The following is a 225,700-nucleotide window of genomic DNA, read 5'->3' on the forward strand; positions in this document are numbered from 1 at the left end:
TACACAATGGTGTTCATATACTATGTGAGAAAATGTAACATTAGCAAGGAAAGACTATTTCCATGGGGGGCTGCTTACCTCTTCACCTGCATTTAAAGTAGTGACGTAAATTTGTGTTCTATATGATGCTGCTAATTATTAGTATGTAAATGTACATTTTGTTTGTATAATATTGCAGCTAACACGAGTTTAAATTAGTAAAACGTGCGTTCTGTTAATGTGCTCAAATAAATAATGTCTCTCATACGACGATTGGGTTTCATTTTGAAAGTTTTTAACGGAAATGCTAACATGAACGTGCTTGCTAGCTTGACTCTGGTTCGCTAACTTCTGTGTGGTCAACCAACCGAAGCATGAGGTCCGCTGACTGTCCGTTTTTTCCCCGATAACGTCAAAACGGCGAAAAGAAGGTGTCGTTAAGGGTGTGATGATATATGATTTCCGACTTGATTTTATTTCTTCTGTCTGAAACGGAAACAGCAGCCTTTGCGGAACAGCGAACTCTTCTCTGTATCCCTCACCTCGTCCGCCAGCGTCCTGCGAGGGCTGCTAGCTACGATGTGATTGTGAATAACCGCCGTCAAGGGAAGTTATAATTGACATTATCATAGCTGAATGGCTCCAGCACCGGCCTGTCTGCCTTCATTTAACGCCTGCATGCTCCTTTTCCGATAGCCATTTGAGCTCCGCGTCGGGAGGGACCGCTACATTTTCTTGGCGGAAATAACCGAGAGAGACCGCATCCACAGCGCTGTAGTTCGCATCTGAGGAAAGATGTCTTTCTTCAATTTTCGGAAGATATTCAAGTTGGGGCCCGACAAGAAGAAGAAGCAGTACGAGCATGTACACAGAGACGTGAATCCGGAGGAAATTTGGGAGATTATTGGGGAGCTGGGAGATGGAGCGTTTGGGAAAGTGTACAAGGTAAGTTAATGTTACATCCGCCTTCTGTGTTTTCTCCCCATTTCTTAAGAAGACGCTCGCTTCCATTGTGTTGCATGTTGTTGCATGCTGGTCACAAGATAAAAGCCTAATATGACAGCAGTGATGCCACAGTCTTTTCTCAGGCCACAGTCTCCAACCTACCTAGGCCACTAACCCTCTGTAATTTACATTTCAAATGAATGCTACTGTTCAGTTCTGCGCTTTAACTGTTACCTCCCTTGTTCATCTCCCTCTTGAGTAAATGTGATCAGGGAGCTGACAGCTTAAACTCTCTAAGTCTCTCATTCCCCGTTTGGGAGATTTAAGGCAGGCTGTATTTAAATGGCCAGGTTTTAAAATATGACTTTGCCATGTCATTGAGTTGCACTTGGCTGTGGATTGAAAACAAAAAACAGTTGAAGGTGTGGTTCACTGCCACAGAATAAACAGGGCCTCACATATCCCAAACTGGATTGTCTCAGGTTGCTTTGACAGATCATAGCGCACACAGATAACAGTAAAGAGCAGGTGTCCTTAAAACTAAAATCACTTCCAGCCATGTAGAACCAGCCAGTGGTGAAAATGGATTTTGTTTATGACATACACTGTGACAGGTGCGCAGGTGTGGGTGTAAATTCAGTGCAGTGGCTTGTCACTTCTGGTTTATCGTGTGTTTGTTTCATCGACACTCACAGATGGACACAGTACCTGTAGCGCCAGAACACTGGAATACAACTTTATGAATTGGCTTCAAAACACATGCTGCCTGTGTGGACCTGTTCGGTTATTGATGTGAAAGAGTGACACAGAGAGGTTGTTTCTTTATGTAGGCTGTACTTTGCAATGCACTGTAGTCATGATTTTTTTTTTTTTGTCCATCACTGCAATCTCTGCTGGCTTACTCACTGTTCCACGTTATCTTTGTATGTTTTGGGTGGAGAACAACATCTGAAAAGGCCAGTGTCAAGTGGAGGTCAAACAGCTATTTGTATGACTCTGTTTTGAGCAGAATTTTAATACAACCTCTTTTAGACATCTTTTAAGAAAATGAGCTAGGAGTTTACCTTAATATTTTAGAAGTTAAATGGAAATTAGTAGGCATAAAGTTGCATGAGAAAGCTCAGTGTCTTTAGGCCTTTAGACTCCTTTTTGCAGTAATCGCTGTGAAACCGCTTTCTTTCTGTGCACGCTACTTATGTTGTTGCTTCCTGGAGCTCTCGTGATCAAATAATGCAGCTAATAGGCCATAAATTTTCATTTGCCGTTATTTGTTTCCGAGTTTTGTTCGCTGAATGGCCAGTGGGGATGAAAGCCAGCGGCCTTTCATGCCCTCTTTGACTAAAGCTCTAGAGCAGGCAGATATAGGCAAATGTACGCCTGACTGCCACATATAGAGGAGTGGAGAAAGTTCCCTCCATTAGGTCACAGTACTGTCAACACACACTGCACATTTCATTAGCTATTTCACAGGCGTTTGAAGGCTGCTTCCTTGGGCGGGGTGCCTAGGGTTGCCAGTAAAGTGTGAATCAGCTGTTTAAGAGAGTTAGAAATGAAGAGAGAAGAGCTTCACATGCATCAGGTTGTCTTTTCACTTTTAATAAGTGAACAGGTGTGTCAGACGTTTTTTGGAGTTAACACAAGACTGCTTACACAATGAGTCATTTGACAGTTGTACTACTGTATTTATGCAATAATGTGAGAGACAACGGTTCTCCACAAATGGAGCAGTGTCAGAGTCATCGTTATTACTATTCATTGGCATTTAGACAGGTTACTTAACCTGTATTATGACACAAACACATTCAATCCGTAGTTTATTGTTAATAGAGTTCAGCAAACTAAAATGTCCAATTCATGTGATGGAAGACCATAGGTTCCTCTTAACTCGGTGACAGATAAATCATTGCTGTAATCTCCTTTGTGAAGCTTGTACTGAATCTGCATGTGTGTTAGTGATGTCTGTGTCAGACAGGCGTGAGCTAGTACAAAGGGAAAGAGGCTGGGAGTGTGTCAGGTCAGAACTGTGTAAATATAGGGTCTGACACACTCTGCAGCGGTTGGTCTTAACACTCCCTCCCTTCTCTTTTTCCCTAACTCCCCGAGATTGTGTCTGTATCCATAAACATTAAGCCTAGGGCTCGCCTTAAAATAACTGCTCAGCTACTTGTTTCACAAGTACTGTGGTCGTTTTTACTGGTCTCTTCAGTGCAGGCTAATCGTGATTTAAGCTTGTGGAGTGTTGGTTACCACCAATATCAGACAGCATTGAAGTCCTAGATGTATTTTGTGTAATCTCTCACTTCATATTTCACCCTACATTATGTGTAAAAAGTAAAAGGAAAGGAAGGAAGTGAGCAAGCTTCACAAGACGGCTTTTGCTAGAGTAGGTCACAGGATGATGGGGTGGGTTGTAAATGTTTTGACTTCAAATGGTTGCTGGGGAATTTTTTTTCAGAAATTTCCCCCATTCAATATATAGCAACATGTTATCAGCCTCTATGAAGTGTATTTATAGAGACACAGTCCTCTTGGAGAGCCCTGCACAGCACAAGCCATAAAGACCTTTAGTGTTTATTTCTCAGAGTCCTAAAAGGCTTTTGTCTTAAATGAAACTGTTAATCGTGATGGATGCTTCTCTGCGGTACCTACTCTGACAAATGGTTGTTCTGTAACACGGCCAGCAATATCAGAAATGTATTGACCCAACGCACTCAGCTGACACAATGCCCATGCTCTTGGTCCTTTCTTGTTTTATACATTTTATGTTGTGAGGATATACTCCATAATTTACCATTGTGTCAATGTCGCTTTCAGGCACAGAACAAGCAGAATGGGACCCTCGCTGCTGCTAAGGTTATTGACACAAAGACAGAGGATGAATTGGAGGATTACATGGTCGAGATCGACATTCTGGCGTCTTGTAACCACCATCACATTGTCAAACTGCTGGATGCTTTCTATTTTGAAGGCAAACTTTGGGTAAGTAAGCAAGTGCCTGACTGAGAGTTCTCTTTTTTCCTTTATGTATTCATTGTGATTTGAATCCGAGGAGACGTAGAGGCAGCAGACCAGTCACGCATGGAGATACACAAATTCGTCACAAGCCACTATTTGTTCCTGCCTTTCTCTAAGGACTCTTACATCATTCAATTAAAGGATAATAGCAGTGGGTTTTTTTTTAAAGCATTTAACACTGATCATGTGATCCAGTCAGAGGCTTGTACAACACTAGGACTTCATGTTCTACTAAAGAAACTACTACATATCACACACTGTCTTATTTATGGTGATGAATTTTGTTAGAAGTAAAGTATTATGTTTCTGCAGCATATTTGTTTTTGTTTTGTTATATAGACCACATTTGACTTTCTTCTTACCTACCTACAAACTGCTTTCCTTACACCGACAGACGGTAAAATTCTCTAAACCCAGTCTCCTGTCTGCTTCCTTATCAGCCTACTTTAGCATGAGCAGAAAGTGCAGTTTTAATACGTGGTCACTAGATCTCATTCTGTGTGCAGTAAGAGGCCCCAGAGCAATTAGGTCCTGGCAGGTGGTGTCATGTGGCTCTCCCTTGTGGACTGGCCACAACTATAGGAAGATAATGGAGTGGTTTTGGTGGCTGGAGAAAGTGCCTGTGAATAATTCAGAGCCGCATGCAGGTTTTCCCTCTGGCCCCCATCTTTAAGCAGCATGATAAATGTGTAACTGCTGCCTCTTTGCATGTGTTTGGTGTTGAGTTAATGCATAATAGGTTCCTTTTCCCTACAAAGGAAAATGTGTTGCTGGCAAAGAGGGGATTCACATGAATGCAATATGTTAAAATTAACCCAAGTTAATGACCAGTAAATTTTGAATTGTGCACACCTTTCGACATTAGAAGAATTTTAATTATATGCAAGATTCTCACGGCGTGATAAATCGTTACGCCGAACAGGAATAGCCACTTTGTGTCTTCTCTTTGTTTGAGTGTCTGAGTAGAGGGTGGTGTTCGATTGTAGCTTTGATTGATTTTTGTGTATCATCAGACACCATGAGCTGCCAAGCAACGTGCCGGCAGAGCCAATACAGATGAAGTGTTGGTCGGATACATTACTTCAGCTCTTACAACTGAGGTCTGGAGCTGTCTGGGTTTACATCTCAATAACCGTATTAGAGTATGGTGTTAGGTTCATGTAGCTCACTGTGGCTTCATTTAGTAAACTCATATGGTCTTTAGTAGTGGCTGAATCCATACTACTGTTAGAGTCACTTGGGTTAAATATGTCAGAAGATCTGCGTTGTGTTGAATGATATACTCAAGACGAACAAATTAACTTTTAAGTCGAAATCACAATTTTGAACAATGCAGTTTGCAAATTCTGCATTTCAGTTATGCAGCGGGATTCAAACTGTTGTGTTAATGATTTTACAATTTCACACTGCCCTCACTGGAAAAAATGTCCCTCTCAAAACAAGGGAAAAGAACTTATTTCAAGGAACTTTTACCTTGAAATAAATGAAAAAATCTGCCAATAGAACAAGTGAAAAATGACTTGGTAAGATTTCTTGAAATAAGATATGATATTTAGAATACTGCGATCTTAAAATTAGCTGGGAAAACTTATTTTAAGCTACATTTTACCAGGGTTGTCAAGCTTAAGTCTCTTAACCCTCCTGTTGTCCTCATTTACGGCACCAAAAAATATTGTTTCCTTTTCTGAAAAAAATCCAAAAATTCAGCAAAATATTCCCCAAATTTAAAAAAAAAATTGCAAAATTTTCAGGAAGAAAATTCCTTAAAATTTTTACTTTAAAAAAAATGGCAAGAAATACAAATTTAAATTTTTTTTAAAAAATGTCAAAATTGTAAATATTTTCAAAAAATGAATAAAACTCTTCCAAAAAAAAATCTGTAAGTATCTAAAGTGATTTCATATATATTAGTAAAACTACTAATACTTTCTTTAAGAACATTCAGAAAAAAATCAACCAAAATCCAGCGAAATTCGCTGGATTTTGGTTGATTTTTTTCTGAATGTTCTTAAAGAAACATTTTTTTAAAAATATTTCTTTCTTCCCACCAAAAAAATGTTCACAAATTTCCCAAAAATGTTGAAAATGTGGACATCAGAAGTTTCACTGTGAAAATATCTTTTTTTCCCCACATTTTTAGGTTAACTCGAGGGTTAAAACAAGATAATTTCAAGATTATTTGACTTAACAAGATATTTAAGATGCATTGTCTTCAAACAAGTCCCTCTACCTTGCTGAAATGTCATTTGTTAAGTGAATTTATCTTAAATCAAGCGGGATGAGACATTTTGACTAAAAATAAGACAAATAGGCTTGGTAAGATTTTGAGTTTTTGCAGTGCTCCTTGCCTTATGGTCATGTTTTAGATATGACTTGACATGGTGTTTCTCCGTCACATTTTAAAGTGGTACACAGCGAATATTGAACTGAAGCTTGACTCCAGAATATTATGTCAGAAATCAAATCATAATCACAGTATCTTTCACAAAAAGGTGATTTTTTTTTTTTTTTGCAAATTGTCATCTACACTTATAGCTTTAACCCTCTGAACCTGTAATCTTCCAGTAGTTTTAAAAGGCATTTAATCTCATAAAAAAAATCAACCAAATGTAACCATTTATCATAGTTTTTCAACCAAACGTGTGTGATGTGGTTCTATCAGGAAAATTGCCCAAATCTAGACTTACAATAGTGACATTTTCATCCAATCACTTCAATCTACATGTGTCATTTAAGGATTCCCATGATAAAAAAAGGGACTTTTCAGCTTACCTACAGGCTGTAAGACAATAAGAAACATGTTAGAGAGGTTTAGAGAAAAATAAATCATAGATGATCAACTAACTAAATACTGCATGTCTAAAAAAAAAGGTATTAAGTTGAGCAGGTTGTCAGCAAGTTGGTGAAAAATGCATTCAGCACGGTGAATCTTTCTGTCTAGTGTCGATGTGCAGAGTAGTGTGAAGAACATCTAGTTTGTAAAGGTTGTAGAAATCTAAGTAGTGAAATATCTTTAGAGCCACCTTTCTTCCAGCATTAGTGAGGCGTGTTGGCACTTCATAAGATTTTCCATTTTTGTAGGTTAAATAATTCAAGAAATTCGTCTTTTTTATTCCCTTTTGAGTTCTCTTTACTAGTAGTCATGGTTGTGATGCTTCCACATAGGATCGGGACTTAATACTGCAATGAAAATTAGCCCACAGTAAGTAAAAATGTGACAGGAACTAAAAAGCCCAGTAATTACTTCAGTTTCTTAAGGAGTATGTTTTGCAGGCTTTTGCATATCTGTTAGGAGACCACTGGCATACTTCCTCAGACTATATCACCTCCCATGTTCCTTTAATACAAATACAATGGTTTAGAGATGGTATGAGAAGATAAACTGAATAATCCTCACCCCAGGAAAGGCATTTGACTGTGCTGGCTTTATCTTTTAAGTGTACTGTAGCCCTTTCCAAAATGGGGAAATGGTTTTTCATCAGAATGTGTGATGAAACATCCTGGATGTGAGTCATACGTGGACACATAGTGAACACATGACTTTAAACAGTACAAATTTGTTATAATGGCTTTAACACTGGCAGCCATCACAGCCCGCTCTCTATAGTGGGAGAGGATCTCAGTCACCATCGAGTTTGCAACTCGAGCAGCTGCTGATGTTTCATTCTGACAAGGAAACATAAAGAATGTCCTGAAATGGGAAACAGAGGATGTGTCTGTAGAGGTTGCTAGGGATGGCTGCTTAGTAACTGATTGATCGGTTTCTCGGAATGTCTCAACGTAATCAATAACTTTGAATGGGGGCGCTTATGTCTTTCCAATAAAGGCCATGTTGTTCACCTACCTTTGAATGGCAGGAGTTCTTTGTTAAGCCTTATCATGTGGCGTGAGGTTGTTAAATTGGGGCTTCTTTGCATTATATTACTGTACTACTTATTGCTCCACTTTTCTTCTACCATTGTAGATTCTGATCGAGTTCTGCGCGGGTGGTGCAGTCGATGCCATCATGCTGGGTAAGTCCCTCATTCACTGAAGGAAACAGAGTAACACTATGAAGTCCCGGGGCTTTTTCTTTGCTCCATCCTCGAGTGCCAACTCTTTTTATTCCATCCAGAACCCTCCACTGTGGGATTTTTTTTCCCCTCTCCTCAGTTGGAGAGGCCATTCCAAGTGTATAATTATTGTAGCTCAGGTTTCAAGGAGCGGTTAGTCCACTTCTATTGCATGAAGTTTCTGTGTCTTGTTTTGAAGCCTGAAAAAAACGCCTCACGACTCTTTTACGTGTAAATTAACATGACAAAGAAGATGCCAGTTAATTCTCTCCACTGTTAGTTGTTGATGCATTCAGCATTCTGTGGTCTGACTCACCTAGATGAGTCCAGGCATACATGCTGTAGGGGTGGAGTTTTATTCTCCAGTTGCTATTGGATACCATCAAAGCATCACATTTGATGTTAAAATGTCCAAGTGACCCAGTTTGTCTGGAGTTGTCCATCACGGCAACATATCTAGGAAAAAGAGGAACACAGGAATTCTGAGTGTGTGTGTGTTTATCCACAGAACTGGAGAGACCCCTGACAGAGCCCCAGATCCGTGTGGTGTGTAAGCAGACCTTGGAAGCCTTGATTTACCTCCATGAGAACAAAGTCATCCACAGAGACTTGAAAGCCGGAAACATTCTCCTCTCTTTGGAAGGAGATGTAAAACTAGGTAAAAATCACTCGTCTTTTGTGTCTACATTTGCATTAATTACTAATGTTCCAGCTAAGCACATGATAGAATACCACTAAGAGCAGTAGTTGAGTCTGTTGAGTTCTGTCCTAGGTGCATGTCCTTGACTAGCACCAGTAGGCTTTAAAAGGTACTAAGGAAAGTCAGTTGTGTATCCATTTGTGATTTGACTTTGGGGAAACTGGTGACAATTGCGTCAGCGCTGTGTTTACTTATGATAAAGCTGTAATGAGTCAGACTTGTGGCATCCATTTCAGAAAGATACAAAACAAAGGGATGTGCTTTCTGTACTGTATTTTTTTATATACACCATTTAAGTACCGGAGTTGGTGATACACTGAAATGGTTACATAATACTCCAGAAGTAAAAGTATTAATGTTGCTGCTGCAGCATCCGTAGCTGCTGGCTCCCTGATGATTCATGTTCTGTAGGCAGAGGGTCATGACGGAGCCGAGCAAACAATAATTATCAAGCCAGTCACCAGGCACTTAATGATAGATCGCTTTTTCCCTCCAACTCCAAGTGATGCTAGAACAAGACGGTAGGCTGAAAAAGCAGGTAACAGAACTGAGGGAAGGATGATCTACCTTTAGAGCATTGTGGAAGGGAAACTGAGGCTTTTCTGCTCACTTCTGGAGTTCATATTTGAAAGATTAAATCCGGTTCTGCTATAATTATGTTGCTCTTGCAGAGCTTTGCTGTGTGTAAGTTTATCTCTTCTATTGTAGTGTATTTACTGTTTCACACAGTGCTATTATACAGTCTGGCTTGATTCAGTGATGAAAAGAATCATAATTCATTTCTACTTTCAGCTGACTTTGGGGTGTCTGCTAAAAATACGAAGACGTTACAGAGGAGAGATTCTTTCATCGGCACTCCATATTGGTGAGTCATCACGCCTGGTTACAAGAGGGCATTCACCCATTTCCATCTGATAATTGTCTTAGCGTGTCCCACAGCAAGGGGTGATAATTCTTCTTTGTCGTGTCACAAAAATCAGCATTGATTGTGGGATGAAGGAAAAAACCGCATTCAGCAATTCAAAGGTTAAATGTTGGCTGACCCTAGCTTCAAATACTGAATAGGCTTTCTATCGGTCAACTTTCAGAATAAAATGCACACACATTCTACTTTGTTAGCTTTTTCCCCTGAAAATGAAAGTGAGATGACCTTTCAGGATCAAAAAATTATTCTGAATCCACACGTTTACTTGCAGTTCAAAATGTGCTTAATGCATTTACATACCCACTGACTGACTGAATTTTGCAGGATGGCCCCAGAGGTGGTAATGTGCGAAACTTCCAAAGACCGTCCGTACGACTACAAGGCCGACATCTGGTCCCTCGGGGTAACCCTCATTGAGCTGGCACAGATTGAACCACCCAACCACGAGATGAATCCCATGAGAGTGCTGCTGAAAATAGCGAAGTCCGAGCCACCCACACTCATGCATCCCTCTCGCTGGTAAGATGGTGCGCTGGTGATAACTAGAGAGGTGGCACTGGAATGTTTCCAGAACAGAGATAAGGATATGTTTAGTGTTCAGTGCGTGAAAGCATCATGAATTATTACTGCGTACCTGAATGGCGACAGAAGTAAGAATGGCATTAGTTTGACTCAACAAAGCAGGACTCAGGGACACTTACTCTGCTCTATGGCCAACAAACAACTTCTTTTTTTGATTTGTTCTTGAAAGGTCACCAGAATTCAACGACTTTCTGCGGAAAGCGCTTGATAAGAATGTGGACAATAGGTGGGGCGCGCCACAGCTCCTACAGGTGAGCTGCCGTACTCAATTCACGCTCCACTGTTATCACAGAGTACACACACATGTGCAGACTACAATACAACCCACTGAATGCATACATATCTGTCAAAACATTTGTCTTATTTTGAAGGTCATTTTCAGTTTTGTCTTTTGTTCATTTATTCGTTACAGACAGACAGGTTTTGAGAGATCAAGATTTCTGTTTAATGTAGATGTCTCGTGTCCCTTTCCATCTGTTTAGCATCCTTTTGTTACCAGTGTTACTGATAGCAAACCTCTCCGAGAGCTCATAGCTGAGGCCAAAGCTGAAGTCACAGAAGAGATTGAGGATAGCAAAGAGGAGGAGGAGGAAGAAGAGGCTGATACACCTGTGGTATGTATTCTACCATGTGTGTATACAATAAGCATAATGATATACAGCCAAGTGTTTTTGAAATTATGTGTTGATATTGTGATTTTCATATTTTCCTGTTGGTTCAGGCTGTTCCTGGGCATAAGCGAGCGCCATCAGATGCCAGCGTGGCCAGCTCAGAGGATGACAAAGTCCCACCGACTCCCTCCACCCTCGAATCTGTTACAGAAAAGACGGAGGCTGAGCCTGCTGAGGACCGGACCAGTGATAAGCTCTCTGATGAAGGACTTGGAACAAGTGAAGTAGACAAGACTGAGGAGGAGAAACTCAATGAGGTGTCTGATGTCAGTAATGAAGACCTGCCCTCTGGACTAATTGAGCCTGGGAAGGACTTGACTTCACAAGATTCTACAGAACCTAAGCCAGAAGATAATCAAGCTGAAGAGATTCCTGCTGAGCCTGTGGTATCACAACCAGAAGAACCCGTAGACACAGCAGATACTCAAGAACTAGTCACAGATGGTAAAGAAGCAGAGGAGAAACAGCAGGAGACAGAAGAAAAGAAAATAATAGATGAACCCCCCCAGGTAGTAGAAGAGGAACAGCGACCAGAGGCGGTCAAACAAGAGGAAGATAAAGAAGCAAGTACAGAAGAAACCACAGAATCACAAAAGCAGCCTGAAGATACACCAGAGAACACAGAATCCATATCAGGAGAAGTGGCACAAGCAGAAGAACAAGGCAAAGAACCAGATGAGGAAGTGCCTCAACAAAAAGTAGCAGAGGACAGAATAGAAGACATGGCTAATGGCACAGACGTAAACATAGACACAGAGAATATAGATGTAGTAGATGCAAACATAAATGGAGACATAAACACAAAGTCAAGTGTGGAGGACTCCTCCACTGAGGTTCTAGTAGAAGATAAGGCCATAGAAAGTCAGTCAGAGGAGAAACCCAAAGATGAGGCCTCTGAGGAACCACAGCAGCCTGAACAAGAGAATCAGATCAGAGAGGAGGATAAACTGGAAGAACAAGCACCAACTGAATCCACAAATGGAGTCAGTCATGAAGCCAAAGACAGCTCAGATGATTCCGACCAGGTGGTCCCATCTAAAGACGTCGATGTGAAGGAAGATGAGGAGAAAACAACCCATGCAGATGAGAGCACTTCACAAGATGCCGTCTCTGTTCCAGAGAGTGAAACTGATTCAGAAACCAAAATGGAGCAAGGAAGCCCTGCTGTGATTAAGCCATATGGGGAGAAGGATTCAGACTCTGGCAGCAGCTCTGCCGCTGACAGCAGCAGCCTCGACCTCAATCTGTCCATCTCCAGCTTCCTGTCCAAAAGCAAAGAAGGAGGCTCTGTGTCTATGCAGGTAATACAAAGTCTTATACCTTAAATTATTATATTATCCACACCATTTTGATCAATTGAGCCTCCAAAAACCCCTGCTTTTTGGTAGGAGTCAAAACGTCAGAAGAAGACTCTGAAGAAGACAAGAAAGTTTATGGTGGATGGTGTGGAGGTCAGTGTGACGACATCAAAGATAGTGACAGACAACGACACCAAGAATGAGGAGATGAGGTTCCTAAGGTACGTCTGTATCCAATCTGCTCGACATACTGTTGATCTACATGTGGGGCATGACCTATTTAACATGTCTGCCTTAAATAGTTCTCGTTTATTTCACAACTCCCAGTGCTTTTTGCTAGAGCCAGATGGGTTATCTCCTATGATGAATGCTGCATTATATTACTGTCATCTCCCACGTTGCCTTTTAAAGACATGAGACGCGCTGCTGTGACTGTTTGTACAAGTGTCGTCTGACTCTTTGTTGTTGGGTTCGTAACCTTGTGTCGGTCATGGACAAGGTGAACATGTATTTGTGAAGATAACAGCCAGTGATTCAAAGGCATTCACACCAGAATAGGAATAGTAAGAGAGAACACTAATTTTGTCAATATTTTGTTCCACATCAGGAAAAAAACCTGCTTGCAACCATAAAATCCCCTTTAAGAAATAGAATGTATATATTTGTGTATATATATATATGCTTGTGGATAAACTGTTACCTTTGAGATGAATAAATACTACTGGTGTGGTTTCTTCAGGCGGCAGGAGTTAAGAGAGCTGCGCCTTCTTCAGAAAGAGGAGCAAAGGGCCCAGCAGCAGCTGAGCAACAAGCTGCAGCAGCAGCGAGAGCAGATCTACCGGCGCTTTGAACAGGAAACTACTGTGAGTCAGTTTGTTTGCGCGGCAGTAGTGTGATATGTTTATGTTTTTTTTCTCTTTTTTTGGTCAACTCCTAGGAAACGAGCTGCTTCATCTAAATCTAGACGCCAGTTTGTCTGCGTCTCATCATTTCTACTGTGAAATGCAATTCTCTTTAACCAGTTAATGGTATCAGAGACTGTATACTGAGCCTGAAAAAACATGCGTGTACTGTTTATCCTATTGATCTTAGGGTACTAAGTCGCACACTGTATAAACGCTTGCAGCTCTCCTGTCAGGCTGATGCCAGTGTGTATTGATTCTGCAGGCTAAGAAGCGTCAATATGACCAAGAAGTGGAGAACCTTGAGAAGAAGCAGAAACAGACCATTGAGCGACTGGAACAGGATCACACCAGCCGGCTCAGAGACGAGGCCAAACGTATCAAAGCGGACCAAGACAAGGAGCTCTCCAAGTTCCAGAACATGCTGAAGAACCGGAAGAAAGAGGTAAGGTCCCGCATGACTGTTTTCTAAATGTTGGTGGCTTCAGCGGGCCGATTAGCTCTGAACTTTAGGAACTGAGGGTCATAAGTATCTGCATGTGATGTGTGTGAGCTGTGTAATGGTGCGTGTGCCTAACAGATTCGCTGGTGGCTTACTTGGCTGTGTCATACTAATCCTATGGGAACGGTGTGCCCTGCTGTTCTGCCCAGTACGTTATGTGTGCAAATGATAGCAACAGACAGGCTGCACTGTCTTTCTCCTAGATGCTTCTCGCTCTATGCTGTTGTATCCATTATTCATCTGCCTCAAGGCTTCTGGTTGCCTCCGAAAGAAATGCTTTGCTACTAGAGTCTATTTGTTATTTTTAGAGAACTGTTTAAAAAAAAAAAGTCTAATACAGCTAAGGATAATATCTTATGATGATGGTGTCTTAGGCTTGTTATACGTTCATGCTTGTCCTTCTTCTAGACTCTTCTAGACTCTTTGTGTGCTCTTTAGCAGCCTTTAAATGCTTTGCTGGGTGCTTTTGATGTGCTTTCAGTTTGTACGTTTTTGTTTATGCGGCTTATTTATGGCAGTTGTGCTGATTGTCACCTATTGTGCATTATTATGCCTTGGTGGTTGTGCTGCGCCCAATTTGGTTTCTGGGTCACTTGTCTACTGACTGTTTGCAGTGTACTTAAAAATATGATCATAACGCAGGTTGGCTTGCGGTTGCTTCAGGCCTCTGCTATGTACTTTGTCGTTGTTTAGATAAAAATACAAGCATTTGACTCCTGTTAAAAATGTGTGTTACTTTATTTTGTTGTTGCAATGTTGTTTTCTTTGTTTGAAATGCACTGGAACTGTGTCTTTAACTAACCATGTCTTTTGTATGAGTGTGTGAGGTGGCTTTGGTCATGGGATGGCCAACTTTAAGAGATTTTTCTAAGTGGTGTTGGGTTCATTTGGGTGAAATAATAAAGCCTTGCATCAGAGTAACTGATATGGAATAGTCTTCAAAAGAGCTGTAAGAATTAGTAGATAAACTGAAATGAATCAACAACCATTTTGAAAATTGGCTTTGCAACATTTTAAGCAAAAATGTGCGATTGGACACTAAATATTTGTGGGGTAGTTAGCTTGGGCATTAGGAAATTGTTGCAGTAATGGAGAGAATAATCATCAGATAAATCAATACGAAAAATCTAAACTATTTGCACTCTTGAGTCCTTGGTGAGTTGTTCGATTTGAAGAATTCTACATTTGATCTGCTGATGCCAGTGTTGATCTAATATGTATTTATTTAGAAAGTGACGTTTAGGCAGTCCTCAAATGAGGACTGTTAAATATTTAGAAGTCATAGCCACCAAACTATTCCAACTCAGTTACTCTGCTCTTTTAATTTCAAGAGACAAAATACTCATATTGATGGCTGTGGGACTTAACTGAATGCAAAGTAATGTAGGTGGAGCTGTTTTTCAGACTAACATCTCCTGCCTTGCACCAGTCAAATCTCTCTTTTGACGTGAATCTAACGCGAGCCGTTCAAATCTTGACAGTTCTGTTGTGCTCAGAAAAAAAGCAAAAAACAGCTAAGATTCGCTCAAGGGAACATGAAACGCGGGCCGTGGGAATTAAGCATGCTGACTCGAAATCAGTTGGTGGTTGGGTGCAGTATCTCTCCTGTCAAAGTGGGCCGTGCATGTCTCCTACTGTTGTTGGCCGGCTTTGTTAGGTTTTCAGAATATACAGCATCGACCGGTTTCTGCGTACACACACTGTAGGCCAAGCAGGAGGTTGGACAGTCACCCAAACACATGCGAAAAGAGCTCATGAAACGCTTAAAGGAGGACCTATCACTCCTCAAGACTGCAGAGGTAAAGCGTCACCTTCTGTCTCTTAATCTGTGAAAGACTGAGAGATGACTTTTTCTGTCTTTATCTCATTTTTCTTCTCTATTCCTGTAACCTGATTCTTTCCTGTAAGAAATACATATAAGGACAGACACAAACCATGGCTGTGTCTGTAGTCAATCCCTCTTTGCTACCTTTGGATTATATACATTTCTCTAAGATTGTATCACACCTCTATTAAGCCGTTATGAGCATAGAAGCAAACCGATGAAAATAATTCCTCTATAGCCACATTAGAGTTACAAAAAAATTAAATACAATCAACTCTTGTATTTAAATCATTGCACAGTCACTCTTTTCATGTTATTGCAGAATATAAAAGGCTTCTAAACTGTGTCAACCATACACTGCTGTCTGCTCTATAGTCCTGTGTTTATATGTCATACACTTATACAACCTAAATCCAGTACAAATGTTCAACTGTAAAGGCTGCAGTTATGTTATAGTTTTAGCCACTGGTTTATGTGTTACTGTCAATATAAAATTCAGAGCAGAAGCAAATAGTGTGATATTTGTTTACTTTCTCCACAAAAATCAATTGGACACAGTTCAAGTGGTATTTTAAGAAACGGTGACACAAATTCAGTTTCCCAGCTTTTTTCAAATGTGAATATTTGCTCTTTATCTCAGTCCTCTGGGATATTAAAGTAAATATCTTTGGGTTTTAAATCACTGATCGCCCAGAATAAAATAGCTGAATAACAAGCTATTGTTAGTTGCATTGTATAGATTTTATCCCTACGAAATGCCCGCAGTGGAACAACACATTATCTGTAGCAGGTGAGCTGCTGCTTACAAAACATCCCACAGTGCAATTCCTCATCCCTGCACCTGACATTATTTATGCAAAACAGTTATATCATCGTACACTTGTCAGCGGTGATCAGGCTGTTTATGATGGAGATGATGACTCATAAGTGTCCACTCTCAATTTACCAGCTCCCTCAGAGCACCCTCCAGCATTCATCGTGCAGGGAACAGTGAATCAATGAACGAGGGAGCGATTGCAGACACAGCATTTGTTTCCACATCTGTACTGAAAGCGCTTTCCTGTGCATCTTTTATGAATTAGACGTGAGTCATGTGCACAGAGGCCCTGTTTTCCTTGAATGGTAACTCTTAGATTATTAACAGCCCCGTGAGCCGGCAGCATGGACAGTAACAAAACTGCTTTCTTCTTTTTGTTTGTTTTTGCGAGCTGGATTCAACTGAAATGCTTGAATTAAGAGCCGCTTTCGAGCATGACAAGGCGAGAATTAATTGACTTCTTCCTAACATTTGTCCAGAATTGTGCCGCGCGCCTTGAACTCACCGGCATTCCCAAAGTGGAAAACCCATCTCTTACGTAACTTAGGAGGAATCGAGTGCGTGCGGGTGTTGATGTGTGAGTGTGAGATCCTTCAGCCTGCTGTGTGCTGTCTGTCCCTGATCAGGGCGAGTGCGCTGTGTGCTCTCCTCCGCAGGCAGTGGCCCAGGTTATGATACAGTCTTTTCAGTTGTCCTCATGTGCACTCTTCAACGCTCAGATGCAGGATGTAAGTGTCCCCCTTCCTCCCGCCCCGTTACTCTCCTTCCCGTCTCCGGCCCATACTTAGATGTGTGTGAAGTTAAGTGACAGGATTGTGATGGTGCAGTTTCACATTTTACAGCACATGTAAGCATGGGCGGCGTTGGGTTTCTTTTGTTTTTTTCGTGTTGCCATCACTGTGTTTGTGCAGTGGTTCTTTCTTCCTCTCCTGCTCCGCATTTTCCCTCCACCGATCCACAAATGTTCCCCATCTAGTCTGTGTATTTTTATATGGTATTTCTATTGCTTTACACTGTTTGCATAAGACTAGATTGAGTGTAGAATGTGCAGTGGTGGTGCAGCTGTTGATCCCCTTCTGTCTGGATCCATGTTTGTCTCTGTCAGCCAAGGTCCAAATATAGACAGACTGCCTCACAGGACAGATGAAAGTCTCCCATATTGTGCACAAATTGATTATTGTACTACATTTTAACCGTGCTAATTTGAAATTCAGATGTATAATGATAACGATACGTCGGCTTTCTGCTGATAACGTGGCTTCTGTGTAATTATGTGATCACTTATGCCTAATCATAGTAAAGTAATAGCAGTGAGACCAAAAATTTGCCATGAGCAAGGTATTAGAGATCTGCTATAAAAAGTAGATAATTACAACGTTCTAAATGAAATATAAAGAGAGAAGAAAAATAAAATGAGCGGATAATTCTGGCTTCTTAATGAGTCATGCATAATGTAGGCTGGGTTTTGGATGATGTGACTGTTAATGTAGATGTTGTCTTACATAAAACTGTGAATCTGAATCTTTACTGAATTGTTAACTTTTCTCGCTTTCTCTCTTCACTTCCATCGTGGATCTTTGCCATCCATAATCTCTGAGTGTCTCCTTTCCTGAGTCTAGTTGATGCTGTGACATCTTGTGTTGTACTGAATTTGAAGTGGATGACTAGATCACATAATGGCAATTCAGGCAGTTTTGGTACTTAAGATGCATTTGTACTGTGACATTTTCTCGTGCTTTCTTTGTCTCCTCTTTGCTCTCTATGATTTCCGTGGCTTCCTCTGGCTGTTGCTCACTGCTCTTTGTCTGTCTGACTCCTCAGGAGCAGGAGTTCCTACAGAAGCAGCAGCAAGAGCTGGATGGAGCTCTGAAGAAAATCATCCAGCAGCATAAAGTGGAGATCGCGACTATTGAGAGAGATTGCCTCAACCACAAGCAGCAGCTAATGAGAGGTAGGACATGGAGAAAGAACTCTTCGACGGATGAAATCAAAGTCTGACACATTTTTTTTGGTATAAAAATCATCTGATTCTAGAGACATGCTGTTCATTACTGTTTTTTTTTTTTTTTTGTCAGAGTTGTTATAATTTCAGTTAGTTTAAACACAAGACACTTGTGCTCCAAACAAAAAGCATGTGCACTCAATGAAGGACCTAGGATCCCTGACCCATCACTATACACACCAGTGAGCAGTGATTCCTAACACATCTCTGGGGGTCATCAGGTGGAAACCTCCGTTCAACGGTGTTTTGTCTATTTAGTCCCACAACACCTCCAGGAGGCTAGGTGGTGAACTCTGGCGTCCCAGATTCACCCCCCCCAGTGTCAGTCCACACTGCTCCTACACAATCCAAACAGCACCGCCACATTCAACTGACCCAGGCCCGTTTAGGAGACGCTCCAGGTAGTGACTAGTGTCGATGCTACCAGTTAGCTAGCACAAGATGCTGAATACCTAAAGCCAACTGCTAAAAAGTGACAAGAAACTACAACTATAAGGTCTCCGAACCCCTTTAAATGCTAATGCTAGCTGCAAGACTACTACCATGTCCAAAGCAAACTTACCACTGACAAAGAAGCTATACAAGCCAACTCATCAAATTTGCTAGCGCTACATGCTAATGCTAACTGCTAAAATACTTCACTACTTCAGCTAAGCTCACCACAGGCCGAAACTGTACAAGCATACTTCATCTAAGATGCAAGTACCAATTGCTAACTGCTATGTGCTAATGCTATCTAACAAGCAACAAAGAGACAAAGACACAGCCACTGCCTTGAGATGGCTGCATGGTCCCAGAAAGTCTCTAACAGGCCATGCACCCACTTTATCTACACTTCCTCTTCCTGGATCTCTGCCCATTGGGGGAAAGGAAATAAAGGCGGGGAAAGCAGAGTGAAGAAGAGGGCTTGTCCTCTGCCTCCCCTTACTCTCTCACCGCCTGTATTTCACCCCCAAACTATTATTATTTCCTCCTATTTATCTCCTAATCCATATCCACTGACTAGATCTAGCCGCCTCATCTGCCATGTCCCTCACCGTCTTCCTCAGAGTCTGCCCCTGCACTCCCAGCTCCCTCAAAAGTGAAACAACTGACCCTGCAACAAAACCCCTACACCCCACTTCAACTGGGTGAACTCTGGTTTTCCATCCCCTCTGCTCAGCTTCTGTCTTAAGTCTGCATATGAAAGCACTGACTGAAGCATACTGCATTAGTTTGTTCGTGCACTGGTAAGACAAAAAAAACAAGGTGGGACTTTTGATTCTGATTTCCTGACAGCACAGCTGAAGTTACCATATCTTTTATCAATCCATCCGTATGCTAAAACAACTCAGTATCCTACACAAGTTTCAAGTCTCAAAGTTTCTTTTCATAACGGCCAGATATAAAACTACCAACAACCTGAAAGGTACGTAAAAAAACTTGCTTTTGATTTACTGTCAACATGTGAAGGAAGTGTATGTCAGTGATGCCCTCTTTGCTGGCCAAGTGTGTAAATTCTGACTCTGACATGCAGACAACTGAGAATACAGACGTTCTGTTTGACTAGACATGTTACAGCCTGTCCAAGTCGCTGCCAATGCTGCCTTTCTGTTTGATTTCATCCCTCTACTTGTCACCAGCTAACATGCATGTGCATGTTTGCCAACTCATACGTACGTGGCCTCGTCTGGTGCATTAGTGTCTGTGTTCTTTGTGTTTTTTAGCTCGGGAGGCAGCCATGTGGGAGTTGGAGGAGCGCCACCTGCAGGAGAAGCACCAACAGCTGAAGCAGCAGCTGAAAGACCAGTACTTCATGCAGAGACACCAGCTGCTGAAGAGGCATGAGAAAGTACGACCTGACAGAGACCTCTACCAAGAGACATGTTTGGTCCAATTTAAATAACCCTGCTGATCACAAAACTGTGGGCTTGTGTGTCTTTTGCAGGAGATGGAGCAGATGCAGCGCTACAACCAGCGTTTGATAGAGGAGATGAAGAACAAACAGACTCAAGAGAGGGTCCGTCTGCCCAAGATCCAGCGCAGCGATGCCAAAACTCGCATGGCCATGTTCAAAAAGAGTCTCCGCATCACCGCAACGGCATCTGTCACCCCGGAGCAGGAGAGAGAAAAGATTAAACAGGTACGCACACTGTGGCTGACGTCGTTTTACAATTTGTTCTTGTCACTTTAAGGAGAAGTGACTGAACATGCGTCGTCTTTTTATAGCAGCTCTGTGTCACACCGGAGTACAGTCACACCTAGGATCTGCCCCTTACAAACACAGTACACATAATTATTCCAGCCTGTCAGGATCTCAGTCCAGCAGCTTTCCACTCCCTGTTTTACAAGCTTCACTGGCTCTATCATATTTAAAATGTTGCTTCAGTTTAGTTTTGTTCACATAAGATGAGTGAACACTCGTGGAGGAAATCTTTAACATCTTTAAAAGCACCAAGAATGAGTTACAGATATCTGAAAAGCAGATATTGAAAGATATTGTGGGGGTTTTTTGTGGTTGTAATCAGTGTGCTGTTTGAAATGGACCGCTCCCTGGTCAGGTTTCTCAGTTGCATAATCATTAGCACTCAGTGTGGGAAAAGCTGCCCTCCTTCCAAAATCCAGCCCTTGTGTGAAAACAGCAAATCACTTCCTGTCGCTGTGTTTGGGGTATTAAGGATTGGCTGTGACAGCTGTCTGTTGTGCTTTGTTTGTGCGGTCCAGTTTGCTGCGCAGGAAGAAAAACGACAGAAAAACGAGAGGCTCCATCAGCACCAGAAACACGAGAACCAGATGAGAGATCTGCAGCTGCAGTGCGACTCGAACATCAGGGAGCTGCAGCAGCTGCAGGTGGGCTAAAACACACACACACACACACTGTCTCTTTATGCGTTTACGTCTTTAAAACAACGTTTTTTGGAGCCTCAAAGCACTCATGAAATATGTATTCACATTAATAGATTAACTAAGAGAAGTCAAACAAGTTATTTAAGTAATGACACACTTTATTTTGGTCTTTTTGAAATGTCTGCTATTGTAAATGCTAGATCTAATATGCAATTACTGCACACAGAGTTTTCTTTTTTTATCTTTAGCATAGCTGTAAATGCTTTCTGTGTGGCTCATTGTTGAGCGTTAAAGTGGTTAAACAGCAGCTAAAGTTAGCCTGATACCACTGCAGCACTTTGATTTTAAAGACGTCCATCAGAGAAGACACAACTGTTCAGAGTAAAACCAAACCTTCGCTGTGATTATTTCAAACCAGATTTAGCTGCTAATGCTAACACTGACACATACGGGTGCTGTATTCGATGTTCTTAACGTTTGATGGAGGAGCTCAGGCTGGGAAATTTTACACACCGATTTCACAGAGAAATAGACGTCGCTCAATTTGTCAGAGTCAAACAAGAAGAGAACATTAATAAGGCTGTATTAGTAAATGACAGGCCTTTTGAAGCATTAATGATATTGAGTAGGCGACCGTGTGTTATAGTCTGACTAAATTGATGTAAATATGCAGCTTGCTGAATGAAAAGCTACAAAAAGCCGAGGCTTCAGGAATTTCCAGTGCAGTTAAAGTAAGTAGAGTACAGGACTGATAAATCCTGACTGCGTTATGTTGACCCACATTTTGTTTCAGAATGAGAAATGCCACCTTCTGATTGAACACGAAACCCAAAAGCTGAAGGAGCTCGATGAGGAGCACAGCCAAGAGATCAAGGAATGGAGAGAGAAGCTCAGACCCAGGAAGAAGGTATATTTAACGTCCACGCTCTTTGATTTAAATGATTTATGCCTCTTACTAGTTCTCTTTACAGCCTTACAGTGTTCACTATTAAGCTCCTGCTCAGACTGCATTAACAGATTCTCAGATTTCTTATGATGTAATATTTAAAGCGACTCAGTTGTTTGTGTCTGCTGCCCCCTGCAGGCGTTGGAGGAGGAGTTCACACGGAAGCTGCAGGAGCAGGAGGTCTTCTTCAAGATGAGCGGGGAATCCGAATGCCTTAACCCCACCACCCAGAGCCGAGTGTCCAAGTTCTACCCCATCCCAAACCTGCACAACTCCGGTTTATAGCCTCGCGAGTGTCTGTGGTGTGAAACAGACTCCCGGGAAACTCGGCTGCGCTCACGGACTTTTTTTGCCGGTGGACCGACATCATTTCTCTGACCGTTAGCGATTTAAAATGTCCTCACTGCTTTGAGTCCACCATTAGTGAGCATGACGTGCCTACACACCGTTCCCTCACTTAATCAAGCTTTCTCAGCTCGCTGGGAAATCTCGAACAGATAATATGCACTTTTTTGAGCATGTTCAGATTTTAATAGTCTGCGGTTGGTAGCGAAGGTCAGTCATGCTTATCAAGTTCTTGTAAGCACAGCCTGCTACAGTATGAATGATCTCCAGTGCCTCATATGTTACTTTTTCTCTGCATTTAGGCCCTTCCTTGTGTTTTCTACAGCTTGCAGTCAATGCAGTTTCCCCCTGAATGTTTTTGCACTTAACTGGTTCTCATTTCCGCTCACGATCGCGACATGTCGAGAGATTTGTTTCAATCATTTCACACAAGCTGGACTTCCGTTTTGGCTGCATGTAAAATAGATCTGGATGAAGGGAGATTTACCGATTAGTCAAAAAGAAAACAGTCTGTAGTTGTAAGACGTTGTAATGGCCGTGTCGTCTTCTGTGTCCGATGTCGTCATGGGAGTCCAAAACAGCGTCGTAAGGCTGTGAGCTCAAACGAAAAAGAATGTACTGTGTTGCAAATGTGTACCTACATATGAAGTTTAATCAAACGCTGTGCTTACTGCGAGCATTTTTTACCGTCTTGAGAGATGAATGAACAAAAATCTATCTATTTATTTAGCGCATAATATCATTTCAGTGCTGTAAAACACACATCTCCCAGTTCAGTTAAAGACACGTTAACCTGTCGCTTCCTATGTAAAGAATATCACTTTACTTTCTGGGAGTTCATTTGAGTGATATTCTCAGAAACAGATGATTTGCTGTAAACTATGAAACTTAAGGAATGTAAAGCTGTTGATTTGCACTGTTTTGCCACTTGAGCTAAAGAAAAAATATGCAGTAGTATACTTTGCCCTTTTCATCTTACCCAAGCCTTTTTTTAACCTCCAAACTGAGTTGTTTAAGCATTTTTTCTTGCTTTTTTACTTAAATTACTTATAATTTTACATTTTTTTCCAATACGCCCGTAGTATTTTACAACCACTTCTGCAGTCAAAGCCTGCATTCCTGATATTTTGCTGCTGTTGTCGCTCTGTACAGCGAGCTTTTGCTCTTGTCGAGACCAGTGCTGTAACTGTCTGAATCTCGGTCTGAGGAGACGCCCTCCGCTGTATTTTACGAGCAAAGTATCGACGGTTCACAACACGAGATTTATTTGTTTCGCCAGGGCATATCATCAACGCATGTTCTAATTTCTGTATGCTGACATCGACTCGTGTTTTGTCACGAATGCTGGATTTTATTGGCGTTGTCGGAGGCTGTGTCATGTGAATTACACCATTCGACCCATAGATTTCAAATATTTTTTTATTTTAAGTTACAGCATTTGACGTGTCATTCTACCACAATGTATATTCTTAGTATATGCATTTTTGATGTCAGATCAAATGTATTTAATGTGTCTTTATAAATGGACATTTTTTTTCTTGTAAATAAAATATTGACTGTTCATTTGGCACCTCGAGTGACATCAATTTAGTCACACAAATATCAACACTCACAAATCCAAAAATAGATTTATTTTTGTGTCTTTCAGACATATCGATCAAATGTCAATAAGTTCAATCATGTCAAACATAATCCGGGAACATTTTTATAATTTAATCTTTCTAACACTTAAAGGTATAAAGAAAATATATCAAATTCAGTGCGCTTTCACACAAAAATATACAATCCAGTCAGCTATTTCTTAGAGATCATCTGAGTCGCTGTCTTTCAACCGTGCAAACAACTTGATTTGTGTCTTTTCTTGCCAACAAATCTTCCAGGTAAATCATCGATTACTTACCCTCATCCAAAAATGACCCTCACTCTGACTGAGACTGTCAGGTTCACGTAGTGATGCATTGGTTTAAGAAGAGCATGTCTGCTAATTTGTATGGGGTGAATGGATAATGGATGCATGTTGCACTTATGTAGTCCTCAAAACAATATATTCCTCAAATGACAAAAGTTACAAAAACACCAGACACTCAGTGGAAAAAAATGCAATTAAAATATCAGCGACTGCTAGTTGATGCTTAAAAATATATATTCTCTTAAACAAAGCAGCCCCTGGAAAAAAGTCGGAATGCAAGCTTCTAATCAAGCAATAGTAAACATTATACACCCACATGTGAAAAAGATGAAGTCCGTGTCCCAAAAACACTGACCAGCAGCTAAATCTTTACCTCTACTGAAGCCGTGTTAAAGACACTTGATGCATTTTTATGGCTGCTTTTATTTTCTTAAACTGACTTTTCTACAGATGGCATCAATAAAGAGTTGTTTTTGACTACTTTTATGCAGTTGAACACCTAACGACAAAGACAAGTAAAACTGAAAAGAAATGTGACATGTTACAGTAGTATGTTAGCCCTTTAGCCCCCTCTGGCTTGACGGCGTTGCCTCTGACGACGGCTGACCTCTTTATTTTCTACAGCAGATGAAAAGAGTAGTGTAGCAATTAGATACGATACGGGTGGTCATTTTTTAATGTAGTTTGATGTAGTGTTTTGACTTAAATTACCTGCATCTCTCTTCTGCACTCTGTGTGGAATTTGGACAGTGTATGACCCTGGCATTCCGGGCAAACCTGGGCGTCCAGGATCACCTGGAATCACACAAAACTCTCAGCTTGTTGCTCCGCTAAAATGTGACTCTGGGGAATGTGACATGTCTCTTCAATGCTGTTACCTTTTTCTCCTCTGGGTCCTGGGTATCCTCGGTCTCCTCTTGGTCCTTGGACTCCAGGAGGACCGCGGATGGCGCCATGGACTGTTCGAGAGCAAAAAGCACAGATTTAATCGAGGTGACGCAACATTTTCCAGCTACGCTCACACAAGTCAGTGTAGTTTTCCATTACTGATACAGTCTGTGGGGAAATCATAGCTCTGTATCCTCACTTCTGAAGAAGTCCATGAGGTCAGCTGTGACATTGCCGTAGGCCGCCATGACACGGCTGTAGCCAGGTGGACCGGGAGGGCCGGGAGGACCAGGGGGACCTTGAATGGCTCTGACATTCGCCTTCAAAGGACCTTCAACCAGATAGTCCTGGAGCAGGCCTTGATCTACAGAAGGGGGTTTTAGAAGACAGGCATGTGTTCATAAAAAAGTGATTTTCACATACTTAGACCCTTTACTTCCTTCCAAATTCCATCAAAGACACTTATTGCATTCAAAATTCCCCCAAATGTCTCTAATCCACAGAGCCCAGGGTTGTTTATTTTATTCTGTTCCTATTACTGATTGTACTGATGGGGTTGAAGGGGTTAAACCTGCACTTTCAATCTCAGACACCACCCCTCTGCATATGAATGGAGAGAGGAGAGAGTCAGTGCTCCAGGAATATAAAGTCGGTGCTGATGGGACATTCTGAGCCCGAATAATGTCAAAAATGTACTGACAGTGTAGCATGGAAAAGGTTGAACATTAATGGATCCTGTCACTCCTACATTGCTACGATTAACGATTATTTAACTTTTTTAACATAAACTATGACATAAATGCTTTATTTTACTTCTAGTTAGGGGATAATCAATGTTATGTTGTTTTGTGGATGTAACCAAAAACTATAATGTTACAACGGAGTGCTGAGACACATGATTTGCTGAGACTCAAAGTACATAATAATGGCTCTACACACTGAAGAAAACCTAAAAACATGATGATTATCTGCAGTTCAAAGTAGCGTCTTTTACTCTAAGATTCCTGATTTTCTTGATTTACATCCTTATCTGCAACACCTGAGAAAACGAAATCCTCAGAGAGCCTGAGCCACACTGAATGGTCTAAAATTTAATGTCTGTGTGATAAGATTTGACTCAAATTTACCTCTAGCAGTATTTTTACATCATGTCTCTCTATTAATTACATCAGGCAATAGCTCACAGCTGCCACCAGTACACTGAATGTCATCTCTGATATGTTACCTTCTCACATAGCTAACTCACTGAACGAATAGCATTAGCTGCCAATGCATTGTGGGAATTGTAGTTCTAAAACATAAAGCAAATCTACCAAATAAAGTGAGACAAAAATGTGATCCTTTGCTAACAGTGATGAAATCTCTATGTCTGGCAGCTGTAATCCACTCACTCTTGATGTAGTCTGTGACTTTCATGGCAACATTGGAGTAGTCCAGAGTCTCTGTGAGCTTGCTGACATCAACCTGTCTTCGGTCAGCACCATAGCGAGGATCGGTCTGAGAGTAGCCCTGGCTTGATCCATAGCCCTGGTTTGGTCCGTAGCCCTGTCCTTGTCCATAGCCCTGGCTTTGTGCATAGCCCTGGACGTAGCCCGGCTCTCCACGATCTCCCCTCTCGCCTCTTGGACCTGGAGGCCTGGAGGTCCTGGAGGTCCGATGATGGTACGACGAATGTTGTCACCTGAAAAATCCAGTTCCTCTTGATATCCGCACTCATGCTCACTTCAGTACTACACAAATATTTACAGATTCTACACATTCATCACTGATAATCCTGATCACACATCTTCATCTGTCTGTGTGGGGATAGAAGCTTACTGGTCAGATAGTTCTGAACTTCAGCACGGATGCTCTCTCGAGGGAAGTTTCCACTATATGAAACTGATCCAGAGTAACCACCTGGTGGACCCTGTGGTCCCTGTGGACCTTGAGGACCAGGAGGGCCAGGAAGACCTCTGAAGCCAGAACCTGAAAGAGAGTGCAGAGCAAGATGAAGAACCTTTGTGTAATGCCATTTATGTAAGTAGATGGCAAACTAAAAAATAAGGAGCGCACAAATTAACAACTGTCAGCTGGAATTTCTAAATTTGGTCCTTTAAGGCGTAGAGAATTAAATGAGAAGTGAGACTTGAAGACATTTGTGTGGGGTTTGATGCACAGATGCACTAAATAGTACATATAACAATGCTGAGCAGACCCAGTTAATGTAAAGAGGAGAAGACCTATGTGACTGTTGAGGCACAGATGGCAGGAGCTTCAGTCACAAAGACTGTTCAACTCGCTAGTGTTTCAATAGGAACAGTGACCAAAGTGACATCTACATTTAAATCTATGGGAAAGACATCAGTAATTAGGCTTGGAAATTGTGGTTGACTGCACACATTTGGTGATTGGAATATAATAACATTTGATTTAAGAGTTTATATGAAATATTTTGCCTTACAAAATTGTTTCGGTGTCCTTACATGAACTGTAACAATATCTTGCAATGTATATTTTGTAAAAAATTTTGTATTATCAATAATTTTTTATGCTTAAACATAATTTTGGCACATTGGTCACAGTTGGGACCAATGAATACCAACGAAGTTGGTGCAAACAGAATTGTGCAGTAAATAACTTCTGAATTCAGAGTAACAGTCAGCCAACATCAGTTTTTACATGACTGTGACACTGTCTGCCAAACTCACCCTGCAGGTAACGTTGAATGTCCTCCATACTGTAGCCAGGACTTCCTCCCCCAAACACAGTGGAAGTGGAGACTCCTGGTGGCCCCTGAGGGCCAGGAGGGCCAGGTCGGCCTGTAGCACCCGGAGGACCAGGAGGACCTTGTTGTACGTTAGAATTGATCACGCACGGAAGTCTGGACCTAAGTAGATGAATATATGAGGAAGATGATGAGAGAGGAAGCAGATACAAATCCAAATCATGGAGCCAATCTTTACTCTCCAAATGAATCATAGTTAGTGTTTGTTCATGAGAAAAAATACTAAAACAATCTTACTTCTCATCAATGCAGAATAGTCAATCGTAGCAGTACTGTAGCCAGAGCCTCCTGAACCAGGAGGCCCAGGAAGTCCACGAGGACCTTGAGGCCCAGGTGGACCTCTAGCAATCCCTCTGTCTGAAAATATAAATAAACTTATAAACTGAAGTCCAGATATCACTTGCAGGGCATCTGTTTTCTGTTGCGACAGTTTTCTCACCATTCATGATATTGAAGACATATTGGGCTACTTCTTCTACTCTGTAAGTGCCTGAAAGTCCTCCTGATGACCCTGACGCCCCTGACGCCCCTGACACCCCTGGTGGTCCTGGTGGTCCTTGTGGTCCTTGTGGCCCAGGTGGTCCAGTCATGTATCTCCTCACATCGTCTCCTGGTCAGATCACAGTAGAGACACACTGTTCAAACCAGTGCAACATCTTAAAACATGACTTTTGTATCTTCACAGTCAAACAGGATGATGATGAGGAGCTTAAAGACGTAGTAGGCTCTTGTGACTGAGGAGTTCAGTGTGGTGAAAGTCTGTATCTGAGACTATATGGCTCAGCAATAATATATACTGTACTCACTCTGAAGCATGGTGATGAGAGCATTAACTGTGAGGGATCCAGAACTAGGTCCAGGAGGACCAGGTGGTCCTGGAGGACCCTGACCACCAAAGCTGAAACCAGAATCTGAACCTAAAATCAAGCAAAAAGTTAAATGTGGCCCCAATCCCTAAATTATGTCCCACATGTACATGTTAATCACAATGATTCAGCAATATAAATCCTTACGTCTCAGGTATGCAATGATACGGGTAGAGATGTCTTCCATAGAGCCGGAGAAGGTTCCAGGGATTCCTGGAGGTCCAGGTGGGCCTGGAGGTCCAGGGATGCCACTCTGAGTCGCTCTACCTGCGTGGAGCAAAAGATTAGGTTAATAATCTGTTCTGTCCCCCAACAGTGACCGATTTACAGTGATATCACTTCTGAGACATCTTACCTATATACTCAGTAATGTACTGCCGAATGTCACTGGAGGAAGAGAAGGAGCCTGGCTGGCCAGGAGGACCAGGAGGACCTGGAGGACCAGGAGGACCAGAGACTGATCCGCCTGAAGAAAAATGTAATAGTTATGAGCCTGTAGAGCAACAACACACTCAAACTTGAAAAGTCATTGTCAACTATTGGTGCCTTTACATGAAGGTGACATTAGACTTTGTGTATAATTGTAAAGAGTATTTATGAGAGCAGTTGTTATTTTCTCTACCTCTTGAAAGAGCCTGGAATCCCAGGAGCTCCAGTGTCCCCTTAGATATGATAAACAACCAAAGCATTATCATCATGTGACACACAGACAGATACAGTGCTGATGTACAGTACAGACTATAAAACATCAACATTGTTCACAGGTTTGAGTGTGTTTACCCTTGTGTCCAGGTGGTCCTTGAAGTCCAGGAGGTCCTGGTGGACCTGGTGGTCCAGGGATCCCGCGTCCTCCACCATAAGACGACACTGTAAGAATGAAATCATGAATCCCTCAGCATCACTTGAAACTATATATTGTATATATTATATTGTGTTGATTTGTGTTTGGATGAGTGATGGTCTGACTGTCTCAGAGGCTCCTGGTCTTCCTGGACTTCCTGGCACACCTGGCTGGCCTGGTTCACCTAAGACACAAATGACAGTTATTGATACTGGAAAGACTCTCAGTGAAGTCTAGTGATACATAAGAGTCACAAACACAAATGCTTGGTGAAAAGTGAGTGATTTCAAAAAGACACACACAAATAAAGAAGGACAAATACCTTGGTATCCCCTTGGTCCTGGAGAACCTAAAATAAAAATGGAGAACGTCAGGATCAAGTTTTAAAACAGTCAAAAATAAATAAATCAGGTCACTTTACAAAATCTAATCACCTGTTGATCCTTTAGGCCCAGCAGGGCCAGGCGGTCCTGGTGGTCCAGGATAATACGATCCTGGAACAAAAGCACAGTTGAAATCAACGGTGTCACCATGCTACTGCTAATTACAAGTCAAACTTAAAGAAAGACAAAATACAAGTTTCCATTTGGGATCATACCAGAGTCGGATGAAAAGCCTGGGTCACCTTTGTCTCCCTTAGGTCCTGGTCTTCCATATCCTAAACATCAAGAAAGATGATAAAAAGTCTGATATGAAAGATGGATGAGCTTCACATAGTAGTGTGTGATCCATGTGCAGATACTTGCTGGCTGGCCTGGGGGCCCGGGTGGACCTGGTGGGCCGGGTGGGCCAGGAAGTGCTGCGCCTCCACTGGCACCAAACTGCCCTAAAGCAGAAACAAAACAATATCATTTTAATTAAAGAAGTCTTGTCAATCAAGGATAAAAGTCTGGAAAACAACAATAAATTTCACTGTATATCAAACTGACCCTGTGTAAGACGTTACTGTGGCCACAACAGACTTAAATACAGCTTAATACCAACAGTGAAGTGACAAAACTGGCTTTGGAGCATCAGCCACCACTAAACACCTGAGTGTTTTGAGCTTGTGATATTCATTTTTCTCAAAAAAATAACATTGTCTTCTAAATACTGCATGTCTTTAAGAAAGTCATCAAAGAAAACACTCACTCTCTGCTCTGCTGGAGCTCACTCTCTCAGTGCTTCTCACTGTTACTCCTGGTTCTCCTACGTCTCCCTTAAATCCTCGGTCACCTTTCGGACCTGCAGAGACAAACAAAGCACAGCACATATGAGACTCTGGAGGCCACATTCTAAATCTCAAAGGAACAATTTGGGAGTAATGAAAGCACAATGACCTACCAGGTTGGCCAGGAAGACCAGCAGGACCGATGGGACCTGAGAAAGTAAATCAATAAATAAGCACTTGGAGGTTGTAGAATCATTCAGGGTTGAGATACACGATATGAAAAAGGCTAAAGGTCATGCAGTTTTTTTTGTGAGTGCTGTCACGGCAATCCTGACTTTAAAGAAAATGTTTCTTTAAGGATAACATTTTTAACCACAAGATTTATTTCAAGTATTATGTTAATTACATGTATTCTTTTAAAGAGAATTTACTATATTATCTATACATTATTTTTGATGCTTTATTATGTTACATGCAGAATTATGTAAAATGACAATAACCATCTGTAATTAAATATTTAGCTCTGTACAAATATTTGTACATGCTATCAAAACAACATTTTCCTCAGAATTTCAAGAAAAATCGTATAACTGTTCTATATGTGTGTACTATGATCTAAAACTCGGTAATTTCAATCACAAATAAGGCAAAATTGTTGGATTACATGATTTTACATCCAACCTAATGCATTTTTTTTTAAAATACTGAACAAAGATACACTGCTCTCTCGCTGGTATCTTGCGCCCCACTGGTCTTGCAGTGGCAGTGCTACACAAAGTCAAGGTGGTGTGTTCATGTTTTTATTTATTAAGATAAAACTTTTTTAAAAAGCTTTATGTTGCAGCCCACCAGCTGGATTGTAGCACAGAGAAATGCCATTACTAGTTTTGCAATTCCCCTTGAAGGGTTCTGCAGAATTATTTGTGAGAAATTTGTTAAAATCGAAAATTTTCATATTGATAAATTAAATGAAAATGTGCTAGAATCAATGCTGGTGTGTATTTTATTTGGCTTAATTAATGACTATCTTACCACCAGTTAGGTCTGCAGGTTTATTGACAGTGTTTGAATTAATTTAGAAAAAAGTTGCTAAGTAACATGATTTCTTTGAAAAACATTGTATAAAGATATCTATAAATGTATTGCTTTTAACCTTTATTTGAAATAGGACATTCTACTTTAATCTTTATTTTTTAATTATATTTTTGGCAGTTGTTGCTGTTAATTGTTTGAAAATATTTATTTGTTTGTTTAAATTTACTGGCTTTTCTTTTCTTTCTCTTTTTTAGATATTTCAAACCGCGAACCTGATAATCCTGGAGGTCCTGCAGCGCCGGGAGGACCAGCGGGCCCAGGTGGTCCTGGATGCCAACAGAAGTGGAGCCAGCTGGAAAATAAAAGCGATGGTAAGATCTCTAACTGTCATCTCATCGACTTTATGTTAAAATACCAGTTTTGTTCATTCTCTTACCTGCATTGATGATTCTTCCTGCCTCACCAGCGTCACCTTAAATGAACAGACACACCTCAGATAAGAGCTTCACATAAAAAGACAAACAGCGCATTTTAAAAGAGTTTTTCAGCAGCTGTACCTTTGGCGCCAGGTCGTCCTGGATTCCCTGCGATTCCTAAAAACATTTGAGCACACTGTTAGTGTTGAGAACATTACAAGTAAAATACTGTTATGCCACAGAATTAATATTACGCTACAATATTCAAAAGTTTGAGATCACCCAGACAATTTCATGTTTTCTATGAAACCTCACACTTTTATTCATGTGCTAACATAACTGTACAATAGTTTTCTAGTCATCAATTAGCCTTTCAACACCATTAGCTAACACAATGTAGCATTAGAACACAGGAGTGATGGTTGCTGGAAATGTTCCTCTGTACCCCTATGGAGATAATCCATTAAAATCAGCTGTTTCCAGCTAGAATAGTCATTTACCACATTAACAATGTCTTGACTGGATTTCTGAATAATTCACTGGTATCCTCATTTAAAATATGCTTTTCTTTCAAAAATAAAGACATTTGTAACAGTCATGTATGTACATATATATATATATATATATGCTTCATACCTGGTGGTCCTTGAAGTCCAGGTGTTCCTACAAACAGGGAAATGTTATTAATATACCTTCTCATATTACCTGCTTTTTCTGATATTTATATGGCTGAAGATTATATTTAATAACTTTACCTGGAAGTCCAGCATCTCCAGGAGGCCCAGAAGGTCCTCTGAGTCCAGGTGGTCCAGCAGGTCCCTGGTCACCTGAGGGCCAGAATAGAAATAAAAGTTAGAATAGTGTAAAGATTTTTTTCAAGTGTGTTGAAGGAAGGTGAACTGTCACTTATCTTTGAATTGTGTTATTGCAATAAAATAACATATAAATACATGTATTAGTGCTGCTCATATAATGAGATGTTTTTACCTCTTGATCCTTTAATACCATCTTGTCCAGAAGGTCCTGATGTAAAAAGCAGAAACATATATCATACCAAACAAGAATGAGTTGCCACAGCTAGGACAGGCTCACTGCTCCACTGAAATTAGTTCTCAATAGTTTTATAATAGTTCAAGCTCATGATTTCTGAACAGAATGAGCTATAAAGTCTGTTTAAATAACTGTAGAGACCTAGGAAAATAAGTATATACAATTTTTTCAGTGATTTTTTAAATAGTTGTACATTTAAAACATTTTATATGATCACCTTCATTTAACACAGTCCGCTAATAAAACCACAGTAAGTGTGTTGAAGAGTCAATGACTTGGTAATTATGTGATTTCTAATGAGAATCTGGAAGTCCTGTTACTCACCCATTGATCCTTTAGATCCTTTCTCTCCAGATGGTCCAGGCAGACCCGGGAAACCAGGATCACCTAAGAAATGGAACAACCGGATTAAGAAACTCGTACAGACTACAAACTGGAATGTCCAAAGTTTGATTAACAAACATGTGCTGACCTTTAATTCCTGTGAGACCTCTGTCGCCAGGTTCACCTAAAACAAACAATGAATCAAACTATTGTTAGAAACATTCACTGACCTGACAAATTCTGAAAAAAAAAAACCTGACAGAGACACAACAAACCTTTCATTCCCTGGAACCCAGCAAGTCCTCTGTCACCTGCAGAGTGACAACAGTGACTGTCAGTGACATTGTAGAGCATAAATTTTAGAAAATATCCTTTTTCCTGTATTTAGATAACAAATAACGTCAGTGTTGCCCACCTTTAGGCCCAGGTGATCCTGCCTCGCCACGGAAGCCCTGAGATCCTGGTTGACCTGCAACAAAACAGTTCATGTAAAACACCAAGAAGAAAGCCAAGACTGCCAATATTATATTCATCTGAAGCTGCAACTTGGAGATAATGTTGAATTGAGCAGGCAAAGTTACTAATAATTTAAAATATTAAAGGAATGAGAGAACCTTACCTGGTAGACCTGGAAGCCCAGGAGCTCCAGATAAGCCTACAGTAAAGATGAATAGTTATTAGAAGGAAAACCACAGTTTAACAAAACCATAATGACAGCTTTTAGACACCTCATCAATCACATAAAGTTACATACATAAATAAAACTGACACAGGACAATAGCGTGACGTGAAACAAATGGTTTAACAAATGTGTTATCTGAAAAGTCCCAAAAGGAAGAAAGTCCCAATATTCACGAATGAAATGGCACTTTATGGATACCCGTTCTCTCTGTAAACTTCAGAATTTACAGCAATTACATTAATTTACTACTCAATAATTATGTAAGAACTCAGAAATTAATACTAATATAAATGAATAAATTTTGAATAAAATTGCAATTAAAGATAAATAAATAAATAATGTGCATATTAATGTGTGTTTTCAAAACACTGAAGCCCAATAATTATTTACATTTTTTTGCATTCAGAGACATATATAAGTATTTATTAATACATTTATATACTGTATAGGCAAATGTGAGTGTACAGATATGATTATCTCAGTTAAACGGCACTTTGTGGGTGTTAGTTATAAGAATGGATGACAGAAAAACACATGTATACAAAGCATTTGTACTGGATTTATTTAGTTGTTTGTGTGCTTGTACTGAAATAATTTAACACAAAAAAATTAAAAAAGTCTATAAAATGATGTTTTCGGGGCAGTAGAAGCAGCAGAAATGTGGAGGTGAATGAGGCAGTGTTCGCAGAGTGACTCTATGCTGCCACCTGCTGCTCGCTGTAGCTCATATACCTATCATGAGCCGATAAACTCATTTATTTACTTAATTATGAAAAACAAAAGAGAGAGACACTGAGCTCACCTTTTGGTCCAGGAGGACCAGCAGGTCCAGCAGAACCAGGAACCCCAGGATCTCCGTTAGAACCTACAAACCAAAGAAACAGTATGAAGATCCTGCAGTCACTTAGTGTTCCTGAATGAGTTATTAGAATGATGAAAACTTTGCTGGGAATCCGAATCGTACCTCTGTCACCTTTAAGTCCAAATCCTGGAGGTCCAGTTTCTCCTCTGGGTCCAGCTGGGCCCTCACGACCCCTGAGACCCGGTGGTCCCTCCGCTCCATGATCACCTGGGTGGACATTTAACACACACACACTCAGACACTGTAAATGAGCTGAACCGTTGCATCATGTAGTGTGAAGTGAAATGCTTTCTCTACCTGCACTTCCTTTCTGTCCTTTTGGACCTTCAGGACCTGCATGACCCATCGCACCTGGAGCACCTGAGGTCAAAGGTCACAGTTAGTAAAATGACATAATGACACTACACAATACTCAGAAGAAATGCATGAACTGGTGATGAGAAAAGAATATTTCTTACCTGGAGTTCCAGGGAAGCCGTGATCTCCTACAAGTGAAACACATAAATACATTTATGATGAGAAAACGAAGCAGAACTATGAGTGAAAAAAACTTCCAGCAAAAAGTGTGGCTGTTTCCTCACCTTTAGGTCCAGTGTCACCTGAAAATGATTTTGAAAAAGATAAATAAATTAAACACAGATCAGTCTAATTCACTCAAAAAGATGCAAGTTTAATGAAATAAATATTTCACCTTTAGGTCCGGGTAGTCCTCTCTCTCCCTGCACTGAGGATGCTAGGAAAGCTGAGAAAAGCAGAAGATGACAGTTCAGTGGGTGTGAACTGTGTGTGTGTGTGTGTGTGTGTGTGTGTGTGTGTGTGTGTGTGTGTGTGTGTGTGTGTGTGTGTGTGTGTGTGTGTGTGTGTGTGTTTGTGTGTGATTGTGTGCAGTACCTCTGAAGGTCTGTGACTGCATTTCAGATCTTAACATGTGTTGGACGGCCAGCTGAAGGGAACCAGCGTCGATGTGTCCTCCACTCACACCAGCCCCGAGGCCAGTGCTGGTACTAAAGCTGGTTCCTGAACCACCAGTGCCGGCACCGCCATGGAAGCTGGTACCTGCACTGGTGCCGGCACCGCCACTGGAGCCGCTGCCCGCTGCTCCAGCCCTGGCACCAGCAGTACCACCGGCAGTACCACCAGCAACACCAGCACCAGCAGTACCACCTCCACCTCCAACGCCGATGTCTACACCGTTAGTACCGGCAGTTCCACCACCAGCACCAGCAGCAACCCCGACCCGTGTTCTGGAGCCTGAGCCTCCTCCACCACCAGCTCCCAGGTACAGCGTGTTGTCAGAGACGCCGCCTCCTCCGCCTTCCATGACGTAGGTGTTGACGTCGTTGGAGGAGCCTGACAGCCGACTGGTGCGAGCAGAGGTGACCGAGGACTCGGCCTCCAACGTCGCCACTCGATTCTTCAGCTTTCTCACATCCTCAGCTGAGAAAAGGGTAAAATATTAGATTTACACACATTAACGCACTGTAATTTGACAGTGTTTTCCACAGGTTAAGAATTTATCTTGTTTCACTACATTTCTCATCATGTTATTCCAATTGTCAGTGACTATTTGTGTTATTTGTCTGTCATGTTAAGCAAAGTACCATTATGTTGCACTCATGCACATTAGTCACAAACTAAACTCTGATTATAGAAGTCACCTTCTCTCTCTAAATGCCTGCACATAAACACACAACTTGGACTGAAATTCCAATAATGCTTTAGAAAGATGCAAAATATTTAAGGCCATAAACACAACCTTTTAGTTAAGAGGAGGTGTACTAGTGTAAATAAAATGTGTAGGCAGGTAATAGGGAACTTTACACAATATAAATAATAAAAAGTAAACACTTCAGTTAAAAAATGATTAATAATAAAGAACAAACAAACATCATAGTGATTAGAAACTAAACAAAGAAAAAGATGTCTGATTCCAGAAACATGCATCATCAGTCAAAAGTTTGGACACACCTTCCTTTTTAATGGCTTTTCTTTATTTTCATGACTGTGTACACTGTTGACTCTCACCAAAGGCATCAAAACTATAAAAGAATGTATCTACTATGTCGAAAGTAGTCAAAATAAAGGACAAGAAAAGCACTCAGAGCCCAGTACTCTGTCAAGGCTGCTCAGTCTTTGTATCATTTCAGCGGGTGAAATCTTTAATAAAAAATGAACTTGCACTGAGCACAGGCGTGTGTTATGCATGTGTACATATCAAAATAGAAAATAAAGAAAACATAGAAAAATATTACAACTAAATTGCAATGACATAATTAAACTGTGTTAGTGTGTAAGTTGCAGGTTTTTTTGTATATATGCTAGAGCTGAAATAAAAAAAATAGCATTAATTAGAATCTGTTCTGTTAACCAATTAATTGCTTGAGTTCATTTTAAAGTAAATATACAGATTTAACCATTAATCTCAAAATAATCAGCAGATAAACCCATATTAAACTTAATATTTGCAGCAGCCACAGTTTTTAAAAAAATACTTTTGACTTGTTGATATTTGTATAAAATCCAGTCTCTATATATCTACTGTTTTCATTATCAAAACAGCATTATTTAACTAGCATCAAAACATTCAGACCTGAAGATGTGCAGAACAACCGCAGTCTGATCTGTTATTTGAGCAGTTTAAATTCTTTGCTAAATGGCACCTCAGTGATGGACCGGACTGTAACTAAGGAGGGCCGAGTGCTGCTCTGTCATGAATTCCTCATTCCTGGGATTTAAACAAGCGACCTTCCAGTCACTGCTGCTTTTATTTGCTCTTCAGTTAAATAGCTGCTAACCTTTTACCATGACCTGCTGCCAAAACCAGACAAAGAGTCAAAGTCTTTTGTCAGACACAATACTGAGAAAATAAATCAGTGTGTGGGCTCCCCTTTGTCAAACTTGATACTTTATCTACAGTCAGTTTTTTGCTTATATTTGGCAAATTGGTGCCATTAAACATGCTACTAAACAGTTCCACATTGCAATTCATCTGTAGACATACAGAAAGCTGTCACTTGTTTACTCTGATACTGAAGAAAACTAAAAAAAAATGTGAGGATTATTAAGCAAAGTCTGCAGTTACGAGCTCTCTTTGTGTCATCTTGACATTTCTGGAGGTTTTTGATAATGGAAATAATGTTAATGGTGTCATTTTAAAGTGCAAATCAAACTGAATCTTCATCTTAATAAGGAATTGTCGTCTTTTTTACTCTTATAGTGTGAACACTTTAAGACCTGCGAGCTCACACACTTAGTATTACTCAATTCATGCTTAACTTATAAAGTGTCCCTAGAAAAAAATAAGAAAAATTCTATGCTTACTGAACATCCTTATAACCTGTAACGCATAATAGACCATCTACTTCCTAAAAATGATGCAAATTCTGACTTGAAAACAGCATAAATATGCACTGTAGAGGATCTTGAGTACCAGAAAACTTCACTATAAGTGTGTATTAGTCATTAATTGTTCAACAAGCTGTGATCTGTGCTCTCCCAGAGATTGCAAATGTTCTTGTTGTTGTTATCATGTTTTTATCAGTACAAATCCACACCAACAGCTCTCCTGCTGCAGGAAAAACCATCGGAATCTCTTATGTCATCAAGCAACCATTTCCAAAGCTGCTCTGCTGACAATGAATGCCAGACTTTATAGAGTGGGACAGCACCCAGAGATCACATTTCCAGGGGGAGGAGTGCATTTACTGTCTTGCGGCGCTGTGAAATAATGATCTTTACCCCTTAAAAGCTGAAGCACGCATTTTATTGGTTCAAAAACAGTCACTCCCAGACATTGCAGAGCAGAGCCTCCCAAAGTTTTATCTTTAGGGAGGTATTTATTTTCCCGTGTGAGTGTAAATCTCGTAATGTTGCACAAGTGAACCTTACCCAGAGCGATGAGGCCGAACAGGAGTCCCAGCAGGAGCAGGGAGAGCAGGAGGAGACCCAGAAGCCACTTCCACCAGGAGCAGCACGAGTCGGAGCAGCAGCAAAACCCTCCACCTCCGAAGAGGCCGCTGTCCCTGTGAATCTCTGGAGACAGAACCGAGAGTTAAACAATCACTTTCAAACACCGAAAAGTGCATAATGTCAACATCATCTATTACTTTCCTTATCAGTGAATATAACATCAAAAATAGAGAAAAAAATGCCTTCAAATGTCATTTAACCCTCATGTTGTCCTCATTTACGGGCACCCAAAAATATTGTTGCCTTGTCTGAAAAAAAATCCAAAAATTCAGCCAAAAAAATTCCCCAAATTTCTGAAAATTTGAAAAACCTTCAGTAAAAAAATTCCAATAATCCCTTAAAAGTTTCCCTTAAAAGATTTATTTTGAGAAAAAAAAATCACCCAAATTTGGCAAGAAAATTCTTGTAAATATTTTCAAAAAATGAATAAAACTCTTCCAAAAATCCTAAAAATATCTAAAGTGATTACATCCAGTGAAATTTGCTGAATTTTGGTTGATTATATTTGGTGAATGTTCTTAAGAAACATTTTTAACATTTCTTTTTTCCACCAAAAAATGTTCAAAGATTTCCCAAAAATGTTGAAAATGTGGACATCAGACGTTTCACTGTGAAAATATCTATTTCTTTTCCAAATTTTAAACTTTAAACCGGGTCAATTTTGACCTGCAGGACAACACGAGGGTTAAAGCAATAGAATGAGATTATGTGAGCAGTTTTCACTATTTTTGCAACAGCAGTGACAAAAACAACTAAATATGATTGTCAAAATAGTCGATTGACTAACTCAAATATCAGTGAAATTACCTGCATAGGTGGCTTTATCTTTCATTACAACTCCAGGTGATCCATCTGTGAAATAAACCAATTAAATATCAATAATGTATTGTTATAATAGGAGTCATTTTGTGTGATGCTTTTAACGTCTGCTCACAATAAGAGTTGCCTGTCTCTGACTTCAGGGGGACCATTTCAGTGTAGCTAGAAATAAGCTTCTCCTTCTTTATTGAATCTCCCGACAGAGAACCTGGAAAAGAGGAAAATAAGTTCACATTTTCAGTTTTTTTTTCTATTGTCTTCATGGAGCAGATGTGTCAAACTACTACAGACAATGTAGATGATGCAATGCAGCTACACACAAGGCAAAAAAAAAGATTTATAGATGCAGAATATAAAAGTGAAAAGGTACCACTAATAGTAGAACAGTGATAATGGTGTTACTATACTCCCTGATTAAATTATGATCGATGACAGGTAAGAATTAGAAACACTTTTCTTCCAAATGATCAGTGCTTTGGTTATTTAAATACAGCACTAACATACTGTAAAAACCTGCTTTACAAACTTGTCAAGAGAAGCCAAAACTGAGTCCAAAGAAAGCTGAGAAACCTTCCTAACACGAGGGAAGCCTCAGTTTTCCTCCAGAAGGGGGCAGCCAGTCTGTGACTCACCTCCTCCCACATGGACGCTGCTGCTGCTGGTGAACTGCTTCCCGCTGTCTTTTGCCAAAATGAGCATTTCTGTGTCCCTCTTTGCTGGAACGTTCTCTTTCTCAGACACCATGAACTTGTAGCCTTGCTTATAGGAATCATCCGTTTGGGATCTAGCGGCTGAAAACAAGAGAGAAACTCAGGCATCGTGTGATAACTTCTTTATTAAAACATGGGAGAAAACAATCTAAATAGGAAAAAAAATATTTTGGGAAAAAAAACACAAAGTTAACAACAAAAGCAAAAATAATACCTTTTACCAGGTATAAAAATAGGCCCTGTGTAGGTTAAAAGCAGGGGGTTCCCTTTGACAGTTTTGACAGTTTTACTGTTGCAGACTCACTTGTAGAGACTCCAGTGCTGATGATGGTGCCACCATTTGACACATTCTTCTGAACACCATATCCTGCAACACCCACATAAACACTCATGTAAGATTTTTAATGCAACACATTTAACGCTTGAAATTGACTTCCCGTCGTACCTCCAAGGTTGGCGTTAACGTTGGCTCCGCTGGTGGTGAGCACGCTGCCAGATGTGGGCGCCAGATTGTTCTGAAAGCCGTAAACTGGAAGCAAAGATGCAGATATTTGATTAACGGCATTCAACCTGGGCATACCTGTGTCTCTAATTTACTGTGGCACCTTCACTAGAGAGGCCTGCTGGTACTATTATGACTAAAATGGATGAAAAATTAAAAGCACTTTATTTTTGTTGCATTAAATTTGTCAGAGTTGCAGCTGAGAATTTGAGAAAAGGTTCAGTAATATCACCTATCAGTCTACAATTAACTGCTCTAATGATACATTTTTAGTCTCTGATTTGAATTTTTGATTGAGCAGAAATGCCACCGTTTTTGAATTTCACTCTGAAATGATGGCTACAAGGAAACGTGATGTCTCTTTTTCATAGAGCACAAGGTTGATCATTTTGGCCTTACAGTTTTGACTGTTACTGATTAAGTTTAAGAACCTTTTTCAGAGGTAAATTTAAAAAAAATAGACTATGGATAAGGCATTAAATGACATAAAATCATAAAACTGCACATGTATGACAAGGAAAAAAGAAAAAAATGAACATCAAAGTGTCAAACACATGAGAGATGGATAAAAAAGACAGAGAAGTGAAAAAGAAATCAAAAGATAATCATTTTAAGGAGTAACAGTAACACATACGTGATTTGTTCCGCGAGTACCTGGACGTGCGTTCCACAACAAATTCTTCAGAGCTATTTTTTTTTTTCAGTTTACACTCTCCCTCTCTCCCTCCCTCCTTCTAGGAGTCCGGCAAATGCTAGCGAAATCTAGGCATTATTTCATCAGTTTTCATGATAGACAAAATAAACCAATAACGATATTGACCGATATAACATTTTTATGCCAATATCGGTGGGTCGATATTATCGGACATCCCCATTTAAAACTACTGCATTTGAAAGGTGTGACTCTTGTTGTTATGATCTGTAAATCTCAAAAGGAAGATATTACACACCTTATCATGGCGGCATTGTTTGTTTATTCCTATGTTAATTTATTTTAGTGTTACTATATACAGAATGTAAAACAGCACAAGTAAAAATATTTGCAGAATGTACAGGCCTTTGGACACTATTGCACTACATATTATTTTAAGTATGACTGTACTATGAGTGGTAGAGTTGTTATTTTGTTCTTATTGTGCTGTATTGTTTCATCATATGTCATGCTGCATGTTTTGATGTTGCAGCTGTTTTGCAACACAAGACAAATTTCCTTTTTTCTCATCATTCGTGGACATTTGGTCTCACCTGACAGCGATGAGGGTGAGGTGGGGCTGAGCAGCGAGGTGCCTCCCGCCATGTTGTTTGTGCCGACCTGGTAGCTGTAGCTGCTGGTGTTGCCAGCGGCGACCGTGGTGGAGGTGGCGGGCAGCGTGGAGGTGGACCACGAGAAAGTGGGAAGAATGGCGTCCAGCGTGTCATACTGACCTGATCTCATGCCAGTATCATATTGTCCTGACTTTAGACCAGTGTCATACTGGCCTGATTTCAGACTGCCGTCGTACTGGCTCGATTTGACACCAGTATCATACTGGCCTGACGTCACTGTGACATCATATTGGCTTGTTTTGACTCCAGTGTCAAGTTGGCCAGTTGCCAGGCTGTTATCATACAGGCCTGATATATCGATGGTGTTGAAGCCTGATCTCGCACCAGAACCAAACGAAGATGAAATTGCTAAAAAGAAAAGACACAAAAATAAATATTATATTATATGTTATCATAGCTCAGCATCTGTTTTTCTGAACTGTGATGGAATATATAACATCTTATTTCATTAGACTCTTGAAAAGATTTGCTGTGACATTATTTCCAAACAAAGATTGATATTAATGTTATTTTACAGTTCCTCTAAATGTTTTGTCATGTTATAGATATTATATGTCCCTCCACATCGGACGCCAGCATTTTTCCACTGCAGATTCCAGATATATTGTGAACAGCATAATCAGAAACATCAGTTATCAGAAAAAGTACCGTTAAAAGAAATCCAGATGCTTTGGATCTGTGGATGAGAGGTATCTGAGACCGCCTGAAGTTATTTAAAAAGGAGACGGTGTGTCTGTGCATGTACACTATGTGGATATGTGCGACTGTAGTAACAGTATCTACCTGACTGAGAGGCCACTGAGACAGTCTTGGTCTCCACGCTGGCTTTTTTGGGGACCGGCAGCGTGATGGAGGCGCTGGAGGATCTCGTGGGGCTGACGCTGCTGGAGCGTCCCTTCAGCAGCTTCTTCACGTCGTCCAGCTCTGTCCCTGCAAATCCACAGTCGCACAAGCAACGCTCAACAAATGCAACATCTCCGAGAAATTCACTGCAAAGTGTGAGTTTAGTCTGAAAGTCTGTTGGATTTTATGCGAGGTACGGAATATGAGTGAAAGTAATTTCCAGCTACGAAGTGGTACAGAAACAGAGACCATTATTAAAGATGGTTTAAAGAGTTTTCAGCAGGACGGCAAACTGCGGCCTTATTTTTTGTCTTTTTGTGAGTACTTCACAAACAAAATATCACTGTTATAAAACTTACACTATCTAAAGACTGTATTTTACCGGGATCATGTTCACTGAATGCACAATTATAAATACAATGTATTTTTTAAATAGAAGTTTTTCAGCCATCCAGCCTCTTTGTGCTGGTGAAACTAAACCTCAAGTTAAGTCAATAATAGAAACAGTTTAACAGTGACAATAATTCATTGAAAGTATTTACATTTTTTATGCTTAAGTACATGCGAGTGATGATAATAGAAATTTTGAATTCAGGAATCTGTCTGTGAATATATGCAGTTTTGTGTGTGTGTGTGTTGTTGTTGTTTTTTTTTTTACATAAGTGAAAGTACCACTGCAAAACTATAAATAATAATAATAATATGAATCACACTGAAATACAAAAGTATTAGCACCATAATTCCTAGTGGCCCCTGTGTGAGTCACATATCTAATTTAAATGCTTAAAATCATGTTGTTAGAGGAGGATCTAAGCTTGAAACTTAATATACTACTCTACCTAACATCCTTAAAAGCTGCAACGATGAATAGATTAACCAATTAGTTGTCAAATATTAAATGTATTTGCAAGTATTTTGATAACTGATTGATCAGTATTGAGTATTTTTTTTTAGAGAAACAGGGTAAAAATTCTCTTATTTCAGTTTCTTAAATGTGAACATTTTCATTAGTCCAACATTGCATTTGAGAATGCCATCTTGGGCTTTGGTAAAGTGTTGCAATCGATTTTTAGCCATTTTCTGACCTTTTACTGACCAAAAAAACCCCAGCTAATTAATTGAGAAAATAAACAACAGATGGATCAGCAAAGGGAATAATCATTAGTTTCAGCTGTAACATCCTGCTGCGTAGAAGTTTATCTGTCAAATAAATGCAGTATGGTTGAAAAAAAACTGTACTATTCCCTATGATGTGTTCTGAATTTACAGTAAAATGTAACATAAAATGTGAAGTACAAGTACTGGAGTAAAGGCGCTGCTTCTGATTTGTTGTTGTGCTGTTTCATACTTTAGTAAAAGCACTTCTTCTTCCACCTCTTTGAAATAAAACACAGCAATCTGAAGGGGTGGCACAGCATGAATAACTGTTCAAAAATGTGGATTAAATGACAGAAAGCATGAATTTGAACCAGCAGAGGGAGGTGATGAGTGTCTGTGCAGCTTCAAACTAGGAGGTGCAGCAAGCAGTGACTCATGTGTGCCACTGCTTCCACCACAAGCTTGGCTCTAAACTTCTCCTCCATGTGGTCTCAACGCAAACAATCGCATGTTCGCCGTCGTTTCAACCTCCTCGCCCCTTCTCCTTCTGCTGATATATATCCTCTGCTCGGGGGAGGTAACGGCACATGTGTTACTGATTGGATTTTCATGGACACAAACTTGCATGTGAGAGGCGGAATGTGAGTTTGTGATGTGCTGAAAGTCTGAGCCAGATGGTTTGACAGCAGCATAATTCAAAAAACACACACAGAGGGAAAAAAAATATCCCAATCCAAGTGGTTCTTTGAGTGAACAAAAAAAAAGGATGGCTTGGTGCTTTGTGAGGAATTGCATAACAGAATGGACCAGCGTGTCTCAAGTGTCTTACATCTGCAGGCAGTGGGGGAGGCACTTTGCAATCTTGCTCGAATCTCGCTCTCTGGAAAAAAACAAGACACACAATGGACAAAGGAATCCTGATTTAATAAAAAAGTAAAGCCAGGGCAATATAAAGTCAGATGGTGCAGAAATAATGAAGGGAGGAGGGGAAGAAACTATTACTGAATACCTCTGCTTTCGCTCCTCCCTCTGGTGCTGCCGGAGCCTGAGAGGAAACAGAAAAAAGGGGTGAAAAAAACCCCCAAAAACACAGGGTGAAATAAGGTAAAGAAGGGCAGAATCTGTGCAGTGAGGAAGTATTAAATGCTATATTTTACAGCTGTCACTCTCACTTACAATAGTTTCCATAATCTTTGCGTGAAAACTCTGGAGAGGAGTTAGCACTGGAACTCCCTAGAAGAAAAAACACAACAGTTGAAGTATAAACAGCGCCCCAGAGTTGTGCCAGCTTCCTTCACTTCTTCTACTTCTTCTGTTTCATGCCAGCCGTGCGGCTCTTGTTCTACAGACAGGAACTCACCGTCATAACCTCCCGAGCGACTGGTTATGGTCTTCCTCTCTCGGAAAGCTGGCGACAGGCCTCCTGATGAGCCAGCAGTCTGGGCCCTCCTGGCACCACCCGCCGAGCTGGACCGGACCTTTGTCACAGAGCTCACGAGATAACTGCCCCCTCCACCTCCACCTCCTCCTCCTCCTCCACCTCCTACCCTGCTTCCACTTCCGAAGCTTTCTCCATCTATGTAGCTCCCCACTTCATCGCCTCCTCCTGAGGAGTCTCCTCCGAGGTAGATGCCAGAGGAGCTGTAGCTACCACCGTTTACACCTATAGAAAAACATGGAAAAACATGATGCATACCAGTTATTATTCATTTCCTGCAACTGTATCAACTCTGCAAGCTTTGTCAGAGTCAGATGGACGTTTCTGCTTCGACTTCACTTAATTTCAAGAGGAAGTGTTGCATGTTTCACTGCAAAAACATGTTGAAAGCTAGGGTTATCCCAGTTTGTCATACAAAACGTCTGAAAGCATGATATAATGCATGTAAATATAAATATTTGACTGAAAAACAGGGTGCAAAGTATTAACAATTTGTGGAAATGATGCAATTTATAAGTTATTGACTAATATTCTTTACAAATGTTCTGAAAAAAAATTGTAGTCCAAGTCGAAGGTAAAAATTTGTTTTATAGTTGTTTGCTCGTTTAAAGTTTAGTTTGAACAGTTTAAACTTATTAGTGCCCAATCTGCTGTGTTGTTTTTATGAAAAAAGGTTGATTTTTTTGTGTGAAAACTTTGCTCTTCAACCATTATATGACTAATTTTATGCTCACAGGCAGTTAATAAGAAAACTGCAGGAAAACTGTGTTCACAAATTGCCGAGTTCAATTACTCTGAAACTGCAGCAAATTCTCACATTTGACGAATTAGAAACAGAGAGAATTTGGCATTTTTTATATGAAAACTCACATAACTGATTGAATAATCAACTATCAGTAACAAAGCACCACATTTTACATGAGCTGCATAAATTTTGTGTACAAGACTCTTAATTTGTAAAGTACCTGTAGTTGTATCTGCCAAATAACGGCAGAGGAATAACAAAAATGAAACAAAAATCCCAATGAAATGGAAAGAAATTAAAAGATAGCACATATTTCACCCGTGGCTCCTGTAAAATAAAGTAAACTTGCTCCAACTGAAGCAGCTACAACAGTAAAATGCTACATAAGTCTCAGGGTACGTGAGAACATTCATATTTTCTACACTGGAGAGTTTTTAGTTTTGGTACATTTCTAAATTCAGAACTTCTGTCTAAAACTGAACATTTCTACAAAGTGGTGCCTCTGCTTTTATGTAAGCAATAAAACACAGTAGTTTCTCCACTGTTGCCTAGAAGTTCTTCAAAACTTCACCAAAGAACAAACCCCAAAACTTTTTCTCTCTACTTGCAGTTAAAAATACAACACTGGGCATTTCATAACTTTGTCCGAAGACAAAGCCACAACTTCCCAGTTCTGGCCCATGGATGGAAAGTTGTTCTCACATGAAGAGAAGTAAGTTCCACTGCTGTTCTGGGTTAAGACATTCTTCTCCAAGCCCAGCCCTCCAGCACTGCTGGACATATTCCTGTGATTTGATCCGCTGGTTCCCTCTAGCAACGAGAAGACACACAGCAAAACACGGAGACGCTCTTACTCATCGGGGTACTTCCTTAAGAGCTATAATTACTGTATTACACTTTTAGTTTACAGACAATAATCAGAAGGCAAACATGACTGGAGGACAGAAAAGACTCACTTGGTGGGAGAGAAGTCAGTCTGGTTGTGGTGGTTACGGTTTCTGTCACAACTGGTGAAGAGAAAAATGGTTATCCCTGTGAACACTGAGTTTCTGTTCATCCGTGCATCAAACTGCAGTATTCAAACTTTGACATGTTAATCTCAGCTGACACACTGGAGTGATCTTTACATGTCTTGATCTGAATTTATGTCTCAGAGATGGCACAACATGGGTGCTGAAGTCGACATGCCAGTACAAATATCATACATATCTTACATACAATAACTAAGGATTTGTTGTAGAGTTTGGTTGTGGAACAGTTATAAGAAATATGATTGTGTTGCCAGGTTGGTGTTTATCCTCAACCAGCAAGACAGTCCTTAAAAAAAACAGTGCTCAACTGGAACGCATATTAACAAGATTTCTGACAATTGTTGGAATCACACTTCAGTGAGTACTCTTTTCAAACATTAAAGAAAAACTGCAGCACTTTGTATTGATCTTCTAACATTATTAACTGCATACTTGACTTTGATAATGACTTGACTATTGATACCAACTAGAGAGACTTTTCACACAACTGTGGTTCTTCTTGGTGCCTTAAAATTGATTTTTCAAGCTTTAAATGATTTATTAACTATTTAAAAGCCATTAGATGAACTTTTAAAGCCTTGAAAAAAAATACAATTATCAAGAAACTGGCGCCAAAACGTCTGAACACTAAATTAAGTGAATCTGTCAAGTCGGCTCAGTTTGTTGAGTTCAAATCTTGTCAGAAATCTCGTAAATTATGAGCTGCAGGAGATGTTCCAAAACTGAATACATAGAACAAAATATTAGACAAGTATTTATGACATGTCAGTCTTTTCTGGGGGCGTCACGGTTTTGATTTTTACCGACAAACGCTTCTCAGCGCGAGACACACTTATTGGAAGTTCCCAGAAACTTCATCTTGAGGCTTTCATCTGCAGATATGAGTCCCGAGGGTTGTTTAATAAAGCGTACAGCTAAATAATCTCCATGAATGATCCAGAAAAGTTTCAGTAAGTGGATCTTTGTGCTAAGATTTTTATTTTCATCATAAGACTTTTTCTAATGACCTTAATGGACCTTCAGTCTCAACTTGGGTTTTCCTCTTTCACATGTTCTCACTTAATAAACCCAAAAACTTTCTCCACAAGTCAGCATCTGTTCCTTTTGTTTTATACCAGATGGAGGCAAGAAGTGAAAGTTTTTACAGGATTAAAAAAAAAACGTTCAATTAAAGTTTGTGTAATTTATGGGTACAGATAATTGGTTCTAATAACACCCCTCTTCAACCAGGAGGCATTTTGTTCTCTCGCTGCCGCCTGTTGAGTTTTACTGGCCTCAATTGTAGATCATTTAGATTCCACTTAGATTTCTTGCTGCCTCCTCACTCCTGTTCTCCTTCCTTTTAGGGTTTTCTGCATGTTTCAGGGTCATGGCTAAAGACCGATTGTTCTGTTATCGTTCCTCAGCTCTGAAGAAGCCTCTAACAAAACCTAAGCGACGTCACTTGCATGAGAAGCATCTTAAAATGTACAAATTTGGCTTTTTTTATGCTCCTCCAAACCACATTGTCTTGTCCGTCTCTTCTGTTAGGCATATTTGAACTACTGGCTTGAAAAATGCAACATAAATACATTTTAGTTCATTTGGAAGTGACATATAAAACAAAAGGACAGAGTGGCTGATTATATGTTTCTCTCGGTTGGTGTCAAACCTGTAATCAGCCTTCATTTGACCTCTCCATCCTTTGTCGTGTTAAAACTCTTTTGGGCCAGCATGAGCTGTGCTTTGACATTTAGCTGTGACTAAATGGAGGAAAACCCAGAGGATGACTTGCACCCTTAGAAATGGAAACTGACACCACTAAAGGCATGCCATGATGTTAGTGACAATAAGCCCCCAGAGAAGAGAGACACCACCATCACCAGGATGAAGGATTGAAGGAAAACTTTGCGCCTTTTGGAGATTTTGAATGCACATTTAACGCCACAACAATCTGTCATTAAGCTCTAAAATGAGAAATCTGATTTTTTGCATCTCTTTGCCACATTGAGGTCTGTGGAAATGAGAAGTTTCTGCTTTTAGCAACATAAATGAAAGTAAATTCAGCGGTTTTGGTTGCAGATTTCTCTCCAGTACACTCAAACTGTGCTTTTCCGGTGTGTTTAAGTTGAACCGACCCTTTACTTCATATTTGTCTTTCATTTGCAGTTTCAAAACTTGAGGATAAATGCAAAACTCTCACCCCTTTCTCCCGAGATGTCCATCTGCCTTGTTAACTCGTCCATCCCATCTTATCTGGTGATAAAACATCGACCACGGTCATGCATGTTCTGTGCCAGCTGTGGTTAAATTGAGTTTTAGCAAACATTTGATGGGAAAAGGCCAAAAAAGTTACGCCCGGAATGACTCGGGCTAAAGGAGAGGCTGCTTGTTTACTGCACTAATTGGAAGTTTTGTCCCACCGAAGACGAAAACATTTCATCACATAAATCTCATGATCGTAATTGGAAAACCACAGTCTCATACTTTAATAGACACAGTTTTAAACAACCTGCTTCGACAAAGACACAAACTCCACAGGAAAAAAAAAACACAAAAACTTTCAGCTGTTACCTTAGAAGCAACTCACTAACATTTAACTCTCATGAGAGATTCCACAAGAAAAGCTATGAAGCATCATCTATAGATTTCAGCAGACTTTGTATTTATTTTTGTGCCTTTTAAAACAGAACTAACAAAGGAAACAAAAGGAGGCTGGTGGATCAGTGCACAGCTCTGAAAGACCATCCTCCTCACCACACCCTGCCAGCCACGGACCTTTAACTGCATGTGCTTCACCTCCTGCACAACTTTAACATTTTAAAACACCAAAAGATATCTCCACAAAGAGCCCCCTTCTTTTCCAAAATCACACCATCTGCCCTGCAAAGTCTGACAAGCCCTCAGATATTCTCCAGCTATGAGAAAAGCAAACAGTGCAAACCAGTAATCCCCAATGAATTCACTGCTCCTGCCCATCTCATTAAAACTTTTATGAAGTTACCTGATATGAACAACAAATATAAAAGGGTACTGACACATAAAGCTTGACAAAGTAGGGCCAGTTCCTATGGTATATTTAGATGGATGTAAATAGCACGGCAAAAGTGGATGTAAAACTATCCTGAGATCACAGTAACAGATAAATGATCCTTAAAAAAGAAAAAAAAAGCCCCCACTGGATTGTGCAAACAAGCCAAGAAGTACTTGTAGAAGATTTATAGGAATATAGAGGACTTAAAGCCATCCAAGCCTATAAAATCAAAAAATAGCAACTCTGACAGGCCATCACCAAACTCCCAGAGTGCAGTTTGTTAGTGCAGAGATGCAGCAGCCAGGTGAGAAGAAACATCCAACATAAACAACTTTTCTTTTTCTTCTCCCTAAAGTCTCCAGGTTATTCCAGTGTACGTTTCTCAGATCCTACCTTCAGCCAGCTCGAGCAAATCAAGAAGTTCCTCTCTGGATGATCCGCGGGACGAACAATAAGTTTGTGTGAGGCTGACGCGCCTTGCAGGGATGTTCTTAAACTCCTCGGTCCTTTTGTGCCTTTTCGCTCTACTTTCCCAGGCAAGTCAAAACAGAGATTTGGGCACCGGTCCCAGCCGCGCCCATCAGCGCTGCAGTTTGGCAGGCAGGTGTAGCAGACGGCACGGAAAGCTGGATTTTAAAAAAGAAAACAGCGCCTCAGGGAACCAATTAAGCCGTCAGTCTCAGCCCCGCAGACACAGATAGTCAAGAGTAGAAAAGAAAAGTGATGAGCCCCTCCTGCTTCTTCTTCTGCTGCTGCTCGCTGCTTTGGTCACCACTTTTCAGAACTTTTGGGGGGAGGAGGTGGAAAAGGAGTGATTTGGGAGGTGGGATTTCTTCCTTTCTTTTTTTCTTCTGTGGACAGGAACGCAGCTATTTCAGGGTCCGCTGATCTATTGCGCGCAGCGAATCCATCCTGCCGCAGCTGGATCGCATCTGGCGCACATATTGGAAGAAGGAACACACACAGTATTTAATCCATAAGCTATGGTTTCAGCCACTGTGTTATTGCATAATCAAACTGCAGTTTTTATTTCTCACTATGCTCCTCAACCTTTGCACAGATTATCATCATGTTCCTGCAGGATCAGTTTCTGCTTTTTCCTGTTTATTATCCAGATCTGATAGCTTTCATGTGACAGTCCTCAGATGATCCCATATGCACACCCCCCTAAATGAGTAGCTGTATTTTAAAACCGTATGATCATAATAATAAAACAGAAGTCCCCACTATGCATCCATTCATTTACATTTATGCAATTTCGAGCCAAATTAGATGCTTTTATTCCTCCACTGGCAGCCACAAGCACCAGTAGGCTCCCTCACCCACCACACCCTGTGCAGACATCCACCCACCCAGCATGAGTCACGGCACAGTATGACTCTAATCTGCTCAAATGATGGAAAACAAATGGCCCCAAGGACAGTGAAAACAGGAGGAGGAGCTGCTCCGCTCACATCTATGTGCGAGTTTGAATAAATCTTAACGGAAAGCAACAGATTCCGGGAGGGTGGGGAGGAAAAAAAGTACAAGAAAAGAAGGAACTGACTTCCGTGTGAAGATTTCTTTTGGATGAAACACACTCGAGTTTGCATTGAGGCTTCTCCTGATAAGGCTTCATTATTTCTCCAGAATGAGGGCTTCAAACGGCTCTAGAGAAGCACATTAAATTGTCAAACACTTGTTAATCATTCAGGGTTTAATCAAGATAATGTGTCATGAACACTAATGATTCTTTGTGAATCTTCACAGCAGAATGTTGTAGAGAAACCACAAGTTTACCTCGGGTAAAACAGACAGCCTGGTGCTACAATACCAGCCCTGATTGAGTAAATATTGTTTGGAAGTGTGGGTTGTGAGGGAATATGTTGCTGAAATGGCCCGCGGGCATGATTTCTCTCCAACTAGTTTATTGTTAACCCTAAAACATAATTTATAGTGAACAGACACGTTGGACATAAGGCTCAAGTTTATCATTTCAAGTACATCACTCTGTATAAGGAGTTAAACTCTCTGCTATGATAAATAAATTCCAGGAGCACATTTCTTTCCTGAGAGAAAGTGCAGACACATTTTGAAGAGAGCGTGTAATTATTTATTTTTAAACCTCTGTTGATCTGATTTGGTTTGCACTTGGAATAGTTTCGAGGTGAAACAGCAAAGTTTGAAGTAAGCAGTCATTATTTGGAGCACTGACGCTTTGTCAAAGTAAATAAAAAAAGTTCTGTTACTGCTTTTCTTTGTCTCCTATTATAGTAAATTGAACATTTTTGGGGCTTCTGAGTCCTAATCAGACAAAATGTGTGAATTGTTACCACCATAGGGCCATAGGAAACCTTAAAGGTGACATTTTATAGATAGAACTGTCGATTCCAAATATATTTTTATACTAGATAGATAGATAGATAGATAGATAGATAGATAGATAGATAGATAGATAGATAGATAGATAGATAGATAGATAGATAGATAGATAGATAGATAGATAGATAGATAGATAGATAGATAGTTTCTTGTTTCTTTCAATGCCTAAAGGTATATTACCTGAAGAATACAATGAACACGACAAAAAATGCAGCTGATTATATATTACTTTATGTCTTGTTTGACATGCTTAAGCGTAATTGTATTCCCAGGGTACATAAGAGGCCACTTCATGTCATAAGCAGCACTGCACATGTAAAGGCCTGGAGTGGTTTATTGCTTACATTCAAGCCGTAGCACAACTCAGAAGTTGTGAAGCCACAAAGGCAGTCGTCTTGGCACTGCTGGAAACTGGCATGAGTGAGAGACAGGTAGCAAAAACACTGAAAATCTACAAGACAGCCATTCATTATGCCAAGAAAAAAACAAGCCCAACATGGTACGACTAAACTCCTAGCTGGTCGCAGCAGGAAACGTTGTTCTACTCACCAGATAACCGTCACTCATCTGTTCCTGTGTCAGTAATCGTCGTCAGACCTCCAGGGACATTTAAAATGAGTGGGCACTGTGGAGAAATGTGACTTGTTCGGCAAGGACAGTTGGAAACTGACCTCTTGAAGCTGGTTTGAAGTCACACAGGGCAGGAAGAAGCCCTTCATCAACGAAAGGCAGAGGAAAGACCGGCAAGTCAGTTCAAGCATGGATGGAGAACAAGAACATTTTAACCTTGCCTAGACCTGCTTAATCACTAAATCTAAATCCAATTGAAAACCTGTGGGAAAATCATGAAACGCAAAATGGAGACCCACAAGCCCAAAAGCAAAGCAAATTTGTTTGAATTTGTGCAATAGGATTTGGGCTGCTGTGACAGCAAAACAGTGTCAGAAGCTGGTGGAGAGCATGCCTGCCGTCATCAGAAACAATGGTTATGAATCAGTACTAACTCCTGTGTGGATCATGTGACTAAATCTTATCTTAAGCTGGTCAGCTTTTGAGTTGCATTGGATATTTAAAAAAACAAAACAAGATCTCTCAGTGGGGATCTTCATTAATTCTGATAATAACTAGTGGTTTGAAAAAATGTCATGTAAAAAGCTGGCTGCTCCTTTCCCACAGGAAAACTGTACAAAAGAGGTAGAACATCTACTTACAAACAATCCAGTTGCAAAATGGTCAATTAATTGGGAAAATAATGAGATGATTCACTGTAAGTTACATGAAAAGAATCATCAGTTGCAGGCAGTTAATGCAACATCAACGCAAAGAGGTTCAGCACATAAAGAAGCACATATCTGACAAAACGAAAAGACTATCATTACTGAAGGGAATGCAGGTTTTGATGGAAGTGGTCAGCACTTCCCTCTTTGACCATGAAACAGGTCAGATCTCTCATTCAGAGGGGAACAAAGCTGTACAACAACCGCAATCATCCAACTGGCCCAAAAATCATTAGGCTGAAGGTCAAACTGCTATTTCGAAAACGCTTTATTTTTAAATCCTAAGTTACAGGCCTTTTACAGCACAGAAATGATGCCATCTTACGGTAAAAAAGCACAGGTGTAATTATTACAGTTACTGATGCTGAGCTCCATTTAGCTGCACATACTGAGTCACTGTCACACTGCATACGTTCATTATATTAATAGCCACCATATGTTTCTTATTATGACAAGTCAGAATGTCTCCTGTGAAGAATGTCTCCCATATCTAACACCAAGGGGCCTAAAAAAGCTCAACTTCGCCATGTGCCAGTTGGCTTTCAGTGTCTTTATTTGCATTCTCTATTATTGTGCACCAGAACCTGCATTTTGAGTAAATTTTGATGCTGTGTCTTACAGATGAAGCCAAATTCTAGTTTACAGATTTTCATTTGTAGATGAGACACACTGGCACCATTTTAAAGGGAAAGCACCAACATCGCAACAGTAGATTAGATAGAGTATCATGTGGAAATTAAAATAACCTGCTAATCCAAAATACAAACCACCTTCTCAGCCAACAAAATCAAATGGCACCACTGCAGTCTGTGCATGCGATAATCACGTCTCCTTCAGGTGTAAAAGGAGGGGAAAAGCTGAATCTTCCTCCCAACATACTGCTTAATTACCACAGAATACTGCAGTAGATATAAAATAGATGATAGTCTCTTACCGTTGACCTATATATATGCACTGACAGGATTTAATTGCCAGCACAAACATGGCACGAGATCGTATTTTTGAGTGCTTGGCATATATACCCATGTTTCATGAAAGACTTGGCACCATCACTCACTGTCTCACACAGTCTCTAGATTCTGTAAACCCATACTAATGCTATACCTAATGTCTTATTCCTGAGCAGGCATCGTATTTTCTATCAGCTATTCAAAAGATGAAAAAAAGAGCACAGAAGAAGAACAGTCTCCTGACGCACACATAGTAATTATCTTTATCTCTCAGCCCTGCAAGATTCATCCATATAAAATGTTAAAAATCCCCAGGTCCCTGGGGTGTGTAACATCATGCTGCCAAGTGCCGATGTTCAAGTTCAAGCAGGATCCCGTTTTAATTCACACCTTTCACCCCACAGCTAAAGGACAGAGATTTTTTTTTTAAAGAAAAAAGAAAAGACATCAGCACAAGTTTGAAAACAACCTCAAATAACCGACAGCTGGATCAGGCAGGAGGGGTTATAAATAAGTCCCTTAAATGTGGTGAATCAACTGATGAGAAGAGCTGAATCACTGTATGACTCGACCCTAGTAACGGGGGTAACAAGAAACAGTAGAACTGACCACAAGCCCACAAATTCACCTCTGCTTTCTGCCACCGTTACGCACAGAAGTATCTCCATTTCTTGAACAGTCCTATCAAATAGTGTCTTATCTTAACAAAAACCCTACTTCACTCTAGCATGCTTATTGCTATTCTTTGATTTGATTTAGTTGTGTTGTATTGAACAGTGATTTGTTGGCTATGTGTAGTTTTTAAAGCTCAGAAACTGTCTTCTAATTTCATCACAGGCACCACAAAAATCATTTGGTACATATAACTTTACAAAAACTAAAAATGAGGGGCAAAAAAAAACCCTAAAAGAAACGGTGTGCGTTTGCGTAATAACATGAAAACATCTGCTTGTAAAGTTATTCTTTTAGGCCACTGACAACTACATTTCCCAATATTCTCTTCGGTAAATACGTCATCACATTCTGCCCAATCACTGAGGTCGAAGATTTTGTGCCGCAAAAATACGGAAAAACAAAAATCTCACATCGCTTGAACTTTTATATTTTAGTCAGCTTTGTGTGAAAACAGCAAGGGTTGACTGCGACAGCGTTTAAGAAAACTCGTTGAAGTTTCTATGATAGTCTGGGGTTTACAGGGGCGATTTTCGTGTTTGTTGAGACAGAGATAGGTGATTAGCTAATAATACCTGTTTGGCTAACTTCACATAGAGAGCCAAACTAAGTTTAACTGCGTTAGTTTACATGAGTCACTGCAAATTTCACCGATGGAGATCACTCCTAAATCTGCCAAATTAAAGCCTTCTTCACTCTGTTATTCAGCAGAGTCAAGCCCCTGTGAATATAAAGAGGAAAAGGTAAGTTAGTGCTAATTGCTTGCATGTAGTCTCTTACATAAATCTGCTAAAGCATGTTGACTAACTTTTAATACTCTAACGTTAATTATCATCACCTGTCCGTACGCTTCCCTTGATGATTCATTTTTCTCTGCTGTCCCACAGCAGCATCTAAAGCTGAGTGATTCCCTGAAGGAGAGGCTGAAGAGATCAAGGCGCTCCTTCACTTCGCCCCTCTCTGTGGCTAAACGCCTTTGTGTGGATGAGGAGGAGGAGGATGGACGACAAGTTTCAGCACATTCCGGGGAGACCGTTAATAATCCCTCAATCATTATGCACGGTGTTGATGTAAATAGAAATGAGGCAAAATCAGGGAGTGAAAGGTTTTCTGGACCAGTTCCTGAACCAACACATCGCCCCACTGAGGACTTTGCACAACAACTTAGAAAAGAGGTCAAAGACAAAATGGAGACTCTTCGCAGGCTCAAGATGGTGAAAATGTACAGAAGCAAGGTATTAGTTGTCTTTAAATTAAAAATAATGGGATTTATGTTTGGTTAAATAAAGTAAAAGTGGTATTTTTTGTAACACATTTCCCCTCTTTCTCCCCAGAATGATTTAACGCAGCTCCAAACCTTGATTGACAAGTGGCGGAGCTGTGCTCAAGCTGCCCTCTATGAGCTCCAGTCAGATGTCCCCATAGATGGACGAAAGGCCGACCTGTCTGAGCTTATTGACCTCTTCGGTCTGGATGATGGCATTCTGCACTTTGATCGCACAGAGGAGGACTTCTCTACCTGATAATAGACTTCGAAACACATCATTTGTACCATCAGTTTATGAAAATACTACAGAGGAAGAGCCACATTTCAAATATCCTCAGTTATCAGTTTTACTTGTTGCTGCTACAGTTTGCATTCACAGCTTAAGTTACACATGTCATGTTCAGTTTTACTTGCTAAGAAAAATGTAAATAAATTAGTTATCTGTTGAACTGAAGTCTTTGCTCAGTGGTGTTTCAGCTGATCCAGTGAAGGAAAGTTCTTCTTTGTCAGACGCTCAACTTCTGCCCACAGGAAATCCAGGTCTTCTGCCTGCGCTCGGGCGAGGTCCTCCAAGTTGCTCTTCTTAACAATTTCACGGTAGCGCTCTTCTGCTTCAGCTGCCTTGTTGTCCTCTAAAGCTGAACACCAAACAGGCCGTATGATTAGACAGAAGAGGAGGAAAGCTCCCCCGTGCAGTGTGTTTAATTATAACTGAAATGACTGTTTTTATCACCTGTCGCTCCACAGATGTGTCTTAACTCGGCCACAGTCACCTGCATGTCAGGAAGCTGCTGTTCGTAAACTAAGTTCTTCTCAGCTTTCATCGATGCCTGCCTGTTAATCCGTTCGGTCTTTTTTATGCGTTGCTGCACGTTTTGTAGATGAGTCTGAAATTGAGAATAATATATTAGTTGAACGACACAGAGCTGATTGACAAGATCACATTATGTTTTTTTTGTTACCTTTTCCATTAAAGCTATACTTTTCTCCAAACTGGAAACTTGCTCTGACATGCGACTGTCTTGAGCCATCTTGCTGAGATACTGGAAAGAAAAGGGAATAACTGGCTTGTATGAGGCGAGAACTGAAAGATTAGCAACATAAAGTGCATTCTATCTGCTCTTGATCTTTTGATGAGTGATCTCGTAACAGTTTTGGAAAAAAAAAACCTTTATCAGAAAATGTTCAGGATCACTCGGGGTGAATTTGTTTATCTTCTAAGTTATTCTCTCAGTGACTCGAACAATGACAGGAAGCTGAGAGCTGCACCACAGCAGCACTACCTGACCCTTTTTACTGTAGGAAACTGGCACTGAGGCCTGGAAACAAATGTGCCATGATAACCAAAATAACTGTGATTTTTTAAAATATTACTAACTCATGAAATCTCTTGTGTTTTCTGATGCGTGTTAAGGGGATACTGGATTCTTATTGACAGTAAAACATCGTCCCGTCAGCTTCTGTGCTCTGTATTTAATTAAATTGATTATTTACGCCTTAGATCAACACTTGAAGCACAAATAAAGCACACAAGATTTTGTCTTTCTTGTATGTTGAAAAAACAGAACAACAGAATAAAGGCAAAGAATTATCTTTCAACTGGACTCCAGCTATTGGGTAAGGGTTTTAAAAGGTAAAAAAGAACAAAACAGGGTGCGGAGCTTGTGTGAATAGGGCGTGTGTCTTCAATAAAAGATCTACCGTCTGTACTGGAGGATGGTAACAATTTTCTGTTTGCAAAACATCTGACGCTGCCAAAACCAAAATACCTGCCTTGATATCAGCAACTGAAGTTTGGCCAGAAACACATAACGGCCTAATCTTTAACCCCAAACACAGATTTTTTGCGTATTTCAAGCAGATGCTGAACTTTATGGAAACTTCTGACATATAATTAGCATATCAGAGTCATCTAGGGTGAGGTGTGTTTACTATGCTGGAACTTTGTTATTAAAGAGGGATTTGGAATAGAAAGAAAGATAAGCAGTCTTAAAATGTGCTAGAATCCACATTACAGCCATGTCCTGTTGCTCCCCCGACAGTCGTAACATCTTGATGCCTCTCGCCTTCTCGTTGAGATCGTTTATCTGCTTCCTCATCACCTTGTGCTGCCACTCCAGCTGGATCAGGTCCTTACGGACATTTTTGTACCTCACCATGGAGGCGATCTTCTGCTCTGCAAGTGTCTGATTAAGCAAATAAACATAATTTGACACACATATTAACCACTAGAAAGAAAATCATTTGCTAGTGCTGCATTTACATTGCGATTTAAGTTTATCTAGTGTACTTTTGTGCATGGATCTATCATAACAATGTAAGTCATTGTTTTTAAGAATCTGTCTCGTAATGAGGGTCAGTCTAACCCTGATTTCTTTTCTGAGGTCGTCTACAACACTCCTAGGGTAAAGAATGAAGCCAGTGCATCCAGCAGTCAGGTCTGTGGTGGATACCTCCAGCTGGCCCTGTTTTAGTATGAGCTGGACCATAGTGTCCATCAGGTTTTGGTTCTTCTCTTTATGCAGACTAAAGCAGAAAAGACGGCAAAACCACAAAAGGATCATTCTTCCACAGAGAAACAGAGTGACTACTGAGACAAGCTGTCATTTTACAACTTTAGTGCCATTTTATCATGTTTTGTTTATTACAATTTCAATTACCTTTCGAGTGCTTCAGAGAGATTTTTAGTTTCCTGTTGGGCCGCCTTATCCTCATCTCTCCTCCTCTGTAGGAACGCCTGCATCTCAGCAAGAGTCAGAGCTCTCATTTTAACCTGCAACAGATGCGTCCAAAAGTGAGAGGAGAGATACAAAAACAGAACAAAATGCATAAAATAATTGCCCAATCTGCTTACGAGTTGGGTAGGACTAAAAATCCCTGTCACTGTGTAAAAAAATGTATCAGGCTTTGCTACAAGTGTTACATTAGTTCCATATCTGTATATATTTTAGTGAACGAGCGATGTTTCTCTGCGTTTCCAATGTTTCACTCTCGGTGTCCTTGTATTACCTTTTGCTCGCTCTCTACTTTTGCTCGGCGGACATGACAGAACCTCTCCCAAATCGATGGTTTCAAGCCCTCTGGTATATTTTCAGGAGCATCCAGCTCCTCCATGGCCTTAAGCATTTTGCCGAACCCATCAGGCGCCAGAGAACCACACAGACGAGGCTCTTTAGACGGTTTGGAGGTGTTGTCGGTCTGAGTCCTAATCTTTTGCACCCTGAGGCATAAAAAGACTGTCTCCAGAAAGTGCTAAATACTTTACAATTAGTGCATATCAAATCATGTAATTTTTATACATACGAAGCTATGAGTCAGCTGTTTGACAAACCTGGGTCTACGTTTAAACAGCTTATAGAGAGAATCAGCCACTTGGTCTGGGACATCAGGGAACTCCTTTTTGAAGTCTTTGTCTAGAAGCTTAGGAGACATTGATGTTATTATATTTTGTCCACTGTCACTTACAGTCATGATGATTCCACCTTTGTATCAGCTCACTTACTTTGTCCTGTGCTACAAGCCTGTCATAAGCCTCATGAAATGACTCTACTTGGTGTTCATGCCTCTTTAACTCCTCTCCAGTTACATCCTGTCACAGAAAAATGTCCAAGAGAAGAAAGAAGCATATACGGGAAATGATCTTGAAGTCAAACAAATGAACGTGCCCCACAAGTTGGTGCTTGCAAAACACGCCTGAGCGATGGGAAGGTTTTGAACCTGAATTTAGATGGACACTGCTGCCATTTTATCACAAATAACAGATTTTAAAGCTGGCAGCCATAAATTCCAATAGCATTACTGTGCACGAGTTCTCTGACCTTGTATGCCAACATTTTTTCAAGTTTGAGCTTGAGCTCCTGCTCTCGATTTGTCATCTCCTCTTCTATGAGAACTGAATCAACGAGACAGGTAATCTTGAGCTCTTCCTGTAAAATACAGCAAAAATAATATTAAGGCGGACTTTGTAAGATGCTTAAGAAGGCCTTTTACATGTATACATGTGTGTGACTGTGTGCTGCCTCACCTGGTATATAGCTACCGTATAGTTTATTTTCTTCTCCAACAACTTTTTTAAAGTTTCATCAAACTCTTCAGCCGCGTCCTTAGTGGCGTCTTGCAGTTTTTTCATTTCAATTTTCAGTGCCTGCAATTACAGAGTTCAAATGATCCCTGATCAGAACTTCATCATATTTCTACTCAACCCAAGATAGAACTGTGAATGCATCCTCTGCAATACCTTTTTGTATTTTTCCTTTTCCTCATTGAGGTCTTTCATTTTCTTTTCATACTCTCTGAAGACTTTTTTCTCCTCCTCACTCCAGTCAGTGTCAGCTTTGGTTAAAACAAACTCAGGCGGAGGTATTTCCTGTGGAGTAAATTCAATAGAAACTATGTGCCCCTTTGTGCTGATTTGTCTAATTCAACTGGCACTGCCCAGAAAAGAATTCAAGTTGAAAAAAAATTTAAACAAGGCATCATTAGATTAATGGGAGTCAATCAAGAGGTTCTTTTTTGCTACAGTGACATTCTGAGTTTTGTAAACTGACTGCAGCAGTTAAGAAAGGTTTTTCTTTCACTGTTTTCACAACTGATTTGCTCTCATTACAGTCAGGTCCATAAGTGTTACACAGTTTCTGTAATTTTGCCCCTGTACAGCACCACAATGGATTTGAAATGAAGCAATCAAAATGTTTTTTAACTGCAGATTTCCAGTTTTGATTCAAGAGATTTAACAAAAACACTGCATTAACATTTTAGGATTTACAGCTTTTTAAATATATATATAGGCTCTCTATTTGCACAGGCTCAAACATACCGGTAATTGGAAAAGTAACATAGCTATAAAATATTCAACACAAATCCTTTTTGTTGAACTACTGTCTGAAGATTGGAGCCCACAGAGATCACCAAATACCTCCCCTGAGATGCTTCACCAGGCCTTTTCTGCAGCTGCCTTTAGTTGCCGCTTGTTTGTGTCGTTATGTGTCCAGTTTTGTCTTCAGTAACTGAAAAGCAGCTCATTCGGGTTGCGGGGGGACTTGTCCATTTAAGAACATTCCATTTCTTTGCCCTTAAAAACTTTTGGGTTGTCTTTGTGGTGTGTTGTGGGTCATTAGCCAGCTGTACTGAGAGTTCTGACTGAATCTGAACAGAGAGTGTTGCTGTACACACTTTACAATTCATCCTGTAACATCTGCTAGCAGTGACATCCACAGCAAACACTGGTGACCCAGTTCCACTAACAACCATACGTATACTATTGTCACTGAACCCACTGAAATGAAATCTGAAAGTCTACGCTTCAATTGCATTTCCAGTGTGTTGTGGTGATGTAAAGAGGCAAAACTGAGAACATTGTGCTGCTGTATCTGCAGGCCTGATTAATTGATAAAACTAGTAAGTAGATTTGATTTCAGAGAAAAACAATCTAAAAAAAAAGTTATAAAATTTTCTTCATTTCACCATTTTCAAGATGTCCTTCTTTTTCACTTCAAGCACTCCTTCCATCATGTCATCCAGAGCTCTTTCTCTACAATCATCATCCTACAACAGAAAGACAAAAAATCACCAATTAGGCATAACTGAGCTACTTTTTTATGTTGTACTTGCTATATATTCTGTGTGCCATTAAAGCATAAATGTATTTCCTAGATTTCTGGACTGGTAAATGTTCTCTTACTATTGTCAGTATTAACCATGGAGGAAGTAATTGGATATGGAAGTTTTTGAAGAATTTCTTCACACGGACAAAGAGGGCTTAAAAAACAAAAACATTATAACAGCAGCATACTTGTGCAGCCAAACGATTTTGCTCTTCCAGCTTCCTCCTCTCTTCCTCCTTTTTCTGTTCTGGGGTGAGGTACTTTTCTGCTTTAATCTAGAGTGGGACAAAGTTGATATCTCATATGACAATGACCACAAACTATTTCACATTTCGGCAAGAAAAACAAACAAGCCGCAGAGCAGTGCGGCATGTACGCTTTGTTTGTTGAACTGTCTGTGAACTTCGTCAACTGATTAGATGTTTCTTGAGGACAGTAACCTCAGAGTCGTCCACGGTGAGCAGCCTCTCTGGCCACTCGCTGTCGGTCAGGCTCGGCTCCCACAGCTCCATGTTTATGTCCAGCTCCAGCATCATTTCCCTGATCAGTCTGTTCCTGTCTTTCACACGTTTGAGCTCCTGCACCTTCTGCCTGTGCAGCACCTCAAAGTCAGCGTTGAAGGCCGTCTTGATGCGATAAATCACATCCTGAAGTCACAGACGAAGAAAATGAAAATTTATGATCATGAATTCAAGGTTGGAGGCCATCTTTATTGACGTACTAGGTAAAATTTGTTCTGCAGCAAGAGTTCACATGAATGTCTGAGTCAGTTCTTATACCCACTTATTTGAAGCACTGTACAATATAAGGGTGTCATTAATTAGTTTTTGCTGACATCTGACAGTTTTTGGAACAGGCTCCCACCTGTAGCAAAGTTATCTGGTTGATCCGCTGTTCTGTGGTTTGCAGGCTGAATTGATCGTAGATGTAAGGGTTTGAAAATCCCAACTGAGAGGAGAAGCTTCCTGTCAGAGCAGCGTTCTCTGCCTCGTGGCCTTCCCTGCCCTGCTCTTCCTCTTGTGCGCTTTTCTTCAGGGTGCTGAGCTGCAGCTGTAAGGTGGAGAAACAAGCGGGCTGAGATAAACACTGAGCATCGAATCTGTGGCCGTAAGATTATAAACTCTACCCAAAGAATATTGCAGTGGAGGAAACTATCGTAACAACTTAGTTTTAGCCACACAGCCATAAATCTCCAACAGATTCTTCACTGGTGGACTGGAACGTGTTCAAGCATTTCTAAAAGCTTCAGCAGTCAAAGGTCAGACGAAGGACTGTGATTCAAAGCATCAAATTATTTTCCAGCAATAAACTTGCTTTGACTTGAACGGTTTTGCCATAAAATGTATTTTCAGGGAGTGTAAAGCGGAAGAGGCTGCGTTGTCACAGCTTTTAGAAAATGTTGCGTCGCTGCATTTCTGTGTCACATTCAAAACAGTAAACATATGGTTTAATTGATTCTAATTCATCACATGTGCTTTTCTTTGCAGTGTCAATCAGAATTTAAAACCACAGTCTGTGGAGCAGGTTTGCTTACGGTGCAGGCAGCCTTTTCAAGCTTCCTGATGTTCTCCACCCGGCGAAGGTTCTCCAACTCTTTCTCTGTGTACTCTTTCAGGGGAAAGTTCTGCACCTCAATTTCGGAGTGAAAGGCCTGCAAGAGACATAGATGACTTAGACAGAAAAAGCATGCTGTGTTCACTAAGAACCATAACACTCATTAGCTTGACACTTCAGTGCTTGTCTTACCTTAATGGCTCTGCCTTTGACCTTCACAGAATCCCAGCATTCTCTCTTTAGGACGTCACGGAGGTAACATTTTTCTATAATGTCCCATTCAATGTCCGACCTCACCTTTAAAGTGAGGATGTTAAGAGTCACCTCAAAGCAGAATTAAAAGTTCATTGCATTTATGTTTGGGTGTGCAAACTACCTTTGTGACCTCCTGCTCCACCATGGCCTCAAGTCTCCTCTGCTCCTCAACATCCAGGTTGAAGTGTTGCTCTGGGAGGTTCTCATTTTCACGTACCATCTCCTGGATCTGACCACACAGAAAATGCAGTTTAGGAATTATATCGTTGTGCATTTTTGTGTTTTATTCTATAAAACAGTGATACACATGCAATTTGTTTGTTGAACTAATGTCCATTGATGTATTTTTTTTTTTTAATAATTGACAAACAGTATTCTCTATGTGCAAGAAATAAAAAAAACTAGAATGTCAAATGTTCTTGATGCAGACTTGACTTAAAATTACGGGATATTAGCACTGGTTTACAACATTGTTCATATATGCATTGAATAATTAATGTGCATAATTTCTATTTTTATATATTTATTACTTTAAATCACAGCTCCTGAGTGCTTCAGTTTGAGTAAAAACATTTTTTTTATTTCAGATTACTTCACTGTGTGTGTATGTTTAAGCGCAGGTACAGGAAGTCTTATTGAACTGAAAAACACACACAGATACAGAGTTTTTGTTTTGTGCACAGTGGGATGTTGTCAGGTTTAAAGTTTTGCTCTGATAATTTTGCCCTGCTCAAGAATTCTGTAGGATTGCAAAAAAAAAAAAAAAATTGCAAATGAATAAAACCCACTTACAGCATCACGTAACTCTTTGATGGCGTCTCTCAGGTTTTTCTTCGTCTCAGAATATTTCTCATTGTCTTCTTTTATAATCTGTTCACAATATACAGAATGACAAACTGTCGATTCACAGGAAAAATGAAAATACTTTTCTAACAATTATTTTAACAAACTCACATTTCATTTCAGCGTAGCATAAAAGCAGACTGGAAAGTGCCTCTTTCCCACATGTAGTTGCAGAACAGGTGTAAAACCAACAATTCAAACACCTGCCACACCTGAAATATCAACTTATTGTTATCAGGAAGCGCTGTCAGGTGACGATGTAACGGACAGGATCTTACAGATGCTTATCTGCTTTATAGTACCATAGTACCACTTAGTAATTGGTTGACTTTCTCACTCTGTAAGTGGCGATAAATCAAACTGTTGCACAGACCGGCTGTGTGCCAAAAACAACACAGCTGTTTTCGGAACAAGATATCACACACAGGTGCAAAAGGGCACTTTCGTAATCCCCTCATCTGCAAGCTCTACAGTTAACGTTATCCACATCTCATGCCACCCTCACAAATATCACAGTGTGTTAGTCACTGACTGCCTCTCGCCTGCGTTCCAGCCAGGTGGGATGTGAAGGGGGAGCACACGGCAGGCTGCTATAACTCTCATCTTGTTCGGTCACATCCACAGACGTTCCTCCACTGACCTTCAAAGTGTTGACAGCACGTATGGAAAATAACACAGATGCATTGCTAAACTGTTAGTTTAGTTAACTGTTTATGTATGAGGCAAACTGAGTAAACCAATATAAGATTTATACCACTTTGCTCTAATTAAGAATGCAACATGTTGGTTGAAAACGGCTCGGAAGCAAACTAATTCACATGTATCTCCTCACACTTTACTTACAATAACAATTTAATCTGCTGGATTATTTTTAAGTCTTTAATACAATGTTCTTGCTCAAGCAGTTTTAGAGAGGCATTGCTTCAGTTTTTGGAGGCTGTAATTTGTAATTTGAGGTTCTCGAACTACTTTTTTCCACAGCACTAATAGCAGTGAGGAGTGACTAAATCTGAGAAAGTCAGTGTAACTACAGCACCAAGAACACTACAGCGTTAATGCAATTTATTACATGGAAAATGAGCTGCAGCATTTTCTGCAGTTGTAATGCACTGTTAAATCTTTCAAAAACACCCACATAGTTTGTACATTGTCTTGTAGTATTGATTTACAGTTAAACAGAATAAAATGGAATATTTCATACCTCACGTTCCTCTGGTTTTTCAGCGCTGGCAGGAGTTTCTTGGCCCCACACAGGAAAGCCAATGAGGACGGGGTTTTCTGCATTGAATATGTTCTTCAACAAATGTGCCATAGATTGACTGTATTGAGTAGCTTCATTCACCTTGCCAGTATCCACATCTTTAATTCTGCATGGAGTGATGGAAAAAAAAATACACAATAAAATATGTGAAGGTATTTATTAGTTGCTTTCCTGTGAAAACACTGAAACCCAACAGAACCCGTTTCTCTATAATTACTGACATCTTTCCCTCATCTGCAGCACTCAGCCTCAAACTCATTTTATATGGGAATGTGCCACAAACATTTAGTTAGATTTTAAAACACATGTTACTCAAACAGAAGTAAATAGTGTATTTGCTAGGAAATATTTTTAGCTGATGCGTATCAGCGGTGGCAGAACTGTGCACACGGGGCCGACTAAAGTAAACTACAGGGCTCACGTTGATCAAAACAAAAGAACACGTGCCAGTGTGACTAAATGATTAATCCATTTATTAGTTTTTGGGCAACAATGGATCTTTGTTACTCTGAGGAATAACTTACATCCTGCTTTGTCGGCACAGACAATATTTAGTCTTTTCTCTCGATGCGTTACGAAGAAGAAAAGTACAAAATATCACTAAACATGTCTTAAACTCTCACATTGTGATCTTTGTAAGCAGGCAGTAGATCAGTCACAAAGTAAACCAACAAACGCATGAAAAAACTACACTAAAACAATTCCTGGAATAGTAAAACAGCAGTAAAGCGTGCAGGAGCAGGCAGAGGAGGTAGATGTGGAATGTACGTGGGATGTTGCTCAGTGGAAAGATTGTGCTGTGAGTTTTATTAAATCTTTGTCTTCCTGTGAGTTATGGTCATGATTCCCTCGGACCTTTCTCTCACAGGACATTCATGTATGTGTTTATGACTGTCTCTCACTGCCAGTGGCAACAGAGGAAATGCATTGTTTTATATGAACGACATGAAACTGCAAAGTGCAACAGTGAGCAACAGTTCCCTCTACTGTTCACAGCTGTGCATTGTGTAGGCACGGCAAGCTGCTTTACCTGAGACTCATACAGAAAAGAGAGCCATCTTTGAAGCCGGTGGTGAGGAGTGTGAGGCCGTCTGCGGAGAAAGACACACTCTGGACTCCACCAAGACGGAACGAATGACATTGAAGCTCGATGTACCGATCCTGAAGGTGTAATATTAGTCCACAGAAAATTAAAACAAAAATCAAAATGTTCACAAGAAAAAAATTATGAAATGAGTTCCTACCATGCAAGCAGTTTCTCTAATCCGTAGTAAACCATCTTGGCCTACAGAAGCCAACCATAAGCGATGAGGAGACAAAACGAGAGAGGCAGGGCCCAGCAGATGACCTCTCACTTCCTGGTTTGGTTTCAGCTCGACCACCTGTTGGCTGGAGAAATGGTCTGTGACCTGAGGAGATTAATCAGGGAGCAGGGTAGTGCTTTACTATACATTAAAACAAAGATTAAGAACACATACCTTCCCTTTCTATTTATATTTGGAAAAACTCACTGTGATGCTTTACTTTTTTTTTTTTTTTTACAAAAACAAATAATTCTGAGCACATTAGATGGCAGCAAACCTCAGGAAGCTGAAATCGCTGGAGTGTTTTATTCTTGTGGCAGTAAGCGAAGACTTCACTGACTCCCAGAACACAGGATGTAAGTGGATGATGCACTTTGTATCTGAATACTTCGAGGAAGCGAGTGGACAGACACCCATGTTGATCTACACAATCTGGACCTGCAGGACAGCAGAGGCATTGTAACATGTGAAGGGAAGCAGATAAATATATGACTGTAATTCCACATATCTACATACAAGCACTGCTACTGAGGGTTTCTTCAGAAGCTGGCCTTTGCGCTTCTGTTTGCACCACAGAAGTGCTGTGTCACAGAAAATAGTCAATAAAATATCTCTATAAACATTGTTAAAGAATGCAGTCTATCAACCACATTTTTTATCTTCAATTGTAGTGAATCATCATCAGCTGCTACTGGTGACTTTAACTAGCTATCAGATTATCACATAGATGATACACCAGAGTCATATGTTTAAGTTATATAACTTTTGGGTGGTGCAACTGGTGACTCTGACCACACCCTTGGCTTAGAATTTGCACTTTCCTCTAGATATTTCTCTGTGTCATGGTCCGTGCCTTTCAACACAGTTTCCCAGGCTGCTGTATAAACAAAGGGCATTAAGCACTCAGCTCCTCTTTTTAACAATGTTAACGACAAGTCTAAACATTTGGACACAAAAATGTCCTGGTAAGTGCTTGTGGTTGTCTTTATCGAGACAAAATTGAAGTCTACTGTTGAAGCATCTCCTCAGATAAACTATATTTGTGGGCTTAAAACAATGAAAACAGAAGGAGTAGTAGAATCCCAGTAGACAGTAGATAGAGACTCTATTGTTTTCTGGAAGTAAAGTAAAATACAGGGCACCAAGTGACACGCAAATCTTGAATTTGGCTTAATTCCGCCAATCACCCTTCAAAATCCTCCTCGCCTACAGGAGATGATTCATCATCTGCTCGTTGTGAAATAAATTCTTACCTTTCTCCTGCTGTTGTAAAGTATGCGGGTGGACCTCCCTAGTCTCTGCTTGAATTTGTTGAATTGCTCAGTCAACACCTCATGATTTTTATGATTAATGTGTCAGACATAAGAGCCTCATATTGCCTATAGCCCCACCAGAGCATTCAGATTATCTATTACTCATCGCTCACTCTTTTCCTGATGGATGACAGGTAATTTTACGATAACTTGCGTTCTGATTTGACCTCTTTTACCTTGGAGGACCCTGTACCTGGTCCAGGTCACGTCTGTTACACAAACATAATTGGTGCCAATTTTTCAAATGTTTTTCATTCATTGAAGAAGGTGCTTGGTACTGCTATGATAATACTGATGCAAGATTTATTGTGTCTAATTTCTGTTGCATCAAATTTGGTGTTGCAGCTGAAATCTTTTTAGAGCTGGTTCAAAAACACCAATGATACTGACTCATGAGTAAAAGACTGTTATTTACTCTCTAATTTGGAGTTTTGATTGGATTGTTTTTGAGACTTAATGCATTCGAACTTCTCCCAAGTGTCTCTCATCACAGAGCCCAAGTTTGCTCATGCTTTGTGAGGGTAAAAGTTTAAAAAACAACCTTAGGTGTAAAGGGCTGAAAACAACTTCTGAGCAATTTCTAAAATGCTTCTAAAAATCTATAGATTAAGTCTGAAATTCATCGACTCCATCGGTGCTGTACCTGCAAGGTTCCCTGTAGGCAGACAGAGCACTGTGAGCAGACTGCCTTCCTGATTTCTGTCCTCTTGTCCAGCACACAGTGTAAGAACTTTGACCTTCTGACAGTCCCTGATGTACTGAGTGGAAAGTGACAAAATACGTCCAGGAATAACTGGAAAAGAAAATCACACAATAATAGGACAATATATTGCTATAAATCTATGCATCAGTTCTTAGTCACAGTGAGCTTTGCAGTGATTTAGTGTACACGGTAGAGCGGTACATGTTTTCATCTTTGGAAAGAAAGAGGATTTACCTGTGTATCCTATGACTGAAAACAATGTCGAAGGCTTTGCATCAATGACATAAATATGTGAATCTGAGGCAGTGGTGAGAAGGTAGTGACCCTCTTGATCAAAGCTATAAAAGCACAAACACTTTCATTTACTTTTCTGATCAAAAATAAAAGAGCAGTTGCATTTTTTAGGTGTTACAGGTAGAAATATTTCATGCTTTTACTTTAGAAATGTATGATAAGATCCTTGGACACTAGTTAAGTGTTAAACTGAAACTCCATGGTTTCACAGCGATGGAGGATGCTTACACTAGTTGATCCACAGCAGTGTGGTAGAGCTGAACCTGGTGCACCAGGCGAGGCTGCTGCTCATCATTCAGGTCAATGAAGAGAACGTTTCCTGAGGCTGTTCCAACAGCTGCGTAATGTGCAATAGGACAGCAGGCTAGACTTGTCACCTAAACAGACACAGATTCATTTTTTCTGCACATGTTTAAAACAAAATTCTTTCCCAATATTTTTAAATACGTAATTGTCTGGTTAATTTAAAGTAATTTCTAAACAATAATCATAGAGCAATTGTATTGAAGTGGCACAAAACACATGTTCCAAATCTTCATATGTCGCCAATCTGACCTCAGCTTGAAGAAACAGCGAACTGATGCAGATACCATCTGAGGACCACAGCTGCAGTTCTCCAGACTCCCTCAATGACTGTAACAGGAAAAAACACAAATATCACAGATACTGATTTGAATTGTATACCATTACATCATTGCAAGACACTGAAATTCTTGAGTAACACAAATGCCTTACCACACAGATATTCCTGTTAGTGTGCAACAAAGTTGCTGACACAAAGTTGCCACTGAGAACATCCAGGACCTTCACAATCTCGTCTGACTGGGCTGAGTTCAGCTTATAAATCTGCCCCTGAAAACAAGAGGCCAGATTTAGTTTTCAGTGTGTCTTTTCTCTCAAGTAATCAGGGTTTACTTATGGAAAAAAAACTTCTGACACCCTCCCCAAAGATGTTTTAGGGAGTGCCAGAGAAGGGTATCAAAAGAATATATATTTTTAACAACTTTTGTTCAGTGGGGTTTCATTTGGTCAAGCATAATAGACATTTTAGCACAGAAAATGGTCAGAAATGACAGGAAAATGCATTTTGGTTATTTAAGGTCATGCAGACTCATTGCCTTGACTTTACTGCTGTGCATAGTCATGCCCCAAAGGCAGATTCTAAGCCATGTTATTACTACATGGAAAACCAAGTGTTTGCTATGGTATATTTAAGTACTCACTGATTTAGAAGATAAAAGTAATGTCTCCTGACCAGGGAAGTACATCACAGTGGTGACAGGTCTTTCCAGTTGCCATGTTCGTGTAATGTTGATCTGAGCTCCTTTGATCTGCAGACAGTGCACTCTACTTTCCTGTAATAAATAGCCATTTTAAAGTGCATTTAAGTGAGATTAATGGAGGATCCGTTATGCCTGAAGAGGTCATACAGATGTTAAAAGGTGCATGAGTTTGTACCTTCCCTGCAGCGATCAGATTGTTCTTATTAAAGGTTAGGCTTTGAAAGCTGCTCTCCTGGAGTTCAGGGATGGCATTAGCAGCTGAACAAAAATAAAACACAAAGAGCACGTCAAATGTTGTTTCCCATGCCAAATAAAATTAGGCAACAGAAATATTTCCAGTGACTTTTCAAATATCTACCACATCCCAGTGTTCATGTTTGTTTACTTGTGGGGTTGAAGAGAACTGAGACAGAAAGGCTTTCTGGTTCAACAAGGAGCAGAAAGCCCTCCACACAGCCCACATAAAGCTCTGATGTGGCTGTCCAGCAGATGGCAGAAGGAGTCAGTCTGGCTCTGGTACAAAGTTTAGTCTGTACAAACACATGGGGAATTGGGTAACAGTTTACATTTTTTTCACTGACTGACAGCTTTCCCAACAAACAGATAGCTTCACAAACATATAACGTTTTCAAAGTTTATTTTGTGAGTGGAAAGGTGTCCGTAACAATTCTTTGTCTCCCTTGAGATGTACGAGGCATCTCTGCAGCAAAATTAGGAATTTTGTTGCTCACCATATGAAGGGTGGGTGACAGTCTCTCACCAATGGAGCCATCTTTTGCTGGAAGCTCTATCACACTGCATCACAACAAATACGACACACACGGAAATAATATGACTGCTACACTTGCTGCTTATGAAGTTAATCTTTTCAAAAAATTCACATGCAATGCACAGAAAATATCGTGTACATATATTACTGTAGATTTTAGGTAAATGCTTGTGCAGCCAGCTGTGCTTTACCTTGGTTTCAGGACATGAAAGCTGGCACTCTTCTCTATATTCCAGACAGTGAGGGAGGTAGCACCTAAAGCACAAAGCTGGTGCCAGTTCAAGGGGTTGAAAACCAAAGAAATGACATCTTTTCCAGGTTGTGGTTGTGTACAAAGTGATTCAGCATTTTCCCAGTTCCTGCATTGCACAGTCATGATTACAGCGACAAAACAGCTCCACCAGAATAAACAAAACACAAGATAGTGGCACACAGAATAGATATACTACTGCTTTCAGTGCCTTACCAGACTGTAATGGTGTGGTCAGGAAGAGCAGAGCAACAGGCCAAATAAGGACCACCATCACATAATGCCAGAGATGTGTAGTCCAGTTGGGCTGTTCCTACAAAAAGAACCAATTGAGTGGGATTTATGTGAGAAGATAAATGTACAATAGAAGAGATGCATCCAAACTAACAAAGAGCAATGCATGATTCAGCAAATAATAGCTAAATGTATGGTAGTTGTAGATTTATCTAGTCTGATCTGATCTGGGAGACAATATCACCTTACCTTTTAGCTCATTCTTCAGCTGAAGCTCGGGGAAATTGTACACAAATATAGAGGGGGATAGTTTTTGCTCAGAGAAAGCAAACATCCGACTCTTGCTGATTGCTGTCAATGCACCAACGCCTCTGCAAGGAGTCTGAAACACACTTTGAGTTTTTGTCTCCATGTTCACGAAACAGATATGACTCCCACATATGTAACATACTGTTTTATTGTCCACAAAGTCGATACTCTTGTTTGTAAAGCCTTGTATCCACCTGGAGGTAGTAAAACATTTGCTAATATTAGCTAACATCAGCATGTACGGTCTTGTGTATGTGAATTGTACCAAAATAAGAAAGAAATACAAGATAGGGGCTGTAGCGGTACATACCTGACTTCTAAACTTCCAATGTCGTCCATTTTATAATGAGCATGTAACTAAATTAGCGACAAAATAAAATTTAACTGTTTCTCAAACACACAACAAACAAACTAATCAGCGAGTCCTTGCGTATCCATAGTAACCTCAAGATACCATTCTTAGATGTCATTGGCTGGAACTTGGTTGGACACGCCCACCCCGGAATAAGCGTACAAATTAAATAAGCCGTACTTCAGTGTGAGCTGCTCCTTCTCTTCCCGTTAATGTTGCACGTTTCTGCCAGGGCTTTTTTTTGTCGCTTCATTGCACACTTTAGCTGTAGAGATGGTTTCTGAGAAGTCTTTGGCCAAAGGTAAGACGTAAAATAATTACGACCAACTGAAAAGGTGTCTTTTATGCTGTCTTTTCTTGTGCTAACAGGGGGAATTACCCACGTTTTAACTTCTAAAATCTGTCAAGTTTATATTGTTTTGAACTTACTGCTTTGCATAACATTTAAATCTGGTTGAACTCGTTATGAAGCTGATATGTTGCATGCTCTTCCCGTCTCTCACTCATTTCTTCTGTCTTTACTTGCTGCGAAATCTCAGAATCAAACAGGAAGCAAATAGTATAAACAAAATTTGCAAAGTCATCCTGACTGCACACTGGACCTCCTCCCACCTAATGCAGCGTAAAGGTAGATAACGGGAGTATCCAGTCCTAGTTATAAACTTTTTTGCCATGACTATTAATTGTACTGTTGAATATGGTAGGTTTTGGCAGTGTTGAACTTAAAGCGTAATTTATTTGATTTGTCTAGGTTATAATATTAGCAGAAGGGTTTGATACATATTTTGCCAAGTCACCATGACTCAGCACTATAATCTCCCAGTTTTATTTTAAGGACTTTTTATAGCTCAATAATCACCAAATTACTGCAGCTATCAACTGGCTCCTGCTGGTCATACTAGAACCCTGGGTTTGATATAAAAGAAACAGTTATAATTTTAAGAAATTTATATTAGTAAAAACAAATCCAATAACTTACATTAACACTCTTATGCACTGTAAACAAATTAAACTCTGTAGAACCGTCAACTGGAGACTTTAGAATGCAGCTGTATTGACTTTACGCTGTGCCACAGATGATAAGAGAAAATCAAGAACGGGCTCCAGCCAGGTTCATGAACGTCTACAACTGAACCATTTGAAAGACGGCTGTAGATGGATGCGTTTAACAGCACGATCTTGTCCCCAAAATGTTCACTGACTTCACCAAGGCCTTTATGAAGAGATGAACAACATTGAACAAGCCAGCAGTGACAACCTCATTAACTCTGTGCTGCAGATGTGTGGCTCATTTCTGATTTATGATCCTTTATCACTTGCAATATAGCGTGCAATTAAATGGAAATGGGTCCTTTCTGTTGTAGAGATGCTGAGGGCTGCAGCAACAAATACTATTCTTTTACGGTAAAAACATTCGATAGAGTTTAATAAAAATATTAGATGCTGCTTTTAAATTTCAGTTCACTATAACTCCTTTCTATAAAGTGGAGTAGTTTAATCTGCAACTGTGTTTTATAGATATAAAATTATCTGTGTTTAGTGTGAAGAAGATTAATCTGCAGAAACGTTAACTCTGTAGATAAATGAAGAGCATAAAACTCAAAATGCAAGTTCACTGTTGCAGTTTACACTCATCCCTGTTTAGATACATATAATGTGGATCACTCCACAACTCACTCCTTCTGATTCTCATACATGTCTTCAAATACATAAAAACACTTGTGAGTTTTGACAGTAATCACAAAATCTTAAACAAGTACAGTAAGTTGTGGAAATATTGTGTTTATGGTAGCAACTACAAATCATCGTTGTTTCAAAGTTGCCCTTCCTTATAAAAAAAAATGCATTTTTTTTCTTCTTCTTTCAGGAAGTGCTGCACCAGGTCCGGTGCCCCAAGACAAAATCAGAATTTACAGCATGAGATTCTGCCCTTTTGCCCAGAGAGCTAGATTAGTGCTTGCAGCCAAAGGAATCAAGTAAGGATGTTATTTAATAACCACTGCATTATTGTTACATAAAGAAAATATTCCTGTAATCTTTGGTCAAAATATTCAGCAAAACCTGCTTTTATGTTTCAGCCATGAGACCGTTAACATAAACCTGAAAGAGAAACCTGACTGGTTCCTCGCGAAGAACCCCCTCGGCCTCGTCCCAGTACTGGAGACGTCTGCTGGAGAGATCATCTATGAGTCTCCCATCACCTGTGACTACCTGGATGAAGTTTATGCTGGGAAGAAGCTGCTTCCTTCCTCTCCTTATGGCAAAGCTCAACAGAAGATGATGCTGGAGCACTATTCCAAGGCAGGTTGCATGAAATCTTGGGTTCTGTGTGTTTGTCCCTTAATGCCATCATCAAATAACCACATTAATATTTTCTGCAGGTGGTACCATTATTCTACAGGATCCCAGCGGGGAGACGGAACGGCGATGATGTCTCAGGCCTGGAAACTGAACTGAAAGAGAAGTTTGGCAAACTCAATGAGGTACGTCACAAAGCTTAGTCCTCTGATTTCTTCATATATTCTGACATGTGATAGAATGTAAAGACAAAACTGTCCTGAGTGAAAGACAATGTGTGAATCATCCATGTGTCAGTGAGCGTTAGACAATACTGATGAATGAAATGTTAATTTTCAGTATCTGGTTAAAAAGAAGTCAAAGTTCTATGGTGGGGATTCCATCACAATGATCGACTACATGATGTGGCCGTGGTTTGAGAGGCTGGAGGCCCTTCGGCTGGAACAGTAAGTAATCTTTAAATACATTTAAAAATAAATGTTTTATTTATGGAGCCATTTAGAGACACTCAAGAGAAGGAAACTGTACAAATATATGACAAAAGTCAGGCTTATGCACAATACAGGGCAGAGAAAGTGTCACATTTAGAGTTGAATACAGACTGTTGGCCACATTACATATTTTGTTGGTTTTTGAAGCATAAGATAGTGGAATTTGTTCAATTCATCCATCCACAGCACTTGTCTCCAGAATTACTATGGCTTCTAACTTCAGACATTAAAAGTTTTCTTGTGCCTCCTCTATGCAAACCCTGTCGGTGCTTCATCACTGCCAGCAGACATACAGTTGTATCGAACATTCTTGATTTTCCAGATTTTGACTCCCACAGCTTCCATTCACCATCACTTCTTAATGGCATTTCCAACAGCAGAAATTACATTCTGGAAGTGCTTTGATATGTGCACTGATGAATGTATATTACATGGTTTAGGTGTGCATGCTGTGGTTCGACTAACATATGCCTTATACATTTTGCTGCGTGCTTGACTCAGGGTTTAAACCGTCAGTGGTCTTACAAACTCTTGGCAGCCTCACGTTTTTGATGGTGTCTGATGTGGTAATCCAGTGTCGCATGGGAATATTGAACTGAAGCTCAACTTTAAAAACAATATTGCAAATCAAAATGTAATCGCGATTCAATATTTTCCCCAAATCATCAGCCTCAGCTAACAATTGTTGACCCAACTGAGAAGTCAGAAGTGTCGATAACAAGCCAAACAACCAAAAGAAACTTTAAGACTTTTCGAGTAGAGAAGCGCCCAAAATCTGGCCAACCACATAAAAGGAGTAAAAGGAGCAGCTTAAAACCAATTTTGCATGGCCATGTTGATTTTAGGCCTGAAAACGGCAAAAATGTCAACTATGTTACAAAAAGTCCCGCAATTATATATTGACCCATTTCCTCCTACTTCAACAAGGAACAAAATATAATTGGGCCAAACTTTTGCATAAGACTGTATGTTCATGCCCTGTGATTTCATCTGCCGTAAATAATTTCTCTTCCTTTGTGTCAGCTGCATGGACGGCACTCCTGAGCTGAAGAAGTGGACAGAGCGCATGCGGGAGGACCCAGCTGTCAAAGCCTGCATGTTTGGAACGGACGCCTACAAGGTCTTCTTGGAGTCCAACGCTGCCGGGAAACCCGACTATGACTATGGCCTTTAGAAAATTCTGGCCAAAGCCCAAACCGTCCATTTATGATCATAGCTTAAGTTTTCTTCTTTTTTTTTTTTTCCAACTCAAAGATGTAATAACAGTTCCAAAGAGCCAAAATGTGTTTTCAATGCACATTTACAAGGTATTTTGCTATCAGAGGAAAAGATGGAGTCTCTGTAATGGAAATGACATACAATAATTGCTTAACTCAGGGTGTTTTCAATAATCCAAAGCATCACTGAAAATAAAATCTGTCCATGCCATGACTCTGGCCTGAATATGAATTATCTGTTTGTCATACAAATGCATTAAAAACATCATGTTTTCCCCCAGGTTAACACAAGTTGGCCTAAAGATCTGACATCAATACAGTAGAAGTATCACAGAAAAAAAATGAAGAAATAAGCTGCAAAAAGGAACAAAAAAAAAAAAAAGAAGAGAACATTAGAACTCTTAATAGCTGCCATCAGACTTGTAGCAGTATGACTGAAAAACAAAACACTGCTGTACTGTTTGGTAAATGCTGTTACTGTTTGGACCTGCACAGCATGAGAGGTATTTCTGTTAGAAAGCATTTCTAAAACTATTTTTCATGTAGATTACTTGTTGCTACTTCTTATAGGGGCAGAGGGACATCATTGACCAATCAAACACTATTTTTGGTACTGGATGTTACATAAAACTGAATTCACTGCTGAACAACAGCTGCGTAATGTGCAATAGGACAGCAGGCTAGACTTGTCACCTAAACAGACAGATTAATTGCTTTTCACATGTTTAAAACTAAATTTTGTCTCAATATTCTTTTAAAAAGTAATTCTTTGGTTAATATAAAGTCATTTATAGACAATAATCATAGAACACTTGTACTAAAATGGCACATTGCACATGTTCCAATTGTTCATATGTTGTAAATCTGACCTCAGCTTGAAGAAACAGCAAACTGACACAGATACCATCTGAGGACCACAGCTGCAGTTCTCCAGACTCCCTCAATGACTGCAACAGATAGAAATACAGACATCACAGATACAGATTTTCCTTGACCCAGCCGAATCCATGAAGGACTAGGAGCAGACCAAGTAGCCGGAGGAGTCAGGTAACCAAAAGCAAGCACAGGTCAGCATCAAATGAGGACTGACGACGGTTCTTATAGGATGCCAGGACCTGATTAGCTGGCCTCCACCTGCACATGATCTGCTGATGACAGATGACACACACCTGGACTCTTCATCAGCACAGCACACACCTGCAAAGAGAGAGAGAGCAAGGCCGAGGGAGGAGAGAGCCCTGCCACAGCTCATAGCCTAAGCTGTGGCTGTAACAAAACATGTGACTTTTCATGTTTTAACACCTTATTTTGCGAAGAATTTAACACATTCTTGCCATCTGCAGATTGCACTAGAAAAGAGCCGTTATTTGTCACGTTGAGATCAAACGGAATAAAATGTTCCCTCTCCAGACTTTACAGTAGAGCCTGGAAGTTGCCTGATCTCAGACCAGCTCTGCGTCCCAGCAGGACCATACATTCATCATGCCTGTTTGCCTGCAATGGGAAAACAAAATATGTAAATATAAGCAAACGGAGTACTAGATCCCCCTGGTCGATAAAGTGCTTTGAATTTCATTATGCAACAAGCTGTCCGGCCGTTATAAACGAGGCCCGTGAAAAAGAAGTGATCGCTGGATGTGATAAAGATGAAATGTAATAGTTTACGCCACCATGAATCTGATTGTAACGTCCACACTATTAGAAAGGCGGATAAGAACAACAAACAAACTGATCAGCGAGTCCTTGAGTCCTTGCGTATTCACAGTAAGCCCGAGATACCATTCTTAGATGTCATTGGCTAGAACTCAGTTGGACACGCCCACCCCGGAAGCAGCATACAAATTAAATAGTACAGCCGTACTTCAATGTTCTCTGTCCGTTCTCTTACTGTCAGAGTTGCACATTTCTACCAAGGCTTTTTTGTCACTTCATTGCACACCTCAACTGCAAAGATGGTTACTGAAAAGTGTTTGGCCAAAGGTAAGACGTAAAATAATTACGACTAACTGAAAAAGTGACTTTTAGGCTGTGTATTTTTTTGTGTGCTATCAGGGTAAATACCCGCGTTTTCACCTCTAAACATCTGTCAGGTTTATTTTGTTTTGAACTTCCTGCTTTGCATAACATTTAAATGTGGTTGAACTCCTTGTAATGCTGATATGTTGCATGCTCTTCCCGTCTCTCACTCATTTCTTCTGTCTTTACTTGCTACGAAATCTCAGAATCAAACAGGAAGCAAATGTTATTGACGCTATTTTTGCAAAGTCACCCTGACAGCACACTGAACCTCCTCCTACTTAATCTATTTCAAACGTAGGGAGTACACAGTCCGAGTTATAAACTTCTTTTTTTGCCATGACTATTAACTGCACTGTTGAATATGGTAGATTTTGGCAGTTTTTAACTTAAAACGTAATTCATTTGATTTGTCTAGACTATAATATTAGCAGAAGGGTTTGATACATATTTTGGAATTTAATTTCCCTTCGGGGATTAATAAAGTCATTGTATTGTGTTGTTTGATTTAACTAGATTATTAATTCAAGGTAAAAACAGAAACAAAAAACAAACAATTTAAAAAGAAAACAAACAAAAAAGACCATATGAGTAAAAATATTTCATTTAAACTGAAATATTTTCATGAGTAGCAGTATAATATTTTTAGGGTTATTATTTGGATATTATCATGGAAACAGCATAGGAACTATACTGAACTGAATTATAAATGCAATATGAAACACTTTGAGACAAAAAAGAAGAAGTTTAAAATGTCACTTCTGTTGGTAGCCAAATGTGCACAAACAGGTGACAAATTCTCAGCCATTGAGTTAATCCACACTGTAGTCAGGTGAAAAGGACAGACACACCTTTGACCAGCGACTATAAAAGGCCACTTTAGAATGAAGTTGTATTGACTTTTGCACTGGGCCACAAATGATAAGAGAAAATCAAGAACGGGCTCCAGCCAGGTGCATGAATGTCTACAACTTCGCCATTTGAAAGACAGCTGTAGATAGATGTGTTTAACAGCACGATGTTGTCCCCAAAATGTCCACTGACTTCACCAAGGCCTTTATGAAGAGATGAACTACATTGAACAAGCCAGCAGTGACAACCTCATTAACTCTGTGGTGCAGATGTGTGGCTCATTTCTGATTTATGATCCTTTATCACTTGCAATATAGCATGCAATTAAATGGAAATGGGTCCTTTCTGTTATAGATGCTGTGTGCTGTAACAAAAATTACCAATTTTTATTCTAAAAATACTGGAAAGAGTTTAATAAAATATTAGATGCTGCTTTCACATTTTGTTCTCTATAATTTAACTCCTTTCTATAAAGTGGAGTAGTTTAATCTGTAACTGTGTTTTTATATATGTAAAATTATCTGTGTTCCGTGTGAAGAAGATTAATCTGCAAAAAGGTTAACATCTGTAGAAAAATGTAGAGCATAAAACTCAAAATACAAGGTCACTGTTGCAGTCTTCACTCATTTTTCTTCTTCCAGGAAGTGCTGCACCAGGTCCGGTGCCCCAAGACAAAATCAGAATTTACAGCATGAGATTCTGCCCTTTTGCCCAGAGGACTAGATTAGTGCTTGTGGCCAAAGGAATCAAGTAAGAATGTTATCATTTAATAAACATTGCGTCACAATATCATGAACATAATGTTCCTGTAATCTAAAATTTAGCAAAACCTGGTTTTGTGTTTCAGCCATGAGACCGTCAACATAAACCTGAAAGAGAAACCTGACTGGTTCCTGGCGAAGAACCCCCTCGGTCTCGTCCCAGTACTGGAGACGTCTGCTGGAGAGATCACCTATGAGTCTCCCATCACCTGTGACTACCTGGATGAAGTTTATGCTGGGAAGAAGCTGCTTCCTTCCTCTCCTTATGGCAAAGCTCAACAGAAGATGATGCTGGAGCACTTTTCCAAGGCAGGTTGCATGAAATCTTGGGTTTTGTTCTGTGTTTTTGTCCCTTAATGCCAGCATCAAATAACCATGTTAATATTTTCTGCAGGTGACACCATACTTCTACAGGATCCCAATGGGGAGAAGGAACGGCGATGATGTCTCAGGCCTGGAAACTGAACTGAAAGAGAAGTTTGGCAAACTCAATGAGGTACGTCACAAAGCTTAGTCCTCTGATTTCTTCATGTATTCAGACGTGATAGAATGTAAAGACAAAACTGTCCTGAGCAGTGAGTGTGACAGTACTTTGCCTATATTTTGTAATAAAAGATGAAAGGTAATTGTGAATTATGCATGTGTCAGTGTGCGTTAGACAATACTGATGAATGAAATGTTAATTTTCAGGATCTGGTTAAAAAGAAGTCAAAGTTCTTTGGTGGGGATTCCATCACTATGATCGACTACATGATGTGGCCGTGGTTTGAGAGGCTGGAGGCCCTTCGACTGGAACAGTAAGTAATCTTTAATTACACTTAAAAATCAATATGTTTTATTTATGGAGCCATTTAGAGACTCTCAAGAGAAGGAAACCGTACAAATATATTACAAAAGTCAGGCTTGTACACAATACAGGGCAGAGAAAGTGTCACATTTAGAGTTGAATACAGACTGTTGGCCAAATTACATATTTTGTTGATTTTTGCAGAAAAGCATAAAAAGTAAATTTAACCACCATGTTGCTTAACAGCACATTTTAAGCACATATGCTTAAAAGTAGTAAAAGCAACTATTCAAGACCAATTTTTGCAGCAGTTGTATTTGGATCAATATATAATTGAGGGACTTTTTAAGTCCATGGGATATATCTTGCGTACATTTTTATTAAAAGTAAAAAAAAAAAAAAAATGTTCATTATGATCATATCTTTCCAAATTCCATAATTATTTATTCTGGCAAACAATCACTTGTTTATAAAAAATGACTGGATATCATTAAAATGTCAACTAAATAACCGTTCAGATTTAATAACAACCACATTCTAATTAGCTAAACAATAATAAAATGAGATTCTTCAAACATTGTGTTGCTTGTGTTCTTTTTATCAAGTTGAAATAATTGTGACGGATATCTCCTTTTTGGCAATATATCAAATTTTATGCCATGTGGTGTTTGGTTATAGGTGGCCATTTTGATTTTTTGGCCTGAAAACAGCAAAAATGTCAACTATGTTACAAAAAGTCCTGCAATTATTTATTGACCCATTTACTCCTGTTTCAGCAAACAATAAAATGTAATTTGGCCAAACGTTTGCATAAGACTGTATGTTCATGTCCTGTGATTTCATCTTCCGTAAATAATTTCTCTTCCTTTGTGTCAGCTGCATGGCCGGCACTCCTGAGCTGAAGAAGTGGACAGAGCGCATGTGGGAGGACCCAGCTGTCAAAGCCTGCATGTTTAGTACAGATGTCTACAGGGTCTTCATGGAGTCCTACGCCGCCGGGAAACCCGACTATGACTATGGCCTGTAGAAAGTTCTGACCAAAGCCGAAACCGTCCATTTATGATCATATCTTTATTTTTTTTTTCAACTTTGATGTAATAACAGTTCCAAAGAGTAAAAATGTTTCCTCATTGTACATTTTTGAGGTGTTGTGTTATCAGAGGAAAAAATGGAATCTCTATAATGGCAATGACACACAATAATCGCTTGTTGTCATGGTGACACTGTGCTGGCTGCTATATCTCGCAATGGGAAATCCTTAAATATGTAGATCCAGATTTAAGCTGCATCACTGCCAAAATCTAATCAGGTGGTCCTTTTGTCATTGTTGACCTTCCCTGAAAATTTCATCCAAATCTGTTGGTCTGTTTTTTTGTTTTTTTTTAATAATGTTGCACACAGACAGACATATTTACGGACAAACGTACGCTGATCGTCACATAACTCCGCTGCGTTCCTTGGCGGAGTAATGACATACAATAATCACTTAACTCAGGGTGTTTTCAATAATCCAAAATGTCGCTGAAAATAAAATCTGTCCATGCAATGACTCTGACCTGAATCTGAATTATCTGTTTGTCGTACAAATGCATAAAAAACATCATGTTTCCCCCCAGGTTAACACAAGGTGGTCTAAAGATCTGACATCAAGACATGAGAAATATCACGGGGAAAAAAAATGAAGAAATAAGCTGCAAAACGTAATTAAAATAAAAGGAGAGAACATGAGAACTCTTAATAGCTGCCATGAGACTTGCAGCAGTATGACTGAAAAACAAAACACTGCTGTACTGTTTGGTAAATGTTGGACCTGCACAGCATGAGAGGTATTTCTGTTAGAATTTCTAAAGCTATTATTGTTCATGTAGATTACTTGTTGGCAGAGGGACATCATTGACCAATCAGTTGCTATTTTGGTACTAGATGTTAAATAAAACTGAATTCACTGCTGAACAACACTGCATCAGAAAGCATCTGTAGCAAAAAAAAAAAAAAAAAGAACAGCATGTCTATATGAGATATCAGCCACAACTTATAGAAGTGCATCTTCCATTAGTAACATTACTTCTGGTGACACTGACTGATATTTAAAGACATACTCTTAACACTGAGTATGGCCTGAGCTCATAAGCTTTCATCTACACTGTGGTACAAACCTCCATTTGATAAGCAAGGTGTGTTCTCCTGCTTTGAGTCCAACTGTAAAAGCTCTTTCTCCAGCTTGGCCTGCTCCATCTCCAGCCTCTCTTCGTGTTCCCACATGCAAGCTATCAGGTCCCTGTCCTGTTTGGGGAGCGTGGAGTTTTCTTGAGGGAAGAGCGAGGGGTGGTTCAATATGGCAGCAGCCACCACCATGCACACTTGTGCAATGGCCCCTTGCATGTTCAGCTACTTTCTAACATGCACATTCAAACACTGAAGAAGTTGAGGCAGCTGCAGTTCAGATCCTGAAATAAAAGTCAGAAAGAATATTATTAAACATATTAGTAGACATGAGAAAAAAATGCACTGGTGCACTGAATAAAATGTATGGAAATTATTACATACACATATAATAAACAAAGTTCTTTTTATATAGAGTGCTCCAGGGTTGTTACTACAAAAAGAACCAACTGAGAGGGATTTATGTGAGAAAATAAATGTACAGTAGAAGGGATGCATCCAAACTACAAAGAGCAATGCATGAATGCAGCAAATTAATGAAGGACCCGTTATGTCTGAAGAGGTCATACAGGTGTTAAAAGGTGCATGAGTTTGTACCTTCCCTACAGCGATCAGATTGTTCTTATTAAAGGTTAGGCTTGGAAAGCTGCTCTCTTGGAGTTCAGAGGTGGCATCAGCAGCTGAACAAAAATAAAACACAAAGAGCATGTCAAATGTTGTTTCCCATGCCAAATAAAATTAGGCAACAGAAAAATTTCCAGTGACTTTTTAAATATCTCCCACGCCTCACACTGCATCACAACAAATATTCTTTATTTTGGTTTCAGGACATGAAAGCTGGCACTCTTCTCTATATTCCAGACAGTGAGGGATGTAGCACCTAAAGCACAAAGCTGGTGCCAGTTCAAGGCGTTGAAAACCAAAGAAATGACATCTTTTCCAGGTTGTGGTTGTGTACAAAGTGATTCAGCATTTTCCCAGTTCCTGCATTGCACAGTCATGATTACAGCGACAAAACAGCTCCACCCGAATAAACAAAACACAAGATAGTGGCACACAGAATAGATATACTACTGCTTTCAGTGGCTTACCAGACTGTAATGGTGTGGTCAGGAAGAGCAGAGCAACAGGCCAAATAAGGACCACCATCACATAATGCCAGAGATGTGTAGTCCAGTTGGGCTGTTCCTACAAAAAGAACCAATTGAGTGGGATTTATGTGAGAAGATAAATGTACAATAGAAGAGATGCATCCAAACTAACAAAGAGCAATGCATGATTCAGCAAATAATAGCTAAATGTATGGTAGTTGCATAGATTTATGTAGTTATCTGATCTGGGAGACAATATCACCTTAAGTTTAGCTCATTCTTCAGCTGAAGCTCGGGGAAATTGTACACAAATACAGAGGGGGATAGTTTTTGCTCAGAGAAAGCAAAAATCCGACTCTTGCTGTTTGCTGTCAATGCACCAATGCCTCTGCAAGAACTCTGAAACACACTTTGCGTTTTTGTCTCCATGTTCAGGAAACAGATATGACTCCCACATATGTAACATACTGTTTTATTGTCCACAAAGTCGATACTCTTGTTTGTAAAGCCTTGTATCCACCTGGAGGTAGTAAAAAATGCTAATATTAGCTGATATTAGCATCTACGGGCTTGTGTATGTGAATTGTACCGAAATAAGAAAAAAAAACTAAATAGCGGCACATACCTGACTTCTAAACTTCCAATGTCGTCCATTTTAATAATGAGTATGTAACTAAATTCGCAACAAAATAAAATTGAACTGTTTCCCAAACGTAGTGTCTGTTAGCGAGTCCTTGCGTATCCATAGTAACCCCAAGATACCATTCTTAGATGTCATTGGCTGGAACTTGGTTTGACACGCCCACTCCGAAGAAGCGTACAAATTAAATAACTCAGCCGTACTTCAGTGTGAGCTGTTCCTGCTCTTCCAGTCAGCTTTATACATTTCTGCCAGGGCTTTTTTTGTCGCTTCACTGCACACCTCAACTGTAAAGATGGCTTCTGGGAAGTGTTTGACCAAAGGTAAGACGTAAAGTAATTACGACTGAAAAAAAAGTCTTTTAGGCTGTGTATTTTGTGCTACCAGGGTAAATTAGCCCAAACAAAAACTGTTAAGTTTTTGGCTAAAATCGGGCAAAAAATTTTTGTTTTGAACTTACTGCTTTGCATAACATTTAAATGTGGTTGAACTCCTGCTGAGATGTTGCATGCTTTTTGCCGTCTCTCACTCATTTACTCATGTAAGTACTTGTTGCGAAATCTCAGAATCAAACAGGATGCAAAAGGTGTCAACGAAATTTTGCAAAGTCATGATGACTGCACACTGGACCTCCTCCCACTTAATGTAGCTTAAAGGTAGATAACGGGAGTATCCAGTCCTTGTTATCAATTTCTTTTTTTGTCATGAATATTAACTGTACTGTTGAATATGGTAGATTTTGGCAGTTTTGAACTTAAAACGTAATTTATTTGATTTCTCTAGACTATAAAATTAGCAGAAGGCTTTGATACATATTTTGTCAAGTCACCATGACTCAGCACTATAACCTCCCAGTTTTATTTTAAGGAATTTTTATTGTAAAAAAATTAAATAACTTTACTCTTATGCACTGTAGGGCCACCAAATTTCCTGCAGCCATCAACTGACTCCTGCTGGTCATGCTGCAACTCTTGGCTTGATATAAAAATATGTATTTTTTTTAATTTAAGGAATTTTTAGTTGTAACACAACTCAATAACTCACTTTCGTGTTGGCGGATCCAAGCTTTAATAATTCAGATTCACCTCCATAGAACCTTTTAAGAACGATTTAGCTTGTTACAGCTGGGGTATTAGTAGATTTCCTATCAGTAGTAAGAACTCTGTCTGCTCCAGTGTGGGTAATTTAATTAATTTATCAAACAAACAGCCAAAGTTGATCTCATTTTCCTTCATCAGATGTGATAATTTTCTGTAATTCTCAGGTTTAGCTTTTAGTTTTAAACCGATAATCCAACCTGGAAGTCAATTTGAGGGTCACTTTGGATCCTGAAAACTTCAAATTTATGTTGGTAGTCAAATGTGCACAAACAGGTGACAAAATCTCAGCCATTGTGTTTAGCCACACAGTAGTCTGGTGAAAAGCACTATGATCACATAGTGTGACCAGCGATTATAATAGGCCACTTTAAAATGCAGCTGTATTGACTTTACACTGTGCCACAGGTAATAAGAAAAAATCAAGAACGGGCTGCAGCCAGGTGCATGAACGTCTACAACTTAACTATCAGAAAGACAGCTGTGGATAGATGTGTTTATTAGCATGATCTTGTCCCCAAAATGTCCACCGACTTCACCAAGGCCTTCATGAAGAGATGAACAACATTGAACAAGCCAGGATGGACAACTTCATTAACTCTGTGTTGTGTCTTCACTCATCCCTGTTTAGATACATATATTTTAATGTGGATGGCTCCACAAACTCACTCCTTCTGATTCTTATAAATATCATCAAGTACAATAAATTACATGGTTGTGAGTTTTCACAGAGATCACAAAATGTCAAATAAAAAAGTACAGTAAGTTGTGGAAATGTTGCATTTATGGTAGCAAATACAAATCATCATCGTGTAAATAAAAACTGCATTTTTTTCTTCTTCTTCCAGGAAGTCCAGCACCAGGTCCGGTGCCCAAAGACAAAATCAGAATTTACAGCATGAGATTCTGCCCTTTTGCCCAGAGAGCTAGATTAGTGCTTGCAGCCAAAGGAATCAAGTAAGGATGTTATTATTTAATAAACATTGCGTAACTGTTACATAGACAGAATATTCCTGTAATATTTGGTCAAAAAATGTTGCTTTTGTGTTTCAGCCATGAGACCGTTAACATAAACCTGAAAGATAAACCCGAGTGGTACCTGGCAAAGAATCCGTTCGGTCTCGTCCCAACACTGGAGACGTCTGCTGGAGAGATCATCTACGAATCTCCCATCACTTGTGACTACCTGGATGAAGTTTATGCTGGGAAGAAGCTGCTTCCTTCCTCTGCTTATGGCAAAGCTCAACAGAAGATGATGCTGGAGCACTTTTCCAAGGCAGGTTGCATGAAATCTTGGTTTTGTTCTGTGCGTTTGTCCATGAATGTCAGTAGCTTTTCATACCTAGCGGCATGGTGACATTTTATTCCTTTTAGATGATATATTTTAGTGCTGTTTTATTTTATTGTTTTATTGTGTATTTTATGGGCTTCACAGTGGTGTGGTGATTAGCACTCCTCGCCTTGCAGCTAGAAGATCCCCAGTTCACGTCTCAGCCTTCCTGGGGTCTTTCTGCGTGAAGTTTGCATGTTCTCCCTGTGCATGCGTGGGTTTCCTCTGGGTACTCCGGTTTCCTCCACTCTCCAAAAACATGCTGAGGTTAATTGGTGATTCTAAATGTGTCCATAGGTCTAAGTGCGAGTGTGATTGTTTGTCCAGTTTTAAGTTACTGCAGTGTTTTTAAGTTATTTTCTTGTTTTTTTACTGTGAGGCACTTTGGTCACCCTTTGGGCTATTGTAAAGGGCTATAGAAATAAACTTTGACTGATTGATTGATCATCAAATAACCACATTATTACCACTGTTTTCTGCAGGCGACACTATACTTCTACAAGATCCCAATGGGGAAAATTAAAGGCGATGATGTCTCAGGTCTGGAAACTGAACTGAAAGAGAAGTTTGGCAAATTTAATGAGGTATGTCACAAAGCTTAGTCCTCTGGTTTCTTCATATATTCTGACGTGATAGAATGTTAAGCCAAAACTGTCACAAGCAGTGAGTTTGAGAGCACTTTGCCTATGCATTGTCATTGACAGTGAAAGACAATGTGTGAATCATCCATGTGTCAGTGAGCATTATACAATACTAATGAATGAAATGATAATTTTCAGTATCTGGTGAAAAAGAAGTCAAAGTTTTTCGGTGGGGATTCCATCACAATGATCGACTACATGATGTGGCCGTTTTTTGAGAGGCTGGAGGGCTTTGGGCTGGAACAGTAAGTAACAATCTTGAAATACATTTAAAAATAAATATGTTTTATTTATGGAGGCACTTAAGATCAACTGACAGAAGGAAACTATACAAATATATTGCAAAAGTCAGGCTTGTGCACAATACAGGGCAGAGAATGTGGCCAATTTACAGTTGAATACAGATCGTTGACCAAATTACATATTTTGTTGTTTTTTTGAAGCAGAAAAAGTAAATTCAACAACCATATTGCTTAACAGCAGACAAAGTTCTCTTCTAACATGCTGTTGGTGATTGTGTTAAATTCGTCCATCCACAGCACTTGTCTGTTGTCTAACTTGAGGCATTCAAAGATTTTCTTCTGCCTCCTCTATACAAACTCTGTTTATGCTTCATCACTGCACCACTTCTGTGACCGCTAAACCTTTCCTGAAGGTCATGTGAGGGTTTTGTTTTTGTCCAGCAAACGTGCAGTTTGATCTAACATTCTAGCTCTTCCAGCTCTTGTCTCGACTCCCACAACTCCCATTAACCGTCTTGGAAATGACATGCTAGAAGTGCTTTGATATGTGCACTGATGAGTCATGGTTTAGGTGTGGACGCTGTGGTTCAACTAACATTAGTCACACCTCATACATTTTGCAGCATGCTTGACTTAAACCGGTTAAACTGTTTTGTCAGTGGTTTTACAAACTTATGACATCCTCTGTTTAGCAATCACACTTTTAATGGTGTCTGATGTGGTAATCCACTATTGCATGGGAATACGGAACTGAAGCTCAACTTGAAAAAAATCTAAACGTAATCGCAATTCGATATTTTTCCCAAATCATCAGCCTCAGTTCTCAGCTGACAATTGTTGACCTGACTGAGAAGTCATAATTGTCGATAACAAGCCTAACAAGTAAATAGAAATTTAAGACTTTACAAGTAGAGAAGCGCCCAAAATCTGGCACATACACTTAAAAGTAGTAAAAGTAACGGCTTAAAAACAATTTTGCAGCAGTTACTGCTTCCTACTTCAACAAACAACAAAATATTTAATTTGACTAAACTTTTGCATAAGACTGTATGTTTCGTCTTCTGTGAATAATTTCTCTCCTTTTGTGTCCTCAGCTGCATGGCCGGCACTCCTGAGCTGAAGAAGTGGACAGAGCGCATGTGGGAGGACCCAGCTGTCAAAGCCTGCATGTATGGTACAGACTTCTACAAGGTCTACATAGAGTCCTACACCGCTGGGAAAGTCGACTATGACTATGGCCTGTAGAAAGTTCTGACCAAAGCCCCAACCGTCCATTTATAATCATATCTTAAGTTTTCTTTTTTTCTCCCAACTCTGATGTAATAACAGTTCCAAAGAGCAAAAATTTGTCTTCGATGCACATTTATGAGGTATTTTGTTATCATGGGAATGACATGCAGTAACTAGAAAAGGACTCGGAGAGCGCAGCACTCCGCCAAGGCTGTTCATTCCTGCTTGTTGTCATAGTTACGGGGACACTGTGCCGGCCGCTATATCTCGCAATGGGAAATCCTTAACAAATCCGTGGATTTAGATTATAAGCTGCATCACTGCCAAAATCTAATCAGGTGGTCCTTGTGTCATTTCTGACCTTCCCTGAAAATTTCATCCAAATCTGTTGGTCCGTTTTTTAATAATGTTGCACACAGACAGACATATTCACGGACAAACGTACGCTGATCGTCACATAACTCCGCTGCGTTCCTTGGCGGAGTAATGACATACAATAATCGCTTAACTCAGGGTGTTTTCAATAATCCAAAGTGTCACTGAAAATAAAATCTGTCCATGCTATGACTCTGTCTTGAATATGAATTCTGTTTGTCTTACAAATGCATAAAAAACATCATGTTTCCCCCCAGGTTAACACAAGGTGGTCCAAAGATCTGACATCAAGACAGTAAAAAGTATCACAAAAAAAAAGATGAAATAAGCTGCAAAAAGTAATAAAAAAAGAGAACATGAGAACTCTTAATAGCTGCCATGAGACTTGCAGCAGTATGACAGAAAAACAAAACACTGCTGTACTGTTTGGTAAATGCTGTTCCTGTTTGGACCTGCACAGCATGAGAGGTATTTCTGTTAGAAAGCATTTCTAAAACTATTATTGTTCATGTAGATTACTTGTTGGCAGAGGGACATCACTGACCAATCAGTTGCTATTTTGGTACTAGATGTTGCATAAAACTGAATTCACTGCTGAACAACACACTGGTTCTCTGGAGTAAAGAAAGCATCTGTAGCAAATAAAAAAACACAGCATGTCTATATTAGATATCAGCCACAACTTAAAGAGGTGCATCTTCTATTAGTAACATTACTTCTGGTAACACTGACTGATATTTAAAGACTTACTCTTAACACTGAGTATGGCCTGAGCTCATAAGCTTTCATCTAGACTGTGATGCAAACCTCCATTTGATAAGTGAGGTGTGTACTCCTGTAAAAGCACAGCTGCATTTCTTTGCATCTCCTGAAAATGCCTGACTGTTGCTGCGTAAAGTTCCCTCTGCAACACCAGAGATCTGAACAGATTTATAGGCTCCGCTTTGCGAATCATCTCAGGAACCCGGACTTCTTTGGGCACTTTACTGTTCCCAATCAGGACGTGGTTTAGTCTCTTCTCCTGCAGGCTCCTCTGCAAGAAGCCGATGACATCCTGAAGCCGGTGCTCCAAGCTCTCAGCGCCCCACGCAGAGGGCTTTTTACTCAGCAACAAGTGCAACAGAGTAGTTTTTAGGTGGTAGTTTGTGAGGGCACATTTCCCTGTGAGCCCTGACTGTTTTCTGTGTAGGAAAGTAACAATCTGGAGGCAGTGAAGATGGCAGGAATTCTGTGGTAGGCGTTTAGCAAAATGTTTCAGCAAATTCCTTTCATAGACGGCAAAAGAAAGAGGCCAGTAAGGGTCGGGGTAGCTGTCACAATCCGATGGGAAGTGTGAGACAAAATAAGCATCTGTATTTTCCAGCTGAACCACCGGGATGATGTTCATTACGATGACTTTCCCAGAACGGAACCGGATCTTCAGAGCTCCAGCGGCATCCAGGCTGCGAAAGGTGACCTCAAAGTCGTACTTATGGGAGATGCGTCCCCAAGCTTTGGTGACAGAGATCTGAAACCACCTCATGACTTGATCTTTGGCTAAGAAGTGTGTGTTTTTAGAGCAGAGCAGTTCATCGGGACTGTGGCTAACTCTGGCTGTGTCATTCCTGCTGTGCAGCAGACAGAGCATGTCCTCCCCCAGGTTGGCAGAGCCACAGAGGCAGCCCTCCTCGCTCTCCCCAAACCTGGTCACCTTTATCTTGCCGCAGCCCTGCATGTCTGGAGGTATGTTACTGGACGGGCTGCACCACAGATGGTACTGGAAGGAGTGCGGGTCTGGAGGTGAGAAAGGCACTATCAGATCGCACATCAGAGGCTTGCACACCTTCCAAGACTCAAACATGCTTCCAATCCCGACAAAGTCCCCCACTTCCATGTCCACCTCCCGGTCACAAATGCTCCTGAGCGACTCGAGCAGGTCGTCTGCAAAACCCTCCACAAACTCCCTCACCCTCCAGTTCTCATGGGCTGCAGCGTAGGTGCATTTGCCACAGAAGTTGCTCAGGATGTCCTTGTCTAGTACCATCATCCTGGAAGTGATGGATCCAGTCTCTGAGAACACGTCTTCATCCTCAACTGGCCGGATTTCTGCTTCGGTAAAATCCACCTTGCACATCTCGATAGTGAGGAATATCACAAAAGACAAGGCGCTCCAGAAGTACCAGCTGTAACCTTCCTCCAAGCTGGTCTCCTTCTGCTTTGATTCCATCTGTGAAAGCTCTTTCTCCAGCTTGGCCTGCTCCATCTCCAGCCTCTCTTCATGTTCCCGCATGCGAGCTATCAGGTCCTCGTCGTGCTCAGGAAGCGTGGAGTTTTCTTGAGGGAAGAGCGAGGGGTGGTTCAATATGGCAGCAGCCACCACCATGCACACTCGTGCAATGGCCCCTTGCATGTTCAGCTACTTTCTAACATGCACATTCAAACACTGTGCAGAAGTTGAGGCAGCTCCTGCAGATCCTGAAACAAAAGTAGAAACAGTATTATTAAATATATAAGTAGACATGAGACAAAAATGTACTGGTGCACTGAATAAAATGCATGGAAATCATTACATATACATATAATGAATCCAGTTCTTTTTATATAAAGCGCTCCACCCATCAGGGGGAAGCACAGATTGTACCTCTAAATATAGAGGCGGTGCTCAGAGTGACGCACAAGTCCAGTATCAGACTGTGCAACACGAGAGGAAGGAAGATGGAGCCCTTTACAAGAACGTCGCCCTTCTTTCTCTGATAACCTTATTTAGTTGCCACACATTGTGCCTGCAAACATTTACATCCTGTTACAATTCTATCATAAAACAAAAAGAACAACACAAGCTTCTTTTTTTTTAAAGAAAATGTCCAAGTTTGCACAGTATAAAATGCAGCTTCTGCTTAAGCAAAACAGTCAGTTATTACTCGACTTATTAACTTCTGTCATGGATGTCATCAGATAACCAAGAAGTAATGCAACATACTGCACAGAAGAGGAAATTACATAAGTGTTTTGCATGTTGAAGTAGAATTTAACCCTGTGTGGTGTACATGTTCTAATGTCCCAGTTGCTTGCTTGCAACTTACAGCACTGTTAGAGGTATTTATGTAGTCAGACATTAAAAGCAAGAATAACAAGACGAAAACAGCCGACATCCCACAGGAGTATTCCGGTGACGAATAACTGAGTTACTAAAACTGCCATCACTGCAACGGTTAAAATTAAGTCTTACAATGTGCCTCTATGTGCCTAAAATGGGACTTCCCTAACCTTTAAGTAAAGCACAAAAAAGGAAGTACATCTGCATCACAATCTCCTTTTAACATCATGAGATGATGAAGTGTTCTCCGTCAGACGTCAGATTCAAAATGACAGCAGTGAAGGCGGAGTACATGAGGCCACAGTGCCAGGGAAACTTCCCATGACTTGTTCACTGGGAAGTCTTCCAACACTTACATGGATCCATCCATCCAAACAAACACCGAGCCAGACAAGGGACCCGAGACGGACCTCATTTAAAAATCATTTCATTTTAAATTATTCATAGCAGAACACAACAATAACACAAACAAAGGCTTTAATCCTCTTTAGCTACTCACTTTTCCCTTGAAAGTTTACAATTCAGGGCTCAAAACGGTATAAATATAGCAGGACAGACTGCCAGACTGGAGGAAGCACTCACACCCTTTACTTAAGCCACAAAAACAGCACCACGATGTGAAAATATTGCAGTACAACTCAATGTACTGCACTCCATAAGAAAGGTTATAATATTGCACATTTTCTGGCAGTAAGAAGTAAGATTTCTGCGATGCCAAAGAATTTGTGACAAAACATTTACAGCTTCTGTCAAATACTACAAACATAATCTGTGGCAGAACCAGGTGGAGTGTAAGAATGTGGCTTCCACTAAACCACATCTAAAGCAAAGGAGTGTTGTATTTATGTAGTTTAAAGGGAGTGGGCTTACATTTTTAAAACTTTGATCACACAGAAACAGTGGTGGACAAACTAAAACTATAAAAACACGAACATATCCTTACCCTTTTATCAAAATAACTGCTTTGGAATTGCATTCCATGGATATTATACTGATTGATCAGCAAGGTAAGAACATTTTGTGGCTGACTGTGCTAAATCTGACTTTAACTTATGCAGTAATGCTTATTTTACTTTATTATAATGCCTGGAATTTAAACTGGACTAAGCAAACTGGACTGCAACTTGAGAAAACACATTTAAACTGATGAAACGCAAGCAAAAAATGATAAAAACCTACACTAATTTAACAACAGTGTGGAGGGAAAATACTTTATAAGATAATGCTAACCTATATTTTGGACAAAAGTGACATATTTTGTTCTGCAAAGTAAAAACCTACACTATATCAAAAATGTGGAGGGAAAATAGCTTGAATACAGAAAATACAAGCAAATACACGAACATATCTGCAAATTAATACTTTCATGAGTTACAATGGCAACAGCAAGCACTTTTAAGCATCATTTGGAATCATGTTCAGTGTTTTTTGTGGTATTTGCATCTGTATTAGCATTGCATTTTCTGCATTTTTTCCTCAAAATGTTGCGCTTGTGCTTAAAAATGGGTTTAGACATTGTGTCAATTTGCCTTTTTTGTCCATTTGCATTTGTCAAACAGTAAAAAGATTAAATAAAGTGGAGTAAAGAGCGCAATACTTAATAGAGTAGCATGAAATAGGTGTAAAATCCTATTAAAGTATTAAAGTACGTAAATTCATGTAAAATAAATACATTTCCACCACTGTTGTCTGCTTCACCCTGCATCCAATGATCTCAGGGTGTTTGAAAATGAAAAGTAAACGTTTATATTACACACATGACGGGGTTCGGACCTGCTCTGTTGCCTGAGCAACAAAAATGATGGAAATGTGGCGGCACACAAACATTATTCCAGACACATGAGTCACTGGAACAGACGCAGCTCTGTGAGGAGGAAGATGCTGGAAGATACTTCTCTGAACATCGAACTCGATGTTCAGAGAAGCATGTTTAGAGATCAGACTGAAAAAGTGGACGAACTTACCCGATCTGCGCCGTTTCTGGGTGAATTCATGATGATAAAGTTTCATCCGGTGAGAGGAGCCTCATGCGATGACGGTTCCACTCGGTTCTGTACATTTCCTGACTGGGAGCTCCACCCAGAACACTGAACCGCCCAGCTCCCCCTCAACTGAGAGTTTAACTGTGAGCTGCTGCAGAGTTTCACGATGAATCATGACTGTGTGCGAAACAGCACCGTTGTTAGGCTCCAAAAACAGAAATCTTTACATCTTAAACTGATCATTGCACCATTTTCCACGTTAACGGTTGTCATGTATGGAGTAGTGAGAGTGCCAAATTGCAAAAATGAATCGATAAAAGAATAATAAAATAAAAAGTGAAGATATAAAGAAGAATAAATAAAATAATAAATAAATGATGTCATAAAAAGAAATAATAAAAAAATCTACAAAAGATAAGGCTAATAAAAGCAGAAATATAAAGACAAATAAACACATTTTTAAAACTAAGAAGAAATGTGCTAATAAATAAAACATAAAAATAAATAATGTGGCAATAAAAATCAATATTACTCAAAAAATTAATCCATAAAAGAAAAGGCTAATAAAAGTAGAAATATAAAGGCAAATAGGTGAAATAATTTTAAATTAAAGCTGCAAGCAGCGTTGGACGGGTCCTCTGTGGGCTTGGAAACATTTGATCAGCATCTCCTTCCAGGCTACCCTAAATTAACAGCACTGGCTAATATTGTGCACGTTTGGGATGACCTATCTTTGTGAGAAAGTTTTCTCAATAATGAACATAAATAATACGGGGCGGCATGGCTCAGCGGGTAGAGTGGCCGTCTTGTAACTGGAAGGTTGCCGGTTCGATCCTTTGCCTGTCGTGCTCATGTCGAGGTGTCCCTGAGCAAGACACTGAACCCCTAATTGCCCCTGGTGGGTCATGGTTAGCGCCTTGCATGGCAGCTTCTGCCATCAGTGTGCGAATGGGTAAATGTGATATATCATGTAAAGTGCTTTGGATAAAAGCGCTATATAAATACAACCACTTATCATTTAATAAAACAAAGCTCACGCATAAGCACTTAGCTGACACGCTGAAGTTGGCTGCTGCTCAGGACATAATGCCTGATACTGATGCACTTGTGCAGGCTGAAAGATGTCAAGTTTCAGGAGCAAATACAAAGCAAGAATAAATCCTGTAAAATGCTACTTTAAACATTGTTGCCCTGGGGGAAAAAAACAGTTGCTAAATGAAAACTTGCTGTAGTAAATACTGTGACATTCAGTGTTGGTCATCAGATTCACTACAAAAGTGTTTGGTTGAGTGGAATATTATTTCTAATGGATGCATCCATGTTATGTATGTAGTTTTTTATGTATATTTTACATATACATTTTATACATAAACATGGAAGGTGACAACTTTACTTTCTTAACTGTCTGTATAAAATAGCTGCTACTTAAGATTTAAAGGTGTGCAGAGTTAATTTAGGTGTTCACAATTGCTTTCCAGATGTGGAAAACAGACTTCAAAAAATTTCTATATCTTGATGAGTTAGATTTTTTTTTTTTTTTAAATTCCAGGACTATGTTTTTAAGTTCCACATACCTGTGACTAAATATGTTGTGCCATTGTACAATCACTGTGATCAGTTGTAATGCACACAAATAAATGTTAAACTGAGTCATAGTGTTGTTGAAATAGCACTTACTTTAATCTTTGGTTGTTTCTAATATAATTTTTAAAAGGACAGTTCATTACATATAAAGATTTTTCTAATATACTTGTTCTCTTTTGCACTAAAACGTCAGAAAAACTTACTTATTGTTACTTCTTGGCAATTATGCTATAAGTTTACTGGTCCGGCCGCTGTGAGATCAAATTAGGTCGTATGTGGCCCCTGGACCAAAATGAGTTTGACATCCCTGTACTACAGTATCTGAGAAGATAAACATTTTAAATCCACAAGGTGGCGCTTTATTCTTGAATATCAGCACAATCAAAGGCTCACATACAGCATGCTCAGACTGAACACCACACAGTCACAACTTTGGCCTTCAGAAACAAAAACAGAAAGCGTTTTATACAAAGATACATAAAACATTTAGTTTCATTCAGTGAACTGGAGATTTTAGTTTGGATTGTTAAGACTTGTAAAGCATGAAAGCTGAATTGTAAGGCTGTCACATGACTGAGTAAATCCTTTGTGTTGTTTGATTGAATACCAAAAAAAAAAGAAAAAAAAAAAGGCAGGAAATGCCTCTTGCGCAACGGTGAACACTCCATCACATCATCCTTTTTCGAAGTCTGTCAGTACAGTTACAGTTTCTCACACTGCAAGGATGACAAGCTCAGAGAGCACACAGAGGCTGCTTCTGCAGAGTCTCTGGGACTGGTTTAGAGATCAGCAGACTGTCCTCAGATCTCCATTTTTCCCAGTTTTGTTCTCCCTGACGGTTTACCTGAGCTGCTGTTTCCCTTATGCCTGCCTGGATTTGCTGTGCTCCAGACTGACCCTGTTTCACCGGTTCAAGATCCAGCCTCAGAAGAAAGTGACGTGGGTAATGGCTTGGAGGTGCCTGCGTAAAATCTTCCACAACCACGTGTGTTTCCTTCTGCCTCTGTCTGTCATGCACTGGTACTGGAAGCCTGTGGTTTCTCCTCAGCTGGCACCAGACGTGCTGTCTGTTGTCAGGGATGTCCTGGCCTGCCTCCTCCTCTTCGACATGCAGTACTTTCTGTGGCATCTGCTGCACCACAAGGTCTCCTGGCTCTACCATTCCTTCCACAAGGAGCACCACCTCAACACTGCTACCTTCTCCCTGACCACGGAGTACACAGGAGTCTGGGAGATGCTGAGCCTCAGCTTCTTCTCTATGCTGAACCCTGCGCTGCTGGACTGCCATCCACTTACGGAGATGTTCTTCTTCATCACTAATATTTACCTGTCCGTGGAGGCTCACTCAGGCTATGAATTTCCCTGGTCTCCTCATAAACTGGTGCCGTTCGGCCTCTATGGAGGAGCTCAGCACCATGACCTCCATCACCTCAAATTTAAGGTGAACTACGCTCCATATTTCACACACTGGGACAGACTCTTTGGAACACTGAGGGAAGAATAAACTCAGAATGAGGCATAAAACAATGAGACTTTAAAGGGCTGAAGCACATTTGTTCCTGCTATTAACCTGCAAGAAGAGCACTAATAATGAAGACTGATTTTTGTACAACTTGCTGACATTCTGTTGTGCTTCAAGCTCAGATATGTTTTTTTTAAATATCTGTGTTCAGTCTGTAATGTAGCCGTTTCAGTGCGCACACTATGAAGGCATTGCTGCTTAACCCTCCTGTTGTCCTCATTTACGGGCACCGAAAAATATTGTTTCTTTGTTGGAAAAAATCCAAAAATTCAGCAAAAAAAATTCCCCAAATTTCTGAAAATTTGCAAAACCGTCAGGAAAAAAAATCCAACAATTCCTTGAAGGTTTCCCTTAAAAGTTTTACTTAAAAAAGAAAAAAAATCCCCCAAATTTGGCAAGAAAATTCTTGTAAATATTTCCAAACAATGAGTAAAAACCTTTAAAAAAAATCCTAAAAATATCTGAAGTGTTTACATATTTATCAGTAAAACTTCCACCAGATTTCACTGGATTTTGGTTGATTTTTTTTGTGTGAATGTTCTTAAGACACATTTTTAACATTTCTTTTTTTCCACCAAAACATTTTGAAAATGTGGACATCAGAAGTTTCACTGTGAAAATGTTTTTTCCCCCCACATTTTCAAACTTTAAAACGGGTCAATTTTGACCCGCGGGACAACATGACGGTGAACAGAATCAAAGATTTGAGAAGGAAAAATGTAAATCTCAGCTCCCAAACAAACCATTGGATGTACATCCACCCGATGACGAGCAGGAAATCTCAAATGAGACAGAAGTTGTCTATTTACTCGTGTTTTGGTCATTAATTTTATTCAATCTGCACCAAACTGACTGTAAGGACTGACACAAGAGAAGTGGACAATACTGGCATTTTTGCCTTTTTCTTTTTTAGCGAACAGAAACAGGAAACTGCGGCTGAGAGAGAAAGGGATGGCATGCAGCAGATATCCCCGACGCAGAAAGTGAACTTCAAGCGCTGTGGTTAAATGAAGCTGCTGGTTAACCCCAGTCATTGTAATATTATTTCTTATTCAATTAAAGCTGAATTACTTTGGAAATTGTGATGTTTTGTTGTAATTATTCTTCGGTTTACTGGATTTATTAAAGTGATATTCTGCCCTTAAACAATCATCCTCACTCTGAGTGGAAACTGATAAGAAAAGGAGTGTAAATGAGCTCAATAAATAGCCTAAATTGTGTATAAAAGAAAGCTGTTTTTTTTTCTTTAACACAGCAATCAATTGAAAATTAACTAAACTGTGAATGTCCATTCTGCATGTGTGGAGCAGGTATAAGTGCATTTTTGGAGATATTGTCTTCCAGTCAAAAAAACAAATCCCTGTGATGGAGATTATAAAATCTTAAGGCAAAAACATACTTAAATGTGAAGCTAGGTTTAGGTTAAATAAGTACAAGTTTTAATTTCAGTGTCTTATGTGAACAATTTATTGATGAAAACACAAGAGTCAGGTTTGAGTTATTTTTTATATGTGTTTAACTCTTCTGAATTCCAGTGTAAACACTCAGCGTGGAAGCGATGAAGAACGCATTGTCCTGTCAGAACACTCCCTCATATTTTGGAGCTGAAAGGACACCGTGTCAGCACATGCAAAATCTTTTTCTTATGTAAACCCGTACCCTTCCAGGAACCCAAACGTAATAACAGACGCAGAGTTTGCACAAGTCCGGCTAATCTTCCATGTATCACCCACAAATATGATCACAGCTGAAGTGTGATCAAGTTTTTCAGCTTTTCTGCCTTAGTCACTCTCCTCACTCTGTTATTACTCAAGATGGTTCCCCTGTAAAAACAGAGCTATTGTATATTCAACAAGTTTTATCCGTATAAATCTATGTGCAACAGCATAATTATAGAGTATTGTTGAAAGGATGACATGTAAAAGCAAAAGAAGGTCCCAAAAAAAGAATGAATTATCACACAGATTTACTGTATAATTACAGAAAAAACAAAGCAACAACAGCTTCAAGTTCACTTTCCTTCAGTTAGTAGGATCAGCTTTAGAGGAAAATTCTGGTATTCGTTCTAATAAGGAGAGCCATCTTATGTAACAGTTTCCTCTCTTTAGATGTAATTTATTTTGGGATATTTGCCTCTGAGATTCCTGAGATTGTATTTAGTTTGTGCTGCTTAAAATGATCTTTGGGATAATATATAATTGAGGGACTTTTGAAGTCCATGGGATATATTTTGCATACATTTTTATTAAAAGTAAAAAAAAATTAAAAATCGTGTTTTTATGTTCATTCTGATCATGTCTTCACAAATTCCAGAATTATTTATTATGGAAACAAGCACTTATTAAGAAAAAATGACTGGATATCAGTAAAATGTCAACTAAAAAAATGTCTGAAATTAATAGCAACCGCATTCTAATTAGCTAAACAATAATAAAATGAGCTTATTCAAAAATAGTTTTGATTGATTTCTTTTTAAGTTGAGAAAATCATGACAGATACTTCTTTTTGGTAATATATCAATTTTTATATGGAAATTGTATCTGTGTCTGAGAAATCACTTTCAACTGAGTTACTCATTACAATGGAAGTGTGTTAATTCCAGATCACTTGACCTGCTCCACATGATGTCATTTCCTCCTGAAGAAAAGACTGGAAAGACTCCAAGGCTTTCTGAGTTATTTAATATAAAGTAGTGTGTGAGTCAAGTGTGGATTTATCACACATCAACAGGTTTGCTACAATATCTTTATAAAGAACTTTCCATTTCAATTTTACTTAATTGTATATATAATATTTAGAAGAATCTTTCTGTAAAAATGCCATGTGGTGTTTGATTATAGGCGGCCATGTTGATTTCAGGCCTCAAAACAGCAAAAAAACAAAAAGTCAACTATGATACAAAAAGTCCCACAATTCTATATTGACCCATTTAGAGAAACAATAAATATACCTACTGTTTTCAGTGCTACATGTGTATGTCACATGTTACATTTAAATATATTTATTTATGTTGCTCAAATAGCTTCTTTGTAGAGGACACAAAATCCAAACTACAGTTATTCATTAGAGGTGAGTTAGAAAAAGATTTTTCTTTGTTTTGGGTCCTTAAACCTCATTTGTGGCACCTCTGAGGATATAGAGGTGTTTAAATTTCTACTTAGTCTACATCTACATTAAAATACCCACACAGCAGCAACAAGACGTTTCTCTGCACTTGTGTAGAACAACTTCACACATCAGACCAAATGAAAACATTTCATTGCAAGGGGAAGGAAACCTCCCTGAGTTGCCCGGTTATTTCTGTTCTGCCCTTTAGTCTGTCTACTTTCATTTCTCAGGTTTTTACCAAATCTTGTGACTCTATGTGCCGTCATTTACGTTACGCATCGGGTGATGGAGCCTTACGAGAATCCTGTCTGTAATCTGCAGCGACATCCAGTCATGCTTCCTCATGTATCTGGAATTTAAGTTGAAATGATTACATATAGTAAGTGGAAAATACCTGATGTCATAAATTGCATAGTTGGCATGATTAAAGTTCAAACAGCTGACAAAGAAGTGTCAGTTAGCAGAAATACATCAGCAAAGGCATGTCATGTGTCAAATGTGAATAGAGAGAGGAAAATAGAATAGAATAGAATAGAATAGAATAGAATAGAATAGAATAGAATAGAATAGAATAGAAAGCCTTTATTGTCATTGTATAACAAGTATACAATGAAATTGGGAGCACTGCTCCATTTGGTGCTTAGGAAATATTTACAATAAAAATACAATGCAATAAAGAATAATTAAAAATAGAATAAAAATACAGTAAAAATACAATAAAATAAAATCCAAAGAGTGGCAATTGGGGAAAATAAGAGCATTTAGATTGCACATACATGATAAAGTGACTTAAGAGATTCCCTGTGAAATATTGCGCATGTAGTGTGTGTTCCCAGTGATGTTACTGTCATTGTGTTCCTGTTTTCTTGTTGTTCAGAGCACTGATGGCTCTGGGGAAGAAACTGTCCCTGAGTCTATTTGTTCTTGTTTTCTGTGCTCTGTAGCGCCGACCAGAGGGCAGAAGGTTGAAAAGATTGTGACGGGGGTAGGATGGGTCCTTGATGATGTTTGCTCTGTCTCTGCTGTGATAGCGAGAGCTGGCGATATCGTCCAGGGAGGGAAGGGGGCAGCCAGTGATCTTCTGGGCGGCGTTGATCACTCTCTGCAGCGCTCTCCTGTTGGCTGGAGTGCACCCAGCATACCACACTGTGATGCAGTACGCCAGGATGCTCTCAATGGTGGCTTGGTAGAAGGTCAACAGCAGCTTCTCCTCCAGGTGGTTTTTCCTGAGCACTCTCAGGAAGTGGAGTCGCTGCTGGGCCTTCTTCACCATCGCCGTGGTGTTAACAGTCCAGGAGAGGTCATCAGAGATGTGAACACCCAGAGGTTTGAACGAGTGGACCCTTTCAACGCAGACCCCGTTGATGAGGAGTGGGGCCGGGTCCATGCTGCGTTTGCAGAAAAGCAGCCTTTATGAAGACATTATGGGATGCAGCAAAACAAAGTAGTTCAATTGGAACTCTTATTTCTCACAGTTTTCTGCTTTAAATACACAGTGTTTTAAATCTGTTTTATTTTGAAGAGCTTAACAGTTGCTTTCATTGTCTCACATTCAACCACAGATCTTTTAAGTACTGGGAGGATCTTTTCTTTTAAAAATACAAAAGTTCAACATTAGATTATATTTAACTTCAGACTTCCTTTTCTATAAATCATCCAGCAAGATTCTCGTCAGTGTTGATGAATCTGTATGAGTCAGAATATAGAAGTCCAATAAGGCAACTAAAGTAGGATGAATAAAAAGGGTGTTTCCTTTAATCAGATTTTTTTTATCGTATATATTTTTATCATGTATGTATGTATTTATTTATTTGTTTATTTATTTCAGTATTAATGTCATTTTCCAAGTTGAAAATGTCTAATATTCTGTATTACCAGATTCTCAATAGGAGAAGTTTACATTTCATTTCTTTGTGATAGTTAAGAGAATATCCTTGGCTGTTCATTCAAAAATAAATCTTGTTTGAATATGGGGATTGGTCCTGTAACTATAGTGGGGTTCTAACAATTCTGTGACTTTTTATGTCCAATTATTTAACTCATTATTTGGGGAAAAAATGATTAATCTATTGCATAAAGAGTCATGAAATCCAGCCTTCTTCCTGTATTCAAAACTAAAAGTAGGAATGCTAAACTGTTGTTTAGTATATGATTATTTGAGCATTATTCAAAGAAAATGTAACAGTCACAGTCATATTCGGTCATCTTTAAGGTGAAAACTTCTTCACTGATTCAGGACTTCATAGTGTTTTGAAAAAAACAATTATAGCTACAAACATGAAAACTAGCAGGAGCCAAACTAAAACAGCATCTTTTTAATCTTGGGTCAAAGTGATATTTTGATTGTGATATTGCTCTAATTTATTCTTCTATTTACTTTAAATTTCTTAAATGTATAACATACTGACAATGACTAAAGCTGAGAAGGGTGTGTGAGTCATCAGAAACAGGTCGGCATAGACGTATTATGTGTAATAGAAACGGAAGTTAAACTGACTTTACAAAGAAATTAGTGGGTGAATTTGAACTCTAAATGTTGTTTTTCACACAATTCTCTGCCTTCAGTACGTCTTTCTTAAATCGAGGTTTTAATTTATGACTGTTTCTACAACATAACAGTTGAGTTCATGATTTCACTTCTGACCACAAATTTCCTTCAGTTCTGGGATGGACTTTGGTTTTGTTCCCTGAAAGGTCAACAGCAGATTACATTTAACCGCAGATTTTCTTTTTAAAAATCATCCTGCAAGATTCCAGCACGTCATCAGTGTTGACTAATCATTATGAGACAGAACATGGAACTCCAGTTGAGCAACCAAACCAAAATGAACAAAATGGGTGTTTCCTTTAATCATATTTTCATTACATTGACCTTTACTGCGTATTTATTGTGTTCATTTCTTCAGTATAGTGCTGCAATAACGTGTAAACTGACAGGAAAATTGACTAGTTATTTAACATTTCTGTACCAAAAACATAAAAGATGTTGTATTTCCAGGTTCTCAAAAATGCAGGTGTGCTTTTTTTTTTTGGTCTTATGTTATTATAAAGAGAATATCTTTGAGTGTTGTACAGCAAAAAATCTGATTGGCTGCTGCAGGTCATGTGGTTACCCAGAGGCGAGCAGAGGGAAGCAGCTTCCCCTTGATCAGGTTTGTCAGCAGCACATCCACTGAGGTGAACTCTGTAACATCAGTCAGGATCTCATTGTTGTGGAAGTCCAGATGAAGGCGACACTCATCCAGACCGTCAAAGATCAACACAACCTGGAAGTCTTCAAAGCTGCAGATTCCTGCTGCTTTGGTTGCACTGGCTCAACTTTATCTCTTTCAGCACATTCAGCTCTCTGAAAGTCAATGGGAACATGACCTGGATGTCCTTGTTGCTTTAGTCTTCAGCCCAGTCCAGAGTCAACTTCTATGCTAACACTGTTCTCCCGATGCCAGCCACTCCCTTTGTCATAACTGTTCTGATTGGTTGGTCTCTTCCAGGTGAGCCTTTAAGGATGTGATCTGGTCTGATGCTTGCTTCTGAATGCTGCTTCAATCTGTCTGACCTCATGTTCATCATCGACCTCTGCAGTCCCTCTCTCTGTGATGTACAGCTCTGTGTAGATCTCATTCAGGAGGGTTGGCTGTCCTGCTTTAGTGATGCCCTCAAACACTCTCTGGAACTTCTTCTTCAGGTCACATTTAAGTTAACATCGGCAAACTGCAGCAACACATTCTGAATGAAAACACAGCAAACGAGATCAATGAATAAATGACAGTCCACACAGAGACAAACACCAACTACAGCATCGTGAACGTCTTGAGGAGTCTCTGAAAATGGAACCCGTTATCTCTTCATTTAAACCTCATCATGTCTCCCCCTCGCTGTGACGTGGAAGTTCACAACAGACAGAAACAGCAGGTTGGACACCACGGCATACAGGTGACTCTTTCTGTCAGTTCCAGATTACATCTGATCAGCAAATGGACGGACATCTTTAATTAATTCATCCTTCGACTGGTCGCTCTTGAAGGACAGACAAGCTGGGTCCAGGCATGTTTTTAGATGTTACAGGCTTTTACTTTGTCACCATTCCAGCAGCACAGGAAGTGTTTTTCTAAGAAGCAGTTTCTTGATATGACGAAGATGCTGCCGAAAAGTCTTAAACTTCAGGTAAGAATGGAAGGCAAACTGTTGCTGTCTAGCAAAGGATGTGTCTAAACTTATAAGCAGCTGGAATGGGGACAAGCTCTGATGGTGTTTCCTGATGAAAGGAGTGAAGGGCATAAAGGTGAATTTGTGTTCAAAATAAGACTGACGGCTGAACATAAAAAAAAAGCTTTGTGAAACATCAGGAGCTTCACCATTGTCTGGCTGGGTTTGCTGCATTGCGTGACCTAAATATGTAGCAGGCGGCAGGAACTGATGGGACTCAGAAACACCTGCGCAGTTTAATCATTTGTCACTTGTATAATTTTCAACTAATAAATCATAGTCATTTTGTAGTAGGATCACAATCATATGATCGTCAGCAGGTTTCTGCATTCACTTGTTGTCATGGTTACAGTGATGTCGTGCTGGCTGCTTTATCTCCCTATAGGAAATCCTTAACAAATCAGATCCAGACTATAAGCTGCATCACTGCCAAAAGCTAATCATTTGGTCCTTGTGTCATTTCCGACCTTCCCTGAAAATATCATCCAAATATGTTTTTCCGTTTCTGAGTAATGTTGCACACTGACAGAGGGGCAGATGGAATCACAAACGTACAGAGATTATTGCAACAAAAAATTAAAAAATAAATGATGAAAGGGCAATGAACGAGGAGCTATTAAGAGCTGTCAAATGAAGATGTTCCAGGGTGTTTTCCTTTGAAGAACAGATGAACTGAAAAATGTGTATCAGCAGTCGATCTTAATTTTTACCACAACTTACGAGTAAGGAAATAAAACCCATGTGACACTTAGTAATTTCTAAGTTTATTTAGGCTTATTGTGCATTTTACAAGCTGTGGCGGAGTAGTCTTCACTTCCAAATGACAATTTTCTCTGGCAACTGACTGACATTATTAAATCATCACAAGAATGGAGTCATATTTCAGTGCATGCAGAGTTATCTATTCGGACAACTGTATGTACAACACAGACTATAAACTGTGACAGAAAACTCTTCAATCTATGATTTCATCCACTGAAATGCAGATGCTTGTGATTCTTTCACTTCAGTCGTCTTTAACACAGTAATTTGCACATAATAGACACATAAAATCCCATCCTATCATGTAAACATCTCAGCTATTAAAAAACCCCCCATAATTTATACATCACACAGCGCTGTATATAAACTGCACAGGCACATTTGACCGCCTGCCCTGAGCCTGGTTCTATTGGAGGTTTTGTTTTCCCCCTTCCTATCGCGTTCTTTTTTTTGTTTTTTTTGGTTACTTTCTCCTTTTTCGTTCCTTTCCACCGTAGCTCATTTGGAATTACAATGAGCTACGAAATACAAACAGAGCAGAGAAATCCAAAGTTGTCTTTGGATGGTTGGGCTTTCTGTGTTCTGTTTGAAAGGTCTGCAGAACAGATGAACTTTATTGTCTGGCCCAAACGGTGACAGAAATTCTCCTTTGACAAGGCTCCAACAATAAAATGCAACACGTACTAAAACACACTTAAGACACAAGTTCACAAACTCCAGATTTCTAAAGGAAATGTTATAAAGAAATCAATACAAAAAGTATATGCACTGTTCAGTGTCTTATTTCATTTTGTTCAGGGTGATTATTGCCACCCTTACTAGGCTAAGCGCTTTGAGATGGCATATGTTGTGAATCTGCGCTATATAAAATCAACTGAACTGAATTCATGCAGAAGTGTTTTGTCCATCTTGATTGTCTCTAGACAAAATCTCTATGATCTTCTCTGCTTGGTCCTTTTTGCCACTTTTTTCAAGTGTTTGGAGCAAGATCTTTAGGGCATTTCTGCCATGCTCCTCTACAAACTTCGTCAGCAGTTCAAACGTCTGCTCCTGAGCGTCGCGTGGGTGATTGACTTCACAAGCGTCAATCTTAGCGTGTTTCATCCCATTACGCTGTGCCACATGTTTCATATCCTTCCATGTAAGCTCTTCTGCAATGTCAGGCAGGAACGGCTCCAGGTCCTTTACTGAAAAAAACGTGGAGGAAAAAAGTCATTCAGACAGGACTTTATGGTGGTTTGAAACAAGACAAAGGTACTCAGAATTCTGTTGGCTGGTTTAAGGAGGATAACGGTATATTCCTCCTTCCAGAAAAAAAAACAAACAAACAAGAAATAGCAGCAGTAAAATCTTAACTAAAATGGAATTAAGTGTAGAAGAAATTTTCAGGTTGTTGCAAATCAACTAACAGAAAACAGATAAACAGAACTGCATTAATTAATCAATTAGTTGTCAACTATTATATGAATCACCAACTATTTCTTTTTAAAGAAAAACAACAAAATTCTCTGATCCCAGCTCCTTAAATTTAAAAAGTCTCTAGAACAGTAAGCTGAATATGATTTGGCTTGCTGACAAAACAAGACATTTGAAGACGTCATGTCTGGCATTGTGAAGCACTGGTCAACATGTTTTTCTACAATTTTCTGACATCTTATAGACCAAAGAACTGATTAAAAAAACTGGTAATTGCACTAACAACAGCTTGATATAAACCAGGGTGTCTCTGGCAACATGTTGACAAAAAAGCATTTGTTGCTTACTTCTGAATTGGTTGGAACAAAACAAAAACCAAAAAAGAAAGAAATACAGGGTGTTTACTGCAGTGCAAATCTGGACACTAATTTATTGAATTCTGAGAAAGCAAATGCTGATTGGTTAAACTTGGAAAGGCCAAAAAGTCATTTTTTTTCCCTAAATTAAATGGAAACAGAAAGACTAAAAAGGTGGATTATGAGGTCATTTCTGTCGTAAAAAGCTTCATGTCGGAAGAAATAGCAATTCAGGCTAAAATATTGCACCAATTAAAACATGTTTTGATTTTCTTACCTCTAAGCGGTATCTCCTGTGAAGCAGAAGTACAGTGAATGTTAATTTTCAATTTCACAGCAATAAAATGAACTGTTTGCACAAGCTTTACCACATCACTAACAACACTAACACTTAAACAGCCCACGAGCAAGGACAGCGAAGGTTTCAGACAACTAACCTGTCTCTCGTACATAAAGAGGCAGCTATGCCAAGATTAGAGGAGACACAGAAAAGCATTTATGATTCATGTGTGCAAAAGCAATTAGATAAACATCTTAGAGCAGGTCAGGCAATAACTTACATCATCAGGTAGTGCTGCGTCCGGCGGTGTTTTCACTTAAGAGGTAAAATTTCAAAGAAAAAGATACAAAAACATTAATCAAAAGACACAAAATCTCTGTTTAACTCTGAATTCTGACTGAAACTTCCGTGCCCTTCAGCGACAGGAATGAATTAGGATTTTGTGCCCTCTGGTGGTCTGACATAAACAGTCATATAGTAGTAGAAATACTCACTCTCTTTTCTCTTTTTCCAAAATAGAAATCCTCCAATAACGGCTCCCGCAATCGCAAGAACAGCAATGACGGAAACAGTTATGATGGCAACTGAAACACAAAGATAACACCAATTGATATGTTTATTACAGCTTTTTCTCTTGATAAATGTTGTGGCAGTGCACTAACTAAAGCCATCATAATTTAATTTATGTGCTGTAACGTTTAACTGTAACTTACCTCTGCTTTTTCCATGGCATTCTGTGTCGCTAGTCTGTGTACATTCCTTAGAAACACCATAATCACATCTTGAACCGCAACAAAAAAAGAAGCATGAGTGACACACTGGACGAGAAAAAAATTCAGAAGACATTTTTAAGATGGTACACACATTGGTCCAATACCAATCCCCAACCCAAAGCCTTAACACTAAACCGTTACAGACTCAAGCGACATCACAGCTGTGTGTGAGGGCTGGAAATCATATGAAAAGAAATAGTAGGATACATTATAGTCATAGCACATGCTACTTGCAAACAATACATTGCCACTGTAACAAACAAAAAAAGAAAAAAAAGAAAAAGAAGTTGTGTTTCATTAGCTGCTTGGCTGGATCACTCAATATTTTGTGGCATTTTCATGTGATACAGCCATGGAAAAAAATTACTAGATCACCCTTTTTTTCCCTTAAATTTCTTGTTAATTTTAATGCCTGGTACAACTAAATGTACACTTGTTTGGAGAAAATATAATGCTAACAACAAAAATAGCTCATAAGAGTTCAATGTAAGAGCTGATATCTAGCCATTTTCCACAGTTTTCTTGATAATAACGCAAATCATTTAAGGTCTTGCATCAGTAGCTATGGCATTATACTGCCAAAAACAGCTTTGAGGCATTCCATGTTTTCTTCTCTGTCTGTTTTAGTCTCATGATTCACACATGAGTTAGTACTTGATTCATAACCATTGTTTCTGATGACTGTAGCCATGCATCTCGGCATGCTCTCCACCAGCTTCTGACATTGTTCTGCCATCACAGCAGCCCATTCCTGTTGCATAAATTCAAATAAATTGGGCTTGTGGTTCTCCATTTTGCGTTTGATGATTTTCCACAGGTTTTTCAGTTGGATTTAGATCTGGTGCTTGAGCAGGCCAAGGCATGGTTCCAGTGTTCTGGTTCTCCATCCAGGCTTTAATTGACCTTGCCGGGTAGCAAAGGTCATCATCGTTGATGAAGGGCTTCGTTCATGCCCTGTGTGACTTCAGACCAGCTTCTAGAAGTCTGTTTCCAACTGTCCTTGCTGAACCTGTCACATCTCTCCACAGAGCCCACTCATTTTTAAGGTCCTTAAAGGTCTGACCATGATTCTTGGCACATGAGTGACGGTCATCTCCTGGGGTAGAAAGATGTTTCCTGACCAGCTAGCAATTTGGTAGCACCATGTTCGGCTTGTTTTTTTCTTGGTGTAATGAACGGCTGTCTTGGAGATCTTCAGTTTTTTCTCTACCTGTCTCTCACTCGTGCCAGTTTCCAGCAGTGCCAAGATGGCTGCCTTTGTGGCTTCACATAATTCTTTTGTTTTAGGCATTATGTGAGAGCTGACAACTTCTGAGTTGTGCAACATCTTGAATGTCAGCAGGAAACCACTCTAGGTCTTTGTATGTGAAGTGCTGCTTATGACATGAAATGTCCTCTTATATGTCCTGTCAATACAATGAAGCTTAAGCATGTCAAATAGGACATAAAGTATTGTGGAATCAGCTGCATTTTTGTCGTGTTCATTGTATTCTTCAGGTAATATACCTTTAATGGTACCAGGCATTAAAATGAACAAGAAATTACAGAAAACAAGGGCGGTCAAACAATTTTTTCCATGACTGTAAATTGAAACTATTAAAAGTCAGGAAATCCATGAACATCTTTAAATATATCTTTACAACTAAGCATTCAAAAACTTAGTGAGCCACAAATTCCATGAGCCTGTGTGTGGGATTGGGCCATAGATTCACTAAACACTTTAATATGAACAACTGTATGCAATGCAATCCAATACAACAGCTCAGTCCATGAATTCTACTTTCACAAAACTTCCCCAGAAAGGTGATACTTCTTTTTCATTATTGTGGTCAAAGTGGATGGTGGGGGTGCACTGGACTATTATATTTAGAAGCTTTGTAAAATCGGAATTCATGACAGAGCTGTTGAGTCTCTAGTTGAAGGAGCAGAACTTACGTTTTGCAAGGGTAACAGACTTTACACATTCCAAAGCCTCTGTCACAAAAGAATCCACTCTTACATCGACACGTTGTGTCTCTGGCAGCGGTGCAGGGCGAGTTCACCTCTAAATTAGCTGAAAGTGTAGTAAAGTCATACAGCTGTCAATCCAGGAGCTAACAGGACTTCACACTGCTTCAAACTTAATTTATCTTTAAAAAACAAAACTTATTGTCTTACTTGCAATAAATAAAAGTTCGAGTTGGAGACTGAAGCTTTCTTTAATATTTTGGTTGTATTAAATTACCAGGGTTTACTCGATTTTTATGCATTTTCTTTATCAATTAATCTGACCATGATTTTTAGATTAATCTGGGAATAGCTTACATAAGAAAATACTTGACAATTGTCAAAAAAAATGACTGTCATATTTTCAAGTTGATGTAACTTTTTATATATAAAAAAATCACCTTCATGTAATTTATCCAGATACTAAACAAAGAAAAGCTGTGTCATCACATCAAATATGACAAACTTCTGGTAGATACTGTATTACTGTTTTGTGTTTTATGGTATGTAGTGTGTCCTCCTCATTTTGTCATGCCACAATAAGAAAACTCGGTGTAAATAATAAAATTAATGAATATCTAACACTGTTTGGTCCTGGCATTACACTGATTAGCCTTCACTCTGTCATACAGAGGCATCAATAATATTTTAGTACCACCTGTGCTTGTAATACAGGTCAAAATGGCATTTTTTCTGTTTGCTGATGTTGTTTTCAGTTCATCTGACACTAAAAGAAGCAGCAGTGTAACGGCGTGTCTGTACCATGATCGTGTGAGCAGGAGGTGCAGGGCTGACACGTCTCGGCTGAGTTCGGTTCACTGTTGTAGGTACCGGGTTCGCAATTCTCACATTTTCCATCGTCTGGATTTTTAGTACAGTGTTTCTCGATCCGCTTACCTACAATATGAAGCCACATGAGAAAGTCACACACACAAAAGCCACATACAAACAGGTCATTACTGTACCACCTATTCTTGTCCTTACCCGCTACAGAATGTTTTAAACTGCGTCAAATTTATATTGAACAAATGAGTGCTGCTGGTAAAGATTATCATTTCCACTCACTAACCTTTATCTCTGGTTGTATTGGGATCCAACTTCTATGTGTTGGTTGTATCCACAAACTAATATACACTACTTGTCCAAAAAAAATGTGACACTTGGATTTAACTAAGCAAACAGCTAAGTGCCTACCATTGGATAATTACTGCAGTGATGAATACGTTTCAGCTGCAACAACTTATTTAACCCTAGCTGATGCAGTGAGGAGCTTCTTATTTCTTAAACAAGCATGTCGAAAGACATATCCTGTGGTCATGTAAAGGATGTTAATCTGTCTCAGAAGGGTCAAAGTATTGTCCTGCATCAAGCAAAGAAAACAACTAAGGAGATGAAACTCCTAAAATCAGGTTAAGAACTGTCCAACGCATGATTAAAACCTGAAAGATAGTGAACCATCATCTTTGAGGAACAAATGTTGTCGGAACAAACTCTTAGATGATCGTAGGAAACCAACAGTAGAACTCAGAGCTATGTTTAATAGTGAAAGTGAAAGCATTTCCACACGCACAATGTGAAAGGAACTCAAAGGATTGGGATTAATCAGCTGTGTAGCTCTAGGAAAACCACTGACCAGCGAGGCTAATCAGAAAAAAAGGCTCCAGATTGGACTCTGGAGCAATGAAAGAAAGTCATGTGGTCTGAAGAGAGGCAGATGAAGTGATGCACTCATCATGGCTAGTTCCTACCAGCCTGTGGGGGTTACGGTCATGATCTGGGGTTGGTCAGGTTCAGTAACGTTATGTTCCCAAAGAATGAGGTCAGCTGACTACCTGAATATACTGAATGACCAGGTATTTCTATCGATGGAGTTTTTCTTCCCTGATGGCATGGACATGTTCAATAATGATGATGCCAGGATTCATGGGATTCACTTTGTGAATGAGTGGTTCAGGGAGCATGAGACGCCATTTTCACACATGGATTGGCCTCCAGAGTCCAGACCTCAGCCCCCTGAAAATCTTTGGGATGTGCTGGAGAAGACTGAGTAGCGGTCCAACTCTCCCATCATCAATATAAGATCTTGGTAGAAAATAAATGCAAATCTGGACAGAAATAAATGCTGTGACATTGCAGAAGCTTATCGAAATGATGCCACGGTGAATGTGTGTCGTTCTCAGAGTTAAAGGCAGTCCAATGAAATATTAGAGTGTGTGACTTTTTTTGGGATAGGCAATGCATATGTATCATGAGTATATATATACCCTTTTTGCTATTCATAGGAATTTGACTTTGTGCATTTTTAGCAATAAATATCAGCACTAGTACAAATCCATTTGTTTTTCTGCAATACATTCAATGTTTGGCCTGTAGTGTAATCGTTCCAATCGTTTCAACTGAAGGCTACATGAAAAAGCTTATTGTACAGTATATATGAGTTTTAAAGTTATTCTCTAATGTCCTGCATAATCAAATGATAAGAATGGGTGACTAAAAAATGACTGAATGAAGGAGCTTTGTGCCACTGTAAGTATATTAGTCTCAGCCTGACCACCTCTGTAAAAATTGTTTTCATAGAGCTGGAACAGCCACATTAATGTGAAATGCACTTGATTAAAATGAGCCACTACTGTCCTAAAAGTTAAAGAGGGCTGCGAAATTTATCTTTATAAACTTGTCTTAATGTTGCCCTTCCAGACCACATGTCACCTGTGACACTCACCTGCACCACACAGACAGCAGCTGTTGTCGTTATGCAGGTACGTGCCATCTACGCATGCTTGTCTTCTTCTACGGAATATTTCCTTCAGTGAACCCCGGAACGCTGACCCTTCAGGCTGGGGTGAAGCAGAACTAAGAAACCAACCGGAAAACCGAAAGTGAAAGTAAGTTACTCCATATTAGCTTAGTTCGAAAAAATAACTTAAAACTAAACCCAAGCAGTCTCCTAACGTACGTTTTTTATGCTTTGATAACAGCCACCGTCGAAGTTTCAATTCAGGTGTTGAGTTGAATTCTGTAACTAGTCAGTTTGGTTCCCCGGAAACTCCACCGCCTTAAACCCGAAATAATCGTTTTATTTGACTTAACCACTACCCAGTCTTAACCTTTAAGTCACCTTTAACTATAAAAGTAGTGTTAACGTTCATTAAAACAAGGAAGCACTAAACAAGGAATAAGAAATAAACACAGCGCACAAACGTCAACTAGCACACAAACTTTACACCCGTAATATGTTTACTTACAGTGACACATGAAGGAAAAACAAGATGGTAAACAACGCAGGCACCCTCACCAGCATCGTGTTAGCACCTAGAAAACTCCTTCTACGTTGTATTTGCCCTTCTCTGGTTGTATGAAGTACATACAGTAACCGCCTTGACAGTGAAGTCACAGTACGCAAGCGGGGGTTTCCGGTGTCGGTGTGTTTTTCCTCGCTTTCGAAAGCTGTCACCAAATACGAAACTGTCAGTTTCACAGAGTCCAGTTCACACTATAATCTACAGATGAAACTGTTAACAACAAAAAGACTTAAGAGTGCAAGCTTCTACTGTGGATGTCCGCCATGTTTTATTATTCATGCCAACTGCATCATTGCTGTGTTTTTAGGAAAGCCCCACAAACACCAATTCCCTGTAGTGTGAGTCAAAAAGTATCTGACAGAAAATTCCGTCCACAGGAAACTGTCTTCCTCAACATATATATATATATCACATTGCTGGACTGCAGTGACACGTTTTTGATGACAACTAGTAAAGAAAAGAAGCAAATCATTTCATGTGAAGCATTTTCTACACTTTTTTTGCTTTGAAAATTATGCAAATTAATAATCTAGAGTCAAAAGCAGTGGTTTTTGTTTCCAGTTTCATCTTCAATGACCTCTGTGGTGATCACAGCTCTTGTTAGAAGCCCTTTTAGACTTCCTCTTTATTAAAGAATTTAACATTTGCTGTAAAGAATGCGGCAAAATTATGTGAGTTCATTCATAGTTACTAAAAACAATGTGATTTCTGAACTTACTGAGCAAGATCAATACTTTCTTATGTACACTGACAGTCAATAGAAACTTTGAGACCATATTTTTCAACATAATTTTTATTTTGAAGCCTGAAACTGGATTTTCTTCATATGAATCATTTGTTTAGCATATTGGCATACAGAAACAAAAATCTAAAGGTTCAAGAATTATTTCAAAATAAAGAATTTCGCAAAAGAAAACGGCACCTGCCAAACACAAAGTCACAACAGTCAATACCGAGTACGGCCTCCATTTGCTTCGATGCAGGCAGCAATCTGTCGGCGCATGCTTTGGACCAGGCTTCTGATTGTGGGTTGGGAACAGCCCATACGCCTGGCTACATCACTGTAGCTCAAACCGGCCTCCACCATACCCAGTGCCCGGAGACGTTGTTCATGTGATAGACGCGGCATGATGCTGTTCACTGCACTAACAATGGTGGCCTTTTTTGGGCCTTTATATAGGCCTTCAAAACCCTTTCTCAAATTGTGCAGATACTCACTGAGTACTGCTTGGTGTGTATTTGGTTCACTTTTGCAAAGTGACCAACCCATGTGCAATGAATCATGACAAAATGACAACTCATCATTATCTCAACTACCAGGGCACTAGATCATCAGTAAATCCACAATGAATAATTACAACCCCCCTACAAGTAGAATTCTGCGTACATTTCTACCTCAAAGTTTCTATTGACTGTCAGTATATTTTATTCACTGTTTGGTATCCCTCTTTGTTTTATTTGAATATATCATGCTATCTTTGATTTTTTTTTTGAAAGAGCAAAACCAATATATTTTATTAGTTGTTTAATTAAGATGATTATTATGAAGCAGCTGTTCTTCAATCTGCAGATGACTTCATGCTAAACTCAGTTTGTGCCACTAGGTGGTGCTATTGCTCTTTGTCTGCTAGAAATGCACAGGATTTTGATTCCATTGACACAATAAAATGTTTCTTCTTCCAGTGTACTTAAATGATTGCTCAAATAACTCAATTCATATGTATAACAATATATGTTGAGATTCTCAATCTATCACAATGCTACAAGAGGACTGGCCAAAATTAAATAAGACTGGATCAAATGTCATAACTGCAACCTACAGCTGAAAGTGCAAAACAAAACATTTTAAATGCAATTTATTTGAATTAGCTGCACACATGTTTGTTGGGTAGTAAAAGTGAAGTTTAAAATGTGCGTTTTTCCTTGCTGTACTGATATGACCTGCTACTGACTCATACCTATCTTATTTTTGTTCCTGAACAGGAAATCGGGCAAATAAAAGTAAAAATACAACGATGCAAGCGAGCAAGGCTCTACACAGCTGGATAAAGAAACGTGTACTCATCCACGTTAACTCTTTCTTACATTCATGGAGTGCCTTCGGAGCAACACAGTCAGTGAACCTGATGTAAGAAATTCATGCCTCACGTCCACTCCACATCCCACAAAATGCCATATTTGTTTGATCTCTGCCTAGTCTCGTTAACAGCAAATTTATCTTTTAGCAAAAGTGGGGGAGAAAGTGTTTGGCTGGGGAATAAAAACTTAACTTGAAGGAGGACTCCCGTGGGATTTGCTTGTTTTTGCATGTGCATCAAATTTCAGGCCTTTGTAGTCCCACTGAGTCCCAGTGTCGGCTCTGAACCAGGCTTCTGAATGCTCATGTCGCCCACGTACGGAGCAAAAGGAACACATACAGCTGTTGCAGGACAATTAGAAGTTAATTATTTTACTCACAGTAGCTGCTTGGATTTAGCAATGCCTTTAGATCAGCTCACTCTTTTAGTCCAGACTAAAATATCTCAGCATCTACTGGGTACGTGGCCATGAAATTTTGTACAGATAGTCTTGGTCTCCAGAGGATGCAGGGTAATGAAGTTGTTGATTTCTTCTGTGTGTTCTTACATTTGTGATGATAAAGGAAATTAAATTGTAGGGATGTCCGATATTGGCTTTTTTTTTTTTTGCCAATTACCGATATACCAATATTGTCCAGCTCCCAATTTCTGATATCAACCGATACTGATACCAATATATGTGGGCTATTTCACAATTTCACAAATGTTAGGTAACATCACATATATCCTGTAGTGGAATTAACACATTATGTCTAATTTTATTGTGATACCCCACTGGATGCATTCTCAAATGCAGCAAGGCTTTATCATGATGGGCAAAAAAAACCGCTAATGATATTGACTGATATTTTATTTTTATGCCAATATCCCCTTATAAATTGTCACAAAATCTGGCACACACATTCATCCCCTCCTCATAATGAAATCTAGTAACTCTGATGATGTTTCAACAAGAGCCAACATCAAGTCAATTCTCTCTTTTTCTTTTATTTCTTGCTCTTGAACAAATGTCTGCAAAACTAAAGATAACCCCATTACCCTAAGCTGCTATTTTGTGTTTCCTGCTCATCTGAACATTTTCTGGTAAACACGTAGTCATTATACCTGCTAAATACGAGTCATATATTCTCAGAGTGAAAAAAAGTTATTGTGCTACATCATGCAGTGCACATTTTGGGAAGTAAAATCTTCTTTTTCAGTTGCTAAGTTTTAAGATAAGCGAGTGGTTGCGTAATCTTCCCGGCACAGATGCATGCTTTTTGGTGCCTCATCCTCTGTTTTATGTGGGCTCATGCTTAATGTAATAATATCATGAGAATGTTACCAGCAGGCCACAATGAGAGCATTACTCTCTTCCATTCTACTGTACTACAGAAAAACCAAATAGCTGCAAAAGTGCCACCGGAGAACTGCAGCTCGTAGATTTCTGCTCCATGGAATGGCATTATCATCCACGGCCAATGTGTTCCGCCTCCCATCGCCCCCAGGTCATATGCAGAATAAGGCAGAGTAATAGCTCCAGTGAGATGGAGGGAAGGAAAAAAATAAAATAGAATAAGACAATGTTTTTGTTGTTAGGAGGAAGCTGCTGGAAGGGGCCGTGTTGCAAAGTCTCCCCAGGGAAACAGAAGAAGAGGGAGGAGATGATTCCGGGGAGGTAACAGCTCTTCTCTTTTGGTAAAAAAAAAAAAAAACTTGTGCGGTTGTCTGTATGCTGAAGTTCATTAATGCTGTGTGTTTCATAGATTTAGTTAACTATAGTCACGATGCTCTGGGTCTTGTTTTGGAAATTGGGTCACAACAGTGTTAACTCAAAATAACAAGCAAAGCAACAAGTTATTCCAGAAATTGTGCTGCATGTATGTCAGTGCCACGATTTGTACTAACTGAAATGTCTCCCCTTGAGTACACTATGCATTTGTTAATTTCAAATTTCATGCATGTTGTGGAATAGAGCTTCCTGTGTCTTTCTTAATCCCTTGAGGTTGAAACTTCTTATTTAAATTTTGCTGTCTTTTATGGAGCCAGAGCTGTTAGGCCTACAGGTGGTAATCACAATCCATGAATGCGCTGAGGGTGAATTTGAAAGCTATTTCCGGCTTTGCTCTTTTCATCCAGAACAGCTATGCAATTGCAACTTTGACATTTAAACACAACCGCCATAACAGTGTTATGCATTTGTGTCCTGAAGTGATATATTTTTTTAAACATTCAACCTATAAAGACTGACGAGATTCACACTCGGAAACCAGACAGTAATATTTTTATTTGAGAAATCTTGAATGTGAGGAAAGAACTACATGGCGCTAACTGCTTGTGTGCCCACTATAGACGAAACTGGCACTGGTGGGACAAACTGATGCTTCTTTACACACAGAACAGGAAAAGAGTCATGCTGCTCTTCAACTACAGGAAATAACCTCGGTGCTGATGACGCAGGTCTCGGGGGAAAGCTCAGCAAGTTCTGTCGATGTGAAGCATACTGTACACTCTGTATAAGTGCACGAACAAGCAGGGCTGTGCAAGGCGGTGCAACATGTTGCAGCACGGACACACACATTCACACTGCCACATCTCTTTGAGGGTTTGTTTTGTGGCATACATTAGAAGTATGGAATGTGTTTAATACTAAACTGTCAAACACAACTAAAATATGTCCCTGTCTTTCTCTCCCCCGGCACCGGCTTACACACATCCACACAAACTAGATGAAAAGACGTAAATCTGTAAAGCTGCCACCAGATGATAAGTCTGTGCAGAGAGATTTCCCCCAGCAACATGTCCAGCGGTCTGCCTAATTAGAGCCGAGTGTATCTGTGGGCAATGGCTTCTGCGTCTGCACATGGAAAGGGGGGATTTGGCCGAGAGCGTTCATTCACTGGACTGTCTGGTGGCAAGACAATGGTGAGGAGGCAGATTGGATGTCTTGTTTCCAGAGGAAAGACAAGAATAATGCCGGTTGAATATCCCATAGAGGTGGATTTTTGGGGGGACTGTTGGTATTGGAAAAATCCGGTTAGGGACTTAATGGAAAGAGAGGAGTAGCAGGGAGAGGCTGAGCTGAGCCTGTAGGCCAATCTGATGCCAGCCCTGCATGTCCCGTCCTTTACCTGTCCTCTCTGTCCTCAGAGTGGGTCCACTCCACTCATTTATGCTTTGTCTAAACCATTATATGAAAGGGCGTCCTCCCATCCTGTCCTCAAGGACGGCTGCTCTCTCACTGCTGAGTCCGCCCTTGCACAGAATATGTGACTGTTGTGATCCTAGTAGCCCCTGAAACTTGTACGGATTTGTGATCGGCTTCAGAAATTTCCAATCAGGGATACCTGTAGGCAAAGGTTACTTCTGCAGCATATGTAGAAATTCATAAACTGAGTCAACAGCGAGACCTAAACACTGAGAGTGTGTCAAAACATAGCTGGTAAGTGAGCAGAGAAGTTGAGCAGTTCATTCAGCAGTTATCGATTTAAAGGTTTGAATTGCATACATGGAAATTTGAAGTTCAATTGTATGAAAACGATATTGTGACAAGCCAGTACACACTTAAATAATAGTACTGAGCGAAATCCAGTTGAAACTTAAGTCGATGAAGAGTTTTTGGCTTCATTTATAAAGGGTTTGTGGGCACATGGTTGAAGAAAATGAGCAACACTAACTACATAATTTGACTTTCAGTTACTTTGCCAATGGCTGCGCAGTGTCTATATTTTGTTGCTCTAACAACAAAGTGATACATGCATCAGATTTTTGTTCAATAATTCAAAACACACTAGTTAAAATGTCCGATTTTGTTTCTCCTAATGAAAAAAAAGTTTCATAAATTACTGGACTTGCAGCAAAGACAACATGTTTTTCTGACCTTTCACCTAATGTTCCACCACATGTGCAGTTTTTTGGCAGCCTTTTCAGATTTTCTAACAAACATAAGCAACATATACAAACATGACCTCCTGCAGCATCTTCACTTCACTGAAATTAATCCACTTTCTGAGAACATAGAAATACTTAACATGAAACTTTTTAATCGCCCACGCAGAAAATACACATAAATGCACAATGAAACACACACACACACACACACAGAGACTACCCACACTGCATGAACACACAAAGCTGTCACCTCCCACCCACCAGCCTGGAAAATATTAACCTTTTCATCTCATGTCACCTTTTCGTCTAACTTCATGCTCGCATGCCTTTACAGACACACGCCACGGCGCACACATGCACGTTACAAACTGGTTGTAAGTGCACACGGATTCATGCGTACAAACACGGAGACACACAAGCAGCTGCAGATATCTCAGAGGAACTTCAGAGAATTCAGGGAGTGGAGAGTCATTTTGTTTAAGAGGACCAAACTGCAGGAAATGAGAATCATTGACCCTCCCTTGTGACCGAATTTACAATCTGTGCCTGAAATCAGTTGGAGGAAGAAAGAAAACAGAGAAAGTTAGCTGGAGAAGGAAATGTTTGAGCGTCTATAAATAGAAGGCCCATGTTTGAAATGATTCTGAAAGGCATGCAGTCATTTATTATTCAGCTCATATTGCTCCATGTTTATCACATAGAACGAGAAGAAAGGAACTTGACAGGCTTGTTTCGAATCTAGATTTATTTTCCGACAATAGCAGATTTAAAACTGGTGATAGGCGACATTGTGCATTTATGACATTATTTTAGATAAACCCTGATTTACATCTGACAGGTTTTATAACAGTGTGAATTTCTAATACTGGGATGTGAAATGAAGGAAATGAAGCTTTGAACTAGTAGATCAAATACTGTATTAGCCCCACAAAATGGCTGTATCCCTGTAAATCACAAATCAGTTCAGCTCCTCGAATGCAACACCAAACAATCTAATTGTCTTAGATCAGCACCTACAGGCCAGCTGCTTTGTGCACACTTTGACTGTACTCAGACAAAGGGGATTTCAAATTGCCTCTCAAATACGCTGTGAACCTTGATTTAAGATTTTTATCACAACCAACTGCGAATATGGGAGGCTGCTATTTGAGCGTGAGGCATTAACTAAAACAAACAGTATATTGTGAGTGCGAAGAGAAGAAGCCGTTTGCATTGAAGAGATGCATGGGGCCTCATTCATAATTCAGAGGCGTCGCAGCGATATGAGAGAGGAGGACGCATCTGTCTGCATTACGCCAGCGTTGCCTCCTCGTTGCATCACCCTCCCAGGAGGTTCGTTTTCGAGAGTTTAATACGCTCCCTATCAGTTGCGCTCTGGCTGTGGTCTAATTTCAGCCTCAGATAAGAGCCTTTATTTGTCACCCGGCTCCTTTGCCCTGTCACACAGCCTAGAAGTGCCTCCTCAGTCTGAAATCTTTAAAAGGAGTGCTGACTGGATGGGTTGCCGTTTGTCTATACGTTACTCGTGACGGTTAAGTGTGCAGTATCACAAGTGAGAATATTATGAACCCTCAATGCTAAGTCAAAACCCATCCCCCACACACACATATAGCTGTCTCCCCACACAAAGAGAGGCGCATGTGCCTTATTACACACACACACACACACACACACACACACACACACACACACACACACACACACACACACACACACACACACACACACACACACACACACACACACACATACACACTTACACACACACACACAGCTGGCTGCTGGTCTGTCTGACCTAGTTTATTTCTGTAGGCTGCTCTAATGGAAGGAGCGAGCGTGGTGTATTATCTGACTGTATCTGATTTGCATTTCTGCCCTGTCACTGGCAGATGGCACCAGAGGTCGAGAGCAGAACTTTTCGGAGGCCCGCTCACGCACACAACACGTCCTGCACGTACACACAAACACACACACACACAAAACACATGAAGTTTCACACTTGTCATGTAAGAACCTGAGTTGTCAGAAAAGCTGGGGAACTGCAGGTTTGTTAAGCTGAGTTTATGTGTGAGTAAAAAATGCTGGATGTGATAGAGTCATGCACGCTTGCAGACTAACGCAAACGCATGTTGGAACGTAGTACAATGCTCACTTGCATGCATGCATGCAGAGGGGTGGAGCGCCTGGTGTTCTGAACTGTAGCGTTCGGTTTACACCCTGTGCTCTTGCACTATTCATGCTTAATAGGAAGGAAGTGATGAATCACGCTCACTTATTTGTGGTAGTGGTGAGTGCTCAAGTACAGATAGGGCCTCTCTCTCTTTCTGCCACACAGACACAAACTTTCTCTCTCTCGAGAAATCACAGAGGAAGTGAACAGACATGAAACCTCAGCAATTTGTCATTTTCTATTTGATGGAAGTCATGGTTGAAATCATTCAGAGAGAAGGTGATTTGGGGTTTTATTGTGGAGCAGGAGCGGTGTGTTTACATCGTTGCCGTTGCATCAGGTTTGTGTAAGACTTGATCACTTTTATCATGTGTTCCATCAAATCTTGTGTCGCAGAAAAAGTGCACAGAGGCTCTAAGGTGCGTCCTCTTGTCTGGGTTCATCTGACTTGCGCTGGAGTTTACACAGAAACATCCCACTCATCTGGGGAGTGGCAGTGTCATAAGTTGGCGTGCATGTGTCTGCACTGACATTAATTTATATATGTCAGCGGTTTTTTAACATTTTGATGACAGGAGCTGATACGTGCTGCTGTGCACACACTTAAATTGCATTCACACAGACATGCACATGTGAATCTTTATTTGGAGACAGGAAACATCAGGGTGTGCTCTCACTCTCTGTCTCTCTTTACCTCGTTCTCTCTCTCTTTTTCACACACACAGCAACACACACAGACACACACACATACACGTAACCGTTATTTGAGGGTGTGGGGACATTTTCCATGCGGTTTGAGTTGTTAAGCTTTGCAGTTGTAAAAAGAAAAAAAAAATATGCCAGATCTGCGCTACATGAAGACACAAATGGTTTAAATGGAGAGGGGGGGGGTGAAACCAATTAGTTTCAGGCTCATTAAAGTGTTGGGCAAAAACTGGCCAAAAAGGAGAGGGAAAAAAAGAAAAAACACATGCAAAGCCTTGTCACGCCAACTTTTCCATGAGCACTGGTTCACATGACATGAAGAGGCTGACTGAGATATGATTACATTGTTAGAAATTGTATTCTCCGAGTTCAAAACAGAGGCCTAGGTTCAAACAGAATGCTACTTGAGCATTAAAATTCCCCCTCCGTTACTTCTGTGTCTTCTGCTTTCATAATTTTCTTTGACATGGCCATCTCCTCTCTGACTCATCCATCAGGTCTCGAGTGTATTGTGGCGAACCGCTGTCGAATTTACTCCACTTTTATATCCTTTTCCTCTCCTGTATCTCGCTCTTTCCCTCTCTCCATTTCCATTTGCACTGCATCTGTCTCTCTTTAGCAAAGGTTAACTTCTAGTTCACTGTTAATACTACCTAAATAATGCATATTTCCCATGAAACATAAATGAACTGGCTTTTTTTTAAAAGGAAAATATTGTAAATTATACAGACTATGTCAGTCTCATGAGCTGAAATATTTCAATATTTGGACAGACATGCAGGGAAGTTCAGAACAGGGTAGAATTTGAGCTCTCAGTGCAAATAGTGTTGCCTTCCAGGGTTTTTTTAAGTGATAGAGAAGACTAGTCATTAGCTCACAGGGTGCTAATTGTGTGTTCGGTGCTCTCATTTGAAAGAAACTGAGCAAAAATCTATGTGTGCATCACCTCAGGGTACCTCTGCTCTTTTAATAAAGGTAACACAAGTCAGACGACTTTAGCTTCTGTTCAACTTTCAAACTTTTTTGGTAATTCACACGTCCGCTTTATTTTGCTGCAACTTTTCCGCATCACAGCGATGTCATCCTCACTTCAGGTGGCATATGTGACACTCTGAGGGCCACATTGTGTGCTGTCTCTTCACACCGCAATTGTGTCATTTTTACCTCAAAAACCTGTTAGCTACGCAACAGTTTGGGCTTCTCGTGTCTTGCTTAATAGCCTGAAGTAGATGCAAGTGGAACTGACATAAGCCTGTGTGTTTATCTGTTATTGTCTGCCGCTGTGAGCATGTGCTCTGGCTGTCCTCAGTGTGTGTGTGTGTGTGTGTCCCTACATGTGTGTTTTTGGATGCTGTGGGTGGGTACAGCCTGTGTGCATGGCATGAATGTGGATAATGCATGTGCACGCTTGCTGTGTGTTCTCATTTGATAGCCGCTCGCTATCAGTGTTTGTTTGGGGTTAAAAGCCCCTGTCTCTGAGGGTGTTAGCGGGGGTCATCTAAACCGGATCTGCAGCAGAATCGCTTGAGAGGCAGAAGCATAATCTGTAGCTGGCTTTGTGCTCCCAGATTAAAGTGATGATGTTTTAAACCTTTCTCACGGCCACAATATGCCTTTGCTTTCCTCCCCATTACTCAGTGTGAGTGTGACAGCAGATCCACACGGTCGGGTTCAAGAAGAGGACACCTTCCTCGCTATTTATGAAGCGGGGAGCTTTAGCATATTATCTGAGACGACGCACGCATGTTCTATTCATCTATTAATTTGCCATCAGCGTGGTGTAGCTATAGCGTATCTTCTCCACTGTTTGAGGGGAAACAGCTGCTAATCCTAATCCTCCCCCCGTCTCCCCCCCACGGGATTCTGTCAAATCACAGGCCCTTTAAAAAGCCCTGGCTGGCTGGTTTCAGGGCTGGTTGAGTAGCTGGCTGACTGGCAGGCTCTAAATGAGAGGATGGACCACACTTACCCACTCCCGTGACTGACATCCGCTAGGCCTCCGAAAGTATGTCACTTGTTTGCACAAGTATGTACGTACACAACCCAGAAATTTTCAGCCCTTGCTGTTTTTCCAGTGGTATCGTCCGACAGACTTTACTGATAAACATCTGCAGACAAGTAGTTTACAGGTATGTCACGAAGGTTTAAATAAATACATACCATACTGTGACACGGATTAGTAGAAGGAACCTTTTGGTTTACACAAGATGTTTGTTGCTGGAAAAGATGTTCTTATTAACAGCCAGTGATACTCGCATCTAAACGGAAATTGACAAAGCATCAGGAAAATCTTCCTGTAGCCATTATCCGATCTTGTCCACATGTTTTGGGGAATATCTTGACATTTGGGGACAAAATATGCTTATTTGCTTTCTTGCTTGTTAGCTTAGTTTAGCATAAGAAATGGACGCAGTTGGCCAGGCAACAACTGGGAACTTTAGGAGGTCACCTTATCAAGTCATTTTTACAGTTTGTATCATTAATAAACAAAATATAACATGATGTTTACTTTAAGAGGTGTTGATCTTTATGCTAAGCTGTCTGTGACCATATTTAGAAAAGAGAGTGGTATCAGTCTTTGCATTTAGCTCTTAAACTCTTAAAAAGAAAGCAAATAACAGTATTTCTTAAAATGTTGAAATATCCCTTGATCAAAACACTTAACCCCAAACTGCTGCTACTATGTGTGTGTGTAAACTAAACCCAGAGTTTATGGCCAGATTGACAACAGAACTCTTCTTTCTTACAAACATTATCAGGTCTTTAGTTCGTCCTTTTTGCATCATATCAGAGTAAAAAGTTGAAAGCCTTGGTGTAGCAACAACATCACTGCCACACTGTAATGAGAAGATGAGAAGATTTAAAAAAAGACTTGACACATCCCCACTCACAAATAAAACTTCAACTGGTCACATCAGTATACTCAGGGGTTTTGCTGCCACAATCTAACACTAACACTTTAGCTATAGTGGCAGCTAATGTCAACAAACTTAACTTAGACGTGTATTATCCTGTCCTGTCACTGCCTTTAGTTGACTCTTGACATTTTGTTTTGACTCTGGAAGTAGTTCCAGAAAACTACCCTACTTCTAAAAACGTCTCAGTCAAGAGCAAATATACTGTTGTTGGCTGCAAGAGTGAACACAGGAGTCTTCATGCACTACTAGCACCGGAGGAACTGAAGATCCAGTAGATGATTTTTATTATTGATGGCAATGTCTTCATAGAATTGGAAAATCCTTGGATTAGGTAGCATGTTGAGCAGCTATAGGGGCTGCTGTTAGCTTCACCTTTGACTGTATGCCTTCAGATCAGAACTATGAGGAAATAGTCTTGTAGTGAGACATTCAGTGATGGTGCAAACTGTGAGATTGACCTCTTGGACTAACATACCATTTTTTTCTCCTGAACAGTTGAAAACTTTCTGAGGACACGTAACACAGTCATTATTTTGCTTTAAAGCGACACAAAATGGAACCTTTAAACTGACCACCATCTTGTGCTTCCCACTTGTGGCCACATTGAGCTAATGTTACTTAAGTCAAGTTTCTGTCCAAATATAGCAAAATTGTAACCACATTTTTTAGAAAAATGGGAATCTTTTGCCCATGTCTTCCACCCACAACTGTTATGGGAATAGTAGGAGTCATGCATATCTATATAAATAAATACCTGGTGCTTGTACATCAGTTGGATGCTGTTAACTGTTGAAGAAGAAGAGAGCACCAGTCAAACCTCACACAACAAAACCAAAAAAAGCATGCAGAAAATGTGATATACAGAAATATAGCATTTATGTTTGTTTAATTAAGAACATTGTGCCGTAATTCTGATGTCTGTTGGTGTTAAAGTCACAAGCTGAGCTTATGTCATATTTTACATTATATTTGTTTTAAGAACACATCATATATAACCAAGTACTTCTTTTGTGACATTTATAAAAGTGCATTTACAAATGCTGCATAGAAATATATGGATGGATTTGCACTTTCAAGCTCATTTTAAACCAGTGGAAGACAAAAATACTCTTCAACCAGTTTCTTGACATATCATTGATTGAAAGTGGTCAATTGAGAGTTATTGCGTTGGAAACAAATAAAAATGAACCCTTTTAAAACCCCCAGAACTCGAGTGTGTCAGGATTTTGACTACATCCTCCACAAGCTCTAAAGATACAGTACTTGCTTTTTTGATGCATCTCACGAAGTGTAAGACCCTGAAGCAGTTTCTCTTCTCTGGAAGTCTGAAAGTCTGAAGTACCATTTCTAACTTTCACTCTCCAGCACAAACACTAATATCGGTCTTGTCCATCAGTTGTTCTCACACCACTCATTTCAGATAATGACTCTCAGCTGGGAGAGTGGAGCGACGTCGAGGCTGAGAGTATCAGCAGACACACTTGCGTCTTCCTCCCTTGTTCTTGGTATATAAGGATGAGATGGGGATGAGGAGCGCACGGGTAACTATCAGTTATCAGCGTGAGGATTAGAGACTGTCATCAGCAGCCATGTGCCTCATATTACCCTCCTGATGACACTAGATGGAGAGAGGGAAGAGAGCGAGGAGGAGGAGGAGGAGGCGGCTCGAGGGAAGGATTACACCACTCTAAGATTTCAGGGTAAAAGTCAGGTAGAGAACAGAGCCTGTCAAAGTGAAGTCTCATATAGACTCTGGTGTGTGAACGTACATTTCCACAAGTGCACAAATCCCCAGAGATATACATAAAAGTCATTGCAGTAGGAGCAATTTTCACTTCTTGGTTACTAAGCTAAACACAATGCAAGTTCCTGTTGTAGAAATATGGGTATGTGAATGTTTGCTGTGCTGCCTGTATGTATGCGTGTATGTATGTATGTACACTACCAGTCAAAAGCTCTTCTCATTCAATGTTTTATCTTTATTTTTACTACTTTCCACATTGTAGATACATACTGAATACATCAAGGCTATGGAGCAAGATATATAGAATTATGTTGCAAACAATTGTGAAATAACTCTAAATATGTTTATATTTTAGATTCTTCAAAGTAGCCACCCTTTGCTTTGATGACAGCTTTGCAAACTCTTGGCGTTCTCGTAATGAGCTTCATGAGGTAGTCACCTGAAATGGTTTTCACTTCACAGGTGTGCCTTGTCAAGGTTCATATGTGGAATTTCTTGCCTTCTTAATGAGGTTGGGACCATCAGTTGTGTTGTGCAGAAGTCAAGTTGGTACACAGTCATCAACCTTATTTGACAACTGTTAGAATCCGTATCATGGCAAGAACCAATCAGCTAAGTAAAAAGAAATGACAGTTCAGCTTTACTTTAAGAACTGGAGGTCAGTCAGTCTGGAAAATTGCAAAAACTTTGAATGTATCCCCAAGTGCAGTCGCAAAACCTATCAAGCGCTACAACGAAACTGGCTCATATGAGGACCACCCCAGGAAGGAAGACCTAGAGTCACCTCTACTGCTGAGAAGTTCATCTGAGTCACCAGTCTCAGAAACTGCAAGTTAACAACAGCTCAGATTAGAGACCAGAAAAATACCACACAGAGTTCTAATAGCAGACACATCTCTACATCAATTGTTCAGAGGGTGCTGCTCAAATCAGACCTTTGTGGTCAAATGGTTGCTAAGAAACCACTACTAAGGTAAAGCAACAAGCAGAAGAGATTTGTTTGGGTCAAGAAACACAAGGAATGGACATTAGACCAGTGGAAATCTGTGATTTGGTCTGATGAGTCCAAATTTGAGATCTTTGGTTCCATCTTTGGTGTCTCTGTGCAACACAGAAAAGGTGAACGGATGGTCTCTACATGCATGGTTCCCACCATGAAGCATGGAGGAGGAGGAGGTGTGATGGTGTGGGGGTGCTTTGCTGCTGATCGGTTTGTGTTTAGTTGGACCACCATTTATTTTTCAACAGTACAATGACCCCAAACACACTTCCAGGCTGTGGAAGGGCTATTTGACCGAGAAGGAGAGTGATGGAGTGCTGCGTCAGACAACCTGGCCTCCACAGTCACCTGACCTAAACCCAATGGAGATGGTTTGGGAGGAGATGGACCGCAGAGTGAAGGTAAAAGGGCCAAAAAGTGCTCAACATCTGTGGGAACTCCTTCAAGACTGTTGGTAAGGTATTTCAGGTGACTACCATGAAGCTCATCCAGAGAATGCCAAGAGCGTGCAAAACTATAATCAAAGGGTGGCTATTTTGATGAATCTAAAATATATAAACATGTTTTGACTTCACACTTTCTCTGTTTACGTGTGATCATTTATAGTTTTGATGCCTTCATTGAGAATCTACAATGTAAATAGTCATGAAACTAAAGAAAAAACATTAAATGAGAAGGTGTGTTCAAACTTTTGAAGGTAGTGTATGTATGTATGTACTGTATGTATGTAGGCAGAGCCCTATGGTAAAGCTCCTTTCAATGTTTTTTGGCATCTGGCTATGCTATTCTTCAGTACAATGGACTCATATGTGCTCTTCATTGATCCATTGAAAGAATAAGTACTTGTGTGTCTGTGTGTGTAGAGGAAGGGGAGGGCTGGTGGCGACAGCAATACAGTAAGTGTTTCCATGTGCTTTTCTTATTCATGAAGACGCGCATAAACACACACACACACAGACTGACAAAGCATGCTGGCATATCCATGTCAACAAAAACTCTCCCTTCAACACACACACACACACACACACACACACACAAACTGAGCTGGTGTGACTCATTAGGTGACTCAGGTCTTGACAGTAAAATAACATCTGAAAACATTTACCGTATATTCATTAACAGTTGGTCCAACTCATGACGAGAAGCACTTTAATGGACTTCAATCAAATGCACGTCGTTTCCAGCCAATCTGACTCCGTGCTGCACCGTACGTACGCATGTGTTTCCAAATGTCTCCCTCTTCTTCTTCTTCTTCTTCTTCTTCTTCTTCCAATTCTACTTCCTCATTGACCCTAGTTCCTGTGTGCTATCGCCGGGCTATTTCGGTGCTTTCACACAGAAAGAGAAACCACGTAGAGGATTTGCTGAAAGTGGGACCAAGTTCACAGCAGACAGAATAATGAGTCCATGTGAGAGAGCTACTTTTTATGAACGTTTTTCTCACATTTATACTGTTCGATGGTACTTTTTTCATTCTTTGACCCCAAAGTATAACAAAACAAGAACAACACTGATTAAAAGTACAATACATGTTAAATATAATGCGGATGAAGGCAGTAATTGTTTAATATTTGGTCTTGATCTTAATTTTTCTTCTGAATAAACCTTTACGTGTCATCTCATGAGCAGAATACTTCCATAGTGGCATTATTATACCGGCAAAAATGATTGAATCGAGCTTTCCCTCACCGGCCGCCACAGCAGACCACCATGAAGAGGCGAGAGGCAGTTAGCATGTAAAAAGACCATATGTTGGGCCTGAGTGTGGGCACAGAGAAATGATCCGCCTGTGGTTCTGCCTGGGCTCATGCTAGCCTGTTGGAGGCTGAGTATGACTTTGTTCAAATAGTAGTATACACTGTATACGTGTATGTGTGCGTGTGATTGCGGGTGTGATGGTTCACACGTGTCCGTGTGTGCACTTTTTCCGCAGGCTGTCACTCGTGCTGCTGCTGCTGCTGAGTCTTTGGTAACTTACTGTGCAAGAGAGTGTGTGTATGTCTCTGCGTGTGTGTGTGTGTGTGTGTGTGTGTGTGTGTGTGTGTGTGTGTGTGTGTGTGTGTGTGTGTGTTTAAGCTTTTGTTTAATTTCTACTTCCTGTTTTATTCTTGGCCTAATCCAAACGCAACACAGCTGTGCAGTCAGCCAGAGAAAGAGGGCTTGGGGGATGGGTTGCCAGGTCCTGGTGAGTGCAGCCATGCTCTACAACTGCTACCAACAGATGGAAGGGAATGGGGTTACCAGCTTGGGCTTATCTTCTCTTTGTAGGCCAGACTGACCCCCACGCACGCTCCCCACTCCCTCATTCGATCATAATACTATGCTTAAATCTCAGTATTTTGTTGTTAGCTCTTTATTTCTCCTTTTCAAGGGAGTTTGATGCATAGACTACAAAGGGCCACACATGCCCAGAAAAAAAGTCAGAAATTATGGGAGAGTCAAAATTATGACACACTAAGGTGCTGAGTGTGTTGACATGCTCAACGCACTCAACACTCAAAGAGACTTTACAATTCAACGCCATATTTTTGTTAGAACTTAAGGCCAGAGGGTTGTAATACAAGGCGAGTTTAACATAGTCAGGCTTCTTGGTGTAAACTGGCTCAACAAAACCTACAACCAGAAGACAAACAAATATAATTGGTATAATGATGGTAATTATCAACTTTTTTCATCAGGCTCTGTCAACGCTTCCCATAAAACGGGGTATTTGATACGTCTTGTGACTCAAAATGGACCGATCATGTGCCACCTACTTCAGTCAAGAGGAACAGGTTGTTTTTGGTGGAGAGCTATGAGGAATATACAAATATGTCAAAAGTGCTGTGACTGCACATGATGCAAGAGAGGAAATGCTGGTAGAAAACTGGTAATCAGTAAGTTAATGTATGTATTTTACCACTCAGTGCACTTAATGCCTGCTGCTTACTTCTAATGAGACAACTGTGCATTAGAGCTCTGAAACTTTAAACTTCATACATTTAAACATGATGCTCACAAAGTGCATTAGGTCGGACACTGTCTCACGATGAAGTATACAAGGACAGCACTTCAGTTTCTTGCCAAATCACAGTGAAATTGTCATTGTTTGAATATACAGAGCACCATGGAGATCCTAGCTGGTTAAAAGTGAGCCACGTCTCTGGTTTTACGCTAAACATTAACCCGCTAACTCCATTAACCTTGTTAAATACTAAACCCCTCTGGTCACATCTGTTGGAAACATTGCCATGTGGCTTTGCCAAATACTGGGCTGGTTGTCAAATTGATGATGGTAAGCTCACAGCTAAACTAGTGCCAGAACAGTCACAGAGACTGCACAGTTTAAAGTAAACAAAAAAAAGAGTTTAAATACTTTCTAAAAAAAAAACATTATATTTGAAGTCTAAAAGGACACCCCAGACAATGTCGTTGGCAACTCTGTTTTGTTGTTGTAGGTCTGTTGTTACATTTTAAAGAAAGAAATACAGTACAATGACTTTTTAAATTTAAAGAAAGCATTGTATAGTCAGTCACAATCGCTCCTGAAGGGTGTACTATAAACGGAGATTAATGGGTCAGCGAAGTGTGTTGAGCTTAAAGCCAAAGTTTTCACTGTCACGAAAGTTGGCTTTCTTTTATATTGGCTAGATCGCCATGGTAACTGATGCCGCACAGCTAACCTGCCTCAAAGGAGGTTATGTTTAGTTTGGGATTTAAAATTGACTCTGAGAAGCCATTTCACTAATTCTTTTTCCTGATGATACTCTGAGTAATTGCAGATTCTGAGCTCAGGGAATAAATTGATATCTGCAAACTTTTGAGCTGTACATCAGCGTAATCTCACTGACGGAATCCATGCAGTCCACAGCAGGCGAATTGGCCACGGGAACCTCCATGCATTCAGTTGGCAATGCAGAAAATGCATAATTATGTTTTAAGCTTGGTCTTGATGTGCTGCCAAGTTCATTTTATACTGCTGGTACGGCAGCTAATAGGGCACAAATGTGAAAATTGATTGGTGGCATTTATCACAGAATATTCAGTCAGTAACATCAGTTTCATTTTGATTTGATTGAAAGGGATTTCCACGTATCGTTCAGTTATGGGATAGTGTCAGACCTAAAACAAATATCTTGAGTCTCATGTGTTAAAATGTATAACTGTTAACGACTCTCATGTGCAGCAGCACTGAGAGTCACCGAGTAGTAAAATAAACATATCAGCTGACGCAATCAACAATTTCCTACCATCATTTTGCTCATTTGTAGTAACATGACCATGTGTTCAACAGCAAAACAACAACATAAAAAAAATGGTGCAACACAGAAGACAAACAACATTTAATGATTTTGCTAAACTTGTTAGCTTGGTACTAGCTTGGTCACTAACAGGTAACACAGATGGTACAACAACCATAGATCATCTTCCATTTTGGACTCTCTATTTTGTCATTGGCTATGATTGGTTTGATTTTGGTCAAAATTGGACAAAGTTGAAAGTGAAAAACCTGCGCTATGAACTTTACTGACATTAATAACACTGATTCCATTGAAATTAACAAAATTTCGCAGGTGTGACCAGGCCTTTAAATCTTCTCAACAATCCTAAAATAATGATTGACATATTAATCCCAACTCATAGCTGTGTTACTTTTGACCTACTATGGCATAACTGACCTACTTCCGGGCATAATTTTGACTTGTTATTGACATTGACTCTCTGTTACAATATTACTCATCTCAACCTTGGCTCAATATGTCATAACCAAGAATACTGAATGAGACATGGAATATTTGCACTTTCAGTCATGCACCTAAATTTTCAGTTTCTCTTCTTTTTCTTGTGGAAATGGGCTTTATATTAGACTAACATTGGGGTCTAGTGGGGGGGAAGTGGACCGACTAATATGGAAATGCAATGAAAATATTATTTCATATCATCTGGGTTTGGTTCTTTTCATGTCATAGCCTAAAATAGCCTATCATATTTCATCTTTATTCGGCTGGGATGTAGAATTTATGACCCCACATATTGGGAGGAAAATTCAGAATGTACAAAGCAAACATTCCTCCTGCTTCTCCATCTTTGGTCTCATCTTGAGAGGCGGTGATGCAGAGAAAAAGAAATCAGACATCTCTTTTAGAAGAGCTCAAAACATACAAATGAAAGCCATACATTGATTTGGATTAATATTTCAGGTGCCGTGTCAGCTTCTGCGCTGTTTGTGTATGTGATGAGGAGGGCAATCAAAAGCAAAGATGTGGACTCTGGAGCTCTTGCTCTACTGAAGTCGGGCTGCTTCGTTCTCTTCAGGTCTCGGTCTGGCTGTGGAGAGCTTAGGCATCTCTCTCTGGTCTCTCTCAACCCAGCACAGCACATTCATTTATTAATCTACCAGAGTCTCGTCCCTCCTTCTCAGCTCAGCCAATTACAGGCCGGGCCCTGCGACTGCTGCCTGTCTCATTTGACGCTGCACTGGTTGGCTTTTGATGTCTCTATCAACACGAAAGAGCCGGGGAGCTAGTCTTAATAGAGCAGAAGGGCGATTATGTGACTGCCAGCCTCTGGGGGTGAACATTTTTTTTTAAAATATGTATGTTTAATCATACTTTATTTATTATCAGGAGACTGTTGGGCCATGCTTTAGCCAGGGTCTTGCCACTCTCTGCTCTCCTATCACAGCGACATGGTTTGTTAATCCTGTTACTCTTTCATTTGGGAGTCGCACAAGCCTGCGAGCGGAGCAGCCTCGTCCACCCCGAAGGCCTCGCACCCCTCCCTGGTGGGCTGGTAGCCTTTCCTTCCTCTGCTCACTTCATGTGGAGAACGCCTCGATTAACCACGGGGCCCACCACCATGCATGCAGCACTGATGGTTTGGTATGACGTCAGGCTGTCTTTGCCTTGTAAATGTTAATGTGTTTTAATCAGGGGTTCAGAGGTCAGCTTGCTTTGAAATCAACTCAGAAAAATGGAAATGTGCTGTTAACTTGGCACATAAATCCAAACAAACACAAAAGGAAAAGCTTGGTTGCATTAACTTCAATTGCCAGTCAAGTTAGAATGGAAGCAAATTGTTCCTCCAAATGATAACATGCCAGATATCATTGCATTTTCCTCCCTAGACTTTGCTGCTATAATAGATGCTCAGCTCTCCGCTTTGAGTCGGTGTTATTGGTTTGAAGTGGGCTCTTCGCCCTCAGTTGAACTTTTAATAACAATCTTTCCATTAACCTTGGTCCCACCCGCCTATTTGCAGCACGACCGTTTAAAGCAGGAAGTTACTGGTTAACACAGCTCCAACAGCTGCAACGACAAACCTGCTTTAACAGCATTTTCTCACCAAGTCGTAGCGCTCGTAGCACTTTTCCTACCCCCGACTCACTGTACACCCTCCATCTCAGCACATGCTAATATTTAGATTACGGGGTCTGGGTGCTGTCACTTAAAATTATGACTTCAGTTGAGCAGGCAATGGTATCGAGTTAAACGCTGCAACTGGCCCTCGGCGGTCGTGATGACAACTGCATATTATAAAATTCCATTTTCATTATGCATGATTTTCATTAACTGAAAACAGTGAAGGGGAGGCATTATATTAAATCTCTGATGTATTTTCTGAGCATGACTCAAAGCACTGGGGAACCCCACGCAGAAAGACACATCTCAAAGCGGGTTTCTTTAGAAAAGACAACATTGCATACATTTATTAGGGATGGACGCCAATTCCAATACATGGCAAATCACCATTGTCCTTTAAATGTAGTGTCGACATTATTGCAAACACTTGTCTCCCTGCTGTTTTGTGTATTATATTTTATTATCTTAGGATAAAAAAAAACATTAACATTACATGGGATTGCCTTTTCTGCATAATTTAACGTATACACAGTGGGAAGCAGGATGGCTAATGCTTTAGACATCATCACAGCCTCTTCATAACCCCGCCCACCCCAGCCCACTGCCCGCATGCAGTTTGCACTGCACAAAGGCCAAAAGTCACGTGAGACTAGCCTGCAAAGAGCACAAGAAGCATTCACAGTAAGGAATATAGGAAGGAGGATAGGATGGAGGGTGGGGAGAGTAAAGATGAGAGGATAAAAGGGGAGAGGAGAAGAGAGGGAGTGAAACAAAGTGACTGCAGCACTGGCCTTGGTTTAGACAGGAGAAAGGAGCAGCATAGTCCTAGTATATCATTCTAACTTCTTCCCACACTTCAACTCCCGTCTCCTGATTGTGGTACTCTTCCATTGTCTTTGACACAAAAAGTTTGTTTATATATGCATGTATATATGTATATACATATATGTATATATATATAAACACATTTTTATAGCTACAGCACCTTTTCCCATGGGGCAACAGTGTCAATACCTCGCACATGGTACATGGCCGTGCCAAAGAAAAAAAGAAATAAAAACAATATATTGGTCAGGATATTTATCTTTTTTTCCCTAAAATTGGCATTTGACATGATGATATTCTATTGCCGTCTGGGGGAGGGAAGGGACAAAGGTTCTTCTTTTGAGTTTATATTCAAGTTTTCTCCTTTTTTCGTGTATAATTTCTTCTTTTCCTGTTTAAAAAGAGTTCACACTTTTGTGATTTGCGTGTGCTGCTCTTCATCAAAAGGTTCATTTTCCGGATCAGAGTCAGTGGTGTCAGAGTATCGATAATAGGTCTGGCTCATTGTCCGCTACGTCCGGGGTGACGGATGTTGAAGTGCTAGCCCTGCGGGAATTCGAAGGCTCCTCCACGGTTTTCGTAAAATACAACTTCACCTGGAAAGGAAGACAACCATTTTCAGTTGCATGGTAATGAGATAATCAGAAACGAGAATCATCGTTGGTATTTAGATTTACAGCCAACAGCTGCTGTCACTGCTTACCTTGAAGTTTGGGCGAGAAGTAGCGTTAGCTTTGTCTTTGTTGGCCTTGTCCAAGTCATTCTTGCGTGAGCGTCAGATAGGTAGTCCCTGTCGCTTTCCCTGCAGCTGTCCCTGCACTCTGCGCTTTGCGGCTGGCCCTGGCCCGGTCCCCCCTGCTGGCTCTCTGCATTGTTCACTGCCCCATTCTCCATCTTGTCCCCGCCCTCCTCTGGTCCAGGGATGAAGAAAGTGTTCACGCCAGAAGTGAACATTTTGTCCTGGCAGGGCAGAGGAGACAACAAAGGTGGATGAAATAATGAGAATTTTGGCAAAAATGGAGTATCCAAAGAAACTTTTTTTTTTTAATTAAATTCCTTCAACGAGCTCAGACCTAACTGGCTGAAGCTATTCTTTTTTCCTTATTGTTACAAATCCAATGATTAAACCAACCATGCATTAGTCAGTTCTTAGTATTTTCAGCCCCCATCTGTGCTCTCAGCCCGAGCCCGTTTGTTTCTACTGCAGATGTGAATCTTCAAAGCGACTCAGTAACTTCTTATTTAAAAATAATACTGAGCCTTTAGTTGCTGTAGTTTTTAGCAAACTTTACTCAAACAGGAGTAAATAGTGCATTTGTCGGAGTCTTTGAGTATTTATGACGGTAAATGAGGGATCAGCTCACACTACAGGGCCCCTGCTTATGGTACTGAGAGGAGCACATGAACAGAGTGGCTAAGTGATATTTTTAGTAGTTTTTTGTACACAACTGGTCTGCTACACAGAGCAGTAAGAGAATATCAGGCTTAGGTAAAACAAAAAAAATACTACATTTTGGTTTATTCATGGGATTGGGAGTTGGCTCACAATCCCTACTCATTGTTCTTTGACCTAGAAGACATCAAGACATGCAACAAGCTGAAATAAGCTCCTCGTGACCGATTAGAAACGTGAAAGACTCCTGAGCGTACGCACACACAAACACACCACTAACCTTCTTCATCATCTTATTCTGTTTATGGAAGAACTCCACTTTGATGTCTCCGCAAACTGGCAGCGGCTGGGGGAATTCGAAAAACATGTGCTTGTCCTCGCGCCGCGTATGAGCGGGGTCGACGTGTGGATCTTGACTTTCAGCTGGTACACCACAAACTGGGGATCTGCAAAAAGTGTCGACGTCGCACAGCGATGAGGGGCGAGATTGTGGGGGAAAAAAAAAAGAAGGAGAGATTTGTAAAGGGAGGAGAGACAGAAAGCACAGAGGAGGAGAGTGAGTGACAGAGGAGCAGGGAGTGATCAGGAGACAGGATACCAGTGTTATTACATGAGTTTGACAAAAAGGAAAAAAGCACAGCGGCACACCACCACCTCCCCCAATTGAATAAGTACAAAAAAATAAAGTGACAAAACATTATATTAAAATTAAGGAGGAAAAAAGGGAAAGTAACACCCAAAGAGACCCAGAACCAGAGACACAGGACCCTATTCTGATAGACAGTCATGGTTTGGTCTTGGAACAGCGCAACATGTTGCACAGAAAATCATTTCAACCCTTTTCCTGTCAGGGTGGTGGTTTGGAGATGACTACATATGCCTCTAAGCTTTTTCTATCCTGCAAGTCAACACATCTACCTCAGACTACTCCTGCCTGGTGGATCTCTGGGGCCACGTAAAAATCAAATGAGTGAATTCATAATAATAATAATCAGAATAATGGATGAAAGGCTCATTACCCCAATGCCAATTCCCTTTCTTGAAGCCCTGAGGGGTCGGCTCGCTCCTGTTTTAACGGTACTGTCCCCTTAGAGAGAAAGAAGGAGATTATCACAAACAGGGCCCGGCTGGCCTGTCAGGGGCTTGACAAGCACAGCAGAAGACACAAACACAAGAGCTCTACACAAATACGTACAGATATTTGCATCTACGTAGCTTGTCTTTAAAAAAACAACATACAGCACGTGGCTTTAAAGTGACGGTGCGTCTTAAACATTTGACATGGAACCTTGTGTGTGTTGTGTGATGCACAAAGGGGAAGGAACAAAGGGGGAACTTGAAATTACTGAGAAAAAAAAATCAAACGACCACAAAACATCAGAGTTTTCTTGTGTGATGATGAGTTATCTGTCACAGAATTATTGAACTGGCTTTTCCTCCGTGACAGTGATGTGTGTGTGTGTATATGAAGATGTCAAACTCAGAATAGGGCCTCTTTTTTAAGGGCGAGTTAGCAGGAAAGAGAAGGATCAATACAGTCAGGGCTGTTCAGCACAGTCAGGTGTTAGGGTGAAGAAGCCACAGACGTGAAGGAAGAAGAGGTGTTTTCTCTAACCGACAAATTCAGGTACAAGGAGAGGCACAACATTGTGTGACTCAGACACATTAGAGCAGATAAACAGAAATATTTGGCTTTTTTTGTTTTCACTCCTGAGGCATAACAAAGCGTTATTAAGCACTAAAAACTGACTTCTATATACAACAATATAAACAGCTGAAACATGAAAATATGGACAATGAAAATACATTTCAGGGTAAACAGTGACATTATCTGCTTAGAAATACTCGAGGTATCGTGGAAGCTAAGCTAAATCGCCACGGTTTGCTTTGCGTCAGGGGTCAAAAAGTGCAAATGTTTGCATACACACCATTTTACAAGACAGTCATAGCCCTCAAGCTCTGAGCAAACATGCAGTGATACGTAAATACTCATGACTGAGCAACTGAAACTAACGACAGCAACTCGGCTGCTGTGCTACTGTAAAAATAAATTAGCGACAGAGATATTTTAATTGTTCTAGTGACTGTGAGTGACTTCCTGGTCAGGTAGAACTCTTCCTTCTACTGTACTGTCCAATGTGAGCGGTTCACTTCCCTGGTGCGGCTCTCTTTATTGTTTAAAGCCGTGCACATTGTAACGCTGTGCACCAAATATTGAAAGAAACCACACAAAATCTGACTCCTATAAAGTCTCTCTTCTAAGGATGCTAAAGAAATTAAAAAACGATGGCTCAAATACCTCCTTTCTCTACTTCTGAGCTAATAAAATTCTTAGAAGGGCTGTTTTCATTCTCTTCAGCGAGAAACTACATCCTGTGATCTTAATAACATTTGAAATTTCCATTAAGACATCCAGTAGGGATGTGATTCAACAGGCCTTTTATTTCCCTGCGAGGGCAGAGAACATGTCGGCCTTGTTGTACGCTGCAACAAGAGGACTTAATCAATACGAAGCTGCCCTTGTTTGTCAAAGGTCCAAAAATACAGGAGCGAATTCAGCGCTCTTGATTCAGCTTTGAAAACCGTGCACAGGACGACTCAACTCTACCACGGATGACCCGCTCTGTTCTACGGTGCTAAACTGTAGCGTGGTGAGCCCTACAGTGCACCACACATCCAAGGCTCTCATTCCGTTTGAACAGCGGCATGCATGCCTACGCCCTAGTTTGGAGCTGAAGTTGAACATGAGCGTGACTCACTGCAGGTGCCCCCGCTGAACATAGGGAGAGTCTCGAACACCATTTTGTGGAAGAGGAGCGCCACCGGCTTGTACTCTAGCTGGTTCTTCAGTAGGTAGCTGTAGTAGTAGACGTAGCGGCGCTGGCTCGGGATCGTCACTCCCTGCAACACAAGTGACAAACGGTTAGAGATTCGAGGGGGGGGGTGTTTCGTGACATTGGCGACACCTGAGCCCCGACGTGCAGTTCAGCAATTTAACAATCATTTGTTTAAAACAGGACACTGGTATCATTTGCAACCTGCGTGACAGCAGTTCTGATGTAAAACAGGGCCGTGAGAGAACAAATGTTTACAGTTATTTTGCAACTAGAGTCAAAACACAAAACTCTTGTGTTTTACATCATTTCATATCTAATATCTTTTAATTTGGACAAGCAATGAACGCAGCAACATGCAATTAAATGACAAAATGATCCGCGGTCTGGAGCAATTTATCCAAAGCAACAAAAGTCCGTTGTGCCGAGGCATTTCTTATCCCCATCTTACCTTCTTGTCCCTTGTCCTGACTTCACCGTAAAAGTCAAGTGCTTCTTGGGCCTCCCCGAATTTGCCGCGATGGAGTAGATAAGCGCAGATCATGACTCCGGTGCGGCCCTTCCCGGCTTTACAGTGGATGGCCGCCACGTGATTGTCATCCTCGCTGAGCCACTGGTCCAGGTCTTCGCAAAACGGCTTAATTAGCTCCAGCTGAGGAGGGTTGTGGTCTTCGAAGGGGTACTGTGCAACTGATGCGTGACGGGATGCAGACCCACGCATAGTTGTAGTAAGAGAAAGAGGGGGGGAGAGAAAAGTGGAGACGAGACGGGGAGGAAGACACAGCGAACGTTTTGTGAGATTTTATTGACCTTGTGTGTCATCAAGCTTTTAAGGTCAATGCTTTTTTTTTTTTTTTAAGCAAGGGAGCATTTATTGAAGACATAAAGCCGCCTACCTCTGCAGTTAAATTTGGCAGCATCGTAGTGTCTTTCTGCACAGCTGAAATGGGAAGAACAAACTCCAGTTAGAGATCGCGCAGAGGAAGTTTGGAAGTAAACAAAGACCGGTTCGGGCACAAATAGCACTGCGGAACACTTACAGGTTGTAGATTTTGTAATGGTTTTTATGCTTTGAATCCAAAAACCTGTTGGCAGGAGAGAAAATAAGCAGTTAGAAGGTGTAATTATTAGATAATGATAATGAATAAACACAAATATCTCTTTTCTGTGATGACATAGCAGGAGCAGGGGCATCACTTACCGTACTACATCGTCTATATTGTTTCTGTACACGCCTTCAAGTCTCTCTGCTGGAAAGCCCATAGCAATGATGTTTGGGTAGATATCTGTACAGGCCGAGGGTCAAGGAAATGTACACTGTTATCGAGCCACATCTTCAAAAACTAGAGAAGCTTTCAACAGCAAAGCTTAAGTGATTTTAAAGCAGTCGCTACCTATAAAAATTACAGCACAATTGCAAGAACGCAGAGATGAGTGGCGGCGCGTAAAAAAAAAAAAAGTCCCAGAGAATGTCGATACGATTGTGTCGCTGTAGTTATGGATAGATGGGAGCGTAGAGGAGGGGCGCCGGTCAGTGTGTGAGAGTGTGCCTGTGTGTGTTTATACGCTGTGACAGATGGCCTTGACAGTGAGAAGCAGGCAGCGAGGACAGGAGTAACAGCGCTCCTCGCTTCAGCCGGGCCCACATGTGGGCGCACGAGGAGAGTCTCCGCTCCCTGACCTGCATGTATTTTTAGAGTCCAAAGATATATTTGGATGATCGCAAATGTTCGGCTTATCTCTCTTTTGAGCTCAGCTGGACTAATTTGAATATCTGCGAGATTGAATGCAGGGAACATGAAGTCACCCAGGTTGGAAAAAAAAAAAAAACTTTCATAGGACAAAAATGCTTTGTGCTGGGATTTACATGTGTTTCTAAAACATACACCAATGTACAAGACGCCAATGCAAAGCAGCATTTTATGAACTTGCACATAGCAGATTCCAGCACAAGTTTTAGCGCCACCTTGTCTGACATCACTGAATGGGCCTCCCCATTTCAGCACAGGTCAGTGATGGAAAATGTCGCGGCCGATTATATGGTAGCGTACATACAATCTTAAAAGGCACACATCAGTGTCATGCTGCAACGAAAAGAATAATTCAGTTAGCATGCATGTCTTCGAGGCTCGGTTGCAACGCCTACCTGTAACTGAAGTCTGCTTGTCGCCATAAGCTGTGGGATTTCACACTTCAACCACTGACTAAAGGGCAACCTTTTCTTACACTTCCTGTGAAACAGTGTCAGAATTAGAAAAGATGATTTTTTTTTTTTAATTGGATGTGTCTGTTTCATTTTGAGCAGACCTTATTTTTCAGAGGCAAATCACTTTCTAACCGGTCAGAAAAATTTGACACGCACGCCTGACAGCTCTGGGGAGAAAGCGCGGTTGGCAGCCTCCCCACAAACCTCAACTTTGCAAGTGTGCACGCATGCAAGTACCTGTGCATGGACAACCTTTTTTTCCATGCTACGCTCAGCGTGCACACACAGTTCATTGTTCAGTAAGAAGACCTGCAAGTGCAGAAAAACGCCGGAATCCAGAATAAGCAGCCGAGGTTAACTTTGAACCACGCCAAACAAAGATCAATTCAATTTCGAAGAAAGAAAAGGCCATCTTCAACAAATTCCAGTAAGAGAAATTCAATAAGTGCTCTAATGCAACTTTGTGCAGCTCATGCCAGGCTTTGATGCATGAATTCAACAAGCCCCAATAGGAAATCTATGGTATTGTTTGCATACAGCCAAGCTACTTCCCTGAAGCCCAACACAGTAGCCTATCTGTGTATACTGCGCCATAATCCCATCCATTAATGTCTCAAAGACCCAATTAGGAGCCAAATACAGGTTTTCTATGCTTTTTAATGGGCTACTCCAACCCTTGGACCTACAGCAAAGTGATCCCAGTCAGACTATTCTAAGTGTTTTAAAAAAGCTCCAAAGCTCCCAGGAGAGCCTCAGCCCAGGGCACGGGGGGCTTGGTCTCTGCAGCTGGGAGGAAACGCATATGCGGGACCCCTGACAGAAGCTCCAAGTAGGAGGCCAAAAAAAAAAAAGAAGTGCTGTTTTAGGCACGCCTTTTTCTTTAAAGCCAGCCCTGCCTCAGCTCTATGCATACGCCAAATCCACAACTGAGAGCAAGGGAAAGAGGGGGGAAAGGGAGAGTGGGAACCGGCAAGCGCTAAGTGAGGAGGAGGTGGGGATGACAGGAAAGGAGGAGAGCAGAGGAAAGGGGGCAAGCAGAGGGAGGGAGAATTACAGTGGGAGTAGTAAAGAAAAGAGCAAAGAAGAGGTGGTGGGTTGAGAGAGAGAGAGAGAGAGAGAGAGAGAGAGAGAGAGAGAGAGAGAGAGAGAGAGAGAGAGAGTGTGTGTGTGCACTCAGACAGCAACTCTGATACAAGATCACTGGCAACTCTATTTAAGGGCAATTCCCAGAACTGTGATACTGCATTACATAACTGCAGAGAGCCCATATTGTTTTTAGACACCATGCCAAAAATGATAAAAGGGATAGTTTGAAAAGGCCCACATCTGAACAAGAGGAGACTTCAAGTCAAAGAAAGATGCCACTTCTGAGTGGTGTGCCCCCTTCACACCTGCACAGCTGTAGAGGTACACCACAAAAAGTCCTGCCAGCACTTTACAAAGCCAGGTGAGAAGCGTCTGATCAAACACTGCCATGCACACCTTTCAGCATCTGCAGTCACACATACATCATAGCTAACAGTTCTGAATAGAATCAGTTCAGTAGGTTTCTGTCTATAGTGACAGTGGTAAATCAAAGCACCTAGCTTTACAAAGGAAAAAAAAACCCTAGTCAGCAAGGCTGCAACACAGCGACAGGAGCAAATTAAGATTATAAATACTCAAGGCTCTTCACTTCTTCACAAACTGTATGAAAAAAAGATAAGAATTACAATCATTACCATTACTAACAAACCATTACGTTTTAGATTGCTTGATTACTAATTTGACATACAGATTTTCATCACAATTTCCTCAGAGCCCGAGCTGACATCCTCAAATGTGTTTTGAATTAACCAACAGTTCTATAAACTAGAAAAAATACATATACCTTCCTATTAAACTGAGAAACCAGCAAGTTTTCACATTTAAGCAGCCCAAAGCAGTGAATCTTTCCTTTAAAAAAATAGATTATCAAAATCACTGCAGATTAATTTTAAGTCAAATGGCTCATCATTTCACTGGCTGCTCGATTCAACTCTAAAGCCAGAAATATTCAACTCTGGACTCAAAAAGCCAAAAAGGCAGGTTGACATCCAGACATAATGCCACAAAGCACACACAAATCCTAACTGTAACCATGAACTACTCCTAGCAATGTCACACACTAAACTTTGCATTTAGTTGGCCATGATCAACCACATCAGTAGCATATCTAGTTTATCATCAGCCAAATTAGTGAGTGTCAACTTTAGTACCAGCAACGATGCACCAGGGAACCAGGTCATTAACTGTTATCTGTGGTAACACGTGAAATGAGTCCTGCAGAGAAGCCTGAAATGGACCATCTTAAATGTGAAAATGACAGCATCTATATAGGCGGGGGGAAAAATTCAATTTCTCAAAGATTTCTTGGTATCTATCAATGGACATTCACTCACAAAGGACACAGGTGAGCTTACATCAGGGATGCTACTCTTTTCAGCTATTTGCACAATTATGTCACAATAAATCAGTTACCCACCTTATATTGAAGCAACATATATTCTAATGTAGACATGTCTGAGTAAAAACCACAAAAAACATTGTAAGATGAATACAGAACACCATCTATCCGCTTACAAGCGCCAAAAGACTAGAAAAAAAATACTGACTACATTCCACTAACAATTTGACAACCTCCAGCCAGTGCACCGCTGGGCGACTGGTATGCAAGTAAAATGCCTAAAGTCACACACCAATGTCCAGCTGAACGGGGGTTCTAGCTTTAATATGACTTTGACATTTATGCGTGCTACTTTGACAGATCCACCATCTTTCAAACATGCTGGGTGACAGCAAAGCTGCGCTGTCTGACCAACTAGCCAGCCAGCTAACTTAAGTAGCAGAGAAGCTAACTACCTCACGTTACTCCACTGACATTTCTGGTTCCAGTTCAACTGATCATTGCAACTATTACACGGTAGTAATCAATGTCTAGAATGTTGTGGAAATATTGAACGCAGAGAAGGATACATGTTAAGTCCAGGTCAAAACCATCCTCTTGGTATCTCCTTTTGTTCCGGCTGACCATTTCTTTTATAATCGCAGCCATTGTAGCAGGTGACAGGAGTCTATATGGGGTAAATGGTGAAAACAGGTTTATCTAGTATTGGCTGTCTGGTCGTGTATGTCGCAGTCTGTGGGTCTGCTCTCGGTCGTTGAATTTTGCAGGTCCTCGTAGAGACGTGCTAGCCAGCAGAGCTTGCAGTGGCTGTCGGTAGGATTAGAAAGGCTTCCTCTGGATCATAAAGACGGGCCTTGCTCTGCTCCTCCGTGCAGGCCCGACTTTCCCAATCCTGCAATTCGTTTTGCAAACAGCCCCGAGTAAAATACATGCAGTTGTCCTCAGAAAAACCTGTAGATGCCAGACACGGTCCAAGCTGATGGCTCAATGGCAGCTGCCGCGATTGACAGCAAGAGGACAGAGAACTCACCGGTTCTCAAAACCCGTATCCAGTCACTAAGACGTAGCTAGCTCGCTAGCTAACTAGCTAGCTAGCGCAGCTAGCTAGCAACAATAGCTAATGCTACCTCCTTTTTCGATCCAAAAGCCTCCTAACGATTCAACATTGTCATCGACTGATTGCCAAGAACACATCTGAAAAAAAGTGACAGGCTCCACCTTAACTGTATATAAACTACACAAAGATCAGAAATATGCAAAGGCTGGTTTGACAGTTCCGTCCCGGGAATCATCTTCTTTTCTCGTTCCTCTCTCCAGCTGAACTCTCAGGCTCCCATCATGGCCTCCACCGAAGGAAAAAAGAAGGTAGAGCAGGCTGGGATTTTAGAACAAATATCCCTCCGCCTTCACGCTGTAGTCCCGCAGCTTAATTAAAACCGACAAATGCAGAATTATCCAATACAATTTCAACATTTAATATCCGTATACGACAACCGGCTACTTACATACGGGATTGTTTTGACTCTTAAAAGCGTAACAGTCGAGTTATTTCGTACCTCTGGCGGAAGGATAACGTGTGTCCGCATGCGACGCTCCCTTCTGTCAAAGTGATCACGTGTGCCTGTAATTAGGGAAGTTTCTAACATAATGTCACTTTTCGCGGTTTAAACTGTCATTTCATGCAACAAATACATCACTGTAACATGCCCGTCAAATGACATTTAGCGCATTTACAGGGGAAATTTATGCTTTTGTTACATGATCTGTGCCGTTTTCTTTTTTTCAATTTCCTCAAACAAACGTAATTTATAAGAACGCTGTTAATTGCAGCGCCACAGAGGACGATGTAAAGAACACAATCAGTGAATAAAACATTTATAAACGTTTAATAAAATCAAGATGCATTCAAATTGTGTGAGTAAATTAGAAAGTACAGATTTGCAAGTTTTGGATTTTCATTAAGCATTTTGATAACGAGTTAATTAAAATGTCAAAAAAAAATCTACTTCCAGTTGCTTTCATGTAAATGTTTACTGGTTTCTTTTTCCTTTATTATAATTAATTAAATATTGTAGTGTTGGGCTGTTGGCAACATACATGAAACACATTTTCTCTATTTTCTAACATGCTATACACTAATCAATTGGAGATATAGAAAAATTAATTCAAAGCAAAAATAATTGTTGGCTGCAGATGTAGGGTTGATGTATTTCCATCACTCAAGCAGAAATCATTGCATGTTGCTATGTCCTGCCTTTAAAAAAAATAACGATTTGGAGGAAGGGGGCTTTGTTATTACAGTTAAAAATGATCGATCAAAGAATGGAACATCTATGATATCATGAAAAATCAGCCTCAGTCATTTCTGAATCTCAGTGACAGCTGCACCAGTCATTCCAGATTAAATCTGTGATCACAAATTGACATCTTCATGTCAAATAAGCAACCTTGCACATTAACTTTGCCAGTGCTGTGCTGAACACCCGCGCTCCAGTCGGTAGAGCATCACATTTTGAGGTGTTAAAACAGGGTTAGCCTATATTCAGAAATATATAGGCCTGTAGGACACGAGAGTCTTACATCAGCAGCCGGCCTGGTCATTTCAGTGACATGACATGTTGCATGTACAGTAGTTGGAGATTTTATCAAGTACAGAGGGTGCAGTTCAGCAGATTTAAATGGGGTTACCTGGAACATTGCAGATTAAATGATCTGATCCCATATAAGGCTAATTAGGAATCTGCTTCTTACAGGGCAGACTGGTTCTCCTCATAGAAGAACACTCATCTCATCGCAAGGTAAGCTCTTACAGCTTAATAACTGGCAAAATTAATCAGTCCTCCACGTTCACTCAACCATCTCTTAAGTATAATTTTAAAGTGTCTCAGGATCTCCTTAATCTGTTATAATATAACTAGCTGGGGAAAGCCATTATTGTCTCGAGCAGCTGTGCAAAAGATTTTGGACCATTTTAAAAACCACCACCAGGGTTTGACTGTGACTGCTGGAAGTGTGGGTTCATTCACCATTTAACAGGAAATCTGGCTGCTTTAGGCTAACATGCAGGGACATATGGCTGTCTTTGGTCCATCTCAGTGAGTGAAGTTATCATGATGGCTGCATTTATAGAGCCTAACTATAATAGAAACCCAAAGTGACTGAGCCCTTGTACATGCATCCATTTAGTTGTTTCAGGTCTTTTTGTTTCCTTATGCCGGTTTTTCCCAGCAGATGGCAGCATTGTACTTTTGGCTTTACAACCTGCAAACTCCAATCTATCCAGTTGACCATTAATCTTAACTCTCATAAGTTCTGCACCTTGTACGGACAGAAGTTAATGCCAAGTACGTTGCATAATGACAAAATCAGGACAGAGATAATAGCTGAAACATTTAAATCAAGTGCACTACCATAGTTGTATCAGGCAGTCGGTAATACTTTTATATACTATTACTGCATTTTACACACTCTTTCCTCCTAAAACGGCAGGTCTTTATTACATGAATGCACATGCCCACTTTTTAATATCACAAAACTCTCATAGACATTTAAGGCAAAAACCAGAAAGAAATGACAATTTCAGAGAAAGGGACTTTCACATTATATATAAAGAAATTATGTAGTTTCTCACAAGAATAACAAACATTAACACAGGAGGAATGAATTAACATCCATTCTTCTAAAACAATTAGGCAGTGTATGTCGTGATAAAACTACAATGGAACTTCCATTCAGGTCACACAAATAACTTGACAGACAGTGATAAAATTACCATGTTAAAATGCTATAAAAGTGAAAATTACATGTTTTTGTTGTACGTTCTTCAGATATCACATATTAAAAATGATTTCCCAGTCTTGAGTTCTGTTTCTAAATTTATAAAATAGAAATAAAAAATAATCTCAGGTTACCTTTAATTTATTAAAATACAAAGCTTAAATTAATATGTATATAAACACGAAGGATTTATAAATCACACAGATTTATAGGAATGCAAAAATGTGATGCTTTAACTTCTTAAGACGAGTCATTTTAATTTGGTGAGGGTGAAACACCCACCCTGTCAGAATGACTTGACTTGTATGATTTATAGAAATCAAAATTCATACCATCTAGAACCCTCCTGAAGGATAGCATGTATGTTTTACTTCCTTTGAGAGCTAACTTTATTAGTGTGCTGCTGACTGGTGGGCCGAGCGTTGATTACACGCTCTTCTGGAGAGAGGTGTAGTATTCCACCAACACCTTCCAGGCCTTGGGGGCCATGAAACCATCTGGAGGGTTCTCTCCACTCCGAGCCATGTTCCTCATTTTGGTTCCAGAGATGAACTCAAAATCAGCTTGTCTAAGAGATTGAAGACAGGCAGTATGGAGTGGGCAGAAAAGGGCATTAGAAGTCAATATTTACACATTATATAACACTGATAATGGCAAATAAACATGCACAGAAATACTAAAAAACGATGAAAAACAAATCCAAACACAAGTAGAAGTGAGCCTCAAAATTTACAAGGTTATAATTTCACAGAAAATGTATCGCTTGGAAATTTAAAACTTGAGAAAGAAAGATCTAACGTAATGCTCCATCAATGGTGAAACATTCTTACTCAACAAACACAGTGCAAGAAAACTACGAAAGAAGATTCAGGTTAAACATTTAAAATATAGTGAGCACAAAGAATTAGTGGGCAGAAAGACACATGCACAGTTATACTTTCAAGTCCTCTCAACAACCCACAAAAGACTCTTCATTTTCATTTTTTTTTAATCACCTAAATGTTGACTACAATTTACATAAACCCCCCTCAAAAACTGCAAGTCTTTCTTCACTCACCGTTCTGGGCTGTAAAAGTCCATTGCCTTCTTAGCCTTGTTGTAGGCGGCTACCCTGAAGGGGATGATCTCCACAGAGGTGAGACCGGGGGCCATGGTGAGGACCTTGCCCCCATGGGTGGGTTCATATAAGTCCTGCTTCGTCTCCGGGTGAGGCATGCCTGCAGGGTCCCGACCAACGATGTAAAAGTTTGCCCCTGCGATCATTCTGGCTCTACAGTGCCATTGAACCTGGAAGATATACAGGGTGACATTCAAACACAAATCATATGGTTTAACAGTCAAACCTCCGACCGAACCATAGCCCACCACTGCTCCTCACCTCTGTGGGTCCAGCGTACATCATCGGTGAGGGGAAGATGGCTACAATGGTACTATCAGGGTCAAGGACGCCCTCCTCCAGCACAGCAGCATGCTGCTTCATCCTCCAGTCCAGAGGCACATCGTCATCTTTGGTCCAGCCACCGAGCGGGTGAAGTAGCAGGACTGGCTTTTTGTATCCTCGTTCCAAGAGACGGCGCTTGGTGTCTTGCATAAGCAGGGCGTGACCGTTGTGGACCGGGTTACGCAGCTGGAAGGCAAATATCGCGTCTGGGGAGGATAGCAAAAAGGAACAAAACATAAAGTTCACATAACAGCAGTAATACTAGGGACTGATTGAGCTACTTTATGATCTCAGAGTTGTGCATTTAAAAAGCTGTTGCAGTAAATGTGGTCATCATGCCTTTTACATGACTCATATGGTATTAGATCATACATTTTGGGTCAAAATTGCTTGTGTGTTCTGTGTTTAAGGACACATTTGTTGACATTCTGTTTTTCTTACTATTAACAAATTTCATGAAAACACAAAACAACAGTCAGTTTTTCCTCCAAGCAAGCAACAAACCCAATATTGTGGATAGTTTTATGTCAAAAGTTTTTGAAGTCATTAATTAGAGACGACATAGCTCCATTTTTCACTAACATGAAAATAAGCGTTGTCGTTGCTTTTGCGTTATTCCCACATACTCTCTTATAAAAACTCACAACCATACTAAATTTGCTGCAGAACATAGTCTTCAAAATGTTCTGCTTCCTTCCGTTTGAATAATATTTGCTTAAACAACAGTGCCCATCTGTTTTAGGAAACCATTCTCTTTTAACAATGAAAATATAGATCTCAGATTAGTTAGCAAACTTAAGTCATCTCAGGACACTTTAGGATAAGGTCAAGATCTGAAAATATTATAGTGAGAAGCCAAACAACCTTCCACTGAGCAAGCAGGACTCGGGGTCGCTGGCCGACTGTCTCAACCGGTTGAGTTGAGGTGAGAGCAGTCGAGCAGCAGAGAAAAGTTGAGCAGTGTGTAAACACTAGGCGGGATTGTGAGGCCAATCACAGCAGACCGGTAACAAACAGATCACAACATGCTTGTACCAGTGGTAAAACTCAGCATAGAAAAGCAAATACACACTGTGTTGTGATGTTGATGCAAATATTAAGCAATCCTGAGCACAGCATTCATGTCAAAGTGAGTGAATTAGAGGAACACCAGGTGATAACATTTCACTGTTTGTTCCTTTCCAGAGAGACACTGTTTGTTTCCACTGAACACATCACAAAGATCACCATGCAGCTTTCTAGTTACCATTTTACTTTCTCATCTGGTCCCTTGTCAAGTTCTTCTGAAAGACAAATAGTGCATGTTTGCTTTTTTTCTTTTTTACCTGCTGCGATGGGTGTTTTATTAAAAGATTGTATTAATCAAAAGTGTCACACCAGCAGCTACAGATAACATATCATATGCCATTTTGTGTTCCCTAAATGTTACTGCAGTATAGAGCTTTAGATTTTCTAACCTGCTTTCATGTCTTTGAACTTCTGCTTGAGTTGCCGTGGAGTGAGGCGGTAGTGGTCAAGCCCATCGTTCCATTTGATTTCCTCCAGCACCTCCAGGTCACCACCTACCAGCCAATCACCTCCTTCCATAACCATCTACACAAGATGAGAAGCAGATATCATGAACAGCAATTAGGGTTAATACTGACAAAATATTATTCTAGGGGTTTAATGTGTGTTTTGTTTGAAACACAACCAAAAAGTTCAGAGCTTTGAAGGGAAACATTGATGTAGATACTGGAGGGTTTTGCTATCAGTGTGTACTGAAGGCATTACATGTATGTCTTACCTTAATATAAGGGTGCTGTGGGCAAGTGGTGCCCCACTGTCTGGCACAGCGTTCTTCCTTGCGGTGTGCGTAGAACTCTGGGTTCCTGAGAATAGCAACACGTGAACCCTGGTACTCCAGAGCTATAGCTGCACAGCCGTCCAGCTCCTGCTTGGCTTCGGTGCTAACAGGCAGGACTATAGGAACAGACATGTTGATGGCTCCACCTGAGAGTGAAGAGGATGTAGTGAGTAAACAGCGGACAGAGATCATGTAGGTAGCTCGTGATAATAAAGGCTAATAGATCAATACAAAATTCAGAAAACAGATTTAAATAAAAACTGAGTTTCGTTTTATAATACATGAGAAACCAAAAGGAAACATTTTCTGCCAGGAAATGTGGTGCTACTGTAAATCTGGATTTTTTTTTAGTTCAAAAAAGAACTGGGTCAGATTTTTTGAGTTAAATAAATTAGAAAAAGAAATGGATTGTTTTATAAAGTTTCCTATATCATGGTCTTAGACAAAAGCTATACAGTGACATGAAAACAAAGAAACTGATGCATTGATTGCATTGCTAGAAAGTACTTTTTTGCAGCCTGTTCTTTACTCTAAGAACATATACGGTGGTGGAAAAAAGTTTTCAGACGCCCCATACATTTGTGAAATATTGCATTAAGAATCACTCTTAGGTGCACTGTTCAAGTGCAACTTATTTGAGCACAATCACAGCCATAATACTAAACAGATCCTTAAAAAAAGCAATTAAAAACTTAAAATTGATTGGTTCCATAAAAATAAGAAATTTTGAGTATTGGGCCATTTTGGTAGAATTTATTTTTGTGAGTTTTTCTTGGATACAATAAACAAAAAAAACAAAAAAAACATTTGTATTTGTTTGTGTCTGTCTAATGCAGCCACACCTTTTGAAACACAAAAAAGATTTTCCCACAAATAATTCATGATAATATTTGAGATTGTGGAACATTTTAAGGGTGTCCAAAACTTTTTTCCACCACTATGTAGTATTTAGTTGTGAATAGTGAGCTACTCACCAGTTGAGTTTATTTAAATATGGAATTATTATTTGTCGCATGTGGCAAACACCATTTCAATGGTAGGAAAACTACATATTCATCAACACACATCCTATTTTTTTTCCTAGCTGGCTATAAGCCTAAAATGTCTGCAAACCTAAACATCACTGTGATTCACTAACTAAATCCATCTCAACTCATCTGGTTGATGCTGCCCTTTAGGGAAGGGTGTTCCAGGTTATATCGCTGTAACACCAGAATAATTAAGGTGACAATAGCGAGTACTAGTACAGTAGAATCGGCTTTGTGCCCATAACCTATAATTACCAACTGAATTTGGCTGACTGCCGATGCTGATACTGACACATGCATGTATTTTTCCACTCAACCACAGAGAAAATCAAATTTCTCCTGTAGTGGAATTAACATATTACACAGAAGATACAATGCTTTTTAAATGCACATATTCACTGTGCACAATAAGAAAAGCACTTCAACTTACATGTAAAACATGCCATCCCAGTTCAAAACTGTAAACATTTAGCCTTTTTGGCAATATCAGCAACTAATTTTTAATTTGAGGCTGATGTAGATTTTTTTTTAAGCTTTTACCAGCTGATAAAAATGATGGTGCTGATACTTTTGTGCATTTTTAGATCACAGTGTGATCGACTCTTACCATCAAGCAGGTTGCCAAAGTGCATGACCTGGAGGAACTCTCTCTCTCTCATGAAACCTGTCAGAGGGCTGGCCCAGCCCTCTGCCAAAACCTGCACCCACTGTAGATCCAGCTGTGGACAAAGAAAAATTCCACATGAACAGCATGAAAAACTATGATACTGAAGGTATATTTTCTCTTCAGGAAAACCATAGGTTAAACTGCATTGGTGATAGTTGTGTGTTAACAACATACACATTTCATAACTAATTGCCCAGTAAATTGTAGAAGTATGAATGATGGCAGGGAAATATCACAAAATAGACACAATCAATCAACTGCTTTTTTTTAAAGTCACATATTGGCTTTAAACTGTCGATCTTTCTCCATTACTAAAAGACTTTTCAGTGCTTAATCATATAAAATTACATTTGTGCAGTCAAAGGACACATTTCTGCAGATATCTTTCAGCAAAATGTACTGAAAAAAAACATGTTGAATGTACAGCCTTGGGTGAATAATAGAGTGCAATTTGTAAACACATTACAGCATTAATAAAAGGCAATTAACAAGTATTAAGTCCACTGAACCTTCTTTAAATCAAACAATTTATATTTTTAACACGCTGAACTCGATAGCTGCAGATCAGACAGACCGGTCCGTGTTATAAAATCAGAGCAGCGGAAAATGCCACCATGAACAGCTCTCTGCCACGTCCAATATTGACCCCTCGTTCATTTGCTGTGTAATAAAAACAAACCTATGTACTGAATGGGTTACCTTGGTGATGCTGATGGTGGGCAGAGTTTTTGCATCAGCCATGGCAAGATTCAGTTTGTTCTCTGGAACAAAGAGTTCATTCACCTCCTCCATGATCTCGCTTGGTACAATATTCTACATACAGGCAGAAAGAGGGAATATTAATATTCTAGTCAGATATGGTTGATAGTGCAGGGTTTAAATCAGCAAGCATCCTTTTATTTCATCCATCCTTAGAAACAGCTTAAAGAGTAGAATTTTTTGAGTTATATTTCACACCAAAAAAAAACAAACAAAAGAAAATCGTTCGTACAGCACACCAGTAGGAGTAGCTCTAAATAGTCCACAAAACCAACTAACAAATTGGTAATATAATTTGATGGATCTTTCCCAAGTAGGAAATAATTATGTCAATATTCTTGGAATGCTATCCTTGAAGCCATTAAACAAACCACTGAATCATCTCCAGAGGTCACAGAAAAACTGTTATTTTACTCCACCACTTCCTGAGAATGAGCACTGTCATGACTAATCCATTAATGAAGCAAACCTGATGCAGCTATGAACTAGACACACACTATGTGGTAACCATTCAATTTCATCTGAACCAACAGACTGAGTAAGCTCGCCTTGGGACATTTATCAAGTACAGAACATGTCAATACATGTTTACCTTCTGAATTCCACCTGTGTAGTTTTGCTTTTGATGTACAAATCCTTCTTGAGCTTGATATTAGCAAGATATTTCCTCATAGCGCATATATGATATAATGTGATTGGAAATAGGTTGTCTACAGTAGCAACTATGAATGCGCTAAAATATATTATTTGGTTTTCATGAGTCTAAATCTTTAAATAGCTGTTTAGAAATGTATTCAAATGTGTGTAAACATGAATTGTCTGACTTTGTTCTTTGTAAGTCAACAGAACAGGAGAGAGCACTATTTGTAAAATGGCTACTTTACATAATCTTTTCATTGACTCGAGATGACACTGCATGTTTTATTTTGTAAGTAAGGCAACTGTCATCCCCGTGATAGGGTTGCATAGTGCCGATGTATTTACACATTTACTTTATCAGGAACCTTTCCTCCACAAAGGTTGGGCCTTGGCAGCACATTAACTTTTTTTATCATAATGTGACTTAAGGTGTACTTAACTCTTACTTTCAAAATTTGCACTTGCAAAGCCAAGATCGAAGGTACACCACTCTTTCCAGTTTGACTTTTGTGATTTAGATGGTGGCAAATACCAAACAACATTGGATATTGTAGTGAACTCTATGTCTGTGGGTGCACATTTACAGAATAAATTATCGTTGGATCAAAACAGTTTTAGAAAAGAATATCTATTTTTTATATCTTTATCACCCATGAAAGATGCGGATTATTATTACTGGGAAATGAAAGGAAGTCTGAGCTATCATTTCTCAACTGAATCATTACTGTTTGCTGCTGCAACACTAAACTTCTCGGCTATTTGTTACCTATCCCCATTTACAGGAAAGTTGTCATAGTTTGACTTCCCCAATTTCCTAAGAGCATCTTGAGCATCTTCACATTTAGTATCTATAACATTGTTTGGTTTCAGGAAGTCAGCTAGTGCAGCTCGTCCTTGACTCGGCTGAATAACCCATTGATTTCAGGTCAAAACAAGGTAATTAGCAAATCACAAAGGCTGCAGTTTAGTATATATGCTGTACAGTGGGTGTGATCCAGTGTTTAAACCGTTGTGTCAATATGTTTGCAAAGTCACCCTGTCCTCCGTGTGTTAGTCACACTATTGAAGGTATCTCCTGTGGTAATGCTTCATCCCGCTTGAAATGTAATACACAGTAAAGACTTAAAAAGATACTGCAAATCTAATCACAATATCTGTTACAAAAATCACAATTAGTTTTGCTTTGACCCTGACTATACTGAACTTTGTGACACAAGCTGTTTGTTTAAAAAGGGATATACTGTATCAGACCATTAAATTATTAAAACAGTGGCCTCGTGCCACATAATTGAGAACTCTTTACTTTAAAACATTTCTTTTCAACATTACAGATTTGTAAATTGACTCTGATGGAAGGCTATGTGATATACAACATGTACAGTAGCCACAGTGGGTCATTCTCCTACAAAAAATGGGACATATTTGACAGCGATTAGCAAAAAAACCCCAAGATTATTGCTTGTCACACCCACCTGCTCCTTGAGCAGATCCAGTACTTGGTGAAGGCATTCATTCACTGTGAGCTCTCCAGTTTTCAGAACAAGCTCGGGCGCCTCAGGACGCTCATAATCTGAATCAATCCCAGTGAAACCTGGCAACAAATGTAAAAAGAATGCCACTGAAAGCTCCCTTAGCACTGATATAAAACTATAAACTTGAATAAAATACAATTAGAACATGCACGAATCACGCTGTAGTTGTACAAAGGCCTTCTCGTTACTTGTGTAACTCATAAAGTGGTAACACACAAACACTGGGAGAACATTTGCTGTGGTGAGCTTTGTCACACAGACCTTTAATCTCTCCAGCACGAGCCTTCTTGTAAAGTCCTTTGACATCCCTGCTCTCACACAAGTCAAGAGGGGCGTGGACAAATACTTCGAAAAATGGCAGCCCGGCATTTGCGTGGACTTTCCTCGCCTCATCACGATCCTGTAGGGGGGGGGGAAAGTAGAAATATTTCATTTAAATGCATTTTGGGTGGCAAATCTTATAGCTCAACAGGTGTCATGTATCAACCTTTGCTAGATAAAGCTTTTAGCTATTTAAACGAGCAACTACAGTATGCACCAAAATTGAAATGCTCATGTTTTCTGACCTTAGTGAAAGGAGAGATGAAACTGGTGACGCACACGAGGCCAGCGTCAGCAAACAGTTTGGCCACTTCAGCGACACGCCGGATGTTTTCCTCTCGGTCTTCAGCAGAGAAGCCCAGATTCTTGTTCAGGCCGTGGCGAATGTTGTCACCGTCCAGCGAGTAGCAAGGGATAGCGTGGGACACAAGGTATTCTTCCAGTGCAAAACTGATGGTAGTCTTCCCAGCGCCAGACAAACCTGGTCAGCACAGCATAGTTTCAGATAGAACCTTGTACCATCTATGACTCTTATGTGGCAGAAGAATGAGCCACCTGATAATAAAGGGGCGAATGTTATGTAAGACTTTACCGGTGAGCCAAATGGTACAGCCCCTGAAGCCACCCCTGGTGCCCACGACTTGGCCTCTCTTAGTTCGACTGACATGGTGGGCCTGGAACACCACGTTGGTCGACCTGCTGAGATCCTGAAAAAGAAGACCAGAGGCTAACTGAAGACACAATTGACACAAATACTCGGTGTAAAAAAATAAACCTTTGAGAGGTGGCCTCTTACTACAACTTAAATGTCTTCAGCTCAGATTATGTTACCTATTTACCCACACAGACATCCCACCTCTGCTTTGTCTGTTCTGCTTCCAAGTCTCACAACACCTGTAGGCAGATCTACTGAGTGTTTACTAGGAAAATCTTAGATCTGACTGACTTTAGTAAGATTTCACTGTCATGTCATGCAAACTAACATGTCACGGAAATTGACACAGTAATGGGAACCCAGTTTAGCAGAGCAAAACTGGTTTTACATGTCGGGCCTAAAGTGACTATGTGGACCAGGCTGTGGATAAATGGGGCTGTATTGACTTCTAAAGGGGAGGGGTGAGGAATGGAGGCATAGCGGGGATAGAGGGAGGGAGAGGACTGACTGGACAATGTGTCCAGTGTGCTGCCTGCAGCCCAGCGATGATGTGGCAGTGCTCGTGCCCACACGTTCGCCCTCTGCACCCACTCCCCCTTCATCCCCACATCCCTTACGCCTATAACCTGTCCACCCAGTGCTGCAGCAGTTTAACACACCAGACGCTGCCATTTACCCTCACAGGATTTGAGTCACCCGTGTTCAAAGAGCCATTTTTCACATACAAAAACAGCCTTGAGTCTAAAAAAATCTACCACCCTGAATCGGCACACATCCCAGTGTGTTATGACTGCCATCCTAGTGAGGGTGGGGATGCACAGTGTTAACAATATACCGAGCCCGCACACTGTGGGTGAGGCGTGAACAAACAGCAGTATTCTTTCAAATATAGGAGACACCTTCTCTCCTTGCCATCTCATTGCCAACACACTACTTCTCATCTTCCCTTCCTCCTTTTCTATGGTCAGTTTCTTTTCCAAATGAGGTGTTTGTCGAGTCTGTGCGCTGTCATCAAAATCCAAAATACTTTCCTTTTTTATACATATGTTTCCAATAAAAACAGAACAGAGAATCACATTATAATCTGTTTTTTCATCCCTTTGTTCATTTTATTTTGCATGTCCCTTTTAACTACCTTGTTGAAATGCACATTAAGATAAGATAAGATAAGATAAGATAAGATAAGATAAGATAAGATAAGATAAGATAAGATAAGATAAGATAGACTTTATTGATCTCACAAAGGAGAAATTTACTGTTACGGGGCTCTTAGGAACAAAAAAACAGAGGAGTGCAAAAGTCACGAAAGTGCAAGAACAAGATAATAAATATTGCACATAATAACAACTACACATTGAACTTAATTCCTATTAATCTGAAAAATCTTCTCGTTTTCAGTCTGGAAGACCTTGTATGACTCTTTTCCCCCTGCTCTACGTTCAGTCTCCATCATTCTTTCTTAGGAAATCACAGCTGATAAACATGATGACAATCAAGTGATCTTGAATTCCTCGACCAATGACTTATGTGCATGTAATAATGGAAGTAGCTACAAGACAACTGTGTGCTTTATAGATATTTTATGACCCTTCCTGTAGAAAAGCCCTCTAGAAAGTGGCTTTCTTTTCTGCGAGGAGGTTACTTGTTAGTAACTTGTGTTTGCCTTTTTCTAGTAAGGCATCGAGTTTGCAATAATACGTGGTGAGTTCTGAGTTGTGCCAAATGCTGGGGTAACTTAGTAACTCACTGCATATTTTAGAGCCACAACCAATCATTTCATTCACTGTTTCACCAAAATGGGGAAAATGCACAAGTTTGCATATTTAAATGTGTTGTTCTGTCCAACCAACTGTCCAAGGTCAAAAAAAGGCAGCAAATATTCACAGTTAAGAAGTCTGAAGCGGCAGCTATTTCACAATTTTAAGGTACCAAACGTTCACATTTAGGAAGTTTGAAGCTGTAGCTATTTCACACTTTTCCAAGAAGTTTTTTGAAAAGTCTCCAAATTTACATATTTAAATTTTTTGTTCCACCCAACCAACTTTCCAAAAACTGTAAAAGGCAGCGAATTTTTGCATTGAGGAAGTTTGAAGTTCAAGTTCAAGTTCAAGTTCAACTTTATTTGCCATTTGCAGTATAAAACCACATTGGAAAAAAAGGTGCAAGAGCTCAAAGTGCACTGTCAACATCTATAAAACAGCAGCAGTACAGAAGAAAGTAAAACAATAACAAAACAGAGAACATAACAAACAATGCCACATAAAATACCTAAAAATAAAATGCTAAAAACCAATAAATAGTTCGTAACAGAAATAAAAACATATTAAAAACCAGATACATTATTTAAAGTGATCACAGCTTGTGGGAAGAAGCTCTTAAAGTGACGAGACATGGTACATTTGATTGAGCGATATCTTTTCCCTGAGGGAAGGACTTCAAACATGGTCCTGGCAGGATGGCCTGAGGAGTCCTTTACAATCTGTAAAGCTCGGTTTAAGAGTCTCGCTTTATATGTGGCCTCCAGGAGCGGCAAGGTGTAGCCAATTGTCCTTCTGGCTGAACAGACCACTTTGTCCAAAGCTTTCTTTTCTTTCACGGTGAGATTACCAAACCACACAATGAAAGAGCTGGTTAACACACTTTCAATCACACAATGATAAAAGCTTGCAACTATTTCACAATTTTTCAAGAAAAATGGGAAAATACCTAAGTTTACATATTCAAATGTGTTGTTCCATCCAACCAACTTTCCAAAATCCAAAAAAGGAAGCAAATATTTACTTTTAAGAAGTTTGAAGCAGCAACTATTCAACAATTTTCCAAGAAAATTTTTGAAAAATGCCCAAGTTTGCAGATTTAAATTTGTTGTTTCATCCAGCCAGCTGTCCAAAAACTAAAAAAGGCAGCAAAAATTCACACTTAAGTAGTCTGAAGCAGTAACTACTTCACAATTTTCCAAGAAAAATGGTAAAACATACTCGAGTTTGCATATTTAAATTAGTTGTTCTGCCCAATCAACATTCCAAAACCCAAATGATGCCAGTAAATATTTAAAATTAAGAAGTTTGAAGCAGCAACTACTCACAATTTTCTGACAAAATTCTGACAAACAGCCAAGTTTACATATTTAAATTTGTTGGTCCATCTAATCAAGTGTCCAAGAACTAAAAAAGACAGCAAATATTCACATTTGAGAAGTCTGAAGCAGGGACTGTTTAACAAATTTCCATCAAAAGTGACTCAGACATGACATTTCTCCAAGCAGTTGCTGACAAAGCTCTACGTGAGCTCATTTGATGAAATCAGTGTTACAAAGTGTCTGAACGCTTTAACCAGTGCATCTACAATTTGCTGCTTTAAGGGATTAAAATCAAGACACATGGCAGGTTTGAGGATGGAAATACTGCATGAGCTTTTTACAGTTGAGGTCATTTCCAGATTTCTGGCTGTCTCACTCTTAGGGTGAGTCCACATATGTTCTCCAAGTTAGCAGCATTCCTGTGCAGCATCAGTCTGCTGTGTCACAGTGGCTTCTTTCTCCCCCTCACAAGACACCCAGTGTTATGAATGGAACAAATTCACATGGATCCTTTACTACAACCGGCCTATTCAAGAGCCAAGTCTACAACATCACACCTGACAGTACAGTACAGAGGCATATAAGTGAACGTGGCGTTGCAGGGGGAAAACTGCTTTAAAACAACAATCTGAAGTCATTTTAAAGGGGAAAAAAGACACTAATAGAGTTTACTTCTCACTGTGCGATCATCAGACCTCAGTGTGGTAAAAAGAGACCATAAAACGGGTGGTCAGTGTTATTCCTGCCAGTTAAAATAACACACTTACTTTCCACATATTTGGGAGGAGTTTTACATCTCGGACGCTGGTGGCTCCTAAACACTTCGCCGCACTTATTCCAAACATTTTGACTCTTATCTGATGACAGCCTCTATTTGATTCGTCTGCCCTCCTCCTCTGCCCCCGTTATCTCCCACATCTACTCACCGTACGAAGCTTTTTCACCCCGGACATTTCGCTCTTAGTGTAACGCCGCTGCTGAACACTGGGCTCGGACACACGGAGGCCTGGACGGTCTGGAATCTGCCGCTCGCTTCGGCTTGTAAAACTTTTGGCCATGTAATCGAAGAAGGCGGATGGGGTTTTTTAAAAGGGACTTCAAGACACGTAGCATTCCGCTGGCCCAGCCTCCTACCCTCCCAACCATCCTCCCTCCCTCCTCCGACGTTCAAAAAATCTGCATAAAATATCGTATACCAACGAGGCACAGGGGCAAGACGGGACGAGCACCGAAACCGGCAGAACTGGGTCGGTGGTTGGGTAATGGGCATGACACGTTACTACGGTGTTTAACTAGAAACACGTTAGATGAAATGTCTCACCTCAAGTGGTGTGGAAGCTGTTTTTGTCAAAGGAGGCTAATTCGGGTTTTAAAAGTAGTCTCCGTACCGTTAAAAACACCCAACTGAAAGCCCACAGTCACTTTCTAAGCTGGCTGCCGGTTAGCTTAGCAAGTTAGCTTTAAAAGTGTAACAGCAAAGTGCGGTTATTTAGCGAGTGTTTTCACCGCCACCGCCTCCCCCCCCCCCCCCCCCCCCCCCACACACACACACACAAAATAAAGTAACACGCTAATGAGTGTGTGCAGTGAAAGCAAAGTCGGCGCAATAAACAATCGTTTCAAAGGCGTTTCCAAAGGTAGCGATTAACGGTCAAAGTGTAAAGGAACTGCTAGTATTAATGGACGGATACCTCCAGTTTTGATTCAACCTCAAATGAAGTCTGTTTAAATCTCCGCAACAGACACACACATCATTTCTTCGTGGATAATATCACCAAAGCAGTGTCACTTCCTGTAAATCAGGTTTGTCGTAACTAATTGCTTTATTGATGGTTGGTAAATCTTTCGTACTTTATTCAGTGGACATGCAACAAGCCCTGATGTGGAAAAGCACTCTGGCAAGAGGCTTTTGCATGATGGTTAGCCTAAATAAATGTGTTCCCCTTTTACAAACAAGCCACCAAGTCTGCAGTAATTAGTGACAAGCAAAGCTGTGCCCAGGGCTTTGGGTTACTTATTAACTCACAGCATATTATGCAGTTTTAATCGATCAGTGCTTATCTTAGGTGTGCAACTAAGGATTTCATTCATTGTTTTGCCAACAAAAATGTGAAAATCACAAAGTCTGTTTATTGAAGTTTGTATATCAGTCCAACCAAATGTCTAAAATCCCCAAAAGACATCAAATACTTACTTTTACAAAGTCTGAAACAGCAAACATTTCACAAATTTCTATCAAAGGTGACTCATTCAGTCATCAAAACAGCAGCAGACAAAGCTCTAAGAACTCAGCTTCAGCTTTATTGTCATTCAGCATTGTATGTAGTACACAGTTAAACGAAATGACGTTTCTCACATCCATTCACAGTGCAGCAATAAAGGTAATACTATAAAAAGTTAAGAATAAATATAAGGTAAAATAAATACAAGATAAATTAAAAAGACTAAATAAAAAAACAGACACAATCACACTCATACACTGCTGACGTGATAACGAGAGAGATTAATGCAACTGCAATTTTAGGAATGGAGATGATGATGGGTGTGCGCAGGTGTGTGAGTGTTGTAGCCGCAAGGTGTTCAACAGTCTGACTGCCTGTGGGAAGAAGCTGCTGCTGAATCTTGATGTGCAGGTTCTGATGCTGCGCAATCTCTTTCCTGATGGAATGTCAACAAACAGTCCACATGAGAGGTGGTAGAGGTCCTTCATGATGGAGGTGGCCCTGTGTATGCAGCTTTCCTTGTAGATGTTCTGGAGAGCCGGGAGGGAGGCATCGATGATCCTCTCCGCTGTCTTGACCACTCGTTGCAGAGTTCTAAGTAAGCTCACTTGATGAAATCAGTGGTCCAAAGTGTCTGGAACTGCACATTTTAAGTGATGAAATTGCAGCTTTGTGGGTCAAGAGTTAATGTATGAATGTGTTTTGTAGTATTTCCAATACCAATTGCAAGTGCCTTTCTCTTCTATGTTGCAGTTAGATGTTGGCCATCAAGTCCGCAGTAATAAGTGAGAATAAATGATCAGTTATGGGTTTAATCTAACTTGTCCACATATGTTTATGTCCTCAAGTTAAGAAATGTGGCTTAGACAGTCTGGGAAACCGAAATTGTTTCTGTTTCGTGGTTCTGAAGTGATTTATGAACCATTAGTTTAAGCAATGCTATTGCTTCAGTGGCAATCACAAATGTCAGAACACTTGATTTCAGGAAATGTTTCATTGCTTTTCTAAAAAAGAAAAAAGGACAGGAAACAGTCGGGAATGTGGTAGCTCAATATTTTTTTATGCAGGACAAATACAATGTGTACACTGCAAAAATAAATTCTTTAATGAGGTTGTGTAGTTATGAAAAGAAACCTTGCAAAATAAGTAAAATAGCAACTGTAATACTGCATTTGGTATAGGAACTTCTGTCTGGGATCACTGTGTTTCAGAAACACCAGATCTGACATTGTAAGGCATAAGACAAAAGAAGCAAAAATGCTTCATTGTTGCTTCATTCAGGCAACAAACCAAGTTAAACAGTGATAAGTTCACGGTTACTTTGGCAGAAGCATTCAGGTTAAAAAATTTCCATTAGAAATATAATGTTTACTCCTTTTTCCAAGTAAAACACAATGAAGCCAATATAAAGCCTGCCTTTCAAGAATCTGCCCAGTCTGCCTAAATTTAACCAGGATTCTTGAAAAGCTGGCATTCAGTCTCAAAGTCACAGCCTTGAAGCAGGTCGTTGTAGTGCTTTTTCACCTCTTGATAGAGCGGCATGGAGGCCTTCTGATCAGTCAAACCGGGGAACGGTACAGGCTTTTCATTGAGTAGCGGCTGCAGTCTGAGGTCGCCTCCCCCGCAGTCGTATAGCACAAAGAGTAAGTTAGCTGCGTAGGGCAACATGTGGCTGGTGCGGAAGGAGCGTTGGGTTTGCGTGGCGTAGTTGGTTGATGTCAGGGCATCGCTGTCATTGAAGAAACCCAGCAAGGTGAGCAGTGGCAGGAGGGTCTCTGCATGGCCGATCTGAACTGTCACAGCTTCAGTCACTGGCTGTCCTAACCTGGATAAAGATACAGGACATACAGTTCAGTTTAAGATGTTACACAGGATGAACTCTACTGTATCTCGTATGAATAAAGTTTGCCTGACATATTCCAGAATCAGTTTAACATGATACTAAAACAATTCACTCAAAAAGCTCTTTACTGTATAGCTGCTGAGGGGCTCATGGGAGTTTGACCTGCCAGTCTACAAGTGCTTTGTGGATCTGGAGAAGGCCTACGACCGTGTCCCACAAGGGGCTCTGTGGGAGGTACTGCAGAAGTATGGGGCACCAGGCTCACTGATACAAACTTTTGGTGCCTGTACAACCAAAGTGAGAACTGTGACCGCATACTTGGTACAAAGTCAGACTCGTTTCCTGTGGGTGCTGGACTCTGCCAGGGCTGCCACTTGTCTCCAGTTTTGTTTGAGGTGTTCATGGACAGGATCTCAAGGCACTCAGCTAGGTGTTGGGTTTGGAGACCTCAGGATCGCATATTTACTTTATGCGGATGATGTGGTTCTGTTGGTTTCCTTAAGCTGTGACCTTCCGCAGCACGCACTGGAACTGTTTGTAGCCAAGTGTGAAGCACTTCCAAGTCCAAGGCCATGGATCTCAGCCGGAAACCGGTGGATTGCTCTCTCCGGGTTGGGAGAGGGTGGAGTTGCTTCCCCAAGCGAAGGAGTTCCAAGTATCTCAGAATCTTGTTCATGAGTGATGGGAAAATGGAGCGTGAGATGGACAGGCGGACTGGTGTGGCGGCAGCAGTAATGTGGGCGTTGTATCGAACTGTCGTGAAAAGGGAGCTGCATTTGAAGGTGAAATTCTGAATTTACCAGTCCAGCTACATTCCAAATCTCTTAGTTATGAGCTCTGGGTAATTACCGAAAGAATGACATTGCGGGTACAAGCGAACAAAATGAGCTTCCTACAAAGGGTGGCTGGGCTCAGCCTTAGTCTAAAGGAGCCAGTTGAGGTGGTTTAGCCATCTCATTTGGATGCCTCCAGGGAGGCTTCCTTTGGAGGATTTCCAAGCACATATGCCTGGGAAGGATTATATATCTTGTGTGACCTGGGAAGGCCTCGGTATTCCTCAGGAAGAGCTGGAAAGTGTTGCTGGGGAGAGGGAAGTCTGGAATGACCTGCTTCGACTGCTGCTTCCACGACCCAACCCCAGATAAACGGAAGAAGATGGATGGATGGATGGATGATACTGAAACATTTTTCTTTCAAATATTTACCTCCAGCTAAGAGTTGTAAATATCAATGCTGAAACTATGTAATAAAATTATTAATTACCAGAAAGTTCATTACCACAAATCTGGATTATCAGTGCCCCATTTAGGACATCTTTTTGGGCAAACAATCTCTTGCTCCTGCTTCTCAGTTGTGAAGTTTGGAATTTAAAAAAAAAAATCACTGTAACTGTATCAAACTGAAAATATTCCATTTGGCTTTGGGTATATATTTTTGGACTAACTGGGAGTGTGAAGACAAGTTAAGGAACTTTTAATTATCATGAACTTTAATCTTTTTTTCCACACCCTACTTAATTTGACATTATAAACAGACTGTAATTAGAAAAGTATCTGCACTAGTACACAACTTGTATCAGGTAATGTCTGACCTGTTTGTAGTACTGGTTTTCAGTGTACTTACAGTATGCAGAAGGATCCCTTTTTCGCCTCCCTACTTGTACCTACAGATACTGATGCCTCATGCCTGATTTGTTAAGAATACTGAGAGTTTCAAAAACAAATTTAAGAGCAACCGTGAAACAACACAGAGGAAAAGCGGATTAAATATTAATAAATGTTTCATCAGTTCCACTCAAGGTTTTAAGTTTGAGGTGTGAAGGCCAGGGTAGAAATTTGATCTACATACCAGAAAGTTGGAAAAGTGTGGGAATATATCTTGGCATATATACACAGAAGATTAATTCATTGTCCTTTTTTTTATGAATTATTTATTTTACAAATGTGTTTGGTTGTATCACCATAATGCCCTGTTGCCAATGAGAGCCGGGATGGAGGCAGGTGTACAAGATGTACTGAGTAAGAAATAATTACTCAGTACATCTTGTCTATGAAATGTGAGATAATAAAAATGTTCTGTTACATGTTTCCAGAGTTGAGTGTGATGTCTTGTCCAACTAACAAAGATATTCAAGAGCAAACCGTTAAGTTGGAACAGCATGAAACCTAGAATGTTTGGTGTTTTTGCGCAATGTCTGTTACAAAACCGTAAGTGATTGTGTTTCTGCTGATCAACTTTTAATTTTATTTAGCCTTTATTTAAACAGGTAGTCTCATTCCCAAGAGAGACCTGAGAACATACAGTACTACAGACTAAATGGTTGTATTTATATTGCGCTTTTGTCCAAAGCACTTTACATGATATGTCACATTTACCCATTCACATACTGATGGCGGGAGCTGCCACACAAGGTGCTAACCATGACCCATCAGGAGCAATTAGGGGTTCAGTGTCTTGCTCAGGGACACCTCGACGTGAGCACGACGGGCCGAGGATCAAACCGGCAACCTTCCAGTTACAAGACGGTCACTCTACCCACTGAGCCATGCCGCCCCTGACTAATCATTGCACCTCTGCTCTTATCAACAAATCCCATGACAAGACAAAACAACAATGGATTTATCCTGCTCATTCGAGTTATCTGTGAATCCAGAGCCTGATATACTTTCATAAATAGACCATAAATAGACCTGCAGACAATCTGTCCATAAATAAATGTCATAAAAATACACCAGTCAGCCACTGTGGCACCCACGTGCACTGTCCTACAGCAGCTGCTGTTAATTATCACTATCTGAAAACTGTTAATTCACAGTTGAAATGGTCCCAAACAAATACCCAGCAAGCTGTATGTCTTTATTAGGAATGGATGTTTATGGGGTGTAGTGCTTAAGACAAGGAATGTAATGTTGGAAAGTATTAAGATGGAGCTATGTATTGTTGGTTTTGTGATAAATAGAAGTTATACTCACTGGTTCTCGCTGACTGCTTTGTCCAAACGGCTGAAGAGATCATGAAAGAGAATGCAGCTGGACTTGCTGTTAATGTCATAACCGTAGCCTCTTTTCCAGTACTGCTTTAGATCATTTGCATATTCCATGACCTGTAGAACCAGAGAGCACAAATCACTACCGGAATGTGCTTTATGGCAATAGAAGATAACAACCTGCCAGTCTATAATTGGGTGAGGTAACATTTGAGACTACCCGTGTGCCAGGTCAGCCCGGGACACAAAACACAGAGGACTCTTTGTGACAAGGATAATGCTAACAGTTTCTCAAAGCAGAGGAAAAAAAAAGCAGGATTTTTCTCTAACTTGACATATAAAAGTTTCTTCTGTTTATTTACTGTATTTCTTTATCTTCATACGATCGAAATGTAGCAGTATTGTAACAGACGGTCTATTTTAATCCATAGGTTTTTAAAAAGTTAAAGAAACCAACAGATTAAACATTACCAGACTCAAGTGTCTCTGTTGGCATTGTTCCTCACATTATTTGAGGGTCGAGGACAATCTGAGTATCTCTGGGGCAGTTCACTGTCTGTATTGCTTCATTTTCTTTTTTTCTTTTCCCTTAAATATTATGCTTTCCTTCCTGTTCCCATCAAGGTTTTCTGTTTCCCACAGACTGCAAGCCTTCAGTTCTTACACTTTGTGCCATATGATGATTATTATGTTAACTTGATATTGTCTCAGAATAAAAAGAAGTCAAAGACGTAGCAACGACACAGACATTTTTGCATAATGATCATCCGTGTGTCCTCCCTGTGACAAATAATTGATTGCCAGTCAGGTTGAACACGTACAACTCTCCTGCTGGAATCTTTTACTTGGATGCTTTCCAAGATGAATAAACAGACATTTGATTGCACAGATGCAATACATGCGTCAATATATTATTGCGAGACTTTTTGTAACATAGGTGACAGGTTATGTAATGGATAACTTAGTTGAAAGAAATTTCTCGGGCACAGATACAATTTGTTATTTTCCATATAAAATTTGATATATTGCCAAAAAAGAAATATCTGTCATGATTATCTGAAGTTCAGAAAAAGAACACCATCAATTTTTTTGGAATAAGCTCATTTCATTATTGTTTAGCTAATTTAAGGTGGTTGTTATTAAATTTGGACGGTTATTTAGGTGACATTTTAGATCATGATATCCAGTCATTTTTTATAAATAAGTGATTGTTTCCATGATAAATAATTCTGGAATTTGTAAAGATATGATCAGAATGAATATAAAAACTTCAAAAGTCCTTCAATTACATATTGACCCAAATCTAGCTTAGGCCAGCACCTGTGCATCAACCTCATCGAAGAGCCGACACCACGGGGAGTTCACAGTCTTGATGGCAAACTCATAAGCGCACAAGTAGAATGCAGCTTCTGCCATATCTGCAGGTGAAATAGTGTGGCAGTGTGTCAATAAATACTGAAATTACAAAGGTCAGACAACAACACCAAAAGTACGGGAGAACATAGTTGCATGCTAAAATCAGAACACCATGGTGTGCATTACTTAGCTAATCCACTACTTTTAGTCTGAAGAAAGATCCTCTACTTAAGCAAAAGTACCTATACATTCATATTAAAAAATATCTTTACATGCAGTAGTACTGAATTTAGAATTCACTTTAAATATCAAATGCAAAAGTACGAGATAGGTACCAGTAAAAGTAGTTGTACGCTATTGGATAATCTGAAGTGTCTTAAATGTATATAATTATTAAAATGTACATTATTGCATATGTATGAAGGGCATGAAGTATGAAAATACACAAAATACCAGTGTCTGAAAATCATTTGATACTTGAGTAAGTGTTGCTTGATCAGTTTTGAGGAATGTGAGTCTAATAATTATGAACGTGATGCTGGTGCTTTTATATTACAAAATTAAAAAACAGCTCCATCTACTGTGCAAATGCACACTGTGAAATGTGCCTGATAAGATGTATTCTGAATCTGAAGACCTTTTTGCACCTATGCGTTTGAAAACAAAATACACACTTGAAATGAACACTATACCTTTGATCTGCTTGTTGTAAATTAAATAATGAGGGAATAACACATATCTGGCCATGGAACAGCTAAGCAGCCAACTGTCCACATACACTACCCTTCAAAAATTTGGACACACTTTCTCATTTAATGTTTTTTCTTTATTTCCATGACTATTCACATTGTAGATTCTCACTGAAGGCATCAAAACTATGATTGAACACACATGGAATATTGCAGGAAGCAAAAAAGTGTGAAATAAGGGTGGCTATTTTGAAGAATCTAGAATATAAAACATGTTTTGACGCATTTCAAACTTTTTTGTTTCTTGCATAATTCCATATGTGTTCATGAAAATAAAGAAAAATCATTAAATGAGAAGGTGTGCCCAATTTTTTTGACTGGTGGTGTTTAAAATGTGTTGTAATTCCTGCCGTTTGCTTGATTTAGATGTAAATACCCTCAAATTGAAGCTGAAGGTCTGCACTTAAAGCCCATCTTGATTGGTTCATTTGAAATCCATTGTGGTGATGTACAGAGCCAAATACTCAAAATTGTGTCCGAATATTTATGGAGCTGACTGTATGTACTGGTTATTGTCTGAATGAATTTGCCACAAACAAATGCAGGCCTTTTCTTCACTCCAAAGCCTCGTATTTGTTATCTGAATACTTCCTCCATCACTTACCGTCTGTGATGAGATTGTACTCGACTCCGAGGCGGTCTGCAATCTTCTCCTCCACTCTCTTCATCTCTGGTCCCTCTCTGAACTTGTCCAACTCTGTCATGGCTGATGGGTTGTTGTCAACCTCCTCCAAAAACCTGGTGCACTGGTCGAAAAACCTCATGAGAGCATCATTCACTGCATGCTCAAACTCCTTATCTGCATGAGAAAAAAAGCAACAGGTTACACTAGAAATGCACCAGGGTATCAGTAAAGTGTCAGCAGCATATTTGTACCTCTAATAGTCCACAGCTCTGTGAGTCCTGCCTTGAAGGACAGCGTGCTGTTGACGCATCTGTGCTTGGAGCTGGTGATGAATTTGATGAGTCCACCTCGAAGCTTCTTCTCTGAAATCAGCGAGGGGAACAGCTTTGACAGCCTGACAGCCAGATGCCTGTGATCGTTCACACCTTTCTGGACCAGCCTGCCGTCCATGTCCTCCGTGTACCACATCGTCCACTGCGTCTGGAGTTCGCGCAACCAGCTGTCTTTGGCCGGCGCGCTGCTCCGGACCAGATCGTAAAGCTTCTGCATCTTCTTGACGTTTTTGGTGGTCGGGTATCTCGTTCCATGTCTTATTATGGCAGTCAGGTGGATTTCTCGACACTGTGCAGATGGAGGCTGTAGAATGGACGTGTTTACAGCCAGTATGTCCTCTATGAGATGCGGGTTCACTTCCTCATACCTCCCCTTCGTGCTGAAATATTTGGCGATCGTTGGAATGTCCGGATTTTCCTCTGGATTCACATCGTTCAGGAGACACCAGGAAACAGCGGGAATGGCGGTGAAATGAAAAACGACTATTTTCCATAAACTGATCGGCATGATCCGTGCTGCTAGTGAGCCAGGCCGTGCGCAGACCGGAGTGACGTTATTCAGTGGGACTGTCCAAACAATAAGTCACAAGGGGGACCATGCGCAAAACTCACATGCAGTTTGGAGGCCTGTTTACTCCTTTTCACAAAGCCATGATGGTTACCATGCAAAATATATACATTCGAGTGGAGTTTTGTCACCAGTGTCCAAAATATGTATGTGATATGTATGGATGCACACTAAAACCCATAGATAGTGTCCATTTTCATGCAATTCCCTCCAAAAAATGGCATTACTGTATTTGAGTTGAGCTCAAAACACAGCTATGATAGCAAATGTGGACTTACAAATGTCCTGTTGCATGACAAAGTACTTTCATATATCCAAAAGTCATCAAGCATGCATTCAGATTTGGCAGATTTTGAGATTAAGGAAGTTGTAACGCATTGCTGGAAGTGGAAATCTGTTTTTAACTCAAATTCAGTCATCCTCCATCCATCCAGGAATGTAAAACTCACTTTAGTTCAGGGCCCACATTCAGCCCAATTTGACCTTAAGTGGGCTGGACCAGTAAAATCATAACATAATAACCAATAAATAACAACAACTCAATTTTTTCCCTTTGCTTTAGTGCAAAAAGTACAATTCTGAAAATGTTCCCATTTAATGAACTATCTTTTTTTTTTTACAAAACATTATAAAGAACCCGAAATTTCTTCAGCAAAAAATTTCAACAGTATTAAGTTTGAGTTTATCATTTGTGTACAACTTACAGATCACAATGTGTCTGTAAAGGCACAAAGCATTTAGTCAGGTATTTGGAATTGAACAACATGGTATTTTACAACTTGTCAAGATCTAGAAGTCATTTTAAATTTACATTAATTTCCACATCTGTGTCGTAATCCTGACACTACACGACACAAACGAAAGTAGGAACTATTAAGGAAAAGGTTCCGTTCTCCCCCTGCCTGTAAATGTAGAATATTTATCGATAAAAAATATATAAAAGTTGTGACAGTGCAGCAACAACAAGGTTGTACTGAAGCTGCTGACTGATTTTTCTTTATTCAACAAAGACTAGAATGTTGGGTTGATTTGTCTTGTGAAAAGCTTGGACAACTCTTTGTTGTTGCTGTTTGTTTGCTTCTCAATGGACTGTAGATGAATTTAGTTCATAATTCTATTTCTTTTATCATGTTTTCTGTGCAGATGCCTGTAGTGTCTGTGCACACAAAGCAGCTGTTCTGAAATGGTTAAGTTGACATTCCTGTAATACCGTAACTTGATGCTCTAGCTACTGCCATTGTTTGCATGACTGTGTGTTGTCCTCTATCACACCACAATGAGGTTTACTATTGTGGATCATATTCAAATATTTCAGTACCTATTGGTTGGGCTGCCATCATTTTTTTGTGGATACATTCATGTTTACATCAGAATGAACTTTTGTGGTATGGTATTAGTGCCTAAAAAATGTTTCTGCAGACATTACAGTTTCAGTTCTTCTTGGGTTGCGCATCTGGATTTGGGCAGTTTATCTCAAAGGATTTAAAGGCTTTTATTGTCATTCGTAGATTAAAATAAGTAATCAGTGCAAAGAAAGTCTGTCTTTCTGTCTAGTTAAATGACCGATGAACCTATTTATGGAATGTACTCAATGAAACACACCAATGCTTGGTACATAGATGAATGTTGGGGGCAGTAATTTTGGAGCAAAAGGTCAAGATGTGCAAAAATACACTTTCAGGGCAAATTCTGTCAAGCTTGATGAAATAGAGGTGTCTGTGAGCTGCCATCTTCAGGTTTCTCTACAGATGTTCTGTCCAGTTTCATTCTGAGCTTTTGCTGGATCTCTTGAGGACAGTCAGATATTTGTCCTAAAGCCACTCCAGTGTTGTCTTGGTTGTACAACTGGCCATTGTCTTGCTGAAAGGTGAACCATCACTCCAGTCTCAGGTTGCTGCACTCTGGAGCCAGTTTTGTTCAAGGACCTCTCTGTAAATTACTCCTTTTATTCTCAGTCCCCTTTTCCCTGCTGTAGATATGCAGCCCCACATGCATGATGCCACCACCATGCTTCATCACAGGGGTGGCGCTAGCAGGTGATGAGCAGTGTTTGGTGTTAAACAACCATAGTGCCAGGTGTTCTGTCCAGAGAGTTCAGTTTATCAAAGATCAGATCAGAGAAACTTCCCCTCATCCTATTCTTCACATTTAACTTGGCAAACTCAGAGCAACCTGTAATGTGCTTTGAACAAAGGAGTGGCTTCAATCTCGCCACTTGATCATAAAGGCCTGACTGATGAAGTGTAACTGAAAAGGTTGGCCTTCTGTCAGATTCACCATCCTCTACCAGTGACTCCTAAAGCTCTCTTAGAGGGATGAATAAGTCATTGTCACAATTCTGACCAAGGCCCTGTTGCTTGGTTTGTCCAGAGGGTCAAGTCCAGGAGGAGTTCTGGGGGTTTCAAGTTTCTTCCATTGTGCATTTCTTGAGGCTGTTGTGCTCATGGGAATTGTGAAAGCTTTAGAAATGTTTTTCCTTGTGCTGATCGATGCTTCACAACAGTTTCATCATGAAGGTTAAATTTATGGATTTCATGACTTGTTTTTTGTCCTGACATTTAATGTAAATTTTGGGAGCCTTTCTAAGCTATGTCCAGTCCAGTTCCTTTGCCACAGGCGCGTTTCAGTCACATGCTAGACACATCTCAATCCTGCATTTGACCACAGTTTAGATTTGTACAGCAACAAGTCTAAATGATTTTTGCTAATGACAAACCTCAGTTTTTTGATCTTGAAGAAATTTGCAACTGGGATATTCATCCTGTAATCGTGAATGACTATGAGTCATGACAAGGACTTATTGTATCTTCTACAAATACATTAGATTGCTCCACCTCTATAACTTCGTAGTTTGACAGCAGTGAAGCATGCTCAAATACACCACTTTATGACGTCAAAGTAACACAATAAACTACTCCCTGAAGCTGGAGTGAATTAAGATTTATTCTTGTCAGTGCTCTGCAGTGGTAGAAAAAGTGTTGTTATTATTATTATTATTATTATTATTATTATTATAAGTACCTGAAGTGATATCAGATAAAGTTGCTTAAAATGTTAGAACTGTAGTATTTAAGTTGGATAAAATTGACCCTGTACCTGACGAGTTGATGTATTTGACATTGTTTTTACTGGCAAAAACATAAACTACATTTTGCCGATGTAGCAGGCTGTAAGTTAATTAGTGGTTCTCAACATATAAATGTCACATGTAAATGCTACATTGGAGACACTGAGGGGTGAAACCCGACTTTCTAAACTCCAGCTGTTATAAAAATATTGCAAACTAGCATTGCATTATTGTCTGTTAGCTTATCATATGTAAAATTTTAAACTGAAAAGAATCCTAAAATGCAGTATGTCCCTTTGAATGTATTGGAGTAAACAAGGAAACTAATGTAGAAATACATCAGATTGTGTAGAGCATAGTTGCCTGAGTGTATATGTATTACACTCATTTCATTCCAGTTCTTTATTTTAATCAGTCAAAATCAGTATCCTGGTTGCCTGCTAATGCATATTTCACTCTCCTTCTTGCCATTTGTTGTTGCAGATTTTTAATTTTTTTTGCTGCATAATCAAAATGAGTTGTCTGGTTGTTTTATAGATAAAATAAAATGACACCTTTCAGGCCTCACGTTGAAAAAAACAATTTAGATACACTCTAATTAAAGTTGTATGCATTTAGTTACATACTGATATAAACTACAGTTTTCAACATAATCAAATATCCTGGAATAACAGTTACTGATTGAAATAAATTCAGTTTTCTTACTGACATTTATAGACGTGACTGACCAAGCTAATGACTAATTGAAACAGTAGAGTATTTGATTTGCTTTTCAGAGGAAAACACTTCAGAAAAGAAAGGGCATTAGTGCTTCCTGAAAATGGTGGTTACTGTAAGCAACAACATTTAGGGGACAAAGTTGACTCTTAATTGTGGAAACACATTGTTTATTTGATTTTGCAATTGTAAGAGAATAGAGCCACAGTGACTGTCTGCCTACACAGCAGGATGCTTGAGCAGCCGACATTCTGTCTCGAAGTCACAGCCACTGAGCAGGTGCCTGTAGTGGTTTCTGACATCTTGATAGAGCGGCATGGAGTTCTGCTGATCATCCAAACCAGGGAACGTCACAGGCTTTTCATTGAGCAGCGGCTGCAATCTGAGGTCGCCTCCTCCACAGTCATACAACACAAAGAGTAAGTTAGCTGCGTAGGGCATCATGTGGCTGGTGCGGAAGGAGCGTTGGGTCTGTGTGGCATAGTTGGTCGATGTCAGGGCATCGCTGTCATTGAAGAAACCCAGCAGAGTGAGGAGGGGCAGGAGGGTGTCAGCATGGCCGATCTGGACTGTCACAGGTTCAGTCACCGGCTGTCCTAACCTGGATAAACACACAGGACAGAGAAGGTTCAGGACTTTACATAACCTCTGCTGTAACACAGATGGTGATGTTTAACGTTGATAAAGCACAAAAGAAGATAAAACACTTCCTGCAAAGATGCAATCTGTCCCCAATAATGTCAGCTTGTAAGGCCACTTTCTTTACTACCATTATTTTTCAATTTATATGCCTGTAAGAGGACACAGACTACTTAGAGTATACTTACCTTTTGGTAGATCGTTTGTCTTTTTTCCTCAAAAAGATGAACATTGTAAACAGATAAGTTGACCAAGAGCATAAGCAAAATGTTCAAGATGAAGCAAGCCACAAGAAAAAAAAAAGGATTTTCGGTAATTACATCATCTATTCCGCTGAAAGTTTTCATCAGGGGCTTCAGCAGCCTATTTTTGCAAGAACTGCAGGTCATTAAAAGTTCACTTACTTGTTCTCACTGGCTGCTTTGTCCAGTCGGCTAAACGCATCATGAAAGAGTATACAGCTCGACTTGCTGTTAATATCATGACCGTAGCCTCGTTTCCAGAATTCCCTCAGGTCAGCTTCATACTCCATAATCTGTGGAATCAGATAAGTCAAAGCTGGCCTGTATGTTCTGTGGATGGGCTTTAAGTGAAAACATGAATGCTCCAAGATAGCAATCTGACAGTTTTGCATAATGTGAGGTAGCTTTTCAGCCTGAATGACTTTCAGGTTAGCGTGTACTGCAAAACACAAAACCGTCTTTCTTATATGAACAATGACGAAGGGTTTCCAATGAATGAACTGCAGTAAAGCAGACAGGGTCACGGTGACTTGTGTCTTTATGTTTCTCCTTCTTTCACTAGAAACATGACAAGATGCTGAGATGATTTTAGTAATGACGAGCACCTCTGAGCTAGATTTTTTTATAGCACTGTTTATGTTCTTCGTCCTCTTTCTGTCTGTGACATTGTACATTTAGTCCTGTGCAACTGGTTGACCCAAAGCGCCCTGTCATCAGCTGAAGTGTTTCTGTCATGGTTTAATGGAAGATTTAGGCACCAGGGTCATTGTTAATGCTATTAGTAACATCCCATATAGTCATACTCACTGAATGCATGAACTTGAAGCAAGAAGTTCACATTTCTGAACCACAAGCATCTCCTCACTGCTGTGATCAGCATCGTAAACCACCATAAGAGAAAGGTAAATGTGCACACAGTCGACCACTAATGCTCCTACCTTTGCATCATCCTCATCAAAGAGCTGACACCAGGGGGAGTTCACTGCCTTGATTGCAAATTCATAGGCACACAAGTAAAACGCTGCCTCAGCCATATCTGCAGGAGAGATGTTAAGTGGTTTAGTTAGACAGGTTGTGCACACAGCGATTATTAAAAACAGAGGTGACATCCTCACAAAATAAACTTGAAAGCACTTAGAGAAGCCTACTTCCTCTATACACAGTAAAAATTACTATCTAGAAACACTAGAGATGCTCAGAAAGTAGTCTGTCGATATCTGAAAACTGAAGCACCTACAGGTTCATTTCTTGCTTCATTGTTAAACCATTTTGAAGCTCATGATACTAATTGGAATCAATGAAAAGTGATGCAGAGGCCTTGGTGCTTCTGAATGTGGAAACAGCTCCACCTAATGTGAAAAATGAACACTGAGCGGCCCAGCACACTGACTATTTCAGAATTCATGCATTTAATGAGATTAATAGTTAACACACACACTATGAAATCCATCCATCCTCTATACACCGCTTTATCCTCATTAGGGTCGCGGGGGGTGCTGGAGCCTATCCCAGCTGACTCGGGCGAAGGCAGGTGACACCCTGGACAGGTCGCCAGTTTGTCGCAGGGCTACATATACAGACGAACAATCACAGTCACATTCACACCTACGGGCAATTTAGCGTTATCAATTAACCTCAGCATATTTTTGGACTGTGGGAGGAAGCCGGAGTGCCTGGAGAAAACCCACGCATGCACAGGGAGAACGTGCAAACTCCATGCAGAAAGATCCCAGGCCCACCCCGGGCCGAGTTTGAACCGGGGTCTTCTTGCTGCAAGGCGAAAGTGCTAACCACTACCACTGTGCAGCCCTCACTATGAAATCAATAAACTAAATTATTGTGTTCATACAGGAAGCTGTAAAAGACCTGGAACACATCATTTATTGTTTCGATCAGTTAATACATTGGTGGAAAAAAGTTTTCAGACACCCCATACATTTGTGAAATATTGCATTAAGAATCACTCTGAGGTCTTCAAGTGCAGTTTCTTTTAGTACAGTCACACCCATAATACTAAACAAATCCTAAAAAAGCCATTAAAAACTTAAAAATGATTGGTTACATAAAAATAAGAAATTTTAAGTGTTGGGTAATTTTGGTAGAAATATAGGTTTGTTAGCTTTTCTTGTAAACAAGAAACAAAAAAGCATCCTTTGTATTTTTTGTGTGGGTCTGATGCAGCCACATCTTTTGAAGCACAAAAAAGATTTTTGCCCAAATATTTCATGATAATATTTGAGATTGTGGGTGTTCGAAAAGTTTTTTCCATTAGTGAATGTATATAAGATTGCCGAGAGCCTCGGGATTTGTGATGAGGCCAGAAAACTGGAGTGCACACAACACAATTAACAGGTAGTGTTTTTGAAGCTGTGACCTTGGGTGATGAGATTGTACTCGACTCCGAGGCGGTCTGCGATCTTCTCCTCCACCCTCTTCATCTCTGGTCCCTCTTTGAATTTGTCCCACTCTGTCACAGCTGATGGGTTGTTGTCAACCTCCTGCACAAACCTGGTGCACTGGTCGAAAAACCTCATGAGAGCATCGTTCACTGCATGCTCAAACTCCTGATCTGCATGAGAAAAAAAGTAACAGGTTACCTTAGAAATGCACCAGGGTATCAGTAAAAGTGTCAGCAGCAAATTTGTACCTCTAATAGCCCACAGCTCGGTGAGTCCTGCCTTGAAGGACAGCGTGCTGTTGACGCATCTGTGCTTGGAGCTGGTGATGAATTTGATGAGTCCACCTCGAAGCTTCTTCTCTGAAATCAGCGAGGGGAACAGCTTTGACAGCCTGACAGCCAGATGCTTGAGATCATTCACACCTTTCTGGACAAGTCGGCCGTCCATGTCCTCCGTGTACCACATCGTCCACTGCGTCTGGATTTCCTGCAGCCAGCTCTGTTCACCTGAGGCATTGTGTCGGACAATGTTGTAAAACTCCTGCATCTCCGTGATGCTTTTGGCCGTCGGATATCTGGTTCCATGTCTTATAATCGCAGTCAGATGGATTTCTCGACACTGTGCGGATGGAGGCTGTAGAATGGACGTGTTTACAGCCAGTATGTCCTCTCTGAGATATGTGTTCACTTCCTCATACCTCCCTTTCGTGTTGAAATATTTGGCGATTGCTGGAATATTTAGGTCATCCTCAAGTCTAACAAAATTTAGCAAACAGCAGGAGATGACACAGAAATAAAATACAGTAAATTTCCCCCAAAAAGTCAGCATGATGCACCAGTTTAGAGATTTGGAATCCGCACTGAAAACCGAAAACTGTGTGATGGCTTTAAAAATAGAGCTGAGCAGAGTCCAGTCTAGCTTGTGTTTCGGAATGTCATCATAGCATTACTTAAAAAGTAAACAGGTTTTGTGTACTACAGCTATTGACTGACAGCCCAAAAAAGAAAAACAAATTAAAGTGAGCAAATGGAAATTGTAACATGATGTAGAAATCTTCTCAGATTGTCAGAATATCCTGTGTAAAATGATCCTGCTCCTTTTTGTTTTGTGCATTTGGCTCTTTTGTTTGCGTATTAAAATTGGTTGCAAAGCTCCACTTTCACCAGAAAAGCATGTGGTTAATGATCTTTTGATGTGTTCATGTCGGTATCAGGCACTGCTGTGGGAAGACCTTGGTTTCGTTTGTTTACTCTGACCACAACTTTCTGGTTTGATGACACTCCCATGAAAACACACTGGGTAGAGAAGTCTACAAATGGCTGACAAAGTAAAGGTAAAACCACACACAATGGCGTAGTTAGAATTACATTCTTCCAGAGAGACAGGATATTCAGTTGGGTTAAGGTCTAGTGACTGTGAAAGGCCTTGGCATGTGATTCACATTATTTTCATTTAACTGTTCAGTGACCCCTCATGCCCTCATGGATGGAAACATTGTCATCTTGGAAGAGACCACTCCCACCAGGGTAGAAATGTGTCATCATAGGATAAAGGTAACCAATTTCCTCTAAAGGAACGAATGGGCCTAAATCATTCCTGTAAAATTCCCACCACAGACAACATGGAGCCGCCAGATCACACTGTCGGGGTCAAGGGTTCTGTTTTCCTTTAATTTATCACCCATCTGTGCACAGAACATTGCACTTTCTTCCATGGGTTTGTGACCTTCACATTTGTCATTTATTTCACCATCCACTCTACATCATGGGTGAGTCACGATGATTCCACCAGTTGCGTTTCACTCTTCTCTTTTTTAAGAGCTGCTTCTCTGGACTTTATGCCCCATTTCACTCTTTTTACTCCATTAGGGGGTAAAAAGTCAAAGATATCTTACATGATTTCAATACTTGGACATTATCATATGACATTTCTATGTCAACATGCATTTGATTGTTAGATGTTAAGATGACATAATAGACAATGGGAGCTCAGTAATCCCATCTGTAGATTTTTGACATCATAAATAAATTCTTTGTTAACTAAACTTGTCACTAAATTTTTTTTCAGCAATGCATTTTAGTACATCTAGAATCTGCACTGTGAAAGTTCATATCTTACTCTATACCATTTTCATTATTATTATTTTTTAATCTACTATATATTTTTAAAATTGTGCTTTTATATTGAGTTTATGATATGCAAGCTGCTGCTGCAATGCTGCAATTTCCTTAAGGGATGAATAAAGTACTATTTTCATTTTTGCCTTCAGTGTCTTTGCCCTTTTTTGCCCGCCTTTTTTTTTTTTTACAGTGCCTTGCATGTTTGCACTGGGGGCTGAGATAAACAGCATTTCAATTCCATCTATATACTGCACATGTGGCAGAATTGACAATAAACTAGACTTTAAAGAAAAGATAAAGAGTTATGATTAATCGCAGTTTAAAGACATTTGCAATAGTCTATTTTGGAGAAGATACACATGTGATTTTGACTGCAAATCTCATTTAGAACTGGAAAAACTCACAACTCCTTAGCAAACTTAAGTTCTGAGTCAAAGACAGTGTAAAATCTTTGGATAAAGACGTTACAACCACTTACTAAGAGAAGAAACAAAAGGATCTACTGTTAATCTATGAAGGACTCCTGTGTCAGCGAAGGCAGATAAGGATGTAAACATGTAGACACAGTGACAGCTCTGTCAGATTCAACAGAAGAAAATGTACTCAGTGGGATTTCTAATCAAGCAGTAAAAGTTCATCGGTGCATCAAAATGTCAAGCTTTTGTTGAAGTGATACTTCTAAAGGTGGGTCTGTAAGTTCACTCAGAAATGTTTTATTTTGACAAATACAGGGCTCCCTTATACATTTTAGTGTAATCATTTATCAACTGTGAAATAGTATCAGGATGATTTCTTCCTACTGTTTGTTCTGCATGTTCTTGCTCCCTAGCAGAACCTGAAAAATGAAAGTATTTCCTACTCTTGGGCCATATGACTAGTTGACAGTTTCAAGCCACTATCTTGTCCCACAATGCCCTCTGCGCATATCACCCACCAAAGAGCTCAATTCACTACTGCGTATGCACAAGCAATTTGGTGCATACTCTTTTAGCACTGTTCTTTTGTACATTCAGTACTTTGTTCATTTAAATGAGTGCATTATATAAATAGGTGAACCAGAACCAGATAGCAACACAGTGAGCTAAGAATTTCATTGCATTTGCTATTTGTTTTTTTTATACTATACGGGGGAAAACCTTTAAATCCTTTGAATCCACCTTGTTTCACAATAGCCAATCCTTGTTTCATTGACTTCTTGAAAATGTTGCTTTACATTTATGAGAAACCATTCTTTTCCTCATTTGATACAAAACAAAATGAATACAGAGAACAGATCTAGTGTGCAAAAACAATCTGCACACTGAGATTCATTTTGCTGCCAATTTGTCCTCTTTTATTACTACACCACGCTACTAGAGCTATATTTTTAACGTGTGGTTAACTTTCTAAAACAGTTTGTCAATTTTAAAATATTTATTGGGGTCAATCCCTCACCAATAGATGGCCTCACATGAGTGAGTGGGGTTGGCCGGTTCTTGTCCAACGTTGCATTTTCATCGTAGTTGTCACTGCAGATGCATTCAAGTACCCCACTTAAGCTCCGAAATTAGATATATTTGACTATGACAATGTCTTTTTGTAAATAAAAACGAAAAAATACGCTGTGAATGGGCAGTTTGTTGTGACATGTTGCTGAATGTGAGTTGAGTGTGTCTTAGACTGTCAATATGTCGCATGTTATTCATTATATGCGACATGTTATTATATCCTTGTAGTGCGGGTGTTGACACGTTCGCCACCTTTCCGACGTTTCTGCTTGTCTATGAAGGCAGCACTTGTGACGGTATGAAGGGAACTCCCCGCTTCTCCAGTCACAAACCGCCTCCCCATGAAAACACCGGACATACTGAGGAGGGATCCGCACCACATTGGGTTGATAACGAGCACAATTTGAAAAAGAAGTCCTTCAACATTTCGACGGAAAGGTAAACACGCCACACACACACATCTCTGCTAGCTCTTCGTCGAAAAAACAGCCCCCAACTAGCGGCTCTCTCTCAGCCCGGTGTGAGCTCGGTTAGTTAAGACTGAGGCTCCAAGTCGTGGCGAGATAACTGTTAGTTAATGTGTTAATCGCGCTGTGGCACAAACTCAGATAAACAGCTCTGTATTGTCGCTAAGCTGCTTTTCCTTTGCGACACGACCACGGCTCTATATTACATTTATTCCCAAACACGACGTTAGCTAACTAATGCGGCTCACTGGCCTTGTGTTGAAACATTTTTTTTTAAATCGATGAAAACATCTCCCGTTATCGTTAATCCCGATCCAACGTGATTGACTAGAGACGCTACGTTTCTCTCTGGGTTATTTTTAAACGCAATTTCTTGGTTTTAGCATTGTGGTACACAGTCATGGAGCTAACAGTTCTCCCCAAATCGCGCTATAAACACAAGACCCCCGGGTGGACTGTGTTTTAGCTTAGCGAGCTAGCTAGCTACAACACTGAAGACGCCAACTTGTCTATCTATTTTTAGGTGGTCAGACTATAAGCCTTTAAGCCACACTATACAGCGGCTGCCAAGGCCTCGATGTGAATGAAATGGATGTTTTTAGCACGTTTACCCACCTGTGTCAAGCGTGATTCTGATGTAACGCTATCTCACAGGTGTGCCTCCTAACGTTACTGTGTCAGCGGATCGGTGAATCATTTCAGCCGATCCCTCTCTCCATGTCTCCTCATATTCTGTAAATATTAAAGCAGAGTACTACAGGTGGACAAACATTGGTTTTTCCTCAACGCGTCGGGTTGGCTCACGTTTACCTCCGTTTTGTGCTTCTTTTTATTTTCCCTGAAGAGCAAACAGGGCGGAGCAGGCGACCTGATGTAGCTCTGTCTTTTTTTCCACATTCCATTTTTTTAGGGAAAACTTGATCACAGATCTGTTTAAACAGTTGTGTCGTTAGAAGGGGAAAAACTGTCTTATTAGCAATACATGACTGCCAAGATCCACTTAGGCCACAAAGAAATCCCCTGAAGACTGTCATATACACATCAGCCAAAAAGAAAAGTGCTAAAAAACAGGGAGATGTCTGTGTGTGTGTGTGAAGGAAGCAGGGAGAAGGCAGCTCTTCACAGGCTTAATCACTGTGACTGCAGTCGGTGTCAACAGGGCAAAATGTTAAACAGGGTTTATTGTTGTCCCTGTATCCAGCTCCTATGCAGAGAAAGCCTTATTGCCAAAGCTAACCGTGCAAGGGTCCCAACAAGCAAGGATACGGGTGCATTTGACAAGCAAGGCACAGCAGTGTTTTTTGTCTTTAAGTGGAAACAATGAGTGTTCTGTAGACACAGCTGTGATTCAGCGCTGGGAAAACTGTCCCAGCAGATTGACCAGCAGTACCTGAGATCATCAACTTACTCCGGCCTGAAAACTGGAAGGAAAAAGCACTTTCATGCCATTGTTAATTTAGGCAGGAGCTGAACAATTTCATTAACTAACTTTTCTGCTTTTAATTTGGAACTTAGACAACATGGACACTTTTCTATCTCATACTCCTGCTTCTCTAGTGTTGACTGTACATCACTTGATACTGTTCTCAAGCTTCTGCACATTTTTTTGATCTGGGTTTTGTAGAAGAGAGACTAATTAGGGAAGACATATACCAACAGGGCAGGAAGAGATAGACGGATGAGACTAATGCAGCCTCTCAGAGAAGAAGAGAGGGAGACATCAGTGTAAAACAAAGCCTATAGATGCAACAGATTTTCTGTTCAATGTTTCCAATCTGTCTGAAGACATACTGGGAGTGTTAGCTGTGCATATTTATGGTGTCAGAGTCACAGGGTGTTTTGAGGTAATGGTCAAACCCATAAACCCTTAATACCTGACTAATTACCTCGGAGGTTATGTGACACCCGTCATTTGTGTGTGTGTCTGTCTGTCTGTCTGTTGGGAAGATAACTCAAAAACACCTGGGGAGATTCACATGAAATTTTGAGGGTCTGTAGACTATGGTAAGAGGAAGAGCTGATTTAATTTTGGTGGCAATCCGGAAAGGATCCTGGATTCTGGATCACTTTGAATTTTTTAGTATGTGGTCCAAAATAGGACAAAAACATCATAGGTTAGTATGTCGTCCAACAAATTGGAGCAAGGTGTCCAGATAGCTCAACTGGTTAAGAAGGTGATTTGTAAACAGAACTGTGTCAGAGATCCAGGTTCGATTCCAGCTCATGATCCTTCACTCCATGGGTTTCCTGTTTTCCTCTCTATCCTTGGCGGAGGTCTGCACTCTCTGAGTGCTTTTCTAGTTACTTCTTCGCTACCAGAGCGGGGTAGACTTGAGCCATACGCTCTGCCACTTAAAAATGAACCGGAGTTTGCGACCATGCATGAAAGAATATAATCGTTTTTGCTTTATGTATGTACAATATGTGATATTTTTAAATTTCAGCTAACTAGAAATGGAATCGCTCAAATAGTTTCTACAGTCAATATCTTTTGGAAAAATAATTGCAAGGTCTGTATGTAGGCATGTATGTTATATGTATCAAAAAATGGATGAAAACGTGAGCTCAACAAGTCTTCACCATGAACTGACTCAACATTTAAACCTCCATCTATCCTCTTGATACAAATAGAATTAAGTCACTGACCGTAAAGGAGGTAGATATAATCCCTGACTACTAATATAGTCAAATACAAACAGCCTTGCAATAGCATCTGTGTTTACAAAGTTTAGATGATTCTATATCAGAAAAGATGCAATGTGCACAATAGAAGATGGAAACATTGTATTTAAATACGTTCTGAAATTTAGGTCTTGTATCAGTTGTTAACCACGCCTGACGTGTACGTCAGCAGGGTTACTGCACTCGCTTCGGTATCTGGCTGGCTGGGTAAGTGTGTATGTGTGTGTGTATGTCCGTTCAGATATCTCTGCAAGTGCTGAAGTCAGGATAATCAAACTTGGCACTGAGTTAGAGGTCAGCAGATCAAGGTCAAGGTCACATGGGTCACTTAGCACATTTGTTGCATATTGCATCATTAACCACACCTGACGTGCATGTCAGCGGGGCAATTAACTGCGACTTTTCTCTCCGTTTATTGTAGCTCTGCATAATGTACCCTGCACTAGCTGATGATGCTACACATTGTAGTTTATTTGCCCCATAGCCGCTATTGGAAACAATCGTAAATCATGTTCTATTTTGTATTTTTTTGCCACATTTCAAACGTTTAATTCTTTTTGATTTTAATTTGATTGACTGTTTTATAGAAACACAGCTTGCAGTTCAGTACAACACCACCACTAACTGTGACTTAAATGGTAAAATAGAGTAGAATTGACAAGTCTGTGATAATGTTGGCAAAAAGTTTACATTACAGCTATCATAAATGTTTATTTTTATATTAGAACAGTCTACCTGCCATAGTTGGTTGCTTGCCAAAGCGTCAAGTAGTGAGAGCTGTCAGATTAAACATTAATCTATTAAATGTGTTATTGATACTGTTTGCAAATCACAATGACTAGTTTGTTTTTAAAATAACTTACTGGTCAAAACAAATGTCGATAGTCTGATGCATGTAAACTACCATTTTATCATCACTTCTCAACAACCAATGACAGTTTGATCGCAGGGTTTCCTCCAGAGAAGCAACATGCAACAGCTACAGCGCTGTTTCTGACCATAATTAGAAACACATGAAGTTGTACCATCATCACATGATGCCCCAGTTTCCTGTGGCCTACAACATCTTTTGGAGATCTAGGCTAGTAGCACTTTGATTAATCTATTTTTTGTTTTTCAGACAAGAAATTATGTCAAATTATGAGCTCAAATTATGATAATAATTGAACAGACGGACAATGTATAAGTAGTGCAATGCTGTTTTACTCAGCTGGCCATTCAATGAATGAAGGAGCAACACAGATTTTAGAATGATTTGGTATTAGTATAGGGATCTATATTAGACAGGATGATGCAGGTACATGACATGTGGAGAAGGGTGATGGGTGGGAGTATCGGTTAGGAATTTTAAGTAGGACAAGTTGTGCCTGTGAAGGTCTTTTTTTTTTTGTTTGTGCAATTGTCTAGCCTGCTTACACCTGAGTTGGGTATTTCCCTGTCCTGGCTTGTTTCCAGTAACTTCTCTCTGCATTCCATTTATGCTATGCAAGTGTCCCACGGTGTAAAGGTACACGAGTGTGACAATATTTTGGCAGCAAACCACTGTGTAGTGTAATTGCTGTAGACTCCTGACCTCGTTTTAGAGAGTTTGGCTTATTTTAAATGCAAAAAATCAACATGATGTTTTACTGAGAGCAGACAGAATGACTTCTGCCAAAGGTGTGAAAAATTTAAATCAAAATATGTTGATCCAAAGCGCAATGACGAGACATTACAAGGTGATTTCTTCAGTGTATGTTCATTCACATCTTCTATGTGACAAAGTGAATCTATGCTAATGTGTAGGTAAAAAGTTTATTTAAAAAGTTTGTTTATAATTTCTTATCCTGTAATGATTTTAAGCCCTTTGTCCCCTGACGGGTGCTTGTATTAATGTGCTGTATTATCTTATGCATGTTTGTACAAGACAATGAGGAGAATGCAAACTTTCTCTGTGGTTGAGGGTGTTTCCCCTGCTATTCTTGCCTAACCCTTTTTAAGCCAGGTGTATTTTTCTCGTATTGAGAATGAGTAAGTGTGAGTAAAGTCTAGATAACATGACTAAGACAGGAACAACTGGAAATTATGACTGCCCCTGGATGTCCCATTTTGTGAGGTTACATAACCTGGCAATAGCCAGATTAATAATTGTGTAGTACTTGATAGTACTCCACAATATCAATCTGGGACCGCTCCATGTAAATCCGTTCGGAGGAAAGAGGCACGGATTGGACAATGCAACAGTATGTCCCGCCTCTGACAGGTTTGTTTTTAGCCAATCGCGGCAAACTTTAATATGTCGTCATCGGGTTGCGCACAGCTGCTATGGTGTGGTCAAAGTAAAACTGACTTAATAGCAGCATCTACACCATAGACATATATAGGTAGACGCATCATAGGCTGTCGAGAGACGTGCTTACAGCGCCGCCATCTTGGACCGGGGCCAGCCGAGGCAGCGGTGCATAGAAGTCTATGGAGGAGAGAGGTACTGCTGAATGTAAAAGTGGAATTATTCGCCGAATTTTGAACCGATTGCCAAACTGTTTGATTTTTAGAAACATCACACGTGTAGCTACTATACAAGGTGCTCGGATATTTTTTTTACAATGCTGGTTTTGCCATACTGCTATATACCCCCCCCCCTGCGATCGTTGTCCTCCGTTGCCATGTTTATTTTGATCTACTGGCGCTTGGTGTTGTCGTCACACCCGGATATCCCGCACATTATCCCGCCCCACACACGAATACTGCTGCGTGATTGGCCCGAACCAACTTGGTGCTGTACGAAAAGTGAAGGCGGGAGCGGAGCAAGATGGTTTCTTGAGAGATTTGTGAACTCACAAATATCGCGAAAAATCAACTTGCTGGCAAGGTTAGAGGTTACACTGTCTGGGAAGCTTTTAGAATACTACTCAGTGTATTAATATGGGTGGGGAATTCTTTCTTTTCCATTTTCTTATTAGAAAATGTGGATTTTCTTGTACTGCCATTGGATTTTAAGGTCATCCAAAGGGCACATTAATTGCATCTTCATCTGGAGACCATGCAGGTTAAAGAAACCCAGACAGAACTAGAGAAACTGCTTGTAAAACGTATTAACCTCGAAGCCAGTAGAGTCATGAGGTCATGTTATTGTGTTTTAAGCTGTAGATACCTCACATTCTCATTACGTTTACACCTTAGAAAGACACAAGTTTTGAGAGTTGCCACGGTAGCACAAGATTCTTCAACTGCAGCGTTAATTCAAGAGTGCAAGTTAAGCAATTATACAAAAACCGACAGGAAGTTGTGTGTGTTCTGCCCAGGCATGCAAAGTCATTGCAGGTCTGTCAAGCTGTCAGAGTCATTGCCACAAGCCTTAGTAGTTCAAATTGTTGATATGTAAAAAGATGGTCTAAACGGCACGCTGCACACTAATTACTCCCTGTTGACAGCAAGTCTCCTGTGTTGCATCCCAGATATAATGTCTGTGTCTGCGCCACATGCAGCTGAGCAGAGGCGCTTGGCAATTTGTGTCGGTCCTCTGGGACTGTGAGGGCCTGACATCCTCATCAGTGATTCATAAAGCCACAGGTGGTTTTCTCATTAGCGGATAGCACCTAGCAGTACTGTGGCTGTTGTGCCGTTCAGCTCCCCGGAGACTTCAGCGAGAGCCATCCCTGCCAAATCATACACAGTGTTGTTCTGTGATAGCACGGCTGTTAAGATCTGTATGATGAAGATGTGCATTTTGTTGTAGGTTTATTGCCACTGTAGATTGTATCATATCTATATTTCCTCAAAGGACTTAGTCTTTTGTTTGAGATTAAAAACTAATATTGTGCAGGCATAGAAGTAGATCATTTTAATTACAACACATTTCAGTGAACAGTTTGCACAAAAATTATGCCATATTTTCTGAACATGGTTTAGTTTACACTGTGTGCCGGAGTCAGTCCTTTGACAATTTAAAGGATCCACCCTGTCATGGGTCATTATTCCCCCAGGCAATGAGCAGTCTGTTGTTCAAGGAAGCCACAGAGTAAACACCCTCTAGGCACTTTATTCAACATTTCTTTTTTTGACAATAGAAACCTAAGCCTTGAAACAAATTCAAAGTTTAGGTGTGGTTTACAAAATTATTAGGACATTTAAGTTGAATCAAGTTACTGTAGAGGCTTCTCAGTAGCCCGCACCTTGTTCCAGGAAATGGTTCCTGGAAACTTTTCAAGCAATTGTTTTCATTATTGCAGCATTACAAATCAAAATAATGCCACCTTTGTTTGAGTAATAGAGCTACACGTCCAAAACCTCCAAAAGAGCACCCCTTGTGGGGCTATTCTTCGTTGTAAACATTAAGTAATAAAATGCCAGGGTTTTGAAGGGTTAGCCACCTTGTAATTTCCTTCCACCTTTACAGAGTAACATGACACAAGTAATGTTATCTTCTTTTTTATCTGTGATCTGTAAGAGACACACTTTGTTTCCGTTTCGCTCCATGCTTCTGTCTCAGGTGCTGAAACAGTCTCCAGGCTGATTTCGTGTGTGTGTGTGTGTGTTAGGCGTGTATGTGTTAGGCGTGTATGTGTTAGGCGTGTGTGTGTGTGATAGGCGAGGCTCACACATCCAGGCGTCTCTAAGGAAAAGCCCACAGCTTGTGTTACTGTTGTGGCTACAGAGAACTGTTTTTCACTGGTGGGTGCTTGTGTTGTTTCCTTCACGTTCACACATACAAAAAAATGTTTTATTATCTGAATCAATCTATTGTGAATTCATTCTTTTTGGTTGGTGGCAGCAGTCTCTCTCTTTTTTTGTGTGATGTTTGTTGAGCTGGCTCTTTAATCTTTAAAATACTGCGCATACCAAGCGGGTTATTCATCAAACAGACAAACTAAAGGCTATGTACTGCTGGTCACTGAGCATCTTAGAAGTTTCGGTATTACTGAAGTTGCTTATGGTGTGTCATTTTCCCTACGGCATTTCGTACTATACATATGTTCTGCTTTATGGCTTTCAATTTCTCGAAACGGCAACGTGAGTTACAGTAACACGGTTCATCAAAATCGGTGTATGCGTATTGACTCATTGCTGGACAGGGACTGAGCTACCGTGTAATTCACAAGTTAATTGTTAACCATATTATCTATCACTTCAGAAAGACAGGCCCGGTTATGTAAATATTGGCCTCACATTGTCTGTTGGGTGTTTGTGTACGAGTTGTAAAGGGATACAGGTGGGAGCGCGTCGTCCAGCCATTGTTAGTTCACTTCACGAGATGGAAAAACACCATGTAAAGAGATGCTACTTTTTCAGAAACCGTGTACAAAGAAAAAGACAAGACCCTGAGAAAATACTATATTTGATGACTTCTATGCTACTGACAGTGATAGTTGATTATGTAATGTCAAGGCCATTTTGCACAAATGTATCGCACACAAGCATCCAGCTTGAATGCAACTTGAGCTGTCAGATATGAGAAATATCTGTGAAACTACATGTGGGAGTGGTCTGTGGTCTGTTTTTTGCAGTTTCAGTTCCATATCATTAGTGACTAGTGGTTCTGGACTAAAGCAGCAGATTAAACCTGCAATCCATGATTGATAATGAATCAGTATCTGCTGGGGAAAAAGACATCGGTCTACCCATATTACCACATTACAGGCAGCAAGTAATAATGTTCTGCCAACCGTTATCCGTATCTGTTAATTTAGTCCATGGCATTCAAAAAATTGTGAAAAAAATCTGTCCAAGCTCACAGCGACATCTTCATTTTATAAATTATGATTATGGTAATTTCCTGGTAAAGAAAAGCAGGAAAAACCTAAAATGCTTCATCAGTTTTCACACTTGTTGCTGATCTTTCTGTGTTTGTGGCTCTGCTTTATTTGCTTCTTTGTTGTAACTTAAAGAAAACTCATGATCTGCTGCGATGGCTGACACCTGTCATCTCTTCTCAAACGGAGTGACCAAGTCCATTTATTTATACATTTCCATCCAATGAGAAAATGTTTTTAGTCAGTATTTTGAATTGTTGTATTTTACGGCTTTGTGATTTTCAGGTTTCCTCTTTTCTTCCAGTCTTTGCAACTTTCCAGTTACTTGAAACTCTGCTTGAAGAGCGTATTTGTGTGTGAATTTATTTAATGTTCCATTCATATTTTAGCTGCAAATACTTTCATTATTGATTAATCTACAGATTAATTTGTCATTTCAATTTCTCCAAGCTTTTTTTTTTTTTTTAAAATAACAGAAAATAATGAATAATTTCCATTGCAGGTGTCTGATTTAGTCAGTCTAAATCTTCAAAATATTCACTTTACAATTGGAAATGACTAAGAACACCAACAAATTATTACACGAAGTGGATAAAACCACAGAGTTGTGACGTTCATTTATTTAATAAAATGACTCAAGACACTCAGAATTATTTGGCCAGGAAGCAGAATTCATGGGTTTTATCTATTCCCTCCACAAAGCTCCCTTTGTTGCTCATTAATTGTAGCTTCCTACGCATTTGCAGTATTACACGGTGACGACTTTACCCTGCAGACGTGGTTGGATTATTGGTGGAAACGCTTGAATGATTTGAGATTTGGTTTAGTTCTAACTCAAGCACAGACATGCTGTTTTTGAAAATCCCTTCTTAGGATTGTTTCTGGGCCCAAACGCTCGGCGACTATTACTGTGTAAGAGTCATGATGTGTTTGTCAGATAGTAGCTACCCGGTTCACATGATAAGACTAGTAAAGGCAGCTCAGCTCAATCAGATTTCCATGAGTGTCTACGTGCGTATCTTGTGTAAAAGTCTGTATATCTGTATTCAAATCTCAAAAGTATTCAAGTCTGTACTTCAGATAATTTGACAAAGGCCATTCATTGCACCAGCAGACTTCCATTCTTACAAGGTGCAGCTGTTTATTTTTCAGTAGCTCCCCCCAAAAATAACAGCACAGGATGAAAACAGAAGGAAGCAAATGCACAGCCAAAGAGATAATGATATCAAGTATAATCAATAGGTGTTGGCTCCTGATCACTCAGGCACTGAGGAGACCGACGCAAGAGGTGGAAACTCAAAAACGGAAGGTCACGGTAGGTCAGAGGAACTATTTTCCTCCCCACCAAGGCCAGCGTGGTGCAGCTGATGAAATGAGAGGAGGGCATTTAGGAACACATGACAGTGAGTGATAAATTGTACAACGCAAATGCCACTTGAAGCTCAGATTCAGGTCAGGTGTTTTGAAAAGTGTATAAGTGGATGCTCAACAGGGGGAAAAAAGAACTCTAGAGCTTAGTGATATCATGAGAGTATCCAGCCTGCTATTTACCTTAGTAAATGTTTAATTAGTGAATGTCTGGATGATGCTTGTAGCGGAGCCAGCGAGGATTTAGACGTTTGTTCGTTGTTATACCCACTCTGAAATGACTCTCCACATCTGTGAAAGGCCGTTCAGAGTCATTTGGTCCCACTCTTGGCTGCCTAAACATGGACTCCGGTTGGTGTGTTTATGTTTATGTCAGCTTGACATATTGTTACTGCTGGGTGGGATCTTTTTCTGGTGATGTCATCTCTACTGCCTTGTGCTAAACCACCCAGCACCCCCTCCTTTCCCCTCCCTCCGGCCCTACCAAACTTTCAGAAGGGAAAGATTTACTGCATAAAGTAGAAGCAGTTTTGTTTTAATCTGACTCTGATATGGTCCTGCTTTATTTAGTCGGGTTTTTTGGTGAGCTCAGCCTGTCTAGCTGCCTTGCTCCTCGCTTCACGTTTAGCTTGTTGTTCCTGTTTATATTAGTTTCTAGGTCCGCGCTGGCATTTCCACCTGATGCGATACGTGTGGTAGAGATATATGTTAAATAAGAGGAAGTCATGGCAAGAATCATGGTGTGATCTTTGCCGCCCCCTTTTTCAACTCGCCACACAGATACTTCTGGAGGACTGTTCCTCTTTGATAGGGATGTTTTTCTCTTGTGTCGGTTTCCTCTAAACCAAGCTGTTACAATTATAGATGTTTAACAACAATAAATTATTCACTTTAGAGTCGAAGAAGCAAGCAGTGTATAATCAGCCTCAACCAGTTCTCAGTTTTTGTTGTGGCAAGCCAGAGTTTTACCCATCAAGCTGAACTCAAACTCCGAAGCAGACAGGCTCAGTAAGTCTTCACAGCTATGTCGCACATTGGCAACGATCTGGTAGTTCACTGCTTCAGTTCTTTACTGGTAGGATTGGTCTAGATGGTACGGGGACTGAAGGCTCAAAGAAAAGAAGCCTGTTGTTGTGCAACGTGTTAGCACCTGATCCACAGAGCCACGTGGAGCGCAAAGTTAACCGTACGAAAGAGGGAAGAGCTGTGATATTGTTGCAATATGAGACCATTTTAGACATCATACTGTTGCACTTCAGTTCTCATGAAAAGTGACGGAAGTAGTTGCATCATTAATAATGTGAAAAACCAGAGAAAGAAGTTCAAACCATGTCTTCTTTCTCACTGGCTTCCTGTCGTGAAGTAGGTGTGAATCTCTTCTTTTGTAGATAAACCTCTTGTTATCTTAAGTCGGGAAGGTGGCTGCTCAACTGCTGATAGACCAGACACAACTGTATGAATATGGAGCAGGAACATGCTGAAAAATACATGTTTTCAACAAAACCTGTACTCGACTAAATAACAATGTGTAGGATTTGACAGTTAAGAGCCCTTTAAATGATAATTGTGAAGCAGTTTGCAGTCTAAATGTCTTTGGACAGGTATTTTACGTTCGCTGTCTTTTAGCAGTTGTATTTGCACGATTAAAGAAAAGGCAAGAATGGAGACTGTACGCGAACCTTGTTAAATTCTCATGTGTGCTCTCTGCATCAATACAGTTCCCTCCTCTTTATCGATCTACTTGGACACCCAGTTCCTGGATGTATCACTTCAGTAGTTGTGATCTCTGTGCTGTTTTTTGAGCAGTATTGTGATTCAAAGTCCAGCCAGTTAAGCCCGTGTCCCCTCTTTAAACCTTCCGTGTGTGTCGTTGTGTAATACTAAGCATGGGACTTGTCTCTTTTTGTGATCAGGTTAACAAAGATCACTTCCCTCAACACTTTAAACATCCACAGCTAATGACTGAGTTTAGTGCTGTAAGGAGGAGTTGGCCTTCATTGGGTAAATGCGACAACAAGACTCTGAGCTCTGTAAACATGTACCTTCTGTGCTTCACCAGCACTGGCCATGATAAGCTTATCCTCCTGAGTTGTCTTCCTCTGGCGTTGTCATATTTACGAAAGTTCTTAGGGGAAAATAGCCTTTCAAGGTCTTTTGTTCAAGGAGAAGCTTCAGTGTCGTTTTGAGGCCTTGCCCTGTTTCTGTAGCCCTCAAACAATACTGTCCCAATAGTCTCACTGCTGTTGCAATTCTGGCATAAAATGTTATTTAAGCCTGCTTCTTGGTCAATAATTTTCCATGAAATGTAATTTAGTGCTTATATATGCACCCCAGGTACTTTTTCTGCACTTTGAAGTCTTTACTGGGAGAAGAGAACCACAGCTCAGAATCATGTTTGTGCGTTACTTCAGTTCAAAATCTGAAAAGATTTGCATATTCTCGTGCAAATTACAGATTACAAAACATGGCTACGTTTAAAGTTAAACACGCTCTTTTATCCAGCTATTTTTAAAACAAATTCATACATACAAGCTACTTTATCTGTTTTGGAATCGGTGTGTTTTTGCCCATTGCCTTATTCAGTTGAATGAGATTATTTTTCGCAAGCTGTAAGCAGATTCATAGACCAAAGGTCCCCAGCACAAAGCTGACTCGGTTACAGCTAATCTCTGATGTGTCTGAGTTGTAAGCTGTTAACAGATTGATGCAACTGCTGTTTGTTGCACTGCGTTTTTCGTTATCTCTGCTAAATACTGTTACCGTTTGCTCTCTACAGACTATGTGAAGGAACACAGCTGGGACGTCACGTAGCTGGTGTAATAGCCAGGGTCACGCTGTGCTGTTTGCATGTTATCCTTGTGTTTATTATCACACTTCTTCTTCAGTGTTTGTATGTTACATTAAAATCATGAGGGTATTTGGTCATATTGTTCATCAGACCTCTGCAGAGACAAATCTGACACAAGGTAGTGTTACAGTTGTAGACGGCCCAGCTTTCTGCCTGTTTATTTGACCCTGTTTTTGTGGCCTAAATGAACAGGCCTCTGAGCAGAGCTGAGGTGAGATGAGGTACTGATGTGCAGTTTGTTGTCCTGCCAACCGTTCAGCCTGCCAGTGTATTTAGTTGCTGTTGGCCTGAGCCGAGCTTGCTGTGTCGGGGCATGATGACTGCTGGCTGACTCTTGACAGGGGTGGGGCTGACTTAATGCTCAGCCCTGACCTTCACTCTGATTTATGAGTTCCTCTTTGCGGCCTGTCCCGTGTCCTCCTCCTCCTCTATCCACCTGCTTTCCTCCTATCCATGCTGTAGATCAAAACTTGTCTCCAGCTGTACATTGCAGCCTCCCCTCCTCCAAGCACAAGCAGGGCCACCCTGTGTCCACCACCGACATCGCGGTCTATAAACAAACGGATGATAAGTAGCAGATGTGTGAGTTCGTCCCCCGGTTGTTGCTGAGTTTTGGCTGAAGCTTGGAGGCCTGTTTTCTTCCAGTGTAGGAGTTTCTTTTGTAGCGTTTTTTTTTTCCTGGTCTTGAGTGATAAATTGGTTAAGTAACCTAAATTACTTGTCCAGCTGACTTGACAGACTACTCCATCAAACTGTAGAAATTAAGATTTATCTCTGTATCGGCCCTGTCTGTTCTGCTTATCAAATGAATGATGAATCACTGCCTCACTGTACATGTTTTCTTTTCTGCTGCCATCCATCACTTTGTCTGGCTTTATATTCACCTCAGGTCTGTGTGATCTGTTGTACAATAATAATAATAGTGGTTTTGAACCAGAAACCCTTTCATGTGTGTAATTCAAAAATACCACATATCATTCTTGAGTATTTTGACTCCTTGTCAGTGAAGAAGAAGATCTATAAAAGAGCTTGTCTACTTAGGATGTTGCCACAGATACCTGAAAGATTTCCCTGCAGCAAGAATCAAAGAGGAGAAAGCTGCTCATCGACCAAGTCCTCATACTGTTGCTGCTGCTGCTGTAAAAAATTTAGAATGATGTGAATTATTCATTTATTGTTTCATGTCTGAAATTGATCTTAAGTGGTTTGATCGGTGATTTCCAGTATTTCTGAGTTGCCCAGGCAACCTGTGCCACTCTCACTCATTCAGAGTAAACACGTGGTGTTCCGGGCCAGGCATCCAGTTCAGGACTACACCCAGTAAATCTGTGGAGATCAACTTGGTAGTGAGCACCAGCATTATGAGTCATGCTTTTAAATTGTCTTCTGCAGGAAAGAAATATGTGGAAGGGGATATGATTGTCGTGACTGCATTCTGATTCACAGCGTTTTGTTTTTTTGTTGCCAGGGGTGCAGTGTGTGGAAAAAGCTGATGAACTGAGGAAAGCCCGCCGTCCTTCACCGATCATCTTTAACCCTGAGACAACCGGCTGCCTTTTTTTGCCCCTTCATCACCTAAAGAGGAGGCCGGGCTCCCTCTGGGTGCAAGACACACCATGTGCCAAAACTGGAAAGGACCTACCAGTGCCCCATAGACAGCCTAACCTCTTGTGGACCTCGCCCTCCAGCCTGAGGACCCTCCTAATCCTCCATATTGCCCACTGGTCAAGATGAAGAAGGTGGCAGCATGGTCGGAAGAGGATGTCTCTAATTGGCTGAACAAGGAGGGGATGCCAGAGTACATAGATTTCCTCCATCAGATGGACGGCCCCGCTCTGCTCGGGCTCACCGAGGCAGATTTCCGGAAGCCTCCCCTTTCGCTGGTGTCGTCTGACGGCGGACAGCAACTGTTGGAGCGACTGGAGACGCTGCGGATAGAGACCCACATCGAGGCGCACAAAAATGGCCACGCAAACGGCCACGTTGGCGGGCTGCCCAACGGAACTACCAAACCCCAGAGAAACGGCACGTTGGGGATGAAGGACCACGGGATGGAGATGATTCACATCCCCATGCCTACAATGGAATCCACGCGATCCCCGTTCCCTCCTGAGTGGGGGAAGACGGGCATAGCGTTTGTCTACGCGGTGGTGTGCTTTGTCACCACCACTGTCGTAATTTCAGTGGTCCATGAGAGAGTACCACCAAAGGAGCATACTCCGCCGCTGCCCGATAAGTTTTTCGACCTGTTTAACAGGGTGGAATGGGCCTTCTCCATCTGTGAGATTAATGGCATGTTGCTGGTGGCACTGTGGCTGATACAGTGGATTCTACTCAAGCACAGGTACAGTGATGGGCTTGCAGTTTAACGTGAAGTTTAGTCATTCAAAATACATATGGATAATATATTGCTCTTCTATATTATTCATTTTCTTTGTCGTTTTTCCTTTCTAGGTCTATTATAGGCAGGCGGTTCTTTTTCATTGTTGGCACACTCTATATGTACCGGTGTATTACAATGTACATCACGACTCTGCCTGTTCCTGGGATGCACTTTAAATGCTCTCCAAAGGTATGATCTCGTCCTGTTTTTATTTCGGGCACTATTGTAGCTAGTTGAGCATGAATGCCTTCCTTCTTGTTTAGAACAAATGTGTTTGTAATGGGTGTACTGATCACAAAATGAAATCCCTTGTACCTGAAACCCTCTGAGTGCTCTCTGCTGATTTTACGATGTGCGCCAGTGCTTTGTGTTTTTTGTTTTTTTTGTAAGAGGAACTTGAAGTGATGGCTTCACTTTTTTGTAATCTCTATCGAATGATATTGCAAATGTTCTGCCAGAAAGCAGATTCACATCCTTTTGTTTGAAGCCTCTGTGCAAATGTTGTTTGCTTTTGTTCATAAAAAAATTAGATAACTCCAGTGAAAAAAGGAAGGTGTGTATCCATGTCTAGCTTGTGTAACGCTGCAGTTTTCATGACTGTTTCAGATGTGTGCTGCTGGAACACTAGCAATACGAGTACCCACTCAAAAAGCCACTATGAAGCACCAACTGTTGCAAAAAGCCTCATTGTGTAAGGACAGGGAAAAATAGCATTGCGTAAGACATGTTGATGTGCTTGGGGAACATGAGAGTTAAGACATCGGGCATGCTTTGTGTGCTTCCACCTTCATCTGCCTCACCCTCATTTTTTTTTTACTGGTCTACAAGGATGCTGCATCTCCTCCTCCTGTGTGTCTGCAAATTTAAATGGTAACTGTTAGTCAGTGGAGGTCAGTCTTAAACGTAAATCAAATGATAAAAAATTGGTATAAATGTATACATTGGTGTGTATTTTGATAGATTTGAATACCCTGCAGCATTACAGTGCTTGCTGTAATTTGCTGCTATTACGTTATATTAATTTCACTAAAACTTTGAATGCAAGAGCTTCACTCACAATCAGGTGTTATACACTAATTGAATTCCTCTGATGAGATCACTTTTTACAACTTCTGTAGAAAAGTGACATGGAAGCACATGCACTGTAAGTTGTTGTCAAAGTAGTGGAAAAGTAATTTAAAGGTGATGAATGGCTGCACGGATGAATCCAGACTTGATGGAAACTTTAATAGTAGCTGCTGGCACCTATACCATGAAGAACCAAACACACCTGTTGGATTGGTTTATGCTATGCTGCTGTATTTGATCTCTCTCTTTTATGTTCATATTTCTTTAACAGGCACCAGTAAGATTTTCAGTTATTATACTTGCATACATAATCTAAAATCGATGTCTGACTGTGCTTTTTCTTTCAGCTTCTTGGGAACTGGGAGGCACAGATGAGGAGAATAATGAAAATGATTGCTGGTGGGGGTCTGTCCATCACTGGTTCACACACCATGTGTGGCGATTATCTATATAGTGGCCACACCGTCATGTTAACACTAACATACCTCTTCATCAAAGAGTGTAAGTTCCACTGTGTCTAGAGGATAGTTGAAGTAAGAATGCACAGGAAAGTTGTTTTCTTGCATGGAGCAGTTCATTTTGAAAAGCCACATATGCAGTAATAATGTTCTGAAGACCAAGAGTGCATGCATGGATGTCACTTGTGTCACAATGTTAGGAAATACGGACAAGTGAGATTGGCCTAAACTTTCAGCACTTTATGGTTTGAGAAATTTCGGTATGTTGCTAGCTTTTGCAGCACTTCTCTAAAGTGTCAGGAGATCCAGATGCAAAGAAAATATAAAGGAAGTTCTGCGCCGTCCACATGCCTGCAACATGTTCGTCTCGGTGTGCTAAGACGTTGCACTGTTACATAATCACATTTTCTGTTCCTCAGCACAGCAAGCATTTCCGTTATCTAACGTATTTTGGTTTGCTCACCCTCTTAGTTCACTAAGTCAGCGTGTGGATGAGAGGTTGTAGCATTTTGGTCAAAGTGTGTAGACTGTCAGGATTTCTAAGGAAAACTTGAGTTGAAAAGTTGCTTCTTCTATTGCATCACACGGCACTGCAATGCCTTGTGTCTGATCGATACAGTGGTGACATCTAGTGGTGAAAAGGAGAAAAGCTTTGTGTAGCATTGGAGCTGAAGCATGGCTCTTATGACCACAGTTTCTCATAGCTGCTAGCTGACACTCACTGACCCCAGTGGCTCATTTAGCCCAAAGTCCTGCACAAGCGTTAATGGCTGATGAACTAACAGGTTGGGATTAGAGAATTCAGCCTTCACTCTGGAGTTTTTGTGTTAAGTTTGATTTGTTTCATGTGTTTTTTGTTATTGACAGATTCTCCCAGGCGGTTCTGGTGGTACCACTGGCTTTGCTGGACTTTGAGTGCCGTGGGAATTTTCTGTATCCTTCTGGCCCATGACCACTACACTGTGGACGTGGTCGTGGCGTACTTCATCACTACACGTCTCTTCTGGTGGTACCACACTATGGCCAACCAGCAGGTCAGTGCAACATGACCCGTTTTAAGGTTTGAAAATGTGGAAAAGGAAAAAAATATTTTCACGGTGAAACTTCTGATGTCCACATTTTTAGCATTTTTGAATTTTTTTTAAACATGTTTTGGTGGAAATGTTAAAAATTTGTTTCTTAAGAACAGTCACAGAAAAGTCTACCAAAATCCAGCGGAGTTCGCTGTGAATGTTCTTACAGAAAACATTAGAAGTTTTACTTTGAGCAAACTTTTAAGGGAAATTTTTAAGGACTTATTGGAATTTTCTTCCTGAAGCTTTTGCAAATTTTCAGAAATTTGGGGAATTTTTTTTCTGAATTTTAGGATGTTTTTCACAAAAGGAAACATTATTTGTTGGTGTCTGTAAATGAATACAACAGGAGGGTTAAAAGCAGGTGAATTACATTAAGTTAATTTGCCTGATATTCCTCATGCTTTTTACCTTGTGGTGTTCATCAGCTGGCATCACTGTGCATCCATTATGTAATATAAAATGTGCTGTATGTATTGTTATGCAACGTTATGAAATACACTCAGCCTTAGAGGTTCTTGTCGGCAGATTTTTGGACACTGTTGGGCCGTTTGCCCCCGTTTCCAGTCTGTGCAGAGCCAGTTGGCTGCCAATTGCAGCTTTGTATTTACTGTACAGACACAAGTGGTTTTGGTTATCTCATCTAATTTTTGGCAAGAACGCAAACAAGCATACCTCCCATATTGATCGCCGATTCCTATAATATCTGTGATTGTATTAAAGGTACTGCTGTAAAACAATGAGGGAGGATTTTGTGGTAATATTGGCAACAAAAAGCTATACTGAATTTTCAAGTAGTGACTTTTTGAATTAACAAAATACACCAGTTTGTGTCTGGTTGTAACCAAAGCTTTGTTTTTCCACGTGCGCCTAAGCCTTTGTTAACAGAAAGCACAACTTGCACAGTGTTAAATGTTGGCAAACGTCAGCAAAAATTAAATATTTGTGTGTTTTTTGTGTTTCAGCTGAAGGAGATGTCACAAAGTAACCCGTTCTCTCGGGTGTGGTGGTATAGACTTTTCCAGTACTTTGAAGAGAACGTGACCGGCATAGTCCCCCGGAACTATCAGCTGCCATTTTCATTGCGAGCGTTGCAGTGGAACCGCGGCGTGAAGTACAGCAAACTGGACATCCAGTGACCCCTGTCATGTTAAAGCAGGCAAGGACTGTGACTTCCATAAGTGCTGTTTTTATCCAAGGAACATGGCACTGTTCAATGTAGCGCTGTCTCTTCACCCACAGTTACAAACACATCCCTGTCCAAATGGGTAGCACTGTGACCCACCTAGTATTGTTTTTTTTTTCTCATATCTCTTTCTTCTCTGGTAGTATAAGGTCAAAGTACTAATTTATTTGTTTAGTTTCCTCTTCATAGGCCGCATAAGGTTCCGATTTTGTAGCAGATCTACGAAGCATTTCAACAAACTTCTAAAACTCAAAACTTTTTTTTTAAATTATTGAAAAGGACTCGAATACTTTTCCCCTCACAGCACAAAAAAACCCATAGTTGATGTCTTCATGTTTTTAGATTTTAGTGCAAATAGGGTCAATCAGATGCTTATTTGAGAACCAAAATGCCATAAGCATTTTCTTTTTGGTTTTTTTTATAGCAACTTACGTTTTGTAAACTGTCCTTGCTAAAATGAGTCAAAGGTGCAAAAAATAATTTTTCTAAATATGTCAAACTTTATTTTTCAAAAGCAAATGATGTCCAACAAAAGATTTTTAGATTTTTATCTTTTTCAAGATGGATAACTGAAAGCATAAGAATCTAATGTGGTATAACATTATTCCAGTGCCTTCCTTAGCTTGATTGTAAAACGGTTCAAGTACTATATGTCTTGTGTGTCTCTGCCACCGTACCACCTCGTACCGCGGCACGGTCACAGTCTCGTTCCCATGAATGTATAAAACAACTACGCCAGCCTTACCAGAAGATTGGTCTTCCCAAAATTAAGCGCAGTGAGTGAAATGTCCCGTTTGTTTCTCGATGCTTTAAGATGTCAGTTTGTGCTTAGCTGGTCAATGCTGTTCTAACAGAGAAAATGACTGTTACCTGTATTTTTTGTTTGTTTTTCCGTCTGTAACATTTCATTTCTACCAGTCAGTCTTTTTAACCAACACCAGCCATGTTCAAAGCCTGATCGCTCACGCTAAGTTGCCTGTGGGCATCGCCATGTCTGATCATTTTTACTTTCCACCACAACATCATCTGCAAACATCACTGCCTAATTGGACAAGAAATGTCTCCAAGGTGCAGAGTTAAGTTATTCTGGACCTGGACATGTCATTGCAGCATCTCTTGCTCAGGAGATAATGAGCCTTTCTCTTGTTCACCACATAGATTCCCTGTTTGAAATCAGAATTAACCTCATCACTGTCTTGTTTTGCAACCTCCGTGTTGATGAGATGGAGAGGAAAGTGTTCAATGTGACACTTATCTTGAGCTGAGTAGATGTCAAAGTTGTGAAAACGGAAGCTTCAGGCAAGGTGTCTGTCTGAATCTCTTCGTACATTGATCGTTTGTTTTTTCTTCTTGTACTGAATCAAGCTGCTATTCTACAGTTTGAAGACAGTGTATCTTCTGTATGCAGTGTCTCCTCAAGTGCAACGCCAAAACAATCTTCTTTGTAGAAGTAGCAAACATACGACATGGAAGTTGTTTGTGGGGAGCAAGCTGAACCGTGATGCACAGAGCTGGTGACACATTTGGCCGTGAGTGTGCAAACATTGATTTCCATGAATGTGAAAATGCGTCCACATTGATCCTAATCATGTATATGTTAACTTTTATTTTTGTTGTTGTGTAATTATGACTGAACTGTAAAGAGCAAGTATTACACAGGTTCATGTAGAGGGAAAGATTTAACTCATTATGTGAAACTTTTTTTCAGACTAAACTTAGTTAGCTCTGATGAAAAACTGCACTAATCTTTAATTTTACAATTTCCAAATAAATAAGCGTGATGATCTTTAATCAAAGGAAGGGGGCAAGAACACGATATTTTAAAAGATTTTGATGCCAAGAGGAGTCTTAATGTTTGAGAAAAATGATAGTCCAGGCTCAACCTCCTTCCTGTAGCATCGTCCAATCATTTCACTTTTTCTCAGTTCATAAGAGCACAGGAGGTTCCTCCTTTATGGCCATATTTACGGCAATGTTTGGTTAAAACGTGGCTCTCTTAATATTTGAGGGCTTTGATAAGGATGAAGGTGGGATTTAATGTTTGTCTTCTAGTTTGCCAATCAAGTTATTTTATTTTTGTTTCTGTCTACAAGAAATGAACGTCTGTTTTCTTGTACGTTTCTCTGTAAACTTCTCACCCTCTTTGTCCCTTTTTGTGCGTATACCAGATGTTTGTAAGATATGATAAAGGATTCTACATGGGATGTTTTTGAATAAAACATTTTACTATAATGAATTTAATTTACTGCCAGCCTCTTTCTTTACTGGTGAACCGATGGTCTGTTGTTCTTGCATCAGATTAGATTCTCATTGTGTCAACTCATTGTGCCAGAAGATGACGTCATGGCAGAGCCGTTAACGGCCAGCAGATGGACATGTTGAGCTGTATAAATAGAATCGAGGGCCGGCCTCTCCTCTCAATGCGTTTCATCTTCCAGTTTATATTAGTGGACTTGAGCATGTCTGACAGTTATTTCCTCCATTTGCTCATTCTAGGCCTCTCGCTAACCTTTCAAACATGTCCTGCTCATGTTTCAGTGCTGGAGTCTCGCTCTGACTTCTCCGCTCGTCCTCCCAGCTGTTTATAGTCAGCCAGTTCAGTAAGCTGAGCCTCTTTGAATAAACGCACACCACCTACACACACTTGCACTTAAACCTTCAGCCAATTGGGGCTGTGGAACAAGTCACAACAGTGGTGTATCATCGGTTTAAAAGGCAAAACTTGTTAATGAACAGTTGCTTGGTTACACATCTAGCAGCTGCGGAGGAACGGTTATTCGTTTGTTGTGTTTCTTTGCGTCTGATAAATGAAAATCCAGTGTTCGTGCTTTTTAGAGTCTGTTTTTGGAGAAAAGAGGTTTCTGCAATATATCAAATTTCATATGGAAAATAACAAATTGTATCACTATCAACGAAGTTACCCATCACAAAAACACCTCTCAAGGAAGCGTTTTAATTCCAGATCACATGACCTGCTCCCTATGATGTCATTTCCTCCTGAAGAAAAGACTCCAAGGCTTTCTGAGTTATTTAAAATAAAGTAGTGTGAGAGTCAAGTGTGAATTTATTGCATGCCAACAGGTTTACTACAATATCTTTATAAATAACTTTCATTTTCAATTGTATGTGTAATATTTTAGAAGAATCTTTCTCTTCAAATGCTATGTGGTGTTTGATTATAGGCGGCCATGTTGATTTTAGGCCTGAAAACAGCAAAAAAAAAAAAAAAAAAAAAAAGTCAACTATGTTACAAAAAGTCCTGAAATTGTATATTCACCCAGAGGTTCTTGTTTTCAGTACTTGGAAAAGAAAGTCAGACAAACTTGCTGTGTGTCTTTGTTGTGGTCGTTTCTTTTCTTAAAAATTTAAAACAATTCTAACCATGACAAAAGTTCGTATTGAATTCAGCTCCACACCCTCAGACTTGTCATTGATCTCACAGTAACCCAGAGCAGCGTTTTAGATCAGCTTTGTACTGACTCTGGTAAAAATAGCTTCAAGAGCTGAAGTAAGTTTTCAGTTTTTAATGAAGAAGAAACTCTTTGAACTTAGAAAATGCAAAACGGGAAGCAAATCAGTCTGTAACAAACTTCTAGTTGATTGAACTTCATATCTTGAGGTTACTGAGCTTGTTCTCTCAGGTTCAGACAATTGAACTCAGAATTTTAAAGTTGTGCAACTCTTAAGATGACTTTAAACTAATTAAACATGTGAAGTGCAGTTAATTCACATTATTAAGGCAGCATGGGGACTTAGTTTCTAATCTAAATGAACTTAAATTGATTTGAAATGCAATCTTTCTAATGCTACAGCTTTCAACACCTGGACATTATTTGCTTGTAATACTGAAGATTAGTTTCTGCATGTGCAAAAATGACAGCTAAATTATGAACATCTGCATCAACAGGATTGTTTGCTGATCAGATCCAACAACCACATGTCACATTAGTCAAATGCTGCGTCACTCTACGGTGCACCACAGGGGTCATGAGATAGAAATAAATATTTAGATGAGAATGCATCAATAAACTCTGCACATGGATTGCTACACTTCCTGATCTTGGTTCCACTGAGGACTGAAATATCTTCTCTCAACCGTGTCACCTCTGTGGGGCTTCGTAAAATGATCAATGCACATAAACCGTCCCCGTTTTTCTGACTAATTTACAGCCAGTGACTATAAAAAAAACTGAAATGTCTCACATGAAACAACCAAATACATCTGAACTTCCTCAGAAAAGTCACGCTGGACCACCATTTCTCCTAGTAACAAGCTGACTGAGAACCTCGACTTTCCAAAAGTAGCGTTGACTTTCACCCAATTTCACTGAAGGAACGAAGCCGTGAACATTCTCTTTGAACTCAAAATAAACATAACAGAGAGAAAAAAGTATCCTGCAGATTATCAGAGCATCAATCAAGCACTGATCATCGTGGATTCTGACCACAGCAGCCTCCAGGGGAGCAGGAGATCCAAACAAAACTAATTAGATCACAACCTCAGTTGCTGATCAACTGTTGCTAGAGGGTTTGTGCCACCTCTGGAGTGCTGCCTGCGAAAAGAGCAAGAGGTCTTCATAATTCCGGGGTTGAAAAGGGGCACATATTTATTTTGGGCTGGCTCCTCAGCACACTGGAGACTTTGCTGGCACCCTGGAGAGACCGGGTTGGCCAGCCAAGCCGAACTCCCACACACTACTATGCTCTGTACATCTTCTAGTTTCAGCTGACTTCATTAAATAGGCCAGAGTTGCTCTCAGGATGGTTTGCAGATCAGTGTGTCTGAAAATAAAATGTAATTATGCAGGTGTGTGCAGTTTGTAGTGTGGACAGAAAACACGCAGTGCTCTTAATTACTGTCACCTTGCATTTGATTTGAAACTTTGGAGCGCTACAGTGCTGTGTGCGCGGTGCTGCCTTTTGACTCGGGTAGTTTTAGCTGCTTCACATTATTCAAATCATATTTTGTAGATGATTTTCCAACACAAATGCGTGTTAACATGTGAAAATCTAACCTCTGCTCTGGCGTCCGCGCTGCAGCAGCCCGTTTTCCAATCTGGCTAGTCTTTGCACTTTATCAATCACTTCCCTAATGATGAACATTTCGAAGGACTACTGCTCAGTATGTTAAAAAATAAAATGGATTTTTACAGTTACATGACTGCATCATAATGTAGTGTCTGCTACTAACCTGCCCTCCCTCAAGGCCACGCTGCCAAGAGAAACAATGCTCTGATTCATGGGTTCACAAGCAAATTCTATTCTATTCTCAGCAGTGCTGCGGTCTTTCATCGTAATACCATACTTAGTCCGTAGAGATAATGTTGCTCGAGTGCAAATGGAGGTTTGTCTATTAATGGATGCCTTGGAAAGTGGGTGGTATGAGAAAGAAGGATTTGGGTAATAAAACTGCCATGGTGTATACACCAACGTCCTGGACCGTAGACCTTGCTCCATCGTGCTTTTACTGATGATAGTAAATGGAGAGAAAGACATAGACACATTTTCATGCACAAAGTTGGTGCTTGAGCCTGAATTCTCCATCCTTCCCAGAGTGTTCTTGTGGTGCATCCAAACACCAACGTTCATGCCGTGCACAGTTCGTAGCACTTATTTCCATCCCTCAGACCCTTATCAGTGCTGGTGAGATGTAATGTCATCCCCTCCAACATCAGGCCGCCGCACGCATCTCAAGAGGCCATGAAATGACCGGAGCTTAAAGAGGCAACCATATCATCGACCCTCCTCCTCTCCTTCTCCTTCTTCTTTCCCTCCCTGACCGCTGAAGTTTATCCTCGCTTCAGAGCTCGCTCATCTCGCCACGCTCTGTCAGTTGTGCCAACACTCCCCGAAGCCTCTAACCACTTGAAATGGCATCGCACTTTCAGTCAATCTACCACTGGAGAGGTGACTCAGTAACTGGCAGCCATTACAGCCAATATGACAAGGTGGTGATTTTCAGCGGTTGAGGTCACCTGCGGGCCCCAGCTAGTGTTTGCTGCTACGTTGGGAAGCGTGCGAGTGATTTTTGCTTCCTCTACCTTCTGTAATTTTGGATTGCATCGCTGCCTAAACTGGCATTGCGTCCGGGAACAACATGCTGTGTGATATAACAAGTCAAAAGTCAGCTCACGCCAACTGAGGGGGACACTCTCATGACTGATGGAAACGTTTTCTGTGCCATCTGTCGACAGCCCTGGCCACCAGCGCTGGCACAGCAGACCGAACGAGCGCAGGCATCCTCGGTTGTCTCGCCACAATACCTGGATTTCTATGCATCATCCTTGTACAGACACTCTGATCTGTAGCTGTTGAATAGTTTACTGAGGGATACTGGAAGTAGGCCACGTCGTAGGCCTGTTTGGTGAGCAGATGGCAGCCTGAATCCTGTCAGGTCCTAGGTGTGAAAGTGTCATTTAGATAGACGCCACGACACAGCTGAACAGTGGCTATTCGGTAATCACAGTAATGTGGATTAAGTTTGTTGTCCTTATTAAATAACATCTGTTTGTCTGGGCCTTAAATTGAACCCTTAAAGGACATTTTTTATAACCTACTAGCAACCTGTAAAATAATTATTGTGAACTTTTTTCCACTCAGCAAGTATGAAGCAAAATGATCATTTATTTAAATTGTGTGGCCATCTGATAAATATAAGTACAAAATGATCTGATTTTAGCTCAGTTTTTGGTTTCTACCACTACTTGGTGTTTAAGCTGCCCTATATTTACCACTAGTTCCTTTGTTATTTAGTGCAGAGCAGGCGGTAAACAGGTTGTTTACGTCTTTACTCACTGCAGGCTCATTTTTCACACAGATATAAAGTCCTGCACTTTACTGAAACAGCACAACCATGAACAGAAGTAGAAAGGACTCAGAATGTTATTTTATGTAGTAAGACACAGTCTTAATACATTAAATCCCAATAAAGAAGAAAAAGTTAAATCTATTTGAATAACTATTTTACAAAATTCAAAAATCCTGAAATTAACATATATTATTATATTTTTCCAAGTCCCCACATGTAACCCAACACTACAAACATTTTATTTACTACCAATAATTTTTATGTGTTTAGGTTTGTGTCTTCTCTCTGGATTTCAGTCTATTTTAGTTGAAAATTCAGCTGGGTCACTAATGGATTCAGAATCTTTAGTTTTTATTATTTATTTATTTTTTATCATTTATTTTTTTTAATTTTTTTACAGAATGTGGTTAATTAAAAGGTTCAATTTTTTTGGCATTTTTTATAAATGCTTTTTAGATGGGACATAAAGTGATTTTGATGAAATATCTGATTTTAAGGTTAGATTTGATTAATTTGTTCCTGGCAGAACCTCATGTGACACATGATTCATCCAAAGACCATTGGAAAGTTGAAAATACATAAATTCATTCTGCTTTTTTTCAATATCTGGCTCAGATAATTCATGCAATTTGGGGATTTTTAAAAGATAACATACCTTTTAAGCCTTTATTATCGCGCACAGTGGAGACAGAGACAGGAAACGTGGGGAGAAGAGTGGGAGGAAAACATACAGTGGATCCATGGGTCAGACTCAAACGATGACCGCTGTGTTGGGGATGATAGCCCCTATTTATGGGTCACCTGCTCAACCTGTTGATCTACAGGGTCGCCCAAAGATACCTTTAAAAACTGTCAGTGGATTTTGGGGTTCAGAGGGTTAATTCTCAAGACATTATGAAAGCTAATGTTGGCCTTCCTCCTGCAGTGATCTGCTCCATGGTCATTAGACAAATTAAAAACTTACTCACCCACGACAAAAAATAAAAGTATCTGAATTCAGAACTTGTTCCTGTTTCCTGTTTGATGACCTGATCAGGCTTTGAAAGGTTCCATCAGCTGGGACTCAATCAATACTGAAAGATTCTGAAATATGGCAGCCAACTGCAGCTGAAAGCAGGCTTCCTCCTCTTCCTATTTTCTCCTCCTTTGATGGTTATCAGTGGGTTGATGAATAGCATTCGCAGTGATTCTTCTTGGCAGTTGCTGTGTACTTTGCGTCATCCCCACTTGTCAGACCGACTTCGACATGTGAATCATTTTCAAACACCAAAAGCCTTTAAAAGTCACAGACAGAAAGAGAGATCTGGCTTTGATCCAAGATGACATTGTGACTTTTTTGCCCTGGATGGCATTTGGACACTACAAAAGAGGAACAAAGCGTTGGTCAGCGGACGGGCAAACGTGGAAATGTCAACGATAAGTGGACACTCCATAGAAACTTACATAATGCTGAATGTGACCGTCATGTTAGTTGAGGAAGGTAGAAAGTTACCGCAGACAGAATAATGACCTTATACAGAGAGTGCTTGAGGATGTTGAAGCCAGAAGCATCCACCGTGCATGAAGGGTCACTGGGTAAGATACTGAAACACTTCCAGCTTCAGTTTAGATGAACAAGGCACTCCGCTGAAGAGATCTCACCCCATCAAAACAATCTTCAAGTTGTTGTTTTAGTCTGAATCGACCATTGCTGACATTCAGGGGAGGTGTTTTGATGGTCTTTTGCTGCTTGACTCAAGGATTTTAAAACAAACTCCAAAGCAGAGCCTTTAAAAGGTGCTTCACTTTCAGCTTTATTGTATTTTTAAAAGCTGATTTATGTACCTCAGACTCTCAGCTGCATTGTGTTGTCATCTGTTCTGCATTTTTTTTGGAGTGTGGGAGCTTAACCTTTTGCCCAGCAATAAAAGCAAAAAATGAAAAGTTAAAAATGGAGATCAGATAAAGAGAAATAAAAATGTTTGACGCGCCTTTTGAGGCAATAATCGTAGAAATCAGATACCGCAGCTGAAATCTATACAGGATGATGAATGGACGAGCTGAGCGATGCTGTTTGTCTTGATGAGCATGTGCGGGTCAAAGGGTTGCAGTAATGGAGACCTGCACGGCTGATTTACTGCAGCACACGCAACTGAAGAGCCATCACGCCTGGAACATGACGACTTGGAGTATTTCCCAGCAGCCCTGCCTCACTTTCAACCGGATATCTCTCAGCGCTCCTTCAGGCTGAGTCATCCATCAGCTTTCAACTTTTTTCTTTCTTTTTTGTTTTTTTGATGATATGTTCCCATCCAGAAAACAGATTTCCACTGCATCCGCAAAACCATGAGGGTCTCTCTTGACTAAATTCAAGATGAAGATGCTAAAGACTATTATGTAACATACAGTTGGCACAGATTCAGCCGAGTGTAAAGAAAAGAATGCCTCTGTGTGTCTGTTTCTATCTCTCACACTAGTGCACGTCCAAGAAAGAGATGGCCTTTTATATTACATTAGCGAGGAGTTGCCTCTGGAAGCCTGTCTGGTTATTCTGGGTGAGCTCCTCTGGCGCCATGTGATGTCGATTGGAAATGAAGAGGGCATCGCTGGCTACTAGGCAACTGCAATGCTGCGCAAATCAGCAGCAAATCCAACAGGAGCTGCAGATAAGATCTATCAGTCTTGTCTTTGTTGTGCAAATGTAGAAATTACATTTGGAAACGATCAACAGTGAGCCCGCTCCTTCTTGGTGAAGGATGGTTTCTTAAATCAGGCATCAAAGTGGATCGGTGCGTTCATGCGCCAAAGTAAGTTAACGGTGCTTTTAAAAAAAATCAGTCAATCTTCTCTTCAACAAGAGAAGTTTCAGGCTATTAATGGACACACGCTGACTTGCACCAGTGCGAACGAGACAACAAAAGGAACGAGACAAAGCAATGGAGGAGAACAAAAGATGTTCCATTGTGGTTTTATATAGGTGCTGGAGCGACCACAGTGTGTGGATGTGACTGAGAGGCAGAGTGTGGGCAGTTTTTTCTCAAGATTTTCCCACCACAGGCTCAGAAATGACAGCTGAGACAAGACACCATGCCTCTCCTTCCTCCACTGTTGGCACGCACAGCCATGGGCAAGTGTCAGTCAAGCACATCTGCCTGCTGTGTGGCGCGCCAACATATCATCTCTTTCCTCATCGTGTCTTATCTTTTTACACTGGTTTGATTTCTGTTTTTTGGGAGTATATTTTCCTTGTTTACATTTTTCGTAATCTCTCTACTGGTTCTATTTTTTCAACTATTACTTGACAGCGTTCACTAACAGGTCCCATAAGTACTTTCAGACACTATTTTTACAGTACCCTCTGGTTAGGGGTGTCAGTAAATGGTTTCTCAGTGCGGGGGGCTGGGGGTTGCTAAACCTGTAGGCTGTTGATATGCTGCAGGTGGTGGCCTGTTGAATGTCCAGCTGAGCCAGGAATGTGGAGGCCCTTTGGGCGCAAAGCAGCCAGGAAAAGTTTCTCCCAAAGAGCTAAAACTAGTGGTATTACTATGACAAATCATTGTTTGGAACATCAAAGCGCTACGATCAGCCCCAGAGCATGCGACTGCAAAGAAAACACGCTACAGCCACGTCTTTAGGTCATGTTGAACATGGAGAGCTGGGTTTTGAGCTCAGTGACAGGCAGAGGATCAACATAATGGTAGCAGGCTGAGCTTCACCATCTGAGGGCCCTTTCTCCTCTGGCCCTGGGGGTCTCCTACTGATGTATTGCTGTCCATGTGACTGTCCGTGTCTATCTTTAGCTGAGCTGACTTTTTTTTTTGAGTGTGTTGAAGTGAAGGCGTGCTGAGGTACTGTTGTCAGGGGTGGCTCCAGACGTTTGCGCTGGCCTCCGTCATGACTTTACATTATCTCCCTCTTTAGGTCGTGTAAAACTTGCTGAGTTTGCTGAGAACCCTGCAGAGATAGGCATGCACCAGAGTAATTCCGGGCTCCAGGAGCTGCGCTTTTAGACCTCTGCAGGTCACAGCTACTACTGTGCTTCACAGTGGTCGAATGCAATCCAGTTAAATGCTGAAGCGTTGAAAATACGTACATCTGAAGTACTTGCACTTGAATATTTCCGTGTCATCATACTGTATACATGTATACAAGTCAGTGACAAGTATTGCACATAATACTTTACATGCCTTTGACTGTTATAGTTATTTTAATGACAGATATTTCATAGAAAACACAATGACCTTGTAAAACATGATACTTTACGATATGTCAAATCACCTCATCGTGTGTGTAATGTGTAATATTAGAGCTTGCATTGTTATATAATCAATAGAAAATTAACATTTTTTCTCCCTCTGGCTCCTCAAATCAAAGTTTTGTTGTTTTTTTTCTTGTGTTCAGTCTACAATAAAAAGAAGAATGTCATGGTTTGAGCCTTTTAGTTTGACACAACACTTTGAAAATGTCACTTTTGGCTTTTTTTTCACTATTTATTGACATAGACCAATCAATCATCAACATAATTTCGCCATCATCAATCATCAGTTGCAATATTGTGTAAAATAGTTTAAAATAGATCAGTTTTAACCAATTACAGCAGAAAAGTGGGACTTGCAGTCAAAATGAAGCAATTATTTAAATAACTGCGCTTTTATGTCTAAAGCATTTTTTCTATTTATACATCCTTTTATTTAAGGGTTTTTACTTACAATAAAGCACTTTTACCGTGAGGTGCTACCACCTTTACTTACTCCACTCCACCACTGTAGCTACCTATAACTTCCCCTTCTCCACTTGCTAATCTAACCATAATGCCAGTTATTAACATGATGATGCAATGCTGCTGTAACACGAGGAGGTGGCTGCTCCTGGGCTCAGGTCGGGTTAGACTTGGATTAAATATTCTGAGAATGCACTCACAGCGCTCAGAGGGCTTAGAGGTAATGCAAGTAGAATTTCAGAGCAACAGTGAGCTATAGGAGCAGACTAAACCTTTTATCTCACTGAAGACATGTGATGCTCGTCTCCTGACGTCACCACCGGCCCTCCTATTCATTCACAATGCACACCGTGATGGAGGAACATTTAACCTGTGTGTGTTCAAGTGTGTGTTTAAAATCCCTGTTTCCAAGCTGTTTGGAAAGCTTTGTTTTTGTAGATTCCTGCACTGCAGTCATTCCAGGTTGACACAAGATGTCTCGTGTGCTTTAATCAATCTGTAAATGGTTTGAGAGTTTGATCTCAACTGTCCATTGTTTCTGTTGAAGATGTTGCAATGGAGCTCTCTTGATAGCTTCAGTCTAGTCTGACCCTAAAAGCACCAATTCAAACACTTAAAACTGATTACTCCACCAAGGAACGGCAGAATTATGTGACGATCGGCGTAGGTTTGTCTGTGAATCCGTTTGTCTGTCTGTCTGTCTTTCTGTCTGTCTGTGTGCAAAAGTACTCAAAAACGGGACTAATGGATTTGGATGAAATTTTTAGGGGATGTCAGAAATGACACAAGGACCACCTCATTAAATTTTCAGAGTGATGTGGCTTATAGTCTGGAATCACAACTTAAGGATTTCCCAGTGCCAGATTCTGAGACAAACAGTGCCAGTGCCACTTGAATGGTGACAAAATATAAGCTCGTGGCATTAAAAATATGCTTTCAAAACAAAAGCATGGAGGGAATGGAAATTTTAACTAGCAAAACAAAGGCTTGCCAATAGTGATGAACTGAACAACACACCTTTATAAGAGCAATTTAAATGCAATTCGGTGTAATTACATAACATGCCCATGGATAACACATGCCTATGCTCAGCACAAGGTCATTGTATAGTAAATGTTTTATCTGTCGGAAATGAGACGACAACCGAGCAGCCTTGGCGGAGTACTGTGCCTATTTAATAGTTTAGTATGTCATCCAAAACACAACAAAATAGTCAAAGTTCAGTCTGTCGCAAAATGATGCAGAGGTAGCTCAGCAAGTTGAGAGGTCGACTCATAAAGAGGACTGCATCAGAGATGCAGGATCGATTCCAGCTCATAGCCCTTTACCTCAGGTCTTCTCTGCTTTTCTCTCTACTTACTGATTGAAAAAAACAACAACAAAAGGGCCCAAAAAACTTAGCAAAAAATATCATAGTTTAGGATGTAATCCTAAATTTGGAAAAAATGTCATAGTTCAATTTGTCGTCCAAAATATGAAAAAAATGTCATAGTTTAGAGTATCGTCCAAAACTTGAAAAAAACGTCATAGTTTAGTACGTTGTCCAAAACTTGAAAAAAACATCATAGTTTAGTACGTCGTCCAAAACTTGAAAAAAACGTCATAGTTTATTATGTCGTCTAAAATGTGAAAAAAATCATAGTTTAGTATGTCGTCCAAAATTTGAAAAAAACGTCATAGTGTAGTATCTTGTTCGAAACTTGAAAAAAACATCTTAGCTTAGTATGCCGCCTGAAATGCGAAAAAAATCATAGTTTAGTTTATCGTTCAAAATTTGAAAAAAACGTCATAGTTTAGTATGTCGTCTAAAATGAGAAAAAAAATCATAGGTTAGTATGTCGTCCAAAACTTGAAAAAAATTTATAGTTTAGTATGTCGTCCAAAACTTGAAAAAAAACGTCTTAGTTTAGTATGTCATCCAAAACTTGAAAAAAACGTCATAGCTTATTATGTCGTCTAAAATTTGAAAAAAACGTCATAGTTTAGTATGTTGTTCGTAACTTGAAAAAAACCATCTTAGTACGTCATCTAAAATGCAAAAAAAATCATAGGTTAGTATGTCGTCCAAAATTTGAAAAAAAAAAAAAACGTCATAGTTTAGTATGTTGTCCAAAACTTGAAAAAAACGTCTTAGTTTAGTATGTCGTCTAAAATGCGAAAAAAAAATCATAGGTTAGTATGTCATCCAAAATTTGAAAAAAACATAACAGTTTAGTATGTCGTCCAAAACTTGAAAAAAGTCATAGTTTATTATGTCAGTACGTCGTCTAAAATAAAAAAATCATACTTTAGTATGTTGTTCGAAACTTGAATAAAACATCTTAGTTTAGTATGTCGTCTAAAATGTGAAAAAAAATCATACTTTAGTATGTCGTCCAAAATTTGAAAAAAAACATCATAGTTTAGTATGTCGTCCAAAACTTGAAAAAAACCTCTTAGTTTAGTATGTCATCTAAAATGCGAAAAAAAATCATAGGTTAATATGTCATCCAATTTTGAAAAAAACATCATAGTTTAGTATGTCATCCAAAATTTGAAAAAAACCCTCATAGTTCAGTATGTCGTCAAAAATTTGAATAAAACATCATAGTTTAATATGTCGTCCAAAACTTAAAAAAAGTCTCAGTTTAGTATGTCATCTAAAATGCAAAAAAAAAAACATAGGTTAGTATGTTGTCCAAAATTTGAAAAAAACGTCTTAGTTTAGTATGTCGTCCAAAACTTGAAAAAAACGTCATAGTTTAGTATGTCGTCCAAAACTTGAAAAAAAGTCATAGTTTATTATGTCAGTACGTCGTCTAAAATAAAAAAATCATACTTTAGTATGTCGTCCAAAATTTGAAAAAAATGTCATAGTTTAGTATGTTGTTCAAAACTTGAAAAGAAAACATCTTCGTTTAGTATGTTGTCTAAAATGCGAAAAAAATAATAGGTTATTATGTCATCCAAAATTTGAAAAAAAGTCATAGTTTAGTATGTCGTCCAAAATTTGAAAAAAAACCCTCATAGGTTAGTATGTCGTCCAAAATTAGAAAAAAACATCATAGTTTAGTATGTTGTCCAAAACTTTAAAAAAAACGTCTTAGTTTAGTATGTCGTCTAAAATGCGAAAAAAATTATAGTTTAGTTTGTCGTCCTAAATTTAAAAAAACGTCATAGTTTAGTATGTCGTCCAAAATTTGAAAAAAACATCATAGTTTTGTATGTTGTTCAAAATGTGGAAAACAAACATCATAGTTTAGTATGTCGTCCGAAATATCACAAAAACATCACACACACATTTCAGTATAAGCGGCAGGTGGCAGCAATAATCCGAATCTGTAGGTGGCGTTCTGTCTATTGGAGTTTGACCTGCTTTTCTGCTGGCCCTGACACGCTCATCAGCAAGACGTCTTTGTCAACAAAGAAAAAAGTGGACATCGAGTGTAGGATTTTCCAAGACAAATGGACCACTTCCTCTTTGCTTCTTTCAGTCAACCGTGTTCTTAAATCAGTGGCCATCTGACAAACCCGATCAGCAACTGTATTTCTTCAGCATATAGTTCTTCAGAAACTCTCCCTCGGTAAATGGCCTGATTTGGCTATCTCTCTTCTGCCACAATAAAGCTTACTTTCACAGCAGCTCCACTTTGTGTTTTTGCTCTGGTGAAAACTGTCTGCTGAGATGTCAGATTCTTCTTTAACTCTTCTACTTTCTGTAGCAAATTTTATTCATTTTTTTAAAAAGTTGTGTGCATATTATAGTCAAAGTTTTTTGTTTTTTTTTAATGCAGAGATGTTGGATTATTTATCAATCCATAAATGAGAGATGCAAAGGGGGGGGGGGGGGGGTCTGTTTTTACCATGTTTCTGGGAATAAGATCTTCTATATATTAGGCTATAAATGACAAATTGATAAAGTCCTCTGTATTAACCTTGAGAATATACAAAGAAATTTAACTGGAACGTTTGTCTAAATGTTACTTTCTTTTGGGAAACTATTGCTGCTATTTCTGGGTAAAAATATCTACAAATAGATTTCACCATGAAGCTTCCCTAACTGACTGTTTACAGAAAGACATTTACAAGTTTAATTAACCTTAATGGTTAAATATGCAATTAAATGTCTGCCCATTTGCATAAATGTCCATAGACACAATGCAACAATACATATTTTGGATGTTTCCTTCATAACAGTCTGAAATAAGGCCCGGAAGCAAAATATCCCAGAATCTTAAAACTGTCGGTTAGCATTGGGGATGTTTTTGCCTGCAGTGTCTCGCCTTCAACTAAACTGAATCACCGAAATCATAGTAGTTAATGAAAAAAAACTCAAACATGCGAAGAGGGATTTTTCTGCTGCTGACTTCCTGGAGCAAAGCGGGCAGAAAAATAGCTCATTTTGGAAACCCTGGTGCTTTTCTTGGCTAAAGATGATCCGTCAGGTCACATAAAATGGACCTAATTTTTCAATGAGATATCACAGCTGACACAGTGTGCTATAAGAGAGAAGACCATTCAGGGGCTGAGACAGCACCCTAAATCTGAGATGTTTCACAATAGAATCAGCTTATTGTGTGCAAATTTCTCCCTGAACCGTCGCAAAGAAAGAAGTAGAAGAAGCCTAAAATGCTTTGGCCATCAGCCTGACATACAGCCACCATATGGTATGATTTACAACCAGGGAGGAACGTGCTCTCTCTCCAACTAGTTTCCATTAACCACATTCCTTGCAAACAGCCTGATAACAACACGCTACGAGGTCCAGGCTCTCCGGTGATGTGACTCATCACTCAGGTGTGTTTACAGCTTATCTCACAAGCAAAAGAGGCTTCTCCAGAGACAAACTACCCTGCTTTGAGTTCCAGGAAAAAGTCATAGCAACTCATTCTCTCAGGTAGTCATTCACCCGAAATGTGTCACGGGTGACGACCTTTTCAAACATGCTTCGACTTACACAAACACTCAGGAGGACATGTAGGCAGAGATGGAGAGAGTGAGACATTGTTCATATTTGTGAGCTCAGCGAGGGACGTCAATGGGGTCATTTCATCTTGCGTGAGGCCATCAATTATATCTCACCTCTACCAATATGCCAGTTTGTCGCTTTAGTGCAGCGGCTGCACAGCCAGCTGGTGTGAAAAGGGGGTCATTTGTTGTCTTACAGCCTCAGATATGAGAGGGATTCTCCACAGCTTACATAACATGTCTCTTTTCACTCACTACAGCCAAAGCTTTGTCCGATACCCGGGGTTGAGTATTTATAATGTGATGAGTGTGGGGATTCAATCTTTTTTTATTTTCTTTATAGATGTGGCAACAGATTTGATACAAAATGAGAAAAACAAGCTCTGACGACCCAGATGGCCCTGACTAAAATGAATAAATTGTTATATTTATCCCACAAAATTAAACACATGGACGCAACCTGTGTGCCTGCCGGTCTCACTACACCTCCACATGTCTGACACATGCAGGAAACGCAAAAGTAAACAGTCAATTTTTTTTCCTGTCATGGCAACATCGCAAATGTTTTGTCGCCGCTCCTCTTTGGTACATTGTCGGACGGCTCGGCAAAGGCGTGAAGAGACGTCTGAGTATTACTGAAGGAGCAGAAAATAATCCTGCCTCAGATAAGCGAGCCGGAGAGAGCACAGCATCCCATTTTCTCCCGAAGAACGAGCTGACATAGGAGTCATCTCAAGTGGACTTGGTGGAATGACAGGCTGTGGAAAAGGACTCGTGACGATGGCTGCCTGTCTGTTTGCATGCCTCCTGCTGTTACCATATGCCCACTCTGTTTATCCATGAAGCAAACACTTTCAGATGCATTCATTTATCATGGCTAGAAAACATCAGCAGACCAGTGAGACAGTGACCAACAAAAAAATATGTCTTTTTCCAGCTAAATGTTGACAAAGGGTCTTCGTGGGTCATTTTTTATTGTTGATGTAGATACGAAATACCTTTTGTGTGCAAAAACTAATGTTTCAACATTATTGTCAGTTGGCATTTTGTTGACAAAAGATACAACTCAAGGGCAAAGCTCCTGTGTCAGTAGACTGAGATTCCTATCAGAGTGCATTGGCTCTGAGCCTCAACACAATAAAGAGAGTGAATTGACACAATGCAGCTTTGTTGTTGGACTCTATATGTTTTATCTTAATGATAACTTTGTTTGTCCGTGACTTCTGACTCCTCTATTGCACTAAACCTTAACAAATCACTGTTAAAAATAACTCAGCTCTAAAATTAAAGTTTCATCTTTGTGAAATATCACGGTTTGGGTTGATTTAAGCATCTTGTTAAGTTTAGGGGATCTTAACTGCTGTGTTTGCAATAATGAATATAAAGAGAACAATCGTGAGGCGTCACAGTCATGCAATCCGCCGCTGTAGCAAGAAGCAAGAAGTTTCAAACCTGCTGCTCAGCTGGTAGGCTTCTGTGTGGAGCTTCCATGTTTTTTTTGGCTTCCCTCCATACCCAAACACATGCATATGGAAGCTTAAATGGTGATTCTAAAGTGGTGGGAGAGCGCATGGTTCTCTGCCTCTTTTTGTGTCCATGGAGACCACATCTCCAGCCCGCTGAGACTTTCCACAGAATGAAGCTAAGATAGCTAATGGATTGAGAGATGGACAGTTGTGGTCAAGCTTTAACAACAAACAACAATGACTGCTGGTTGGCACTAAATAGTCCAAAAATTCCAACATCCACCCCGACAGCCCCTGTGCTGATTTTGTCGATCTATAATTGATTATTTTTTCAACACAGTTTGATTTTATCTTGTTCATGTGCTACACAGGGCAATTTAATTTTACTTCTTTGCAGTAACTGTTATTTTTTGGAATATGGCGCTAACCAAAAGAGCTGCTAAAGTGTCTTAAGCTGACTTTTAACAATGACAAAAAAATCTATTCTATTCTATTCTATTCTATTCTATTCTATTCTATTCTATTCTATTCTATTCTATTCTATAGTGTCATGACTTCCACTCTTTACTCTTGTAATAGTTACTACAAACTGAGAGCTTTGTAACATGAATATTGATTGTAATTTCTCAGTTTATTGGTGTATGGAGACTGCTAAAGCTAATGCTAGCAAATGTGTGTGACAATATTGGAACTGCGCATCAGAAGGTTAAAGCTAGTATAAATTTAAATCAGTTGCCTGTTTTCCAAAAGCATGGGCTTTGTAATGAGCTGTTCATTTAAAGGCATTAGAGGAGATTTAATTTCCTACGACTTTGAACGTAGTATGCGCATGCGCACATACAACCTCTCCCTCACCCCCCTCTAACCTCCCCCCTCTTAACATTTACGAAGAAACGCCCCCCTCCAGAAACTTGCGTAGCACTCGTGAAGTTGTCTTTTACGGCTGGGTCCCCCTGGATCTTTAACTGCCATTATGTAAAAAAAGATGAGCAAAACAAGTCGCCAGCTAACTATGAAGCTATACCAAAGCAATACATACAGAAAACATGTAAGTCCAAGGCGTACGTAATTTACGTAACTAGGCCTGAGCCGGAAGATTTTTGATTGACAGGAAAGGGAGCAAACCAAACGCCTCGGTCCGAGCGCGTTGATTGGCTGATGTTTTTCAGGTCCTGCCATGTCCAGTTATTTTTTTTTTAATTATTTTTTTAGAAACCATACATACAAGTCCACTAAAGGTCAGTATATTCATTTTATGTGAATCAGACAAATTAAACAAAAAAAAAAAACATCCTCCATAATGCCTTTAAGCATTTCAACCTTGTAAGATTTTGTATTTGTTGTGTCTTCTTAATGTCTGTGCTTTCTATTTTTACAGGATTTTGTCATGTGATTGTGTTTCTCATTTTTCTTTATTTGCAGTGACTTTTTTACTCCCACAAAATGCTATGTGTTGCATTTTCAAACTGGGCAAGAAGTTGCCTTCATGTGTGGCAGTGATTTGAGCTCTCAGGGCCACTGTACATGTGACTGCAGTCTTAACACTGGCTTCATCCAGCACACCTGGAAGATGACGGGAGCGCAGCATTCCAACCAGCGACCCCTGACCTCCAGCTCACCTCCCAGACACATTTCTTCTCTCTTCAGACCAGATGAGGCTCCAACTATCTCACTCACTGTCCTGTTGTCTTCACATCACACCACAGTTTTCTCTTTTCACAGCCACCATTGGGAGTGTTACTTTTGAGATACTTTGCATTCTTTCAGCATTATCTGTCCTTCTTATTGCATGTATCACTGTGAATGAATGCAGCGCTGCTACTAAAAGTACACTCAACCCAAGAGTCACTCTGGTAGTGATGTTTTTCTTTTTCTGTGAAACAGGATGATGAGCCAATTTTTCCGCGACCTTTTATTATCTACAGCCTCAAGTTCGAATGAAAACCAGTAAACAAGATGAAAATAAAATCATAGGAGTTTATAGTTCCAGAGAGCATTTCACTTTGTTGGCCAAGCTGCAATAAACCTCTTACAATAAAAAAAATATGACCCTTTTTACCTTGTTTTTTTCATAGCATGTAAGAGGTGAAAAAGATACAAGTAACAAAAGCATAAATCTGGAAGGCTGCATGGCTCCAATAGCAAAAAGCTGTAGTTATTTTAAAGTTTCCAAACATTTAAGTAGCTTAAAGAATGGTGCTCATCATACATGCATTAAACTGGGCTCGCAGTCAGCTAGCAATTCAGCTAAGCAGTTAGCTCACTAAATGTTTAGCTATAGTAAATGGCCATCTAAAACTACAGATACTTTTATTTATTTATTTTTTTTTTTTTAAATCTTTTTAAAGATTTTGTATCTCCAATAACAGAAATCCCATAGCCATGAAATTTGGTGAGGACACAGACAAATCTGTTCCCAGTTGGTCCAAATGGCTGAATGGCTCAGGCAAAACTTTGAATTACTGGCTCTTGAAAATGGAAAAAAGGTGCAACACTTTTAAACAACGATGGTATTGGGGTCCTAGAAATTTGCTGTAAGTGTATGTATATATTATTTCCTACCAGATATACAGTTCTACATCTCACTATTATTTGAGGCCTCTAGCATTGATACAGTTTGATGTGGGGTAAGAATAGCAGTCTGAAATTCTATTTTTTTGCTGTTTTGACATGCCAAAACGGTATCATGGACTTAGTCGTAAGGCTACAAACATTGGCGTGCATAGGAGTCTACGTATTGAAATTTAACAACACACAAGATTGATTTTGCGCCACCGAATGTTCCTATTCCCATCCTGATCTACTTGAAATAAATATTACAGGAACACATTTCCTGAGTTTCGTCTGAAATAACACAGACTGACCTAGATGTGCAACTCCATTTTTCACAGTACAGTTTTTTTCTTTCAGTCAGACTTCAATCACAGTAGTGTTTATGTTATGTGTAAAGCCAAATAGTACCTTCTCCAGTTTAACGATTAGATGACTTCTTTTCTGTGTCGATCTTTTGAAAATGAAATATCTTGGGACTGTTTGTTGGACAAAACATTTACAGATGTGTGTTGGGCTGCTATGATGGGCATATCTGAAGAACTTACATAGACTTTAACTGATTAAACAATCTCCTGATTCATTGATAGCCAGAAACGTTCAGTCAAACCAAACTTTCTAAACAAATGATTTATTTTTCTGAATATGTAAACACAACACAGATGTAAGTTATTATCACTTTTAAAGCTGATAAGGCAGACTTGATTGCAAACTAACTAGAAATAAACAGATATGGTGCAACTTTACCATTCACTTGCTAACATGTTTTTTTGCACATGCCATTCAGCATTTTGTCTCTTGTAGCTCTGGAGGAAATATCCGTCTGGACATCTCTGCAGTTGGGCAGGTGTTAACAGTGACAGTGAGCTTTTATTTTTAGATAAAAACAGATTCCTGCTCCCCTTGACATGTGAGTGAACCAATTCAGTAAAAGGCACTGAAAAGCTCCTCATTCACCAAGAAGTAATCCTGTGGTCCACTGCTGAAGTCTATTGATTGCGGCTCATTTAGATGTGATTCGTCTCTTATCCAATAATCCATTGCACTGACTGAGAACTTATTGGTGGATTAATCAATAATGGATATAATCATTAGCTGCAGACGTAGCTTTGTTACAAAAAATACACAAGAAAGGCACGTTCTCCTCACCTATCTGATTTTGACAGTACTAATGCAGGAAGGCAGGAAGGAAGTATCATTACTGCGTGTGCTAAGTCAATTTCCTGAACCCTGTCTATCCATCTCCAGTGTGAGCCGAGCGATCAATCGGCAGCTCTGGACATGATATCATGTTACAATGTGAGACTGCATGGACGCAATGAGAACTTGCCATGCAAAATTGCTGCTAAAGTGCCGGATTCACTGTGATTTGCTGCGGAGAGGCTCAGAAGTAGACCGCTCCAGGGCTAAAGCATCTCTCCAGTCCTCACACGAGGATGCCTTTCACCTTCCCCCGGAGCTCATGTCACCTCTCTGGGGACGGCAGGTCCAGGCAGGCGGCCAGCTGGTGGTGCCTCACTGGGACCAGGAGCAGAGGCACCATCAGGGAGGCTCAAGGGGGAAAGCATCTCCAGAAATGTAACAACACCCTGCTCCTATCATTGCACTTACAGTAATCACTTCTAAGGTTTCCATGCAGGCTTCTGGCGTGATCATGTCTGAGTGCCTGTGGGGATTTCAGCTTTGTGAAGGGTTACATAAATCTTTGTATGTGTGTGTGTGTGTGTGGGTGATAATGATGTGCAAGCATATGTCTGGGTATACCCAAGATACCGCTCTCTTTCTTCTACTGCATGTGTGTGTACTGTGTGTGTGTGCGTGTGTGTGTGTGAGTGTATTACAGGAAAACAGTGACTAATGTCTGCCCTCTTCTCTTCCGTAAGCTGATCTGTCCCTGAGGCGAACAAGAGGGCACCGGATTTTCTCCTGCTCAGAGACACTTTAGAGACGCTGCAAAGACAGCATCATGAAGCCTTTATTACCGCAGGCTCACTCAGCAATCATGAACCCGGTGACGCCCGTGCGCGGCTTCTCTTGCGTGCATCTGTCTCTGGGTGTCGTAAGGTCAAAACAGGCGTCCATTACCTAACCCACGGCATCCAAGACAGATGACCCATGTAGTGCTCAGACAACACAAGCTGAAACTGGTAATGCAGCATTACTCACTCTGTGTAAACATGAGGATAGTCGGCTGTGGAGGGAATTGACACGCATGTTTAAGGCTGACGATGCTGCTATAGTCGTGGTCACCAGACACAGGTTCTCAGGACACAGGTGTAGTATTGGTATAAGATCAAACCACTCTAATGAAAAGCTAATTGAGGACATTCTACATCTTTTCTCCAAATGCACGAATGCTCCATCCTTGAATAAGATGTCCGTAGTGCTCTTTCAGGGCCGGCATATTCTCTGTTGATATGGATAGGGTCACTGAAGGTGATACTTAATTTACCACTGTCATAATGGACACAGTGTCTCCTGCATACATAATTAATCTATCACTGTTTTCCACATTGGTTACGGCACGACGCTGAATCTCAGCTTGCCTTCGAGTGCTGGTTGTATTCGGTTCACACAATCAGTGTGTCCACAGAGACACTAAGAAACAGCATTAAAGAAGCGGATCATGTGTGTTTTATGGTGAGAACCGCAGCAATCTACACCTGATAACTCTCAGGGCAATTATCAAGCCTGGACTTAAGAGGAGTTATCACAAGTCTCACATGGAAGAGGTGTGTTTATAACCAGGTATCGTGGGAATATTCTGCATTAAGAAAGCTGCAGGTTTAAGGAGCTAGAAAGAAATGTCCAATAATGTGTAATAAACCTCTGCAAATAGATCTATATTGCCACACTTTCCAGCAACAAGCACTCGTCTCTAAACCCAGTAAGAGGTGGTTGGAATAATAAGAAGGCGAACAGTAGACAAGGGTGAGATATGTTGAACTACACCAGCAAAGTGAAGATCTGCTCACTCTATTTTTAACTCGGAATCTTAATGAAACATCCCCCTAGCGCCCATGAGCTAGCTGTTTTTTTCCCTTCCTCTTTTTTTTCTCTCAATGAATTCATTCAGTTGAAACAGATTTAGGCAGGAATGTGAAAAATGGTGCATGGAAATGACTGCCTGCGTTCAATGATTAATATTAGCGTGAGACAAGTGATGATCCATCGCTGAACTCTGCTCAGCCTGCACACAGCAATGCTGAGGATGAAAGTGATGAGCACTGTTGCCACAGAGTGTAATTACTGATTACTCTAATCAGTAAGATAGCACTTGGAGTCTATTTTGTAATTAACTTTACT

General features: G+C 40.2%; 15 protein-coding genes and 1 long non-coding RNA gene across 23 annotated transcripts; 8 read left to right on the forward strand and 8 right to left on the reverse strand.

Annotated features, from left to right (window-relative positions):
- Window positions 1-290: 290 nt before the first annotated feature.
- slka (STE20-like kinase a) lies at window positions 291-23,893 on the forward strand. Of its 2 annotated transcripts, XM_022186915.2 has the most exons (19): window positions 291-924; window positions 3,739-3,903; window positions 7,904-7,952; window positions 8,500-8,649; window positions 9,484-9,556; window positions 9,941-10,135; window positions 10,368-10,449; window positions 10,681-10,812; window positions 10,920-12,170; window positions 12,258-12,388; window positions 12,907-13,030; window positions 13,335-13,514; window positions 16,870-16,941; window positions 18,035-18,164; window positions 19,922-20,046; window positions 20,143-20,337; window positions 20,919-21,044; window positions 21,835-21,948; window positions 22,126-23,893. In XM_022186915.2, exons 1-19 carry the CDS (start codon window positions 775-777, stop codon window positions 22,270-22,272), a joined length of 3,591 nt encoding a protein of 1,196 aa, XP_022042607.2. In that variant the 5' UTR covers window positions 291-774; the 3' UTR covers window positions 22,273-23,893. The 2 variants fall into 2 exon arrangements, with proteins under 2 accessions (XP_022042607.2, XP_022042613.2); XM_022186921.2 differs by lacking the exon at window positions 16,870-16,941.
- A 55-nt stretch (window positions 23,894-23,948) lies between these two features.
- Window positions 23,949-51,541, reverse strand: col17a1b (collagen, type XVII, alpha 1b). The gene is given in 58 exon segments (XM_051959689.1): window positions 23,949-24,859; window positions 24,953-25,036; window positions 25,120-25,200; window positions 25,329-25,493; window positions 26,521-26,764; window positions 26,767-26,810; window positions 26,948-27,097; window positions 27,820-27,981; window positions 27,984-27,998; window positions 28,134-28,253; window positions 28,336-28,506; window positions 28,703-28,813; window positions 28,910-29,029; window positions 29,118-29,236; window positions 29,397-29,424; window positions 29,543-29,628; window positions 29,727-29,787; window positions 29,926-29,952; window positions 30,038-30,097; window positions 30,202-30,261; window positions 30,349-30,429; window positions 30,735-30,827; window positions 30,927-30,962; window positions 32,061-32,120; window positions 32,123-32,140; window positions 32,225-32,260; window positions 32,346-32,381; window positions 32,841-32,867; window positions 32,960-33,031; window positions 33,192-33,227; window positions 33,579-33,641; window positions 33,727-33,762; window positions 33,854-33,889; window positions 33,994-34,047; window positions 34,198-34,233; window positions 35,063-35,125; window positions 35,225-35,329; window positions 35,420-35,482; window positions 35,581-35,607; window positions 35,704-35,721; window positions 35,814-35,864; window positions 36,014-36,559; window positions 39,011-39,154; window positions 39,899-39,943; window positions 40,026-40,118; window positions 40,543-40,701; window positions 40,925-40,987; window positions 41,066-41,149; window positions 42,368-42,796; window positions 43,232-43,378; window positions 45,219-45,269; window positions 45,399-45,434; window positions 45,566-45,622; window positions 45,750-46,052; window positions 47,275-47,382; window positions 47,529-47,579; window positions 49,786-49,838; window positions 51,010-51,541. Coding segments are annotated over 57 exon segments (5,370 nt in total). The 5' UTR covers window positions 49,829-49,838; window positions 51,010-51,541; the 3' UTR covers window positions 23,949-24,803.
- A 4,047-nt stretch (window positions 51,542-55,588) lies between these two features.
- On the forward strand, window positions 55,589-57,592 carry sfr1 (SWI5-dependent homologous recombination repair protein 1). 2 transcript variants are annotated; one of them, XM_022186940.2, is made up of 3 exons: window positions 55,589-56,619; window positions 56,767-57,111; window positions 57,211-57,592. In XM_022186940.2, the coding sequence occupies exons 1-3, from the start codon at window positions 56,530-56,532 to the stop codon at window positions 57,397-57,399; spliced, it is 624 nt and encodes a 207-aa protein (XP_022042632.2). In that variant the 5' UTR covers window positions 55,589-56,529; the 3' UTR covers window positions 57,400-57,592. The 2 variants fall into 2 exon arrangements, with proteins under 2 accessions (XP_022042632.2, XP_022042624.2); XM_022186932.2 differs by having other exon boundaries at window positions 55,594-56,619; window positions 56,764-57,111.
- cfap43 (cilia and flagella associated protein 43) lies at window positions 57,477-85,894 on the reverse strand. Of its 4 annotated transcripts, none has more exons than XM_051959957.1 (38): window positions 85,772-85,892; window positions 73,059-73,312; window positions 72,792-72,888; window positions 72,517-72,684; window positions 72,288-72,351; window positions 71,942-72,086; window positions 71,732-71,814; window positions 71,497-71,628; window positions 71,009-71,125; window positions 70,829-70,906; window positions 70,502-70,650; window positions 70,214-70,317; window positions 69,920-70,069; window positions 68,241-68,401; window positions 67,904-68,068; window positions 67,690-67,820; window positions 66,600-66,765; window positions 65,931-66,038; window positions 65,348-65,425; window positions 64,677-64,784; window positions 64,493-64,597; window positions 64,281-64,397; window positions 63,611-63,796; window positions 63,187-63,393; window positions 62,935-63,021; window positions 62,607-62,687; window positions 61,381-61,509; window positions 61,168-61,287; window positions 60,962-61,069; window positions 60,646-60,732; window positions 60,475-60,563; window positions 60,153-60,363; window positions 59,804-59,916; window positions 59,510-59,669; window positions 59,159-59,329; window positions 58,106-58,186; window positions 57,877-58,030; window positions 57,477-57,781 (listed from the first exon to the last, which is right to left on the reverse strand). In XM_051959957.1, exons 1-38 carry the CDS (start codon window positions 85,798-85,800, stop codon window positions 57,606-57,608), a joined length of 4,869 nt encoding a protein of 1,622 aa, XP_051815917.1. In that variant the 5' UTR covers window positions 85,801-85,892; the 3' UTR covers window positions 57,477-57,605. The 4 variants fall into 4 exon arrangements, with proteins under 4 accessions (XP_051815917.1, XP_051815919.1, XP_051815916.1 ...); XM_051959959.1 differs by lacking the exons at window positions 72,792-72,888; window positions 73,059-73,312 and adding exons at window positions 85,147-85,243; window positions 85,409-85,666 and having other exon boundaries at window positions 85,772-85,884; XM_051959956.1 differs by lacking the exon at window positions 85,772-85,892 and adding an exon at window positions 73,429-73,549.
- Window positions 73,634-77,690, forward strand: LOC110945232 (glutathione S-transferase omega-1-like). Its single transcript, XM_051959961.1, has 6 exons — window positions 73,634-73,771; window positions 75,338-75,446; window positions 75,549-75,771; window positions 75,852-75,953; window positions 76,108-76,214; window positions 77,283-77,690. Exons 1-6 carry the CDS (start codon window positions 73,744-73,746, stop codon window positions 77,431-77,433), a joined length of 720 nt encoding a protein of 239 aa, XP_051815921.1. The 5' UTR covers window positions 73,634-73,743; the 3' UTR covers window positions 77,434-77,690.
- Window positions 79,303-83,447, forward strand: LOC110945239 (glutathione S-transferase omega-1-like). The gene is made up of 6 exons (XM_051959960.1): window positions 79,303-79,456; window positions 80,986-81,094; window positions 81,192-81,414; window positions 81,500-81,601; window positions 81,796-81,902; window positions 82,769-83,447. The coding sequence occupies exons 1-6, from the start codon at window positions 79,342-79,344 to the stop codon at window positions 82,917-82,919; spliced, it is 807 nt and encodes a 268-aa protein (XP_051815920.1). The 5' UTR covers window positions 79,303-79,341; the 3' UTR covers window positions 82,920-83,447.
- On the reverse strand, window positions 82,963-95,884 carry itprip (inositol 1,4,5-trisphosphate receptor interacting protein). Of its 2 annotated transcripts, XR_007947242.1 has the most exons (3): window positions 95,742-95,884; window positions 91,154-93,155; window positions 82,963-83,702 (listed from the first exon to the last, which is right to left on the reverse strand). XR_007947242.1 is itself a non-coding variant. In XM_022186848.2 (2 exons), the coding sequence occupies exon 2, from the start codon at window positions 93,088-93,090 to the stop codon at window positions 91,477-91,479; it is 1,614 nt and encodes a 537-aa protein (XP_022042540.2). In that variant the 5' UTR covers window positions 93,091-93,155; window positions 95,742-95,884; the 3' UTR covers window positions 90,770-91,476. The 2 variants fall into 2 exon arrangements, 1 of the variants encoding a protein (XP_022042540.2); XM_022186848.2 differs by lacking the exon at window positions 82,963-83,702 and having other exon boundaries at window positions 90,770-93,155.
- On the forward strand, window positions 85,990-90,893 carry LOC110945369 (glutathione S-transferase omega-1-like). Its single transcript, XM_022186961.2, has 6 exons — window positions 85,990-86,109; window positions 87,732-87,840; window positions 87,937-88,159; window positions 88,696-88,797; window positions 88,993-89,099; window positions 90,191-90,893. Exons 1-6 carry the CDS (start codon window positions 86,082-86,084, stop codon window positions 90,339-90,341), a joined length of 720 nt encoding a protein of 239 aa, XP_022042653.1. The 5' UTR covers window positions 85,990-86,081; the 3' UTR covers window positions 90,342-90,893.
- Window positions 95,885-98,039: 2,155 nt separating the features above from the next.
- LOC110945200 (cholesterol 25-hydroxylase-like protein) lies at window positions 98,040-99,944 on the forward strand. Its single transcript, XM_022186795.2, has one exon. It carries the CDS (start codon window positions 98,068-98,070, stop codon window positions 98,845-98,847), a length of 780 nt encoding a protein of 259 aa, XP_022042487.1. The 5' UTR covers window positions 98,040-98,067; the 3' UTR covers window positions 98,848-99,944.
- Window positions 99,945-106,931: 6,987 nt separating this feature from the next.
- fas (Fas cell surface death receptor) lies at window positions 106,932-115,313 on the reverse strand. The gene is made up of 9 exons (XM_051960315.1): window positions 114,998-115,313; window positions 114,475-114,605; window positions 112,515-112,649; window positions 111,702-111,819; window positions 109,707-109,774; window positions 109,488-109,577; window positions 109,274-109,308; window positions 108,991-109,006; window positions 106,932-108,128 (listed from the first exon to the last, which is right to left on the reverse strand). The coding sequence occupies exons 1-9, from the start codon at window positions 115,051-115,053 to the stop codon at window positions 107,827-107,829; spliced, it is 951 nt and encodes a 316-aa protein (XP_051816275.1). The 5' UTR covers window positions 115,054-115,313; the 3' UTR covers window positions 106,932-107,826.
- A 21,075-nt stretch (window positions 115,314-136,388) lies between these two features.
- Window positions 136,389-146,945, reverse strand: ptena (phosphatase and tensin homolog A). Its single transcript, XM_022186994.2, is given in 14 exon segments — window positions 136,389-137,198; window positions 137,200-137,301; window positions 137,409-137,476; window positions 137,479-137,665; window positions 138,379-138,497; window positions 138,500-138,544; window positions 139,118-139,171; window positions 139,174-139,185; window positions 140,858-140,999; window positions 141,384-141,622; window positions 141,829-141,872; window positions 141,973-142,017; window positions 142,134-142,218; window positions 146,133-146,945. Coding segments are annotated over 14 exon segments (1,308 nt in total). The 5' UTR covers window positions 146,212-146,945; the 3' UTR covers window positions 136,389-137,111.
- A 485-nt stretch (window positions 146,946-147,430) lies between these two features.
- LOC110945393 (bifunctional 3'-phosphoadenosine 5'-phosphosulfate synthase 2-like) lies at window positions 147,431-162,401 on the reverse strand. 2 transcript variants are annotated; one of them, XM_022186979.2, is made up of 12 exons: window positions 162,234-162,401; window positions 158,166-158,280; window positions 157,819-158,054; window positions 157,514-157,652; window positions 157,193-157,311; window positions 155,022-155,135; window positions 154,263-154,374; window positions 152,568-152,773; window positions 152,239-152,374; window positions 150,719-150,987; window positions 150,398-150,627; window positions 147,431-149,908 (listed from the first exon to the last, which is right to left on the reverse strand). In XM_022186979.2, the coding sequence occupies exons 1-12, from the start codon at window positions 162,363-162,365 to the stop codon at window positions 149,767-149,769; spliced, it is 1,950 nt and encodes a 649-aa protein (XP_022042671.1). In that variant the 5' UTR covers window positions 162,366-162,401; the 3' UTR covers window positions 147,431-149,766. The 2 variants fall into 2 exon arrangements, with proteins under 2 accessions (XP_022042671.1, XP_022042679.2); XM_022186987.2 differs by lacking the exon at window positions 162,234-162,401 and adding an exon at window positions 162,075-162,098.
- A 2,167-nt stretch (window positions 162,402-164,568) lies between these two features.
- On the reverse strand, window positions 164,569-171,982 carry LOC110945430 (multiple inositol polyphosphate phosphatase 1-like). Its single transcript, XM_022187013.2, has 5 exons — window positions 171,340-171,982; window positions 171,068-171,262; window positions 169,679-169,776; window positions 168,345-168,475; window positions 164,569-165,354 (listed from the first exon to the last, which is right to left on the reverse strand). The coding sequence occupies exons 1-5, from the start codon at window positions 171,926-171,928 to the stop codon at window positions 164,976-164,978; spliced, it is 1,392 nt and encodes a 463-aa protein (XP_022042705.2). The 5' UTR covers window positions 171,929-171,982; the 3' UTR covers window positions 164,569-164,975.
- LOC127537481 (uncharacterized) lies at window positions 171,545-179,859 on the forward strand. The gene is made up of 2 exons (XR_007947139.1): window positions 171,545-171,694; window positions 179,656-179,859. It is a non-coding gene; the product is annotated as an uncharacterized LOC127537481 (long non-coding RNA).
- On the reverse strand, window positions 175,926-180,105 carry LOC110946191 (multiple inositol polyphosphate phosphatase 1-like). Its single transcript, XM_051959759.1, has 5 exons — window positions 179,301-180,105; window positions 179,028-179,222; window positions 177,592-177,689; window positions 176,816-176,946; window positions 175,926-176,373 (listed from the first exon to the last, which is right to left on the reverse strand). Exons 1-5 carry the CDS (start codon window positions 179,878-179,880, stop codon window positions 175,992-175,994), a joined length of 1,386 nt encoding a protein of 461 aa, XP_051815719.1. The 5' UTR covers window positions 179,881-180,105; the 3' UTR covers window positions 175,926-175,991.
- Window positions 180,106-182,962: 2,857 nt separating this feature from the next.
- sgms1a (sphingomyelin synthase 1a) lies at window positions 182,963-204,160 on the forward strand. The gene is made up of 6 exons (XM_022187031.2): window positions 182,963-183,097; window positions 197,225-198,100; window positions 198,211-198,328; window positions 199,555-199,708; window positions 200,533-200,699; window positions 201,704-204,160. The coding sequence occupies exons 2-6, from the start codon at window positions 197,487-197,489 to the stop codon at window positions 201,875-201,877; spliced, it is 1,227 nt and encodes a 408-aa protein (XP_022042723.1). The 5' UTR covers window positions 182,963-183,097; window positions 197,225-197,486; the 3' UTR covers window positions 201,878-204,160.
- The last annotated feature ends 21,540 nt before the right edge of the window (window positions 204,161-225,700 follow it).

The sequence above is a fragment of the Acanthochromis polyacanthus genome, chromosome 15 (genome assembly GCF_021347895.1).
Source record: "Acanthochromis polyacanthus isolate Apoly-LR-REF ecotype Palm Island chromosome 15, KAUST_Apoly_ChrSc, whole genome shotgun sequence".
NCBI classification, from domain to species: Eukaryota; Metazoa; Chordata; class Actinopteri; family Pomacentridae; genus Acanthochromis; species Acanthochromis polyacanthus.

Excerpts from the sequence above, each read along its gene's own strand:
- slka (XM_022186915.2), top strand. The coding sequence starts at position 775 with ATGTCTTTCTTCAATTTTCGGAAGATATTCAAGTTGGGGCCCGACAAG. Across the intron at positions 3,904-7,903 it reads ATTTTGAAGGCAAACTTTGG|ATTCTGATCGAGTTCTGCGC; the intron begins GTAAGTAAGCAA and ends CTACCATTGTAG. Across the intron at positions 7,953-8,499 it reads AGTCGATGCCATCATGCTGG|AACTGGAGAGACCCCTGACA; the intron begins GTAAGTCCCTCA and ends GTTTATCCACAG.
- sfr1 (XM_022186932.2), top strand. The coding sequence starts at position 56,530 with ATGGAGATCACTCCTAAATCTGCCAAATTAAAGCCTTCTTCACTCTGT. Across the intron at positions 56,620-56,763 it reads GTGAATATAAAGAGGAAAAG|CAGCATCTAAAGCTGAGTGA; the intron begins GTAAGTTAGTGC and ends GCTGTCCCACAG. Across the intron at positions 57,112-57,210 it reads TGAAAATGTACAGAAGCAAG|AATGATTTAACGCAGCTCCA; the intron begins GTATTAGTTGTC and ends CTTTCTCCCCAG.
- LOC110945232 (XM_051959961.1), top strand. The coding sequence starts at position 73,744 with ATGGTTTCTGAGAAGTCTTTGGCCAAAG. Across the intron at positions 73,772-75,337 it reads TGAGAAGTCTTTGGCCAAAG|GAAGTGCTGCACCAGGTCCG; the intron begins GTAAGACGTAAA and ends TTCTTCTTTCAG. Across the intron at positions 76,215-77,282 it reads GAGGCCCTTCGGCTGGAACA|CTGCATGGACGGCACTCCTG; the intron begins GTAAGTAATCTT and ends CCTTTGTGTCAG.
- LOC110945239 (XM_051959960.1), top strand. The coding sequence starts at position 79,342 with ATGTTCTCTGTCCGTTCTCTTACTGTCAGAGTTGCACATTTCTACCAA. Across the intron at positions 81,095-81,191 it reads CTTGTGGCCAAAGGAATCAA|CCATGAGACCGTCAACATAA; the intron begins GTAAGAATGTTA and ends TTTGTGTTTCAG. Across the intron at positions 81,602-81,795 it reads AGTTTGGCAAACTCAATGAG|GATCTGGTTAAAAAGAAGTC; the intron begins GTACGTCACAAA and ends GTTAATTTTCAG.
- cfap43 (XM_051959957.1), bottom strand. The coding sequence starts at position 85,800 with ATGGACGACATTGGAAGTTTAGAAGTCAG. Across the intron at positions 70,907-71,008 it reads CTAACAGGAATATCTGTGTG|TCATTGAGGGAGTCTGGAGA; the intron begins GTAAGGCATTTG and ends TTCCTGTTACAG. Across the intron at positions 60,564-60,645 it reads GGCTTGTAGCACAGGACAAA|CTTCTAGACAAAGACTTCAA; the intron begins GTAAGTGAGCTG and ends ATGTCTCCTAAG.
- LOC110945369 (XM_022186961.2), top strand. The coding sequence starts at position 86,082 with ATGGCTTCTGGGAAGTGTTTGACCAAAG. Across the intron at positions 87,841-87,936 it reads CTTGCAGCCAAAGGAATCAA|CCATGAGACCGTTAACATAA; the intron begins GTAAGGATGTTA and ends TTTGTGTTTCAG. Across the intron at positions 89,100-90,190 it reads GAGGGCTTTGGGCTGGAACA|CTGCATGGCCGGCACTCCTG; the intron begins GTAAGTAACAAT and ends TTGTGTCCTCAG.
- itprip (XM_022186848.2), bottom strand. The coding sequence starts at position 93,090 with ATGCAAGGGGCCATTGCACGAGTGTGCATGGTGGTGGCTGCTGCCATA.
- LOC110945200 (XM_022186795.2), top strand. The coding sequence starts at position 98,068 with ATGACAAGCTCAGAGAGCACACAGAGGCTGCTTCTGCAGAGTCTCTGG.
- fas (XM_051960315.1), bottom strand. The coding sequence starts at position 115,053 with ATGCTGGTGAGGGTGCCTGCGTTGTTTACCATCTTGTTTTTCCTTCAT. Across the intron at positions 109,775-111,701 it reads GTCTGTTACCCTTGCAAAAC|ATGTGATTATGGTGTTTCTA; the intron begins GTAAGTTCTGCT and ends TTGCGGTTCAAG. Across the intron at positions 109,309-109,487 it reads TTGGAAAAAGAGAAAAGAGA|TGAAAACACCGCCGGACGCA; the intron begins GTGAGTATTTCT and ends TTACCTCTTAAG.
- LOC110945393 (XM_022186979.2), bottom strand. The coding sequence starts at position 162,365 with ATGGCCAAAAGTTTTACAAGCCGAAGCGAGCGGCAGATTCCAGACCGT. Across the intron at positions 158,281-162,233 it reads GGGTGAAAAAGCTTCGTACG|GATCTCAGCAGGTCGACCAA; the intron begins GTGAGTAGATGT and ends CTTCTTTTTCAG. Across the intron at positions 152,375-152,567 it reads CACAGCACCCTTATATTAAG|ATGGTTATGGAAGGAGGTGA; the intron begins GTAAGACATACA and ends CATCTTGTGTAG.
- LOC110945430 (XM_022187013.2), bottom strand. The coding sequence starts at position 171,928 with ATGCCGATCAGTTTATGGAAAATAGTCGTTTTTCATTTCACCGCCATT. Across the intron at positions 171,263-171,339 it reads AGAGCTGTGGACTATTAGAG|ATAAGGAGTTTGAGCATGCA; the intron begins GTACAAATATGC and ends TTTCTCATGCAG. Across the intron at positions 169,777-171,067 it reads GTACAATCTCATCACAGACG|ATATGGCAGAAGCTGCATTC; the intron begins GTAAGTGATGGA and ends TTTCACCTGCAG.
- LOC110946191 (XM_051959759.1), bottom strand. The coding sequence starts at position 179,880 with ATGCTGACTTTTTGGGGGAAATTTACTGTATTTTATTTCTGTGTCATC. Across the intron at positions 179,223-179,300 it reads CGAGCTGTGGGCTATTAGAG|ATCAGGAGTTTGAGCATGCA; the intron begins GTACAAATTTGC and ends TTTCTCATGCAG. Across the intron at positions 177,690-179,027 it reads GTACAATCTCATCACCCAAG|ATATGGCTGAGGCAGCGTTT; the intron begins GTCACAGCTTCA and ends TCTCTCCTGCAG.
- sgms1a (XM_022187031.2), top strand. The coding sequence starts at position 197,487 with ATGAAGAAGGTGGCAGCATGGTCGGAAGAGGATGTCTCTAATTGGCTG. Across the intron at positions 198,329-199,554 it reads ACTTTAAATGCTCTCCAAAG|CTTCTTGGGAACTGGGAGGC; the intron begins GTATGATCTCGT and ends TTTTTCTTTCAG. Across the intron at positions 200,700-201,703 it reads ACACTATGGCCAACCAGCAG|CTGAAGGAGATGTCACAAAG; the intron begins GTCAGTGCAACA and ends TTTGTGTTTCAG.